Source organism: Ranitomeya variabilis, chromosome 1 (assembly GCF_051348905.1).
Source record: "Ranitomeya variabilis isolate aRanVar5 chromosome 1, aRanVar5.hap1, whole genome shotgun sequence".
NCBI lineage: Eukaryota > Metazoa > Chordata > Amphibia > Anura > Dendrobatidae > Ranitomeya > Ranitomeya variabilis.
Genome location: NC_135232.1, coordinates 20,941,014 through 21,222,596, shown reverse-complemented (window position 1 = coordinate 21,222,596; position 281,583 = coordinate 20,941,014). Strand labels below are relative to the sequence as shown.

At 49.4% G+C, this 281,583-nt stretch overlaps 1 protein-coding gene and 1 long non-coding RNA gene across 4 annotated transcripts; one reads left to right on the top strand and one right to left on the bottom strand.

Annotated features, from left to right (window-relative positions):
* The first annotated feature begins 89,957 nt into the window (after positions 1-89,957).
* On the top strand, positions 89,958-221,543 carry DNAI1 (dynein axonemal intermediate chain 1). 3 transcript variants are annotated; one of them, XM_077281325.1, is made up of 21 exons: positions 89,958-90,084; positions 92,133-92,189; positions 94,756-94,824; positions 95,089-95,187; positions 95,911-95,991; positions 96,150-96,276; positions 96,458-96,522; positions 96,897-97,025; positions 97,131-97,190; positions 97,277-97,408; positions 97,496-97,580; positions 104,207-104,324; positions 109,837-109,880; positions 117,374-117,621; positions 129,088-129,177; positions 131,270-131,357; positions 135,181-135,260; positions 140,959-141,107; positions 141,488-141,587; positions 164,292-164,477; positions 221,356-221,543. In XM_077281325.1, the coding sequence occupies exons 2-21, from the start codon at positions 92,163-92,165 to the stop codon at positions 221,458-221,460; spliced, it is 2,082 nt and encodes a 693-aa protein (XP_077137440.1). In that variant the 5' UTR covers positions 89,958-90,084; positions 92,133-92,162; the 3' UTR covers positions 221,461-221,543. The 3 variants fall into 3 exon arrangements, with proteins under 3 accessions (XP_077137440.1, XP_077137441.1, XP_077137442.1); XM_077281326.1 differs by having other exon boundaries at positions 89,960-90,084; positions 92,133-92,183; XM_077281327.1 differs by having other exon boundaries at positions 90,083-90,239; positions 92,133-92,183.
* Positions 221,544-234,692: 13,149 nt separating this feature from the next.
* Positions 234,693-252,157, bottom strand: LOC143802430 (uncharacterized). The gene is made up of 2 exons (XR_013220943.1): positions 251,952-252,157; positions 234,693-236,223 (listed from the first exon to the last, which is right to left on the bottom strand). It is a non-coding gene; the product is annotated as an uncharacterized LOC143802430 (long non-coding RNA).
* Positions 252,158-281,583: the final 29,426 nt, after the last annotated feature.

The window sequence follows — 281,583 nt, the reverse complement described above, 5'->3', positions numbered from 1 at the left end:
GCTCTGCCACATTCTGGGGTCAGGTTTGCTATTTAGCTCCTATGGATCCTGCTGGCCGTGTCAGCTATAGTTCTGCCTTCGGCGTGTGAACCTGACTCTGGCAGCTCTTGATTTGTCTACCTCTGATCCCTGACTTGCCCCTTGTCTGTTCACTCCCTCTGTCTACCCTTTTCCCAGCGTTTTCCTGTTTTTCGTTTTTGATTCTCTGGTTTCTGACTTTGCTTGTATTCGGACTCGCTTCTGCCTTTGTCTTACCCGCTTCTGACCATTGCTGAACCTCCCGGCTTGTTCCTGACCACGTGTACCGCACTGAAATTGTTTTTTGACTCGGCTTGTGTGACCACTCTCTCGCCACTTGATTGCGCCTGTGCTGCTGCTCTGTGGTGCTGCTCTGTGTGTACAGCCTCACTTCCCTCTCAAGCTCCCTCTGGTGGAGGTTTCGTTATACTGCACTGCAGCAGCATGACACCTACAACCTGCAGTAACCACCGATCGACCAAACCGCTGCACGACCAGCTCTACCCTCTCCTACTGTATCCTCACCCATCCCTTGTAGACTGTGAGTGTATGTGGACGGGGTCCTCTCCTCTCCTGCATCTGTCAGTGACTTGTTTTGTTCACAATTATTGTGCTTGTATTTTTATTATGTATACCCCCATGGAATAAATGGCGCTATAATAATAAATAATGATAAATTGGCTTTGACATTGGTATTTACTACACACTACGGTAGGGCAGATTATGTGAATACACCAGACCTATTTCATGGGGGGCTTTAGAGAAAGACTTAATCCATTACTGTGTGACCTCATTGCCCATTTGTGGAAGAATGTTTGCATTCATACTCCATCATTGCAATATTTAGATTTTTTTTATTCTGAAGAGCGATCTCATCATTTCTCAGGTAATGACAGCGGGGGCAAGAACTGTATTACTGTCTACTATACCTTAAGTATTAAGTGATTGTAATTTGTATTTCCTTTACGTGTACTGTACATAATGAATGTGTACATTTGCTTCATATATTCATCACTGCAGTCGTTAATAAAAGGAGATAGTGACTTGTTTAAAGTAAAAGAAGATTTGCAAGTTGTGCTACATCTGTGTGTTTGCAGTCTCTTACAGTATTGGTGTACTATTAAAAATAAAATCTTGATAATTTCCTAAGTGGGTTATATAGTGAGCCATTTTTTTCCCGATAAACAAGCTAATACACAAAAAAGGGTCATACAGATGTTTATAAAAAATGTATTGATAAATGCTGCCATTTTAAAATGTAGTTTTAATTTGAGGATAAGTCAAATAGTTTGTAATGCTGGCTGCATACTACTAGTAAGCAGGGTAAAATTCATGATTATCTATATAAATGTAATACAGAACGATATTACAAGCCGAAAAACTGACCCCAGAGTGACTGCTCTGTGAAGGAACCCTTACAGCTACGGTATATACTCAAGTATAAGCCCTCCTGAATATAAGCCCAGGTACCTAATTTTACCTAGCGAAAAAAGAAAAGAAAACTTATTGACTTGAGTATAAGCCAAGGAAAATGCAGCAGCTGCTGGGTCTGTCTCTATTACCCCGGGTTCTGCTTCTCCCCCCCAGTCTGTCTATCTCCCCCTATGCCTTCTCCCTGGGGTCTGTTTCTTACCCCCCTACTTCCCAGCAGCGGCGGCGGTACGGTACTGTATGGTGCAGCGGTGGTGATATAAGCGGCGGCTGTACGGTACTGTATGGCGCCGCAGTGGTAGCTGCGGCGGTACGGTACTGTATGACGCAGTGGTGGTGCTAGTGGTGGCGGTACGGTACTGTATGGCGCAGCGGTAGTGCTAGCGGCGGCGGTACGGTACTGTATGGCTCTATGAGGCAACCTCCAGTTAATACCATAACGTTGACTTAAGTTGCGTTTATCAAGTGAATCCGTCTTATTTTAACCATCACTTAGGCTCACGGCAGCGGTATCCTCACCAAAACTATATGAATGGTTAACTTACCTAAATAAGCACATACTGTATAGTAAATGTAAACAACCTAACGAGATAAAATTACAAAATCTATAGCTTTATTTCTAGCATTTACCATGAAATACTCTGGTGATCGCATTTACTTCTTCCAAACAGAAGTGCACCATGAAAGAAGACGGTGACCAGTCCACATTCCATTCTCGAAATCTGTGTCATGCCTCTTCGATGCTATTGCTATTTTCCCGTTCTACCACAAAAGCTCCAACCACCATATAACAAACATTTGTTCTTACACATAGGAAGAAAAGTGGTCGTGTGTATCTAGTGGTTCGATATGCAGCATCTAAGGGCGTTATGCAGTTTCCGGATTTGGCTAGCAGGGTTTTTTTGCCAGTTGGAACAAAGAAGAAAGTTATCAGCTGTTTTGCCTTCCTCACTAACACTATGAGGACTATGTGCTCCGGATTTTCTTCTTTCCACTGTGAAAACCGCTCTAGCATCGTGCTCTGGTCAACAACCGGACGTCTTCCTTCCTTGGTAGACTGCCTCATTAGATTATCAATATCTTTCAGGGTAAGGAAAAATCTTCTTCTTGAGTTGATTGGAAAGTCCTGTCCTACAAACAGTTCATGGCGGACAGTTTTTTAACATCCTGCTTTTTCACTGACTCTTGGGTCAACTTTTTCTCTTATACAAGGAACCTAAACATGAAACAGGCAAGCAAACACATTAAAATATCATTTATATATATTCTCCCATGAACAACTACAAACATAACATGGGCAGTAGCTACAACACATGACTAATGTTATAAATTCTAAAAGTAGTTAAGAGATCAATATCAAAACAAGAGACTAAACCTTAGAGTTTGTGCCCGATTTACCAAGACTGCAAATGTTCACATCAGCTTTGTGGAGGTCACTGCTCTCCATAGATCTGCAGTGTGTGACAAGTGGCATGCATCACCATGGGCTATGCCACAATTGTACTCCAAATTTCAAAAATCTGACCGTCACATCCAAACATAGATCAAGTGTGAAAAGGTGCTGAACCTAGAGTCACCAACTCGTACACAGTCAAACAAGGCAGCACACTGTAGCGCTAAAATATGCAAACTTGAAAGTTGAACTGCATTACTGCACTAGAAATATGAAAAAATGAGAGCGTTTAGCGCATAAAATGGCCAATTTATGTGTACCTGGTAGCCAAATTTTTATGGAAATTTTTTGAAATGAGATGTGGGACATGTCATGTAACTCAAAAAGCAGTAAAATACGCAGTAATTCTGCCACAAAACAACAAAACCTGCGTTTGGCTGCTTATAAAAAAAATTAAAAAATGTAAATCAACAAAAGGACCCCCCTAATCCACGGCACAGTTCAATAATCGAGGGTCCCACGCAGTCTGTCTTCTGTGTAAAATCTATAGAGGCCCGCTCAGAAGCGCCACAGCCTTTATCAGTCGCCAGGTCTCTGCTAATTTGTGAGAACCAGGAGGCTGTAAACTCACTTAACCTCTGAGCTCTTGAGAGATGGTGGAGGAGACCAGTGGTGACATCAGAGGTTAGTGTCTCTGCGGTGACATCAGAGGTTAGTGTCTGCGGTGCCATCAGAGGTTAGTGTCTGTGCGGTAACATCAGAGGTTAGTGTCTGTGCGGTGCCATCAGAGGTTAGTGTCTGTGCGGTGCCATCGAGGTTAGTGTCTGTGCGGTGACATCAGAGGTTAGTGCCGTGCGGTGACATCAGAGGTTAGTGTCTGTGCGGTGCCATCAGAGGTTAGTGTCTGTGCGGTGCCATCGAGGTTAGTGTCTCTGCGGTGACATCAGAGGTTAGTGTCTGCGGTGCCATCAGAGGTTAGTGTCTGTGCGGTGACATCAGAGGTTAGTGCCTGTGCGGTGACATCAGAGGTTAGTGTCTGCGGTAACATCAGAGGTTAGTGTCTGCGGTGACATCAGAGGTTAGTGTCTGTGCGGTGCCATCGAGGTTAGTGTCTGTGCGGTGCCATCAGAGGTTAGTGTCTGTGCGGTGACATCAGAGGTTAGTGTCTGCGGTGACATCAGAGGTTAGTGTCTGCGGTGACATCAGAGGTTAGTGTCTGTGCGGTGACATCAGAGGTTAGTGTCTCTGCGGTGACATCAGAGGTTAGTGTCTGTGCGGTAACATCAGAGGTTAGTGTCTGTGCGGTGCCATCAGAGGTTAGTGTCTGTGCGGTGCCATCGAGGTTAGTGTCTGTGCGGTGACATCAGAGGTTAGTGCCGTGCGGTGACATCAGAGGTTAGTGTCTCTGCGGTGCCATCAGAGGTTAGTGTCTGCGGTGCCATCGAGGTTAGTGTCTGCGATGACATCAGAGGTTAGTGCCTGTGCGGTGACATCAGAGGTTAGTGTCTGCGGTGACATCAGAGGTTAGTGTCTGTGCGGTGACATCAGAGGTTAGTGTCTGTGCGGTGCCATCGAGGTTAGTGTCTGTGCGGTGACATCAGAGGTTAGTGTCTGTGCGGTGACATCAGAGGTTAGTGTCTGTGCGATGACATCAGAGGTTAGTGCCTGTGCGGTGACATCAGAGGTTAGTGTCTCTGCGGTGACATCAGAGGTTAGTGTCTGTGCGGTGATATCAGAGGTTAGTGCCTGTGCGGTGACATCAGAGGTTAGTGTCTCTGCGGTGACATCAGAGGTTAGTGTCTGTGCGGTGCCATCGAGGTTAGTGTCTGTGCGGTGCCATCGAGGTTAGTGTCTGTGCGGTGCCATCAGAGGTTAGTGTCTGTGCGGTGCCATCAGAGGTTAGTGTCTGTGCGGTGCCATCAGAGGTTAGTGTCTGTGCGGTGACATCAGAGGTTAGTGTCTGTGCGGTGACATCAGAGGTTAGTGTCTGCGGTGACATCAGAGGTTAGTGTCTGCGGTGACATCAGAGGTTAGTGTCTGCGGTGACATCAGAGGTTAGTGTCTGTGCGGTGACATCAGAGGTTAGTGTCTGTGCGGTGACATCAGAGGTTAGTGTCTGTGCGGTGCCATCAGAGGTTAGTGTCTGTGCGGTAACATCAGAGGTTAGTGCCTGTGCGGTGCCATCGAGGTTAGTGTCTGTGCGGTGACATCAGAGGTTAGTGCCTGTGCGGTGCCATCGAGGTTAGTGTCTGTGCGGTGACATCAGAGGTTAGTGTCTCTGCGGTGACATCAGAGGTTAGTGTCTGCGGTGACATCAGAGGTTAGTGTCTGCGGTGACATCAGAGGTTAGTGTCTGTGCGGTGACATCAGAGGTTAGTGTCTGTGCGGTGCCATCAGAGGTTAGTGTCTGTGCGGTGCCATCAGAGGTTAGTGTCTGCGGTGACATCAGAGGTTAGTGTCTGCGGTGACATCAGAGGTTAGTGTCTGTGCGGTGACATCAGAGGTTAGTGTCTGTGCGGTGCCATCAGAGGTTAGTGTCTGTGCGGTGCCATCGAGGTTAGTGTCTGTGCGGTGCCATCAGAGGTTAGTGTCTGTGCGGTGCCATCAGAGGTTAGTGTCTGCGGTGACATCAGAGGTTAGTGTCTGTGCGGTGACATCAGAGGTTAGTGTCTGTGCGGTGCCATCAGAGGTTAGTGTCTGTGCGGTGCCATCGAGGTTAGTGTCTGTGCGGTGCCATCAGAGGTTAGTGCCTGTGCGGTGACATCAGAGGTTAGTGTCTGTGCGGTGACATCAGAGGTTAGTGCCTGTGCGGTGACATCAGAGGTTAGTGTCTCTGCGGTGACATCAGAGGTTAGTGTCTGTGCGGTGCCATCGAGGTTAGTGTCTGTGCGGTGCCATCGAGGTTAGTGTCTGTGCGGTGACATCAGAGGTTAGTGTCTGTGCGGTGACATCAGAGGTTAGTGTCTGTGCGGTGACATCAGAGGTTAGTGTCTGTGCGGTGACATCAGAGGTTAGTGTCTGTGCGGTGCCATCAGAGGTTAGTGTCTGCGGTGCCATCAGAGGTTAGTGTCTGTGCGGTGACATCAGAGGTTAGTGTCTGTGCGGTGCCATCAGAGGTTAGTGTCTGCGGTGACATCAGAGGTTAGTGTCTGCGGTGACATCAGAGGTTAGTGTCTGTGCGGTGACATCAGAGGTTAGTGTCTGTGCGGTGCCATCAGAGGTTAGTGTCTGTGCGGTGACATCAGAGGTTAGTGTCTGTGCGGTGACATCAGAGGTTAGTGTCTGTGCGGTGCCATCAGAGGTTAGTGTCTGTGCGGTGCCATCGAGGTTAGTGTCTGTGCGGTGCCATCAGAGGTTAGTGCCTGTGCGGTGACATCAGAGGTTAGTGTCTGTGCGGTGACATCAGAGGTTAGTGCCTGTGCGGTGACATCAGAGGTTAGTGCCTGTGCGGTGACATCAGAGGTTAGTGTCTGTGCGGTGCCATCAGAGGTTAGTGTCTGTGCGGTGACATCAGAGGTTAGTGTCTGCGGTGACATCAGAGGTTAGTGTCTGTGCGGTGACATCAGAGGTTAGTGTCTGTGCGGTGACATCAGAGGTTAGTGTCTGCGGTGACATCAGAGGTTAGTGTCTGTGCGGTGACATCAGAGGTTAGTGTCTGTGCGGCCACCTGTGATAGATGCAGGTGAACGCTTGTTACATGCAGAATTTCCTAATCTAATACAAGTATATTGGGAAAATCCCACAAGCGAAATTAACATGCTGCAAATCTGAAATCCGCACCACATGTCCGTTTCCGCAGGTGCACAGGAACGCACAGTCGACACAGGATTTCTAAAAATTCACCCACTGTTGTAACATCTGGCCACTGCGGATTTGATGCTGCATAAATATGGAGCGTGAAAACAGCAGCTAATCCAGAATGTGGGAACGCAGACTTAAGAAGTAAAATCTGTACGTACACACATGACTTTTGTCATTAACATCATTAGGAGAAACTAAATTTACCTGGCCATCTACAGGATGGTTTTTATGTTCTGACAGCTGCGGAAACAGAATTGTATAGCTGTGGTCCAAGGCTGACATTCCCTCCAGTGCAACTCTAATTTTCTTTGAAGCCACTTTGTTTTTTTGGCAATCTAAAAACCAAACCAAATTAATATTGGTGTAAAACAACCATTTTGGGTAATGAGTTTACTCACAATAATGAGGGACTAAAATGCGTTGAGTTGTTAAAAGCTATAACAATGTCAAGTGCTGTAAGATGTAGCTTAGCTTTCGTCTTCTCACTAAAGAGATCCAAAAATACAAAGGATGTATACACAAAACCATAAAAATTATCAGCACATAACAGGTATAGCATTAGGTTAACATGTCAAGTCTATAAAAACTACGTTTTATAGCTTCACGCCCCCCGAAGAAGCACAGTGCGAAACGCGCGTTGGGGTTCCCGGTCTTCCACGTCCCTCACAGGTTGGTCAGTTGGCACTGCAGCTTGGTATTGTCGCCATCATTTATACCCCATGTGATATAGTGTGTTTTCAGTATACCTTTAGGATTTGTATTTTGGCATCGGACTTCTATATGTAAGGTATTATCTCGCCATTTTTTAGTCCTATACTGCCATAGTGATTTTCAAGTATACATATACGCTTGTTTGCACTGCAGCACTATGCACTTTATAGCAATTTTTTCTAAATAGTAATGTATATGCATACGCATATGGTTTAGTTGTTTACTCACGTGCTATTTTGGTTTACTCTCCAGCATTAGATACCTTATTGCTAATTATTACTATTATAATTGTTATATTTTCTTTTTCACTCGTGATTTCAAATATAGCTTGGTATATATACTTTTTTGTGGTACTTAAACCAGGTATTATAATCTGACCATGTGATTAACAAATACGTAATATGGAGCAGTCTTTTTAATAGAGTGCCCATTTATCATTTGTACCTAGCCTGTGTTTTTGCTGATCTGTGCATTTGAACTGACCTTTACTTCCATCTGGTATTTATTCCTGTATATGGGATGTGGCACTTATGGTGTCGCTCCCGTTTTTTTAACTGTTTCGTATTATATTTGTGTATTTATGGAATTAATATTGCATTAATAAATATTGGATGTATAATTTTACTCGGCTCAGTTGTCCATTTTTTTTCCGGTTTGGTATGGTAATGTATATGGTGGAGCTTATTTGATATATGCCCTTTTTGGTTTACTACGTAGGACTCGAGGCAGCTTGTATTTCCTATGCATTAATATCATTTGAGAAAAACTCTGTGCCTCCTATAAAGATAATTGAGGTATGAACTCTAATGCCAGACTCCACTGCTCTCCCGAGATCGGCCCTGGACTTTCCTCCCATTTTTGTCTCGCTTGTGAAGAGAATTTTTTTGAAAAATTATTTAGAAGTCTGTCAGGAATACGGCCCTCCTTATTTCCTTTCTCCAATACCAGATTAATAAAGGAATTATCTAGGGGCCAATTTTATTTGTGCTTTTAATGAGCGCCTGAGCTGCAAATACTGATAGAATTGTTTGTCGACCCAAATTCCTCATTCAATTGATCAAAGGGTTTTATTACACCATGGCATAATATTTGTTGTATCGCAGGTATTCCTTTATCCAGCCAGTTCTGAAAACCCTCTAGTTTATAGAGCTCTACATATTTTTTATTAAACCATATAGGCGTATGATAATAATGTGCGCAAAACTGTAAAGCGCTGCGGAATATGTTAGCGCTATATAAAAATAAAGATTATTACTATTATATTCCTTAGTTTCCTATACCTCTATCCCAAACCTAATAGAGTAGCGCTAGTGTCGGGCAGATTCACTTCTTCTCCACAACGTTATTTAGTTCAACCAGGTGGATAGGGACATTCCATGGGGATCCTGAGGTCATCAGCTTCATAGCACTATTTGTTATGAACTGGTGGTTTAGGAGCAACATGGGACGTGCTCTGGAGGAGGTGGTACCTGTACTGACCGCAGTTCCTGAGCTTAACACAACACTAGAAGTAGCCGTGGGATGTTCCTGTCACTCCCTAGACACCTCGTCACAGCCGGAGGACTTACTGCCCCTAGATATAGAAACAGGAAAGCTATCTTGCCTCAGAGAAAATTCCCAAAGGTCAGAGAGCCCCCCACAAATATTGACTGTGAGTGGAGAGGGAAATGACATACGCAGAATGAAACCAGGATGTAGCAAAGGAGGCCAATCTCGCTAGATAGATAGAACAGGAAAGAATACTGTGCGGTCAGTATTAAAAACTAGAAAAATCCACCACAGAGTTAACAAAAATCTCCACACCTGACTAAAGGTGTGGAGGGTAAATCTGCTTCCCAGAGCTTCCAGCTTAACTGAATAAATCCATACTGACAAGCTGGACAAGAAAAAACATAGAAAGTGCAGAACGATTAAGTCCACAACAAGTGAACTGCAAAAGAACAAAGCAAGGACTTATCTTTGCTGAACAGGTCAGAATATCAGGGAAATCCAAGCAGAGATGTGAATCCAAGCAGGAACCAATGACAACTGGCACAGGCTGAAGGATAGAACCAGGTTAAATAGCCGAGCCAGAAAGACAATCAGTGGAAGCAGCTGCTGACTGCTAAATCCAAGGAGCAGCAGTACCACTTAAAACCACCGGAGGAAGCGCAAGAGCAGAATTCACAAAAGTGCCACTTACAACCACCGGAGGGAGCCCAAGAGCGGAATTCACAACAGTACCCCCCCCTTGAGGAGGGGACACCGAACCCACGCCAGAGCCCCCGGGCCGATCAGGACGAGCCAAGGACGAGCCAAGTGAAAAGCATGAACCAAATCGGCGGCATGGACATCGGAGGCAACAACCCAAGAATTATCCTCCTGGCCATAACCCTTCCACTTGACAAGATACTGAAGCCTCCGCCTTGAAAAACGAGAATCCAAAATTTTCACAACCACATATTCCAACTCCCCCTCAACCAACACCGGAGCAGGAGGATCAACCGAGGGAACAACGGGCACCACATATCTCCGCAACAAAGATCTATGGAAAACATTATGGATGGCAAAAGAGGCTGGAAGGGCTAAACGAAAAGACACCGGATTGATAATCTCAGAAATCTTATAAGGACCAATAAACCGAGGCTTGAACTTAGGGAAGGAAACCTTCATAGGAACATGACGAGAAGATAACCAAACTAAATCCCCAACACGAAGCCGAGGACCAACACACCGACGGCGGTTAGCAAAACGCTGAGCCTTTTCCTGAGACAACGTCAAATTGTCTACCACATGAGTCCAAATCTGCTGTAACCTGTCCACCACAGAATCCACACCAGGACATTCAGAAGGCTCCACCTGCCCCGAAGAAAAACGAGGATGAAAACCAAAATTACAAAAGAAAGGCGAAACCAAAGTAGCCGAACTAGCCCGATTATTAAGGGCAAACTCGGCCAACGGCAAGAAAGCCACCCAATCATCCTGATCAGCAGACACAAAGCATCTCAAATAGGTTTCCAAGGTCTGATTAGTTCGCTCAGTTTGGCCATTTGTCTGAGGATGAAACGCCGAAGAAAAAGACAAATCAATGCCCATCCTAGCACAAAAGGCCCGCCAAAACCTAGAAACAAACTGGGAACCTCTGTCAGACACAATATTCTCCGGAATGCCATGGAAACGAACCACATGCTGAAAAAAACAATGGAACCAAATCAGAGGAGGAAGGCAATTTAAGCAAAGGTACCAAATGGACCATTTTAGAGAACCGGTCACAAACTACCCAGATAACAGACATCTTCTGGGAAACAGGAAGATCCGAAATAAAATCCATGGAAATGTGCGTCCAGGGCCTCTCAGGGACCGGCAAAGGCAAAAGCAACCCACTAGCGCGGGAACAGCAAGGCTTGGCCCGGGCACAAGTCCCACAGGACTGCACAAAAGAACGCACATCCCGCGACAAGGAAGGTCACCAAAAGGACCTAGCAACCAAATCTCTGGTACCAAAAATCCCAGGATGACCAGCCAACACTGAACAATGAACCTCAGAAATTACCTTACTAGTCCATCTATCAGGAACAAACAGCTTCCCCACTGGACAGCGGTCAGGTTTATCAGCCTGAAATTCCTGAAGCACCCGCCATAAATCAGGGGAGATGGCAGAAAGAATCACCCCTTCTTTAAGAATGCCAACCGGCTCAAGGACTCCAGGAGAATCAGGCAAAAAGCTCCTGGAGAGGGCATCAGCCTTAACATTCTTGGATCCCGGAAGATACGAGACCACAAAATCAAAACGGGAGAAAAACAGGGACCAATGAGCCTGTCTAGGGTTCAGCCGCTTGGCCGACTCGAGGTAAATCAGATTCTTATTATCGGTCAAGACCACAACGCGGTGTTTGGCTCCCTCAAGCCAATGTCGCCACTCCTCAAATGCCCACTTCATAGCCAACAACTCCCGATTGCCAACGTCATAATTGCGCTCCGCAGGCAAAAACTTTCTGGAAAAAAAGCACACGGCTTCATCAAAGAACCATCAGAATTCCTCTGAGACAAAACGGCCCCTGCCCCAATCTCAGAAGCGTCAACCTCAACCTGAAAAGGAAGAGAAACATCCGGCTGACGCAACACAGGGGCAGAAGTAAATCGGCGTTTAAGCTCCTGAAAGGCCTCAACAGCCGCAGAGGACCAATTCGTCACATCAGCGCCTTTCTTCGTCAAATCGGTCAGGGGTTTAACCACACTGGAAAAGTTGGCAATGAAACGGCGATAAAAATTAGCAAAGCCCAAAAATTTCTGAAGGCTCTTCACCGATGTGGGTTGAATCCAGTCATGAATGGCTTGGACCTTAACAGGATCCATTTCTATAGACGAGGGAGAAAAAATAAAACCCCAAAAAGAGACCTTCTGAACTCCAAATAGGCACTTAGACCCCTTCACAAATAGAGCATTATCACGAAGGATCTGGAATACCATCCTGACCTGCTTCACATGAGACTCCCAATCATCGGAAAAAATCAAAATATCATCCAAATATACAATCATGAATTTATCAAGATAATTGCGAAAAATATCATGCATGAAGGACTGAAATACAGAAGGAGCATTAGAAAGCCCGAAAGGCATCACAAGGTATTCAAAATGGCCTTCGGGCGTATTAAATGCCGTTTTCCATTCGTCACCCTGTTTAATACGAACAAGATTATATGCCCCTCGAAGGTCAATCTTAGTAAACCAACTGGCCCCCTTAATCCGAGCAAACAAATCAGAAAGCAAAGGTAAAGGGTATTGGAATTTGAACAAATAGAAGAAAAAATCCAGCTTCCAAAAATATCAAAATTTATTGAAGATAAAATCCAAGATCCAAAAACATGGTTCACAGGAGAAGAAATGGCAGCATGCTACATGTTTCGAACAATAAGTTCTTTTTCAAAGCTTTGAAAAAGAACTTATTGTTCGAAACATGTAGCATGCTGCCATTTCTTCTCCTGTGAACCATGTTTTTGGATCTTGGATTTTATCTTCAATAAATTTTGATATTTTTGGAAGCTGGATTTTTTCTTCTATTTGTTCTATTACCTTACGTGAAGACTGCACGTTATCCGGGCTTCCCCACAACAAATGCCTAGTAGGTGAGCTGGTTTTGTCACATTTTTTTTTTCTTCTATTGGAATTTGACCGTGATCTTATTAAGAAGGCGATAATCAATACAGGGTCTCAAGGAGCCATCCTTCTTGGCAACAAAAAAGAATCCCGCTCCCAATGGTGATGAAGACGGCCGAATATGCCCCTTCTCCAAAGACTCCTTGACATAACTCCGCATGGCGGCATGCTCTGGCACAGACAGATTGAAAAGTCGGCCCTTAGGGAACTTACAGCCAGGAATCAAGTTAATAGCACAATCACAGTCCCTATGAGGAGGAAGGGAACTGGACTTGGGCTCATCGAATACATCCTGGAAATCCGACAAAAACTCAGGGACTTCAGAAGAGGGGGAAGAGGAAATTGACATCAAAGGAACGTCACTATGAACCCCCTGACAACCCCAACTAGTCACAGACATAGATTTCCAATCCAGCACCGGATTATGTTCCTGTAACCATGGAAAACCCAGTACAACAACATCATGCAAGTTATGCAACACCAGAAAACGGCAATCTTCCTGATGTGCTGGAGCCATGCACATAGTCAGCTGTGTCCAATACTGAGGTTTATTCTTGGCCAACGGTGTAGCATCAATGCCCCTCAAAGGAATAGGACTCTGCAAAGGCTGCAAGGAAAAACCACAGCGCCTGGCGAATTCCAAGTCCATTAAGTTCAGGGCAGCGCCTGAATCCACAAATGCCATGACAGAAAAGGACGATAATGAGCAAATCAGGGTCACAGATAAGAGAAATTTAGGCTGTACAGTACTGATGGTAACAGACCTAGCGACCCTCCTAGTACGCTTAGGGCAATCAGAAATAACATGAGCAGAATCACCACAGTAAAAACACAGCCTATTCTGACGTCTGAATCCCTGCCGCTCTGCTCTAGTCAAAATCCTATCACATTGCATAGGCTCAGGACTCCGCTCGGAGGACACTGCCATATGGTGCACAACTTTGCGCTCGCGCAGGCGCTGATCAATCTGAATGGCTAGAGACATAGATTCGCTCAAACCAGCAGGCGTGGGGAAGCCCACCATAACATCTTTAAAGGCTTCAGAAAGACCCTTTCTGAAAATTGCGGCCAGAGCATCCTCATTCCATTTAGTGAGCACTGACCATTTTCTAAATTTCTGGCAGTATAATTCTGCCGCTTCCTGACCCTGACATAGGGCCAACAAGGTTTTTTCTGCATGATCCACAGAATTAGGTTCGTCATACAATAATCCGAGCGCTTGAAAAAATGCATCTATATTAAGCAATGCCGGATCCCCTGATTCAAGGGAGAATGCCCAGTCCTGAGGGTCACCACGCAGCAGAGAGATGACAATTTTAACCTGCTGAATGGGATCACCAGAGGAACGGGGTTTCAAAGCAAAAAACTATTTGCAGTTATTTTTAAAGTTTAAAAACTTGGATCTGTCCCCAAAAAACAAATCAGGAGTAGGAATTTTAGGCTCTAAAGCCGGAGTCTGGACAACATAATCTTGGATACTCTGTACCCTTGCAGCAAGTTGATCCACACGAGAAAACAAACCCTGAACATCCATGCAAGTGCCAAAATCCTGAACCACCCAGAGATTAAGAGGGAAAAAAATACAAAACAGACTGCAGAAAAAAAAATGGCTCAGAACTTTTTTTTCCTTCTTTTGAGATGCATTGAATTCATTTTTGGCCAGTTGTACTGTTATGAACTGGTGGTTTAGGAGCAACATGGACATGCTCTGGAGGAGGTGGTACCTGTACTGACCGCAGTTCCTGAGCTTAACACAGCACTAGAAGTAGCCGTGGGATGTTCCTGTCACTCCCTAGACACCTCGTCACAGCCAGAGGACTAACTACCCCTAGAGATAGAAACAGGAAAGCTATCTTGCCTCAGAGAAAATTCCCAAAGGATAGGCAGCCCCCCACAAATATTGACTGTGAGTGGAGAGGGAAATGACATACGCAGAATGAAACCAGGATGTAGCAAAGGAGGCCAGTCTAGCTAGATAGATAGAACAGGACGGAATACTGTGCGGCCAGTATTAAAAACTAGAAAAATCCACCACAGAGTTTACAAAAATCTCCACACCTGACTAAAGGTGTGGAGGGTAAATCTGCTTCCCAGAGCTTCCAGCTTAACTGAATAAATCCATACTGACAAGCTGGACAAGAAAAAACATAGAAAGTGCAGAACGATTAAGTCCACAACAAGTGAACTGCAAAAGAACAAAGCAAGGACTTATCTTTGCTGAACAGGTCAGAATATCAGGGAAATCCAAGCAGAGATGTGAATCCAAGCAGGAACCAATGACAACTGGCACAGGCTGAAGGATAGAACCAGGTTAAATAGCCGAGCCAGAAAGACAATCAGTGGAAGCAGCTGCTGACTGCTAAATCCAAGGAGCAGCAGTACCACTTAAAACCACCGGAGGGAGCCCAAGAGCAGAATTCACAAAAGTGCCACTTACAACCACCGGAGGGAGCCCAAGAGCGGAATTCACAACAACTATTTAAGCCTTCAGTACTATTCCAGCTGCTAAAATGTTGGAGTTGTGATGGTCCATAATACTATATACTCGAGTATAAGGCTACTGTCACACATCAGTTTTGCCTTCAGGCATAATCCAGCGATTTAAAAAAAAAAAAACGGATCCGGTGCAAATTGTGAAAAACTGATGCGCCGGTTCGGTTTTTGTTTACTGGGCATAGAGTTTGGACTTCCTGTTCCAGGGAAAAGAGACAAAGAGGAGAGAGAAAGAGAGAGAATGAGAGAGAAGAGGGGAGAGAGAGAGAGAGAAAAAAAGAAAAGAAAGGGAGAGAGAAGGAGAGAAAGAGAAACAGAGAAAGAGAAACAGCGGGAGAGAGAGGAGGGAGAGAGAGAAGAGAAAGAAGAGGAGAGAGAATGAGAGAAAGAGAAACAGAGAGAAAGAGAGGAAGAGAGAAAATGAGAGAGAAAGAGGAGGGAGAGAGAAAGAGACAGAGAATGAAAGAGATAGAGGAAGAAAGAAAGAGAAAGTGTGCATGATTTCAATGGAGAAGTGCATGAAATAACCGATTTGGTCGCCGGATTCTATCATTTCAACACACGTTTCATACGTTTTTTGCCGGATCAGTCGCTGCGCTTTTTTCGCCGGACAGAAAAATCGTTTCTATGAACGTTTCCTCCGGCCGCCGGAAAACTAATTTTAAATGGATTCGACAAAAAAAACCAAAACGGATGAAACGTGTGGCCATCAGGCATAATCCGGCGCTAATACACCTCTATGAGAAAAAAAACGGATCTGGTTTTTTTCAAAATTCCCCAGATTGTGCCCAACGACAAAAACCTGATGTGTGAAAGTAGCCTTAGCCGACCTGAATATAAGCAGAGGTACCTAATTAAAAAAAAAAAACGTATTGCCGCGAGTATAAGCAGAGGGTGGGAAATGCAGCAGCTGCTGTTAAATTTCCAAAATAAAAATATACATCTTCCCCTGATTATTATTATTATTTATTGTTATAGCGCCATTTATTCCATGGCGCTTTACATGTGAGGAAGGGTATACATAATAAAAACAAGTACAATAATCTTAAACAATACAGGTCACAACTGGTACAGGAGGAGAGAGGACCCTGCCCGCAAAGGCTCACAATCTACAAGGGATGGGTGAGAATACAGTAGGCGAGGATAGAGCTGGTCATGCAGTGGTTTGGTCGATCGGTGGTTACTGCAGGTTGTAGGCTTGTCGGAAGAGGTGGGTCTTCAGGTTCTTTTTGAAGATTTCGATGGTAGGCGAGAGTCTGATGTGTTGTGGTAGAGGGTTCCAGAGTAGGGGTGATGCGCGAGAGAAATCGATTGTGGGAAGAGGAGATAAGAGGGGAGTAGAGAAGGAGATCTTGTGAGGATCGGAGGTTGCGTGTAGGTAAGTACCGGGAGACGAGGTCACAGATGTATGGAGGAGACAGGTTGTGGATGGCTTTGTACATCACGGTTAGGGTTTTGTACTGGAGTCTCTGGGCAATGGGGAGCCAGTGAAGGGATTGACAGAGGGGAGAGGCCGGGGAATAGCGGGGGGACAGGTGGATTAGTCGGGCAGCAGAGTTTAGAATAGATTGGAGGGGTGCGAGAGTGTTCGAGGGGAGGCCACAGAGCAGGAGGTTGCAGTAGTCAAGGCGAGAGATGATGAGGGCATGGACTAGGGTTTTTGCAGATTCTTGGTTGAGGAATGAACGGATTCGTGAAATATTTTTGAGTTGAAGTCGGCAGGAAGTGGAAAGGGCTTGAATATGTGGTTTGAAGGAGAGATCAGCATCAAGGATTACCCCGAGGCAGCGAGCTTGTGGGACTGGGGAGAGTGGGCAGCCATTTACTGTAATGGTTAGGTTCGTTGGGGGGGTCGCGTGAGATGGGGGAAAGATGATGAATTCTGTTTTGTCCATGTTAAGTTTCAGAGATCTAGCGAAGAAGAAGGATGAAATAGTGAACAGACATTGAGGGATTCTGGTTAGTAGGGAGGTGATATCTGGTCCAGAGATGTAGATCTGTGTGTCATCAGCATAGAGGTGATACTGAAAGCCATGAGATTCTATGAGCTGTCCCAGGCCAAAGGTGTAAATGGAGAAGAGCAGGGGCCCAAGGACTGAACCTTGTGGGACTCTGACAGATAGTCGGCGAGGTGAGGAGGTGGTGTGTGAGTGGGAGACGCTGAATGTCCGGTCTGTTAGGTATGATGAGATCCAGGATAGGGCCAAGTCTGTGATGCCAAGGGATGAGAGGGTCTGTAATAATAGGGAATGGTCCACTGTGTCAAAGGCAGCCGACAGGTCGAGGAGGAGGACAGAGTAGTGTCTCTTGCTCTTGGCGGTTAAGAGGTCGTTGGTGACCTTAGTTAGGGCAGTTTCAGTGGAATGGTGTGACCGGAAGCCAGATTGTAAGCGGTCAAAGAGGGAGCAAGAAGAGAGATGGGAGGACAGTTCAAGGTAAATGTGTTGTTCCAGTAGTTTGGAGGCATGAGGGAGAAGTGATATAGGGCGATAGCTAGATACAGAGGATGGGTCAAGAGAGGGCTTTTTGAGGATAGGTGTGATGGAGGCATGTTTAAAGCTTGAGGGGAAAACACCAGTTGTTAGTGATAGGTTGAAGAGATGGGTTAGGGTTGGGATGAAGACTGTGGTGAGGTTTGGGATGAGGTGGGATGGGAGCGGGTCAAGGGCACAGGTGGTGAGATGCGATCTTGAGAGTAGAGTGGAGAGTTGATCTTCTGTAATGGTGGAGAAGTTGGTTTTGGAGGTGGAGGGCTGGGAAGTCGGGAGGAAGGGCTCTGGGGGTTGTTGACCAAAACTGTCTCTGATGCTATCAATCTTCTGCTTGAAAAATGAGGCAAAGTCTTCAGCGGAGATAAGTGGGGAGGGAGGAGGTGCTGGGGGACGGAGGAGAGAATTGATGTCTCTCTCTCCCCCTTACATGTCCACAGTTTGCTGCGGCTTTATTTTGGGGTGTTGCCCCTCAAAAGCAAAGTATGAGATCTCATTTGGCTGGATGAGAGGCTCTGGACTTGGGTCTAAGGCCGGTTTCACACTAGCGTTTTGAGGAGCTGCGGAGGGCTGCGGATTTCCTCCGTGAATCCCCACCCTCGGCCGCACCTCCGCCTCTACCTCCGCCTACTTCTGCATGCGGCCTGCGTACCTATCTTTAACATTAGGCATACCTCCCAACTTTTGAAGATGAGAAAGAGGGACAAAGTTTGCGGCATGCAACGTGCATCACGGCAAATTTTAGACCATGCCTCTGACCACACCCATTCATAACTAGCCACACCCATATCCACGTCCCAACCACACCCATTTAGCACTGCTGATCACACTGTTTCATAAAGAATAATTAAAAACAAAAAAATATGGCCACACAGTGCTCCATACTGTATAATGGCCACACATGATGCTCCATACTGTATAATGGCCACACATGATGCTCCATACTGTACAATGCCCCCACATGATGCTCCATACTGTATATTGGCCGCACATGATTCTCCATACTGTATAATGGCCACACATGATGCTCAATACTGTATAATGGCCCCACATGATGCTCCATACTGTATATGGCCACACATGATGCTTCATACTGTATAATGGCCCCACATGATGCTCCATACTGTATATTGGCCGCACATGATGCTCCATACTGTATAATGGCCACACATGATGCTCAGTACTGTATAATGGCCCCACATGATGCTCCATACTGTATATGGCCACACATGATGCTCCATACTGTATAATGGCCACACATGATGCTCCATACTGTATAATGGCCACACATGATGCTCCATACTGTATAATGGCCACACATGATGCTCCATACTGTATAATGGCCACACATGATGCTCCATACTGTATAATGGCCACACATGATGCTCCATACTGTATAATGGCCACACATGATGCTCTATACTGTATAATGGCCACACATGATGCTTCATACTGTCTAATGGCCCCACATGATGCTCCATACTGTATAATGGCCATACAGTGCTCCATACTGTATAATGGCCTCACATGATGCTCCATACTGTATAATGGCCACACATGATGCTCCATACTGTATAATCGCCACACATGCTTCATACTGTATAATGGCCGCACATGATGCTCCATACTGTATAATGGCCACACATGATGCTCCATACTGTATAATGGCCACACATGATGCTCCATACTGTATAATGGCCACACATGATGCTCCATACTGTATAATGGCCACACATGATGCTCCATACTGTATAATGGCCACACATGATGCTCCATACTGTATAATAGCCGCACATGATGCTCCATACTGTATAATGACCACACATGATGCTCCATACTGTATAATGGCCACACATGATGCTCCATACTGTATAATGGCCACACATGCTTCATACTGTATAATGGCCGCACATGATGCTCCATACTGTATAATGGCCACACATGATGCTCCATACTGTATAATGGCCACACATGATGCTCCATACTGTATAATGGCCACACATGATGCTCCATACTGTATAATGGCCACACATGATGCTCCATACTGTATAATGGCCGCACATGATGCTCCATACTGTATAATGACCACACATGATGCTCCATACTGTATACTGGCCGCACATGATACTTCGTACCGTATAATGGCCACACATAGCTACTCCTACACACGCGGCTGCGCTCCGTACACACGTGGCTCCGCTCCGTACACCTCGTACACACACGGCTCCCCTCCGTACACCTCGTACACACACGGCTCCGCTCTGTACACCTCGTACACACACGGCTCTGCTCCATACACCTCGTACACGCACGGCTCCGCTCCGTACACCTCGTACACGCACGGCTCCGCTCCGTACACCTCGTACATGCACGGCTCCGCTCCGTACACCTCATACACACACGGCTCCGCTCCGTACACCTCGTACACATTCAGCTCTGCTCCGTACACCTTGTACACATTCAGCTCTGCTCCGTACACCTCGTACACACACAGCTCTGCTCCATACACCTCATACACACCCGGCTCCGCTCCATACACCTCATACACACACGGCTCCGCTCCATACACCTGACCTCGTACACACACGGCTCCGCTCCGTTCACATTCAGCTCCGCTCCGTACACCTCATACACACACGGCTTCGCTCCATACACCTCGTACACACACGGCTCCGCTCCATACACCTGACCATACACTAGAAGCAGAAATATCTACAGGTAACTTTGACATAGTGGGAATAACCGAGACATGGTTAGATGAAAGCTATGACTGGGCAGTTAACTTACAGGGTTACAGTCTGTTTAGAAAGGATCGTAAAAATCGGAGAGGAGGAGGGGTTTGTCTCTATGTAAAGTCTTGTCTAAAGTCCACTTTAAGGGAGGATATTAGCGAAGAGAATGAGGATGTCGAGTCCATATGGGTCGAAATTCATGGAGGGAAAAATGGTAACAAAATTCTCATTGGGGTCTGTTACAAACCCCCAAATATAACGGAAATCATGGAAAGTCTACTTCTAAAGCAGATAGATGAAGCTGCAACCCATAATGAGGTCCTGGTTATGGGGGACTTTAACTACCCGGATATTAACTGGGAAACAGAAACCTGTGAAACCCATAAAGGCAACAGGTTTCTGCTAATAACCAAGAAAAATTATCTTTCACAATTGGTGCAGAATCCAACCAGAGGAGCAGCACTTTTAGACCTAATACTATCTAATAGACCTGACAGAATAACACATCTGCAGGTGGTCGGGCATCTAGGAAATAGCGACCACAATATTGTACAGTTTCACCTGTCTTTCACTAGGGGGACTTGTCAGGGAGTCACAAAAACACTGAACTTTAGGAAGGCAAAGTTTGACCAGCTTAGAGATGCCCTTAATCTGGTAGACTGGGACAATATCCTCAGAAATAAGAATACAGATAATAAATGGAAAATGTTTAAGAACATCCTAAATAGGCACTGTAAGCGGTTTATACCTTGTGGGAATAAAAGGACTAGAAATAGGAAAAACCCAATGTGGCTAAACAAAGAAGTAAGACAGGCAATTAACAGTAAAAAGAAAGCATTTGCACTACTAAAGCAGGATGGCACCATTGAAGCTCTAAAAAACTATAGGGAGAAAAATACTTTATCTAAAAAACGAATTAAAGCTGCCAAAAAGGAAACAGAGAAGCACATTGCTAAGGAGAGTAAAACTAATCCCAAACTGTTCTTCAACTGTATCAATAGTAAAAGAATAAAAACTGAAAATGTAGGCCCCTTAAAAAATAGTGAGGAAAGAATGGTTGTAGATGACGAGGAAAAGGCTAACATATTAAACACCTTCTTCTCCACGGTATTCACGGTGGAAAATGAAATGCTAGGTGAAATCCCAAGAAACAATGAAAACCCTATATTAAGGGTCACCAATCTAACCCAAGAAGAGGTGCGAAACCGGCTAAATAAGATTAAAATAGATAAATCTCTGGGTCCGGATGGCATACACCCACGAGTACTAAGAGAACTAGGTAATGTAATAGATAAACCATTATTTCTTATTTTTAGGGACTCTATAGCGACGGGGTCTGTTCCGCAGGACTGGCGCATAGCAAATGTGGTGCCAATATTCAAAAAGGGCTCTAAAAGTGAACCTGGAAATTATAGGCCAGTAAGTCTAACCTCTATTGTTGGTAAAATATTTGAAGGGTTTCTGAAGGATGTTATTCTGGATTATCTCAATGAGAATAACTGTTTAACTCCATATCAGCATGGGTTTATGAGAAATCGCTCCTGTCAAATCAATCTAATCAGTTTTTATGAAGAGGTAAGCTATAGGCTGGACCACGGTGAGTCATTGGACGTGGTATATCTCGATTTTTCCAAAGCGTTTGATACCGTGCCGCACAAGAGGTTGGTACACAAAATGAGAATGCTTGGTCTGGGGGAAAATGTGTGTAAATGGGTTAGTAACTGGCTTAGTGATAGAAAGCAGAGGGTGGTTATAAATGGTATAGTCTCTAACTGGGTCGCTGTGACCAGTGGGGTACCGCAGGGGTCGGTATTGGGACCTGTTCTCTTCAACATATTCATTAATGATCTGGTAGAAGGTTTACACAGTAAAATATTGATATTTGCAGATGATACAAAACTATGTAAAGCAGTTAATACAAGAGAAGATAGTATTCTGCTACAGATGGATCTGGATAAGTTGGAAACTTGGGCTGAAAGGTGGCAGATGAGGTTTAACAATGATAAATGTAAGGTTATACACATGGGAAGAAGGAATCAATATCACCATTACACACTGAACGGGAAACCACTGGGTAAATCTGACAGGGAGAAGGACTTGGGGATCCTAGTTAATGATAAACTTACCTGGAGCAGCCAGTGCCAGGCAGCAGCTGCCAAGGCAAACAGGATCATGGGGTGCATTAAAAGAGGTCTGGATACACATGATGAGAGCATTATACTGCCTCTGTACAAATCCCTAGTTAGACCGCACATGGAGTACTGTGTCCAGTTTTGGGCACCGGTGCTCAGGAAGGATATAATGGAACTAGAGAGAGTACAAAGGAGGGCAACAAAGTTAATAAAGGGTATGGGAGAACTACAATACCCAGATAGATTAGCGAAATTAGGATTATTTAGTCTAGAAAAAAGACGACTGAGGGGCGATCTAATAACCATGTATAAGTATATAAGGGGACAATACAAATATCTCACTGAGGATCTGTTTATACCAAGGAAGGTGACGGGCACAAGGGGGCATTCTTTGCGTCTGGAGGAGAGAAGGTTTTTCCACCAACATAGAAGAGGATTCTTTACTGTTAGGGCAGTGAGAATCTGGAATTGCTTGCCTGAGGAGGTGGTGATGGCGAACTCAGTCGAGGGGTTCAAGAGAGGCCTGGATGTCTTCCTGGAGCAGAACAATATTGTATCATACAATTATTAGGTTCTGTAGAAGGATGTAGATCTGGGGATTTATTATGATGGAATATAGGCTGAACTGGATGGACAAATGTCTTTTTTCGGCCTTACTAACTATGTAACTATGTAACCTCGTACACATTCAGCTCTGCTCCGTACACCTTGTACACACACGGCTCCGCTCCATACACCTCATACACACACGGCTCCGCTCCATACACCTCATACACACACGGCTCCGCTCCATACACCTCATACACACACGGCTCCGCTCCATACACCTCATACACACAGCTCCGCTCCATACACCTGACCTCGTACACATTCAGCTCCGCTCCGTACACATTCAGCTCCGCTCCGTACAATTCGTACACACACGGCTCCGCTCCATACACCTGACCTCGTACACACACGGCTCCGCTACATACACCTCGTACACATTCAGCTCTGCTCCGTACACCTCGTACACACACGGCTCCGCTCCATACACCTCATACACACACTGCTCCGCTCCGTACACCTCATACACATTCAGCTCCGCTCCGTACACCTCGTACACACACGGCTCCGCTCCGTACACCTCGTACACACACGGCTCCGCTACATCCACACTGTAAACACTTCCTGACCCCACACACGGCAGCTTACCTCATCCAGCACCATGGCAAGTTGTCAACCAGCACAGCCGAGTCCTGCAATCCACGGAGGTCCCGATCATGTGACCCCCCTGACTCCTCCCCCCTGTGACCTCATCACAGGTCCTGTGGCCACGAAGCAGCCAATATGTGGTGTGCTGTGCTCAGGCAGCTCTGCGGGCGCAGGGATGAGGCTGACTGCCTGATATTGCAGCACACCTCCCAACCACTGCGGGACAACTAATGTCCCGCCCAGGATCGCGGGGCTGACTGTCAAAATCGGGACAGTCCCGCTGGATCCGGGATGGTTGGGAGGTATGCATTAGGTATGCAGGTCGTGCCGCAGTATGCGGATGCTTCCGCATGCATCGTTTTGACGATGCGGCGACCAGCGTAGGACGCAGCTGGTAGCAGTTTCTTTTTTTTCTCCGCTTCGTCAAAACGGCGCATGCGGAAGCATCCGCATACAGCGGCACGACCTGCGTACCTAATGTTAAAGATAGGTAGGCAGGCCGCATGCAGAAGTAGGTGGAGCTAGCGGCGGAGGTGTGGCCGAGAGCGGGGCTTCACTGAGGAAGTCCGCAGCCCTCCGCAGCTCCTCAAAACACTAGTGTGAAACTAGCCTAAGGGTTAGTGTTTCTCCTCATGGAGTGACATGCTGGCCAATACAAGGAGACTTCTCTGACATGCAATGCTCCTCTGTCTGTAGCTGGTACGGCATCCTCCTGTACGGAGCCCAGTTCGTCCTCTGGGGTGGAAGTGGCGTCGGTGCCTACTGATGCTGCTCCTGCCTCTGGCGCTGCGTCAAGCTCTGCTGGTGGCATGTCAAGGCCCACTGGGATGGGGCTGGTTCTGACCGTCCCATGACATTGAGAAGCGCGGCTCCCAAGAAGGGCAAAACGCTTGAGACTTGGACTAGTGTGATTGAAACACTCACTAGTCGAACCCTCAATCTGATCGACAATTCGTCGCAGCAAGATGAGCTGGACAAATTCAGCTCATTGTTAGCCGGCCGCCTAAGGTCCATGCCACGGGACAGGCAGAACATCTTTATGACAGCAGCCAATGTTCTAATGGCTGTAGACGTCCCATCCCATATACCCCCACCACCAGCCATAATAACGGGGATTATGGATGTATTTAATCCCCAAAGTGTGCCTCCACCACCACCAGCAGCTGCATCGCAGTGTTTTGGGCAGGCAGCAGCATACAGGCCCGACGCTGCTGAAGCCTACAATTATGGCCGCCCACCAGCACCTCCAACAACTGGCCATCATGCAATCTCCCCAAATAGGAGTATGTGCTCACAAGACCTGTTTCTGGGGTATGGGTACGATCCGGAGTACCAGCAGCTTTGGGGATTTCTGTCACCACCAACCAGCCCAGCCGTCCCAACCCTCCCCCCCTGTCCTGTTGGCAGGTTGTTATAACGCCAATTCTTGATGGACATATTTGGACAATGTTTTAATATCTAAGTCTAGCTAAGACTTTTGGTATAAATGTTTTGTACATAACTAGTGTTTATAAAAAAAAAAAAAAAAATCTGGAAAACTGTGTCTGTGGTCATTTTTTATTAAAAAAAAAGAAGTATATGCTTAATTCCGGTGAACTGTGGGCAATGGGATCAGAAAAAGTGTCAGTCACAAAGAGTCAAAAACTCATGGAGACAAGATTTTAAATTTAAGGCTATGTGCACATGTTCAGGAATTTTCGCTATAAAAACACGATAAAACTGCGAAAAAAAACACATACATTAAGCATCCAATTATTAGAATGCATTCCGCATTTTTTGTGCAGATGCTGCGTTTTATTCGGAGGCGGAATCGCATTCCGGAAAAAAACGCAGCATGTTCATTCTTTGTGCGGAATTGCAGGGATTCCGCACACATAGGAATGCATTGATCCGCTTACTTTCTGCATGGATCATGTGCGGTTGGTACCCAGGGTGGAGGAGAGGAGACTCTCCTCCAGGCCCTGGGAACCATATAATTGTTAAAAAAAAAATAATTAAAATAATAAATCGTGATATTAGTAGTAATATGGGGGCACTGTCTGGCAGTATGGGGGCACTGTGTCTGGCAGTATTATGGGGCACTGTGGCAGTATTATGGGGCAATGTGTCTGGCAGTATAGGGGCCACTGTATCTGGCAGTATGGGGCACTGTGTCAGCATTATGGGGGCACTGTCTAGCAGTATGGGGGCACTGTGTCAGTATTATGGGGCACTGTGGCAGTATTATGGGGGCCAATGTGTCTGGCAGTATGGGGGCACTGTATCTGGCAGTATTATGGGGCACTGTGGCAGTATTGAGGGGGCACTGTCTGGCAGTATGGGGGCACTATCAGTATGCGGCACAGTGGCAGTATTATGGGGCAATGTGTCTGGCAGTATGGGGGCACTGTGTCAGTATTATGGGGCACTGTGTCTGGCAGTATGGGGGCACTGTGTCAGTGTTATGGGGCACTGTGGCAGTATTATGGGGGCAATGTGTCTGGCAGTATGGGGGCACTGTATCTTGCAGTATTATGGGGCACTGTGTCAGTATTATGGGGCAATGTGTCTGGCAGTATGGGGGCACTGTATCAGTATTAAGGTGCACTGTGTCAGTGTTATGGGGCAATGTGTCTGGCAGTATGGGGGCACTGTGTCAGTATTATGGGGCACTGGCAGTATTATGGGGGCACTGTGGCAGTATTATGGGGCAATGTGTCTGGCAGTATGGGGGCACCGTGTCAGTATTATGGGGCACTGTGGCAGCATTATGGGGGCACTGTGTCTGGCAGTATGTGTTACCCCCCCAAAAAATGTCCTTACCGCAAGGTGATGAGCAGCCTTTCCTCAGCAGAGATGGCTCTTCGCATGACTGTGTCAACATAATTGAGATCAGGAGACAGAATAGCGAGAAGGTGATCGAAAGCTTCTATCGTTAGCCTGCAGAACTGGACAAATTTCCCACGTTGCAGAAATGCTGCGGAAATGTCTGCAGCATTTCCGCAACTCCCTGCTGCAGGTAAAATGCATGCGGAATTCGCATGCGTTTTCCCGCAAAACAAGCGTTTTTAGCTTGCAGAATGCTTGCGTTTTTCAAGCGATTTGAAGCATCGCTTGGAAAAGTGATTGACGGGTTGGCCACACATAGACAGTGCTTGACAAGTGTGACCAACTTTTTACTATTGGTGCTGCCTATGCAACATCAATAGTAAAAGATAGAATGTTACAAATAATTAAAAAATAAATATATGGTTATTTTCACCTTCCGACGGCCCCCATCTCCTCAGCGGTGCTCCCGGTACGTCTGTTCCCAGATATGCTTTGCGCAATTCATCCCTGGGAATGGAAGCCACCGCGTGCGAATCCGCAGCGGGAAAATCTGCAGCGTGAGCACAGCAACTGCGGAATCCCATAGGACTGCATGGGTATGCGGTTTTTAAGCATTTTTATGCGTTTCTGCTGCGGCAAAAAACGTGGCAGAAATGCATAAAAAAATGCAACGTGGGCACATAGCCTAACACAAAAAAAGAAAAGTTTGGTTTATCACACAGATGAAAATTTGACATCTTTACATAGGATACCACCACCAAAAAAAATCATGCACACAGATGACAATACACTGTGTGCAGAATTATTCGTCAAGTTGTATTTTGATCACATGATACTTTTTATACATGTTGTCCTACTCCAAGCTGTTCAGGCTGAGAGCCAACTACCAATTAAGTAAATCAGGTGATGTGGATCTCTGTAATGAGGAGGGGTGTTGTCTAATGACATCAAAACCCTATATAAGGTGTGCTTAATTATTAGGCAACTTCCTTTCCTTTGGCAAAATGGGTCAGAAGAGAGATTTGACGGACTCTGAAAAGTCCAAAATTGTGAGATGTCTTGCAGAGGAATGTAGCAGTCTTGAAATTGCCAAACTTTTGAAGCGTGATCACCGAACAATCAAGCGTTTCATGGCAAATAGCCAACAGGGTTGCAAGAAGCGTGTTGGGCAAAAAAGGCGCAAAATAACTGCCCAAGAATTGAGGAAAATCAAGCGTGAAGCTGCCAAGATGCCATTTGCCACCAGTTTTGCCATATTTCAGAGCTGCAACGTTACTGCGGTAACAAAAAGCACAAGGTGTGCGATACTCAGGGACATGGCCAAGGTAAGGAAGGCTGAAAAACGACCACCTCTGAACAAGAAACATAAGATAAAACATCAAGACTGGGCCAAAAAATATCTTACAACTGACTTTACAAAGCTTTTATGGACTGATGAAATGAGAGTGACTCTTGATGGGCCAGATGGATGGGCCAGAGGCGGATCAGTAAAGGGCAGAGAGCTCCACTCCGACTCAGACGCCAGCAATGTGGAGGTGGGGGACTGGTATGGGCTGGGATCATCAAAGATGAACTTGTGGGACCTTTTCGGGTTGAGGATGGAGTGAAGCTCAACTCCCAGACCTACTGCCAGTTTCTGGAAGACAACTTCTTCAAGCAGTGGTACAGGAAGAAGTCGGTATCGTTCAAGAAAAACATGATTTTCATGCAGGACAATGCCCCATCACATGCCTCCAACTGCTCCACAGCGTGGCTGGCCAGTAAAGGTCTCAAAGAAGAAAAAGTAATGACATGGCCCCCTTGTTCACCTGATCTGAACCTCATAGAGAACCTGTGGTCCCTCATAAAATGTGAGATCTACAGGGAGGGAAAACAGTCCACCTCTCGGAGCAGTGTCTGGAGGCTGTGGAGGCTGCTGCACGCAATGTTGGTCGTAAACAGATCAAGCAACTGACAGAATCTATGGATGGAGGCTGCCGAGTGTCATCATAAAGAAAGGGGGCTATATTGGGCACTAATTTTGGGGGGTTTTGTTTTTGCATGTCAGAAATGTTTATGTCTACATTTTGTGCAGTGATATTGGTTTACCTGGTGAAAATAAACAAGTGAGATGGGAATATATTTGGTTTTTATTAAGTTGCCTAATAATTCTGCACAGTAATAGTTACCTGCACAAACAGATATCCTCCTAAGATAGCCAAATCTAAAAAAATCCACTCCAACTTCCAAAAATATTAAGCTTTGATATTTATGAGTCTTTTGGGTTGTTTGAGAACATAGTTGTTGATCAATAATAAAAATAATCCTCTAAAATACAACTTGCCTAATAATTCTGCACACAGTGTATACCTTTTTTCCCTAATATATCTTACCTCCTTAAATCATGGTAAAGGAGATGGAAGAGGCCTTTGTCCGCCCACCCCTGAACAATCGAATGCACCCACATTATTTTCGGTGTTCTCCTCCTCCTCCTCCAAGAGTGCTCTTATGGGAGAATATAGTCTTTAGCACAAAATACATCCAAATATTAGGCTGTGTGCCGCCCCCCCCCCCCCCCATTGCATTTTTTATGCGTTTCTGCCGCTTTTTTTGCTGTAGCTGAAACGCTAAAAAACGCTTAAAAGAAAAGCATTCCCATGCCATCCTATTGGATTCCGCAGTTGCTGTGCTTATGCTGCGGATTTTCCCACTGCGGAATCGCATAGCGGTAAAATCCGCAGCATGTTCATTTTGAGGACATTTCCGCAGCATTTCTGCAATGTGGACACATTGTACAGATAAAAAAATCTAATGACATTATGTTACCTGCTCGCTGTGGTGGTGCAGTAGAATCGGTAGCGTAAGCATCAAAATCTGCATGTTTTCTGGGCTTAGACGCCGCTGGGGCTGGACTTGTGGCATCTTGAATACACAAGGAAAACAAAATGGAGAAGAGGGGTTGGACTAGGAAATGACCTCCATAGGAACTCTTTTTTTTAACCAAACTATATTTGTGCTCAAAAACGCATGAAAACCGCATAAATCCACATGCGTTTTTCCTGGGAAGGGTGTGCTGTTTTCATCAGGAAAAATCTGCTTCTATTCTGCAACGTGGGCACATAGCCCCATGCGGAAAGTAAGCGGATCAATGCATTCCTAAGTGATTCCGCACAAAGAATGAGCATGCTGCGTATTTTTCCGCGATGCAATTCCGCAGCGGAAAATACGCAGCATTAGCACAGCATTGCGGAATCCCATTGAATTCAATGTGGGCTCAATTCAATTGGGCTGTGTTGTGTATGCGTTTTTGCGGCGAAAAAAAAAAACGCGGCAAAAACGCATACAATCTGTAACGTGGGCACATAGCCTTATAGTCACAGACCGGAGACTCAGCTCACTGACACACCACTGGTCACTCATTTTGCTGTCTATGTACTGTGATACATGGAGGATGGACGCCAGCATTTAGATGTTTCTTGTAACCACCTATAAGCTGATGTTGAATTTGAGATCTCCGTCCAATTTCACCTCATACAGTGACTGGTGGTGGTGGGTGATTAGGTCAGATGGAGGCCGGAGGATGAGGGTGGTGACATCACGTGGTGAACAGGGGGAGTCTGCGCTGACGTCACACGGTGAACATGGAGCACGTATGGTGTAGTCACAGGGAAAATGCTGCTCGCCAGAGGTGTAGTCACGGGGAAAACGCTGCGCGCCAGTGGTGTAGTCACGAGGTGTACGCTGGGCGCTGGCGGTTTAGTCACAGGGAAAATGCTGGGCACAGGCTGTGTAGTCACAGGGAGAACGCTGGGCACAGGCTGTGTAGTCACGGAGCGAACGCTGGGCGCCGGCGGTGTAGTCTCGGAGCGAACGATGGGTGCCGGCGGTGTAGTCACGGTGTGCACGCTGGGTGCCGACGGTGTACTTACGGGCCGAACGCTGGGCGCCGGCGGTGGAATCACGAGGCGAACCCTGGGCGCCGGCGTCACGGGGCGAACGCTGGGCGCTGGCGGTGCAGTCTTGGGGCGAGCGCTGGCGGTGTAGTCACAGGGCAAATGATGGGCACTGATTTCAAACCGTGGACAGGCTGCACAGGCGACAAGGTCACATGGTGACTGGCTTTTGACGATGTTAAACAAACACTGGCTGGCAACGTTCCACAATGGCAGGCGGCAACGGCTGGCGACATCAAGTGGCGGCCAGCAGATGGCGACATCTCACAGCAGAAGGCGATGTCCCTCGGCGTTCGGAGAAAGGCGATGTCCTGCAGTGGCCAGCTTGCACGGATGGTGACATCTCATGACGGCAGGAGGGCGCAGCTGGCAAAGCCACACAGCGGCAGGTGGGGGCAGACGGTGAAGACACACAGCGGAAGGTGGACGGCAAAGCCACACAGCGGCAGGCAGACGGCAAAGCCACACAGCAGCAGGAGGGGGCAGACGGTGAAGCCACACAGTGGCAGGAGGGGGCAGACGGTCAAGCCACACAGCGGCAGGCGGGGGTGGCCGGCAAAGCCACACAGCAGCAGGCGGACGCTGAAGCCACACAGCGGTAGGCGGATGGCAAAGCCATAGAGCAGCAAGCGGATGGCGAAGCCACACAGCAGCAGGCGGAAGCAGACGGCCAAGCCACACAGCGGCATGCGGACGGCGAAGCCACACAGCGGCAGGAAGATGGCAACATCCTTTTGTAGTAGGCGGCTGATGACATCAAACAGGCACAGGCGGGCGAAGACTACATCCAGTGACAATGGGTGCACGTAGCGACAATGCTCGGTGACTGGGTGTTTATGACCCTTGGTGACCAGTCGGTGCAGGTAGTTACGACCCTTGGTGACCAGTGGGCGTGGGTGGTGCCGACCCTTGGTGACCGGTGGGCACAGGTGGTGGCAACCTTTGGTGACCGGTGGGTGCAGGTGGTGGCAACCTTTGGTGACCGGTGGGCGCAGGTGGTGGTGACCCTTGGTGACAGGTGGGTGCGGGTGGTAGTGACCGGTGGGCTAGGGTGGTGGTGACCGGTGGGTGCGGGTGATGGCAACCCTTGGTGATTGGTGGGCGGGGCGCGTATGCTGACATCATGCATCGCGCCGGCTCTTTCATCTGATCAGGCGCTTGTGACACACCCATACTATCTACTCCCATGCGCCTCAGCGCAGGACGAGGACACCAGAAGTGTCAGCATGCAGGGGCGGTACACACCTTCCTTGTATGAGCTCCACTCTCCCCGTACAGCCGCAGCTCCTGCACCCGGTTCTGCAGCTCTCGGAGCTCCGCCATCTCTGTCACTCTACTACTTCTGGCATAAACAGGATGTACGTCAGCGCCGACCCCATTGGTGACGTCACCGCTCCTGTGACAACTGAGGTGACGGATACTGGGTAGTGACTGAGCCGCAGCAATGACCGAGGGATGTGTCCGATACTGCGGCTCCCAACACTGACAGCAGCAGGGAGAGAACACAGGAGGCAGAGAACTACTATAACACACCTCAGCTGCTACAGAACCTCATCATACACCTCAGCTGCTGCAGAACCTCATCATACAATATGAACACCCGAAATCTTGCCCACCTCAAATCCATGCCCTTGACACCCAACACCCTGCTCCCTCTCTCTGGATCACTATGGAATGCCCGCTCCATCGGCAATAAACTCCCCGTGATTCACAACCTCTTTACCTCTCATAATCTTTCCTTTCTGGGCATCACCGAAACATGGCTGACACCATCTGACACAGCCTCCCCTGCTGCACTATGTTACGACGGCCTCCACCTCACCCACACTCCTCACCCTGGCAACAAACACTGTGGAGGAGTGGGCCTTCTCCTTTCGTCCAAGTGTACCTTTAACCCAATCCCACATCTACCCTCCTTTATCCTCCCCTCTTTTGAAGGCCACTCTGTCCGCATCTACTCTCCCTCCAACCTCCAAATGGCCGTCATATACCCACCTCCGGGCCCGACCACGGCCTTTATTGACAATTCTCCACCTGGCTCCTTCACTTTCTGTCTGCTGACATTCCCACCATCATCATGGGTGACTTCAACATCCCCATTGACACCCACCAGTCATCAGCCTCCAAACTCCTGTCCCTTCATCTTTTGGACTTACTCAGCGGTCCTCCGCAGCCACCCACACAGACGGACACATTAGACCTGGTCTTCACCCGTTTCTGCTCCCTATCTAACTTCACCACCTCCCCGCTCCCTCTATCCGACCACCATCTACTCGCTTTCTCATCCCTGTCCTCCTCACCGGTCACCCATGTCCAGCAACATGCGCACCCCCGCAGAAACCTCACACACCTAGACATCCACACGCTCTCTGATTCTATCCTACCACTAGCATCCATATCCTCACTCCACGACACAGACACTGCCACTGCTTTCTACAATGCCACTCTCGCATCAGCTATAGACTCGGTCCCCTGTCATGCATAGAAGAGTGTGACGAATCAATATACAACCCTGGCACAATAACACCACTAAAAAGCTTCGGCAAGAATCCAGAATTGCAGAATGGCGTTGGAAGAAAACGCATTTGCAAGATGATTTCACTGCATTCAAACAAGCAACACTCGCATTCAAATCAGACCTCACTTCTGCTAAACAGGCCTACTTCACAACCCTCGTATCTTCCTTATCCCACAACCCCAAACAGTTGTTCAACACTTTTAACTCCCTCCTCCGTCCCCCACTGCTCCCTCCGAGTTCCCTAATCATTGCCGAGGACTTTGCCATGCACTTCAAAAATAAGATAGACCAAACAAGTACAAGAATATAACTACTATAATACTGCCCCTATATACAAGAATATAACTACTATACAACTGCTCCTATGTACAGGAATATAATTATTATAATAATGCTCCTATGTACAAGAATATAAATGCTATAATACTGCCCCCTATGTACAAGAATATAACTACTATAATTCTGCCCCTATGTACAATATAACGACTATAATACTGCCCCTATGTACAAGAATACAACTACTATAATACTAACTCCTATGTACAATATAACTACTATAATACTGCTCCTATGTACAAGAATATAACTACTATAATACTGCCCCTATGTACAAGAATATAACTACTATAATACTGCCCCTATGTACAAGAATATAACTACTATAATACTGCTCCTATGTACAAGAATATAACTACTATAATACTGCCCATATGTGCAAGAATATAACTGCTATAATACTGCCCCTATGTACAAGAATATAACTGCTATAATACTGCCTCCTATGTACAAGAATATAGCTGCTATAATACTGCCCCTATGTACAAGAATATAACTACTATAATACTGTCCCTTTGTACAAGAATATAACTAGTATAATACTGCCCCTATGTACAAGAATATAACTACTATAATACTGCCCCCTATGTACAAGAATATAACTACTACTAGATGGTGGACCGATTCTAACGCATCAGGTATTCTAGAATATCTATGTATGTATGTATATAGCAGGCACATAGTATGTAGCACAGGCCATGTAGTATATAGCAGACAAATACTACGTGGCCTGTGCTATATACTATGTGTCTGCTATATACATACAAACATATTGTAGAATACCCGATGCGTTAATACAGGCCACACAGTATATAACTGGCCACGCAGTATATAACACAGCCCACGTACTATATAACACAGCCCACGTAGTATATAACACAGACCAAACAGTATATAACAGCCCACATAATTTATAGCACAGCCCACGTAGTATATAGCACAGCCCACGCAGTATATAACACAGCCCACGCAGTCACATAGTATATAGCAGCCACACAGTATATAACACAGCCCACATAGTATTTAGTAGTGTGGGCACCATATCCCTGTTAGAAAAAAAATATTTAAAATAAAAAATAGTTATATACTCACCCACCGGGATCCAGTGAAGCTGTGCCGAGATGCGCGCGTGTTATGATCCTTAGTGGTTGAGGATCACAAATTACTCCAGCTAAGTAATAAACATAGGACAAGCTCTAGGGAGGTGGCAAACTGGACTGACCGCAAATCTGAACCTATCCAAACACACTAGAAGTAGCCGGTGAACGTGCCTAAAAATCCTAGATGTCTCGAGCCAGCCTGAGGAACTAACTACCCCTAGAGAGAAAGAAAGACCTCTCTTGCCTCCAGAGAAATAATCCCCAAAGATATAGAAGCCCCCAACAAATAATAACGGTTAGGTAAGAGGAAGGCACATACACAGGGGTGAAAGCAGATTCAGCAAATGAGGCCCACTAATACTAGATAGCAGAAAATAGAAAAGGGGATCTATGCGGTCAGTAAAAAACCCTTACAAAATATCCACTCTGAGATTTCAAGAACCCCCACACCAACTAACGGTGTGGGGGGAGAAACTCAGTCCCCTAGAGCAACCAGCAAGCGAGGAAATCACATTTTAGCGAGCTTGACTAAAAACATAATGAACGCTGATAATCAAAAAATGATCAAACAAAAACTTAGCTTGTCTTGGAGAGACTGGGAGCAAGGTAGACACAAGGAATCTGAAGAGCACTGAATACATTGATAGCAGGCCAGGAACTGAGTATCCAGGTGGGCTAAATAGGAAACCAACCAAGGATAACGAACCAGCTGATGCTGCAACCTGCAGAAAGACAACACTACACAGTACCGCTTGTGACCACTAGAGGGAGCCCAAAAATAGAGTTCACAACAGTACCCCCCCCTTGAGGAGGGGTCACCGAACCCTCATCAAGACCCCCAGGGCGATCAGGATGAGCCGCGTGGAAGGCACGAACCAAATCGGCCGCATGAACATCAGAGGCGACAACCCAGGAATTATCCTCCTGACCATAGCCCTTCCACTTAACCAAATACTGCAGCCTCCATCTAGAGATACGAGAATCCAAAATCTTCTCCACCACGTACTCCAATTCGCCCTCGACCAGCACCGGAGCAGGAGGCTCAACAGAAGGAACCACAGGTACCACATACCTCCGCAACAAAGACCTATGGAACACATTATGAATGGCAAACGATGCTGGGAGATCCAAACGAAAAGACACCGGGTTAAGGATTTCCAAGATCTTATAAGGACCGATGAAGCGAGGCTTGAATTTAGGAGAGGAGACCTTCATAGGAACATACCGAGAAGACAGCCACACCAAATCCCCAACACAAAGTCGGGGACCCACACCGCGGCGGCGGTTGGCAAAGCGCTGAGCCCTCTCCTGTGACAACCTCAAATTGTCCACCACATGGTTCCAAATCTGCTGCAACCTATCCACCACAGAATCCACCCCAGGACAGTCAGAAGGCTCAACCTGACCCGAGGAAAAACGAGGATGGAAACCAGAATTGCAGAAAAAAGGCGAAACCAAAGTAGCAGAACTAGCCCGATTATTAAGGGCAAACTCGGCCAAAGGCAAAAAAGTCACCCAATCATCCTGATCAGCAGAAACAAAACATCTCAAATAAGTTTCCAACGTCTGATTAGTTCGCTCGGTTTGGCCATTAGTCTGAGGATGGAAGGCCGACGAAAAAGACAAATCAATGCCCATCTTAGCACAAAAAGTCTGCCAAAACCTGGACACAAACTGGGATCCTCTATCAGACACAATATTTTCAGGAATGCCGTGCAAGCGAACCACATTCTGAAAAAATAGAGGAACCAAATCGGAGGAAGAAGGCAACTTAGGCAAGGGCACCAAATGGACCATCTTGGAAAATCGATCACACACCACCCAGATGACAGACATTTTCTGAGATACTGGAAGATCCGAAATAAAATCCATGGAAATGTGCATCCAAGGCCTTTTCGGAACAGGCAAAGGCAAAAGCAAACCGCTGGCACGAGAACAGCAAGGCTTAGCCCGAGCACAAATCCCACAAGACTGCACAAAGGAACGCACATCCCGCGACAAGGAAGGCCACCAGAAGGACCTAGCCACCAAATCTCTGGTACCAAAAATCCCAGGATGACCCGCCAAAACCGAAGAATGAACCTCGGAAATAACTCTGCTGGTCCATCTATCCGGGACAAACAGTCTCTCTGGTGGACAACGGTCAGGTCTATCCGCCTGAAATTTCTGCAGCACTCGTCGCAAATCTGGGGAAATGGCAGACAAAATAACTCCCTCTCCGAGAATACCAGCCGGCTCAGAAACTCCCGGAGAGTCAGGCACAAAACTCCTAGAAAGTGCATCAGCTTTCACGTTCTTCGAACCGGGCAGGTATGAGACCACGAAGTTGAAACGGGAGAAAAACAACGACCAACGAGCCTGTCTAGGATTCAGGCGCTTGGCAGATTCAAGGTAAATCAGATTTTTGTGATCCGTCAAGACCACCACACGATGTTTAGCTCCTTCGAGCCAATGTCGGCACTCCTCAAATGCCCACTTCATAGCCAACAACTCCCGATTACCAACATCATAATTCCGCTCGGCAGGTGAAAACTTTCTTGAAAAGAAAGCACATGGCTTCATCACAGAGCCATCAGAGCTTCTCTGCGACAAAACAGCCCCTGCTCCAATCTCAGAAGCATCAACCTCGACCTGGAAGGGGAGAGAGACATCTGGCTGACATAAGAATGGAGCTGAAGAAAACCGGTGCTTCAGCTCCCGAAAGGCCTCCACGGCCGCAGGAGACCAATTAGTCACATCAGAACCCTTCTTGGTCAAATCCGTCAAAGGTTTAACCACGCTAGAAAAATTAGCGATGAAACGACGGTAAAAATTAGCAAAACCCAAGAACTTCTGAAGACTCTTAACAGACGTGGGCTGAGTCCAGTCATGAATAGCCTGGACCTTGACTGGGTCCATCTCCATAGTAGAAGGAGAAAAAATAAAACCCAAAAAGGAGACCTTCTGTACTCCGAAGAGGCATTTTGAGCCCTTCACAAATAAAGCATTAGCACGCAGGACCTGAAACACCATCCTGACCGGCTTCACATGGGACTCCCAATCATCAGAAAAGACCAAAATGTCATCCAGATAAACAATCATAAATTTATCCAGATATTCTCGGAAGATGTCATGCATGAAGGACTGAAACACAGAAGGAGCATTAGAGAGTCCAAAAGGCATCACTAAGTACTCAAAATGGCCTTCGGGCGTATTAAATGCTGTTTTCCATTCATCTCCCTGCTTAATGCGCACAAAGTTGTACGCACCACGGAGATCTATCTTGGTGAACCAACTGGCACCCTTAATCCGAGCAAACAAATCAGACAATAGTGGCAAAGTATACTGAAATTTAACTGTAATTTTATTCAGAAGACGATAATCTATACAAGGTCTCAAAGAACCGTCCTTCTTGGCCACAAAAAAAAATCCTGCACCAAGAGGGGAAGAGGATGGGCGAATATGTCCCTTCTCCAAAGACTCCTTTATATAACTCCGCATCGCGGCATGCTCTGGTATAGACAAATTAAAAAGTCGTCCCTTAGGGAATTTACTACCAGGAATTAAATTTATAGCACAGTCACAATCCCTATGAGGGGGCAGGGCACTGGACCTGGGCTCATCAAATACATCCTGGAAGTCAGACAAAAACTCAGGGACCTCAGAAGGAGTGGAAGAAGCAATAGACACCAACGGAGTATCACCATGAATTCCCTGACAACCCCAACTCGACACAGACATAGCTTTCCAATCTAAAACTGGATTATGAGCCTGCAGCCATGGCAGACCCAAAACGACAACATCATGCAAATTATGCAGAACAAGAAAGCGAATCACCTCCTGATGTATGGGAGTCATGCACATGGTCATTTGCGTCCAATACTGAGGCTTATTCTCAGCCAATGGCGTAGCATCAATTCCCCTCAGAGGAATAGGAAATTCCAAAGGTTCCAGGACAAAACCACAGCGCCTGGCAAACGACAAATCCATCAGATTCAGGGCAGCACCCGAATCCACCAAAGCCATAACCGGGTAGGACGACAAAGAACAAATCAAAGTAACAGACAAAATAAATTTAGGCTGTATAGTACCAATGGTGACAGGTTTAGCGATTTTTTTTAAGCATTTAGAGCATGCTGAGATAACATGAGTAGAATCACCACAGTAAAAGCACAACCCATTTTGACGTCTATGACTTTGTCGCTCAATTCTGGTCAGAGTTCGGTCACATTGCATAGACTCAGGTCTCTGTCCAGAAAATACCGCCAAAGGATGAGCAGATTTGCGCTCCCGCAAACGCCGATCAACCTGAATGGCTAAAGCCATAGAATCACTCAGACTTGTAGGGGTGGGAAACCCCACCATAACATTCTTAACGGCCTCAGAAAGACCTTCTCTGAAATTTGCAGCCAGGGCACACTCATTCCATTGAGTAAGCATCGACCATTTCCGAAATTTTTGACAATACACCTCTGCTTCATCCTGACCTTGAGAGATAGCCAGCAACGCTTTTTCTGCCTGATTCTCAAGATTATGCTCCTCATAAAGCAGTCCAAGAGCCAGAAAAAATGCATCTACATTAAGCAATGCAGGATCTCCTGGCGCCAGAGAGAAAGCCCAATCTTGAGGGTCGCCACGCAACAAGGAGATAACAATTTTAACTTGCTGAGCGGAATCACCAGAGGAACGAGGTCTCAGAGATAGAAATAACTTACAATTATTCTTAAAATTTAGAAACCTAGATCTATCTCCAGAAAACAACTCAGGAATGGGTATCTTTGGTTCTGACATAGGGCTATGAATAACAAAATCCTGAATACTTTGCACCCGTGCAGTAAGATGATCCACACTAGAAGTCAGAGTCTGAACATTCATGTCTGCAGCTGAGCTCAAAACCACCCAGAGTTCAAGGGGATGAAAGAAGCAAAACAGACTGCAGCAAAGGAAAAGCGGGAGGAAAAAAAAAAATGTACTCAGGTCTTCTTTTTATCCCACTTCTGCGATGCATTAAACACTTTTTGGCCTGCTATACTGTATGATCCTTAATGGTTGAGGATCACAAATTACTCCAGCTAAGTAATAAACATAGGACAAGCTCTAGGGAGGTGGCAAACTGGACTGACCGCAAATCTGAACCTATCCAAACACACTAGAAGTAGCCGGTGAATGTGCCTAAAAATCCTAGACGTCTCGAGCCAGCCTGAGGAACTAACTACCCCTAGAGAGAAAGAAAGACCTCTCTTGCCTCCAGAGAAATAATCCCCAAAGATATAGAAGCCCCCAACAAATAATAACGGTGAGGTAAGAGGAAGGCACATACACAGGGGTGAAAGCAGATTCAGCAAATGAGGCCCACTAATACTAGATAGCAGAAAATAGAAAAGGGAATCTATGCGGTCAGTAAAAAACCCTTACAAAATATCCACTCTGAGGTTTCAAGAACCCCCACACCAACTAACGGTGTGGGGGGAGAAACTCAGTCCCCTAGAGCAACCAGCAAGCGAGGAAATCACATTTTAGCGAGCTGGACTAAAAACATAATGAACGCTGATAATCAAAAAATGATCAAACAAAAACAGCTTGTCTTGGAGAGACTGGGAGCAAGGTAATCACAAGGAATCTGAAGAGCACTGAATACATTGATAGCAGGCCAGGAACTGAGTATCCAGGTGGGCTAAATAGGAAACCAACCAAGGATAACGAACCAGCTGATGCTGCAACCTGCAGAAAGACAACACTACACAGTACCGCTTGTGACCACTAGAGGGAGCCCAAAAATAGAGTTCACAACACGCGCGGCTGCCGCCATCTTCCGTTCCCAGGATGCATTGCGAAATTACCCAGATGACTTAGCGGTCTCGCGAGACCGCTAAGTCTTCTGGGTAATTTCGCAATGCATCTCTGGGAACGGAAGATGGCGGAGGCCGCGCGCGTCTCGGCTTACTACGGAAGATGAGAATAGCAAGTTTTTTGGTTTTTTATTCCTTTTAACATTACATCTTTTTACTATTGATGCTGCATAGGCAGCATCAATAGTAAAAAGTTGGGGACTCACAGGGTGAATAGCGTTAATGGAGTGCATTACCCACGGCATAACGCGCTCCGTTTATGCTGGCATTAACCCTGTGTGAGCTCTGACTGGGGGGCACTCGGGAGTATGGAGCGGGCGCCGGGCACTGACTGGACAGAAGTAGGGAGGGACTAAGCGGACTATGCCCGTCGCTGATTGGTCACGGCAGCCAGGACAGGCAGCTGGCGAGACCAATCAGTGACGCAGGATTTCCGGGACAGACAGACGGAAGTACCCCTTAGACAATTATATAGTAGATAATACTGCTCCTATGTCCAAGAATATAACTACTATAATACTGAGTTTAGTTTCAGAAGGTTACATGGCTTTCTGCACACACAATGCAGCCTCGACCCCCCTTTCTCGCCCGCTGCATTAGCTCATACCACAAACAAAGCCCTATGGCAGAGACACTGTGCAGCTTGATACCAACGTGTGAGCAGTTTATGGCTTTTAAACTGCAGGCGACCAATCCTGTAAAGCCACTCATTCCCTCCCCTTGCCCAAGGAATGCCTTTGTCTGGGGGATTCCAAAAACGTAAATAACTGGGAAAAGAGTTCATATCATTACTCAGCCTACTCAGTGATGTCATGACAGAGGGCATATCTTCACCCCTGCTGAGTTGGGAGCTAGTTTTGTAGTTGTGGTCCAGGAAGCGAGCTAACAACAGCTCTGCAAAGCTGTGCTCATGCATCTGGATGTATCTCCTGAGCACATGGCTGCCATGATGATTATGAAATGATCTGAGCGCTATGTATATGTACTCTTTTCAGCATTAATCCTATTTAATTTTGTAATTTGTAATGTAAACATGATTTTGACTTCTTTGTAATATCTTTTCTACCTTGTAAACACTGCCTAACTTTTTATGGAGTAAAATATATAATTTACTAGCTGTCTTTCCTGCTCTATGAAAGAACTGTCGCTTCCTCTGAAGTGAATTATGCTACTGATTTGGGATGGCTCCGGACCGTTAACCCTTGTGGAATCGGAGCTGGTGGCAGCATACTTTGTTCTGTGCGATTGGAGAGGCTTTGTAGCGAATGTGGCGTTAATAATTATTGTTCCCGCCTACGTGGGAGTAGTTATATTGCCCTCGCTGCAGCGTGCCCAATAGCCAGTACATAGCAGGCAGCCTTTCTGGCGACTAATTACTCTAGGTGCAGTACATAGTCTGACCTGAGGGTAAAGAGGCACCAGAGAGCTGCAAGTTCCAAACCGGAACTGGTAATTGGGATATAGATAAATCTCCTTCAGTAGGAACCAGGGGCAATCAAACAACCCCGGTTCATGACAAATCGGTGTGAGTAGTGGGGACGATAAAGATATCCTCCCGGGATCCCTGACTGTCAGGACTCTGAACATTTTGATTACCTTTTGTGCATTACTGCCTTTTTCCAGAATGGCGTCTTTGGTCTCATGTGCACTGTGTCTTCCTGCTTTATAACTCCACCCCAGCCTTTAGTCTGTGCTAGAGTATTCTGCCTTGCATCCAGCTCCTGACGACTCCCTGGCTTTGCACCTGCTCCTGTGAACCTGTGTGGAGATCCTGCTACTCAGCTCTGAGTTTCTGCTGCATACATCGGTTTCCAGTAATCCTCCATCTGGCTGCTTGTGTTTGTTTCCATCTGCATTTGCTGGACATGTAAGCTGTTGCTGCTCTGCTTAAACCTGAGACTTTTACCCAGGCCTCCCTGGTTGTGCTAAGATATTATTTGAACTGCCTTATGAGCATATCTATCTGTGTTTGGACTACCAAGGACTTATTCGTGTCAAGTATCCTCAAGAATAATTGTGCTTCATAGACTTTCTGCGTGATTTTCCTCTGAAGTTTCCTATAGACTGTTAAGCTGCGTTTAATATTTACACCAAGTGTTGTTGACTTGAGTTTCTCTCTGTACCTGATAATATAGACTTTACCACTTATAAAACTGTGTCCTGTAGTTGTCTTGTTCCATGCAAAGTGTCTCCTGAGTTATCCCTTATAATCTTTACAGGATACTCTAGCCTCAAAAGAGGATACTGCTGGAACAATGACTGCAGAAAGCAGACTAGAGCAGGTGTTCTCCATAATTAGATCACTGCAGAAAGATGTGGAAGGTCTGCAAAAGAAGTTTGGAAGCTTTGAACACAATCAACAAGTGTTTGGACAAACTTTGCAGGACTTAAGCACCCGCATGGCAGCCCAGGAAAACAAACTTGCTGGTATAGAGTCCCAGTATACACGGGCTTTTCAGGGCATAAGCACACAAATGGCTGCACAAGCGACTTTACCATCTGGGCAACCGCCACCAGCTAGCCCACCTAAGTTGCCCCCATTCAGATTTAATGGTGATCTCGACAAATTTTGTGGCTTTGTGAATCAATGTATGCTATATTTTGATGTGCATGCTGACCACTTTCCTAATGATAGATCCAAAGTATTGTGTGTAATAATGCTGCTGACCGCACGAGCGTTCACCTGGGCGAATCCGATGATTGAGTCTCGTGACCCGCGGTTAAATAATTTGGACGATTTTTTGGCCGCTATGGCATTAATGTTTGATGACCCTAATCGCCGTGCAACCGCTGAATCTGCTTTATTGTCTTTATGCCAGGCTAAACGTTCTGTTATTGAGTATGCTACTGAATTCAGGAGATTAGCCTTAGATACTAATTGGGACAGTTATGCACAATTGCCTATTTTTAAAAGGAGTCTGTCTAGTATTATAAAAGATGAACTAGCTCGCTCTGAATCACCACAAGAGCTAGAGACATTTATACAGCACTGTGTGCGCATTGACATTCGCCTTACTGAGCGTAGGCAGGAGAAGTTTGCTGCATATAACCGTGTTTCTAACTTTTCCCTTCCTTCCAAAGAGCCTGCAGGTAAAACATCTCGAGAGGTAGAGGAGGTGCCCATACAAATTGATTCTGTTCAGAGGCGCGAGAGTAATGAGCGCCGGGAGCATCGCCTTCGATAAAGTCTATGTTTCTACTGCGGCCAGTCTGACCACTTTCTAATCAACTGTCCCAAGTGTCACAAGCGGCCTAACAAGGTGCTAGCAGCAGTAGGGGAGTATGACAACTATGATGATGAATCTGACATCTCTGAATGTGGCCTGCCTTTAAACGCTGTATTCCATTCACTTTCTATGACTTCACCGGCCAAGGAGCTAAATGAAAAGAACTCTCACTGTTCTCTCCCAATTAAGATCCTGTGTACTGGACAGTGGATTTCCAGTGCAGCTATGATTGACTCTGGTGCAGGTGGCAATTTTATGGATATCGCATTTGCCAAGGAACATGGTATTGAAATTCAGCAAAGAGCCTCTCCAATTACCATGGAAACAGTGGATGGGTCACCTTTAATCTCCGGGCCTGTGGATCAGGAGACCGCACCCCTTGAGATTTTGTTGGAGCCTAATCATCAAGAGCAACTCTCTTTCTTGTTAATTTCTTCTCATTTTCCTGTGATTTTTAGGCATCCCTTGGCTGCGTTCTCAGAATCCAACTATCAACTGGGAGACCAAGGAGATTATCTTTCCAACAAGGAGCAACTCAGCATTAACTGAAGCTGTCCCCGAGTCCACAGCTACGGGAACCACCGGTACAGGTATTTACTTTACCTTCAGCATATAAAGAGTTCTCTGACATCTGTGACAAGAAGAATGCAGATCAGCTTCCTCCACACAGGCATTATGACTGTCCCATTGAGTTGCTTCCTGGGGCAGCTATTCCTTTTGGTAACGTATATCCTTTGGCGGCACCTGAGCTTCAAGCCTTAAAGGAGTATATTGATGTAAATCTGGCCAAAGGCTTCATATGTCCTTCTTCTTCACCAGCAGGGGCACCTATATTTTTTGTAAAGAAGATGGATGGGTCCCTGAGACCCTGTGTTGACTATCGAGAGCTCAATAAGGTTACCGTACAGAATCGTTACCCTTTGCCTCTGATTCCCGAATTACTGGAAAGAGTCCGCCATGCTAAGGTGTTCTCTAAACTGGATCTTCGTGGGGCTTATAATTTGGTGCGTATTCGTCCAGGGCATGAGTGAAAGACAGCATTCTGATGTCGGTATGGGCACTTTGAATATCTCGTGATGCCCTTCGGGCTTTGTAATGCCCCTGCAACGTTTAAACACCTTGCTAATGACATTTTCAGAGATTTGTTGGACCAGTTTGTGGTGATCTATTTGGACAATATTCTAATCTTTTCTGACTCTCTGCAGGAACATGAAGAACATGCCAAAGCTGTTTTAAGACGTCTGAAAGAGAACCATCTGTATATCAAGCCGGAGAAATGTGAGTTCCATCGTTCTGAGATACAGTTCTTAGGTTATATCATCTCTCCCCAGGGGATGAACATGGAATCTGGTAAGATTCAGGCTATCCTTGACTGGCAGGTATCCAAGAATGTTAAGGAGGTGCAACGTTTTATTGGTTTTGCAAATTTCTACAGAAGTTTTATTCGAAATTTTTATGATATTGTCCGTCCCATTACTTCCTTGACAAAGAAGGAAAAGCCCTTTAAGTGGTCATCACAGGGTCAAAAAGCTTTCGATCGGCTTAAGATCTGTTTCACCTCAGCACCGCTGTTGATACACCCAGATCCAACACTTTCTTTCATTGTGGAGGTGGACGCTTCTGATAATGCTTTGGGGGCTATTCTCTCCCAAAGAACTGGAGAGAAGGGTCTGCTACATCCTTGTGCTTTCTTTTCCCGTAGACTAACCTCAGCAGAGAAGAATTACGATGTGGGAGACAAGGAATTGCTGGCTATTATTGCGGCTTTCAAGGAATGGAGGCATCATCTGCAAGGAGCGGCACAACAGATCGTAGTGCTTACTGTTGTGTATCCGCTTTTTGGGCTCCCCTGGTGGTTGCTGGTGGTACTGGTGACTTGTTTGCACTTTGCTGCTTCTGTTCACCTGCTTCCATCAGTGTTTGGGAGTTTCCTATTTAGCCTTGCTCTCCAGTCATTTCCTTGCCGGTCATCATTGTAACCAGAGTCTTTCGGTTGCATGTTCCTGCTACTAGTCTGCTGATCAGCTAAGTGGACTTATTGTCCTTATCGTTTTTGTATTTTTGTCCAGTGTACAGTTTTGTCATTTTCTGTTGCTGGAAGCTCTTGTGGTCTGATATTGCCACTCCTGTGTGATGAGTTGACACAGGAGTCTTAAAGTAATTTCAGGATGGTTTTTTGAAAGGGTTTTCAGTTGACCGTGAAGTCCTCTTTTGTATCCTTCTGCTATCTAGTAAGTGGACCTCTCTTTGCTAAATCTACTTTCATACTGTGTATGTCTTTTCCCCTGAAATCACCGTTAATATATGTGGGGGCTGCTATCATCTTTGGGGAATTTCACTAGAGGTAAGCCAGGTCTGTTTCTTCCTCTACCAGGCGTAGTTAGTCCTCCGGCTGGCGCGTGGCATTTAGGAAGCCGTAGGTATGCTCCCTGGCTACTATTAGTTGTGTGGTAGATTTAGCTCACGGTCAACTCGAGTTTCCATCACCCGAGAGCTCGTTCGTTATTTATATGTTTCTTACGTTCCCTTGCCATTGGGAACCATGACAGCTTACTGACCATCGCAATTTAGAGTTCCTCAGATCCGCTAGATGTCTTCTCCTCGTCAGGCTCGTTGGAATTTATTTTTAAATCAATTTAATTTTGTTATCTCGTACCGTCCAGGTTCTCGTAATGGGAAGGCTGATGCTTTATCCCGAATCCATACTGCGGATTCCGTACCTGGAGCCCCGTCCAAGACCATTCTATCTGATGCCAATTTCATCGGAGTTATCCACAATCAGGACTTGTGGAAGAAATGCAGGGAGGCTTATGACGGTGATGTATTTCTGGCCAACCCACCTGTTGATATTAATCTTGTCTTTAAGGGTGGCATGTGGTTCAGAGATCGACGTATCTACGTCCCTGAGGCCATCCGTCTGCAGATCCTTAAGTTGGTACATGACTCCAAGTTGGCTGGTCACAGGGGGGTACAGAAGACACAAGAGTTCCTAAGCCGATTTTTCTGGTGAACAACTTGCCTGAAGGATACCAAGGACTATGTTCTCTCTTGCGAGGTATGTGCTCGTTACAAGACTCCTCGTGTGGCACCTTCGGGTCTCCTGCAACCGTTATCTGTTCCGTCCCGACCTTGGGGGTCTATATCAATGGACTTTATTGTGGAGCTGCCTACATCGGGAGGCATGAATACCATCATGGTGGTAGTTGAACGCCTAACTAAAGCTGCTCATTTTATTCCGTGCACCGGCCTCCCCTCAGCTAAAGATACAGTGAACTTGGTTATACAGAATGTCTTTCGGTTGCATAGGGTTCCGGATGAGATCATCTCTGACTGTGGAGTGCAGTTCTCTTCAAGTTTCTGGAAGGGGTTTTGCTCTGCACTCAATATTAATGTCTGTCTCTCTTCCGCTTACCATCCCCAGAAAATGATCAAACTGAGTGTACCAACCAGACGTTGGAACAATATCTAAGATGCTATGTTGGCCATCTCCAAGATGATTGGTTGGAATTACTGCCGTTAGCCGAATTTTCATACAACAATTCTCAGAGCGCCTCCACTAAGTTCACTCCTTTCTTTGCCAATCTGGGTTATCATCCATGTATCTTACCTAGGTCTCCGATTAATTATCCGGTTCCCGCAGTTGAGGAAAGGCTGACTGAGATGAGGCAAAATCTGCAGCTTCTGAAGGAATCTCTAACCACGGCTCAAGAACGTTATAAGAGATCGGCTGATAGATTCCGTAAACCTGCACCCATGTTCAAGGTAGGAGATTCCGTGTGGTTATCAACTAAGAATCTGAAGTTAAACGTTCCTTCACAAAAACTTGGGACAGAAATTCATTGGCCCTTTCAAGATCAACGGTATTGTGAGCTCTGTGGCCTGCCGGCTGAAGCTGCCTAGGACTATGAAGGTACACCCAGTTTTTCATGTATCTTTACTAAAGCCTGTATCTCCTAATACCTTCTAGGGACGTGATGTGCCACCTCCGCAGCCTGTGGTGATTGATGGGCAAAAACAACTTGTGGTGGAGGAAATTATTGATTCCAGGAATCGGCTCCAATATCTGATAAGATGGCAGGGATATCCCCCTGAGGAAGACTCTTGGGAACCTGTGGAAAATATCAATGCCCAACAGAAGATCTCTCATTTTCATCAAAGATTCCCTGAGAAACCAGGTCCAGGATCGTCCTGAGGCGGCTTCTAAGGAAGGAGTAATGTCAAGACTCTGAACATTTAGATTACCTTTTGTGCAATACTGTCCTTTTCCAAGATGGCGTCTTTGGTCTCATGTGCACTGTGTCTTCCTGCTATATAACTCCACCGCAGCCTTTAGTCTGTGCTAGAGTATTCTGCCTTGCATCCAGCTCCTGACGACTCCCTGGCTTTGCACCTGCACCTGCTCCTCTGAACCTGTGTGGAGATCCTGCTTCTCAGCTCTGAGTTTCTGCTGCATACATCGGTTTCCAGTAATCCTCCATCTGGCTGCTTGTGTTTGTTTCCATCTGCATTTGCTGGACATGTAAGCTGTTGCTGCTCTGCTTAAACCTGAGACTTTTACCCAGGCCTCCCTGGTTGTGCTAAGATATTATTTGAACTGCCTTATAAGCATATCTATCTGTTTGGACTACCAAGGACTTATTCGTGTCAAGTATCCTCAAGAATAATTGTGCTTCATAGACTTTCTGCGTGATTGCATTTTCCTCTGAAGTTTCCTATAGACTGTTAAGCTGCGTTTAATATTTACACCAAGTGTTGTGGACTTGAGCTTCTCTCTGCACCTGTTTGAATCACCGTGTGATAATATAGACTTTACCACTTATAAAACTGTGTCCTGTAGTTGTCTTGTTCCATGCAAAGAGGCTCCTGAGTTATCCCTTATAATCTTTACACTGACACATTGTTGGGAACTGTGACATATTGTTGGCAGCACGGTGTGAACCTTGACATATTGGTGGCAGCGGTGGGATAATAGAGCATTAGTGATCTGGTTTTAGCAATCATTCCTCTCACTAAAAACTTGCACAGTTCTGGAGAGGGCTCTGCGCAAATAAGTTTGGAGAGCAAGCTCAGTGTTTACTAGTTCTGAGACGATACCATGTGTACTTGCAATTACCCCCTCCCTAATTTGCTGGCGGTCTTGGAACTACTTCCCACTGACGACCGTGATGGACTTCTGCAGCTGATCCAGCAATACCGAGCTGAGCGGGAGGCACAAGCTTTGAGGGCCCATGAACTGCAGATGGCCCAACTTGGGGCAGTACCATCCACAACGTGGGGCAGTGAGTCCAGCAGCGCTCAGACCCCTAAACCCCAGCCAGAGCACTTTCCTGTGATGGAAAAGGATGGAGACTTGGACACTTTCCTGCGGGCCTTTGAGAAAGCCTGCAGACAGTACCGGCTGCCTGGGAACCAATGGGCCCAATAACTGACTCCAGGGCTAAGAGGCAAAGCTCTGGAGGCGTTTGCTGCTCTCCCTCAAGACCAAGATGACGACTATGAGGCCATCAATCAGGCCCTGATAACCAAGTACCAGCTTACATGTGAGGTTTACCGTGGAAAGTTACGGAACCTCCAACGTGGCCCACATGACAGTTACAGTGATGTGGCGCATGGACTCGGGACCCACTTTGATTAGTGGACCCAAGGACTGTCAGTGACCACCTTTGCACAGTTGCGAGACCTGATGATCAAAGGCCAGTTCTTACATCTTTGCCCAGCTGAGGTGCGACAGTTCGTGATGGACAGAGAACCCAAGGAGGTGACTAATGTAGTGCAGATTGCCGATGCCTACGAAGCCAACCGTGAATCGGAAGTGCAGAAGCCAGTCACCACCAGCTGGAGAGGGGGTAAGCCTGCAACCAACGCCAGTACCCCTGCCAGCCAACACACTAGAGGCCTTGTCCTCGTTGCCCAGAGCATCAGACCTACCACCGGCCCTCGCCAGTATTTTTTTCTGCAAGCGGACCGGTCATATCAGCACCCATTGTCCAGATAGGCATAAGAGTCCCCCAGCCAAGGCCACAGGGCCCAATGCAGCAATTCTTTTGGTGGGTGAGGCGGATGGGAGGTTGTGAGACAACATGCTGCACGTTACCGTGGGGGGCTATGTTGCTACATGCCTCAAGGACACCGGGGCTGAACGAACCCTCATCCGACTGGAACTGGTGGCCCCTAAAGAGATCATTCTGGGGAAAACCCTGTCACCGGGATTGGGGGCATCAGCTGTCCCTTGCCAATGGCCCGGGTGTATATAGATTGGGGTGCCAGGGGAGGGGTGAAGGAAGTGGGGCTGTCTGATAACTTGCCCACTGATGTTTTATTGGGGACTGATTTGGTGAGGATGGTTGCATACTATGTCCCTGACTCTCCTCCCCGATGGAATGCTGATAATAGCAATGGGAAATTGCATGTGTTACCTGACAATGCTTTACCGAGTAATGATGTACTTGATAATGATTTTTCTGAAAATGCCGAGGGTAATTCTGATAATGCTGATGATGAAAATATGCATGTTTGACCTGCTAACCATTTATTTCCTAAGAATTATGTGTTCACAGGTGCAGGAGTGCCCAGCCACGTCACTCTGCGGGGTGGGATGGCTGGGGCACCTCTAATAGGAGCAAGCGATGGTGCTCAGGGAAAAGGGGAGATGCATGGGAACCGTGAGGAAGGTGATGCCGTGTAACTGATTAGTGTCACAGAGGAAGGTAACTGCCCGATAAGTAGCACTGCTCCTGGGATGTTGGGGGTGGATGGGTATGTAGTACCCATAGCAGCGCCGGCTGAAAGGTCTCTTGAAATCCCCGGGAAGACAGCCTACGTAGCTGCTCTTACCCACAGTCAGAGTGCCCAGAACGCAAATAACGTTCTGCCTTCTGGACCCTCCTCAGTCACAGGCTTGAATGAACCAGAGATAGACCCAGAGCAGGTCCCAGAGGGTTCCTGTGGAGAAGGAACCCTGACGTCCCTTCTGGCTGCTCCTAGCCAGGAGTTCTAGGCTGCTCTGCACTCAGATGCGACCCTGGAGAATTTGAGACACCTTGCTGAGACGCCCACCTCCGTGACTGATAAGGAGAGGGTATTCTGGGAACGAGGAGGTTGTACCAGGAGACAGTACCCGGAAAATCCCAAAAGGAGTGGTTGAGGGAAAGACAGTTGGTCATCCCGCACCAATTCAGGAGTGAGTTGTTGTGTATTGCCCATGAGATCCTGCTCGCTGGACACTTGGAGTTCAGCAAAACTAAGGCCCGGCTGTCTCAACACTTCTATTGGCCCAAGATGAGGACAGATGTGACAAACTACTGCCGCGCCTGTATCACTTGTCAAAGAGTGGGGAAGGCGGGGCCTGCTCTTAAGGCTCCCCTGATCCCTTTGCCAGTGATAGAAGAGCCTTTCCAGAGGATCGCGGTGGACATTGTGGGCCCGCTGTCCGTCCCCAGCAGCACTGGAAAGCAATGCATCCTCACTGTAGTAGACTACCCTACCCAGCACCCAGAGGCAGTGGCTCTGTCCACAACTAGGGCAGATAAGGTGGCAGATGCACTGTTGGCTATCTTTTCACTGGTAGGATTTCCCAGGGATATGCTTACCGATCAAGGGACTCAATTCATGTCTCGCCTAATGGAGGCTCTCTGTAAGAGAATGCAGGTGAAGCATCTGGTATTGAGTGTGTATCACCCACAGACCAATGGCTTGTGTGAGCACTTCAATGGTACCCTCAAACAGATGCACGCATGCTGGTTGAGACCCAAGGACGCGACTGGGAGCAGTACCTCCCACACCTGCTATTCGCTTACCGAGATGTTCCGCAGGCCTCGACGGGGTTCTCTGTTGTGAATTTGCTTTTTGCTCCCTCTAGTGGTTACTAGTTTTTTGACTCTGGTTTTTCTGTCATTCCTTTTATCCGCACCTGGGTCGTTAGTTAGGGGTGTTGCTATATAAGCTCCCTGGACCTTCAGTTCAATGCCTGGCAACGTAGTTATCAGAGCTAGTCTGCTGTGCTCTTGTCTACTGATCCTGGTTCCAGTTATATCAGCTAAGTCTGCCTTTTGCTTTTTGCTATTTGTTTTGGTTTTGTATTTTTGTCCAGCTTGTTCCAAATCTATATCCTGACCTTTGCTGGAAGCTCTAGGGGGGCTGGTGTTCTCCCCCCGGACCGTTAGACGGTTCGGGGGTTCTTGAATTTCCAGTGTGGATTTTGATAGGGTTTTTGTTGACCATATAAGTTACCTTTCTTTATTCTGCTATCAGTAAGCGGGCCTCTCTGTGCTAAACCTGGTTCATTTCTGTGTTTGTCATTTCCTCTTACCTAACCGTCATTATTTGTGGGGGGCTTCTATCCAGCTTTGGGGTCCCCTTCTCTGGAGGCAAGAAAGGTCTTTGTTTTCCTCTACTAGGGGTAGCTAGATTCTCCGGCTGGCGCGTGTCATCTAGAATCAACGTAGGAATGATCCCCGGCTACTTCTAGTGTTGGCGTTAGGAGTAGATATATGGTCAACCCAGTTACCACTGCCCTATGAGCTGGATTTTTGTACTCTGCAGACTTCCACGTTCCTCTGAGACCCTCGCCATTGGGGTCATAACAGTTCTCCCCTTCGATCTCCTGTACGGCAGGCGAGTCCGGGGACCCCTTGGGTTGGTAAGGGAATCCAAGGAAAAGGAGCCGAACCCTTCTGAAGTGTCCATAGTGGAGTATGTCATGCTATTCCGTGACAAAATGCAGACCTTGACGCAGTTGGTGCATGACAACATGACGCAGGCTCAGGCTGATCAGAAGCACTGGTGCGACCAGAACGCCCGGGAGCGGACCTACCATGTGGGTCAAAAGGTGTGGGTGCTGGTCTTCGTTCCAAAGGATAAACTTCAGGCAGCCTGAGAAGGCCCGTACGTCGTCCACCAACAGCTCAACCCGGTCACCTATGTGGTCATGCTTGACCACGCTAGGGGTAAGCGAAATTCACATCAACATGATGAAGGCTCATCAAGAACGTTACCCTTACGTCCTACCAGTCTGCAGCCTGCCCGAAGATGGGGAGGAAGACCCCCTCCTGGACATGCTGGCCCAAGCCAAGGCCGGTGGGTCCATTGGGGACGTGGAGATAAGCGCCTTGTTAACCGAACCCCAGCGGTCCTAGTTGTAGACCATGCTGGAACCCTTTTGGGCCGTGTTCTCCAACCCACCTGGAAGGACTGTGTTAGCGGTCCACGAGGTGGACACCGGGAATCATGCCCCACTACGGCGAACACCCTATCAGATCTACGATGAGGGGCAGCAGGTTATGCACCAGGAGATCGATGAAATGTTACTGCTGGGGTGATTCAACGGTCAAAGAGCGTGTGGGCCTCACCTGTAGTTCTCATGCCAAAGAAGGATTGGACCACCCGGTTCTGCGTTGTCTACAGGTGGCTCAACGCCATCACAGCCTCTGACACGCACCCAATGCCGCACATCGAGGAGCTGCTTGAGCGGTTAGCTGGCGCAAAATATCTGACAATATTGGATCTAACTCGGGGATATTGGCAGATTCCCCTGATCCCCGAGGCACAGGAGATGTCCGCCTTTACCACACCCTTCGGACTGTACGAGTCCACGGTCATGCCCATCGGCATGAAGAATGCCCCTGCCACTTTCCAGAAGATGGTCAACCACCTGCTTCAGGGACTGGAAAAGTATGGCATACCTGGATGACATTGCTGTTATGGTTACCCCAATGACCATGGGAAAAAAATACAAAACGGACTAGCTCTCGGGTGATGGAAACTAAGGTCGACCGTGACCTGAACCTGACCCAACACTTACAGTAGCCGGGGGATGTACCTACGATGCCCTAGACACCACGCGCCAGCCGGAGATCTAACTACCCCTATAAGAGGAATATACAGGCCTGCCTTACCTCCAGTGAGGAACCCCAAAAGATGATAGTAGGCCCCCACAGATATTGACGGTGAGTTCAGAGGAAATGACATACGTAGGATGAACAGCAGATTTAGCACAGTGAGGTCCGCTTACTAGATAGCAGAAGGACAGGAAAGAGTTACTTCACGGTCGACCTAAAAATCACTATTCAAAAACACCATCCAGAAATTACTTTAAACTCCAGTGACAACTCATGCCACTGGAGTAGTAATTTTCTGTCCACAAGAGCTTCCAGCACTGAAGAGTCACATAGCAGATAGCTGGACAAAAATAGCAAAACAAGAAACAAAATTCAACTTAGCTGAACTGGAACTTGAGGCAGGTGAATGCAACAGAATGCTACTAGCACATTGTTGACCGGCATGTGGCTAACAGCCAAGCAGCCTTAAATAGGAAACTCCCCAAGAGGGTGGCGACAGGTAATCAGAGATGGAGGAAGGCACATAAGAGACACTACCATAACAGACCACCGGGGGAGCCCACAAACCGAATTCACAACAGTACCCCCCCCTTAAGGAGGGGGCACCGAACCCTCACCAGAACCACCAGGGCGACCTGGATGAGCACTATGAAATGCACGAACCAAATCGGGAGCATGAACATCGGATGCTGTCACCCAAGAATTATCCTCCTGGCCATAACCTTTCCACTTAACCAGATACTGAAGTTTCCGTCTGGAAACACGGGAGTCCAAGATCTTTTCCACCACATACTCCAATTCACCCTCAACCAACACAGGAGCAGGTGGATCAGCAGAAGGAACAACCGGTACCTCATACCTCCGCAATAATGACCGATGGAAAACATTATGGATATTAAAAGATGCTGGGAGGTCCAAACGAAAGGACACAGGATTAAGAACCTCCAGAATCCTATAAGGGCCGATAAACCGAGGCTTAAACTTAGGAGACGAGACCTTCATAGGAACAAATCGAGAAGACAGCCACACCAGGTCCCCAACACAAAGACGAGGACCAATACGCCGATGACGATTAGTGAACTGTTGAGTCTTCTCCTGGGACAACTTCAGATTGTCCACAACCTGTCCCCAAATCCGATGCATCCTATCAACCGCAGCATCCACTCCAGGACAATCCGAAGACTCCAATTGACCGGACGAAAACCGAGGGTGAAACCCTGAATTACAAAAAAATGGAGAAACCAAAGTGGCAGAACTAGCCCGATTGTTAAGGGCAAACTCTGCCAATGGCAAAAAGTCAAGCCAATCATCCTGATCAGCGGACACAAAACACCTCAAGTAAGTCTCCAAGGTCTGATTAGTACGCTCAGTCTGGCCATTAGTCTGAGGATGGAATGCAGATGAAAAAGACAAATCGATACCCATCCTGGCACAGAACGTCCGCCAAAATCTAGACACAAACTGAGTACCCCTGTCAGACACTATATTCTCAGGAATACCATGCAAACGCACCACATTCTGAAAAAACAGAGGAACCAACTCAGAGGAGGAGGGCAATTTGGGTAAAGGTACCAAATGAACCATCTTGGAAAAACGGTCACAAATCACCCAGATGACAGACATCCTACGAGAAACCGGAAGGTCAGAAATAAAGTCCATAGAGATGTGCGTCCAAGGCCTCTTAGGAATAGGCAAGGGCAACAACAACCCACTGGCCCTAGAACAGCAGGGCTTGGCCCGAGCACAAACATCACAAGACTGCACAAACATGCGCACATCTCGAGACAAAGAAGGCCACCAGAAGGACCTAGACACCAAATCCCTGGTGCCAAAAATTCCAGGATGACCTGTCAACGCGGAAGAATGAACCTCCGAGATAACTCTACTGGTCCAATCATCAGGGACAAACAGTCTACCAGGCGGACAGCGATCAGGCCTATCCACCTGAAACTCCTGCAAAGAACGCCGCAGGTCTGGGGAGACAGCTGACAATATCACCCCATCCTTCAGGATGCCGGTAGGTTCGGAATCACCAGGCGAGTCAGGCTCAAAACTCCTAGAGAGGGCATCCGCCTTCACATTCTTGGACCCAGGCAGATATGACACCACAAAGTTAAATCGGGAGAAAAACAACGACCAGCGCGCCTGTCTAGGATTCAGACGCCTGGCCGACTCAAGATAAATTAGATTCTTGTGGTCAGTGAGGACCACCACCTGGTGTCTAGCACCCTCAAGCCAATGACGCCACTCCTCAAACGCCCACTTCATGGCCAGAAGTTCCCGATTTCCCACATCATAATTTCGCTCAGCGGGCGAAAATTTTCGGGAGAAAAACGCACATGGTCTCATTACTGAGCAGTCAGGATCTTTCTGCGACAAAACTGCACCTGCTCCGATCTCCGAAGCATCCACCTCAACCTGGAACGGAAGTAACACATCAGGTTGGCGCAACACAGGAGCGGAAGAAAAGCGGCGCTTAAGCTCTTGAAAGGCCTCCACAGCCGCAGAGGACCAATTAGCAACATCAGCACCCTTTTTGGTCAAATCAGTCAAAGGTTTAGCAATGGCAGAAAAACCCGCTATAAATCGGCGATAGAAATTAGCAAAACCCAAGAACTTTTGCAGACTCTTCAAAGAAGTAGGTTGCATCCAATCACAAATAGCCTGGACCTTGACAGGGTCCATCTCCATAGATGAAGGGGAAAAAATATATCCCAAAAAGGAAATTCTCTGAACTCCAAAACTACACTTTGAGCCCTTTACAAAAAGAGAATTAGCTCGCAAAACCTGAAAAACTCTCCTGACCTGTTGAACGTGAGATTCCCAGTCCTCAGAAAAAACAAGAATATCATCCAAATACACAATCATAAACTTATCCAGATATTCACGGAAAATATCGTGCATAAAGGACTGAAAAACGGAAGGGGCATTTGCGAGACCGAAAGGCATTACCAAATACTCAAAATGGCCTTCAGGCGTATTAAATGCGGTCTTCCACTCATCCCCCTGCTTAATCCGCACCAAATTATACGCACCACGTAGATCGATCTTAGTGCACCACTTAGCCCCCTTTATACGAGCAAACAGATCAGTCAGTAAAGGTAACGGGTACTGGTATTTAACTGTAATCTTATTCAAAAGTCGATAGTCGATACAAGGTCTCAATGAACCATCCTTTTTACCTACAAAGAAAAATCCTGCCCCTAGTGGAGACAACGAGGGGCGAATATGACCCTTTTCCAAGGATTCTCTGATATACTCCCGCATAGCAGTATGTTCAGGTACAGACAAATTAAACAAGCGACCCTTAGGAAACTTACTACCGGGAATCAATTCAATAGCGCAGTCACACTCTCTGTGGGGAGGGAGAGAATCAACTTTAGGCTCTTGAAAGACATCATAAAAATCTGACAGAAATGCTGGGATCTCAGAGGGAGTAGATGAAGAAATAGGAACCAAAGGTGCATCCCCATGAATACCCCGACATCCCCAGCTCAACACAGACATAGATTTCCAGTCCAAGACGGGATTATGAATCTGTAACCATGGTAATCCAAGCACTAAGACATCATGTAGGTTATATAATACAAGGAAACGAATAATCTCCTGATGGTCTGGGGTAAGACGCATAGTCACTTGTGTCCAATATTGTGGTTTATTGCTAGCCAAAGGTGTAGAATCAATACCCTTCAGGGGAATAGAAACTTCCAACGGCTCCAAATCAAACCCACAACGCTTGGCAAAGGACCAATCCATGAGACTCAGAGCGGCGCCAGAATCCACATAAGCATTCACAGTCACAGATGATAAGGTACAAATCAATGTCACGGACAAAAGAAATTTTGACTGCAAGGTACCTGTAGAAAAAGATTTATCAACCCTTTTATCAACCTTATTTATACGTTTAGAGCATGCTGATATAACATGAGCTGGATCTCCACAGTAGAAGCACAATCCATTTTTGCGCCTGTAATTTTGACGTTCGCCTCTAGACAAAACACGATCGCATTGCATATGCTCTAATGCCTTTTCAGAGGTCACCGCCAAATGGTGCACAGGTCTTTGCTCAGAAGACACCGCCATATGGTGCACAGGTTTTTGCTCAGAAGATACCGCCATATGGTGCACAGATTCTTCCTCAGAAGACCCCGCCATATGGTGCACAGATTTGCGCTCCCGCAAACGCCGATCAATCTGGATAGCCAATTTCATGGCATCATTCAGACCTGTAGGCACAGGGAATCCCACCATGACATCCTTCACGGCATCAGAGAGACCTTCTCTGAAATTAGCTGCTAAAGCGCACTCATTCCATTTAGTAAGCACCGACCATTTACGGAATTTCTGGCAGTATATCTCAGCTTCATCTTGCCCTTGGGAAAGAGCTATCAAGGCTTTCTCAGCCAAAATCTCCAAATTAGGTTCTTCATAAAGCAACCCCAAAGCCTGAAAAAACGCATCTACATTTAACAACGCAGGATCCCCTGGCGATAATGCAAATGCCCAACTTTGTGGGTCGCCGCGCAGTAGAGAGATAACAATTTTAACTTGTTGAGTCTGATCACCAGCAGAGTGAGATCTCAGAGACAAAAACAATTTGCAATTTTCTCTGAAACTCAAAAACCGGGATCTGTCTCCGGTAAAGTATTCAGGCAGAGGAATCTTAGGTTCAGACATTGGAGCACGTATAACAAAATCTTGTAGGTTCTGTACTTTTGTCGCAAGGTTATTCAAACCCGCAACTAAACTCTGTGGATCCATGTTTCAAATGGGTGTAACCCAAGCATTCAGAGGTTAAGAGGAGAGGAGAAAAAAAAAAGGCTGAAGACTGCAGTTTAAGCAAGGAATACAAATGATCAAACTAAGGTGCACTTTCAAACACAGAAAAAAAAAAAAAAAAAACCTTTTCTTCTCCTTCCTACTTTAGTGCATATTATAACACATAGATTTTTTACTGGCCGGCCAAACTGTTATGGTTACCCCAATGACCATGGGAAAAAAATACAAAACGGACTAGCTCTCGGGTGATGGAAACTAAGGTCGACCGTGACCTGAACCTGACCCAACACTTACAGTAGCCGGGGGATGTACCTACGATGCCCTAGACACCACGCGCCAGCCGGAGATCTAACTACCCCTATAAGAGGAACATACAGGCCTGCCTTACCTCCAGTGAGGAACCCCAAAAGATGATAGTAGGCCCCCACAGATATTGACGGTGAGTTCAGAGGAAATGACATACGTAGGATGAACAGCAGATTTAGCACAGTGAGGTCCGCTTACTAGATAGCAGAAGGACAGGAAAGAGTTACTTCACGGTCGACCTAAAAATCACTATTCAAAAACACCATCCAGAAATTACTTTAAACTCCAGTGACAACTCATGCCACTGGAGTAGTAATTTTCTGTCCACAAGAGCTTCCAGCACTGAAGAGTCACATAGCAGATAGCTGGACAAAAATAGCAAAACAAGAAACAAAATTCAACTTAGCTGAACTGGAACTTGAGGCAGGTGAATGCAACAGAATGCTACTAGCACATTGTTGACCGGCATGTGGCTAACAGCCAAGCAGCCTTAAATAGGAAACTCCCCAAGAGGGTGGCGACAGGTAATCAGAGATGGAGGAAGGCACATAAGAGACACTACCATAACAGACCACCGGGGGAGCCCACAAACCGAATTCACAACACATTGCCATCTTCAGTTCTTCCTGGGATAAACACCTGCAGCATCTCCAGGAGGTGCTCAGGCGAATCCACCAAGCTGGTCTGACCATCAAGCTGGGAAAGTGCCAGATGGGCATGAGAGAGGTCCACTACCTGGGGCACTGCGTAGGTGGGAATTCCATAAAGCCAGAGCCTGGGAAAGTATGCGATTGTGGCCTGGCCCACCCCCAGGACCAAGAAACAGGTGATGTCCTTCCTGAGCATTGCAGGGTACTATAGCCGCTTCATACAGAACTAGACTAGCCTGGCAAAACCCTTAACAGACCTTACCAGGAAGAAGCCATGTGTGGAACCAATGGAAGGTTGCTACGCTGGAGCCGTGCCCTCCAGCAGTACGACTTTACCATCAAACACAAAATGGGCCGGAAGCATGGCAATGCCAATGGGTTGTCCCGCCAGGGTGAACCTGCTGAGGTGCGCATGGAGGAGTACCGAGAGGTTCTGCCTCCGTAGCGTAGTCCAAAAGGGGGAGGTGTCACGATAATGTGAATATTCCATGTTTGAGTATGTACCTAAATTTACAAGACACACGCTGTGGGCCATTCCAACCCCCCCCTCTTTCTCTGTCTGCTGCTTGTGCAGCGCCCCAGAGTCCTGGTCATTGCAGTACTGACGCTCCGCCACTAAGGGCAGTGATGGTACGTCTGATGGCACTAAAGGAGTTCACCTGACCAGGTATCACAGTCACACATTACACTTCACACTCTGGCCTCCAGGGGGAGCAAAGGGTTCTATGTATTAGGCCACTCCTCACAATCTGGTAAAACTGGGGGTTGGATAGGAAGTTAGAGAGAAGCTGACTGGGTTTGATCCAGGCAACATCCTGTGGCAGAGGGTGTTGCAGGGGAAGATTCAGCGGGGTCCCTGTCAGGGGTGGGATCCTGACAGAGGCCTAGTGAAAAGGACAGAACGTTACGGAACCGCGCCTGCACCTGATTGCGTCAGTATCTTAAGAAAGGATAAGAAGCGAGGTTTATTGTGGAGATGTGAGAAACGAGATCACAGCACAAAGGAGAATAGAACCAGTAGGTGCCTTAAGATCGTGGCAACATCCTACTGAGGCGCATAGCCAGTGGCCGGAACGCCGAGGAAGTATTGGGCTCCAAGCATTACTTCAAACAGCGGCAGGGCAGTTGACTTTAGGTTGGCTGTCTCACCTTAATCACCTAAGCAGACATAGGAGGCAATTGTGGGAGAGGGGCGACTCTAGGGTCCCGGAAGAACTCCAGGCCTACCCGTAATACAGGTGCGTCCTAACCATATCATCTGGGGGAAGGAGAAGAACATCAGAACAGAAACGAGAGTTGTGAGAAAGAACATCAGAAACAGATACAACAGTTGTGAGGACTATCCCGTGGTGCTCAGCAGGGAGGTACTACAACACACAGGCGCTAGAAGGTAGGCACTGATTTCCACCTGCAAAAGGAACTCTGGATGTGCCTTCGGACCGGCCGGTCTCAGCCAGCCCTGTTAGCAGTGCTCTGGATTGCGGACCCTGAAGCCTTCAGTAAAGAGGTAAAGAGACTGCAACCCTGTGTCCTCATTATTCATCGCGACTTGCACCACGCACCACCATCACACCTTTCATTGGACGCCCCTTAGCAGGGTCACGGACCGGGTCTAGCCACCGTGACAACCCCAGGACCGAGACAGAGAGGCCCAGTATCGAGTACCCCGCGGCCCTGCATCTGGGGGCGCTCTACTTGTATGTGTATACAAGTAGCACACGGCACTCAAGGTTCCTTGGTGGTGCACAAGTAAGGTTTCCAACCCGTCAGTAAATAATAAAGCACTTGGCACTCAAAGATTCATTTGCAAGATGAACGTAAAAGTTTTGTTTATTTGTGCGACCAGTTCAAGAGATTTAAACGTTTTCGGTCACAAGACCTTCATCAGTAACAGCTCTTATGAAACTGGAAACAAGACAGCGCGATGCATAGGCCCAAAAAGAAGCGGCTTCTGACAACACCGGCTCCCCAGCACCTCGGCATCCCGGATCTGGACATACTACCGCCATTTCCCTCCAGCGAGTTCTCGCCGTCTCTGTGCGCCCTATCTCTAATACACCCTCCAGGACCCCCGAGGTGTTTCTGCCAGGTTATATTTGTGCGCAGGCTTTTTGGGCCTATGCATCGCGCTGTCTTGTTTCCAGTTTCATAAGAGATGTTTCTGATGAAGGTCTTGTGACCGAAAACGTTTAAATCTCTTGAACTGGTCGCACAAATAAACAAAACTTTTACGTTCATCTTGCAAATGAATCTTTGAGCGCCAAGTGCTTTATTATCTACTTGTATGTGTGTAATTTAAAACCCTTACTAGAATCACTGGAGTTTCATGGCTTAGCTGTAGTGATGAGCGAGTGTACTCATTGCTCGGGTTTTTCAGGGCATGCTAGGGTGGCCTCCGAGTATTTGTAACTGCTCGGAGATTTTGTTTTCATCACCGCAGCTGAATGATTTACAGCTACTAGCCAGCCTGAGTACATGTGGGGGTTGCTGGTTGCTAGGGAATCCCCACATGAATTCAAGCTGTCTAGTAGCTGTAAATCATTCAGCTGTGGCGATGAAAATTAAATCTCTGAGCACTTACAAATACTCGGAGACCACCCGAGCGCACTCGGGGAAACCCGAGCAATGAGTATACTCGCTCATCACTACTTAGCTGTAAATACCAGTCTCTGTGAAAACTACTTATTCCCTCCTCCCAACCAATATGCAACAACCCTGCTGGCATCACTGCATGGCCTCCCATCCCCCACCTGCTTTTCACTCAGACTCACTCACTTCTCTGGTCCATGCTCTGAGTTCTCTCTGCTGCCAGCTCCATGCTGTGTGCCTCAACTCTGCTTGCTGCTGCTTGCTCTGTGCATGCTCTGTGTGTGTGCATAGGGGGGCGGCCCCGGCAGTTCCTTTGTCTTATTGAGACTGTGTCCCCAGCCAATTGCCATGAGGCTTCCTGTATTTAAGACTTCCCCACCCATTGGTGGGGGCCTGTGCAACTTACTCCCTCAGTCAGATATATAAAAAAACCAGCACAATATAATAAAAGAAAAAAATATTTTCCCTTTTTTTTGCTGGTACATACAAACTAAAGGTATATATGAATACTAGGAGATTCTGAGTTTTTTTGTATAAAAAATATATATCATTTATTAAATCAAAAAATATTGACAAGACAATAAATACATAAATTAAGCAATTTTTCATAAGTATGGAAAGCAGATTTGTGTGATCCTAATAGGTGACAGCACAAACGTGATCGCTAGTCAGGACTGAAAAATACAGCATGTTTCAAGCATCTACCACTAATCTGATATATGCCTAGGTATAAAAATAGAGAAGGTACTCATATTTCAAGCATATACCAAGTTACGGGAATAGTTATTCCCAATTAACTCTATAATATTGGTAAGATGTTACATCAAGAGCAGATTAAAGCATTGCATATATGCATGTAATGATAAAAGGTTAGTTACCCATGCTGTTAGAGCTCAGTCCGACAGGCGACCACTCTCCCCGACGCGCGTTTCGCGAGAATGATTCTCGCTTCCTCTTAGAAGCGAATAGAGTTAATTGGGAATAACTATTCCCGTAACTTGGTATATGCTTGAAATATGAGTACCTTCTCTATTTTTATACCTAGGCATATATCAGATTAGTGGTAGATGCTTGAAACTTGCTGTATTTTTCAGTCCTGACTAGCGATCACGTTTGCGCTGTCACCTATTAGGATCACACAAATCTGCTTTCCATACTTATGAAAAATTGCTTAATTTATGTATTTATTGTCTTGTCAATATTTTTTGATTTAATAAATGATATATATTTTTTATACAAAAAAACTCAGAATCTCCTAGTATTCATTACTCCCTCAGTCAGTTCTTAGCTGCTGAGGTGCCAGGCCCTGTCTCTGTGACTCTTGTGTCCACCACCCAGTGGGGTTTAGTACCCTGGCCTGTGTCCTTGTGTAGCCACCCAGTGGGGCATCGTACCCTGGCTTGTATCCGTGTCTCTGTGCCTTGTCCTGTTCCTGACTCTGTCTTAGTCTAGTCCTGTTCCTGTGTTCTGTTTATATCCCTGTCTTGGTTTGCTTTCTCTGCTGTGCGTACTCTGTGTCTTGCTTTGCTCTGCTTTCGGCTGAGAACTCTGCATTGCTTTGCTCTGCTTTTGACTCTGTGACCTTGCTTTGCTGCTTGCTCTGCATTCTGTGACCTTGCTCAGCACTCTGTAGCCTTGCTCTGCACTCAGCTCTGCACTCTGACTTTGCTCTGCACTCTGTGGCTTTGCTCTCAGCTCTGCTCTCTGTAACTTTGTTCTGCACTCAGCTCTGCACTCTGTGGCTTTGCTCTGCAGTTCCGCTCCTTGCAATTCTACCTTGCTCCGCTCCTTGCGGTTCTTCCCTGCTCCGCCTCCTGCATCTCTGCTCTTGGCTCCGCCTTCTGCATTGCTGTTCTTGGCTCCGCCTCCTGTTCTTGGCTCCTCCTCCTGCGTTTCTGTTCTTGGTTCCACCTCCTGTGCATGTTTTTGGCTGCGCCTCCCGCTCTTGTCCCCACCTCCTGCATTTCTGTTGTTGGCTCCGCCTCCTGCGTTTCTATTCTTGGCTCCACCTCCTGTGGTTCTGTTTTTGGCTCCACCTCCTGCATTTCTGTTCTTGGCTCCGCCTCCTGCGTTTCCGCTCTTGGCTCCACCTCCTGCGTTTCTGTTCTTGGCTCTAGCTCCTGTGCTTCCCCTTTGCATCCGCTCTTGCGGTCTTTCTCTACCTATTCATAAGTGCTCCTGTCTGAACAGGTTCCTACCTGTTTTCATATATCTGCCTATATACGGGTCCCTACCGGCCCTGCCAGTGTACCGTTCTTGTCTGCCTGTCTGCCAGAGTGCCAGCCGTGCCCGCCTGCCTATCTATGTTCCATTCCTCCGGTGGGATCAGCAGCCACAGCCAGACACCACCCTGGAGGTCTATCCCTCACTGAAAGCACTAGCAGCTAAACATAACGAGTGCAAAGTGCGGATTTCTCAGTAAGCGGTTCAAGTAATTACTCCGTGCTCACACTTAAAAGAATGCCCCTGACGTGGGGAACATCATGATCATAGTGTCGTACTTATGAGAGGTTCACACAGCGCGTTATGCATAAAAATAGTTAACATAGCTCTAAGTAAAGGGGAGTTGTCAGCCTCTAAGTGATGTCACCACAGGGGGAGTGCCTGGGTTATGATAGGCTAGAATAACTTAGTGAGACCAGAATTCTGGGAGTGTCTTTGTGTCCGGGGTCCAGCTGCGTGCAGATGTGATATGCATCTAGATGTGTGCATCCTACAAAGCACACGGCCAGCCAAAAGATGAAATGATCTGAACGAAATGTAACTGTTCTTCTTTCAATTTTAATCCCTGTTTATTTGCAATTACATTGTACACATGATTTTGTCTTTTTTTCTAATATCTTTTTTATACTTTGTAAACACTGCCTACCTTTTTTTTGAGTAAAATATATAATTTAGTAGCTTGTCTCTCCCTGCTCTATAAACGAACTGTCGCGTCCTCTGAAGTGAATTACGCTACTGATTTGGGTTGGCTCTGGACCTGGAAATCGGAGCTGGTGGCAGCATACTTTGTTCTATGCGTTTGGGAGGCTTTGAATCTACGGCGGCATTGATAATTATTGTTCCCGCCTTAGTGGGAGTAGTTATATCGCCCTTGTGGCAGCATGCCCAATAGCCAGTACATAGCAGGCAGCCTTTCTGGTGACTAATTACCCTAGGTTCAGTACCTAGTCTGACCAAACCGGAACTGGGAAGTGGGATGTAGATTAATCCCCTTCAGAAGGAACCAGGGGCAACCAAACAACCCTGGTTCGTTGTGACAAATTGGTGTGAGTGGTGGGGGTGATAAAAGTATCTCCCCCGGGATCAGTGACATATTGGTGACAGATCGGTGGGATCTGTGAAAGCGCGGCTGACGCACCATGTTAGAATTTTTGTGGCGGCAAATTTCTGCCACCATACGCATGCGGACACTTGCGGAAGGAGTGCGTCAAATAAACGCATTACAGTCTGTGGGAACGAATGAGTACACAAGGACATGTGTTTGCGTACACATGCGTTCTTCTAAGTAAACATGCCTAGGAACTTGTTTGAAGCCACCCCCCAAACAAAAGTTATAAAAGAAGGTGTGGGCATTGGAAGTCCAGTAATCTCAAGACTCTGGAAGCGAGAAAAGCATTGCAGCATCACGTTTGGAATACTCCTACAAAATGTAAGTATACAAGCTATTTGTCTGCCTGTCTGTCTTTCTCCCTGCAGTCTGTAATCATTTCTATCTTTCTTGCAGCATTCCTCATCATGTCCTCCTCTGAAGATCAGACCTCACAGAGTGGACAAGAGACTGAGGTGAGTACATTGGCTGCTGATTGGTAAGTATTCACTGTCACTATTATACACATGTGGCAAAATATTTATTTTTATTTTTACAGAACCCTTCCAGTGCAGATGAGCAGGAACAGCAGATTCAGGCCCAAGCTCCGGTGGCAAGACGGCGTGTAAGTTGTTATGATTTTCCCAATGGCAGGGAAATCAAAAATAACAAACGGACTAGCTCTCGGGTGATGGAAACTAAAGTGACCGTGACCTGAACCTGACACAACACTGGAAGTAGCCGGGGAGTGTTTCCTACGATGCCCTAGACACCACGTGCCAGCCGGAGATCTAACTACCCCTATCAGAGGAATATACAGGCCTGCCTTACCTCCAGAGATGAACCCCAAAAGGAGATAGCAGGCCCCCACAAATATTGACGGTGAGTCAAGAGGAAAAGACATACGTAGGATGAAAAGCACAGTGAGGTCCGCTTACTAGATAGCAGAAGTACAGGAAAGAGTTACTTCACGGTCAACTTCAAAACACTACTCAAAAACACCATCCTGAAATTACTTTAAAACTCCAGTGACAACTCATGCCACTGGAGTGGCAATTTCAGTCCACGAGAGCTTCCAGCTGCAGAGAGTCACATTGCAGATAGCTGGACAAAAAATAACATTAACTAGGAACAAAATTCAACTTAGCTGAACTGGAACTTGAGGCAGGAGAATGCAACAGAATGCTACTGATACATTGTTGGCCGGCATCGGACCAGCAGCCAAGAAGCCTTAAATAGGAAACTCCCCTAATGGGTGTCAACAGGTGATCAAGGATAGAAGAAGGCAAATAAGTGGCAATACCATAAAACACCACCGGGGGAGCCCACAAACAGAATTCACAACAGTACCCCCCCCTTAAGGAGGGGGCACCGAACCCTCACCTGTTATGGTTCTCAATGGCAAGAGAACATAGCCCAGCAAACATAAGAACTAGCTCTTGGAAGGATGGAAACTAAACTGACCATGAACTAAACCTGCCGCAACAACTAACAGTAGCCGGGTAGCGTAGCCTGCGTTTTATCCCTAGACGCCCAGCGCCGGCCGGAGGACTAACTAATCCTGGCAGAGGAAAATATAGTCCTGGCTCACCTCTAGAGAAATTTCCCCGAAAGGCAGACAGAGGCCCCCACAAATATTGGCGGTGATTTTAGATGAAATGACAAACGTAGTATGAAAATAGGTTTAGCAAAATTGAGGTCCGCTTACTAGATAGCAGAAAGACAGAAAGGGCACTTTCATGGTCAGCTGAAAACCCTATCAAAACACCATCCTGAAATTACTTTAAGACTCTAGTATTAACTCATAACATCAGAGTGGCAATTTCAGATCACAAGAGCTTTCCAGACACAGAAACGAAACTACAGCTGTGAACTGGAACAAAATGCAAAAACAAACAAGGACTAAAGTCCAACTTAGCTGGGAGTTGTCTAGCAGCAGGAACATGCACAGAAAGGCTTCTGATTACAATGTTGACCGGCATGGAAGTGACAGAGGAGCAAGGCTAAATAGCGACTCCCACATCCTGATGGAAACAGGTGAACAGAGAGGATGATGCACACCAGTTCAATTCCACCAGTGGCCACCGGGGGAGCCCAAAATCCAATTTCACAACAGTACCCCCCCCCCTCAAGGAGGGGGCACCGAACCCTCACCAGAACCACCAGGGCGATCAGGATGAGCCCTATGAAAGGCACGGACCAAATCGGAGGCATGAACATCAGAGGCAGTCACCCAAGAATTATCCTCCTGACCGTATCCCTTCCATTTGACCAGATACTGGAGTTTCCGTCTGGAAACACGGGAGTCCAAGATTTTTTCCACAACGTACTCCAACTCGCCCTCAACCAACACCGGAGCAGGAGGCTCAACGGAAGGCACAACCGGTACCTCATACCTGCGCAATAATGACCGATGAAAAACATTATGAATAGAAAAAGATGCAGGGAGGTCCAAACGGAAGGACACAGGGTTAAGAATCTCCAATATCTTGTACGGGCCGATGAACCGAGGCTTAAACTTGGGAGAAGAAACCCTCATAGGGACAAAACGAGAAGACAACCACACCAAGTCCCCAACACAAAGCCGAGGACCAACCCGACGCCGGCGGTTGGCAAAAAGCTGAGTTTTCTCCTGGGACAACTTCAAATTGTCCACTACCTGCCCCCAAATCTGATGCAACCTCTCCACCACAGCATCCACTCCAGGACAATCCGAAGATTCCACCTGACCAGAAGAAAATCGAGGATGAAACCCCGAATTACAGAAAAAGGGAGACACCAAGGTGGCAGAGCTGGCCCGATTATTGAGGGCAAACTCCGCTAAAGGCAAAAAAGCAACCCAATCATCCTGATCTGCAGACACAAAACACCTCAAATATGTCTCCAAGGTCTGATTCGTCCGCTCGGTCTGGCCATTAGTCTGAGGATGGAAAGCAGACGAGAAAGACAAATCTATGCCCATCCTAGCACAGAATGCTCGCCAAAATCTAGACACGAATTGGGTACCTCTGTCAGAAACGATATTCTCCGGAATACCATGCAAACGGACCACATTTTGAAAAAACAGAGGAACCAACTCGGAAGAAGAAGGCAACTTAGGCAGGGGAACCAAATGGACCATCTTAGAGAAACGATCACACACCACCCAGATGACAGACATCTTCTGAGAAACAGGAAGATCCGAAATAAAATCCATCGAGATGTGCGTCCAGGGCCTCTTCGGGATAGGCAAGGGCAACAACAATCCACTAGCCCGAGAACAACAAGGCTTGGCCCGAGCACAAACGTCACAAGACTGCACGAAGCCTCGCACATCTCGAGACAGGGAAGGCCACCAGAAGGACCTTGCCACCAAATCCCTGGTACCAAAGATTCCAGGATGACCTGCCAACGCAGAAGAATGAACCTCAGAAATGACTTTACTGGTCCAATCATCAGGAACAAACAGTCTACCAGGTGGGCAACGATCAGGTCTATCCGCCTGAAACTCCTGCAAGGCCCGCCGCAGGTCTGGAGAAACGGCAGACAATATCACTCCATCCTTAAGGATACCTGTAGGTTCAGAATTACCAGGGGAGTCAGGCTCAAAACTCCTAGAAAGGGCATCCGCCTTAACATTCTTAGAACCCGGCAGGTAGGACACCACAAAATTAAACCGAGAGAAAAACAATGACCAGCGCGCCTGTCTAGGATTTAGGCGTCTGGCGGACTCAAGATAAATTAGATTTTTGTGGTCAGTCAATACCACCACCTGATGTCTAGCCCCCTCAAGCCAATGACGCCACTCCTCAAAAGCCCACTTCATGGCCAAAAGCTCCCGATTCCCAACATCATAATTCCGCTCGGCGGGCGAAAATTTACGCGAGAAAAAAGCACAAGGTCTCATCACGGAGCAATCGGAACTTCTCTGCGACAAAACCGCCCCAGCTCCGATTTCAGAAGCGTCGACCTCAACCTGAAAAGGAAGAGCAACATCAGGCTGACGCAACACAGGGGCGGAAGAAAAGCGGCGCTTAAGCTCCCGAAAGGCCTCCACAGCAGCAGGGGACCAATCAGCAACATCAGCACCCTTCTTAGTCAAATCAGTCAATGGTTTAACAACATCAGAAAAACCAGCAATAAATCGACGATAAAAGTTAGCAAAGCCCAAAAATTTCTGAAGACTCTTAAGAGAAGAGGGTTGCGTCCAATCACAAATAGCCTGAACCTTGACAGGATCCATCTCGATGGAAGAGGGGGAAAAAATATATCCCAAAAAGGAAATCTTTTGAACCCCAAAAACGCACTTAGAACCCTTCACACACAAGGAATTAGACCGCAAAACCTGAAAAACCCTCCTGACCTGCTGGACATGAGAGTCCCAGTCATCCGAAAAAATCAAAATATCATCCAGATACACAATCATAAATTTATCCAAATAATCACGGAAAATGTCATGCATAAAGGACTGAAAGACTGAAGGGGCATTTGAAAGACCAAAAGGCATCACCAAATACTCAAAGTGGCCCTCGGGCGTATTAAATGCGGTTTTCCACTCATCCCCCTGCTTAATTCGCACCAAATTATACGCCCCACGGAGATCTATCTTAGAGAACCACTTGGCCCCCTTTATGCGAGCAAACAAATCAGTCAGCAGTGGCAACGGATATTGATATTTAACCGTGATTTTATTCAAAAGCCGATAATCAATGCACGGCCTCAAAGAGCCATCTTTCTTAGCCACAAAGAAAAAACCGGCTCCTAAGGGAGATGACGAAGGACGAATATGTCCCTTTTCCAAGGACTCCTTTATATATTCTCGCATAGCAGCATGCTCAGGCACAGACAGATTAAATAAACGACCCTTAGGGTATTTACTACCCGGAATCAAATCTATGGCACAATCGCACTCCCGGTGCGGAGGTAATGAACCAAGCTTAGGTTCTTCAAAAACGTCACGATATTCAGTCAAGAATTCAGGAATCTCAGAGGGAATAGATGATGAAATGGAAACCACAGGTACGTCCCCATGCGTCCCCTTACATCCCCAGCTTAACACAGACATAGCTTTCCAGTCAAGGACTGGGTTATGAGATTGCAGCCATGGCAATCCAAGCACCAACACATCATGTAGGTTATACAGCACAAGAAAGCGAATAATCTCCTGGTGATCCGGATTAATCCGCATAGTTACTTGTGTCCAGTATTGTGGTTTATTGCTAGCCAATGGGGTGGAGTCAATCCCCTTCAGGGGTATAGGAGTTTCCAGAGGCTCCAAATCATACCCACAGCGTTTGGCAAAGGACCAATCCATAAGACTCAAAGCGGCGCCAGAGTCGACATAGGCATCCGCGGTAATAGATGATAAAGAACAAATCAGGGTCACAGATAAAATAAACTTAGACTGTAAAGTGCCAATTGAAACAGACTTATCAAGCTTCTTAGTACGCTTAGAGCATGCTGATATAACATGAGTCGAATCACCGCAATAGAAGCACAACCCATTTTTTCGTCTAAAATTCTGCCGTTCACTTCTGGACAGAATTCTATCACATTGCATATTCTCTGGCGTCTTCTCAGTAGACACCGCCAAATGGTGCACCGGTTTGCGCTCCCGCAGACGCCTATCGATCTAGATAGCCATTGTCATGGACTCATTCAGACCCGCAGGCACAGGGAACCCCACCATAACATCCTTAATGGCATCAGAGAGACCCTCTCTGAAATTCGCCGCCAGGGCGCACTCATTCCACTGAGTAAGCACAGCCCATTTACGGAATTTCTGGCAGTATATTTCAGCTTCGTCTTGCCCCTGAGATAGGGACATCAAGGCCTTTTCCGCCTGAAGTTCTAACTGAGGTTCCTCATAAAGCAACCCCAAGGCCAGAAAAAACGCATCCACATTGAGCAACGCAGGATCCCCTGGAGCCAATGCAAAAGCCCAATCCTGAGGGTCGCCCCGGAGCAAGGAGATCACAATCCTGACCTGCTGAGCAGGATCTCCAGCAGAGCGAGATTTCAGGGACAAAAACAACTTGCAATTATTTTTGAAATTTTGAAAGCAAGATCTATTCCCCGAGAAAAATTCAGGCAAAGGAATTCTAGGTTCAGATATAGGAACATGAACAACAAAATCTTGTAAATTTTGAACTTTCGTGGTGAGATTATTCAAACCTGCAGCTAAACTCTGAATATCCATTTTAAACAGGTGAACACAGAGCCATTCCAGGATTAGAAGGAGAGAGAGAGAGAAAGGCTGCAATATAGGCAGACTTGCAAGAGATTCAATTACAAGCACACTCAGAACTGAAGGGAAAAAAAAAAAAAAATAAAATCTTCAGCAGACTTCTCTTTTCTCTCCTTTCTCTGTCAATTAATTTAACCCTTTTTGTGGCCGGTCAAACTGTTATGGTTCTCAATGGCAAGAGAACATAGCCCAGCAAACATAAGAACTAGCTCTTGGAAGGATGGAAACTAAACTGACCATGAACTAAACCTGCCGCAACAACTAACAGTAGCCGGGTAGCGTAGCCTGCGTTTTATCCCTAGACGCCCAGCGCCGGCCGGAGGACTAACTAATCCTGGCAGAGGAAAATATAGTCCTGGCTCACCTCTAGAGAAATTTCCCCGAAAGGCAGACAGAGGCCCCCACAATTATTGGCGGTGATTTTAGATGAAATGACAAACGTAGTATGAAAATAGGTTTAGCAAAATTGAGGTCCGCTTACTAGATAGCAGAAAGACAGAAAGGGCACTTTCATGGTCAGCTGAAAACCCTATCAAAACACCATCCTGAAATTACTTTAAGACTCTAGTATTAACTCATAACATCAGAGTGGCAATTTCAGATCACAAGAGCTTTCCAGACACAGAAACGAAACTACAGCTGTGAACTGGAACAAAATGCAAAAACAAACAAGGACTAAAGTCCAACTTAGCTGGGAGTTGTCTAGCAGCAGGAACATGCACAGAAAGGCTTCTGATTACAATGTTGACCGGCATGGAAGTGACAGAGGAGCAAGGCTAAATAGCGACTCCCACATCCTGATGGAAACAGGTGAACAGAGAGGATGATGCACACCAGTTCAATTCCACCAGTGGCCACCGGGGGAGCCCAAAATCCAATTTCACAACACTCACCAGAACCACCAGTGCGATCTGGATGAGCACTATGGAATGCACGAACCAAATCAGGAGCATGAACATCAGATGCTGTCACCCAAGAATTATCCTCCTGACCATAGCCTTTCCACTTAACCAGATACTGAAGTTTCCGTCTGGAAACACGGGAGTCCAAGATCTTTTCTACCACATACTCCAACTCACCCTCAACCAGCACAGGAGCAGGAGGATCAGCAGACGGAACAACCGGCACCTCATACCTCCGCAATAATGACCGATGAAAAACATTATGAATAGTAAAAGATGCTGGGAGGTCCAAACGAAAGGACACAGGATTGAGAACCTCCAGAATCCTATAAGGGCCGATAAACCGAGGCTTAAACTTAGGAGACGAGACCTTCATAGGAACAAATCGAGAAGACAACCAAACCAGGTCCCCAACACAAAGACGAGGACCGATACGCCGATGACGATTAGTGAACTGTTGAGTCTTCTCCTGGGACAACTTCAGATTGTCCACAACCTGTCCCCAAATCTGATGCATTCTATCAACCACAGCATCTACTCCAGGACAATCCGAAGATTCCAATTGACCGGACGAAAAGCGAGGGTGAAACCCTGAATTACAAAAAAATGGAGAAACCAAAGTGGCAGAACTGGCCCGATTGTTAAGGGCAAACTCTGCCAATGGCAAAAAATCAAGCCAATCGTCCTGATCAGCGGACACAAAACACCTCAAGTAAGTCTCCAAGGTCTGATTAGTACGCTCAGTCTGGCCATTAGTCTGAGGATGGAATGCAGACGAAAACGACAAGTCGATGCCCATCCTGGCACAGAACGCCCGCCAAAATCTAGACACAAACTGAGTACCCCTGTCAGAAACTATATTCTCAGGAATACCATGCAAACGCACAACATTCTGAAAAAATAGAGGGACCAGCTCAGAGGAGGAGGGCAATTTGGGCAAAGGTACCAAGTGAACCATCTTGGAAAAACGGTCACACACCACCCAGATGACGGACATCCTACGAGAAACAGGAAGGTCAGAAATAAAGTCCATAGAGATGTGCGTCCAAGGCCTCTTAGGAATAGGCAAGGGCAACAACAACCCGCTGGCCCGGGAACAGCAGGGCTTAGCCCGAGCACAAACATCACAAGACTGCACAAAAATACGTACATCTCGAAACAAGGAAGGCCACCAGAAGGACCTAGACACCAGATCCCTGGTGCCAAAAATTCCAGGATGACCTGCCAACGCGGAAGAGTGAACCTCCGAAATAACTCTACTGGTCCAGTCATCAGGGACAAACAGTCTACCAGGCGGACAGCGATCAGGCCTATCCACCTGAAACTCCTGCAAAGAGCGCCGCAGGTCTGGGGAGACAGCTGACAATATCACCCCATCCTTCAGGATGCCAGTAGGTTCGGAATCACCAGGCGAGTCAGGCTCAAAACTCCTAGAGAGGGCATCCGCCCTCACATTCTTAGACCCAGGCAGATATGAGACCACAAAGTTAAATCGAGAGAAAAACAACGACCAGCGCGCCTGTCTAGGATTCAGACGCCTGGCTGACTCAAGATAAATTAGATTTTTGTGGTCAGTCAAGACCACCACCTGGTGTCTAGCACCCTCAAGCCAATGACGCCACTCCTCAAATGCCCACTTCATGGCCAAGAGCTCCCGATTTCCAACATCATAATTTCGCTCAGCGGGCGAAAACTTTCGAGAGAAAAACGCACATGGTCTCATCACTGAGCAGTCAGGACCTTTCTGCGACAAAACTGCACCTGCTCCGATCTCGGAAGCATCTACTTCAACCTGGAACGGGAGCGAAACATCAGGCTGGCGCAACACAGGAGCAGAAGAAAAGCGGCGCTTAAGCTCCCGAAAGGCCTCCACAGCCGCAGAGGACCAATTAGCAACATCAGCACCCTTCTTGGTCAAATCAGTCAAAGGTTTAGCAATGGCAGAAAAACCCGCTATGAATCGGCGATAGAAATTAGCAAATCCCAAGAATTTCTGAAGACTCTTTAGAGAAGTAGGTTGTATCCAATCACAAATAGCCTGAACCTTAACAGGGTCCATCTCCATAGATGAAGGGGAAAAAATATATCCCAGAAAGGAAATTCTCTGAACCCCAAAAATACACTTTGAGCCCTTCACAAATAGAGAATTAGCTCGAAAAACCTGAAAAACTCTCCTGACCTGTTGAACATGAGATTCCCAGTCATCCGAAAAAATCAAAATATCATCCAAATACACAATCATAAATTTATCCAGATATTCACGGAAAATATCGTGCATAAAGGACTGAAAAACGGAAGGGGCATTCGCGAGACCGAAAGGCATTACCAAATACTCAAAATGGCCTTCAGGCGTATTAAATGCGGTCTTCCACTCATCCCCCTGCTTAATCCGCACCAAATTATACGCACCACGTAGATCGATCTTAGTGAACCACTTCGCCCCCTTTATGCGAGCAAACAGATCAGTCAGTAAAGGTAACGGGTACTGGTATTTAACTGTAATCTTATTCAGAAGTCGATAGTCGATACAAGGTCTCAATGAACCATCCTTTTTACCCACAAAGAAAAACCCTGCCCCCAATGGAGACAACGAGGGGCGAATATGACCCTTTTCTAAAGATTCTCTGATATACTCCCGCATAGCAGTATGTTCAGGTACAGACAAATTAAACAAGCGACCCTTAGGAAATTTACTACCGGGAATCAACTCAATAGCGCAGTCACACTCTCTGTGAGGAGGGAGAGAATCAGTTTTAGGCTCCTGAAAGACATCATAAAAATCTGACAGAAATGCTGGGATCTCAGAGGGAGTAGATGAAGAAATGGGAACCAAAGGTGCATCCCCATGAATCCCCCGACATCCCCAACTCAGCACAGACATTGATCTCCAGTCCAAGACTGGATTATGAATTTGTAACCATGGTAATCCAAGTACTAAAACGTCATGTAGATTGTATAACACAAGGAAACGAATAATCTCCTGATGGTCTGGGGTAAGATGCATAGTCACTTGTGTCCAATATTGTGGTTTATTGCTATCCAAAGGTGTAGAATCAATACCCTTTAGGGGAATAGAAACTTCCAGAGGCTCTAAATCAAACCCACAACGCTTGGCAAAGGACCAATCCATGAGACTCAGAGCGGCGCCATAATCCACATAAGCATCCACGGTAACAGATGACAAAGTACAAATCAATGTCACGGACAAAAGAAATTTAGACTGCAAGGTACCCATAGAAAAAGATTTATCAACCTTTTTATCAACCTTCTTTATGCGTTTAGAGCATGCTGATATAACATGAGCTGGATCTCCACAATAGAAGCACAACCCATTTTTGCGCCTGTAATTCTGTCGTTCGCCTCTAGACAATACACTATCGCATTGCATATGCTCTGGTGCCTTTTCAGAGGTCACCGCCAAATGATGCACAGGTTTTTGCTCAGAAGATACCGCCATATGGTGCACAGGTTTTTGCTCAGAAGATACCGCCATATGGTGCACAGGTTTTTGCTCAAAAGATACCGCCATATGGTGCACAGATTTTTGCTCAGAAGATACCGCCATATGGTGCACAGATTTGCGCTCCCGTAAACGCCGATCAATCTGGATAGCCAATTTCATGGCATCATTCAGACCTGTAGGCACAGGGAACCCCACCATGACATCCTTCACGGCATCAGAGAGACCTTCTCTGAAATTAGCTGCTAGAGCGCACTCATTCCATTTAGTAAGTACCGACCATTTACGAAATTTCTGGCAGTATATCTCAGCTTCATCTTGCCCTTGGGAAAGAGCTATCAAGGCTTTCTCAGCCAAAATCTCTAAATTAGGTTCTTCATAAAGCAACCCCAAAGCCAGAAAAAACGCATCTACATTTAATAACGCAGGATCCCCTGGCGACAATGCAAATGCCCAACTTTGTGGGTCACCCCGCAATAGAGAAATAACAATTTTAACCTGTTGCGCAGGATCACCAGCAGAGTGAGATTTCAGAGACAAAAACAATTTACAATTCTCTCTGAAATTCAAAAAACGGGATCTGTCTCCGGTAAAAAATTCAGGCATAGGGATCTTAGGTTCAGACATTGGAGCACGTATAACAAAATCTTGTAAGTTCTGGACCCTTGAAGCCAGGTTATTCAGACCTGCAACCAAACTCTGTGGATCCATGATTCAAACAGGTGTAACCAAAGCCATTCAGAGATTAAGAGGAGAGGAAAAAAAAAAGGCTGAAGACTGCAGTTTAAGCAAGGAGTACAAATAAGCACTAAGGTGCACTTTCCAAACACAGAAGGAAAAAAAAAACCTTTTCATATCCTTTCCTGCTTTAGTGCATAGTTTTAACACATGTGGCCGGCCAAACTGTTATGATTTTCCCAATGGCAGGGAAATCAAAAATAACAAACGGACTAGCTCTCGGGTGATGGAAACTAAAGTGACCGTGACCTGAACCTGACACAACACTGGAAGTAGCCGGGGAGTGTTTCCTACGATGCCCTAGACACCACGTGCCAGCCGGAGATCTAACTACCCCTATCAGAGGAATATACAGGCCTGCCTTACCTCCAGAGATGAACCCCAAAAGGAGATAGCAGGCCCCCACAAATATTGACGGTGAGTCAAGAGGAAAAGACATACGTAGGATGAACAGCAGATTTAGCACAGTGAGGTCCGCTTACTAGATAGCAGAAGTACAGGAAAGAGTTACTTCACGGTCAACTTCAAAACACTACTCAAAAACACCATCCTGAAATTACTTTAAAACTCCAGTGACAACTCATGCCACTGGAGTGGCAATTTCAGTCCACGAGAGCTTCCAGCTACAGAGAGTCACATTGCAGATAGCTGGACAAAAAATAACATTAACTAGGAACAAAATTCAACTTAGCTGAACTGGAACTTGAGGCAGGAGAATGCAACAGAATGCTACTGATACATTGTTGGCCGGCATCGGACCAGCAGCCAAGCAGCCTTAAATAGGAAACTCCCCTAATGGGTGGCAACAGGTGATCAAGGATAGAAGAAGGCAAATAAGTGGCAATACCATAAAACACCACCGGGGGAGCCCACAAACAGAATTCACAACAGTAAGTATTCTTGACTGTTTTTATTTATTCTTGACTGTTGTTGGTACTCTTGCCTTTTTTAACCCCTTAGTGACAGAGCCAATTTGGTACTTAATGACCGAGCCAATTTTTACAATTCTGACCAGTGTCACTTTATGAGGTTATAACTCTGGAACGCTTTATCGGATCCCGCTGATTCTGAGATTGTTTTTTCGTGACATGTTGTACTTCAAGTTAGTGGTAACATTTCTTCGATATTACTTGCGATTATTTATGAAAAAAATGGAAATATGGCGAAAATTTTTAAAATTTTGCAATTTTCAAACTTTGTATTTTTATGCCCTTAAATCAGAGAGATATGTCACAAAAAATAGTTAATAAATAACATTTCTCACATGTCTACTTTACATCAGCACAATTTTGGAAACAATTTTTTTTTTTGTTAGGGAGTTATAAGGGTTAAAAGTTGACCAGCAATTTCTCATTTTTACAACACCATGTTTTTTTTAGGGACCACATCACCTTTGAAGTGATTTTGAGGGGTCTATATGATAGAAAATAACCAAGTGTGACACCATTCTAAAAACTGCACCCCTCAAGCTGCTCAAAACCACATTCAAGAAGTTTATTAACCCTTTACGTACTTCACAGGAACTAAAACAATGTGGAAGAAAAAAATTAACATTTTACTTTTTTTTGCAAACATTTTACTTCAGAACCATTTTTTTTAATTTTCACAAGTGTAAAAACAGAAATTTAACCACAAATTTTGTTGTGCAATTTTTCCTGAGTACGCCGATACCCCATATGTGGAGGTAAACCACTGTTTGGGCGCACCGCAGAGCTTGGAAGTGAAGGAGCACCGTTTGACTGTTTCAATGCAGAATTGGCTGGAATTGAGATCGGACGCCATGTCGCGTTTGGAGAGCCCCTAATGTGCCTAAACAGTGGAAACCCCCCACAAGTGACACCATTTTGGAAACTAGACCCCCCAAGGAACTTATCTAGATGTGTGGTGAGCACTTTGAACCCCCAAGTGCTTCACAGAAGTTTATAACGTAGAGCCGTGAAAATAAAAAATCGCATTTGTTTTCACAAAAATGATTTTTTCGCCCACAAATTCTTATTTTCACAAGGGTAACAGGAGAAATTAGACCACAAAAGTTGTTGTGCAATTTCTCCTGAGTACGTCGATACCCCATATGTGGAGGTAAACCACTGTTTGGGCGCACCGCAGAGCTTGGAAGTGAAGGAGCACCGTTTGACTTTTTCAATGCAGAATTGGCTGGAATTGAGATCGGATGCCATGTCGCGTTTGGAGAGTCCCTGATGTGCCTAAACAGTGGAAACCCCCCACAAGTGATACCATTTTGGAAACTAGACCCCCCAAGGAACTTATCTAGATGTGTGGTGAGCACTTTGAACCCCCAAGTGCTTCACAGAAGTTTATAACGTAGAGCCGTGAAAATAAAAAATCTCATTTTTTCTACAAAAATGATCTTTTTGCCCCAAAATTTTTATTTTCACAAGGGTATCGGGAGAAATTAGACCACAAAAGTTGTTGTGCAATTTCTCCTGAGTACGTCGATACCCCATATATGGGGGTAAACCACTGTTTGGGCGCACCGCAGAGCTTGGAAGTGAAGGAGCACCGTTTGACTTTTTCAATGCAGAATTGGCTGGAATTGAGATCGGATGCCATGTCGCGTTTGGAGAGTCCCTGATGTGCCTAAACAGTGGAAACCCCCCACAAGTGATACCATTTTGGAAACTAGACCCCCCAAGGAACTTATCTAGATGTGTGGTGAGCACTTTGAACCCCCAAGTGCTTCACAGAAGTTTATAACGTAGAGCCGTGAAAATAAAAAATCTCATTTTTTCTACAAAAATGATCTTTTTGCCCCCAAATTTTTATTTTCACAAGGGTAACAGGAGAAATTAGACCACAAAAGTTGTTTTGCAATTTCTCCTGAGTACGTCGATACCCCATATATGGGGGTAAACCACTGTTTGGGCGCACCGCAGAGCTTGGAAGAGAAGGAGTGTCGTTTTACTTTTTCAATGTAGAATTGGCTGGAATTGAGATCGGACGCCATGTCACATTTGGAGAGCCGCTGATGTGCCTAAACAGTAGAGACCCCCCACATATGACACCATTTTGGAAACTAGACCCCTTAAGGAACTTATCTAGATGTGTGGTGAGCACTTTAAACCCCCAGGTGCTTCACAGAAGTTTATAACGTAGAGCCGTGAAAATAAAAAAATCGCATTTTTTCTACAAAAATGATCTTTTTGCCTCCAAATTTTTATTTTACCAAGGGTAACAGGAGAAAATGGACCCCAGAAGCTGTTGTACAATTTGTCTTGAGTACGCCGACACCCCATATGTGGGGGTAAACCACTGTTTGGGCGCATGGCTGAGCTCGGAAGCAAAGGAGCGCCATTTGACTTTTCAATGCAAAATTGACTGGAATTGAGATCGGACGCCATGTCGCGTTTGGAGAGCCCCTGATGTGCCTAAACAGCAGAAACCCCCCAAAAGTGACCCCATTTTGGAAACTAGACCCCCCATGGAACTTATCTAGATGTGTAGTGAGAACTTTGAATGCCCAAGTGCATCACAGAAGTTTATAATGCAGAGTCGTGAAAATAAAAAATATATATTTTTTAACAATAAAGATTTTTTAGCCCCCAAGTTTTTATTTTCACAAGGGTAACAAGAGAAATTGGACCCCAAAAGTTGTTGTCCAATTTGTCCTGAGTATGCTGGTACCCCATATGTGGGGGTAAACCACTGTTTGGGCGCATGGCAGAGCTCGGAAGGGAAGGAGTGCCATTTTGGAATGCAGACTTTGATAGAATTGTCTGCGGGCGTTATGTTGCCTTTGCAGACCCCTAATGTACCTAAACAGTAGAAACCCCCAACAAGTGACCCCATTTTGGAAAATAGACCCCCCAAGGAACTTATCTAGATATGTGGTGAGAACTTTGAATGCCCAAGTGCTTCACAGAAGTTTATAATGCAGAGTAGTGAAAATAAAAAATATTTTTTTTCCCACAAAAAAGATTTTTTTAGCCCCCAAATTTTTATTTTCACAAGGGTAACAAGAGAAATTGGACCCCAAAAGTTGTTGTCCAATTTGTCCTGAGTATGCTGGTACCCCATATGTGGGGGTAAACCACTGTTTGGGCGCATGGCAGAGCTCGGAAGGGAAGGAGTGCCATTTTGGAATGCAGACTTTGATAGAATTGTCTGCGGGCGTTATGTTGCCTTTGCAGACCCCTAATGTACCTAAACAGTAGAAACCCCCAACAAGTGACCCCATTTTGGAAAATAGACCCCCCAAGGAACTTATCTAGATATGTGGTGAGAACTTTGAATGCCCAAGTGCTTCACAGAAGTTTATAATGCAGAGTAGTGAAAATAAAAAATATTTTTTTTCCCACAAAAAAGATTTTTTTAGCCCCCAAATTTTTATTTTCACAAGGGTAACAAGAGAAATTGGACCCCAAAAGTTGTTGTCCAATTTGTCCTGAGTATGCTGGTACCCCATATGTGGGGGTAAACCACTGTTTGGGCGCACGGCAGAGCTCGGAAGGGAAGGAGCGCCATTTTGCAATGCAGACTTTGATAGAATTGTCTGCGGGCGTTATGTTGCGTTTGCAGACCCCTAATGTACCTAAACAGTAGAAACCCCCACAAGTGACCAAATTTTGGAAACTAGACCCCCTAAGGAACTTATCTAGATATGTGGTGAGAACTTTGAAAGCTCAAGTGCTTCACAGAAATTTATAATGCAGAGTAGTGAAAATAAAAAAATATATTTTTTTCCAACAAAAAAGATTTTTAGCCCCCAAGTTTTTATTTTCACAAGGGTAACAGGAGAAATTGGACCCCAAAAGTTGTTGTCCAATTTATCCCGAGTACGCTGATCCCCCATATGTGGGGGTAAACCACTGTTTGGGCGCACGGCAGAGCTCAGAAGGGAGGGAGTACCATTTGACTTTTTTAGCGCAAAATTGGCTGTCGTGTTTGGAGACCCCCTGATGTACCTAAACAGTGGAAACCCCCCAATTCTAACTCCAACCCTAACCCCAACACAGCCCTAACCCTAATCTCAACCCGATCCATAATCCTAATCACAACCCTAACGATAATCACAACCCTAACCCCAAAACAGCCCTAATCTCAACCCTAACCATAACCCTAATCAAAACCCTAAATCCAACACACCCCTAACCCTAATCCCAACCGACGCAAGTGTGAAAGAAGCCTTAGGCTACTTTCAGACATAGCGCATTTTTGAGCGCTATTTTGCGGGCGCTTTTCAAAAATGTGCAATGTCATTTTCGTCTGCCGGCAAAGTGAATGAGAAATTCACTTTGCCGTTCAGACACACCGCAAAAAAACGCGGCGCTTTTGTCTGCAAACACGCCGGCGTAAAAAGAATTGACATGTCAATTCTTTACGCAGCGGCGTGTCTGCGTATCCCCCTAGGGCCCCATATTACCTTCCACACACAGCGCCTTTGTCCTGGGTGTCGGCGTCTTTGTACGGAGGGGTTGACACCCAGGACCGGACGTGACGTCGGACAGGAAGAGGGAAGCCCCCGCCCCCCAGTGAAGCAGCATGGAGTCCTTCTGTGTGTGTGTGTGTGCGTGTGTGTGCGTGTGTGTGCGTGTGTGTGTCCCCATGCGACGCTAGTGCCACCATTGTGCTAAGTCGCCGTATGGGACTACTACTCCCATCCGGTATTAGGATGGGAGAGTTGTCCCTGTGTCCGGCGACTTAGCACAATTGTAAAGTTACACAAAACACCTACACACAATACACATACATGACACACAGTACATACAACATATAACACAGAGTATATACTCACCAACAGCACACTGGTAGGCGAAGCCTTCGATCCTCCAGGAAAAAATCCAAAAATAATAAACCAAATTCATACTCCCTGTCCGCAGAATCCATAAAACGAGTGTCCCACGCCGATCGGCTGCTCTCCGGCGATACACTGCCAGGAGCGAAGCTCCTAGCAGTGTATCGCGTACTGTTCCGGAGTTCAATGACTCCGGCGTCTCGGTTAACAGCAGTACAGCTGCGTTGAACTTTCCCACGCAGCACTGCCGTTAAGCGAGAGTGCCGGGGTCAATGACCGCCGGTAAACTCGCTCGCGCATGCGCAGTGACACACCGACAGGAACTATGGCTCCTGTCAGTGTGTTGCTGCAGCCGTGGAGAGCAGACATATCTCTGGATGTGTCTGTTCTCCATGGAAAATCTTGATACGTGGCACTTAAATATGTGGCAATTAAATACGTGACACGTGGCACTTATACGTGATACGTGTCACTTAAATACGTGGCACTGAAATACGTGATACGTGGCACTTTGATACGTGGCACGTGTCTCTTAAATACGTGGCACGTGAAACTGAAAGATGTGGCACGTGGCACTTTGATACGTGGCACGTGGCACTTTGATACGTGGCACGTGGCACTGAAATATGTGGCACGTGGCACTTTGATACGTGGCACGTGGCACTTTGATACGTGGCACGTGGCACTTTGATACGTGGCACTGAAATGTGTGGCACGTGGCACTTTGATACGTGGCACGTGGCACTTAAATACGTGGCACGTGGCACTGAAATATGTGGCACGTGGCACTTTGATACGTGGCACGTGTCTCTTAAATACGTGGCACGTGGCACTGAAAGATGTGGCACGTGGCACTTTGATACGTGGCACGTGGCACTTTGATACGTGGCACGTGGCACTGAAATATGTGGCACGTGGCACTTTGATACGTGGCACGTGGCACTTTGATACGTGGCACGTGGCACTTTGATACGTGGCACGTGGCACTTTGATACGTGGCACGTGGCACTTTGATACGTGGCACTGAAATATGTGGCACGTGGCACTTTGATACGTGGCACGTGTCACTTAAATACGTGGCACGTGGCACTGAAATATGTGGGACACGTTGCACAAAAAAGTTACATGTAGTTTTTTTTGTGTCGACGGTCCGCCGAAGCACGACGCATCCGTCGCACGACGGATGCGACATGTGGCAATCCGTCGCAATGCGTCGCTAATGCAAGCCAATGGAGAAAAAACGCATCCTGCAAGCACTTTTGCAGGATGCGTTTTTTCTCCAACGACGCATTGCGACGGAAGCCAAAAAACGCTAGTGTGAAAGTAGCCTAACCCTAGCCCTAACCCTAACCCTAAATTTAGCCCCAACCCTAACCCTAACTCTAACCCTAACCCTAACTCTAACCCTAACCCTAACCCTAACCCTAATTTTAGCCCCAACTTGTCTTCTCCTGCCGGCCGGCAGATGGCAGCAGATGGCGGGCGCACTGCGCATGCGCCCGCCATGATGAAAAAGCCGGCCGGCAGGAGAAGACAGAAGAGGACCCAGGGACCCCGGGTGAGTATGATAGGGTCCCCGAATCCCCCTATTTCTCTGTCCTCTGATGTGCGATCACATCAGAGGACAGAGAAATAACTGATCGCTTTTTTTTTTTTTTTTTTTTTTGCGGTCGCCGGTAAACTGTTAATTACCGGCGATCGCAAAGCAGGGGTCGGTGCAAATCGACCCCGATCATGTTCTTTGGGGTCTCGGCTACCCCCGGCAGCCGAGACCCCAAAGAACATCCGGGTGCCGGGCGGCGGGCGTACTGCGCGTGCGCCCGCCATTTTTTCCCGGAAAAAAGATGGCGGCGCCCATGGGGAGACACGAGGAGCACCGGGGGAGGTAGGTAAGTATTGGGGGGCTATTGGGGGCCATCGGGGACCACATTTCTCTGTCCTCCGATGTGCGATCACATCGGAGGACAGAGAAATTAAACGGCAAATCGCGTTTTTTTTTTTTTTGTTGCGACCGCCGGTAAACGGTTAATTACCGGCGATCGCAACTCGGGGGTCGGTAAAAACCCCCCGAATCATGTTCTCTGGGGTCTCGGCTACCCTCGGCAACCGAGACCCCAGAGAAAATCCGACTCTGGGGGGCGCTATTCACTTTTTCCACAGCGCCGTTAATTAACGGCGCTGTGGTTTAAGTACCCTTAGCGGCCGCCGTTAAAAGGCGTATCGGCGGTCGTTAAGGGGTTAATTTATTCTTGACTGTTGGATGCTTGACTTTTTTTTTATTTTTGACTGTTTTTGTTTTAAGGGCAGACACTCACTGCCGTATTTCTCCTGCGATAATCTAATTGCACTGCACGGACTGGCCGGCACCTCTCCTGCAGCTCGCATGACAGCATGATGGATTACTATGCAGCCGTCAATACGGCAGTGTGTCTCTCCCCTAGTGTTTTATCTTTCCAACATTTTTTTTTCATTTCTAAGTCCCGCAACGGGAGGAATACATAGATAACCACCTCCTCATCACCCTGGTGCAGGAGCGAGTTGCGTTGTGGGACACCTGGGAGCAGCAGCAGCACTTGGACACTGTGGTGATTCGGCAGCTGTGGAATGAGGTGGCCCAAGCGCTGATGGATGACTGGGACAACGCCACATCATGAGTCAGAAAGGCTTTTCCTAAGTACTGCAGTGTGGTCTGGTGCGGCAGTGAACCTGAAGGCCGGGATCACACAACTGTGATGCGCGAAACTCCTGCAAGTTTGTTGCATTACACACGGTTGTGTGATCCCGGCCTAAAGTGCGTTTAACAATTTCTTTTTTTCCCTATTCACAGTGATCAAAGTCAAAACCTGTTGGGGTTCGATGAAGGATCGCTTCAACAAGGACCTGAGACAGGAGATCCAAGTTCGCAGTGGTGCTGCAGCAAGGATCGGGAAATACAAATACCACAGGTTGTTGGCTTTCCTGAGACTGGTTCTTGCTCAGGGAACGTAAGGATTTTTGTGTCGTATTCCATTGTGTTGTATTCACTAATCTGAATTTTTCTATTCCACAGGAGTTGGCGCTTTTAGGCTATCTGCACACGTTGTGGAATGGGCTGCAGAATTTTCTGCACGAAATCCGCATCTCCTGGCAGAAACCGCAGGTGCAGATTTGCCACGGATTTTATGCAGATTTTGTGCATTTTTTATGTGGAATTGATGCTGATTTTCTGCGTTTTTTACCACTGCGGATTTCTATAATGGAAGGGTGCAGAAACGCTGCAGATCCGCACAAAAGAAGTGACATGCATCTGCACAGCTTTTTTTTTCACATTGATTTACATTGTACTGTAAATCACAGTGCGGATCTGCAGCGTTTCTGCGCGGAAAAACCCACTGCGGATCCGCACTAAATCTGCATCGTGTGCACATAGCCTAACAATTGTTATTTTTTTGGTAGTAATGTTTTTCATTTCTTTTCCACACAGAACCCTCGAATGTGGATCTTCCTCTGGAGCAGTCCCTCATCGAACTGCCACGGACCAGTCCCAGCCATGCACCAGTGAAGCAGCAAGTGGGTCGGCGTCACAAGCTGGAGAACAGGCAGCTGATCCTTCAGGTGTTCCCCTGTCCCAGTCCTCTGCCTCTTTTTTTTTTTAGCTCTTCCCGCCAGAGGCAGAAGGCCTCGAACAGGTCACTCATGCCCGAGTTTCTTCACTTGAGCTCGGTCTTCCAGAGTGGCCTGAAGGCGCTGGGAGATAGACTGGAAAGTGGTCTGACTCATATTAACACACTTTTCCAGGATGTCAACCAACACCTTAACCGTCTGGAAGCCGACCTCCAGAGACCAGCACACCATTTTTTTTCAACAAGATAGTGCGGGGCATGTCGGAACACCTTACGCCTGAACTTCAGCTCAACATGATGCAGGTCTGCAATGCTGCTTACGTTCAGGCTATGCAGCAGACTCGGTACTTCCAACAGCCACAGGTGGTATTTCCACCTGTGACCTGTGCCACCAGTTATACACTTTACCTCTATACCGAGTTCTGCTGCATACCACTGTATGGCCACCACCATGCCCAGCCCTGCCGCACACCACTACACCGTCACCACCATGCCGGGTGCTGCTGAAAGCCACTCCACCACCATGTCCATGTCGATTCCTGCTCCTGCACGGCCATCCACATCCAGCACGCCAGGTCCAGATCCTGCACGTCCGTCCACCTCCACCACCAGGCCGGGTCCAGATACAGCACGGCCGTCCAACTCCACCACCAGGCCGGGTCCAGATACAGCACGGCTGTCCACTGCCACCACCAGGATGGGTCCAGATCCAGCACAGCTGTCCAGCGCCACCACCAGGAAGGGTCCAGATCCAGCACGGCTGTCCACCGCCACCACCAGGCCGGGTCCAGATCCAGCACGGATGTCCACCGCCACCACCAGGATGGGTCCAGATCCAGCACGGCTGTTCACCGCCACCTCCAGGCCGGGTCCAGATCCAGCATGGATGTCCACCGCCACCACCAGGATGGGTCCAGATCCAGCACGCCTGTCCACCGCCACCACCAGGACGGGTCAACATTCTGCACACCCTGCTGACCCCACCACTCCCAGCCTCCCAAGGAGAAACAAAAAAAGGAGGATGTCACAGAAAAGTGGACATAAATTGAAACAAACTAAAGGCAGTAGAAGTGTCGTGCTACCTCCACCCTCACCTATGTGTCTGTGTTGTCCAGTTTTTCTCTCCCTTCCAATGTGTCTCTCCCGTCCCATGCTTCCACTCCTAATGTGTTTACTTTCATCCCTGACCTCCCAGACCCCACAAGTTTAGTTACCCCTTCCCCTGGAACCCCTTCATTGTCCACCCGTAGCCAATCCTCCCAGCTCCACACCCTCCAGATCCATAACATTTCACCCTCAGTGGGTCGTAAAAGTTAATTTTCTTTTTTTAAATACATTTGTGTTTTTTCCCCCAATCACGGCTTGATCTTTGTCTCTTTCGTCGCCGGCAACACACACCGTGAGCCGTCAACATACGTCGCCATCTACACACACTGTTTTTTGCCACCTCGTAGCTCCATGACACACAATCTACTGCTCCTTTTTTATTTGCTTTACACTGCAGCTTTGCTTCTTGTGTGTGTAATGGAGCTATGAGGTGGCAAAAACACAGAGGACTGAAATTCCTCAAAAAATATATATTTAGGGTATGTGCACACACTGCGGATTACTCTGCGGATTTTTCCGGACTGATTTTGGTAAATCCATAGGTAAACCACACTGCGGATTTCCTGCGGAATTACCGTGTTTTTTTTGCGTTTTTTGTGCGGATTTCACCTGTGGTTTTACACCTGCGGATTCCTATTATGGAGCAGGTGTAAACCGCTGAGGAATCCACACAAAGAATTGACATACTGCGGAATAAACAACGCTCCGTTTCCGCGCGTTTTTTTTCCGCACCATGGGCACTGCAGATTTTATTTTCCATAGGTTTACATGGTACTGTAAACGCATGAAAAACTGCTTACAATCCTCTGCGTATCCGCAGCATGTGCACATACCCTAATGTAGCAAAAAAGGTCAGGGGTCAACAATGCTCGCCTGCCCAGGTGTCAGGTGCACTCAGGATGCAGTGTTTTCTGCATCCTGAGTGCACTATTTCTGACACACGGGCAGGTGAGTAAAGATATGAGGTGGATTAGCTCCATCATCTCTTCAGTCTGCAGTAATATATAGAACTATAGAAATGCAGACTGAAGAGACGATGGCGCTAATCCAATGTCACCTACTATAGCACTGACCTCAGAGAGAAGAGGTGTAGTGTAAAGCATGGGTTACATAACCCAGTTTGGTTATAATCTAATCCCCGTCTCATGCAATCTGCATGATACAGCGAGTGAACTATATAAAACCTGTAGTTGTGAACCGGTGATCACCTTATTAACCTCTAAAAATTATTATTCTAATATAGAGGACACTTGGAACAGATGTTTAAATAGAGGTGTTTTATTGTCAGCAAACATTAAAGTACATTTAACTAATTACAGGTACATAACATTGCACAACATTACAAGAACACTAAACCATTTCATCTTCCCAGGACAGACGTCCACTCTCAGAAACAAAGTAGGAAGCAAGTGTATCCTCAGTTGGGCAACTTCAACTGTTGTCCTGAGAGGGTGATGATGATGGTAATCTGGCAATGGGTTACAAACAGGTTCATCAAGTTCAATGTTGGGTCGCTCTTTAGCCATTATGTAGTTGTGCAGAACCACACACGCCTTGACCACCTCATCGACTGTCTCAATTTTGAGATTAATAGCTGTCCCTAAAATGCGCCATTCTGAGACAAGGATACCAAAGGCACACTCAACAGTTCTTCGTGCCCTGTTCAGTCGGCAATTAAAAATCCTTTTAGTGTGGTTCAAGTCCCGACTGGAGTATGGTTTCAGGAGGTTTCCACACATCTGAAAGGCCTCATCCTCATCCACAACAAATGGCCTTGAGTGTTGGGAAGAGGTCGTGGCAGGGGGAAATTGAAATGATTCCCATACAACCGTTGGCCCATGTCTGAGTTCTTAAATGTCTGGGAGTCATTACCACGGCCAAAAGATCCAATGTCCACGGCGATAAACCTACAGTCCGCATCTGCTATTGCCATGAGCACTATGGAAAAATATTTTTTTATAATTAAAGTACTCGGATCCAGTTCCAGCCGGTTTGGTAATCCTGATATGAATTCCGTCCACTGCTCACAAACAGTTGGGGAAATCACAAACTTCCAAAAATTGGTCTGCAGTTTGCTGCCAGATTTCCATGGTCGGTAGGGGGGATAAATTCTGCATGGAGAACATCTCACAAAGCCCGACAGGTGTCTGCGACATTCTCAGTGTGGAAATTCCTATCCGGAGCTGGAAATGGAGCGATGATAGGCTCTCTCCAATAGCCAGGAATCTGCCGAACAGAGAGAGAAAAAATATAAATCAAAACAAAAATTTTTATGACTGGGGGTTTTGAAAAATAGAGAAAAAAAGAAAAACAAAAACAAAGAACATGGCTTTTAGAACAATAATATTTAGGACAGTATTTAAGCTAAACCAAAAAAAGGGGAAAATATTGCGTACATTGCAGAACAGTAAGAATTATGACCGGCGTTAATGTTCACATATTGCGCACCTTAGTGTCACCAGCAGACGTTCCTCAGCAGGACTCGCTCTATGGAGCTGGCTGTCCGTCCTGCTGAGGGCTCCTTGGACACGGTCCAGCAGTTCCATGAAGCAGTCTGGAGACATCCTCGTGTCCTCGCAGTATTTCTGTGGGTTTTCTCGGAGCTCAGTGTATAAGGAGTGGTGGGCTCCACGGCGCTGTCGTCGTTCCAGAATCGGGTGCTGCCAAAAGTGCCGACGCCGTCTTCTCTGCTTTTCTCTTTTCCGTTCTTGCTCACAAGCAAATGCAAAGGAAAGAAACAAGTCACATCCAAATCCACATTGTCCATGTGAAGATCCGTCAGGACACAGGAGCAAAATGTGCGGATTTCATCTGTCCAAGGGTTTATATAGGGAGATCCCAGGAGCCACGCCCATTTGGCATGGATTGTTCCAAGGAAATTCTTCTTGAAACAATGTTTCCATTCAAACACATGAGCATAAAAGAAAAAAAGCAAATGCATGAAAACGCGCATGTAAACGTTGCATTTTTTATGTGTCATGCGTCTGCCCACTGGGCCTCGTACACCAGTCAGGGCAATGGTGCCAAGATGCCCCTGTCTGGCAGGAAGCCTGCGGGGAAGTGATGGCGTCGGCGGCTCTGTGCTCGGTCTCTCCCGCTAACAGTGCAGCCACAGGCGGAGCGGCCCTCCGGGGATTTACCGGCCCCGCCAGATGGCCAGTCCGCCCTGCGCTGTACACACAGGTGGATGGTTAGCTCTCCTGTTACTGCCGCCATCCCCTCCCCGCACACAGGCTGCAGATGTCTCCCTCTCAGCACCGCTCTCCACCATCCACAGCCGGCAGCTGCCCGTTATACGGCGGTGAGTAGCGGACATGCGGGTCTGTCAGAGGAGAGGAGAAGACTGGGGGAGAACGGGAAAGAAGACCGAGCGTATAACGCCGTGTCCATGGTAACCGCTATCTCACCAATCAGGACGTACATGTCACATCACGTGATCATCGCCCCGCCCTCACGAGACGTCGTTTACCTTTTCATCTCGACAGCCGAGGCTCGCCGTATCCTAGCAACCAGGGATCAACTTCCGGCCAGCAGCGCAGCGGCTTCAGGTGAGAGGTCCTAGTTATATCGTGATATGTGAGGTTATATTGTGATATATCCCGCGGAATGTCGTGTAATCTGTGTATTATGTCTACATGGCTGTTATGTGTCTGCTGAGGAGGGCGCAGCAGTCTGTAGGCTCTCACCGCAGCCGAGTCCTGAGGTAGATATGGAGGGAGGGGTAGAGATAGAGATTCTCCAAACCTTCCCCCCCCCACTATACACAGCACCCCCCACTATACAGCACCCCCACTACACACAGCACCCCCCCACTACACACAGCACCCCCCCACTACACACAGCACCCCGCACTACACAGCGCCCCCACTACACACAGCACCCCCCCACTACACACAGCACCCCCCACTACACACAGCACCCCCCCACTACACACAACACCCCCCACTACACACAGCACCCCCCCACTACACAGCACCCCCACTACACACAGCACCCCCCACTACACACAGCACCCCCCCACTACACACAGCACCCCCCACTACACACAGCACCCCCCCACTACACAGCACCCCCACTACACACAGCACCCCCCACTACACACAGCACCCCCCCACTACACACAACACCCCCCACTACACACAGCACCCCCCCACTACACAGCACCCCCCCACTACACAGCACCCCCCCACTACACACAGCACCCCCCACTACACAGCGCCCCCACTACACACAACACCCCCCACTACACACAGCACCCCCCACTACACACAGCACCCCCCACTACACAGCACCCCCCACTACACAGCACCCCCCACTACACAGCACCCCCCACTACACACAGCACCCCCCACTACACACAGCACCCCCCCACTACACACAGCACCCCCCACTACACAGCGCCCCCACTACACACAACACCCCCCACTACACACAGCACCCCCCCACTACACACAGCACCCCCCACTACACACAGCACCCCCCCACTACACACAACACCCCCCACTACACAGCACCCCCCACTACACACAGCACCCCCCTCTACACAGCGCCCCCACTACACACAGCACCCCCCCACTACACACAGCACCCCCCCACTACACACAGCACCCCCCACTACACACAGCCCCCCCCCCCCCTACACCGGGAGCCCCCTGCGCCACCGGGAGCATCCTGCGCCACCGGGAGCATCCTGCACCACCGGGAGCACCCTGCGCCACCGAGAGCACCCTGCACCAATAGGAGCATCCTGCACCACCGAGAGCACCCTGCGTCACCGAGAGTACCCTGCGCCACCGGAGCATCCTGCACCACCGGGAGCACCCTGCGCCACCGAGAGCACCCTGCGCCACCAGGAGCATCCTGCGTCACCGAGAGCACCCTGCGCCACTAGGAGCACCCTGCGCCACCGAGAGCATCCTGCACCACCGGGAGCCCCCTGCGCCACCAGGAGCATCCTGCGCCTCCGGGAGCATCCTGCGCCACCGAGAGCACCCTGCGCCACCGAGAGCACCCTGCGTCTCCGAGAGCACCCTGCGCCACCAGGAGCATCCTGCGTCACCGAGAGCACCCTGCGCCACTAGGAGCACCCTGCGCCACCGAGAGCATCCTGCACCACCGGGAGCCACCTGCGCCACCAGGAGCATCCTGCGCCACCGAGAGCACCCTGCGCCACCGGGAGCATCCTGCGCCACCGAGAGCACCCTGCGCCACCGAGAGCCCCCTGCGCCACCGGAGCCCCCTGTGCCACCGGGAGCATCCTGCGCCACCGGAAGCATCCTGCACCACCGAGAGCATCCTGCACCACCAGGAGCATCCTGCACCACCAGGAGCACCCTTCGCCACCGGGAGCACCCTGCGCCATCGCTGTCTTGTGTGGTCAGAGGATACGAGCCCTCTATAGAGAGAGGTGGGCGCACTGCGGAGGGTCAATGAAGGGCTCACTGTTGTTGCTGTGACATCGCAGCACAGTACAAGTGGATGGCGTCATGTTTTTCTTTCTTTTGTGCTTTGGGGTGAAATCTCTGAAATGATCTGTCGTTCTAATAAATAACTAAAATAAAATCTCTGAAATATATTTTCTTCTTGTGTTTTTCAGATTTGTTTGCTGTATAGAGACTGACAGACCATGCCGACCAGAGCGAAGCAGGTAATGGTCAGTGTAGTGGCGGCAGCCAAATGTGCCGCATGGTGTCAGTGTGACCGGTATGGGCATACGCGGTGTATACTGCAGTCACCCCTCGCCTCCCCCGTCTGAGCTGTGTGTGCCCCACCACCATCGCCCTCTCTACTTATGTCTCCTCACCTTCTGTATTCACTTGAGTCCACATCTACAGTCCTGGCCAAAACTTCTGAGACTGACACACGTTTTGTTTTTCACATTTTGCCTCTTCAGTGTTTTCGCTCTTTTAGTCGGATGTTTCTCTGGTTACTGGTGGACAGTTATAAACATTTCATAAGTTTTTACACTTTTACTGACAAATCTATGACATTTTTGTGAGGCCTCAATATTCCCAACGCAGCCCCTTATTCTCCAGACTTCTGCCCTTCTCCCAGCCGATGGATATCGGCTTCTGGGCAGATCCTAACTGATGGCCGCTGTTCCTGCCTCATCAGAGCTCGGAGTTATCACAATTTCTGGGTTTTGACGCTTTTTGATGATTGACCGCAGGTTCTCAATGGGGAGTTTCCTGATATGAACCCAAAATGTCAATGTTCTGTTCACCCAGCCACTTAGTTCTCACTTTTTCTTGGTCTCCATCATGGAGGAAAAAAGCATCATCCCCACCTTGTCCTCGATCATGGGAGAAGTTGCTCTTGGAGGAGGTTTAAATCCCCTTCTTTATTCATGGCCGTGTTCTTAGATGAAGCTCTGAGTGAGCCCCCTCCATGGATGAGAAGCCCCACAAGATTGTGAATAAGGTCCCTTAATAGATGAAAAGCCTCCACATGTTGTGAGTGAGAAGCCCCCACACATTATAACTCCCCTCCATGGACAAGAAACACCTACACATGAGTGGTCTCGGGGCTTTACTGCCGACAGACACAGGACTCATGGCAGTGTCACCTTTCTCTTCTCCAGACAATCATTCTTTAATCCTTATCCTACCCCATTTGTGTCTCCACACTACTTCTTACCAGTGACTTTTGTTCTGCCTCCGCTGCTCCTGTCCCTCTCTTGTCTGTGTTCCCCTCATTACTTTACTGCCAATTCTTGTTCTGCCTCCCATGCTCCTGTCCCTCCCCTGTCTGTGTTCCCCTCATTACTTGTGATTCTTGTTCTGCCTCCCATGCTCCTGTCCCTACCCATCTGTGTCCTCCCCCTTATTACTTTACTGGTGACCCTTGTTCTACCTCCGCTGCTCCTGTCCCTCCTCCGTCTGTGTCCTTTTCCTCATTACTGGTGACTCTTGTTCTGCCTCCGCTGCTCCTGTCATTCACCCGTCTGTGTCCCCCCACTACTCTTTACAGCGGACTCTTCTGCCTCCGCAGGGCGCTGCTCCTGTCCCTCCTCCATCTATGTCCCCCCACTACGCTTTACAGCGGACTGTTCTGCCTCCGCAGGGCGCTGCTCCTGTCCCTCCTTCATCTATATCCCCCCACTACTCTTTACAGCGGACTCTTCTGCCTCCGCAGGGCGCTGCTCTTGTCCCTCCTCCATCTATGTCCCCCCACTTCTCTTTACAGCGGACTCTTCTGCCTCCGCAGGGCGCTGCTCTTGTCCCTCCTCCACCTATGTCCCCCCACTTCTCTTTACAGCGGACTCTTCTGCCTCCACAGGGCGCTGCTCCTGTCCCTCCTCCATCTATGTCCCCCCACGTCTCTTTACAGCGGACTCTTCTGTCTCCGCAGGGCGCTGCTCCTGTCGCTCCTCCATCTATGTCCCCCCCACTTCTCTTTACAGTGGACTCTTCTGTCTCTGCAGGGCGCTGCTCCTGTCCCTCCTCCATCTATGTCCCCCCACTTCTCTTTACAGTGGACTCTTCTGCCTCCGCAGGGCTCTGCTCCTGTCCCTCCTCTATCTATGTTCCCCGCACTACTCTTAACAGCGGACTCTTCTGCCTCTGCAGGGCGCTGCTCCTGTCCCTCCTCCATCTGTATCCCCCCACTACTCTTTACAGCTGACTCTTCTGCCTCCACAGGGCTCTGCTCCTGTCCCTTCTCCATCTATATCCCCCCACTACTCTTTACAATGGACTCTTCTGCCTCCGCAGTGTACTGCTCCTGTCCCTCCTCCTTCTATGTCCCCCCACTTCTCTTTACAGTGGACTCTTCTGCCTCCGCAGGGCGCTGCTCCTGTCCCTCCTCCATCTATATCCCCCCACTACTCTTTACAGCGGACTCTCCTGCCTCCGCAGGGCACTGCTCCTGTCTCTTCTCCATCTATGTCCCCCCCACTTCTCTTTACAGTGGACTCTTCTGCCTCCCCAGGGTGCTGCTCCTGTCTCTCCTCCATCTATGTCCCCCCACTCCTCTTTACAGCGGACTCTTCTGCCTCCACAGGGCGCTGCTCCTGTCCCATGCTCCATCTATATCCCCACACTACTCTTTACAGCGGACTCTTCTGCCTCCGCTGGGCTCTGCTCCTGTCCCTCCTTCATCTATGTCCCCCCACTTCTCTTTACAGCAGACTCTTCTGCCTCCACAGGGCGCTGCTACTGTCCCATGCTCCATCTATATCCCCCCACTACTCTTTTCAGCAGACTCTTCTGTCTCTGCAGGGTACTGCTCCTGTCCAGACTCAGAAGCCGAATGTCTCCAAGCCGATGAAGGCCATAACCAGGAGGAGGGTGAGGACAAGGACTATAGACTCATGTCCGGGGCTCTACATAGCCTATAGAAACTCGATACATGATTTGCAGTCCGTCTGTAAAGCGGTTATAATAGCATAACCAGACTGTTACAGAGATGGCGCCATTTCTGTCCATGGGTTGTTGCTAGTTGGGCATCTTCGCTTCATTGAAGTGAATGGGACTTGGCTGCAATATCACTAATAGCCTGGACTCCTCTTTGCCCAATTTCTGGCCCCCACTGATAAAGCCTTCATGTGTCAGGATGAAGATGACTCCACAGACATGGGGGACGGAGCGGACGAATGGACGCAGCCCAAGACCCTGGTGAAACCACCTGACCAGCTGGAGCTAACCGAGGCCGTGAGTATACATACTACTATATATATGTGTATGTACCTGGAGGAGCCACTATAGCCAGCCATACTATGGGGAGGAGATGTCACATGGGGGTCTCCGGACTGATTGCTCATGATGAGGGCAGTAGTCCAGGTGAGAAGTGATCAGGAGGTGGATTGTTGTGTTATCATAAGTAATAGTGCGGCCAGGACAAATACAGGAGATGCTCTCTGTATAGAGATAGCAGCAAGGACACCCAGCCGACTGCCTGCGGGGACACCCGGCTGACTGCCTGCGGGGACAAGCGGCCGACTGCCTGCGGGGACACCCGGCCGACTGCCTGCGGGGACACGCGGCCGACTGCCTGCGGGGACATGTGACTGACTGTCAGCACACACAGACATATATAAGGTCTATAGGTGGAGTATACTGCCTGTGCTCAGTATACACTGCCATCGGTACCACTGTCTATAGCACCATATTTCCACTGTGCCACCTGTACACTGTATACCATCACCTATACACTGTGTATGCCGCCACTTTTCCGCTGTACATGCTGCCTGTATACTGTGTATAAAGCCTTCCTATAAGCAGCGAGCAGCGTGCCCCTCGCCCCCTCATCAGAATCTTGGCAGGACGGCGTAGTTCCAGGATGCCCATATGCCCGGCTGCAGGACAGCACAGTGCCCAGCGGCAGGATGGTGCGGTGCCCGCATTCACCCCGAGCTCTATATTTCCTGTTTACAGGAGCTGAAGGAAGAATTCACCCGTATCCTGACCGCCAATAACCCGCACGCTCCGCAGAACATCGTCAGATACAGCTTCAGAGTGAGTAGTGGTGTAAAGTACAAAAATGTCTTTCTGGTGATCCGGAATGTGTGATAATCCGGCGCTCGGGGCTGTATCGTATAGCCTGGAGCCCACTCTCTATACAGTATATATAGGATACAGGTGTATACGCCGTTTATCTCCTCCGTTGTGTGCAGGAGCGAGCCTACAAGCCCATCAGCATCGTGGACCAGCTGGCCGTTCACTTCTCGCTGGACGGGAACATGTTACATAAAGACTCAGACGAGGCGCGGAGACAGCGGGCGAGGATGGGCGCCATTGACGGTAAGTGACCCACAGTGACAGGCATGGACAGGTGAGGTGACAGAGTACTGTCTGGCCATCCATGAAGATGCCGGCTGTCACCTCCCTGTCTGTCATCTACAGGTCTGTCTATAACTGTTGGCAATGGAGGGTCTGTCACCATGTATACATGTATAAACTCATCCTGCACCTCCCCCCACAGAGACCGGGCCGAGTGATGCCCCCGAGACGGGAGACAGGGAGGCGGACGGGAGAGCCGAGCCTGCGGTACTGTATATACATTAGGTTATATGCCCCCGGGGGGTGACCCCACTGCTCTGATACACCTCAGCTGCTGCAGAACCTCAGCATACGCCTCAGCTGCTGCAGAACCTCAGCATACGCCTCAGCTGCTGCAGAACCTCAGCATACACCTCAGCTGCTGCAGAACCTCAGCATACACCTCAGCTGCTGCAGAACCTCAGCATACGCCTCAGCTGCTGCAGAACCTCAGCATACACCTCAGCTGCTGCACAACCTCAGCATACGCCTCAGCTGCTGCAGAACCTCATCATACTCCTCAGCCGCTTCAGAACCTCATCATTCACCTCAGCTGCTGCAGAACCTCCACATTCACCTTCTACATGTCCTGTCATCCTCAGGGCGCTGTTGCTGCTGCTGATGGGGCTGAGGGTGAGGAACTTGTCACCAAAAGCAGAAAAGAGCGGAGATTAACCAACCAGTTCAACTTCAGCGAGAGAGCGTCACAGACGTACAACAACCCCCAGCGGGTAAAGTCAGGTTATGTGTGACATGTTTGATGGGGGAGGGTAGGAGACCCCCCTCGTACACGGCACCACAAGGGTCTGAGCAGTGACCACATCGTTCTGTTCCAGGAAAGAGCATCGCAGACAGAACCACCGCCACGAGCCACGTTCTCCGGCACCGCCAATCAGGTACACGGTACTGACGTGTGTGTGCAGACAGTGTGCCCGGCTGCACCCGGGGCACACAGTGTCAGTGTCGCGCCTCCATCTTTCAGTGGGAGATCTATGATGCTTACATTGCGGAGCTACAGAAGCAGGAGAAGCTGAAGGAGAAGCAGAAAGCCCCTGCGTCCAAGAAGGAGGATGAGCTCCAGTCCAGGCGGAGGGTGCCCACCTCCGAGTCTCAGGTGAGACCCCGAGGATCCCCATAACAGGACAGGGGTCATACTCCTCCTTATATAACTGAGTCGTCTCAATGTCTTGTACTGGAGCAGAGCGATGACATCAGCAAGGTGGAGAAATCCAGCAAAATCATGGAGCGGATGGTGAACCAGAACACATTCGATGATGTTACACAAGGTGAGAAGTGTGAGATGTATGTACAGTGGGTACGGAAAGTATTCAGACCCCTTTACATTGTTCTCTCTTTGTTTCATTGCAGCCATTTGGTAAATTCTATAAAGTTCATTTTTTCTCATTAATGTACACTCTGCACCCCATATTTACTGAAAAAAACAGAAATGTAGAAATTTTTGCGAATTTATTAAATAAGAAAAACTGAAATATCCCATGGTCATAAGTCTTCAGCCCCTTTGCTCAGTATGGAGTAGAAGCCCCTTTTGAGCTAGTGCAGCCAGGAGTCTTCTTGGGAAGGATACAACAAGTTTTTCCCCCCTGGATTTGGGGATCCTCGGCCATTCTTCCTTGCAGATCCTCTCCAGTTCCGTCAGGTTGGATGGTGAACGTTGGTGGACGCCATTTTCAGGTCTCCAGAGATACTCAGTTGGGTTTAGGTCAGGGCTCTGGCTGGGCCAGTCAAGAATGGTCACAGAGTTGTTCTGAAGCCACTCCTTTGTTATTTTAGCTGTGTGCTTAGGGTCATTGTCTTGTTGGAAGGTGAACCTTCGGCAAAGTCTGAGGTCCAGAGCATTCTGGAAGAGGTTTTCATCCAATATATCTCTGTACTTGGCCTCATTCATGTTTCCTTCAATGACAACCAGTCGTCCTGTCCCTGCAACTGAAAAACACCCCATAGCATGATGCTGCCTCCACCATGATTCACTGTTGGGATTGTATTGGGCAGGTGATGAGCAGTGCCTGGTTTTCTCCACACATACTGCTTAGAATTATCACCAAAAAGGTCTATCTCCGTCTCATCAGACCAGAGAATCTTATTTCTCATAGTCTGGGAGTCCTTCATGTGTTTTTTAGCAAACTCTGTGTGGGCTTTCATATGTCTTGCACTGAGGAGAGGCTTCCGTCGGGCCACTCTGCCATAAAGGCCTGATTGGTGGAGGGCTGCAGTGATAGTTGACTTTGTGGAACTTTCTCCCATCTCCCTACTGCATCTCTGGAGCTCAGTCACAATGATCTTGGGGTTCTTCTTTACCTCTCACCAAGGCTCTTCTCCCACGATTGCTCAGTTTGGCTGGACGGCCAGGTCTAGGAAGACTTCTGGTGGTCCCAAACTTCTTCCATTTAAGGATTATGGAGGCCACTGTGCTCTTAGGAATAGAAAAAACCCAAAATGAAAGAAAACAAAATACTGTACATCCACATACTCACAACCACTGTGGGGGAGTCTATCGGGATGACATATTTAAATAAAGGGAAAGGGGGACACTCCTCTAGTCAATATTCTAAAGCGGAAAAAATGGAGTTCATGTCCACGATTAGTTAAATAGTTTATTATTCAGTTACAAAATACAACATTTTATGATTGACTTGAATAAAAATAGAACAATTAGACAAAAATGGCTATAGCACAGACCAAAAACGATGCAGCACACGGGCTGATGCCAGGTATAAATCAATTATATGCACAGTGCAAAATCAACATGTAGGTAAATAAACCGGGGGAGCTTCTGAAAAAGTGCAAAGTGATTGATTGAGCCCTGTACACTGACTCATCACATGTATCAGCCTACCCACAACCCCGGATGCTTACCCACATTGAGACACCAGGACCGAGCCGCACCGTAGCCCCGTAGGGTAAGCATCCGGGGTTGTGGGTAGGCTGATACATGTGATGAGTCAGTGTACAGGGCTCAATCAATCACTTTGCACTTTTTCAGAAGCTCCCCCGGTTTATTTACCTACATGTTGATTTTGCACTGTGCATATAATTAATTTATACCTGGCATCAGCCCATGCGCTGCATCGTTTTTGGTCTGTGCTATAGCCATTTTTGTCTAATTGTTCTATTTTTATTCAAGTCAATCATAAAATGTTGTATTTTGTAACTGAATAATAAACTATTTAACTATTCGTGGACATGAACTCCATTTTTTCCGCTTTAGAATGTGCTCTTAGGAACCCTGAGTACTGCAGAAAATTCTTCTGTAACCTTGGCCAGATCTGTGCCTTGCCACAATTCTGTCTCTGAGCTCCTTGGCCAGTTCCTTTGACCTCATGATTCTCATTTGGTCTGACATGCACTGTGAGCTGTGAGGTCTTATATAGACAGGTGTGCGCCTTTCCAAATCAAGTCCTATCAGTTTAATTAAACACAGCTGGACTCCAATGACGGAGTAGAACCATCTCAGGCCCCTTTCACACGTCCGTGTCTCCAGTACGTGTGGTGACAATTTTCACACTTACCGGAGACGCATACACACGTAGACCCATTCTAATGAATGGGTCTGTGCACATGTCAGTGTGTTTCCACAGACCGTGTCCGTGGGCAAAACACGCTTACATGTCCGATTTTTGCCGTCAGCACGGACGGCAAAACGTCCCGCACACGGAGAACACACATTGATGTCCTCCGTGTGACACGCATCGGCACTAGGGAAGAAACGCTACAGTAAGCACTGTTCCCCGGTGGCTGATGCTGAAGCCAGCTGTCCTCATTCTCCCCTGCTCGGCCGGCGAGCAGAGGAGAATGATGAGAGTTATATTAAAGTCCGAACGACAGCAGGTGGGGGCTTTTGGGACTCTTACCCCCATCATCCGACACCTGCTGCCGCTAATAACAGTGACAGTAGGTGTGGATTATCGGAGTATTCCACAGCCACCGGCTGCGATCATTCAGAAATAAATGAATGATAAACGTGATGAGGGTTCCCCCTATTTTATTGAACCAACCAGACAAAACTCACAGCTGGGGGCTGCAACGATCAGCTGTCAGCTTCTACACGGTTGGTTATCAAGAATAGAGGGGTCCCCACACAGTTTTTTTAATTATTTAAAAATAAATAATTAGAAACACTGGTGTGGGACCCCCCCTTCATTTTTGACAACCAACCTTGCTAAAGCTCACAGCTGGGGGCTTCTATTTTCAGACTGGTAAGGGGCCATTGATATAGGCCCCCAGCCTAAAACAGCCCGCTGCTGCCCAGAAAAAGGTACATCTATTAGGTACACCTTTTCTGGCACTTTCCACGGCTCTTCCCAGTTGCCCTGTAGCGGTGGCAAGTGGGGTAAAATTTGCTGGGTTGATGTCACCTTTCGGGTGACATCAAGCCCACGGCTTAGTAATGGAGAGGTGTCTCTAAGACACCCATCCATTGCTAATCCTATAGTTGTAATGTTAAATAAAGACATGGCCAGAATAAAGCCTTTTATTTGAAAAAAATACACAGACACCTTTAATGTTCTAAATTAAACCATACTTACTGCCACGCCTAATTCCCCGACGCCCTCGATTTCCTGTAAAAAAAAAAGTAAAGCATCATTCACCAGCGGACACATCATCACGTCCGGGCTGAACTGAGGTGACCTCTGGACCGTGGGAAAAAGCCGGTGATTATGTCACCGCTGGTGAATGATGCTGTGCTCTCTGCAGCTCATTCACCGGTGGTTTTCTGCCGGGACGGTCATATCTTGGCACCGTCCTGGTTGAAAACCATTTAGCCCCCAGACTTGGATTACAGCGTGGGACACAACTACGGACAGGTATGGAATATTGTTGGTTTATTATTTAACTTTTATTACAGGAGCTCGAGGGCGTCGGGGAATTAGGCGTTGCAGTAAGTAAGGTTTAATTTAGAACATTAAAGGTGTCTGTGTATTTTTTTCAAATAAAATAATTTATTCTGGCCGTGTCTTTATTTAACATTACAACTATAGGATTAGCAATGGATGGACGTCTTATAGACGCCTCTCTATTACTAAGCCGTGGGATGGATGTCACCTGAAAGGTGACAAATATTACCCCGCTTGCCACCGCTACAGAGCAAGTGGGAAGAGTCAGGCAAACCGCCAGAAAAGGCACATCTAATAGATGCGCCTTTTCTGGGCAGCTGCGGGCTGCTGTTTTTAGGCTGGGGGCCCTATATCAATGGTCCTTTACCAGTCTGAGAATAGCAGCCCCCAGCTGTGACCTTTAGCAAGGCTGGTTGTCAAAAATGGGGAGGACCCCACGCTGTTTAAGAAAATTTTTTTTTTATTAAAATAACAGCGTAGGGACCCCTCTATTCTTGATAACCAACCGTGCTGAAGCTGACAGCTGATTGTTGCAGCCCCCAACTGTGAGTTTTGTCTGGTTGGTTCAATAAAATAGGGGGGAACCCTCATCGGGTTTTTCATTCATTTATTTCCGAACGATCGCAGCCGACGGCTGATGAATACCCCCAATCATCAACACCTACTGTCACTGTTATTAGCGGCAGCACGTGTCGGATGATGGGGGTAAGAGTCCCAAAAGCCCCCACCTGTTGTCGCTTGGAGTTTAATATGACTTTCATCGTTCTCCTCTGCTCACCGGCCGAGCAGGGGAGAATGATGTCAGCGGGCTTCAGCACCAGCCGCCAGGGAACAGCGCCTACTGCAGCACTTCTTCCCCTGTGGCTGTCCGTGTGGTACTGATTCGGCACACGTAGTACACACACGGACACGGATATCTCCAGTACCTGGTTTTCCGGTACCAGAAATATCAGGACTTCTGAAACCGGCCTCAAGGAGGATCACAAGGAAATGGACAGCATGTGACATAAATATGAGTGTCTGAGCAAAGGGTCTGAATACTTATGACCATGTGATATTTCGTTTTTTATTTTTTAATAAATTTGTAAAAATGTCTACATTTCTGTTTTTTTTCAGTCAAGACGGGGTGCAGAGTGTACATTAATGAGAAAAAATGAACTTTTTTGAATTTACCAAATGGCTGCATTGAAACAAACAGTGAAAAAATTTAAAGGGGTCTGAATACGTTCCGTACCCACTGTATACCGCACAGTGATGACATCACACGGGGTGAGAAGTGTGAGATGTATGTATACTGCACAGTGATGACATCACACGGGGTGAGGAGTGTGAGATGTATGTATACTGCACAGTGATGACATCACACGGGGTGAGAAGTGTGAGATGTATGTATATCGCACAGTGATGACATCACACGGGGTGAGGAGTGTGAGATGTATGTATACTGCACAGTGATGACATCACACGGGGTGAGAAGTGTGAGATGTATGTATACTGCACAGTGATGACATCACACGGGGTGAGGAGTGTGAGATGTATGTATACCGCACAGTGATGACATCACACGGGGTGAGAAGTGTGATATGTATGTATACCGCACAGTGATGACATCACACGGGGCGAGAAGTGTGAGATGTATGTATACCGCACAGTGATGACATCACACGGGGTGAGGAGTGTGAGATGTATGTATACCGCACAGTGATGACATCACACGGGGTGAGAAGTGTGAGATGTATGTATACTGCACAGTGATGACATCACACGGGGTGAGAAGTGTGAGATGTATGTATACCGCACAGTGATGACATCACACGGGGTGAGGAGTGTGAGATGTATGTATACTGCACAGCGATGACATCACACGGGGTGAGAAGTGTGAGATGTATGTATACCGCACAGTGATGACATCACACGGGGTGAGGAGTGTGAGATGTATGTATACTGCACAGTGATGACATCACACGGGGTGAGAAGTGTGAGATGTATGTATACCGCACAGTGATGACATCACACGGGGTGAGAAGTGTGAGATGTATGTATATCGCACAGTGATGACATCACACGGGGTGAGGAGTGTGAGATGTATGTATATCGCACAGTGATGACATCACACGGGGTGAGGAGTGTGAGATGTATGTATACTGCACAGCGATGACATCACACGGGGTGAGAAGTGTGAGATGTATGTATACCGCACAGTGATGACATCACACGGGGTGAGGAGTGTGAGATGTATGTATACCGCACAGTGATGACATCACACAAAGCGCGACGTCGGTCCTTTAAATAAATATGGAGAGTTCTCACGTTTCCCTTACTCATAACATGAAGTAAACGCAACAATATGTTAAAGGGAAGAGTCATCAGAAATTGACCTAGGATTTAGAGGGAAGCTGACGACTGCCCCGCAGAGTGAACCACGGGAGCAAATATCAGAAGATAATTGGTGATGTCACAGCTCACCTCCTCCTCCTCCTGTACAGTGACCTCTGCACGGGTCACAGAGCATGCCCACAACACTCTCCATAAGAGCTTAGAAGATGGGGTATCTGTAATCTCCTGTGTTGGTGGATATCCCGCTTATTAGTAATTAGTGCTCGTGGTTCTGCCCCATCACTTGCGGATCCTAATTACAGAAGGGAACAGCAGCCGCTTTCTTCTGTGGACGGACCCTCATGTACCGACACTCGTGTACTGACAGATGGACGCTCATGTACTGACGGACGCTCATACTGACAGATGGACGCTCATGGCCGGATGGACTCTCGTACTGACAAATGGACACTTATGGCCTGACGGACGCTCGTACTGACAGATGGACGCTCATGTACTGACGGACTGACGCTCGTGTACTGACAGATGGACGCTCATGTACTGACAGATGGACGCTCATGTACTGACAGTCGTATGCTCTTGTACTGACAGATGGACGCTCATGTACTGACAGATGGACGCTCATGGCTGGATGGACGCTCGTGTACTGACAGATGGACGCTCATGTACTGACACTCGTGTACTGACAGCCGGACGCTCACATGCTTCCTTCTCTTGTCCAGACTTCAGGTACTTTGAGGATGTGGCGGACGAGTTCCGGGAGCAGGAGGGCACGCTGCTGCCGCTCTGGAGGTTCCAGTATGAGAAGGCCAAACGCCTGGCGGTGACTGCCCTCTGCTGGTGAGTGCGGGTGTTACTTTCTATGGTAGCAGGAGAGCGGAGGGGCAGAGACCCCCTGTGTAGCGGGTATTCGGCCATATGTCAGCAATTTGTGGTACAGCCACCTGTCATTGTGCCGATCAGCGACATGTGCAGCTCCCTGATTATCATACTAGGGGCGCAGACAGACGGCCGTACTTCTCGTGCATCGCAATCCTTGGACGGACCGTCGGCTCTCCTGATCTGAGCGTGGCAGCTGCATAGTAACACATCATGCTCGGGTCAGGAGAGGTGGCGGGCCGTCCGTGCAGTGCGATGTCTGTCTGTCTGTGCCCTGTGCGGATCTGATCATTCATGACGCTTATAACTCGCTGCTGCAGAAACTATTTCTGAAGAACAAATGAGCGTTTCCTGCTCTTCCCTAATTGATAGATAGACTGTGGATTGTGAAAGTCTTCACCCCCTTGTTTTTTACCTATTTTGTTACATTACAACCTTTGTGTAAATATTTTTGGAATGCGGTTTGTGTGTGATGCATCAGCACTACATAGTCTAAGTAGGTGAAGTGACAAAATATAGGCATAAATTACATTAATGGGATCAAATAACTAAAAATTGTCATGTACATGTGTATTCACCCCTTTTTCTATGAAGTTCCTAAAGATTTCTGCTGCCAGCAATTCCCTTAATCAGTCCCACGCTTAGTGACAGGACGTCCCCCTGTGTGCAATCTAAGTGTCACTTGTCTGTATATACACTTTACCTTTTCTGAAAGGCCACAGAGGCGGCAACACCATTAACAAGAGGCACCACTAACCAAACACCATGAAGAGCAAGGAGATCTCCAAACAACACCATGAAGGCAAGGAGATCTCCAAACAACACCATGAAGGCCAAGGAGATCTCCAAACAACACCAGGAAGGCCAAGGAGATCTCCAAACAACACCAGGAAGGCCAAGGAGATCTCCAAACAACACCATGAAGACCAAGGAGATCTCCAAACAACACCATGAAGACCAAGGAGATCTCCATCCAACACCATGAAGACCAAGGAGCTCTCCATCCAACACCATGAAGACCAAGGAGCTCTCCATCCAACACCATGAAGACCAAGGAGATCTCCATCCAACACCATGAAGACCAAGGAGATCTCCATCCAACACCATGAAGCCCAATGAGATCTCCACACAACTCCGTGAAGGCCAAGGAGATCTCCAAACAACACTCTGGAGACACGGGGGTCAGTGGGTGCTCTCGTCCACTAGCCCGGATGTCTTCAGCAAGACTGCATGGACCAGGGCTCATCCCACTGAACGCCCGCTCTATCTCGCCATGGGCAGAACACTACTCAGACAACACAGGATGAGGGTAAACCTGTGGCAATAATTTATTGAACCACCAACATGCAACAGCACACAGAAAAGTCCCAATAGATACCCAAGATGGTGCACATTACAGAGTCTCACCCTTCCACTGACTCACCGGGATTAGAGCTGCTTCCAGTGCCGCATGCCCCCACAGTGAGGAGGTAACGACAAGCTTAGGAAACTAACAAAGAGCAGTGAGGTATGTGGCCAGGTGACCCGATTGTCCCAACCTGGATTTTTTAAGGCGTCTCTGAGGTTTCAGTGATGGTTAATGGAGCAGTCCTGTGTTCTTGCAGCCGGGTCCGTAGTACCCTAAGGTGAGATTCTGAAGAGTCACACCTATCAGAAGAAAAAGTCTCTTTATATAGTTCTCAACTGGCCTTCACCCAGCATCCAGAGGTCAGAGAGATGTGAATGAGGCCAACCTGCACTGATTGATTATGTAAGCTATTTTCATAGTTTTTTCTCCTCTGTTTGGGAATGCCAAGAAACTGGCTGGCATAAACAATGTAAGTAATCAACATATCAGCACACATCATTGTTCAGTGGCCATGCCTTACTGTTTTGCAAAGATAACAGAAGATAAGCTGTAGGAGATAATACATTAGAGGTAAATATTCATCCTACAAGAAGAGTCAATACTTCAAACAACTGTTTATAATTCTGGGCCTAATCAATTTCTATTTGGCATAATTAAGAAACACTGTGTTGTCACAAACACGATGAAGGCCAAGGAGATCTCCATACAATACCATGAAAACCAAGGAGATCTCCAAACAACACCATGAGGACCAAGGATATCTCCAAACAACACCATGAAGACTAAGGAGATCTCCAAACAACTCCATGAAGACCAAGGAGATCTCCAAACAACACCATGAAGACCAAAGAGATCTCCAAACAACACCATGAAGACCAAGTAGATCTCCAAACAACACCATGAAGACCAAGGAGATCTCCAAACACCATGAAGACCAAAGAGATCTCCAAACAACACCATGAAAACCAATGAGATCTCCAAACAACACCATGAAGACCAAGTAGATCTCCAAACAACACCATGAAGACCAAAGAGATCTCCAAACAACACCATGAAGACCAAGTAGATCTCCAAACAACACCATGAAGACCAAGGAGATCTCCAAACACCATGAAGACCAAAGAGATCTCCAAACAACACCATGAAGACCAAGGAGATCTCCAAACAACACCATGAAGACCAAGGAGATCTCCAAACACCATGAAGACCAAAGAGATCTCCAAACAACACCATGAAAACCAATGAGATCTTCAAACAACACCATGAAGACCAAGGAGATCTCCAAACAACACCATGAAGACCAAGTAGATCTCCAAACACCATGAAGACCAAAGAGATCTCCAAACAACACCATGAAAACCAATGAGATCTTCAAACAACTCCATGAAGACCAAGGAGATCTCCTAACACCATGAAAACAAAGGAGATTTCCAAACAACACCATGAATACCAAGGAGATCTCCAAACACCATGAAGACCAAGGATATCTCCAAACAACACCATGAAGACCAAGGAGATCTCCAAACAACTCCATGAAGACAAAGGAGATCTCCAAACAACACCATGAAGACCAAGGAGATCTCCAAACAACACCATGAAGACCAAGGAGATCTCCAAACAACACCATGAAGACCAAGATCTCCAAATAAGAAATAAACAGAAGGCTGACAGCACTCACTAACTGGGGCGCCCGTCCACGTCCAGGGAACCATCCAGGACCATTAAGGTTTCAAGCGATAGAAGAACAGCGCTCCATCCAGGTGTGTAGTATAAAAATAGAAGTTTATTTTGCCATATAACAGCATTCGCTGTTATATGGCAAAATAAACTTCTATTTTTATACTACACACCTGGATGGAGCGCTGTTCTTCTATCGCTCAAGATCTCCAAATATGTCAGGGACAAAGTTGTTTAGACGTACAAGTTGGGTTATGAAAAAAAATCTCGCATTCTATGATGATTCCCTGGAGAACCATGAAATCCATTATCAAATGGAAAGAAAATGGCACCACAACAAACCTGCCAAGAGAAGGCGCCCACCAAAACTCTCCACCTGGACAAGGAAGGCATTATTCAGAGAGGCAGCACAGAGACCAAAGGTAACCCTAAAGGATCTGCAGAGTTCCAAAGCAGAGACTAGTATCTCTCCATACAACCACAATAAGCTGTATTCGCCATAGAGGTGTCCTTTATAGAAGAGTGGGCAGAAATAATTTTTTTCTGTAAGTAAAAAGTTTTTTAAGGCTCGTTTTGAGATTGCCAAAAGACATGTGGGAGACTCCTCTAATGTATGGAGGAAGGTGCTGTGGTCAGATGAGACCAAAATTGAACCATGGTAAGCGCTATGCTGGAACCAAACCAACACAGCTCATCACACCAAGAACACCATTCACACAGTGAAATATGGTGGTGGCAGTATCATGCTGTGGGGATATTTTTCGGCAGCAGGGACAGGGGAAATGGTCAGAGTTGCGAAGAAGATGGATTGTGCGAAATACAGGGATAATCTTGAGCAAAACCTGTTTGTCAGTCAGTGATTGGAGACTGGGACGGAGGTTCAGCTTCCAACAAGACAATGACCCAAAGCATACTGCTAAAGCAACACTCGAGTGGTGTAAGGGGAAGCGTGTAAATGTTCTGGAGTGGCCGAGGTGAAGCCCGGACCTTAATCCAATGGAGAACCTGTGGTGAGACGTGAAGATTGCTGCTCACCAGAGGAAACATCTAACATGAAGGACCTGGAACAGATGTTCATTGGGGAATGGGCAAAAATCCCAGGGGAAAGCTCCTCCAGACTTATCCAAAGTGACTTGCAGCTGTAATTGCCACAAAAGGAGGCTCTACAAAGTACTGACTGTAGAGGGGTGAAGAGTTATGCACACTGATGTTTTCAGTTATTTTGTCCTGTTTGTTGTTTGCTTCACGGTAAAAAAAAACCCTGAATGTTCCCAGTTGTCGGCACGTTCTGTACATGAACTGATGCAACCCTCAAAAAAAAAAAGATAAGTGGGGTGAATACTTTTGCAGTGTACTGTAACCCCCCTCTTTTCTTTACAAGAAGTTCTGCAGCAGTTGGAACATGACCTCGGCATCGCGTGTATTGTGTGGTTCCCAGCGATTGCTCCCCACCAGCGCTCATCCTGACCCCGTGCTGCCCCGTACTGTGCGGTGACCGGGTCCTGCTCACACCGCTGCTGGGCTTATAATGGGCTCTCCAAGATCACCAGCTCCACAACTGTCAGATGAATATGGCCGAAGCGGAGATCTTACACACGGCCAGCAACTGTCTATTAGAAAGTGCTGGAGCCAGTCCCTAAAATTGGTCTTATCCGAGACCCAAACCGTAAAATAGCAGACCCCACAAACCAGACCAAATAATAAATCCGACCCAAGACAAGACCCCTACAATGACTCAAGCCTCAAACCAGACCCCCTAAGGTGAAGCAGACCCCAGCCCCTAAAATGATTTAGACCCCAGCCCCTAAAATGATTTAGACCCCAGCCCAGCCCCTAAAATAGCAAATCCCAGTTCAGATCCCTAAAATGAATCAGATCCCAGACCAGACCTAACTCCTAAAATGACTCGGACCCCTAAAATTAATCCGATCCCAGATCAGACCCCTAAAATAGCAGACCCCAGTCCTAACCCCTGAAATAACTGATCCCAGACCCTTAAAGTGATACTAGACCCCAGACGGAGCCACCAGTGAAGTGTAGGGCTATAATATCAGTAATACACCCACTATACGAGCTGTTCTTGGAGCAGAGGAGCACATTCAGCAGCCGCCTCATCCTACTAAGGTGCAAGAAGGAGAAACTCAGGAGATCGTTGGTGCCCACTGCTGTGGGGCGTATAATCATTTCCTGGGGGTGGCAGACAACAAGGACTGATTGCTGCTGTACTAATGTCAATTAACAGTGACTTATAGACCTGAACCGCCCACATTTATTTCTTAGGTAATGTTGGTATACCGGTACTTGTGCAGGATTTGTGTCCTAATATTTTATGTACTGCTGCTTGGATTACTGCTGTAATATCGTAATTTCCCTCAGGATCAATAAAGTGTATCGTATCGTAGATCGTATTAACCCTTCTATCACCTGATTCTTGTTCTCTCCTCACAGGAACCCCAAGTACAAGGATCTGTTTGCTGTGGGACACGGATCATGTGAGTTCTGTATAATGGCCTGGCACTGCTGTGGGGGAGCTCTGGCTGGCACTGTTGTGGGGGCACTCTGGCGGCGCTGTTGTGGGGGCACTCTGGCGGCACTGTTGTGGGGGCGCTCTGGCGGCACTGTTGTGGGGGCACTCTGGCGGCACTGTTGTGGGGGCGATGTGGCTGGCACTGCTGTGGGGGCGCTCTGGCTGGCACTGTTGTGGGGGCGCTCTGGCGGCACTGTTGTGGGGGCGGTCTGGCGGCACTGTTGTGGGGGCGGTCTGGCGGCACTGTTGTGGAGGCGGTCTGGCGGCACTGTTGTGGAGGCGCTCTGGCTGGCACTGTTGTGGGGGCACTAACCTATTATGTATCAGCAGGGGCCACAGTTGCGGAGTATAAGTAATACGGGTCCTGTACAGTGGGGGTCTTGCACGGAGCAGCTTCATGTCGGGGTCACCATCCAGCCTCTTCTCTCAGCATTGGAGCAGAGCGCTGGTCCGCGGCCCCCCGGATATGCAGAACTCTGCCCACGACTTCTCCAACAGCGGAGGATGATCGAGTCCTGAACCACGAGGCGGCTCGTCCGATCCTGTCAGCATCAAAGTATTATATGTAGTCATCACATCAGTTCTTCATTAGTCAGGAGGAGACTGCTGTCTGATGTAATGGCCGATCCCCCCCATCCCCAGTCACTGCTGTGTAATGTAATGGCCGATCCCCCCGAGTCACTGCTGTCTGATGTAATGGCCGATCCCCCCGAGTCACTGCTGTCTGATGTAATGGCCGATCCCCCCGAGTCACTGCTGTCTGATGTAATGGCCGATCCCCCCCATCCCCAGTCACTGCTGTCTGATGTAATGGCCGATCCCCCCCCATCCCCAGTCACTGCTGTGTAATGTAATGGCCGATCCCCCCGAGTCACTGCTGTCTGATGTAATGGCCGATCCCTCCCATCCCCAGTCACTGCTGTCTGATGTAATGGCCGATCCCCCCGAGTCACTGCTGTCTGATGTAATGGCCGATCCCCCCCATCCCCAGTCACTGCTGTCTGATGTAATGGCCGATCCCCCCGAGTCACTGCTGTCTGATGTAATGGCCGATCCCCCCCATCCCCAGTCACTGCTGTCTAATGTAATGGCCGATCCCCCCATCCCCAGTCACTGCTGTGTAATGTAATGGCCGATCCCCCCCGAGTCACTGCTGTCTAATGTAATGGCCGATCCCCCCATCCCCAGTCACTGCTGTGTAATGTAATGGCCGATCCCCCCGAGTCACTGCTGTCTGATGTAATGGCCGATCCCCCCCCATCCCCAGTCACTGCTGTCTGATGTAATGGCCGATCCCCCCATCCCCAGTCACTGCTGTGTAATGTAATGGCCGATCCCCCCGAGTCACTGCTGTCTGATGTAATGGCCGATCCCCCCCCATCCCCAGTCACTGCTGTGTAATGTAATGGCCGATCCCCCCGAGTCACTGCTGTCTGATGTAATGGCCGATCCCCCCATCCCCAGTCACTGCTGTCTGATGCAATGGCCGATCCCCCCGAGTCACTGCTGTCTGATGTAATGGCCGATCCCCAGTCACTGCTGTCTGATGTAATGGCCGATCCTCCCCCATCCCCAGTCACTGCTGTCTAATGTAATGGCCGATCCCCCCGAGTCACTGCTGTCTAATGTAATGGCCGATCCCCCCATCCCCAGTCACTGCTGTCTGATGTAATGGCCGATCCCCCCGAGTCACTGCTGTCTGATGTAATGGCCGATCCTCCCCCATCCCCAGTCACTGCTGTCTGATGTAATGGCCGATCCCCCCCATCCCCATTCACTGCTGTCTGATGTAATGGCCGATCCTCCCCCATCCCCAGTCACTGCTGTCTAATGTAATGGCCGATCCCCCCCCCATCCCCAGTCACTGCTGTGTAATGTAATGGCCGATCCCCCCGAGTCACTGCTGTCTGATGTAATGGCCGATCCCCCCATCCCCAGTCACTGCTGTCTGATGCAATGGCCGATCCCCCCCGAGTCACTGCTGTCTGATGTAATGGCCGATCCCCAGTCACTGCTGTCTGATGTAATGGCCGATCCTCCCCCATCCCCAGTCACTGCTGTCTAATGTAATGGCCGATCCCCCCGAGTCACTGCTGTCTAATGTAATGGCCGATCCCCCCATCCCCAGTCACTGCTGTCTGATGTAATGGCCGATCCCCCCGAGTCACTGCTGTCTGATGTAATGGCCGATCCTCCCCCATCCCCAGTCACTGCTGTCTGATGTAATGGCCGATCCCCCCCATCCCCATTCACTGCTGTCTGATGTAATGGCCGATCCTCCCCCATCCCCAGTCACTGCTGTCTAATGTAATGGCCGATCCCCCCGAGTCACTGCTGTCTGATGTAATGGCCGATCCCCCCATCCCCAGTCACTGCTGTCTGATGTAATGGCCGATCCCCCCGAGTCACTGCTGTCTGATGTAATGGCCGATCCCCCCATCCCCAGTCACTGCTGTCTAATGTAATGGCCGATCCTCCCCCATCCCCAGTCACTGCTGTCTAATGTAATGGCCGATCCCCCCGAGTCACTGCTGTCTAATGTAATGGCCGATCCCCCCCATCCCCAGTCACTGCTGTCTAATGTAATGGCCGATCCCCCCGACTCACTGCTGTCTGATGTAATGGCCGATCCCCCCCATCCCCAGTCACTGCTGTCTAATGTAATGGCCGATCCCCCCGAGTCACTGCTGTCTGATGTAATGGCCGATCCCCCCGAGTCACTGCTGTCTGATGTAATGGCCGATCCCCCCGAGTCACTGCTGTCTGATGTAATGGCCGATCCCCCCCATCCCCAGTCACTGCTGTCTGATGTAATGGCCGATCCCCCCCATCCCCAGTCACTGCTGTCTAATGTAATGGCCGATCCTCCCCCATCCCCAGTCACTGCTGTCTAATGTAATGGCCGATCCCCCCGAGTCACTGCTGTCTAATGTAATGGCCGATCCCCCCCATCCCCAGTCACTGCTGTCTAATGTAATGGCCGATCCCCCCGAGTCACTGCTGTCTGATGTAATGGCCGATCCCCCCCATCCCCAGTCACTGCTGTCTAATGTAATGGCCGATCCCCCCCATCCCCAGTCACTGCTGTCTAATGTAATGGCCGATCCCCCCATCCCCAGTCACTGCTGTGTAATGTAATGGCCGATCCCCCCGAGTCACTGCTGTCTGATGTAATGGCCGATCCCCCCCATCCCCAGTCACTGCTGTCTGATGTAATGGCCGATCCCCCCGAGTCACTGCTGTCTGATGTAATGGCCGATCCCCCCCATCCCCAGTCACTGCTGTCTGATGTAATGGCCGATCCCCCCCCATCCCCAGTCACTGCTGTGTAATGTAATGGCCGATCCCCCCGAGTCACTGCTGTCTGATGTAATGGCCGATCCCCCCCATCCCCAGTCACTGCTGTCTGATGTAATGGCCGATCCCCCCGAGTCACTGCTGTCTGATGTAATGGCCGATCCCCCCCATCCCCAGTCACTGCTGTCTGATGTAATGGCCGATCCCCCCGAGTCACTGCTGTCTGATGTAATGGCCGATCCCCAGTCACTGCTGTCTGATGTAATGGCCGATCCCCAGTCACTGCTGTCTGATGTAATGGCCGATCCTCCCCCATCCCCAGTCACTGCTGTCTAATGTAATGGCCGATCCCCCCGAGTCACTGCTGTCTGATGTAATGGCCGATCCCCCCCATCCCCAGTCACTGCTGTCTGATGTAATGGCCGATCCCCCCCGAGTCACTGCTGTCTGATGTAATGGCCGATCCCCCCATCCCCAGTCACTGCTGTCTGATGTAATGGCCGATCCCCCCGAGTCACTGCTGTCTGATGTAATGGCCGATCCCCAGTCACTGCTGTCTGATGTAATGGCCGATCCTCCCCCATCCCCAGTCACTGCTGTCTAATGTAATGGCCGATCCCCCCGAGTCACTGCTGTCTGATGTAATGGCCGATCCTCCCCCATCCCCAGTCACTGCTGTCTGATGTAATGGCCGATCCTCCCCCATCCCCAGTCACTGCTGTCTAATGTAATGGCCGATCCCCCCGAGTCACTGCTGTCTGATGTAATGGCCGATCCCCCCATCCCCAGTCACTGCTGTCTGATGTAATGGCCGATCCCCCCGAGTCACTGCTGTCTGATGTAATGGCCGATCCCCCCATCCCCAGTCACTGCTGTCTAATGTAATGGCCGATCCTCCCCCATCCCCAGTCACTGCTGTCTAATGTAATGGCCGATCCCCCCCATCCCCAGTCACTGCTGTCTAATGTAATGGCCGATCCCCCCGAGTCACTGCTGTCTAATGTAATGGCCGATCCCCCCCATCCCCAGTCACTGCTGTCTAATGTAATGGCCGATCCCCCCGACTCACTGCTGTCTGATGTAATGGCCGATCCCCCCCATCCCCAGTCACTGCTGTCTAATGTAATGGCCGATCCCCCCGAGTCACTGCTGTCTGATGTAATGGCCGATCCCCCCATCCCCAGTCACTGCTGTCTGATGTAATGGCCGATCCCCCTGAGTCACTGCTGTCTGATGTAATGGCCGATCCCCCCCATCCCCAGTCACTGCTGTCTGATGTAATGGCCGATCCCCCCGAGTCACTGCTGTCTAATGTAATGGTCGATCCCCCCATCCCCAGTCACTGCTGTCTGATGTAATGGCCGATCCCCCCCATCCCCAGTCACTGCTGTCTAATGTAATGGCCGATCCCCCCGAGTCACTGCTGTCTAATGTAATGGTCGATCCCCCCATCCCCAGTCACTGCTGTCTGATGTAATGGCCGATCCCCCCCATCCCCAGTCACTGCTGTCTAATGTAATGGCCGATCCCCCCGAGTCACTGCTGTCTAATGTAATGGTCGATCCCCCCATCCCCAGTCACTGCTGTCTGATGTAATGGCCGATCCCCCCGAGTCACTGCTGTCTGATGTAATGGCCGATCCCCCCGAGTCACTGCTGTCTGATGTAATGGCCGATCCCCCCATCCCCAGTCACTGCTGTCTGATGTAATGGCCGATCCCCCCGAGTCACTGCTGTCTGATGTAATGGCCGATCCCCCCGAGTCACTGCTGTCTGATGTAATGGCCGATCCCCCCATCCCCAGTCACTGCTGTCTGATGTAATGGCCGATCCCCCCGAGTCACTGCTGTCTGATGTAATGGCCGATCCCCCCCATCCCCAGTCACTGCTGTCTAATGTAATGGCCGATCCCCCCGACTCACTGCTGTCTGATGTAATGGCCGATCCCCCCCATCCCCAGTCACTGCTGTCTAATGTAATGGCCGATCCCCCCGAGTCACTGCTGTCTGATGTAATGGCCGATCCCCCCATCCCCAGTCACTGCTGTCTAATGTAATGGCCGATCCCCCCGAGTCACTGCTGTCTGATGTAATGGCCGATCCCCCCGAGTCACTGCTGTCTGATGTAATGGCCGATCCCCCCATCCCCAGTCACTGCTGTCTAATGTAATGGCCGATCCCCCTGAGTCACTGCTGTCTGATGTAATGGCCGATCCCCCCCATCCCCAGTCACTGCTGTCTAATGTAATGGCCGATACCCCCGAGTCACTGCTGTCTGATGTAATGGCCGATCCCCCCATCCCCAGTCACTGCTGTCTGATGTAATGGCCGATCCCCCCCCATCCCCAGTCACTGCTGTCTAATGTAATGGCCGATCCCCCCGAGTCACTGCTGTCTGATGTAATGGCCGATCCCCCCCCATCCCCAGTCACTGCTGTCTAATGTAATGGCCGATCCCCCCGAGTCACTGCTGTCTGATGTAATGGCCGATCCCCACCGAGTGACTGCTGTCTGATGTAATGGCCGATCCCCCCCATCCCCAGTCACTGCTGTCTAATGTAATGACCGATCCCCCCGAGTCACTCCTGTCTTTCCAGCCTGATTTACAGATCAGCAGCGGGTGCAGAGTAGAGATCAGCAGCGGGTGCAAGAGTAGAGATCAGCAGCGGGTGCAAGAGTAGAGATCAGCAGCGGGTGCAGAGTAGAGATCGGCAGCGGGTGCAGAGTAGAGATCGGCAGCGGGTGCAGAGTAGAGATCGGCAGCGTGTGCAGAGTAGAGATCGGCAGCGGGTGCAGAGTAGAGATCGGCAGCGGGTGCAGAGTAGAGATCGGCAGCGGGTGCAGAGTAGAGATCGACAGCTGGTTCAGCTCTGTATGGCGCTGGTGTGGGGGTCTCTGCCTGGCCCTGGTGTGGGGGTCTCTGCCTGGCCCTGGTGTGGGGGTCTCTGTCTGGCACTGGTGTGGGGGTCTCTGTCTGGCACTGGTGTGGGGGTCTCTGCCTGGCACTGGTGTGGGGGTCTCTGCCTGGCCCTGGTGTGGGGGCACTCTGCCTGGCACTGGTGTGGGGGCACTCTGCCTGGCACTGTCGTGGGGGCACTCTCCCTGGCCCTGGTGTGGGGGTGCTCTGCCCTTGTGTAGGGGTCTCTCCCTGGCCCTGGTGTAGGGGTCTCTGCCTGGCACTGGTGTGGGGGCGCTCTGCCTGGCACTGGTGTGGGGGCACTCTGCCTGCCACTGGTGTGGGGCCCTCTGCCTGGCACTGGTGTGGGGGCACTCTGCCTGCCACTGGTGTGGGGCCCTCTGCCTGCCACTGGTGTGGGGCCCTCTGCCTGGCACTGGGGTGGGGGCCCTCTGCCTGGCACTGGTGTGGGGGTCTCTGCCTGCCACTGGTGTGGGGCCCTCTGCCTGGCACTGGGGTGGGGGCCCTCTGCCTGGCACTGGGGTTGGGGGCACTCCCCCTGGCACTGGGGTGGGGGCGCTCCTCCTGGCACTGGTGTGGGCGCGCTCCTCCTGGCACTGGTGTGGGGGAGCTCCTCCTGGCACTGGGGTGGGGGTTCTCTGCCTGGCACTGGTGTGGGGGCGCTCTGCCTGGCACTGGTGTGGGGCGCTCTACTTGGCACTGGGGTGGGGGGCACTCTGCCTGGCACTGGTGTGGGGGTCTCTGCCTGGCACTGGTGTGGGGCGCTCTACTTGGCACTGGTGTGGGGGCGCTCTGCTTGGCCCTGGTGTGGGGGCGCTCTGCCTGGCACTGGTGTGGGGGGGCTCTGCCTGGCACTGGTGTGGGGGCGCTCTGCCTGGCACTGGTGTGGGGGGGCTCTGCCTGGCACTGGTGTGGGGGCGCTCTGCTTGGCCCTGGTGTGGGGGCGCTCTGCCTGGCACTGGTGTGGGGGGGCTCTGCCTGGCACTGGTGTGGGGGCGCTCTGCCTGGCACTGGTGTGGGGGGGCTCTGCCTGGCACTGGTGTGAGGCCCTCTGCCTGGCACTGGTTTGGGGGCGCTCTGCCTGGCACTGGTGTGGGGGCACTCTGCCTGGCACTGTTGTGGGGGCGCTGCTAGAGGTCTGAACTAAGCTGCCAGTCCTCAGGGGTGTGGTTTATAGAGTTAGCTCTGTATTAGCCCCTCCCATCTCTCTTGTCTCCTCCAATCATTCTCTTCGCTGTCCCTACAGACGACTTCATGAAGCAGACCCGGGGGCTGCTGCTCCTCTACTCCCTAAAGAACCCCTCGTACCCCGAGTACATCTTCAGTACGGACAGCGGCATCATGTGCCTGGACATCCACAGGGATCACCCCTACCTGGTGGCCGCCGGCTTCTATGATGGGAACGTGGCAATCTTCAACCTGAAGTCTGACTCCCCGCACCCGAAGTGCATGAGCTCCGCAAAGTCTGGGAAACACACCGACCCCGTGTGGCAGGTGAGAGCCCATCACCCCCTACAGTCACCATGGGCAGACCGTGTACCTGCTGACAAACACCAAGAACACGGTGTGACACTGATCTCATCAGGGTGAGAGACCCCCTCATCTTCCATCCATCTCTGGGTCCCCTCTCTGGTCTGGAATCCAGACCCCTCCCCATAGCCATTTACAAGACATCAAGCTGTCGCCAACAGGGGGAGCTCCTGCTGCAGACAGAATCTCATCACATATTACTGGTTACAGGGAGTCCCCCTAGTGGTGGCTGCAGACAGAATCTTATGTATCTCTGTATACAGGGAGCTCCCCCTAGTGGTGGCTGCAGACAGAATCTTATGTATCTCTGTATACAGGGAGCTCCCCCTAGTGGTGGCTGCAGACAGAATCTTATGTATCTCTGAATACAGGGAGCTCCCCCTAGTGGTGGCTGCAGACAGGATCTTATCTATCTCTGTATACAGGGAGCTCCCCCTAGTGGTGGCTGCAGACAGAATCTTATGTATCTCTGTATACAGGGAGCTCCCCCTAGTGGTGACTGCAGACAGAATCTTATGTATCTCTGTATACAGGGAGCTCCCCCTAGTGGTGACTGCAGACAGGATCTTATCATGTATCTCTGTATACAGGGAGCTCCCCCTAGTGGTGGCTGCAGACAGGATCTTATCATGTATCTCTGTATACAGGGAGCTCCCCCTAGTGGTGACTGCAGACAGAATCTTATGTATCTCTGTATACAGGGAGCTCCCCCTAGTGGTGGCTGCAGACAGAATCTTATGTATCTCTGTATACAGGGAGCTCCCCCTAGTGGTGGCTGCAGACAGAATCTTATCATGTATCTCTGTATACAGGGAGCTCCCCCTGGTGGTGACTGCAGACAGAATCTTATGTATCTCTGTATACAGGGAGCTCCCCCTAGTGGTGACTGCAGACAGGATCTTATCATGTATCTCTGTATACAGGGAGCTCCCCCTAGTGGTGGCTGCAGACAGGATCTTATCATGTATCTCTGTATACAGGGAGCTCCCCCTAGTGGTGGCTGCAGACAGAATCTTATCATGTATCTCTGTATACAGGGAGCTCCCCCTAGTGGTGACTGCAGACAGAATCTTATGTATCTCTGTATACAGGGAGCTCCCCCTAGTGGTGACTGCAGACAGGATCTTATCATGTATCTCTGTATACAGGGAGCTCCCCCTAGTGGTGGCTGCAGACAGGATCTTATCATGTATCTCTGTATACAGGGAGCTCCCCCTAGTGGTGACTGCAGACAGAATCTTATGTATCTCTGTATACAGGGAGCTCCCCCTAGTGGTGGCTGCAGACAGAATCTTATGTATCTCTGTATACAGGGAGCTCCCCCTAGTGGTGGCTGCAGACAGAATCTTATCATGTATCTCTGTATACAGGGAGCTCCCCCTAGTGGTGACTGCAGACAGAATCTTATGTATCTCTGTATACAGGGAGCTCCCCCTAATGGTGGCTGCAGACAGAATCTTATCATGTATCTCTGCATACAGGGAGCTCCCCCTAGTGGTGGCTGCAGACAGGATCTTATCATATATCTCTGTATACAGGGAACTCCCCCTAGTGGTGACTGCAGACAGAATCTTATGTATCTCTGTATACAGGGAGCTCCCCCTAGTGGTGGCTGCAGACAGAATCTTATCATGTATCTCTGTATACAGGGAGCTCCCCCTAGTGGTGACTGCAGACAGAATCTTATGTATCTCTGTATACAGGGAGCTCCCCCTAATGGTGGCTGCAGACAGAATCTTATCATGTATCTCTGCATACAGGGAGCTCCCCCTAGTGGTGGCTGCAGACAGGATCTTATCATATATCTCTGTATACAGGGAGCTCCCCCTAGTGGTGACTGCAGACTGGATCTTATCATGTATCTCTGTATACAGGGAGCTCCCCCTAGTGGTGGCTGCAGACAGGATCTTATCTTGTATCTCTGTATACAGGGAGCTCCCCCTAGTGGTGGCTGCAGACAGGATCTTATCATGTATCTCTGTATACAGGGAGCTCCCCCTAGTGGTGACTGCAGACAGGATCTTATCTTGTATCTCCGTATACAGGGAGCTCCCCCTAGTGGTGGCTGCAGACAGGATCTTATCTTGTATCTCTGTATACAGGGAGCTCCCCCTAGTGGTGGCTGCAGACAGGATCTTATCATGTATCTCTGTATACAGGGAGCTCCTCCTAGTGGTGGCTGCAGACAGGATCTTATCATGTATCTCTGTATACAGGGAGCTCCCCCTAGTGGTGACTGCAGACAGAATCTTATCTTGTATCTCTGTATACAGGGAGCTCCCCCTAGTGGTGGCTGCAGACAGGATCTTATGTATCTCTGTATACAGGGAGCTCCCCCTAGTGGTGACTGCAGACAGAATCTTATCATGTATCTCTGTATATAGGGAGCTCCCCCTAGTGGTGACTGCAGACAGGATCTTATCATGTATCTCTGTATACAGGGAGCTCCCCCTAGTGGTGGCTGCAGACAGAGTCTTATCATGTATCTCCGTATACAGGGAGCTCCCCCTAGTGGTGACTGCAGACAGTATCTTATCATGTATCTCTGTATACAGGGAGCTCCCCCTAGTGGTGACTGCAGACAGGATCTTATCATGTATCTCTGTATACAGGGAGCTCCCCCTAGTGGTGGCTGCAGACAGAATCTTATCATGTATCTCTGTATACAGGGAGCTCCCCCTAGTGGTGGCTGCAGACAGGATCTTATCATGTATCTCTGTATACAGGGAGCTCCCCCTAGTGGTGGCTGCAGACAGAATCTTATCATGTATCTCCGTATACAGGGAGCTCCCCCTAGTGGTGACTGCAGACAGGATCTTATCATGTATCTCTGTATACAGGGAGCTCCCCCTAGTGGTGACTGCAGACAGGATCTTATCATATATCTCTGTATACAGGGAGCTCCCCCTAGTGGTGACTGCAGACAGGATCTTATCATACAGTTCTGTGTACAGGGAGCTCCCCCTAGTGGTGGCTGCAGACAGAATCTTATCATGTATCTCTGTATACAGGAAGCTCTCCCTAGTGGTGGCTGCAGACAGGATCTTATCATACAGTTCTGTGTACAGGGAGCTCCCCCTAGTGGTTGCTTCAGACAGAATCTTATCATGTATCTCTGTATACAGGGAGCTCCCCCTAGTGGTGGCTGCAGACAGAATCTTATCATGTATTTCTGTATACAGGGAGCTCCCCCTAGTGGTCACTGCAGACAGGATCTTATCATGTATCTCTGTATACAGGGGGCTCCCCCTAGAGGTGTACTGTATTTCTATTACAAAGAATTCACATATTTGAACTCTGTCACTTTTATCCTCTTCACCAAAATAACAGTCGGTATACTAAAATATTTAGAATTGAGAGTGGTTGATACCTTTTAATGGCTAACTGAAAAGATGGTAACAAATTGCAAGCTTTTGAGACTACTCAGGTCTCTTCATCAGGCATAGACTAAAAGAAATTCTGAAGAATCACATAGTAATGCACAACATAGCACAGAAAAAAACGTCATAGCTTAGACAGGTGACATGAAGCAAAATTACCATGAGTGACAGCTATGTCCATAAATATTGGACCAGTTCGTAGATAAGGAATGTTTTATTGTCCTCTGAATGGGGTTTGGTTCTGTTGTGATGACCCCTCAGAGTCTGAGGAGCAAATTCCTTAGTTGATTTAAAAAGACATAAATCCATGCGACACATTCATTCCTGCACTGAGAGTGTCAAAGGTCGTCATCAGTTTATATTCTCAGACGCTTCTGTCTCTCTGTGATTTGAAGTTACCTTTTAATACAAGTAATTTCATGTCCATAATGCTATGATTTGGGAGACAGAAATGTATTGCCACAGGTAGATCCATTCTTTTTTCTCTTATTGTGTAGCAATGAGAGTTCATCTTTGTTCTCAGTTTCTGCCCTGTCTCCCCCACATACAGACCCCCAGTTGGACATTTAGTACAAATAATTAGGTACATCACATTAGAAGTGACGCAGCTGAAAGTACCTGGGATCTTGTAGTCCTGGTGTGAATTGGGGATCTTTATCTTGTCCGTGGTTATTATGAATGGACAGGATTTACATTTTTTCGGGTTGCAAGGAAAGGTTCCTGCAGCTGTTGGAGAGGACAAGGAGCTTCTGACAATGATGCTTCTTAGATTTGGGGGCTGCCTAAAACACAGTAGTGGGGGGTCTGGAAAAATGGATTGTAGTCGGGCATCTTTTTGTAGTAAAGGTTGTAATTTCCGTGCAGCTCCCCTTAGCACCTCCAGATTTGGATTGTAAGTAACTACTAGAGGTACCCGGTTGTTTTCTTCTTTAGCTTTGTAATGTAGCAGGTGATTCCTTGATATTCTAGTGGCTCTTGTAATCTGGTTTTCATTTATTCTTGGATGGTAGCCCTGATTCAAAAAGGTCTTTCTGAGGTTTGAATATATACTAAATGTCCAACTGGGGGTCTGTATGTGGGGGGAGAGAGGGCAGAAACTGAGGACAAGAATAAATTCTCATCGCCACACAATAAGCGAAAAAAGAAAGCATCTACCTGTGGCAATACATTTCTGTCTCCCCAATCATAGCATTATGGACATGAAATTACTTGTATTAAAAGGTAGCTTCAAATCTCAGAGACAGAAGAGTATGGGAATATAAACTGATGATGACCTTTGACACTCTCAGTGCAGGAATGAATGTGTCACATGGATTTATGTCTTTTTTACATCAACTAAGGAACTTGCCCCTCAGACTATGAGGGGTCATCACAACAGAACCAAACCCCAATCAGAGGACAATAAAACATTCCTTATCTAAGCACTGGCCCAATATTTATGGACATAACTGTTTATCCCTCATGATAATTCTGCTTTATGTCACCTGTCTTAGCTATGACGATTTTTTCTGTGCTATGTTGTGCATAAATGTGATTCTTCAGAATTTCTTTTAGGTTATGCCTGATGAAGAGATCTGAGTAGTCTCGAAAGCTGCAATTTGTTACCATCTTTTCAGTTAGCCATTAAAAGGTATCAACCACTGAGGACTCTCAATTCTAAATATTTTTCTATCCACTGATTAACACGGTACCAAGATATATATCTTTCCTGTATCAAAGTAGGTATACTAGAAATGAATCTGAATGTCGACACCGCCCAGTTCTACATGGATGTAAGGGTTCGTGCCCACGATCAGGAATAGTAGCGCTTAAGGGTTCGTGCCCACGATCAGGAATAGTAGCGCTTTGGACATATTTTTGCTGCCTTATACATTTGCACTGGAAACCTTGCACCCCAGGTCAGTTTGCACAGCATTATATAGATGCACAGAGGGTTAAAATACTCTGCATCCAGAGCGCTACTATTCCTGATCGTGGACACGTACCCTAAGATGTCAGAAACCCCAGAATCCTGGTTGTTCTTTTCCTCTTTCTTACTATCGACCCCAAGAGACCCAGGGAATGACTTTAGCCGTTTATTACCCGTCGGCCCTAATCCGGCCCCTGGGACCACCGTGAGGCATCACCGTAATGGACCAGGTGAGACGCAGGTGGAGCATATTCCCTCATACATTTTGGGATGCCGCCAGCCCTGATTCGGGGAGTAGCGCGTTCTTTTGGGCTATCCTCTCCATGGCTGCAGTCCCGTTGGTGGCCACCGGGTGGCGCTCAGAGATGATCCTATCCCCGTGTTCGCTGCAGGGTCTTCTGGATCTGATTATCTCATGCTCTAGTTTCGGGTCTGGATAATGTCCCCGGCTCCGGTGAGGACGTGTCCCCCCTCCAGATGTGCCGGGTTATTGCACATTGCTCATGCTGAATGGTTTCTGGATGTTAAAAAATGTAGAAATAGAGAATCGCAGGACTGGAGATTACTGAGCTTTATTAGTGACCTGGAGACACAGAAGCCAAAAGTAAGTGCCCCCCTGGGCTGATGTGGTGATACATGCTGAGAGTTACCCTCCTCAGTGTTATACCTTCTCTGAGGTCAGGGACCCCCAGCCGGGTTATGTATGTGGGGTGTGAAGACTTCTGCACTGCGGTTATCTCCTGTGTGGCGGCCGCGCTGATTACTGTGCACGGTGCAGCCGCTGATTGGTAATTTCAGTTAATGTTCTGGCGGTTTATGGCGGCACAGATAACGCTGTCTGTACACACTGCCTGCGCTGACATCATCCAGACGGCGGCGGCTGCTCACATGTGTGATATTAATATTATGGTCACACATCTCCTCAGCGGAAGAATTACTGATGTGTGATTTGGAGAAGACCCTCACCCACTCCCCACCCTGTATCCTCCGTATCACCCACTGTGTCCTCCATATCAGCTCCTGTATCCTCCGTATCACCCCCTGTATCCTCCATATCACCCCCTGTATCCTCCGTATCTCCCCCTGTATCCTCCGTATCTCCCCCTGTATCCTCCGTATCTCCCCCTGTATCCTCCGTATCGCCCCCTGTATCCTCCGTATCGCCCCCTGTATCCTCCGTATCGCCCCCTGTATCCTCCGTATCGCCCCCTGTATCCTCTGTCTCCCCCTGTATCCTCCATATCTCCCCCTGTATCCTCCATATTCCATATCACCCCCTGTATCCTCCGTATCGCCCCCTGTATCCTCCGTATCGCCCCCTGTATCCTCCGTATCGCCCCCTGTATCCTCCGTATCGCCCCCTGTATCCTCCGTATCGCCCCCTGTATCCTCCGTATCGCCCCCTGTATCCTCTGTCTCCCCCTGTATCCTCCGTATCTCCCCCTGTATCCTCCATATTCCATATCACCCCCTGTATCCTCCGTATCGCCCCCTGTATCCTCCGTATCGCCCCCTGTATCCTCCGTATCGCCCCCTGTATCCTCCGTATCGCCCCCTGTATCCTCTGTCTCCCCCTGTATCCTCCGTATCTCCCCCTGTATCCTCCATATTCCATATCACCCCCTGTATCCTCCGTATCGCCCCCTGTATCCTCTATGTCTCCCCTTGTATCCTCCATATCGCCCCCTGTATCCTCCGTATCTCCCCCTGTATCCTCCGTATCGCCCCCTGTATCCTCTGTCTCCCCCTGTATCCTCCATATCTCCCCCTGTATCCTCCGTATCGCCCCCTGTATCCTCTGTCTCCCCCTGTATCCTCCATATCTCCCCCTGTATCCTCCATATTCCATATCACCCCCTGTATCCTCCGTATCGCCCCCTGTATCCTCTATGTCTCCCCTTGTATCCTCCATATCTCCCCCTGTATCCTCCATATTCCATATCACCCCCTGTATCCTCTGTGTCGCCCCACGTATTCTGTATGATCCCCCTTATCCTACATATTGCTCCCCTGTATCTCCCCCTACATCCTCCTTAGCGTCCCCGTATCCTCTGTATTGCTCCCTGTATCCTCCATATTGCCACCTATATATATATATATATATATATATATATATATATATATATATATATATATATATATATATATATATCTTTTGAGTGTGACAGGAAGCTGGAGCACCCGGAAAAAACTCACACAAACCTACAGAGAATATAAAAACTCCATGCAGGTGTTGTCCTTGATGGGATTTCAACTCAGGATCCGAACGCTGCAAAGCAGATGTGCTAAACAGTGAGCCAACATACAGTGCTAACCACTGAGTCGCCATACCATGCTAACCACTGAGCCACCACGCAGTGTTAACCACTAAGCCACCATATAGTGCTAACCACTGAGCCACCGTGCTGCTCCTCCATAGCTCCCTCTGTTTCCTCCATATTACCACCTGCATACTCCATAACCATAGGTCCATCTTGTGTCACCACAGATTGCGGGGCATCTCCTGTGTACAGCGCCCTCTTCAGGTCACCACAGATTGCGGGGCATCTCCTGTGTACAGCGCCCTCTTCAGGTCACCACAGATTGCGGGGCATCTCCTGTGCCGGCACAGACCTTGGTTGGCGAGCTCCTCATTGTTCGGCCGGCGCAGACCCCAGTTGGCGAGCTCCTCAGTGTACGGCCGACACAGACCTTGGTTGGCGAGCTCCTCATTGTACGGCCGGCACAGACCCTGGTTGGCGAGCTCCTCATTGTACGGCCGGCACAGACCCTGGTTGGCGAGCTCATCATTGTATGGCCGGCACAGACCCCGGTTGGCGAGCTCCTTATTGTACGGCCGGCACAGACCCCTGTTGGCGAGCTCCTTATTGTACAGCCGGCACAGACCCCGGTTGGCGAGCTCCTTATTGTACGGCCGGCACAGACCCCGGTTGGCGAGCTCCTCATTGTACGGCCGGCACAGACCCCGGTTGGCGAGCTCCTCATTGTACGGCCGGCACAGACCCCGGTTGGCGAGCTCCTCATTGTACGGCCGGCACAGACCCCGGTTGGCGAGCTCCTCATTGTACGGCCGGCACAGACCCCGGTTGGCGAGCTCCTCATTGTACGGCCGGCACAGACCCTGGTTGGCGAGCTCCTCAGTGTACGGCCGGCACAGACCCCGGTTGGCGAGCTCCTCATTGTACGGCCGGCACAGACCCCGGTTGGCGAGCTCCTCATTGTACGGCCGGCACAGACCCTGGTTGGCGAGCTCCTCAGTGTACGGCCGGCACAGACCCCGGTTGGCGAGCTCCTCATTGTACGGCCGGCACAGACCCCGGTTGGCGAGCTCCTCATTGTACGGCCGGCACAGACCCCGGTTGGCGAGCTCCTCATTGTACGGCCGGCACAGACCCCGGTTGGCGAGCTCCTCATTGTACGGCCGGCACAGACCCCGGTTGGCGAGCTCCTCATTGTACGGCCGGCACAGACCCCGGTTGGCGAGCTCCTCATTGTACGGCCGGCACAGACCCCGGTTGGCGAGCTCCTCATTGTACAGCCGGCACAGACCCCGGTTGGTGAGCTCCTTATTGTACAGCCGGCACAGACCCTGGTTGGCGAGCTCCTCATTGTACGGCCGGCACAGACCCCGGTTGGCGAGCTCCTTATTGCACGGCCGGCACAGACCCCGGTTGGCGAGCTCCTTATTGTACGGCCGGCACAGACCCTGGTTGGCGAGCTCCTCAGTGTACGGCCGGCACAGACCCCGGTTGGCGAGCTCCTCATTGTACGGCCGGCACAGACCCCGGTTGGCGAGCTCCTCATTGTACGGCCGGCACAGACCCCGGTTGGCGAGCTCCTTATTGTACAGCCGGTACAGACCCCGGTTGGCGAGCTCCTCATTGTACGGCCGGCACAGACCCCGGTTGGCGAGCTCCTTATTGTACAGCCGGCACAGACCCCGGTTGGCGAGCTCCTCATTGTACGGCCGGCACAGACCCCGGTTGGCGAGCTCCTCATTGTACGGCCGGCACAGACCCCGGTTGGCGAGCTCATCATTGTATGGCCGGCACAGACCCCGGTTGGCGAGCTCCTTATTGTACAGCCGGCACAGACCCCGGTTGGCGAGCTCCTCATTGTACGGCCGGCACAGACCCCGGTTGGCGAGCTCATCATTGTACGGCCGGCACAGACCCCGGTTGGCGAGCTCCTCATTGTACGGCCGGCACAGACCCCGGTTGGCGAGCTCCTCATTGTACGGCCGGCACAGACCCCGGATGGCGAGCTCCTCATTGTACGGCCGGCACAGACCCCGGTTGGCGAGCTCCTCATTGTACGGCCGGCACAGACCCCGGTTGGCGAGCTCCTCATTGTACGGCCGGCACAGACCCCGGTTGGCGAGCTCCTCATTGTACGGCCGGCACAGACCCCGGTTGGCGAGCTCCTTATTGTACAGCCGGCACAGACCCCGGTTGGCGAGCTCCTTATTGTACGGCCGGCACAGACCCCGGTTGGCGAGCTTCTCGTTGTACGGCCGGCACAGACCCCGGTTGGCGAGCTCCTCATTGTATGGCCGGCACAGACCCCGGTTGGCGAGCTCCTCATTGTACGGCCGGCACAGACCCCGGTTGGCGAGCTCCTCATTGTACGGCCGGCACAGACCCCGGTTGGCGAGCTCCTCATTGTACGGCCGGCACAGACCCCGGTTGGCGAGCTCCTCATTGTACTGCCGGCACAGACCCCGGTTGGCGAGCTCCTCATTGTACGGCCGGCACAGACCCCGGTTGGCGAGCTCCTCAGTGTACGGCCGGCACTGACCCTGGTTGGCGAGCTCCTCAGTGTATGGCCGGCACAGACCCCGGTTGGCGAGCTCCTCATTGTACGGCCGGCACAGACCCCGGTTGGCGAGCTCCTTATTGTACAGCCGGTACAGACCCCGGTTGGCGAGCTCCTCATTGTACGGCCGGCACAGACCCCGGTTGGCGAGCTCCTCATTGTACGGCCGGCACAGACCCCGGTTGGCGAGCTCCTCATTGTACGGCCGGCACAGACCCCGGTTGGCGAGCTCCTCATTGTACAGCCGGCACAGACCCCGGTTGGCGAGCTCCTTATTGTACAGCCGGTACAGACCCCGGTTGGCGAGCTCCTTATTGTACGGGCGGCACAGACCCCGGTTGGCGAGCTCCTTATTGTACGGCCTGCACAGACCCCGGTTGGCGAGCTCCTCATTGTACGGCCGGCACAGACCCCGGTTGGCGAGCTCCTCATTGTACGGCCGGCACAGACCCCGGTTGGCGAGCTCCTCATTGTACGGCCGGCACAGACCCCGGTTGGCGAGCTCCTCATTGTACGGCCGGCACAGACCCCGGTTGGCGAGCTCCTCATTGTACGGCCGGCACAGACCCCGGTTGGCGAGCTCCTCATTGACATTCTGCTGCGTCTCCGCTGCTTAGTGCATTAATTGCGCTGCTCTGTAGGGAGATGGATCCTCGTATTGATTTTCTCACTTCCTGCAGAAGCTTCTAAAGGAGTAAATATTAACCGTACAGATAAAAAAATCCCAACTTTAATTAATAAGGATGAGGAGAGGATTGTACAAGGAAATTGTGAGGACGCCTTAAAGGGACGGTGCTCCCCATGAGACTGGCAGACTCTCACTGGCAGGCTCGCATCCGCCCTCACCATGCCAGTGACAAGGGTGCATTAGAAGTAACCAGCCAAAGTCGGGGAGAGGAGGTGGCCGCACCGAGTAATGTAGTATTAACCCTTTACTTTACATAACTTCTCTAATCACATCCAGAGCTGCCATGCTGATGGTTTCCTTTTAGGCTGCAGGACCTGGCATCCCTCTACTGCCCCCTGCTGGTCTGTGCTGAGGCAGTGGATGGTGGGAGTTGTAGTACTTGGACTACACCATGCACTATGACAGAAGCGGACTAATATCACAGTGATACCACAACTGTGTGACAAGCGGCAGAATAGTGAGTGCAGCTCTAGATGTGACTAGAGCATAGTTCAGCATCAGTACAATAATAGGGGGTGTCTGGAGTGGAAGCGAGTGCGGCGTATGCCTTATACACATAAAAATAATCCAGAGACTACAAAGAAGGCGACGGAGCACAGAGAGCATCTCACCTCGGGGCTTCTCCTCCTCTCTTCCAGGTGAAATGGCAGAAAGACGACCTGGACAAGAACCTGAACTTCTTCTCTGTGTCTTCAGACGGCCGCGTCGTGTCCTGGACTCTGATTAAGGTGAGTGGTCCACAGTGACTGCACCAGCAGAATAGTGAGTGCAGCTCTGGAGTATAATACTGGATGTAACTCAGAATCAGTAATGTAATGTATGTATACAGTGACTGCACCAGCAGAATAGTGAGTGCAGCTCTGGAGTATAATACAGGATGTAACTCAGGATCAGTAATATAATGTATGTACACAGTGACTGCACCAGTAGAATAGTGAGTGCAGCTCTGGGGTATAATACAGGATGTAACTCAGGATCAGTAATGTAATGTATGTACACAGTGACTGCACCAGCAGAATAGTGAGTGCAGCTCTGGAGTATAATACAGGAGGTAACTCAGGATCAGTAATATAATGTATGTACACAGTGACTGCACCAGCAGAATAGTGAGTGCAGCTCTGGAGTATATTACAGGATGTAACTCAGGATCAGTAATGTAATGTATGTACACAGTGACTGCACCAGCAGAATAGTGAGTGCAGCTCCGGGGTATAATACAGGATGTAACTCAGGATCAGTAATGTAATGTATGTACACAGTGACTGCACCAGCAGAATAGTGAGTGCAGCTCTGGAGTATAATACAGGAGGTAACTCAGGATCAGTAATGTAATGTATGTACACAGTGACTGCACCAGCAGAATAGTGAGTGCAGCTCTGGAGTATAATACAGGAGGTAACTCAGGATCAGTAATGTATGTACACAGTGACTGCACCAGCAGAATAGTGAGTGCAGCTCTGGGGTATAATACAGGATGTAACTCAGGATCAGTAATGTAATGTATGTACACAGTGACTGCACCAGCAGAATAGTGAGTGCAGCTCTGGGGTATAATACAGGATGTAACTCAGGATCAGTAATGCAATGTATCTACACAGTGACTGCACCAGCAGAATAGTGAGTGCAGCTCTGGAGTATAATACAGGATGTAACTCAGGATCAGTAATGTATGTACACAGTGACTGCACCAGCAGAATAGTGAGTGCAGCTCTGGAGTATAATACAGGAGGTAACTCAGGATCAGTAATGTAATGTATGTACACAGTGACTGCTCCAGCAGAATAGTGAGTGCAGCTCTGGGGTATAATACAGGATGTAACTCAGGATCAGTAATGTAATGTATGTACACAGTGACTGCACCAGCAGAATAGTGAGTGCAGCTCTGGGGTATAATACAGGATGTAACTCAGGATCAGTAATGTAATGTATGTACACAGTGACTGCACCAGCAGAATAGTGAGTACAGCTCTGCAGTATAATACAGGATGTAACTCAGGATCAGTAATGTATGTACACAGTGACTGCACCAGCAGAATAGTGAGTGCAGCTCTGGGGTATAATACAGGATGTAACTCAGGATCAGTAATGTAATGTATGTACACAGTGACTGCACCAGCAGAATAGTGAGTGCAGCTCTGGGGTATAATACAGGATGTAACTCAGGATCAGTAATGTAATGTATGTACACAGTGACTGCACCAGCAGAATAGTGAGTGCAGCTCTGGAGTATGATACAGGATGTAACTCAGGATCAGTAATGTAATGTATGTACACAGTGACTGCACCAGCAGAATAGAGAGTGCAGCTCTGGGGTATAATACAGGATGTAACTCAGGATCAGTAATGTAATGTATGTACACAGTGACTGCACCAGCAGAATAGAGAGTGCAGCTCTGGGGTATAATACAGGATGTAACTCAGGATCAGTAATGTAATGTATGTACACAGTGACTGCACCAGCAGAATAGAGAGTGCAGCTCTGGAGTATAATACAGGAGGTAACTCAGGATCAGTAATGTAATGTATGTACACAGTGACTGCACCAGCAGAATAGTGAGTGCAGCTCTGGAGTATAATACAGGATATAACTCAGGATCAGTAATGTAATGTATGTACACAGTGACTGCACCAGCAGAATAGAGAGTGCAGCTCTGCAGTATAATACAGGATGTAAGTCAGGATCAGTAATATAACGTATGAGGTGGGGACTATTATATTTGGCGGACTTCTTCTTTTCTGGTTTAGCTCGTTCTCTCTGACATGAGATTATTTGCCAGCTGCTGCCATGTGTTGTGATACCCGTCATGTCTTCTGTTTCAGAATGAGCTGGTTCACACGGACGTCATCAGGTTGTCAGTGGAAAGATCTGCACAGGACGCTATGGAGGGGCTCCAGCTGCAGACACAAGGTACGAGCACCCGAGCCCTCTGCTTCCACCCTGACCTGTGTATCGACTGTGACCAGCACTGGGTATGTGGATGGTACAGCCGACACCAATTATACAGTGGGTACGGAAAGTATTCAGACCCCTTTAAATTTTTCACTCTTTGTTTCATTGATAAATTCAAAAAAGTTCATTTTCCTCATTAATGTACACTCTGCACCCCATCTTGACTGAAAAAAAAACAGAAATGTAGAATTTTTTGCAAATTTATTAATAAAGAAAAACTGAAATATCCCATGGTCATAAGTATTCAGACCCTTTGCTCAGACACTCATATTTAAGTCACACGCTGTCCATTTCCTTGTGATCCTCCCTGACATTGTTCTACTCCTTCATTGGAGTCCAGCTGTGTGTTTTTATACTGATAGGACTTGATTTGGAAAGGCGCACACCTGTCTATATAAGATGCTTTGCACAAAAAGAAAAAAAAAGGCATGAACCGCACCTCCAGAAATCATAAGTTGATCTAAAGCCGCTAGGCAAAAATGTATATAACTGAATATGAGGTTTTCAGTTTAACATTCTGATCAGACTGTATAAAGCCCACTGCCACGTCACGGCACACCTCGTAGTGGTGCATCGCCGCTGTGGCGGTGGTCGCCGCACGGCTCCACTCCGTTAGGGCGTTAGGACCCACTACGAGGTGTGCCGTGACGTGGCAGTGGGCTTCATACAGTCTGATCAGAATGTTAAACTGAAAACCTCATATTCAGTTATATAAATTTTTGCCTAGCGGCTTTAGATCAACTTATTATTTCTGGAGGTGCGGTTCATGCCTTTTTTTTTTCCTTTTTGTGCAAAGCACTGTCTATATAAGACCTCACCGCTCACAGTGCATGTCAGACCAAATGAGAATCATGAGTTCAAAGGAACTGGCCAAGGAGCTCAGAGACAGAATTGTGGCAAGGCACAGATCTGGCCAAGGTTACAAAAGAATCTGCAGTACTCAAGGTTCCTAAGAGCACAGTGGCCTCCATAATCCTTACATGGAAGAAGTTTGGGACCACCAGAAGTCTTCCTAGACCTGGCCCTCCATCCAAACTGAGCAAGTCTGGGAGAAGAGCCTTGGTGAGAGAGGTAAAGAAGAACCCCAAGATCACTGTGGCTGAGCTCCAGAGATGCAGTAGGGAGATGGGAGAAAGTTCCACAAAGTCAACTATCACTGCAGCCCTCCACCAGTCAGGCCTTTATGGCAGAGTGGCTCGACGGAAGCCTTTCCTCAGTGCAAGACATATAGAGTTTGCTAAAAAACACATGAAGGACTCCCAGACTATGAGAAATAAGATTCTCTGGTCTGATGAGATGAAGATTGACCTTTATGGTGATAATTCTAAGCGGTATGTGTGGAGAAAACCAGACACTGCTCATCACCTGCCCAATACAATCCCAACAGTGAAACATGGTGGAGGCAGCATCATGCTATGGGGGTGTTTTTCAGCTGCAGGGACAGGACGACTGGTTGTCATTGAAGGAAACATGAATGCGGCCAAGTACAGAGATATCCTGGATGAAAACCTCTTCCAGAATGCTCTGGACCTCAGACTTGACAGAAGGTTCACCTTCCAACAAGACAATGACCCTAAGCACATGGCTAAAATAACTAAGGAGCGGCTTCAGAACAACTCTGTGACCATTCCTCACTGGTCCAGCCAGAGCCCTGACCTAAACCCAATAGAGCATCTCTGGAGACCTGAAAATGGCGTCCACCAACGTTCACCATCCAACCTGACGGAACTGGAGAGGATCTGCAAGGAAGAATGGCCGAGGATCCCCAAATCCAGGGGTGAAAAACTTGTTCCATCATTCCCAAGAAGACTCATGGCTGTATTAGCTCAAAAGGGGCTTCTACTCAATACTGAGCAAAGGGGCTGAAGACTTATGACCATGGGATAGTTCAGGTTTTCTTTTTTAATACATTTGCAAAAATTTCTACATTTCTGTTTTTTTTTCAGTCAAGATGGGGTGCAGAATGTACATTAATGGGAAAAAATGAACTTTTTTGAATTTACCAAATGGCTGCAATGAAACAAAGAGTGAAAAATTTAAAGGGGTCTGAATACTTTCCGTACCCAGTGTATATACCAGGATGGGGGACACGTATACCAGGATGGAGGACACGTATACCAGGATGGGAGACACATATACCAGGATGGAGGACTCGTATACCAGGATGGAGGACTCGTATACCAGGATGGGGGACACGTATACCAGGATAGGGGACACATATACCAGGATGGGGACCACGTATATACCAGGATGGGGGACACGTATACCAGGATGGGGGACACGTATACCAGGATGGGGGACACGTATACCAGGATGGGGGACATATATACCAGGATGGGGACCACGTATATACCAGGATGGGGGACACGTATACCAGGATGGGGGACACATACCAGAATGGGGGACACATATACCAGGATGGGGGACACATATATACCAGAATGGGGGATTATATATACCAGGATGGGGGACACGTATACCAGGATGGGGGACACATATACCAGGATGGGGACCACGTATACCAGGGTGGGGGACACGTATACCAGGATGGGGGACACATATACCAGGATGGGGACCACGTATACCAGGGTGGGGGACACGTATACCAGGATGGGGGACACGTATACCAGGATGGGGGACACGTATACCAGGATGGGGGACATATATACCAGGATGGGGACCACGTATATACCAGGATGGGGGACACGTATACCAGGATGGGGGACACATATACCAGAATGGGGGACACATATACCAGGATGGGGGACACATATACCCGGATGGGGGACACATATACCCGGATGGGGGACACGTATATCAGGATGGGGGATTATATATACCAGGATGGGGGACACATATATACCAGAACGGGGGATTATATATACCAGGATGGGGGACACATGTACCAGGATGGGGGACACGTATACCAGGATGGGGGACACTTATACCAGGATGGAGGACACGTATACCAGGATGGAGGACTCGTATACCAGGATGGGGGACACATATACCCGGATGGGGGACACGTATATCAGGATGGGGGATTATATATACCAGGATGGGGGACACATATATACCAGAATGGGGGATTATATATACCAGGGTGGGGGACACATGTACCAGGATGGGGGACACGTATACCAGGATGGGGGACACTTATACCAGGATGGAGGACACGTATACCAGGATGGAGGACTCGTATACCAGGATGGGGGACACGTATACCAGGATGGGGGACACGTATACCAGGATGGGGGACACTTATACCAGGATGGGGGACACATATACCAGGATGGGGACCACGTATATACCAGGATGGGGGACACGTATACCAGGATGGGGGACACATATACCAGGATGGGGACCACGTATACCAGGGTGGGGGACACGTATACCAGGATGGGGGACACGTATACCAGGATGGGGGACACATATACCAGGATGGGAGACACATATACCCGGATGGGGGACACGTATATCAGGATGGGGGATTATATATACCAGGATGGGGGACACATGTACCAGAATGGGGGACATATATACCTGGATGGGGACTGTAGTTACTCCAGTGGGCACAGCAGTCGTGCCGCAGTCTCTACTCATGTGATTGATGTCATTATTGTACCCGGCTCTGCTTCGCTATTTATGAGTCCTGCTGGGATGGTGACAGGAAGATATGACTGCTGGGAGGGAGCGGGAAAGCTGGGTGACAGACCGGACTGATGCTCCAGGGTAAGATGAATTTCCTCCCCACATTTACCACCATTGTCCCCTCTTGCAGGGAGCGGAACGTCCTTCGATTTCCACAGTCAAATCGATTATCTCTTCCTGGTTGGCACAGAAGAAGGGAAGATCCATAAGGTGAGAGACTCACTGTAGCCTTATATTAATATAATGTTACGTCTCCCACCGGAGAAGCGGACCCTCTAAAAAACCATCAGGTGCAGAGTTTGAAAAATGTCCTGTTCTTCACCCCTGACCCCTGTGAAGATGTGCGGACTACAGAGGTAGGTGACTAGTCCCCAGGATGGCCACTGGTGATGGCCGGAGAGGATTGAAGTGCAGTCAGGAGCAGATCCAAAGGACGAACTGGGGGTCAACACCAGGAGAATAACACAAGAACCAGGTGACAAATCCAAGAAGCGACGTAGGAGCCGAGTGCAGGAACCAGGTCACCGGCAGGGTCAAGAGCCAAGGACATCTGAAGGAGAGGTGGGATAGTCCAAGGGTCTTCTAGATAGACTGGCAGTAGAAATGTTATCATGGAGCTTCGGTGAGGACCAGCAGGGTCACCACTGATCCCTGAGAAATTAGTCCAGTCACCAATGATCAGGAGTGGTGGACGGCCAATGCCACGGCCAGGACCAGCCAGAGTCATTCCCGGACCAAAGGGGATGAGTCCCATCTTAAAGGACCAGCGAGGACTGGAGCTGCTGGAATATGAAGAAGGAAGTATTATGAAGCCATTCACCCAAATGTAAGGAGAACCGTGATCATTCCTCACAAACCGGACTGAGGGGTGCAGACATGGTCCTGTAGGTGAAGGTACCCTAATATTCCAAACCTGAGGGACATTACAAGTCCTGAACAAGTAGGTCTACCATGATATGCCCAAAAGTCACCACTTTAGACAAATTTTCATTCACATTCCCCATGGCATCATTAGGTGACCCCTATAGGCACTAGGGTGGTGGGGTCAATCCTTGTGGACCCCCAAAAGGCACTGGAGTGGTGGGGTCATCCTTGTGGACCCGCTACAGGCACTGAAGCGGTGGGATCATCTTTATGGACCCCTACTGGCACTAGGGTGGTGGGGTCATCCTTGTAGACCCCTACCGGCACTGCAGTGATGGAGCCATCCTTCGTGGACCCCTACAGGCACTGGAGCTGTGGGGTCATCTTCGTAGACCCCTACAGGCTCTGGAGCGCTTAGTTATCTTCGTGGACCCCTACTGACACTGAAGCGGTGGGGTCATTTTCGTGGACCCCTACAGGCACTTGAGCTGTGGGGTCATCTTCGTGGACCCCATACAGGCGCTGGAGCGGTTGGATTATCTTCGTGGACCTCTAATGACACTGAAGCAGTGGAGTCATCTTCGTGGACCCTTATCGGCACTGGAGCGGTTGGATCATCTTCGTGGACCCCTACTGGTACTGGAGCTGTAGGGTCATCCACGTGGACCCCTACAGTCTCTGGTGCGGTGGGTCATCCTTGTGGACCCCTACTAGCACTGGAGCTGTGGCCATTGTGGATGTTCCATCACGCCCTGCACTTGGGTCTTGGGAACCACATTATTTGGATGCAGCTCTGGATGTGACTACTGATCAGTGGAAGCAAGACATTGATATAATTCCTCAACATGAAGCAGAGATATTAACTGCGAAGTGTCCACAATCAGGGGAGTTTTCCTTTAAGGATTTCTCAGTTCTTGAGAAAATTGCCCCTTTCGTCTAAACCCACTTATCGGCCCCTTGTCCGTCAGGGACGGCGCAGTAATCCCTCCTGGATCCGTGTAATGGGATTTGGTTGTGAAGCAGAAACCTTCCTGGAAATAGCAGATAATCTGTGGGAGCAGGAGGCGCTCCGGAGCTGCCCGGGTGGGTCCCTGCCGTGCTCATCAGCTGGAATAGCGCTGCCATATTATACAGCAGGGGGATGAGTGCTGCCTCTGTACAGGGGTCATATAATAACGGCGGGGGGTAGAGGAGCGGACCCTGCGGGGTACGAGTGCTGCCTCTATAGAGGGGCCATGTAATAACAGCACGGGGTGGAGGAGCAGATGCTGCGGGGGGACAAGTGCTGCCTCTATAGAGGGGCCATATAATAACGGTATGGATGGAGGAGTGGATGCTGTGGGGGGATAAGTGCAGCCTCCATGGAGGGGCCATATAATAACAGTACGGGGTTTAGGAGCAGATTCAGCAGGGCGACGAGTGCTGCCTCTATAGAGCGGCCATATAATAACGGCAAGTGGAGGAGCAGACACTGCGGGGGGATGAGTGCTGTCTCTATAGAGAGGCCATATAATAACAGCACGGGGTGGAGGAGCTGACGCTGCGAGGGGACGAGTGCTGCCTCTATAGAGGGGCCATATAATAATAGCACAGGGTGGAGGAGCGGATGCAGCGGGGCGACGAGTGCTGCCTCTATAGAGCGGCCATATAATAACGGCATGGGGTGGAGGAGCGGACGCTGCGGGGGACAATTGCTATCTCTATAGAGGAACCATATAATAACAACATGGGGTGGAGGAGCTGACGCTGGGGGGGGACGAGTGCTGCCTCTATAGAGGGGCCATATAATAACAGCATGGGGTGGAGGAGCTCATGCTGCAGTGGGGTGAGTGCTGCCTCTATAGAGGGGCCATATAATAACGGCACAGGGTAGAGGAGCGGACGCGGCGGGCGGACGAGTACTGCCTCTAAATAGGGGCCATATAATAACAGCATGAGGTGGAGGAGCGGACGCTGCGGGTGGACGAGTGCTGCCTCTATAGAGGGGCCATATTATAACAACACTGGGCGGAGGAGCAGATGCTGCAGGGTGACGAGTGCTGCCTCTATTGAGGGGCGATATAATAATGGCACGGGGTAGAGCAGCGGACGCGGCGGGCGGACGAGTGCTGCCTCTAAATAGGGGCCATATAATAACAGCATGAGGTGGAGGAGCGGACGCTGCAGGGGGACGAGTACTGCCTCTATAGAGGGGCCATATAATAGCAATAACGGTGCAGGGTGGAGGAGCAGACATTGCGGGGTGACGAGTGCTGCCTCTATAGAGGAGCCATGTAATAACAGCACGGGGTGGAGGAGCGGATGCTGCTGGGGAACCAGTGCTGCCTCTATAGAGGGGCCATATAATAATGATATGGATGGAGGAGTGGACGCTGCGGGGCGATGAGTGCTGCCTCTATAGAGGGGCCATATAATAATGACATGGGGTGGAGGAGCGGACGCTGCCAGTGGACGACTGCTGCCGCTATAGAGGGGCCATATTATAACAACACTGGGTGGAGGAGCAGACGCTGCAGGGCGACGAGTGCTGCCTCTATAGAGGGGCCATATAATAATGGCACGGGGTAGAGGAGCGGACGCTGCGGGGGGACGAGTTCTGCCTCTATAGAGGGTACATATAATAACAGCATGGGGTGGAGGAGCGGACGCTGCAGGGGGACGAGTGCTGCCGCTATAGAGGGGCCATATAACAACACTGGGCGGAGAAGCAGATGCTGCAGGGCGACGAGTGCTGCCTCTATTGAGGGGCGATATAATAATGGCACGGGGTAGAGCAGCGGACGCGGCGGGCGGACGAGTGCTGCCTCTAAATAGGGGCCATATAATAACAGCATGAGGTGGAGGAGCAGACGCTGCAGGGGGACGAGTACTGCCTCTATAGAGGGGCCATATAATAGCAATAACGGTGCAGGGTGGAGGAGCAGACATTGCGGGGTGACGAGTGCTGCCTCTATAGAGGAGCCATGTAATAACAGCACGGGGTGGAGGAGCGGATGCTGCTGGGGAACCAGTGCTGCCTCCATAGAGGGGCCATATAATAATGATATGGATGGAGGAGTGGACGCTGCGGGGCGACGAATGCTGCCTCTATAGAGGGGCCATATAATAATGGCACGTGGTAGAGGAGCGGACGCTGCCAGTGGACGACTGCTGCCGCTATAGAGGGGCCATATTATAACAACACTGGGTGGAGGAGCAGACGCTGCAGGGCGACGAGTGCTGCCTCTATAGAGGGGCCATATAATAATGGCACGTGGTAGAGGAGCGGACGCTGCGGGGGGACGAGTTCTGCCTCTATAGAGGGTACATATAATAACAGCATGGGGTGGAGGAGCGGACGCTGCAGGGGGACGAGTACTGCCTCTTTAGAGGGGCCATGTAATAACAATAACGGCGCGGGGTGGAGGAGCAGACTTTGCGGGGCGACGAGTGCTGCCTCTATAGAGAGGCCATATATTAACAATAACGGTGTGGGGTGGAGGAGAGGACGTTGCGGGGCAAGGAGTGCGGCCTCTATAGAGGGGCCATATATTATCTGCGCGGGTTGGAGGAGCGGATGCTGCGGGGGAACGATTGCTGCCTCTATAGAGGGGCCATATAATAACTGCACATGGTGGAGGAGCAGATGTTGCGGGGGGACGAGTTGGCCTCTATAGAGGGGCCATGTAATAACAGCATGGGGTGGAGGAGCGGACGCTGCGGGAGGACGAGTGCTGTCTCTATAGAGGGGCCATATAATAACAGCACGGGGTGGAGGATCGGATGCAGCGGGGGGGACGAGTGTGGCCTGTATAGAGGGGCCATATAATAACAGCAGGGGGTGGAAGAGCGGACACTACCGGGGTAGATGACATTTGCTCTGTACACTCGCAGTGCACCGATTGTCAGTATTAATGCTCCGCCATGTGCAGAGTCTCCGCCATATCTGTCCGCCGATATCACGTCCATTACTGTGACTGCGCCGAGATAGAAGCAGACGAAACGTCCCCTGCCACATGCAGATCCGGGCACAGCTACTAGGAGAGCAGTGCATGATGGGACAGCTGACATGACAGGGGCCAGTGTGGTGAAACTGGCAAGGACTGTCCCAGGGGCAGGAGTCACCGGGGCGATGCAGAGGAAAAACATGGGCACCGCCTCTGATGGTGCTGGTGTAACAGTGTATTACATTCTTGTTTTGCCGTTGTATGGTGGTGGTGTTGGAGCACTGTGTGGCAGTATCATATTGGCACAATATGGAAGTATTTTTAAGTGCTTTATGGCACTATTATATAAGCACTGTATGGAGGTAGTATATCAGCACTATTTTTTGGGCACAGTATGGTGGTTGTATTATTTGGGCACAGTATGGCGGTAATATTTCGGCACAGTATGGCGGTATTATTTGTGTACAGATTGGATATTAAGCTGATTTATAATATGACAGGTGCCCACAGATATTTTGCCTTGGACCTATATAACGGCACACAGCAATGTGTAAATGTCATGACCTTCTCCCGCCGTCTCTGGTTCTGTCCCGTTGAGGAGCAGTACGGCATAGGCTCAGCATGTCAGGGCAGCACTACACCTGCTCTCTGCCGGTCTGTACCCGCGCTCTGCTGCCGTCTCTGGTTCTGTCCCGTTGAGGAGCAGTATGGCTTAGGCTCAGCATGTCAGGGCGGCACTACACCTGCTCTCTGCCGGTCTGTACCCGCGCTCTGCTGCCGTCTCTGGTTCTGTCCCGTTGAGGAGCAGTTCGGCATAGGCTCAGCATGTCAGGGCAGCACTACACCTGCTCTCTGCCGGTCTGTACCCGCGCTCTGCTGCCGTCTCTGGTTCTGTCCCGTTGAGGAGCAGTACGGCATAGGCTCAGCATGTCAGGGCGGCACTACACCTGCTCTCTGCCGGTCTGTACCCGCGCTCTGCTGCCGTCTCTGGTTCTGTCCCGTTGAGGAGCAGTATGGCTTAGGCTCAGCATGTCAGGGCGGCACTACACCTGCTCTCTGCCGGTCTGTACCCGCGCTCTGCTGCCGTCTCTTATCGGATGTCTCTTTATTTCTGACAGTGCTCGAAGGCGTATTCCAGCCAGTTCCTGGACACGTTCAATGCGCACAATATGGCGGTGGACACCGTGCGATGGAATCCATTTCACCCCAAAGTCTTCATCACCTGCAGCTCCGACTGGACTGTGAAGATCTGGGAACACAGCGTCAAGTATGTCCTGCTGGCTTCGTAGATCCCCCCGATCTGCCAGAGACCCCCAGATGCAGAGTAGTGTTACTGACAGCTGTGTGGTGTGGGGGTCCCTGCCCCAATGTGACACACGGTAATGGAAGGGGGATCCAAAGTGTGAGGACCCTCAAACTGTGACGCGTCGCCTCTGTACGTCATTACTATCGTGTCTGCCCCGTCCTCATCACTCACAGATGATGGGTTGTTACAGTGTATCCTGCCCCGTCCTCATCACTCACAGCTGATGGGTTGTTACAGTGTATCCCCTGATAGCCCCGCTGACGTCTTCGGGGATGATTCCTGATATCTTATCCAGTAAATCACCCACTGATCACCCACTGACACGTCCTTCATCTCCTCAGGAAGCCCATGTTCGTGTTTGACTTAAACTCCGCCGTGGGAGACGTGGCGTGGGCGCCGTACTCCTCCACCGTGTTTGCAGCTGTTACTACGGATGGCAAGGTAAGACCGCCACCTCTGATCAGGGCTTCAGTTTGTTGGTCAGCTCACACAGCTGATGGTTTGTTACAATGTATTATTCTAGATCCTGATTATCCTGAAGTCCAGAACAGATTGATGATGTGTGATGTGTTGTTTAGCACACAGAATATTGTCTGCACTGATACATTGTAACAAAACCATGCTGTGGTCAGAGCTATAATTCCTCTGTGCTGCTGTGTTCTCTGGAGACGTGAGTCCTGTCATACTGTTATTACAGAGGAGTCATTATTGTCCTGTGTTTATTGGTGCGTTATTTTCATTTCCTCCCTCTATTCCTTCCTCCCATCCTTTTGTCTTTCCTTCCTTATGCCCTTCCTTCATCCCTCCCTTCATCCCTCCCATCCATCTTTTCATCCTTCATTTACGCCTTCCTTCTTTTCTGCATTGATTCCTTTCCTTTACATCCTTAATTTTCTCTCTCCTTTTCTTTCCTTCCCTCATCTCTCCCTTTACTTTCTTTCCTTCTTCTTTTCCTTCTACCTTTGTTTCTTTTCCTTCTTCCTTTCTTTCCTTACTTCCCTTTCTTCTTCCTTTTATTCCCTCATTTCCCTTTTTTCTTTTTCCCTTTTTCTTTCCTTCCTCCCACTTCTGCTTCCTCTCTTCCTCCACATTCGTCCCCTCATTTCTCCCTCTTTTCATCTCTCCTCTCATTTCTCCTTTCCTTTCCTTCTTTCTTTCCTTTTTTTCTTTCCTTCTTTTTTGGTTTCCTTCTTGCTTTCCTTCTTTAATTTCTTACTTTCATTCTTTCCTTTCTTTCCTTCCTCCCACTTCTGCTTCCTCTCTTCCTCCTCATTCGTCCCCTCATTTCTCCCTCTTTTCATCTCTCCTCTCATTTCTCCTTTCCTTCTTTCTTTCTTTTTTTATTTCCTTCTTTTTTGGTTTCCTTCTTGCTTTCCTTCTTTAATTTCTTACTTTAATTCTTTCCTTTCTTTCCTTCCTCCCACTTCTGCTTCCTCTCTTCCTCCTCATTCGTCCCCTCATTTCTCCCTTTTTTCATCTCTCATCTCTCCTTTCCTTCTTTCTTCCTTTTTTCTTTCTTTCATTTTTTCTTTTTCTTTCTTTCTTTCTTTCTTTCTTTCTTTTTTTTTTCCTTCCTTTCTTGCTTTCCTTTTTTTTCCTCTTTTTTTCCTTCCTACTTTCTTTCCTTCTTTCTTCCCTTCTTTCTTTCCTCTTTTCTTTCCTTAATTCTTACCTTTGTCCCCTCATTTCTCCCTTCTTTTCTTCTGTCGTGCTTTCCTCCATCCTTCCTTTCTTCTCTGGTCTCGTCCTCCCCGCAGCGTTCCTCCCCATCCTCACATTTCACTCTTGTACTGTGTTCTGGTGAGTTCTCCTGGGTGACTGCCTGCACTTCGCTGACTCCACCATCCTCCTCCTCCTCCTTCCTATAATCTTATTTCCTTCCTCGTGGTGTAGATGGACGTCTGGAGGTCTCCACCAGGAATTGCTCATCCCACATTATCACTTACCCACCATAACCCCCATCATAAGAAATCAAGAAATCATTCCTTATTTGCTGTGGTCTGTGTGGCCGGGGAGACCACGGCTCATGCTGTTTCGATAAAGACCTCAATGCCTGTATGGAGGGGGACAGTGAGGGGCCGCACCTGGGGGGCTTCCAGGGTCATGCATACAATGACTAAACTGGAGTAAAGACTGACAGACAGTAGTCACGGGATGCTGCAACAAAGCGGCTTGATGGGGCCGGCCGCACCATGCTGAGAGTGAACATGATGGGGCTTGTAGTCCACATGCAGAGTATGGCGTGGTCTCCAGCTGGCAGCCTCAGGAGGTCCTGAGCTGCTCTGCCTCAGGAAAAGATGCCGGCATGGTAGGAGGTGGAGTGTAGAGAAGATTGGAAAGTCAGGGTTCCTCCCTTACAGCAGCAGCAGGGGTTAATATCGAGGCGCGAGTACGGGCTCAGTAATCCGGATAAAAGTCACTTAGAGGCGACTGAAGACACAAAGTGTTTTATCGTGTGATGGATTCTGCTCTGGAGCGTCGGCGGCGTTCTCCGGCCCGCGAGGAGTCTCTGTTCCTGCCCACGAGGAGTCTCTGCTCCTGCCCGCGAGGAGTCTCTGCTCCTGCCCGCGAGGAGTCTCTGCTCCTGCCCGCGAGGAGTCTCTGTTCCTGCCCGCGAGGAGTCTCTGTTCCTGCCCGCGAGGAGTCTCTGTTCCTGCCCGCGAGGAGTCTCTGCTCCTGCCCGCGAGGAGTCTCTGCTCCTGCCCGCGAGGAGTGTCACAGGTTCCTTCTCCGGTACCACACAATCAGCAGAGCCAGCGAAGAGTGAACAATCCCAAGACCTTTATTTAGGCAAAAGTACGAAAGGTCCATATATGATCCACCACACAATGGATAAAAATATTCCAGAACACAAATGCAGTTCAGTTACAGGATAAACGTCCAACAATCCAGCACAGCGGATAACAGTCCATATTCCCTTCTTTCTCTCTCTGATGTGCTGTGTTCACTTCATAGTTCCAAAAAAAACTGATCTGTGTCTCCCCTCCCCATTCACAGGTTAGGGGGGTAGGTCGCAGGGGCTCATTGTTTCAACAAGCTATGTCAACATGTCATTAGCATATTAGTAAAAAACATTATTCACTGACCCTGTGGAGAGATAACAATACAGAACTGTGGGGAGAATATCAGATGGCAAATAACAACTCATCCTACAAGATACAGTAACACCATGATAATCAGTAAAATATGAATATACACAAAATGATAAAATGCAAAAAGTCACAAAACGAACGGCACCAGGTAATATTAATCAACTCTCATATCTTTGAAGACAGGATTCCTTGCAGGACGTGTATAGTGCGTCTGTAACCAGCAATGTAAGAGTGGTGCTCCACTTGATAAAAGTATTGCCAATTGTCCAACAAAATGAAGAGAAAAGAAGTGGCACTCACCCAGGATTTGCTGAACGATACTTGTCCTTTATTGAAAAATCACAACATCACGGACTTTACACGGAGAGGCGGCAGGTAGAGGAAGGGGTGCGGGGAGTGAGGAGAGGACACAAAATGATACCCACATAACATAGCACACCATCACAACCCCCCCCCCCTCATAATAAGTGAGCACGCCATTAGGTCTACACAGACCTCTGGCCTGCTCACTTTAGTCCACATTGCTCAATAGTTTATAGTTCCTTGTACAGCGGCAGGGTTGCAATAATCATGAGCACTTGTCCATAAATTCCCGGGTCCTGGCTTTATGGTCATACCAGGCTTTTTGACTGGACTGGGCCGTTCGCTGATGTTCATTAGCCAAGGTAGCTAGCTGGGCGAGACAGTCTCTGAACTCTAGAACGTAGGGAATGATGGGCGTTACGATATCTGCGATATCTCCCTCCAATTGTTCTTTCAGAAGAAGGAGAGGCCCACGTATCTTCTGCTCCCACAAAATGACTGTGCAACTCCCCAATGTCATTTCCAAGGAGGATATCTGCAGGAAGTCCTCCCATAACGCCAATCCAACACAGTTTTTCTCCAAAACCTGAAATCCAAACGTATCAAAGCTCTCTGTATATATTTACGGACACCCCCAGCCAGGACAATGGGAATTCCCGGGCCCTGGTGAATTGCCTCTGGTCGAACCACACGGGGGTCAGTGATAGTCAGGAATGCCCCCGTGTCTCTAAATCCCTACACTTTGTATCCATCAATTAAGACATCCTGCAGGTGGCAATGCCATTGCTGTGTATTTCTGATGGACAAAGGCCGGAGTCCGTACACTCCAGGAGGGGTATCTATGGTGCCGTGGTCGGTGGTCCACTCTGGTGGGGGTGGTGGTAACTCTTACTCAGGCGGGATGGAGTGCACAAGATGCACTGGACGAGGTGGGGCTGCGTGGGGCATCCTCCGAATCCTTGAGGGACAGCCAGACTGCAAATGTCCAGGTTTCCCACACCTGTAACATCTCCTCTCTGTGATACCCCCAGGTCTTGGTCGGAACTGTTGGGGTCCAGGATTGTGAGCTGTGATTGTCATCGGCCTGTGGCTGGGTGGAGGGGCAGATATAATCGGAGGGGGACGGGGCGCGGTCGAAGGCCCTGGTTCATTGTCCAGAAGCCTCCTCCATTGCAGTTGGATAGTAAGGGCTTCATCGGCCAGGACTGCAGCTCTATCCACGGTGCACGGCGTGCGCTCCCGGACCCACTCCCATACCTCTGCGGGGCACTTGGCAAGAAATTGTTCTATAAGGAACGCCTGTATAACATCTTCCACAGTAAAGGCGTTTTCTGCTTCCAGCTATCTCCGACATGCCTGGGACACCTTATGTGCATACATCCTAAACGATCCCCCCGTAGTGCATGGGAGGTCTCGGAACTTGGCCCTATATGAGTCTGGGGTGATAGCATGGTAATCCAGGATAGTCTGCTTTACAATGTTATAATCCCAATTCCACTGTGAGTCAATGGTTCGGTAAGCCTCCGCCATGCTACCGTTCAGGAGTCCCACTAACAAACGCATCCAGCCAGAGTGGGGCACCTCCATCACAGCACACTGCTGCTCAAAGTCCTTGAAGAACCCCTCCACATCTCCAGAAACCTCATCAAATGGCTTAAACTCTGTCCGGGTGATCCGTACAGGCTCCCGGATCGTTGGGTTTACATTCCACATTGCGTTACTCCCTCTTTCATGCTCCATTGCTTCTTGTCTCCGCTGTGCCCAGCGGGCAGCCTCCTCCTTGTCCTCCTGAGAGACGCCTGGGCCCAGAGCCGCCATCTCTTCTTCGTACCACGCCACACACTGGCTTTTTGGGGTGGGAGTCCTTGTCTCCAGTGCTCGTCCTTCAGACATATGGGAGTAGGTGGTCTGGCTAGCACCCACCAGTAGATCGATTAAGGCCTCTTTAGTCAGTCCCTGGTAGTTTAAGCCCAGGTCTCTGGCTCTCTCCTGTAAACTGGATACAGTCCAATTTCTGTACTCACTCTGTGTGTGGTTCTCCATTAGGTTACGCTCTGTTGATCCCGCTGCTTGCCACCAGTTGTCACAGGGTCCTTCTCCGGTACCACACAATCAACAGAGCCAGCAAAGAGTGAACAATCCCAAGACCTTTATTTAGGCAAAAGTACGAAAGGTCCATATATGATCCACCACACAGAGGATAAAATATTCCAGAACACGAATGCAGTTCAGTAACAGGATAAACGTCCAACAATCCAGCACAGAGGATAACAGTCCATATTCCCTTCTTTCTCTCTCTGAAGTGCTGTGTTCACTTCATAGTTCCAAGCAAAGACTGGTCTGTGTCTCACCTCCCCATTCACAGGTTAGGGGGGTGGGTCTCAGGGGCTCATTGTTTCAACAAGCTAGGTCAACATGTCATTAGCATATTAGCAAACAACATTATTCACTGACCCTGTGGAGAGATAACAATACAGAACTGTGGGGAGAATTCCAGATGGCAAATAACAACTCAACACCATGAAAATAAGTAAAATAGAAATATACACAAAATGATACCCACATAGCATATCACACCATCACAAGGAGTCTCTGTTCCTGCCCGCGAGGAGTCTCTGTTCCTGCCCGCGGTCCCATCATGTCCTCGGCCCCGATCTGCCCCCGGGGGTCTCCATTACTCACAAGATGTCAGTGTGGCCCTGGCAGTGTTATAAAGAGAGCGTCACCAGATCTCGGAGGAGTCAAGAACGCTCCGGACAGCTGAGAGCAGACGCCGCTGGATGGGACGTGTGGACGATGGGGGTAATACTGTGATCGGAGCCTGGCCCCAAATACAGTAACAGTTATAGGGCCCCAAATACAGTAACCTTCATAGGGCCCCAAATACCGTAACCGATATACGGCCCCAAATACAGTAACCGATATAGGGCCCCAAATACAGTAACCGTTATATGGCCCCAAATATAGTAACCGTTATAGGGCCCCAAATACAGTGACCGTTATAGGACCCCAAATACAGTAACCGTTATATGGCCCCCAATATAGTAACCGTTATAAGGCCCCAAATACAGTAACCGTTATAGGGCCCCAAATACAGTAACCGATATAGGGCCCCAAATGCAGTAACCGATATAGGGCCCCAAATACAGTAACCGATATATGGCCTCAAATACAGTAACCGATATAGGGCCCCAAATACAGTAACCGTTATAGGGCCAAAAATACAGTAACCGTTATAGGGCCCCAAATACAGGGCCTGTAAGTGTAAAACTCTACTGGGATCATGAATCTCGTGTGGTGCTTGGAAAGTAACTGGCCTGGGAGCGTATATCAGGCGCTGGGTCTGGCAGCTTACAGCTTGGCGCTGGGCTCACGAGTGTACGGCCTGGCACTGAGTCCTGGAGCGTAAAGCCTGGCGCTGGGCTCGGGAGTGTATATCTGGCACTTGGCCTGGGCCCGGGAGCGTACAGCCTGGCTCTGGGTCTGGGAGCATACAGCGTGGCGCTGGCCTTGGGAGTGTATATCTGGCATTGGGTCCGGGAGCATACAGCCTGGCGCTGGGCTCGGGAGTGTATATCTGGCACTTGGCCTGGGAGCGTATGGTCTGGCGCTGGGCCCGTGAGCGTATGTCCTGGCGCTGGGCCTGGGAGCGTACAGCGTGGAACTGGACCTGGGAGCTTATGGCCTGGCTCTGGGCCCAGTATCGTATGGCCTGGCTCTGGGCCCTGGGGCGTATGGCCTGGCGCTGGGCCCTGTAGCGTATGGCCTGGCGCTGGGCCCTGTAGCGTATGGCCTGGCGCTGGGCCCTGTAGCGTATGGCCTGGCTCTGGGCCCTGTAGCGTATGGCCTGGCTCTGGGCCCAGTATCGTATGGCCTGGCTCTGGGCCCTGGGGCGTATGGCCTGGCGCTGGGCCCTGTAGCGTATGGCCTGGCTCTGGGCCCTGTAGCGTATGGCCTGGCTCTGGGCCCTGTAGCGTATGGCCTGGCTCTGGGCCCTGTAGCGTATGGCCTGGTGCTGGGCCCTGTAGCGTATGGCCTGGTGCTGGGCCCTGTAGCGTATGGCCTGGTGCTGGGCCCTGTAGCGTATGGCCTGGTGCTGGGCCCTGTAGCGTATGGCCTGGTGCTGGGTCCTGGAGCGTATGGCCTGGCGCTGGGTCCTCGAGCATATGGCCTGGCGCCGGGCCTGGTAGAGTATGTCTGGCGCCAGGCCCGGGAGCGTAGGATCTGCACAGTGCCCAGGAGCATGTGACATTTGGTCTACAGTATATAAGTGGGATAGCTCTGGGATGACATAATGGATGCCAGGCTGCGGACCTTGTGTGCAGCCTGTAGCCATATAATAATAGATGCCGAGGTGAAGAGAACATGGAGTGACAACACGTGGCAGTACCATCAGTCATTAGTACCAGGGTCTCTTCCTGCAGCTCTAGCCCCTTCATCTCAGCATCCGCCATTATTCCTGCATTCGTCCTCACATCTTCTGAATTTTCATCACATCCTCAGTTAATTCAAATTGCTTCAGGGGAAATATTGCGATCCGTACGCCGACTCCTGCAGGTCAGGTACAATCACATTACCATACTTTAATATGTATTTCCTTCATTTCATGCACACTGAGGACTAACGAGCCGAGGACGGGGAGCGGGTCACATGATAGCATGGTTATTACAGATCCAGGTGAGCCCCATCCCCCTGTATATTCAGGGAAGCTTCAGACTCACTCACTGGTCTCACATACTGGGCTGTCATCACTCTGGCTCCTACTGGATGTAAGACTCCTTATTATCAGAGCTCGTTATCAACATCATTTAGGTTGACTATATGGTTTTGGTACAATTGGGAACAGAGATGGAGCCCAGCGCTCGATATAGAGGCAGGTCCCAGAGATGAAACATTTATGGCATATAGCCGTGAACATCATGAATTGTATAGTTAGATTACACAGGTCAACAAAAAAAAAAAAATTTTCTGGTGTCCAAAATATTTTAATGAATTTGGGGTATTTTTGGGGTGCTGATTCTGAATATGCTATCAGTTTTGCCAGATTGGCTCAAGTTTTTGAGATTTTTGGTATCTTATTTATAGCACTTGTTGGTAAATGCGACGCATCATCTCATTAATTTCTTTGGATTAGTACTTGAACTGAGCAGTTCTCAATATAGTTTTGTGTTAATTAGTGTTCTAAAAGTTTGTTCATTGCTTGCTTTTTGCACTAACTTTATGTTGTTGTCTGTTTTCCAGTGAAAAGCATGAACTCATCAAGAAGAAGTTGTCTTAACGATCCAGACTCATTCTGTTACATTTGTGGTGAATACACACTGCCAAAACATAGAAGAAACATAACAGACTTCGTAAAAAAAGTGTATTTTGCCTATTTTGGGGTTATGCTTGGGGACCAAGACAAGTTTTGGGCACCACACATAGTGTGCAAAGCATGTATCGAATTATTACGAAAATGGAGCAAAGGACAAAGAAAAAGCTTCAAATTTGGTGTTCCAATGGTGTGGAGAGAGCCAAAAAATCATCATGATGACTGTTATTTCTGTGCAGTGCAAGTGCAAGGATTCAATAAGCATAAGAAACGAAAATGGGAGTAACATGGAATCTGCAAGAAGGCCTGTCCCTCATTGTGAAGATGTGCCTGTACCTGTGTTTACCATAAATAACAGTCATCATGATGATTTTTTGGCTCTCTCCACACCATTGGAAAACCAAATTTGAAGCTTTTTCTTTGTCCTTTGCTCCATTTTCGTAATAATTCGATACATGCTTTGCACACTATGTGTGGTGCCCAAAACTTGTCTTGGTCCCCAAGCATAACCCCAAAATAGGCAAAATACACTTTTTTTACGAAGTCTGTTATGTTTCTTCTATGTTTTGGCAGTGTGTATTCACCACAAATGTAACAGAATGAGTCTGGATCGTTAAGACAACTTCTTCTTGATGAGTTCATGCTTTTCACTGGAAAACAGACAACAACATAAAGTTAGTGCAAAAATCAAGCTATGAACAAACTTTTAGAACACTAATTAACACAAAACTATATTGAGAACTGCTCAGTTCAAGTACTAATCCAAAGAAATTAATGAGATGATGCGTCGCCTTTACCAACAAGTGCTATAAATAAGATACCAAAAATCTCAAAAACTTGAGCCAATCTGGCAAAACTGATGACATATTCAGAATCAGCACCCCAAAAATACCCTAAATTCGATGAAATATCTTTGGCACCAAAAATGCTGTTGACCAGTGTTATTAGTAATGATTGTCATAACATGTAGATCTTGGCCATGATCAATGGTCTCATGGATGTGATGGCATGTAGAGCTAGGCCATGATCAATGCTCTCCATTGGTGTGATGACATGTAGAGCTAGGCCATGATCAGTGGTCTCCATAGATGTGATGACATGTAGAGCTAGGTCGTGATCAATGGTCTCCATGGATGTGATGACATGTAGAGCTAGGTCGTGATCAATGGTCTCCATGGATGTGATGACATGTAGAGCTAGGCCATGATCAATGGTCTCCATGGATGTGATGACATGTAGAGCTAGACCATGATCAATGGTCTCCATGGATGTGATGACATGTAGAGCTAGGCCATGATCAATGGTCTTCATGGATTTGATGACATGTAGAGGTAGGCCATGATCAATGGTCTCCATGGATGTGATGACATGCAGAGCTAGACCATGATCAATGGTCTCCATGGATGTGATGACATGTAGAGCTAGGCCATGATCAATGGTCTTCATGGATGTGATGACGTATAGAGCTAGGCCATGATCAATGGTCTCCATGGATGTTATGACATATAGAGCTAGGCCATGATCATTGGTCGCCGTGAACATCATGAATTGCAGAGCTAGATCATTAATATTGATTGTCATGACATGTAGATCTATGTCATGATCAGTGGTCTTCATGAATGTGATGCAGTATAGAGCTAGACCAGGGCTCCCCAACCTGTGGCTCGCGGCCCCATGAATTGTGGCTCGCGACTGTCTGCCAACTTGTTGCATTAGATCCAGGTCTAGCAAACAGGTATAAAGAGTACATCTCAAAATGGTGAATTTTGTGAGTAGCCCGGCACAGGAGTGCAGAACTGGATGCACGTTTACTGGTCTTTGGGGTTTACAGATGTTTTAGGTATGGTACGCTGGAGGATGGTACTACCTGTTAGAGGAGGTGCTCAAAGCTGGATGTGACAGTGTGTTGAGAGTCCTTGCTGGGAGAATACTGAATGGGGGCATTGTGGGAACCCCAGGATCTCAGTCTACGGCTTTGGAGTGATTTCTGTGTAAAAGCTTTGGTTATCGTTATACCTGTTATCATTATACCTGTAATGGGGGCTTTGGTTGACCCTATTTTGAAGGGGGTGGGAGCTGGATGTGGTCACGACCCTCTCTCAGTGCTGAATGTGGCTCGCGACCCTCTCTCTAAGCTGAATGTGGCTCGCGACCCTCTCTCTAAGCTGAATGTGGCTCTCAAGGTCAGAAAGGTTGGGGACCACTGAGCTAGACCATGATGAATGGTCGCCATGGATGTGATGATATGTAGAGCTAAGTCATCATTAGTGGTCTCCATGAATGTGATGACATGTAGAGCTAGGCCATGATCAATGGTCTACATGAATGTGATTACAATTTATATCTAGGCCATAATCATTGGTCGCCATGGATGTGATGACATGTAGAGCAAAGCCATGATAAATAGTGTCAATGAATGTGATGACAGTGTGGAGCTAGATCATGATCAATGGTCTCCATGGATGTGATGACAATATAGAGCTAGGCCATGATCAATTGCCTCCATAAATGTGATGACCTGTAGAGGTAGGCCATGAAAAATGATCTCCATGAATGTGATGACATGTGGATCTAGGCCATGATCTACCCTCATGGTTGCCACGAATGTTGGATAGTTCTGTGGTGAAGACTCGGCGAGTAACAGATATGTGAGTCAGTACTTTAGGTATCACCTTAGGTATCCCGTTAGGTATCACCAGTTCACAATACCAAATCAGGAGACCGAATAGTAGTTAATGATGCAAAAGTTCAGGACAGGCAGCGGACACGAGACTTAACCCCTTAGTGACCGGGCCAAATTTAAAAAAAAAATCTGACCAGTGTCCCTTTATCTGGAATTTCAACAAATTCCAGTGATTTTGAGATTGTTTTTCGTGGCCCATTATAATTTATGACAATGGTAAATTTAGGTCGATATGTTTTGTGTTTATTTATTAAAAAAAAATCAGAAATTTGAAAACAAATATAAAACAAATAGCAATTTTGAAACTTTGAATGATTCTCCCTTTATTCCAGATCGTCGTACCACAGAAAGACATTGATACATAACATTTCCCACATGTCGGCTTTACATCAGCACCATTTGTAAAATGTTCTTTTATTTTGTTAGTCTTTTGGGGTCCTATTTATTGGAAAACCTCTAAGCGTGATACCATTTTTAAAACGGCGCCCCCCTACATATTGAACACTGCTGTCAGGTAGTCTATTAACCCTTCAGGTGCTGTTCAGGAATGAATGCAAAGTGACATAACAGCAATGAAAAAGTGTATTTTTACCACCTAAATACTTCTAACTTCTGAACAAGTTGCTATAGCCCACGACTCTAGGGCCACTATTTGGTCGAGAATTGCCATGGCGAACATCAGGACCACACAATCATGATCTCAGGATGGTGATAAAGAGGAATCCCCACACTCTGGTAACCATTTATATGATGTAGTCACTATTGACAGCTGCATCTAAGGGGTTAAAAAAATATGGACAGTGGAAACACTAATCGTGGCTGATGCAGCAAATTGTAAGCTCTAGTGTGCCGCCGACAGCTGCTGGATTGTCACCTGTATGGGGATGATATCCTCTTATATATCAGGTCAGTAAAAAGACGTATTGGTGGTTATTAAGGGGTTAAGTATGGGAACAAGACAGGTCTTTACCAGGATGACCGGAAGACCAGGACCAGTGAAAGCCTAGGTGAGCTAGTGCTTGGGCTTTGGATTGTGTGAACTAGGTATCTTAAATAGTGGATCTTGATGACCTCATCATTGATCCAGGAGACCATACATCCTGAGAACAGAGATGGTGGACGATAGACCTGATGGGAGCAAGTGAGTCAAGGTGGACACTGGAGAGCACAGGAAAGTCCGAGCTCAGTGTGCAGAGAAGTACTGAATGCATCACCTAGAAGACATAGCTTCCTGTCAGCAGTAGCAGCGTGAGTGGTGAGCGTCACAGATCCATAGATAAATCAAGGTTGAGAATAGTCATGGAATTTTCAATTCGGTCATGAGTCATGGTGACAGAATGTATACTGATTAGTCATGATCTATGGGGACTCGTCAAGTTATGGAGAGCACAGGAGGTAAAAGCACAGCTGAGAAATGGTTGATGGCTGGTATGAAAGTTTCAAAAGTAAAGCTAGGTCATGATCGATGGGCGATATAAAAGTCATTGTGATATAGAGCTGGAAGAAGTATGGAAGTCATGAACTTGATGGTTACTGGTATCTCTCCAACTTCAGTGGTGGGAATGTCAGCCATGAAATTTAGAGCTAGGTCACGATCCATCAACACTGGTGACTCTCATACTTCAGTGGTGGAAAATTCAGCCATGAAATGTAGAGCTAGGTCACGATCCATCAGCACTGATGTCTCTCATACTTCAGTGGTGGGAAATTCAGCCATGAAATGTAGAGCTAGGTCACGATCCATCAACACTGGTGTCTCTCATACTTCAGTGGTGGGGAAAGTTGGCCATGAAATGTAGAGCTAGGTCACGATCCATCAACACTGGTGACTCTCATACTTCAGTGGTGGGAAATTCAGCCATGAAATGTAGAGCTAGGTCACTATCCATCAACACTGGTGTCTCTCATACTTCAGTGGTGGGAAAGTTGGCCATGAAATGTAGAGCTAGGTCACGATCCATCAACCCTGGTGACTCTCATACTTCAGTGGTGGGAAATTCAGCCATGAAATGTAGAGCTAGGTCACTATCCATCAACACTGGTGTCTCTCATACTTCAGTGGTGGGAAAGTTGGCCATGAAATGTAGAGCTAGGTCACGATCCATCAACCCTGGTGACTCTCATACTTCAGTGGTGGGAAATTCAGCCATGAAATGTAGAGCTAGGTCACGATCCATCAACACTGGTGTCTCTCATACTTCAGTGGTGGGAAAGTCGGCCATGAAATGTAGAGGTAGGTCACAATCCATCAACACTGGTGACTCTCATACTTCAGTGATTTGGAAATTCAGCCATGAAATGTAGAGCTAGGTCACGATCCATCAACACTGGTGTCTCATACTTCAGTGGTGGGAAAGTCGGCCATGGAATGTAGAGCTAGGTCGTGATCCATCAACACTGGTGTCTCTCATACTTCAGTGGTGGGAAAGTCAGCCATGAAATGTAGAGCTAGGTCATGATCCATCAACACTCGTGTCTCTCATACATCAGTGATGGGAAAGTCGGCCATGAAATGTTGAGCTACTGTAGTTTTATGGATACTGGTGTATCTCATACTTCAGTGTTGGGTATGTCAGCCATGAAATGTAGAGTCAGGTCATTCATGGATACTAGTATCTCATACTTAAGCGTTGGGTATGTCGGCCATGAAATGTAACACCAGGTCATGACCATGGATACTTGTGTCTTATACTTCAGTGTTAGCTCTCTGAGCTAGATCACAATCGATGATCACTGGGATTGTCATGGAAAGTACAGATGGTGAAGGTCCATCGTGGGTACTGTAGAGCTAGGCTTGTAGTCTATGGTTTGTATTTAAGTTTTGCAGTGTAAATCTAGGTTAGTATGAAAGTGACGGATGTCATATGTGATCAATATATGAAGTAGAGCTCAGTGATGTCTATTGACTATTTGTGATGATGCGTCACCATATACATGTCCTCTTCTCATTTCATCATCAGGTTGGAGGACCTTTTCTAGATTTATGTTTTTATACCACTCCAACAAAACCTCCATCCCAGAGGTGATTTTTTTTTTTTTTGAACATGAAATGCTTGTCTATCGCTACAGCTCCACCATTCTCATGAGATTGACCTTTTTCTGATGAAGAAGCACAACCAAGTGGAAAACGAACTGGGAATGTTGAAAGATCTCCTTGTATTGATCCTAGTCACCTCCCCGAGCCGACCCTTCGTCACGATCAGTAAATGTTGTGTATGAACCATTCGCCGATCCTAGAGATTCCAGGGAGATAATCCGAGGATTGTTTCCCTGGAATAGCTCCGCTGATTATGGCAGTCCCAGGGTTGATGCAGCGAGAACTCATTATGGGAGATGACGAGACACACTCTTAACCTGAGATAATTAGTTCTTTCCAGGCTGCATCTCCGGCATCAATCACAAACAAGAATTCAGGTTACTGCACGCTGTGCTGACTCCATCTGATAATGCGATGAGTAGCTATAACTGACATTACTCATTAACTTGCCATCAATGGGATCTGATGAATGCGATTATAGTGTTCTACAGTTTGGACTAGAGGGTTGAGGCCTTCAAACAATTAGGTAATTTGTCCTTTAAGATGAAACCTTAATTTAATTTAGGGGGAAAGTTTTCTTATGGAGGAACCCGGGCCTGGGTAGGACGGGCAAGCTTAGGCCATAAGTCGTGGACCCTCAATAATGTTAAGAATAATCCAGCCCATGCCCCTTTGTTGCCGCAGAGCATCGAGCAATGAAGTGAGCGGAGACCACCAGTGATCAGTAGGATCACTGGTGATCTCAGCGGTATTATGTGGGATCTATACATTCACCATATAACAGTATTACAGCAGGTACGGAAAGTCAGACCCCTTTACATTTTTCACTCTTTGTTTCATTGCAGCCATTTGGTAAATTCAAAAAAGTTCATTTTTCCTCATTAATGTACACTCTGCACCCCATCTTGACTGAAAAAAAAACAGAAATGTAGAAATTTTTGCAAATGTATTAAAAAAGAAAACCTGAAATATCACATGGTCATAAGTCTTCAGCCCCTTTGCTCAGTATTGAGTAGAAGCACCTTTTGCGCTAGTACAGCCATGAGTCTTCTTGGGAATGATGCAACAAGTTGTCCCCCCTGGATTTTGGGATCCTCGGCCATTCTTCCTTGCAGATCCTCTCCAGTTCCGTCCGGTTGGATGGTGAACGTTGGTGGACGCCATTTTCAGGTCTCCAGAGATGCTCCATTGGGTTTAGGTCAGGGCTCTGGCTGAGCCAGTCAAGAATGGTCACAGAGTTGTTCTGAAGCCGCTCCTTTGTTATTTTAGCTGTGTGCTTAGGGTCATTGTCTTGTTGGAAGGTGAACCTTCGGCCAAGTCTGAGGTCCAGAGCACTCTGGAAGAGGTTTTCATCCAGGATATCTCTGTACTTGGCCGCATTCATGTTTCCTTCAATGACAACCAGTCGTCCTGTTCCTGCAGCTGAAAAACATCCCATAGCATGATGCCACGACCATGTTTCACTGTGGGGATTGTATTGGGCAGGTGATGAGCAGTGCCTGGTTTTCTCCATACATACCGCTTAGAATTATCACTAAAAAGGTCAATCTTCATCTCATCAGACCAGAGAATCTTATTTCTCATAGTCTGGGAGTCCTTCATGTGTTTAGCAAACGCTATGCGGCTTCCATATGTCTTGCACTGAGGAGAGGCTTCCGTCGGGCCGCTCTGCCATAAAGGCCCGACTAGTGGAGGGCTGCAGTGATAGTTGACTTTGTGGAACTTTCTCCCATCTCCCTACTGCATCTCTGGAGCTCAACCACAGTGGTCTTGGGGTTCTTCTTTACCTCTCTCACCAAGGCTCTTCTCCCACGGTTGCTCAGTTTGGCTGGACGGCCAGGTCTAGGTCTTCTGGTGGTCCCAAACTTCTTGGATTTAAGGATTGAGGAGGCCACTGTGCTCTTAGGAACCTTGAGTACTGCAGAAATTCTGTTGTAACCTTGGCCAGATCTGTGCCTTGCCACAATTCTGTCTCAGCTCCTTGGCCAGTTCCTTTGACCTCATGATTCTCATTTGGTCTGACATGCACTGTGAGCTGTGAGGTCTTATATAGACAGGTGTGCGCCTTTCCAAACCAAGTCCTATCAGATTAATTACACACAGCTGGACTCCAATGAAGGAGTAGATCCATCTCAAGGAGGATCACAAGGACATGGACAGCATGTGGCTTAAATATCAGTGTGTGAGCAAAGGGCCTGAATACTTTCCGTACCCACTGTAGCTGTAGCAGTATTATTTGGACTCTATACATTCGCCATATTGCAGTATTACAAGGATGCTATCTCTTGTTCTTTGTACAATATTAAGTTCATTTTATGATAATAATACTATAGAGCTGTGAGTGTGGTGTGGCGGTATTATGTGTTATATTTCTGTATGGCGCTGTCATGTGGCCTCTGTGCGGCTCCATAATCCTGTTGCTCCACCACCTGCCGCCTTGTACTCCGGGGTCACAGTCGGAACCTTAACACAATTTGCATGTGACTGATCACACGCAGGAGCCATTGTATGGGGCAGATTTGCTTAATGGAAATTTGTGTTCCCATTATTACTTCTGTGCATGGCAGGAAGTGCGAAACCATAGAAGGATGATGGGGGTAGAGGAGGTGACGGGCAACCTGTACAGGGACAATGGGAGTAGAGGAGGAGACTGGCAGCCTGTACAGGGATGATGAAGGTAGAGGAGGTGATGGGCAGCCTGTATTGGGATGATGTGGGTAGAGGAGGAGACGGGCAGCCTGTACAGGGACAATGGGAGTAGAGGAGGAGACTGGCAGCCTGTACAGGGATGATGAAGGTAGAGGAGGTGATGGGCAGCCTGTATTGGGATGATGTGGGTAGAGGAGGAGACGGGCAGCCTGTACAGGGATGATGAAGGTAGAGGAGGTGATGGGCAGCCTGTATTGGGATGATGTGGGTAGAGGAGGAGACGGGCAGCCTGTAGAAGGATGATGGGGTTAGAGGAGGAGATGGGCAGCCTGTATTGGGATGATGGCTTAGAGGAGGAGACAGGCAGCCTGTATAGGGATGATGGGGTAGAGGAGGAGACGAGCAGCCTGTATTGGGATGATGTGGGTAGAGGAGGTGATGAGCAGCCTGCACAAGGATGATGGGGTTAGAGGAGGAGACGGGCAGCCTGTATTGGGATGATGGCTTAGAGGAGGAGACAGGCAGCCTGTATTGGGATGATGGGGTAGAGGAGGAGACGGGCAGCCTGTATTGGTATGATGGGGGTAGAGGAGGAGACGGGCAGCCTGTACAGGGATGATGGGGGTAGAGGAGGAGACGTGCAGCCTGTACAGGGATGATGGGAGTAGAGGAGATGGGCAGCCTGTATTGGGATGATGGCTTAGAGGAGGAGATGGGCAGCCTATAAAGGGATGATGGGGGTAGAGGAGGAGACGGGCAGCCTGCTGTATAGTGATGAAGGGGGTAGAAGAGGAGACGGGCAGCCTGTACAGGGATGATGGGGGTAGAGGAGGAGACGGGCAGCCTGTATTGGGATGATGGCTTAGAGGAGGAGACAGGCAGCCTGTATTGGGATGATGGGGTAGAGGAGGAGACGGGCAGCCTGTATTGGTATGATGGGGGTAGAGGAGGAGACGGGCAGCCTGTACAGGGATGATGGGGGTAGAGGAGGAGACGTGCAGCCTGTACAGGGATGATGGGAGTAGAGGAGATAGGCAGCCTGTATTGGGATGATGGCTTAGAGGAGGAGACGGGCAGCCTGTATTGGGATGATGGGGGTAGAGGAGGTGATGGGCAGCCTGTACAGGGACAATGGGAGTAGAGGAGGAGACTGGCAGCCTGTACAGGGATGATGAAGGTAGAGGAGGTGATGGGCAGCCTGTATTGGGATGATGTGGGTAGAGGAGGTGATGGGCAGCCTGTACAGGGACAATGGGAGTAGAGGAGGAGACTGGCAGCCTGTACAGGGATGATGAAGGTAGAGGAGGTGATGGGCAGCCTGTATTGGGATGATGTGGGTAGAGGAGGTGATGGGCAGCCTGTACAGGGACAATGGGAGTAGAGGAGGAGACTGGCAGCCTGTACAGGGATGATGAAGGTAGAGGAGGTGATGGGCAGCCTGTATTGGGATGATGTGGATAGAGGAGGAGACGGGCAGCCTGTAGAAGGATGATGGGGTTAGAGGAGGAGATGGGCAGCCTGCACAAGGATGATGGGGGTAGAGGAGGAGACGGGCAGCCTGTATTGGGATGATGTGGGTAGAGGAGGTGATGAGCAGCCTGCACAAGGATGATGGGGTTAGAGGAGGAGACGGGCAGCCTGTATTGGGATGATGGCTTAGAGGAGGAGACAGGCAGCCTGTATTGGGATGATGGGGTAGAGGAGGAGACGGCAGCCTGTATTGGTATGATGGGGGTAGAGGAGGAGACGGGCAGCCTGTACAGGGATGATGGGGGTAGACGAGGAGACGTGCAGCCTGTACAGGGATGATTGGAGTAGAGGAGATGGGCAGCCTGTATTGGGATGATGGCTTAGAGGAGGAGACGGGCAGCCTATAAAGGGATGATGGGGGTAGAGGAGGAGACGGGCAGCCTGCTGTATAGTGATGAAGGGGGTAGGAGAGGAGACGGGCAGCCTGTACAGGGATGATGGGGGTACAGGAGGAGACGGTCAGCCTGTACAGGGATGATGGGAGTAGAGGAGATGGGCAGCCTGTATTGGGATGATGGCTTAGAGGAGGAGACGGGCAGCCTGTATTGGGATGATGGGGGTAGAGGAGGAGATGGGCAGCCTGTATTGGGATGATGGGGGTAGAGGAGGAGACGGACAGCCTGTACAGGGATGATAGGAGTAGAGGAGACGGGCAGCCTGTACAGGGATGATGGGGGTAGAGGAGGAGACGGGCAGCCTGTACAGGGAGGATAGGAGTAGAGGAGGAGACGGGCAGCCTGTATAGGGATGATGGGGGTAGAGGAGGAGACGGGCAGCCTGTACAGTGATGATGGGGATAGAGGAGGAGACAGGCAGCCTGTACAGGGGTGATGGGGGAAGAGGAGGAGACGGGCAGCTTGTATAGGGATGATGGGTTAGATGAGGAGGCGAGCAGCCTGTATAGGAATGATGGTGGTAGAGGAGGAGACGGGCAGCCTGGACAGGGATGATGGGGGTAGAGGAGGAGACGGGCAGTCTGTACAGTGATGATGGGGGGTAAAGGAGCAGATGGGCAGCCTGTACAGGGATGATGAGGGTAGAGGAGGAGACGGGCAGCCTGTACATGTATGATGGGGATAGAGGAGGAGACGGACAGCCTGTACAGGGATGATGAGGTTAGAGGAGCAGATGGGCAGCCTGTACAGGTATGATGGGGGTAGAGGAGGAGACGGGCAGCCTGCACATCACTGATCATACATAGTGGCAGCTGCTGTTACCATGTGGCCCGTGTGTATAGTACATAGAGGGTCGCGGACCACCAGTAACAGACCACTATCAGGAGCCTTTTTTCCCTCCCGGTCCCGCACACCTCTCAGGACCACTCTCCCCAGATTGTGTTGTATCTTCTGTGTCCTGTCCTGTTTCAGGACTTGGTGTTGTTGGCGTTTGCTGCGTCCCCGGGACGAGCGGATCCATTATTCAGCAGTGGTCGTCGGTGGAGCGTGCAGATTGAGGCGCAGTCTGGCGTGAAATATTCCATGTGCTGCTTTTCTTTCCTCTTCGCGTCGTCCTCGATGATCAGCGCTGCCGGCTCTGGGAGTTGTATGAGGCCCGATCCACTGTGTGGGTTATGGGGGATGCGGGCACATTGAGACATGGCTCTGGAGATGCAGATTGTATGTGCTCAGCTGTAAATCAGGCTGGGGCTACATGTGACATTTCATGAGGTCCTGGAGGAGGACAGAGGGGGCCTGGAGGACAGTGGGGGCCTTTAGGAGGACAGAGGGGGCCTGGAGGAGGACAGAGGGGGCCTGGAGGAGGACAGAGGGGGCCTGCAGGAGGACAGAGAGTGCCTGGAGGAGGACAGAGGGGGCCTGGAGGAGGACAGAGAGTCTCTGGAGGAGGGCAGAGGGGACCTGGAGCAGGATGGAGAGGGCCTGGAGGAGGGCAGAGGGGGCCTGGAGGAGGACGGAGAGTGCCTGGAGGACAGAAGGGGCCTGGAGGAGGACAGAAGGGGCCTGGAGGAGGACAGAAGGTGCCTGGGGGAGGACAGAGGGGGCCTGGAGGAGGACATAGGTGGCCTGGAAGAGGGCAGAGGGGGCCTGGAGGAGGACAGAGGGGGGTTCTGGAGGTGGACAGAGATGTCTTGGAGAGGGAAAGAGGGGGAGCTTTTTTTGAGGACAGGGGGCCGTGAGGAGGACAGAGGGACTCTGGACATGACAAAGGTGTTCTGGAGAAAAAAGAGATCTGGAGGGGGGACAAAAGTTTGCGGGTAATTATTACAGACAGGATCTGACCCCCTTGGACTCTGGGTAGTGATTATGGGGTGTGACCCCTCGGACTCTGGGTAATGATTATAGGGTGTGACCCCCTCGGACTCTGGGTAGTGATTATGGGGTGTGACCCCTCGGACTCTGGGTAATGATTATAGGGTGTGACCCCCTCGGACTCTGGGTAGTGATTATGGGGTGTGACCCCTCGGACTCTGGGTAATGATTATAGGGTGTGACCCCTCGGACTCTGGGTAATGATTATAGGGTGTGACCCCTCGGCTCTGGGTAATGATCACAGGGTGTGACCCCCTTGGACTCTGGGTAGTGATTATGGGGTGTGACCCCTCGGACTCTGGGTAGTGATTATAGGGTGTGACCCCTCGGACTCTGGGTAGTGATTATGGGATGTGACCCCTCGGACTCTGGGTAATGATTATAGGGTGTGACCCCTCGGACTCTGGGTAGTGATTATAGGGTGTGACCCCTCGGACTCTGGGTAATTATTATGGGGTGTGACTCCTCGGACTGTAGTGAGTGATTTCGTGAACGGCTTGGCTTATCCCCGGGGTGTGACGTGCTGTGGTACCAGTGCGAGGAGCGCGCCACGTCCTGCAGACGTTGGTACCGGTGCGGGGAGCGCTCCACGTCCTGCAGACTTTGGTACCAATGCGGGGAGTGCGCCACGTCCTGCAGACCCTGGTACCAGTGGGTGGAGTGCACCACGTCCTGCCGACCCTGGCACCAGTGTGGGGAGCGCGCCACGTCCTGCAGACGTCGGTACCGATGCGGGGAGCGCGCCATGTCCTGCAGACGTGGGTACCAGTGCGGGGAGCGCGCCACGTCCTGCAGACGTCGGTACCAGTGCGGGGAGCGCTCCACGTCCTGCAGACTTTGGTACCAATGCGGGGAGTGCGCCACGTCCTGCCGACCCTGCAACCAGTGTGGGGAGCGCGCCACGTCCTGCCGACCCTGGCACCAGTGTGGGGAGCGCGCCACGTCCTGCAGACGTCGGTACCGATGCGGGGAGCGCACATTTTCTGCAGACCTTGGTACCAGTGCGGGCAGCATGCCACTTCCTGCAGACGTTCTGTCCGCTCGTGCAGACATCTTTTTAGAACACGACTGACATATGGTTCAGTGCATGAATTATACACGGCTCGGGGGGATCTAGTGCGGCCTGTGCATGATGTATCCGTGCCCACGTGACTGCCGCCACATAAAATGCAGGTCATGAATATTTAACTACACCCATCTGAAAGTGACAGGAGGGCAAACCCGTGTCACCCATTAACCCCTGCTGCTCCGGGGACTGGCGCCATTCAGCGAGGTAATAAGATCATCTGTCTCCTCAGTAAGTATCCGTCCTCCGATATATCCGGGAAAGATGGGTGAAGGTCCCGGTTACAGGACGCCCAGGTCAAGACTCTCGCCCGTCTCTTGGGATTCAGTTTTGTTTTTGTGGCGTCCTCCCGGGGACCCTCTATTCTGGGGTCTCGCTGCCCACAGCCATCATATAAATCCATAAATGGAGGAGTTGGTGGCGACCAGGCAGAAAATCCCAGATTATCATCCGCTGCCCTGATAATGTGGAAATAATGCAGATTATCTCCCAGCCCCCACCCATTAACTCTTTCATGTGCCTCCATCAGTTGAGTTGCCAGGAGCCACGTTCCCGTCGTTCTGCCCCACACGGACCGTTCTCTACCGATCCTCAGAGATGTAGACCACCAATCATCTGTGCCCTGGCCCAAGCTCAGACCCGTGCACACTTTGCGGATTTTGATGCGTTTCGGCAGCATTTTTTGGACACGCAGAATTGCATCAAATCCGCAGTGTAGTGCACAAGCAATGTACTGCAAGCATGGATACTTTCTATCACCCGGAGATACTTCACTATTCTACTGCTCTGCTGTTAGCTCTCAGGATCACAACCCTGCTGGGAAATTAAGATCAGGCTATGAAGGAAGTCACTTGGCAAATCTTACACTTTTCTTTCCATGTACTGGTGTCAAATTCTGTCGTGACAAAGGCTGTGTTCACACTGCATTTTGTTTTTCTGTGATTCCTGTAAAAAAAAAAAAACCTGCCCTGTAGCCGCAGTGTATGAACACAGCCTGATACTCCAGTCCTGCTGCCTAAATACAGGCGCTGGAGCATTATGGGCTCACTGAGTAGTGATTTGAGCATCATCATTGGTATAATTGTACTTGCAGCTTTGGATGTGACTAGAGTAGAACACAGACTGCAATGTATAAGATAATAAAGCAGTGGTCCTGGCTGAGTGATCTGTGATTCTAACGTCTAACGTCTTCCGTTATTCCCCCTAGATCCACGTGTTCGATCTGTCCATCAACAAGTATGAGGCGCTGTGTCAGCAGGCCGTGGTGGCCAAGAAGAAAACCAAACTGACTCACATTGAGTTTAATCCCATCTACCCGGTGATTATCGTCGGGGATGACCGCGGACACGTCATTTGCCTGAAGCTGTCTCCGAACCTGCGCAAAATGCCAAAGGTAAGAGATCTGGTTCTGGAGAGTCCTCCCATCTATGGAAACATCAGCTGCCTCCAAGAAGATTACCGGGACCTTAAATAATCGCTAATAATACAGTGTAATGTGTGGGCCTGACACCAGCAGACCTTTCATTATATACTGTTATTGTCGCTCAGTGCCTTGAAACAGTGGGCGCTAACCAGGTCCCTTGAACTAGGGGAGCCCTAGTCTATCCCTGTCCCTCAGATTACTTCTGAAGGTGGAGACGCCAGGGTCACATGCCTTGCTATGCTCCTACATCAACCTTTATTTGTCCCCTCCCCAACTCCGGTAGGTGGGAAGCCAAAAGTGTATAGGATTACACTAACCATACAAGCAAGGGAAGATGAACAGGGATAAATTAAAATGACAAAAATACACTCACAAACAACAAAGTGGAACACAGTGGAGGTATAAGAAGGTGAAACCAAATAGCAGAGGATGAGGATGTGCACACAAACAAAACTCCAAGCAACAATCTCCTGAGCAAATGTGCAATCGCCAACTCCGACCACAAACTACAACTCCAAACCAGGCAGTAAGTACTATCCCAACAACAAAGAAAAATTGTTCCAGCTTCTTCATAAAATTTGATACTTTAATCCAACATATTAAAATAGAAAAGGACACACTCCTGGGACAATGCCATAGCACATGTGAAGAGAGCTACGCGTTTCGACCTTGCGGTCTTTGTCACAGCTGATCTATTAGGTAGCCCCTCTGATATAAGAAGGACTACTACACCAATGGAAAGGTGAGAAAAAGTCACCTGACCCGAAGGTTCTATGCAATATAAAATATAAAATATTATTAAATTGCTATGTGTATACAATCGAAAAAATTCCATAAAATACAAAGAATCCATAAACAGACAGAAATAAACGAAAAAAAAAAAAAACAACATAAAAATATATATGAATATATACATCAAAGTACTGCTGTTATCCATGTCAATAGTTGTTATATACACCAAAATCCTGCTATTATCTATGTTAATAGTGAAACATGAGTTCACTTTTTTTATTAAGACCAAACGGAAATCTTGTGCCTAAATTGAAAATCGAAAAGGCTTCCCGTGTGAGCAGAGCCCTATGCATATCACCTCCTCGTGGAGATTTTTTTATTTTTTCAGTACCTGTTAGGCCGGAGACACACTGCTGCGAGATACGGCCGAGTCTCGCTGGTTAAAAGCAAGCTGTGGCACCTGCACTCCGGAGCGGAGCGTGCAGCTGCATAGCAATACATGGAGCTGCACGCTCCGCTCCGGAGTGCCGGTGCCACAGCTTGCTTTTAACCAGCGAGACTCGGCCGTATCTCGCAGCAGTGTGTCTCCGGCCTTACTCTCAGGGAGTCCGTATTGCGTGAGTGTACTTCGATGAACTGTCTGGCTACAGAGGAGATGGTACGACTGTTCTTAGTTGTGCATTTAATATCGTACAAATGTTCTGATATTCTGTTTTTTAGTTTTCTTAGTGTGCAGCCAATATATGATTTCTCACATGAGATACAATCTATTTTGTATACTATGAAGCGTGTATTGCAATTAATGAAAGTTTGAATTTTATATTTGTTTTCCATGTCACTCGTACCAAAAAATTTTGTGATATTTAAATGGTCACACATGGTGCAGTTGGTAACATTGCATTTATAGCACCCTATGCAACTCAACCAGGTGCTATTTAGTTGTTGAGAGGAAAAACAATTAGGGGATAATATATTGCCTAGCGTGGGTGCCCTTCTGGCTATAATATTGCAACCATTATTTAGTAACACAGCAAGAATAGGATCTTCAAATAAGATTGGAATAGCTCGATTAATGATAGTTTTGATTTCATTAAATTGCGGACTAAATTGTAAACAAACATATGGTTTATTAGAAATGTTTTTGATATTTTTATTTTTGTTTTTATTGTTGTTCTTGCTGTTTGACTCTGCATAAATGAGATCTGATTGATTTTTCAAATTGACCACATTTGTCGCTCTATTAAGCATCCACTTAGGGTGGATAGTAAGTACTATCACTGGCAATCCCTAGATGTGAGACCCAAGCATATATAGCAGAGGGAAGTGGCCAACGCTGAACAGCTGAGACAATCCAAGTAGGAAAGCTCCAGGAGCTTCAATTGGACAGATTAACCCCTGCACTGTCAGCAAGGAAAAAAACTGCCCTGGTAAATAAGATGTTGAAGCACCACTAGGGGGATCTCAGGGGCTTAGCACATACTTATAGTAACACAATGTGCAGAGTGTGCCCTGTAGTGATGGCTGCACACAGAATCTCATCATGTATCTCTGTATACAGGGAGCTCCCTCTTGTGGTGGCTGCAGACAGGATCTTATCATGTATCTCTGTATACAGGGAGCTCCCCCTAGTGGTGGCTGCAGACAGGATCTTATCATGTATCTCTGTATACAGGGAGCTCCCCCTAGTGGTGGCTGCAGACAGAATCTTATCATGTATCTCTGTATACAGGGAGCTCCCCCTAGTGGTGGCTGCAGACAGGATCTTATCATGTATCTCTGTATACAGGGAGCTCCCCCTAGTGGTGGCTGCAGACAGAATCTTATCATGTATCTCTGTATACAGGGAGCTCCCCCTAGTGGTGGCTGCAGACAGGATCTTATCATGTATCTCTGTATACAGGGAGCTCCCCCTAGTGCTGACTGCAGACAGGATCTTATCATGTATCTCTGTATACAGGGAGCTCCCCCTAGTGCTGACTGCAGACAGGATCTTATCATGTATCTCTGTATACAGGGAGCTCCCTCTAGTGGTGGCTTCAGACAGAATCTCATCATGTATCTCTGTATACCGGGAGCTCCCTCTAGTGGTGGCTGCAGACAGGAGCTTATCATGTATCTCTGTATACAGGGAGCTCCCCCTAGTGGTGACTGCAGACAGGATCTTATCATGTATCTCTGTATACAGGGAGCTCCCCCTAGTGGTGGCTTCAGACAGAATCTCATCATGTATCTCTGTATACAGCGAGCTCCCCCTAGTGGTGACTGCAGACAGAATCTCATCATGTATCTCTGTATACAGGGAGCTCCCCCTAGTGGTGGCTTCAGACAGAATCTCATCATGTATCTCTGTATACAGGGAGCTCCCCCTAGTGGTGGCTTCAGACAGAATCTCATCATGTATCTCTGTATACAGGGAGCTCCCCCTAGTGGTGGCTTCAGACAGAATCTCATCATGTATCTCTGTATACAGGGAGCTCCCCCTAGTGGTGGCTGCAGACAGAATCTTATCATATATCTCTGTATACAGGGAGCTCCCCCTAGTGGTTGCTGCAGACAGAATCTTATCATATAGCTCTGTATACAGGGAGATCCCCCTAGTTGTGACTGCAGACAGGATCTTATCATGTATCTCTGTATACAGGGAGCTCCCCCTAGTGGTGGCTGCAGACAGGACCTTATCATGAATCTCTGTATACAGGGAGCTCCCTCTAGTGGTGGCTGCAGACAGGATCTTATCATGTATCTCTGTATACAGGGAGCTCCCCCTAGTGGTGGCTGCAGACAGGACCTTATCATGTATCTCTGTATACAGGGAGCTCCCTCTAGTGGTGGCTGCAGACAGGATCTTATCATGTATCTCTGTATACAGGGAGCTCCCCCTAGTGGTGGCTGCAGACAGGACCTTATCATGTATCTCTGTATACAGGGAGCTCCCTCTAGTGGTGGCTGCAGACAGGATCTTATCATGTATCTCTGTATACAGGGAGCTCCCCCTAGTGGTGGCTGCAGACAGGATCTTATCATGTATCTCTGTATACAGGGAGCTCCCCCTAGTGATGACTGCAGACAGGATCTTATCATGTATCTCTGTATACAGGGAGCTCCCTCTAGTGGTGGCTGCAGACAGGATCTTATCATGTATCTCTGTATACAGGGAGCTCCCCCTAGTGGTGACTGCAGGCAGGATCTTATCATGTATCTCTGTATACAGGGAGCTCCCTCTAGTGGTGGCTGCAGACAGAATCTTATCATGTATCTCTGTATACAGGGAGCTCCCCCTAGTGGTGGCTGCAGACAGGACCTTATCATGTATCTCTGTATACAGGGAGCTCCCTCTAGTGGTGGCTGCAGACAGGATCTTATCATGTATCTCTGTATACAGGGAGCTCCCCCTAGTGGTGACTGCAGACAGTATCTTATCATGTATCTCTGTATACAGGGAGCTCCCCCTAGTGATGACTGCAGGCAGGATCTTATCATGTATCTCTGTATACAGGGAGCTCCCCCTAGTGATGACTGCAGACAGTATCTTATCATGTATCTCTGTATACAGGGAGCTCCCCCTAGTGATGACTGCAGACAGAATCTTATCATGTATCTCTGTATACAGGGAGCTCCCCCTAGTGGTGACTGCAGACAGGATCTTATCATGCATCTCTGTATACAGGGAGCTCCCCCTAGTGGTGACTGCAGACAGGATCTTATCATGTATCTCTGTATACAGGGAGCTCCCTCTAGTGGTGGCTGCAGACAGAATCTTATCATGTATCTCTGTATACAGGGAGCTCCCCCTAGTGGTGGCTGCAGACAGGATCTTATCATGTATCTATGTATACAGGGAGCTCCCCCTAGTGGTGACTGCAGACAGCATCTTATCATATATCTCTGTATACAGGGAGCTCCCCTAGTGGTGACTGCAGACAGAATCTTATCATGTATCTCTGTATACAGGGAGCTCCCCCTAGTGGTGACTGCAGACAGAATATTATCATGTATCTCTGTATACAGGGAGCTCCCCCTAGTGGTGGCTGCAGAAAGGATCTTATCATGTATCTCTGTATACAGGGAGCTCCCCCTAGTGGTGGCTGCAGACAGAATCTCATCATGTATCTCTGTATACAGGGAGCTCCCCCTAGTGGTGGCTGCAGGCAGGATCTTATCATGTATCTCTGTATACAGGGAGCTCCCCCTAGTGGTGACTGCAGACAGGATCTTATCATGTATCTCTGTATACAGGGAGCTCCCCCTAGTGGTGGCTGCAGACAGAATCTTACCATGTATCTCTGTATACAGGGGATTTAGCACTATGTGAACACAGAACATCATGTGTGCCCATCATAGAGATATATTGTGACAATAATTAACACAGACTTTTGACCTATATTGGGGAAGTCTGGGTGATGAGGTCTGTTCGCCTCATTAGGTAGCAGGAGATCTTCGGCCTCCAGACTGGTTTTCCGCTACTCGGTGTAGTAAGAGTAACTGGGATATCACTGACACAGGAGCCGTCATCTGTCCTCGGAGATCTCCTGTATATCCTGATGCTGCTCTGCTGATGATCGCTCCTCGCTCCGCTGATTGCGGATGATTATATGATGATGATGATGATGATGATCAGACATAAGGATATAATCCTGGAGAGGAGTGGTCGCACTGCGCCCACCTGTACACAGGCTGTATAGATCTGTATATCTGGAGTCCCGGGGCCTCTGGGCTCTGATGGAGCAGTCTGTAGCGGAGATGTCGGCAGGTTCCTGTGTTATTCCATCTTATGAACCTCGGGGCTTAAAGGGGATGTCCACATTCTGCTAATATTTTAGAGAAGCCGTACAATGTAATAATGTAAGACTGGTGAATCGCTTTAGACCTCCCCTTACTCCACAGGGTGAAGCCCCCGATTCCAGGGGTGAGACAGGCAAACAGACCGCAGCCTCCATTTCTAGGGAAGCTGATGATGGCTGCCTCCTCCACTGCGCAGGAACAGGAGATACATGTGTTACCTATGGGCATCAGGGGGCTTCACCAGACGGCTTTCACTCCCATCATCCCTGACTCCGGAGCTCACAATCTAATCTCCTATCACACAGAGTATCACTACTCCCATCATCCCTGACCCCAGAGCTCACAATCTAATCTCCTATCACACAGAGTATCACTACTCCCATCATCCCCGACCCCGGAGCTCACAATCTAATCTCCTATCACACAGAGTATCACTACTCTCATCGTCCCTGACCCCAGAGCTCACAATCTAATCTCCTATCACACAGTGTATCACTACTCCCATCATCCCCGACCCCGGAGCTCACAATCTAATCTCCTATCACACAGTGTATCACTACTCCCATCATCCCTGACCCCAGAGCTCACAATCTAATCTCCTGTCACACAGTGTATCACTACTCCCATCATCCCCGACCCCGGAGCTCACAATCTAATCTCCTATCACACAGTGTATCACTACTCCCATCATCCCCGACCCTGGAGCTCACAATCTAATCTCCTATCACACAGTGTATCACTACTCCCATCATCCCCGACCCCGGAGCTCACAATCTAATCTCCTATCACACAGAGTATCACTACTCTCATCATCCCCGACCCCAGAGCTCACAATCTAATCTCCTATCACACAGTGTATCACTACTCCCATCATCCCCGACCCCGGAGCTCACAATCTAATCTCCTATCACACAGTGTATCACTACTCCCATCATCCCCGACCCCAGAGCTCACAATCTAATCTCCTATCACACAGTGTATCACTACTCCCATCATCCCTGACCCCAGAGCTCACAATCTAATCTCCTATCACACAGTGTATCACTACTCTCATCATCCCCGACCCCAGAGCTCACAATCTAATCTCCTATCACACAGTGTATCACTACTCCCATCATCCCTGACCCCAGAGCTCACAATCTAATCTCCTATCACACAGTGTATCACTACTCCCATCATCCCTGACCCCAGAGCTCACAATCTAATCTCCTATCACACAATGTATCACTACTCCCATCATCCCTGACCCCGGAGCTCACAATCTAATCTCCTATCACACAGTGTATCACTACTCCCATCATCCCCGACCCCAGAGCTCACAATCTAATCTCCTATCACACAGTGTATCACTACTCCCATCATCCCCGACCCCGGAGCTCACAATCTAATCTCCTGTCACACAGTGTATCACTACTCCCATAATCCCCGACCCCGGAGCTCACAATCTAATCTCCTATCACACAATGTATCACTACTCCCATCATCACCGACCCCAGAGCTCACAATCTAATCTCCTATCACACAGTGTATCACTACTCCCATCATCCCCGACCCCGGAGCTCACAATCTAATCTCCTATCACACAATGTATCACTACTCCCATCATCACCGACCCCAGAGCTCACAATCTAATCTCCTATCACACAGTGTATCACTACTCCCATCATCCCTGACCCCGGAGCTCACAATCTAATCTGCTATCACACAATGTATCACTACTCCCATCATCCTCGACCCCGGAGCTCACAATCTAATCTCCTATCACACAGTGTATCACTACTCCCATCATCCCCGACCCTGGAGCTCACAATCTAATCTCCTATCACACAATGTATCACTACTCCCATCATCACCGACCCCAGAGCTCACAATCTAATCTCCTATCACACAGTGTATCACTACTCCCATCATCCCCGACCCCGGAGCTCACAATCTAATCTCCTATCACACAGTGTATCACTACTCCCATCATCCCTGACCCCGGAGCTCACAATCTAATCTCCTATCACACAATGTATCACTACTCCCATCATCCCCGACCCCGGAGCTCACAGTCTAATCTCCTATCACACAGTGTATCACTACTCCCATCATCCCCGACCCCAGAGCTCACAATCTAATCTCCTATCACACAGTGTATCACTACTCCCATCATCCCCGACCCCGGAGCTCACAGTCTAATCTCCTATCACACAGTGTATCACTACTCCCATCATCCCCGACCCCAGAGCTCACAATCTAATCTCCTATCACACAATGTATCACTACTCCCATCATCCCCGACCCCAGAGCTCACAATCTAATCTCCTATCACACAATGTATCACTACTCCCATCATCCCTGACCCCAGAGCTCACAATCTAATCTCCTATCACACAATGTATCACTACTCCCATCATCCCCGACCCCAGAGCTCACAATCTAATCTCCTATCACACAGTGTATCACTACTCTCATCATCCCTGACCCCGGAGCTCACAATCTAATCTCCTATCACACAGTGTATCACTACTCCCATCATCCCCGACCCCAGAGCTCACAATCTAATCTCCTATCACACAGTGTATCACTACTCCCATCATCCCTGACCCCGGAGCTCACAATCTAATCTCCTATCACACAGTGTATCACTACTCCCATCATCCCCGACCCCAGAGCTCACAATCTAATCTCCTATCACACAATGTATCACTACTCCCATCATCCCCGACCCCGGAGCTCACAATCTAATCTCCTATCACACAGTGTATCACTACTCCCATCATCCCCGACCCCGGAGCTCACAATCTAATCTCCTATCACACAGTGTATCACTACTCCCATCATCCCTGACCCCGGAGCTCACAATCTAATCTCCTATCACACAGTGTATCACTACTCCCATCATCCCTGACCCCGGAGCTCACAATCTAATCTCCTATCACACAGTGTATCACTACTCTCATCATCCCTGACCCCAGAGCTCACAATCTAATCTCCTATCACACAGTGTATCACTACTCCCATCATCCCCGACCCCAGAGCTCACAATCTAATCTCCTATCACACAGTGTATCACTACTCCCATCATCCCTGACCCCAGAGCTCACAATCTAATCTCCTATCACACAGTGTATCACTACTCCCATCATCCCTGACCCCGGAGCTCACAATCTAATCTCCTATCACACAGTGTATCACTACTCCCATCATCCCTGACCCCGGAGCTCACAATCTAATCTCCTATCACACAATGTATCACTACTCCCATCATCCCCGACCCCGGAGCTCACAATCTAATCTCCTATCACACAGTGTATCACTACTCCCATCATCCCTGACCCCAGAGCTCACAATCTAATCTCCTATCACACAGTGTATCACTACTCCCATCATCCCTGACCCCGGAGCTCACAATCTAATCTCCTATCACACAGTGTATCACTACTCCCATCATCCCTGACCCCGGAGCTCACAATCTAATCTCCTATCACACAATGTATCACTACTCCCATCATCCCCGACCCCGGAGCTCACAATCTAATCTCCTATCACACAGTGTATCACTACTCCCATCATCCCTGACCCCGGAGCTCACAATCTAATCTCCTATCACACAGAGTATCACTACTCCCATCATCCCTGACCCCGGAGCTCACAATCTAATCTCCTATCACACAGTGTATCACTACTCCCATCATCACCGACCCCAGAGCTCACAATCTAATCTCCTATCACACAGTGTATCACTACTCCCATCATCCCCGACCCTGGAGCTCACAATCTAATCTCCTATCACACAGAGTATCACGACTCCCATCATCCCCGACCCTGGAGCTCACAATCTAATCTCCTATCACACAGTGTATCACTACTCCCATCATCCCCGACCCCAGAGCTCACAATCTAATCTCCTATCACACAATGTATCACTACTCCCATAATCCCCGACCCCGGAGCTCACAATCTAATCTCCTATCACACAGAGTATCACTACTCCCATCATCCCCGACCCCGGAGCTCACAATCTAATCTCCTATCACACAGTGTATCACTACTCCCATCATCCCTGACCCCGGAGCTCACAATCTAATCTCCTATCACACAGTGTATCACTACTCCCATCATCCCCGACCCCGGAGCTCACAATCTAATCTCCTATCACACAGTGTATCACTACTCCCATCATCCCCGACCCCAGAGCTCACAATCTAATCTCCTATCACACAGTGTATCACTACTCTCATCATCCCTGACCCCAGAGCTCACAATCTAATCTCCTATCACACAGTGTATCACTACTCCCATCATCCCCGACCCCAGAGCTCACAATCTAATCTCCTATCACACAGTGTATCACTACTCCCATCATCCCCGACCCCAGAGCTCACAATCTAATCTCCTATCACACAGTGTATCACTACTCCCATCATCCCCGACCCCAGAGCTCACAATCTAATCTCCTATCACACAGTGTATCACTACTCCCATCATCCCCGACCCCAGAGCTCACAATCTAATCTCCTATCACACAGTGTATCACTACTCCCATCATCCCCGACCCCGGAGCTCACAATCTAATCTCCTATCACACAGTGTATCACTACTCTCATCATCCCTGACCCCGGAGCTCACAATCTAATCTCCTATCACACAATGTATCACTACTCCCATCATCCTCGACCCCGGAGCTCACAATCTAATCTCCTATCACACAGTGTATCACTACTCCCATCATCCCTGACCCCGGAGCTCACAATCTAATCTCCTATCACACAGTGTATCACTACTCCCATCATCCCCGACCCCGGAGCTCACAATCTAATCTCCTATCACACAGTGTATCACTACTCCCATCATCCCCGACCCCGGAGCTCACAATCTAATCTCCTATCACACAGTGTATCACTACTCCCATCATCCCCGACCCCGGAGCTCACAATCTAATCTCCTATCACACAGTGTATCACTACTCCCATCATCCCCGACCCCGGAGCTCACAATCTAATCTCCTATCACACAGTGTATCACTACTCCCATCATCCCCGACCCTGGAGCTCACAATCTAATCTCCTATCACACAGTGTATCACTACTCCCATCATCCCTGACCCCGGAGCTCACAATCTAATCTCCTATCACACAATGTATCACTACTCCCATAATCCCCGACCCCGGAGCTCACAATCTAATCTCCTATCACACAGAGTATCACTACTCCCATCATCCCCGACCCCGGAGCTCACAATCTAATCTCCTATCACACAGTGTATCACTACTCCCATCATCCCCGACCCCGGAGCTCACAATCTAATCTCCTATCACACAGTGTATCACTACTCCCATCATCCCCGACCCCGGAGCTCACAATCTAATCTCCTATCACACAGTGTATCACTACTCCCATCATCCCCGACCCCAGAGCTCACAATCTAATCTCCTATCACACAGTGTATCACTACTCCCATCATCCCTGACCCCGGAGCTCACAATCTAATCTCCTATCACACAGTGTATCACTACTCCCATCATCCCCGACCCCGGAGCTCACAATCTAATCTCCTATCACACAGTGTATCACTACTCCCATCATCCCCGACCCCAGAGCTCACAATCTAATCTCCTATCACACAGTGTATCACTACTCTCATCATCCCTGACCCCAGAGCTCACAATCTAATCTCCTATCACACAGTGTATCACTACTCCCATCATGCCCGACCCCGGAGCTCACAATCTAATCTCCTATCACACAGTGTATCACTACTCCCATCATCCCCGACCCTGGAGCTCACAATCTAATCTCCTATCACACAGTGTATCACTACTCCCATCATCCCCGACCCTGGAGCTCACAATCTAATCTCCTATCACACAATGCATCACTACTCCCATCATCCCTGACCCCGGAGCTCACAATCTAATCTCCTATCACACAGAGTATCACTACTCCCATCATCCCCGACCCCGGAGCTCACAATCTAATCTCCTATCACACAATGTATCACTACTCCCATAATCCCCGACCCCGGAGCTCACAATCTAATCTCCTATCACACAGAGTATCACTACTCCCATCATCCCCGACCCCGGAGCTCACAATCTAATCTCCTATCACACAGTGTATCACTACTCCCATCATCCCCGACCCCGGAGCTCACAATCTAATCTCCTATCACACAGTGTATCACTACTCCCATCATGCCCGACCCCGGAGCTCACAATCTAATCTCCTATCACACAGTGTATCACTACTCCCATCATGCCCGACCCCGGAGCTCACAATCTAATCTCCTATCACACAGTGTATCACTACTCCCATCATCCCCGACCCCAGAGCTCACAATCTAATCTCCTATCACACAGTGTATCACTACTCCCATCATCCCCGACCCCAGAGCTCACAATCTAATCTCCTATCACACAGTGTATCACTACTCCCATCATCCCCGACCCCGGAGCTCACAATCTAATCTCCTATCACACAGTGTATCACTACTCCCATCATCCCCGACCACGGAGCTCACAATCTAATCTCCTATCACACAGTGTATCACTACTCTCATCATCCCTGACCCCAGAGCTCACAATCTAATCTCCTATCACACAGTGTATCACTACTCCCATCATCCCCGACCCCGGAGCTCACAATCTAATCTCCTATCACACAGTGTATCACTACTCCCATCATCCCCGACCACGGAGCTCACAATCTAATCTCCTATCACACAGTGTATCACTACTCCCATCATCCCTGACCCCGGAGCTCACAATCTAATCTCCTATCACACAGTGTATCACTACTCCCATCATCCCCGACCCCAGAGCTCACAATCTAATGATACTACAAACCCCGGGCTCAGTTTCGGCTCTGCCTCCTGGGGGTGATGGGTTCCGGCCTGCGATGATCACTTTCTATTTGAGTACTTTGGACTGGATGTAGTTTGCGTTCTGCACGGCGGTGTTATCTCTGGACAGCAGGCGGCGTTGGTGTAATGAGCGCGGTATTGTTCTGCATCCGCCGCTATCTGCCATCTCTCCTTCATTAACCCCGCAGGCAGAGGACAATGAGCCCCAGTGTGGAAACATTAACCCCTTTCCTCTAGCAGCTAATTACAGAGCGAAGTTACGGTGTCCTGAACAGTTCTGCAATGCTCCAGGGGAGAGATCTCTGCTGACAATGAAGATCATTGTTGCTGACATTTAGAGTTTGAAAAAGACTTCTGATCTGCCGCGTCTCCCGATCTGCCGCTTCTCCTGAACTGCCGTGTCTCCTTACCTGCCGCGTCTCCTGATCTGCCGCTTCTCCTGACCTTCCGCGTCTCCTGACCTTCCGCGTCTCCTGACCTTCCGCGTCTCCTGAGCTGCCGCGTCTCCTGAGCTGCCGCGTCTCCTGAGCTGCCGCGTCTCCTGATTGCCGCGTGTCCTGACCTTCCACATCTCCTGAACTGCCTCGTCTCCTGACCTGCCTCGTCTCCTGACCTGCCTCGTCTCCTGACCTGCCTCGTCTCCTGACCTGCCTCGTCTCCTGACCTGCCTCGTCTCCTGACCTGCCTCGTCTCCTGACCTGCCTCGTCTCCTGACCTGCCTCGTCTCCTGACCTGCCTCGTCTCCTGACCTGCCTCGTCTCCTGACCTGTCGCGTCTCCTGAGCTGCCGCGTCTCCTGAGCTGCCACGTCTCCTGATTGCCGCATCTCCTGAGCTGCCGCGTCTGGTGACCTGCCTCGTCTCCCGACCTGCCGCGTCTGCTGATTCCTGACAATGAAGATCATTGTTGCTGACATTTAGAGTTTGAAAAAGACTTCTGATCTGCCGCTTCTCCTGAACTGCCGCTTCTCCTGAACTGTTCTGTCTCCTGAGCTGCCGCGTCTCCTTACCTGCCGCGTCTCCTGATCTGCCGCTTCTCCTGAGCTGCCGCGTCTCCTGAGCTGCCGCGTCTCCTGACCTGCCGCGTCTCCTGACCTGCCGCGTCTGGTGACCTGCCTCGTCTCCCGACCTGCCACATCTCCTGATTGCTGCGTCTCCTGATTGCTGCATCTCCTGATTGCTGCATCTCCTGAGCTACCGCGTCTCCTGATTGCTGCGTCTCCTGAAGATCACGACCTATCGGTGAATGTTAGCAAGAATGTTTCCATTCATTGAGAGCAACCAAAGCATTACAATCTTCTACAGTCCTATCGCTCTGTGATCTGGTACCTCTGCCGCTCTGTGACCTAGGACCTCTTCCGCTCTGTGATCCATCCAGGACCTCTGCGGCTCTGTGATCTGGGACCTCTGCCGCTCTGCGATCTAGGACCTCTGCCGCTCTGTGATCTAGACCTCTGCCCCTCTGTGATCCGGGACCTCTGTGATCTGGGATCTCTGCCGCTCTGTGATCCGGGACCTCTGCCGCTCTGTGACCTAGGACCTCTGCCCTCTGTGATCCGGGACCTCTGCCGCTCTGTGATCCGGGACCTCTGCCGCTCTGTGATCCGGGACCTCTGCCGCTCTGTGATCCGGGACCTCTGCCGCTCTGTGATCCGGGACCTCTGCCGCTCTGTGACCTAGGACCTCTGCGCTCTGTGATCCGGGACCTCTGCCGCTCTGTGATCCGGGACCTCTACCGCTCTGTGATCTGGGACCTCTGCCGCTCTGTGATCTGGGACCTCTGCCGCTCTGTGATCCGGGACCTCTGCGCTCTGTGATCCGGGACCTCTGCCGCTCTGTGATCCGGGACCTCTGCCGCTCTGTGATCCGGGACCTCTGTTGCTCTGTGATCCGGGACCTCTGTGCTCTGTGATCTGGGACGTCTGCCGCTCTGTGATCCGGGACCTCTGCCGCTCTGTGATCCGTGACCTCTGCCGCTCTGTGATCCGGGACCTCTGCCGCTCTGTGATCCGGGACCTCTGACGCTCTGTGATCCGGGACCTCTGCCGCTCTGTGATCCGGGACCTCTGCCGCTCTGTGATCCGGGACCTCTGCCGCTCTGTGATCCGGGACCTCTGCCGCTCTGTTATCCGGGACCTCTGCCGCTCTGTGATCCGGGACCTCTGCCGCTCTGTGATCCGGGACCTCTGCCGCTCTGTGATCCGGGACCTCTGCCGCTCTGTGATCCGGGACCTCTGCCGCTCTGTGATCCGGGACCTCTGCCGCTCTGTGATCCGGGACCTCTGCCGCTCTGTGATCCGGGACCTCTGCCGCTCTGTGATCCGGGACCTCTGCCGCTCTGTGATCCGGGACCTCTGCCGCTCTGTGATCCGGGACCTCTGCCGCTCTGTGATCCGGGACCTCTGCCGCTCTGTGATCCGGGACCTCTGCCGCTCTGTGATCCGGGACCTCTGCCGCTCTGTGATCCGGGACCTCTGCCGCTCTGTGATCCGGGACCTCTGCCGCTCTGTGATCCGGGACCTCTGCCGCTCTGTGATCCGGGACCTCTGCCGCTCTGTGATCCGGGACCTCTGCCGCTCTGTGATCCGGGACCTCTGCCGCTCTGTGATCCGGGACCTCTGCCGCTCTGTGATCCGGGACCTCTGCCGCTCTGTGATCCGGGACCTCTGCCGCTCTGTTATCCGGGACCTCTGCCGCTCTGTTATCCGGGACCTCTGCCGCTCTGTTATCCGGGACCTCTGCCGCTCTGTTATCCGGGACCTCTGCCGCTCTGTTATCCGGGACCTCTGCCGCTCTGTTATCCGGGACCTCTGCCGCTCTGTTATCCGGGACCTCTGCCGCTCTGTGATCCGGGACTTCTGCCGCTCTGTGATCCGGGACCTCTGCGCTCTGTGATCCGGGACCTCTGCCGCTCTGTGATCCGGGACCTCTGCCGCTCTGTGATCCGGGACCTCTGCCGCTCTGTGATCCGGGACCTCTGCCGCTCTGTGATCCGGGACCTCTGCCGCTCTGTGATCCGGGACCTCTGCGCTCTGTGATCCGGGACCTCTGCCGCTCTGTGATCTGGGACCTCTGCGCTCTGTGATCCTGGACCTCTGCCGCTCTGTGATCCGGGACCCCTACCGCTCTGTGATCCGGGACCTCTGTCGCTCTGTGATCCGGGACCTCTGCCGCTCTGTGATCCGGGACCTCTGCCGCTCTGTGACCTGGGACCTCTGCGCTCTGTGATCCGGGACCTCTGCCGCTCTGTGATCCGGGACCTCTGCCGCTCTGTGATCCGGGACCTCTGCCGCTCTGTGATCCGGGACCTCTGCCGCTCTGTTATCCGGGACCTCTGCGCTCTGTGATCCGGGACCTCTGCGCTCTGTGATCCGGGACCTCTGCCGCTCTGTGATCCGGGACCTCTGCCGCTCTGTGATCCGGGACCTCTGCCGCTCTGTGATCCGTGACCTCTGCCGCTCTGTGATCCGTGACCTCTGCGCTCTGTGATCTGGGACGTCTGCCGCTCTGTGATCCGGGACCTCTGCCGCTCTGTGATCTGGGACCTCTGCCGGGACCTCTGCCGCTCTGTGATCCGGGACCTCTGCCGCTCTGTGATCCGGGACCTCTGCCGCTCTGTGATCCGGGACCTCTGCCGCTCTGTGATCCGGGACCTCTGCCGCTCTGTGATCCGGGACCTCTGCCGCTCTGTGATCCGGGACCTCTGCCGCTCTGTGATCCGGGACCTCTGCCGCTCTGTGATCCGGGACCTCTGCCGCTCTGTTATCCGGGACCTCTGCCGCTCTGTTATCCGGGACCTCTGCCGCTCTGTTATCCGGGACCTCTGCCGCTCTGTTATCCGGGACCTCTGCCGCTCTGTTATCCGGGACCTCTGCCGCTCTGTGATCCGGGACCTCTGCCGCTCTGTGATCCGGGACCTCTGCCGCTCTGTGATCCGGGACCTCTGCCGCTCTGTGATCCGGGACCTCTGCCGCTCTGTGATCCGGGACCTCTGCCGCTCTGTGATCCGGGACCTCTGCCGCTCTGTGATCCGGGACCTCTGCCGCTCTGTGATCCGGGACCTCTGCCGCTCTGTGATCCGGGACCTCTGCCGCTCTGTGATCCGGGACCTCTGCCGCTCTGTGATCCGGGACCTCTGCCGCTCTGTGATCCGGGACCTCTGCCGCTCTGTGATCCGGGACCTCTGCCGCTCTGTGATTCGGGACCTCTGCCGCTCTGTGATATGGGACCTCTGCCGCTCTGTGATCCGGGACCTCTGCCGCTCTGTGATCCGGGACCTCTGCCGCTCTGCGATCCGGGACCTCTGCCGCTCTGCGATCCGGGACCTCTGCGCTCTGTGATCCGGGACCTCTGCGCTCTGTGATCCGGGACCTCTGCCGCTCTGTGATTCGGGACCTCTGCCGCTCTGTGATATGGGACCTCTGCCGCTCTGTGATATGGGACCTCTGCCGCTCTGTGATCCGGGACCTCTGCCGCTCTGTGATCCGGGACCTCTGCCGCTCTGCGATCCGGGACCTCTGCTGCTCTGCGATCCGGGACCTCTGCTGCTCTGCGATCTAGGACCTCTGCAGTCTCGACCCTCATCCATTTCCTGCTCCTTTCTGCAGATGTCCTTTGTCGCTGTGCTCTGATGATGTCACGCCTCTGCTTTACATTCCGCCTGCTTCTGATGATGTCATCACCTCGTTACTCCGCGCGGTGACGTCAGAGTGAGGCTCGGGTCTCCGGTGATTGATACGGATAAGTGTAGCTCGCCATGTTCAGTCACGTCGGGGTAATTGACTGTAATAGTGTTATTATTGGAGGCCGCGTCCTCGCAGGTAACGAGCGGATTAATCTCATGCTGTCGCCGCCGCCGTCCTTACACTTTATACTACGTGGATTACTGAATCGTTTTCCTGGAGCAATTAAACATGTAACAGGCAGAAGTGATGTCGCCGCGGTGTGCGGAGCGCTGTGATGGAGGGAGAGGAGGCTGCGGATTTGTTATCCTCCAGTCACCTCCAGAGCTGCAGTCACTATTCTGCTGTTACATCATGTTTTATCCTCCAGTCACCTCCAGAGCTGCGGTCAGTATTCTGCTGTTACATCGTGCCTTATCCTCCAGTCACCTCCAGAGCTGCAGTCACTATTCTGCTGTTACATCGTGCCTTATCCTCCAGTCACCTCCAGAGCTGCAGTCACTATTCTGCTGTTACATCGTGCCTTATCCTCCAGTCACCTCCAGAGCTGCAGTCACTATTCTGCTGTTACATCGTGCCTTATCCTCCAGTCACCTCCAGAGCTGCAGTCACTATTCTGCAGTCACCTCCAGGGGGTGAGGCGAGCGCCTCTCAGCTGTAATTAGTTTCTGTGATTGTTTGCGACTCCATTACCCTTTCCTTGCTGGTCTTTGTGGTGCCGCTCCTGTGGAGTGCGCTCTTCATATAACACTCCCCCCATCGTGCTGAGAGCGCCGCGGGACGGTGAGATGGCGCTATCTGGAGAGAACATTCGCCACACGCCTCTAATAATCCGCTCAGGATTTCTGTAATCTCATAGTAACACTCGCACCGCTTGTTACATTGTATCCAGTCTGACCGTTCTCTGCGAGCTGAACACAGCAGCACAGAACTGTCCTGAGTGTTACAGTGTGTCAGTGCAGGCAACGCATCAGTCTGGACCTATCCACGGGCACTTCTGTGGCACCACATCCCACTCCAACTGCGTAATCTGCTTTGTGTGGAGCTGTAACCCTGACAGTAATGAGATTACAAGAGACACAATAATCCGAGAGCGGAAATCTGAGAAGCTGCTCGGGACATATACTGAGCAGAGACGGGCACCTCCCGGGGCATAGTCTGCGCAGAGACTGGCACCTCCCAGGGCATAGTCTGAGCAGAGACGGGCACCTCCCGGGGCATAGTCTTCGCTGAGACAGGCACCTCCCGGGGCATAGTCTGCGCAGAGACGGGCACCTCCCGGAGCATAGTCTGCGCAGAGACGGGCACCTCCCGGGGCATAGTCTGCGCAGAGACTGGCACCTCCCAGGGCATAGTCTGAGCAGAGACGGGCACCTCCCGGGGCATAGTCTTCGCTGAGACAGGCACCTCCCGGGGCATAGTCTTCGCAGAGACTGGCACCTCCCGGGGCATTGTCTGTGGAGAGACTGGCACCACCCGGGGCATTGTCTGCGCAGAGGCTGGCACCGCCCGGGGCATTGCCTGTGCAGAGACTGGCACCACCCAGTGCACCCTCATTTTTTGGGGGGGGGCTTTTGCTCATTTTGCAAATTATGATGCCCCCTGTAACAAGCGGTCATCAGGCTAATCCATAGGGAGAGATGTAGAGATGCCATATTACAGGCACTACCAAATATGTGATCAGGACGGTCCGATAAAAGATCCACCGCCATGCCCTGGACAATACCACACCGCAGCTGACGCCATATCGTCTGATACTGATGAAAAAACCCACAAACCTCTCTCTTAGGAAATCTGAATGACATCAAAAGCCCCAGAACTAACAACAATGAAGAGCCGTGAGACATGCAGTGGGAGGGGCTACAGAGGATGGACCTGTGCCCGGAGGGGCTACAGAGGATGGACCTGTGCCCGAAGTGGCTACAGAGGACAGACCTGTGCCCGGAGGGGCTACAGAGGACAGAAATGGTGAGGTGGATCATCAAAGCCCAAGGTCCGGGTGAGCACAGGGCCAAAGGCGTCGGTGCAGCAGCCAGTTTAGGCACGCGGGAAACAGTTACCAGAGGTCCTGAAGACCACAGACAGGAATCACAGGTGCTGGAAGCCGCAGGCAGACAGGAGGCATCCAGGAGACCGCAGACAGGTAGCAGAGGTACAAAAGCCACAGGCAGATTGGAGATGTCCACGAAACCGCAGAAAGGTACCATAGATATTGGAAGCCACAGGCATATTGGAGACGTCAAGGAGACCACAGACAAGTAGCAGAGATACTGGAAGCCACAGGCATATTGGCGACATCCAGGAGACCGCAGAAAGGTACCATAGATATTGGAAGCCACAGGCAGATTGGAGATGTCGAGGAGACCGCAGACAAGTAGCAGAGATACTGGAAGCCACAGGCATATTGGCAACATCCAGGAGACCGCAGAAAGGTACCAGAGATATTGGAAGCCACAGGCAGATTGGAGATGTCCAGGAGACCGCAAACAAGTAGCGGAGATACTGGAAGCCACAGGCATATTGGCGACATCCAAGAGACTGCAGAAAGGTACCATAGATATTGGAAGCCACGGGCAGATTGGAGACGTCCAGGAAACCACAGACAAGTAGCGGAGATACTGGAAGCCACAGGCATATTGGCGACATCCAGGAGACCGCAGAAAGGTACCATAGATATTGGAAGCCACAGGCAGATTGAAGGTGTCCAGGAGACCTAAGACAAGTAGCAGAGATACTGGAAGCCACAGACATATTGGCGACATCCAGGAGACCGCAGAAAGCTACCAGAGATATTGGAAGCCACAGGCAGATTGGATATGTCCAGGAGACCGCAGACAGGTGGCAGAGGTGCTGGAAGTCACATGCAGACAGGAGACTTCTGACGACCGCACACATGTAGCTGAGATACTGGAAGCTGCAGGCACACAGGAAATGTCCTGGAGGCAGTAGATAGGTAGCAGGAGAGCTGCTGAAAACAGCAAACCGGTAGCAGAGGTACTGGAAGCTGCATGGAGACCGGAAACTTGTGGAAGACCACAGACAGCAGAAGTATTAAAAGCTGCAGGCAGACAGGAGATGCCCTGAAACTACAAACAGCTAGCAGAGATACTGAAAGCTGCAGGTAGACCGGTGACGTCCCAGACACCACAGATAGCATGGGTACTTATGTGGAAGCTGCAGGCAGACCGCACTCCAGGTGTACCGGTGAGCCTTTTATAGGTCTAGGTAGACAATCACATGGAGCAGCCGGGCCACCTGCAAAGCCTTCCATGGGGCACCGGAGAGTTTAGCGGGCCGGGGTGCAGGGAGCAGAGCCTGGACCCGGGACATGTGTGTAACATGGTGACTGTACAGCGCTGCGGACCACGATGGCGATGTACATGATCACCAGCGCAGACCTTAGTGGCTAGGCTGGGTACACCGATGATTGGAGCGGAGGGTCTGTTGGGAGTGATGCTCGTCGTGTCCGCATTGATCTGCTGTGAGCACGGGGTGGCATTTCTATTTTCGGGGGGATTACTCGCATCCAGTCCATGCTGCCATTATTTCCCTGCTTGACGTTCCATGTATTGACTAATTCCTGGGAAATGGCAGCTCTCCCAGGAGCGCCGCACGCCTCGCATTCATCATATTCGCAGATCCGCGCTCTCCGCCCGGCCGGCTTCTCTACGATAATGGCAGCCCCAGAGGCGAGGGGGAATCCTGCAGGATGGAGTTTGGCAGCAAATACAAAACAGAAGTGAAATCTCCCACCTGAGCGTGTGATTTTGCGGAAACGTGGCCAGTAATCGCCATATGGTCACCCGGTGGCACCTTCCCTTCCCCCACAGCACGGCCAATGTGCCGGTAAAACAAATCTCTATAGAGAGGACCCCGCACCGTAGGGTCAGAGGGGCCGAGATATTCACTGTCACAAAGGCCATGAACGAGGCGACCCTGTACACCACATATCCGACCTGCTGTCTTCATCACCACGGACAGCTCCGCATGCGGCCATCACTGAATAGGGCAGAATACAGGACCGTGGTGCTAGGGGGCATGCGATAAGTTCCAAAATATACCAGAATTTACTGCATGAGGGGGGCATGTGATAAGAGGGGCTCCCAGATTAGGACTGTGCTTTCCAAATGGACCAGACATCAATGAAATATTAAACTGCCCCAGGCAAGAGCATGCGAGTAGGGGGCACTGTGCTTTGTGCTGGACCCCTTAATGCCAGGGTGTAGACACAGGTTATCGATTCATGCACCCACGGATGAATGGGAGCCTCTCTGCTTGTGACTGTTCATTGGAGCGAGACGTGACCCATTACCCATAAGCCCCTGCCTTATGACGCGCTGTCCCTTTAATAAACGTGCAGTGTGCGCAGATGTGGCGCAGGGTCCGCTGCGCTGCCAGCGATCGAGGCATTAATACGGCACCTGTTTGATGAATGGCGGCTATTTGTGGCATCAATGCAAAGCGCAGCGTCTTCAAAATCAGAGGAAAAATGAATTTATCGGGTGGCGAGGCGCGGAGCCTTTGTGCAGACTGAATACACGTCGTGCCCATTGTGCCAGCGTCTCAGGATGTGGCTGCTTCTTCTGGAGATGGCCGAGCTCGGGTCCTATTGTCATGGCGGGCACAATTCTGCGAAGCGTGATAATTTATAGTGTAATAATATTGTGTATTGTGCGCACAGCGGGCGGTTATCTGGGTAATTGTGCCCGTGTCGTACAGCACCCGTCAGGAGGGCACCACTAATTGGATCAGTGAATCATCCCGCTGCAGCAGGTTATCCCCTACACAATGAGAGAGACTGAAGCTCCCACGTCCTGGAAACGTCCTGCACATTACACACATGTCCCCAAACCACCGGGCCACGACCTGATATTAGGATCTATAGGGCAGGCTGCTGGAGGAGCATGGAGAGGCCCCGACATTAATATTAGCCACCACTGAGGTGGAATCACGAGTCCCAGCACCAGGGTGCAGTGGGTAAGAAAATCCATCATGACCCTCACAGCCCCAAAAATCTCTGCAAAGTGCCACTCACTGGGTGTCTCCCTTGTGTGTAACTTGTGCGCTGCCTGTTGTCAGGGCTAATCCATCTCTAGCAGCAGAGTCACCGAGGCGATTACAGGAAGTGGAGGATGGGGCAGTGTCTGCAGGAAGAGGGGCAGGTTCCAGTCTCTCTACAGGAAGTGGGGGATAGGGCAGTGTCTGCAGGAAGAGGGGCAGGTTCCTGTCTCTCTACAGGAAGTGGGGGATGGGGCAGTGTCTGCAGGAAGAGGGGCAGGTCCCTGTCTCTCCACAGGAAGTGGGGGATGGGGCAGTGTCTGCAGGAAGAGGGGCAGGTCCCTGTCTCTCCACAGGAAGTGGGGGATGGGGCAGTGTCTGCAGGAAGAGGGGCAGGTCCCTGTCTCTCCACAGGAAGTGGGGGATGGGGCAGTGTCTGCAAGAAGAGGGGCAGGTCCCTGTCTCTCCACAGGAAGTGGGGGATGGGGCAGTGTCTACAAGAAGAGGGGCAGGTTCCAGTCTCTCCAGAGCAGGTGGGGGGGCTGTGTCTCTGCAGAAAGATGTCGCTCTACAGAAACTGGAGGCATGTCCGTGCATCTCCACAGGAGGTGGGGGTCTTTGTCTCTGCAGGAAGAGGGGCAGCTCCGTGGCTTTCTACAGGAAGTGGGGGAGGGGCTGTGTCTTTACAGGAAGCAGGGGCTGTCTTTGTCTTTTTATAGTACAGGAAGCAGGGGCGGGTCTTTCTCTCTACAGTAAGCAGGGACGGGTCTTTCTCTCTACAGTAAGCAAAGGCGGGTCTTTATCTCTTTATGGGAAGCAGGGGTGGGTCTTTGTCTCTTTACAGGAAGCAGGGGTGAGTCTTTGTCTCTTTACAGGAAGCAGGGGCGAGTCTTTGTCTCTACAGGTAGCAGGGGCTGGTTGTTAGCTCTTTGCAGGAAGTTCAGGTGGATCTGTGTGTTTACAGGAGGTGGAGGCAGGTCTGTGTCTACAGGAAGTGAGGGAGGGTCTGTGTCTTTCTGCTAATAGTTGGGGTGGGTCTCTATCTTTTCAGGAAGTGGAGGCAGGTCTGTGTCTCTACAGGAAGTGTGGGAGGGTCTGTGTTTTTCTGCTAATAGTTGGGGTGGGTCTCTATTCAGGAAGTGGAGGCAGGTCTGTGTCTCTACAGGAAGTGTGGGCGGGTCTGTCTTTATGCAGATAGTTGGGGTGGGTCTCTCTCTTTTCAGGAAGTGGAGGCAGGTCTGTGTCTACAGGAAGTGAGGGAGGGTCTGTGTCTTTCTGCTAATAGTTGGGTGGGTCTCTATCTTTTCAGGAAGTGGAGGTGGGACTGTGTTGCTACAGAAAGTTGGGGTGGTCTTTGTCTCTACAGGAAGCGGGGCGCGTCGTTATCTCTGCAGGAAGTTCAGGTGGATCTGTGTGTTTACAGGAAGTGGAGGCAGGTCTGTGTCTACAGGAAGTGAGGGAGGGTCTGTGTCTTTCTGCTAATAGTTGGGGTGGGTCTCTATCTTTTCAGGAAGTGGAGGCAGGTCTGTGTCTCTACAGGAAGTGGAGGCAGGTCTGTGTCTTTACAGGAAGCAGGGGCGGGCTTTGTCTCTACAGGGGGCGGGTCGTTATCTCTGCAGGAAGTTCAGGTCCGGGTCTCTATCTTTTCAGGAAGTGGAGGCAGGTCTGTCTCTCTACAGGAAGTGAGGGAGGGTCTGTGTCTTTCTGCTAATAGTCGGGTGGGTCTCTATCTTTTCAGGAAGTGGAGGTGGGACTGTTGCTACAGAAAATTGGGGTGGTCTTTGTCTCTTTACAGAAAACATGGGCGGATCTGTGTCTCCGCAGGAAGTTAGGGCGGGTCTGCCTCTCTACAGGAAATGGGTAAAATATCAAAAATAAAAAAATATAAAAAAAACTAACTGGCACTTCCAAACAGAAAAAGACAAATGTGAACAGGAGCAAGCTAAGAGAGCCACTGTATATAACTAATAAATTAAAGCTGTACTCTGAAATTCTATGATATGTAAAACATTGAATATATGAAATTGTAATTGCATTACCGCAGTAGAAAACATGTTAAAAATAAAGGTACTTAGTGCACACATTGACCAATTTGTGGGAGCCCACCAGCCAGCGACAAGGTGTACCCCTCTGTTGGGACCATAAACCTCATGTGATGCCTCTCCTGGGATAAAAGCCGACAATTATAAGGGCAGGTAGGATCAGGCTCTACATAAAAATGCCTTAAGCTGATGGAGGAGGCATTCTGAGTCAGAGAGTGTGTACGGCAAGTATCAAAAAACTGACCGCCACTTCCAAACAGAAAAAGACGAGTGTGAACAGGCGTAAGCTAAGAGAGCCACTGTATATAACTAACAAATAGAGCTTGATCCTACCTTCCCATATAATTGTCACTTTTTATCCCAGGAGGGGCATCATGTGAGGTTTAGGGTCCCAACAGAGGGGTACGCCTTGTCGCTGGCTGGTGGGCTCAAATTGTCAAATTTGTGCACTAAGTATCTTCATTTTTTAACATGTTTTCTACAGCGGTAATGAAATTCCAATTTCATATATTCAATGTTTACCTATTATAACGTTTCAGGGCGCAGCTGTAATAATTATAGGGGATAACTCAGGAGACTCTGTGTGGAACAAGACAACTACAGGACACAGTTTTATAAGTGGTAAAGTCTATATTATCAGACGGTGATTCAAACAGGTGCAGAGAGAAACTCAAGTCCAAGCAGCTTAGCAGTCTATAGGAAATTTCAGAGGAAAATGCAATCACGCAGAAAGTCTATGAAGCACAATTATTCTTGAGGATACTTGACACGAATAAGTCCTTGTTTTAGTCCAAACACAGATAGATATGCTTATAAGGCAGTTCAAATAATATCTTACCTCAACCAGGGAGGCCTGGGTAATAGTCTCAGGTTTTTGCAGAGCAGCAACAGCTTACATGTCCAGCAAATGCAGATGGAAGTAAACACGAGCAGCAGATGAAGGAGGATTACTGGAAACTGGTATATGCAGCAGGAACTCAGAGCAGAGTAACAGGATCACCACACAGGTTCACAGGAGCAGGTATGTAGCCAGGGAGTCATCAGAGTCAGGGGCTGGATGCAAGGCAGAATACTCTAGCACAGACTGAAGGCTGGGGTGGAGTTTTATAGCAGGAAGACACAGTGCACATGAGACCAAGGACGCCATCTTGGAAAAGGGCAGTAATGCACAAAAGGTAATAAAAAATGTTCAGAGTCCTGACAGCAGCTTTAATATTACAGGAAGTGGGGGCGGTCTTTGTTGCTCTGTAGGAAGTGGGGGCGGGTCTTTGTTGCTTTGTAGGAAATGGGGGCGGGTCTTTGTTGCTCTGTAGGAAGTAGGGGCGGGTCTTTGTTGCTTTGTAGGAAGTGGGGGCGGGTCTTTGTTGCTCTGTAGGAAGTGGGGGCGGGTCTTTGTTGCTTTGTAGGAAGTGGGGGCGGGTCTTTGTTGCTCTGTAGGAAGTGAGGGCGGGTCTTTGTTGCTTTGTAGGAAGTGGGGGCGGGTCTTTGTTGCTCTGTAGGAAGTGGGGGCGGGTCTTTGTTGCTTTGTAGGAAGTGGGGGCGGGTCTTTGTCCTTAGAGGAAGTGAGAGAGGATCTTTGTCTCTCTACAGGAAGTAGGGGGTGTTTTTTTAATAGGTGGACTGTTGAGACATTTGTCAATGAGAGAAGTAAAGCATGCTGAGAAAGGAGGGAAAGCAAGTTTTTTTTATTATTGTAGGGCATGAGTCCCACCCACCTGCTCTCTTCTATACGTTATCATCAGATGACAGGTTTGCTTTGTAACCCTGCAGTAGCCTTGTATTAGATCACCTAAACCAATCACCAGAGGCTGGATGGCAATTTATAGCCTGGAGTTAGCACATAGTCCCGGCCCATGCGTGCCCATCCCCATGAGTGGCGCGATCTGTTCTTAGGCTTGGGTTTCGTATATGTGTGTCCGAGGTGCGGCCCATCCCTGGCTCTGATGTAGTGTGTGTCCGAGGTGTGGCCCATCCTTGGCTCTCATGTAGTGTGTGTCAGAGGTGTGGCCCATCCTTGGCTCTCATGTAGTGTGTGTCCGAGGTGCGGCCCATCCTTGGCTCTCATGTAGTGTGTGTCCAAGGTGCGACCCATCCTTGGCTCTCATGTAGTGTGTGTCTGAGGTGCGGCCCATCCTTGGCTCTCATGTAGTGTGTGCCCGAGGTGCGACCCATCCTTGGCTCTCATGTAGTGTGTGTCTGAGGTGCGGCCCATCCTTGGCTCTCATGTAGTGTGTGTCTGAGGTGCGGCCCATCCTTGGCTCTCATGTAGTGTGTGCCCGAGGTGCGACCCATCCTTGGCTCTCATGTAGTGTGTGTCTGAGGTGCGGCCCATCCTTGGCTCTCATGTAGTGTGTGTCTGATGTGTGGCCCATCCTTGGCTCTCATGTAGTGTGTGTCTGTGTCTGAGGTGCGGCCCATCCTTGGCTCTCATGTAGTGTGTGTCCGAGGTGCGGCCCATCCTTGACTCTCATGTAGTGTGTGTCCGAGGTGCGGCCCATCCTTGGCTCTCATGTAGTGTGTGTCCGAGGTGTGGCCCATCCTTGGCTCTCATGTAGTGTGTGTCTGTGTCTGAGGTGCGGCCCATCCTTGGCTCTCATGTAGTGTGTGTCCGAGGTGCAGCCCATCCTTGGCTCTCATGTAGTGTGTGTCTGAGGTGCGGCCCATCCTTGGCTCTCATGTAGTGTGTGTCTGAGGTGCGGCCCATCGTTGGCTCTCATGTAGTGTGTGTCTGAGGTGCGGCCGTCCTTGGCTCTCATGTAGTGTGTGTCTGAGGTGCGGCCCATCCTTGGCTCTCATGTAGTGTGTGTCTGAGGTGCGGCCCATCCTTGGCTCTCATGTAGTGTGTGTCCGAGGTGCGGCCCATCCTTGGCTCTCATGTAGTGTGTGTCCGAGGTGCGACCCATCCTTGGCTCTCATGTAGTGTGTGTCTGAGGTGCGGCCCATCCTTGGCTCTCATGTAGCGTGTGTCCGAGGTGCGGCCCATCCTTGACTCTCATGTAGTGTGTGTCCGAGGTGCGGCCCATCCTTGGCTCTCATGTAGTGTGTGTCCGAGGTGCGGCCCATCCTTGGCTCTCATGTAGTGTGTGTCTGAGGTGCGGCCTGTCCTTGGCTCTCATGTAGTGTGTGTCTGAGGTGCGGCCTGTCCTTGGCTCTCATGTAGTGTGTGTCCGAGGTGCAGCCCATCCTTGGCTCTCATGTAGTGTGTGTCTGTGTCTGAGGTGCGGCCCATCCTTGGCTCTCATGTAGTGTGTGCCCGAGGTGCGACCCATCCTTGGCTCTCATGTAGTGTGTGTCTGAGGTGCGGCCCATCCTTGGCTCTCATGTAGTGTGTGTCTGAGGTGCGGCCCATCCTTGGCTCTCATGTAGTGTGTGTCTGTGTCTGAGGTGCGGCCCATCCTTGGCTCTCATGTAGTGTGTGTCCGAGGTGCGGCCCATCCTTGACTCTCATGTAGTGTGTGTCCGAGGTGCGGCCCATCCTTGGCTCTCATGTAGTGTGTGTCCGAGGTGTGGCCCATCCTTGGCTCTCATGTAGTGTGTGTCTGTGTCTGAGGTGCGGCCCATCCTTGGCTCTCATGTAGTGTGTGTACGATGTGCGGCCCATCCTTGGCTCTCATGTAGCGTGTGTCTGAGGTGTGGCCATCCTTGGCTCTCATGTAGTGTGTGTCTGAGTTGCGGCCCATCCTTGGCTCTCATGTAGTGTGTGTCCAAGGTGCGGCCCATCCTTGGCTCTCATGTAGTGTGTGTCCGAGGTGCGGCCCATCCTTGGCTCTCATGTAGTGTTGGTCCGAGGTGCAGCCCATCCTTGGCTCTCATGTAGTGTGTGTCTGAGGTGCGGCCTATCCTTGGCTCTCATGTAATGTGTGTCTGAGGTGCGGCACTTCCTTGGCTCTCATGTAGTGTGTGTCTGAGGTGCGGCACGTCCTTGGCTCTCATGTAGTGTATGTCCGAGGTGTGACCCATCCTTGGCTCTCATGTAATGTGTGTCTGAGGTGCGGCCCATCCTTGGCTCTCATGTAGTGTGTGTCCGAGGTGCAGCCCATCCTTAGCTCTCATGTAGTGTGTGTCTGAGGTGCGGCCTATCCTTGGCTCTCATGTAGTGTGTGTCTGAGGTGCGGCCCATCCTTAGCTCTCATGTAGTGTGTGTCTGAGGTGCGGCCTATCCTTGGCTCTCATGTAGTGTGTGTCTGAGGTGCGGCCTATCCTTGGCTCTCATGTAATGTGTGTCTGAGGTGCGGCACTACCTTGGCTCTCATGTAGTGTGTGTCTGAGGTGCGGCACGTCCTTGGCTCTCATGTAGTGTGTGTCCGAGGTGTGGCCCATCCTTGGCTCTCATGTAATGTGTGTCTGAGGTGCGGCCCATCCTTGGCTCTCATGTAGTGTGTGTCTGTGTCTGAGGTGCGGCCCATCCTTGGCTCTCATGTAGTGTGTGTCCAAGGTGCAGCCCATCCTTGGCTCTCATGTAGTGTGTGTCTGAGGTGCGGCCCATCCTTGGCTCTCATGTAGTGTGTGTCCAAGGTGCAGCCCATCCTTGGCTCTCATGTAGTGTGTGTCTGAGGTGCGGCCCATCCTTGGCTCTCATGTAGTGTGTGTCTGAGGTGCGGCCCATCCTTGGCTCTCATGTAGTGTGTGTCTGAGGTGCGGCCTATCCTTGGCTCTCATGTAGTGTGTGTCTGAGGTGCGGCCCATCCTTGGCTCTCATGTAGTGTGTGTCTGAGGTGCGGCCTATCCTTGGCTCTCATGTAATGTGTGTCTGAGGTGCGGCACTACCTTGGCTCTCATGTAGTGTGTGTCTGAGGTGCGGTACGTCCTTGGCTCTCATGTAGTGTGTGTCCGAGGTGTGGCCCATCCTTGGCTCTCATGTAGTGTGTGTCCGAGGTGCGGCCCATCCTTGTCTCTCATGTAGTGTGTGTCCGAGGTGCGGCTCATCCTTGGCTTTCATGTAGTGTGTGTCCGAGGTGCGGCCCATCCTTGGCTCTCATGTAGTGTGTGTCTGAGGTGCGGCACGTCCTTGGCTCTCATGTAGTGTGTGTCCGAGGTGTGGCCCATCCTTGGCTCTCATGTAATGTGTGTCTGAGGTGCGGCCCATCCTTGGCTCTCATGTAGTGTGTGTCTGTGTCTGAGGTGCGGCCCATCCTTGGCTCTCATGTAGTGTGTGTCTGAGGTGCGGCCCATCCTTGGCTCTCATGTAGTGTGTGTCTGAGGTGCGGCCCATCCTTGGCTCTCATGTAGTGTGTGTCTGAGGTGCGGCTCATCCTTGGCTTTCATGTAGTGTGTGTCTGAGGTGCGGCACTACCTTGGCTCTCATGTAGTGTGTGTCTGAGGTGCGGCACGTCCTTGGCTCTCATGTAGTGTGTGTCCGAGGTTTGGCCCATCCTTGGCTCTCATGTAATGTGTGTCTGAGGTGCGGCCCATCCTTGGCTCTCATGTAGTGTGTGTCCAAGGTGCAGCCCATCCTTGGCTCTCATGTAATGTGTGTCTGAGGTGCGGCCCATCCTTGGCTCTCATGTAGTGTGTGTCCGAGGTGTGGCCCATCCTTGGCTCTCATGTAATGTGTGTCTGAGGTGCGGCCCATCCTTGGCTCTCATGTAGTGTGTGTCCAAGGTGCAGCCCATCCTTGGCTCTCATGTAGTGTGTGTCTGAGGTGCGGCCCATCCTTGGCTCTCATTTAGTGTGTGTCTGAGGTGCGGCCCATCCTTGGCTCTCATGTAATGTGTGTCTGAGGTGCGGCCCATCCTTGGCTCTCATGTAGTGTGTGTCCAAGGTGCAGCCCATCCTTGGCTCTCATGTAGTGTGTGTCTGAGGTGCGGCCCATCCTTGGCTCTCATGTAGTGTGTGTCTGAGGTGCGGCCCATCCTTGGCTCTCATGTAGTGTGTGTCTGAGGTGCGGCCCATCCTTGGCTCTCATGTAGTGTGTGTCTGAGGTGCGGCCCACCCTTGGCTCTCATTTAGTGTGTGTCTGAGGTGCGGCCCATCCTTGGCTCTCACGTAGTGTGTCTGAGGTGCAGCCCATCCTTGGCTCTCATGTAGTGTGTGTCCGAGGTGCGGCCCACCCTTGGCTCTCATTTAGTGTGTGTCTGAGGTGCGGCCCATCCTTGTTTCTCATCCTTGGCGTCCGAGCTGCGGCTACTAACAAACCATTTCCTACAACTCGGTCTCTTCCTGCTGAATCATTAGTAATTAATCACAAATGCTTCACATATTGTTAATGCAGCAAAACCTGCGGCCACTAAGATCCGGCCTCAATCTGCACTTAATCTCCAGTTATACAAAGATGCTTCAACAGAAATCCCCCCGACCCGATCACAATCACTTACCTCCTTGCAATAATAATCCCCCATACTATAATAACATATTATCCCCTGGTTATAATGAACCCCCCCAGCCGTGATCACTGGTAGTATAATAATGACCCCACCCAGATGATAAAATATTTTCCCATATGTCATGAATCACAGGGGGGATATTTATATCATCCCCACCGCTAACACCAATATGTCATAAACTGGGGTTGTTTGGTTGGCCCCGGTTCTTTTTTGAAGGGGATTTATCTATATCCCACTTCCCAGTTCTCTGGCGCCCCCCTTACCCTCAGGTCAGTCAGGGAACTGCACCTAGGATAATTAGTCACCAGAAAGGCTGCCTGCTATGTACTGGCTGTGGGGCACACACTGCAGCGAGGGTGATATAATTATTCCCAGCCGCAGCTGAGCAATACACTATAAGAACACCGTTCCGTCACTGCCAGGGTTACCCACCAGCGCAGGACAATTCCGCTGCCACCAGCTCCTATTCCTTAATTAATAATGGGTCAGGAGCCAACCCAATTAGTAGCGTAATTTACTTCAGAGGACGTGACAGTATGTTATAGAGCAAGGAGATATGAAGCTAGTAATTTTATATATTTTACTCCAAAAGGTAGGCAGTGTTTACAAAAGTATAACAAGATATTATAAAAGGAGACAAGTATCGTATATACAGACGATTAGAAAAATAAAGAAGATTAAAGATGACAATAGACTTACATTTCTTTCATATCATTTCATAGCAGACCATGCGGTGCTGGGGAGGGGTGATACATCAAGATGCATTACAGGGCATCTCTGAGCTAGCTTCCTGGACAAAAGCTACTGAAAAATGAAGTCTCATTATCTTATACCTGTGCCAAAAACCAAGGCACTCCCCCTGTGCTGACCTCCCTTGGAGGCTGAATGCTCCCCTTTTTCAAAATTATGAAAAACCATCTCTAACCATATCTCCGCGTATGACTCTCGTAGAAGAAAGGCAAAGTTATCATTATGCTCAGCATGACATGGGGGTTCATTTAAGTATAGACACAAAGTGGGTATGAGCCCTGGTTAAGCAGTAATCTGTTTCTCTGTTTCTGCTAGGCGCTGCGCTTAGAAAACGCACGGGTGTGTAGCCCTATTGTTGCACATCCCAAATATATAAGTTTCATATTTCTGACACCACCTGAGGTCGAATCCAATATTGGTGTGGAGCGCCCTTGTCAGGGCGGGAGGGGAAACCAGGGCAAACTTCTTATGACCAGGGCCTGTTAGGGTTTTCTTGGAATCCTGCTGTGAACCCGGACTGGTACGGACAGGAGCGACGCTCCACATGGTGAACGTCCCCCTGATACATCAAGACGCACAGTGATCAGGGGCTGACTAACAGCAGCGCTCAGCTGACTGAGTACTGCGGAGTGGTCGATCTCACCTGGTGTCAGTCTACAAGTGCTGCGATCTGGTCGCATGAAGAGCCGTGCTTCTGTGTGGACTTGTCTTACAGATTGTGAAGCGGCTGTACATGGTTTGCTCCTCCTCCATTTAGAACATCACTCCTCTCAGCCTATCTATATAAAACCCCATCTTGCAGTACATTTTTGCTCTCTGCCCCGTATATACAACCCCATTCTGCAGTACATCACTCTTCTCAGCTCCTGTATATACAGCCTCATCATGCCATACATCGCTCCTTTATATACAGCCCTATTCTGCGGAGCATTACTCCTCTCAGCTTATCTAAATACAGCCCCATCTTGCAGTACATATCTGCCCCCTGCCCCTGTATATACAGCCCCATTCTGCAGTACATCACTTCTCTCAGCCCCTGTATACACAGACCCATCATGCCATACATCACTCCTCTAAATACAGCCCTATCCTGTAGAACATCACTCCTCTCAACTTATCTATACACAGCCCCATCCTGCGGTAAGTCACTCGTCTCATTCCTTTATATACAGCCCCATTCTGCAGAACATCACTCCACTCAGTCCCTGTATATACAGCCCTATCATGCTGTACGTCACTCCTCAGCCCCTCTATATGCTGCACCCATCCTGCAGTACCTCACTCCTCTGAGCCTCTTTATATACAGCCCCACCCTGTAGTACATCACTCATTTCATTCCTTTATATACTGCCCCATTCTGCAGCACATTAAACCTCTCAGCCCCTGTATATACAGCCCTAACATGCAGTATGTTACTCCTAAGCCGCTCTATATACCGCCCCATCCTGCAGTACCTCACTCCTCAGCCCCTTTATATATTGCTCCATCCTGTAGTACATCACTCCTCTCAGCCCCTCTATGTACAGCCCCATCATGCAGTACATCAATCCTCTCAGCCACGTTTTGAAGTACATCACTCCTATATATGCAGCCTTCTTATATACACAGTACAGCGACATGAAAGCAACAGCTGACGGCGTGCCCCTGACAAATTGTTAGCTTAGGAACTGTTTAGCGCTACCCGGCTGTCAGGTGCCTCCGCTGCACTGTCCCTTGCTTTAATCCATGTGCAGCTGCATTACAATCTGTAGGATGCTCTGCACCTTTACGGATTATGATGCCGCCGCGGGTGATGTAAAGGTACATCCTGCTAAAATCCCAGCAGCTGGGTGACCCTAATCTATTACCAGAGTATCGAACCAGGGGTCCATATGCCTCTACCTCCTGGCTCAGCCCGCCCTCGGCCAATCACATTGTCTGTGTGGCGGAAAGGCAGCTCCTTAATCAGTATAGGGCAGGATTCTTTACAGTAAAAGCAGTCAGTCCCTGGCCATTGTGACCTCCATCACAACTACTAGTGTGACATCTAGAACAGCCCGTGCATCATTCTGCAGCCGCCTCCTCTCCCCTCGCTGTGAGAGTCTGTGTTCGTGTGTGACTGGCCGTGCCTGACTGTAATCGGCATTATTCCCATCCCAGGTTCTCCGCACTCAGCACATCTCCGGCTGCAGATAACAGGTCTTATGATGCCGCTCACCCCGGGGGGCTACGTGCTATTACAAGCCAAGTTCAGCAGCTGAGAGCTTTCTGCACGGATCACCCGGACCTCCACAAATGTGATTAATGAGGCTTTTATCCGGACCCTTGATGTCTTCATATAAAGCAAAACCTTCCATTAGAGCTGAGTGTATGACCTATATATTCATCCCCAAAACACCGCCCCCCCCCAAAAAAAAATACAGCCGACAGCGAGCGTAGGGAGGAAAGGAGGACGGGGAGGAGAGGTCACTGATATACTGCAACATAGTGACCGCCCCACCTGTGTATGATATAGTGACCCCACCACCTGTGTATAACATAGTGACCGCCCCACCTGTCTATAACATAGTGACCCCACCACCTGTGTATAACATAGTGACCCCCACCACCTGTGTATAACATAGTGACCCCCACCTGTGTATAACAGTGACCCCCACCACCTGTGTATAACATAGTGACCGCCCCACCTGTGCATGATATAGTGACCCCCACCTGTGTATAACATAGTGACCCCACCACCTGTGTATAACATAGTGACCCCACCACCTGTGTATAACATAGTCACCCCCACCACCTGTGTATAACATAGTGACCCCACCACCTGTGTATAACATAGTGACCCCCACCACCTTTGTATAACATAGTGACCCCACCTCCTGTGTATAACATAGTGACCCCCACCACCTGTCTATAACATAGTGACCCCCACCACCTATGTATAACATAGTGACCCCCACCACCTGTCTATAACATAGTGACCCCCACCACCTATGTATAACATAGTGACCCCCGCCACCTGTGTATAACATAGTAACTGCCACCACCTGTGTATAACATAGTGACCCCCACCACCTGTGGATAACATAGTGACCCCCACCACCTGTGGATAACATAGTGACCCCCACCACCTGTGGATAACAGTAACCCCCACCACCTGTGTATAACATAGTGACCCCAACCACCTGTATATAACATAGTGACCCCCACCACCTGTGTATAACATAGTGACCCCCACCACCTGTGTATAACATAGTGACCCCCACCACCTGTCTATAACATAGTGACCCCCACCACCTATGTATAACATAGTGACCCCACCACCTGTGTATAACATAGTGACCCCCCACCACCTGTGTATAACATAGTGACCCCCACCACCTGTGTATAACAGTGACCCCCACCACCTGTGTATAACATAGTGACCCCCACCACCTGTGTATAACATAGTGACCCCAACCACCTGTGTATAACATAGTGACCCCCACCACCTGTGGATAACATAGTGACCCCCACCACCTGTGTATAACATAGTGACCCCAACCACCTTTGTATAACATAGTGACCCCCCACCACCTGTGTATAACATAGTGACCCCCACCACCTTTGTATAACATAGTGACCCCCCACCACCTGTGTATAACATAGTGACCCCCACCACCTGTGTATAACAGTGACCCCCACCACCTGTGTATAACAGTGACCCCCACCACCTGTGTATAACATAGTGACCCCCACCACCTGTGTATAACATAGTAACTGCCACCACCTGTGTATAACATAGTGACCCCCACCACCTGTGTATAACAGTGACCCCCACCACCTGTGTATAACAGTGACCCCCACCACCTGTGTATAACAGTGACCCCCACCACCTGTGTATAACAGTGACCCCCACCACCTGTGTATAACACTGACCTCCACCACTTGTGTATAACATAATAACCACCACCACCTGTATGTTACATAGTGACCCCTCACCTGTATATTATTACATAGTGACCCCCACCACCTGTATATTATTATATAGTGAACCCCCACTTGTGTATTATTATATATACTATGTATCTGTATTATACCCCAGAGCTGCACTCACTATTCTGCTGGTGCAGTCACTATGTACATACATTACATTACTGATCCTGAGTTACATCCTGTATTATACCCCAGAGCTGCACTCACTATTCTGCTGGTGCAGTCACTGTGTACATACATTACATCACTGATCCTGAGTTACATCCTGTATTGTACCCCAGAGTGATATACCCCAGAGCTGCGCTCACTATTCTGCTGGTGCAGTCACTGTGTACATACATTACATTACTGATCCTGAGTTACATCCTGTATTATACCCCAGAGCTGCACTCACTATTCTGCTGGTGCAGTCACTGTGTACATACATTACATTACTGATCCTGAGTTACATCCTGTATTATACCCCAGAGCTGCACTCACTATTCTGCTGGTGCAGTCACTGTGTACATACATTACTTTACTGATCCTGAGTTACACCATGTATTATACTCCAGAGCTGCACTCACTATACTGCTGGTGCAGTCACTGTGTACATACATTACATTACTGATCCTGAGTTACATCCTGTATTGTACCCCAGAGTGATATACCCCAGAGCTGCACTCACTATTCTGCTGGTGCAGTCACTGTGTACATACATTACTGATCCTGAGTTACATCCTGTATTATACTCCAGAGCTGCACTCACTATTCTGCTGGTGCAGTCACTGTGTACATACATTACATTACGGATCCTGAGTTACATCCTGTAGATCTTTTATTATAAAAATGAAAAACATAACAATAATAATAACAGAAACAAAACGGAAATATCAGCCAGAAAAAAATAATCCGTATACTGAACACCGGTCCAGCCGCTCATTCTCTCCTCTCACACATATTATACAGTATCTACAGAATAACTATTTTGACCTTCTGGTCCGGTCACCAAACAAAATAATAATAACAAATAAAATAAACAATGGCAAACATAAACTTTTTTTTTTTTTTTTTTTTTTTAGTTTTAAATAAAATAGCCACAAATTTAAACAAATATATACAATACTAAGCTATCCTCCATTCCCAACCCCCCGCACTGACCTGAGAGCTGGTCCTGCGTCTCATGCCTCAGTCCATGTCCAACGTCCATAGGCCAGATCAGGCAGTGCCAGTTTTCCCCCAAACAACCCAGTGTCCCATAGTCCCACAAGATAATCCCACCTCCCCCCTTTTCCCACCACCCAACCTAACACCTACACCCAAATCTATATCCCCATATACAATATATACAATATATACAGCAGCACACACCACAATAATCACAACTCACGAAGCCCAAGTTCGGCGCCTGCAGCCCTACATCACTGTATAATGATCAAACAAAACAAAAATCTACAGTGTCAGCATCAGCCCACCACCAGGAAAGGAGATGACCAGACTAGGGCACACTAAAAGAAAAGCCCCTCCAGAGGAGAGCGGCCCTCCGTGCGCCCAGTCTCCCATACTCCAGAGAGCGCACCTTCACCAGGTCACCGAGTATGGTCCTAAACACATCATCCGCGAGGAGGATTTTTCGTTGCGTCGATACTAAGCACCGTGCGTTCCACGTGTGATACCTAACCACTGCGCTAACTAGAAATAAGGTGCAACGGTCCCGACCACCAAGGTCTCCGAATGCTCCATAGGCCCATTCCGCATAGGAGAGACCGGCCAGCCGAGACCAGCCAATGAAGGCGCCCACCCTGTTGTACACCTCTGTGTTGAAGGGACAATGAAGCAGGAAATGGTCCATGCTTTCCAGCAAGGTACCACAATGCTCCCGAGGACAATTCCTGTCCTCAGAGCTCCTACACTTCAGATTGTCCCTCACACACAGTTTCCCCATGGAAGCAGCGCCAAGCCAAGTCCCAAAACTTCGAGGGGATCCGGATAGAATTCAAAAGATGTAAACCCACCCCAAGATCCCGACTTGGGCAGTCCCTGAGTGCCAGAGGCCTCTGGAAATGGGTCAACAGAACCCTATTGTCAAGGAGTTTCCTTGGCAGAGTCCTGATCTCCCACATTCCCAGACCCCACCGACGAATTACCTTCAGAACCAAGGTAGCGTAAGCCGGAAGATGTCCATGCGGTGTGCGAAGATCCTTCACTTGCCCTCCTGTCTCCCATTCCTGGAAGAAAGGCTGAAACCATCCCCTACAGGAGAATACCCATGGAGGAGCCCTCTCTTTCCAGAGGTTTGCAATATTGATCTTAATGAAGGTATCCACAAGGAATACCACAGGGTTGACCATACCCAACCCTCCTAGTCTCCTCGTACGGTAAGTAACCTCCCTCTTGACCAGGTTCAGTCTATTCCCCCATAACAGTTGGAAGAACAAACTGTAGACCCGAGTCCAGAGAGATTCCGGCAAGATGCACACACTGCCCAGATAAATCAGTAAAGGGAGCAGGTAAGTTTTGATCAGGTTTACCCTTTCCCTTAGGGTCAAAGACCAACCCTTCCATTGGTTCACCTTCTGAGTGGTCATCTCTAGCCTGCTGTCCCAATTTTGTTTGGGGTAATCCCCCTGGCCAAAATCGATGCCAAGGATTTTTGCAGAGATTTTGGGTCCTGGAAGGGTGTCCGGGAGATCAAAACCAGGATCTCCTCCTCCCAGCCAGAGACTCTCACACTTATCCCGGTTGATCTTTGACCCGGATGCCTCCGAGTAGCGATCTACCTCTGACATCAGCCACCCTGCCTCCTCGTGAGAGGAAACAAACACGGTGACATCATCGGCATACGCCACCACCCTCAGAGTGGCCTCCGGTGCTGCCTGGTCCATCCCGATCCCGGCCAACGGTCCACGCTCCACCCTCCTAACAAGAGGGTCAATCGCAAACACGTACAGCAGCGGGCTCAAGGGACAACCCTGGCGAACACCGGACCCAACCTCAAAAGAGCTGCCAATCCAACCATTCACAAGCGGGAAACTCTCTGCCCCACTGTACAAGGTCTTAAGCCAATCAACAAACCCCCCCGGCAGGCCATATCTCAGAAGGACGGACCAGAGGTACTCGTGATTAACCCGATCAAACGCTTTTGCCTGGTCCAGTGACAGCATGTACCCCTTCCAATGACCAGCCCTACCCTGCTCCACTGCCTCCCGGACACAGAGCACAGCACTAAATGTGCTGCGGCCTGGAACAGAGCAATGCTGGGCCTCCGAAAGGAGTCGGGGTGCAAATTTCACCAGCCGATTAAACAGCACCTTTGCCAGAACCTTCCTGTCTGCATTGAGAAGCGCTATGGGACGCCAATTCTCAATGCAAGATGGGTCCTTACCCTTTGACAAGATGATCAGAGCAGACCTCCTCATTGACTTCGGCAGAGTGCCCGAGGAAAGACACTCATTGAATACCTCAGTCAAGAGGGGAACCAAAACGTCCTTAAAGGTCTTATAGAATTCAGATGTTAAGCCATCTGGACCAGGCGATTTTTTTTGAGCAAGCCCTTCAATCGCCAACTGAACTTCCTCTTCCCTGATCATTTCTGTCAAACTGTCAAGAGAGGGGTCTACCCCTGGTTCGGGGACGGCTTCAGCCAGGAAAGCCGACATCTCATCCCAATCAAGATCCCTCTTCCCCAAGAGGTGCGAGTAGAAGGATCTGACAACCTCCAGGATCCCTGATCTGGATCGCCTCAGGGACCCCGTAGTGTCGACCAGTCCTGTAACTACTTTACTATTCACTGACATCTTACAGTTTCTGTAAGGGTCAGGCGAGCGGTACTTCCCGTAATCCCTCTCAAAAACCAAAGATGCGTGTCTATCGTACTGACACCTCATAAGCAAAGATTTCACTCTGGAGATCTCCTCGCGGCTACCTCCAGTTGAGACAAGATGTTCGAGTTTCCTCCTCAGACCCTGATACAGGCGGTACCTGCTCAGATTCCTGAGGCTCGAGAGCTGGCGGAAGAATCTCGCCACCCTTTCCTTGAACATCTCCCACCACTCTGACTTACTACTACAAAGATCCAGTAAGGGTACCTGGCTCTGAAGAAAATCCTCAAAGGACTGTCTTATCTCCGCTTCTTCCAAGAGAGAGGAATTGAGCCTCCAAAAGCCTCTTCCCATCCGGAGGGTCTCTGTAACATTCAGAGAAAACAAAATTAAACAGTGGTCGGAGAACTCCACCTCAACAACAGACACTGCTGAAGAGACAGCTTCCTCCTTTAAATAAAACCTATCTATTCTGGACCTACAGTTACCTCTATGATAGGTGAACCCCTCGTGGCCTGGGGTGTGCCGAATGTGGACATCCACCAGGCGAGCCTCACTAGCTATACTATTAAGGGCGACGCTATCATAAGTCAGCTTGTCTCTGGAACCTCCTCTATCTCGGGGCCTCGTGACAGCATTGAAGTCCCCTCCAAAGACAACCTGCCGACTTGTAAAAAGGTAGGGCTTGATCCTCATAAAGAGACACTTCCGGTCCCACTTAGATTGGGGACCATAGATGTTGATGAGCCGGAGCTCTTGTCCCTTCATGAGGACATCTAAGATCAGGCACCTCCCCATTTCTAACTCAATAACCCGTCGGCATTCCACCGGTGCGGTAAAAAGGACCGCCACTCCGCTATACGGCTCGGCCGCAAGAGACCAATAGGAGGGCCCGAGTCTCCACTCCCTCTTAGCTTTAAACACATCTGCCATGTTTGGCAGCCTGATCTCTTGCAAAAAGAAAATGTCAGCTTCAACCCGGCTGAGAAAATCAAAGGCCGCAAATCTAGCTGTATTTGACTTTATGCTGGCGACATTAATGGACGCCAGCGTCAACGGAGTGGGTTCCGCCATCATTGGTGATTGAGTTAGATGGCTTTCTTTTTCCCACTACCCTTATCCTCTGCCTCAGAGGAGGAATCCTTCCCCCTCTTTAATGACAATGAGGTATCCATTCCCATGTGTTTTTTATTTTTATCGTCCTCGTCTCCGGACTCTGGGCCAGTCCCTCCCTCCAAGGATCTTACATTCCCCGAAGAAGGAGACTCGGCGTCCCCTGTGAGCCCCGCCGAAGCCAGAACCTCACCCTCAGCTTCCTCCTCAGAGGAAGAGATGTTTTCAAGGGCTTGGAACCGGTTAGAAAGACCAACCAGAGGGGAGTCGGTTTTTCCTTCCTTAGGTACCTTGGTCAGAGCGGGAGAAGATTTTTTTATCTCCCTTCTTTCTCTTCTTTTTGGTGCCGAGCTTACGCTTGTTCTCTAGCCACTGCCTATTATCCTCATCCATACTTTCATAATGGGAGGACTCTGAGGCAGTGGCACTTTCCTCCCTGTGGATCCTCCTGACCTCCTCATCCAACTCATCATCCCTCGGGGCCTCAGCAGCAAGACTGGCGTCCAGGACAGGAGCCGCCCCAGTAGCCCGAGGCTCGCCCAGCTCCCTATCCTGTCTGCGCTTGTCTAGACGCCTTAGCTGGGCAGGCGTCTTTTTATTGCTTTTCTTCCTTGGCCCCTCAGCTCCCTCACCCCTGCTAGTCCCTTCCCCAGCAGAATCAGCCTCACGGCTTTCTCCCACCGGGGTCACGACTGCGTTAGCGAAAGAGCGAGGACAACGGCTGAATGGGTGACCTAACTCACCACACAGGTGGCACCTAATCTCCACACAAGATGCAGCAAGATGACCAATATCCCCACACAATGCACACTTCTGCACAGTGCAGTTTGCGCTGAAGTGTGTGGGGTCGCCGCACCTGTGACAGAGCTTCGGTTGCCCCTGGTAGAAGACCAGGATACGATCCCTACCCAGGAAGGCAGATGATGGTATGTGGGCAACCGTACCCCCTGAACGCTTAAGTTTTACCATAAACGTCCAGGCCCCTGACCAGATACCAAACTCGTCACGGTTTTTCTTTGGCATTTCTACCACCTCTCCATACCGGCCAAGCCACGTCATGATGTCGTAACAAGAAAGCGACTCGTTACAAGTCATCACGGTCACTTTCTTGACTTGGTTTTGGCGAGACACCACCTGAACGGTAAAGTCTCGCCAGCCAGGCTAATTTTTTGCCAACTCATAGTTCGACCAGAAGAGCTCAAGCCCCTCCGGCCGAACAAAGCTGACATCAAACTCAGGTGTGGAATAGGGATGTATCAAGGCATAGATGTCAATCGCCTTGAAGCCCATCTTCAGCAGGAGCTCCACAACTTTAGACCTTGGAGGACACGCATCACTGCCCCTCCACCGAAGACGGACCACATTCCTACGCACACTACCTGGCCCAGCTGTTGGGAGGGACCACACTGTATCCCCCCCTCTTTGCTCTCGGAAGGCCCCGAGGCCATGCCTCTCTATCCAGAAGGATAGATCAACCTCTCGACCCTCTACCATTAGTGATCTCTCTCCCTTCTTTAGAGCCTCCAGGAGACGCCGTTGCAACATGCCGTCCCCAGAGCCCAGAGACGAGGAGGACGCCCTATTTCCCCTGGAGGTGACAGCGGCAAAACTCCTGACAGGTGCTGCCACCACCGGGGGGGGGGGGCAACCGGACCAGTGACCACATCCACATCAACAGCATCACCATTACCCACCTCCATAACCCCCTCACCCTCTACCAAACCAGCAACCACACTACTAGACAAAGACTTTTCCTCATCCATACCCACCAGCACATTCACTCCTGCTGGACCAGTGACAACAGGGGGTGACACTTTGACCTCCGCATCATCAGGCACAAGGGGCTGAGTCTCCTCCACAGAACTGGAGGCGACCTCACCCCTGGTCTTACGTGTGCCCTCCGCATCATCAGATGATATTTTCTGCTGCTTTACTGCTGACACCAGGCGCCGCTGATCTTTCGCCGCTGTGGCGCACCGCTGATCCTTCATATCAGCATCTTGTTGACCAGCGACGCCAACACAGAACAGGACTTTAGTAGGAGGACCAGAACGCCCAGCCCCGGTAACCCCCTCACACTGCCGCCGCTTCTCAACTAAGTGATCAGCAGCAACAGCATTCAGGGGCACCGAGGCTACCGGAGCTGCCCCTGACACCGGGCTGCTCCCCCCTCCCACTGGGGAGCGCACCACAGTGTCGTGGCCTGATTTTTCGCCTGCCGCCGGGCCGCCCTCACTGTCCAGCCTCTCGGCTGATGTACCTGCTGCTACGTCCCTGCTACTACAAGCAGAGACAGAGCTCTGCGCCTCACTACCGTGCTTTGTAATCTCCCCGTGCCTTTGCACCGGATCCACAGCAGAACCCGGGCTGGGCTGGGCATCGGGGCTTATACAGCGAGCTGACCCTGCAGCCGACTCAGGGGGTACAGGGAGGGGGGCATACACATAGCTTACCGCTTCCTGCAGCTTTGGCTTGGTGGTTTTCTTTGCCTTTTTTTTCTGGCCCCCAGGTGCCTCCTCTGGTAAATCATCACCAAGATGGAAGTTCTGAAGGCACACTGGGGACTCCAGGAGCTTGATCTCTGCCATTAGCGCCCCTCCCTAGCCGATGTTGTCACTGTCCTCCCCAGAGCCAGCAGAACTGCGACGAGATGTCATTGTCGCCTGTCCAGCAGGGAGCTCGCTGCACGTGGCCTGTGAGTGACTAAGCAGGCTGCCAGGTGGGGCTTTCTGCTGGTCATCCTCCTTCTCCTCATCATCATCATCATCATCCACCTGGCTCCCAGGCTGCAGCCCCATCTGCCTTTGCTCTCTGTTATCAGCCATTTCTCTAAATCGGTCTTCATTTATAAGCTTTTCTTTAAATGGTCCACTTTTTTCACGAATAAATGCTTTTCTTACCTCCAGGTCATTAATTTCAAGCTTCAGGATCTTTACCTCCGCCTGGAATTGCGTCTTCCTGGGTCTGGAGGCTCCTGCAGCTTTTGCGCTTGTGCAGCGCAGCTCCTCCCGCAGCCTTCTCAGTGTCTTACTTGCGTCTTCATACTCACGGAGGTGGCTCATGACCCGGGAGGCATAGGTGGACACAGACTCCCGGGGTCTCTGCAGCGCCCAACCCTCCTCAGTGAGGTCGGCCTCACCTCCGTGAGCACTCAGCTTTCCTCCGGAAGGGCCGTCATCCTGCACGCTAGCAGGCTTCTCCTCCATGGAAGCCTTGCGGCTTCTCTGGGTCTCTGCAGACCTGGGGGGAGTAGGAGCCACATTGCTGCGACTCCTGGTGGAGCGTCTCACCCCCGAATCTTCTGATGTGCAGGCTGGTTGCTGGTTCCTTCTGCCCCCCGCCAGCCTGGTCCGGGAAGCAGAAGCCTGGGACTTGGCCCCCTCATTCATCCCAGGAAACCCACTCCCTCCCTGGGTAAGAGAGAGAGCAGGTCCCCGGGCGGAGAGGTGTTGGTTCCCAGGAGCTCAGGAGCACACAGCAGGTTCAGCAGCGACCGCACCCACAACTAGGACAATGAGCAGCAGCTGAGCAGAGCTGCACCCACTATCCTGCTGGTGCAGTCACTGTGTACATACATTACATTACTGATCCTGGGTTACATCCTGTATTATACCCCAGAGCTGCACTCACTATTCTGCTCGTACAGTCACTGTGTACATACATTACATTACTGATCCTGAGTTACATCCTGTATTATACCCCAGAGCTGCACTCACTATTCTGCTGGTGCAGTCACTGTGTACATACATTACTGATCCTGAGTTACATCCTGTATTATATCCCAGAGCTGCACTCACTATTCTGCTCGTACAGTCACTGTGTACATACATTACATTACTGATCCTGAGTTACATCCTGTATTATATCCCACAGCTGCACTCACTATTCTGCTGGTGCAGTCACTGTGTACATACATTACATTACTGATCCTGAGTTACATCCTGTATTATACTCCAGAGCTGCACTCACTATTCTGCTGGTGCAGTCCCTGTGTACATACATTACATTACTGATCCTGAGTTACATCCTGTAGATCTTTTATTATAAAAATGAAAAACATAACAACAATAATAGCAGAAAACATAACAAAAATATTAGCCAGAAAATAATCAGTATACTGAACACTGGTCCAGCCGCTCATTCTCTCCTCTCACACATATTATACAGTATATACAGAACAATAACTTCAGGTCCGGTCACCAAACAAAATAATAATAACAAATAAAATAAACAATGGAAAACAAAGACTATATACAGGAACTTTTTTTTTTTTTTAGTTTTAAATAAAATAACTACAAATTAAACAAATATATACAATACTACAAGCTATCCTCCATTCCCAACCCCCCGCACTGACCTGAGAGCTGGTCCTGCGTCTCATGCCTCAGTCCATGTCCAACGTCCATAGGCCAGATCAGGCAGTGCCAGTTTTTCCCCCAAACAACCCGGTGTCCCATAGTCCCACAAGATAATCCCACCTCCCCCCTTTTCCCACCACCCAACCTAACACCTACACCCAAATCTATATCCCCATATACAATATATACATTATATACAGCAGCACACACCACAATAATTACAAAACACGAAGCCCAAGTTCGGCGCCTGCAGCCCTACATCACTGTATAATGATCAAACAAAACAAAAATCTACAGTGTCAGCAGCAGCCCACCACCAGGAAAGGAGATGACCAGACTAGGGCACACTAAAAGAAAAGCCCCTCCAGAGGAGCGCGGCCCTCCGTGCGCCCAGTCGCCCATACTCCAGAGAGCGCACCTTCACCAGGTCACCGAGTATGGTTCTAAACACATCGTCCACTGGGAGGAGTTTTCGTTGCGTCGATACTAAGCACCGTGCGTTCCACGTGTGATACCTAACCACTGCGCTAACTAGAAATAAGGTGCAGCGGTCCCGACCACCCAGGTCTCCGAATGCTCCATAGGCCCATTCCGCATAGGAGAGACCGGCCAGCCGAGACCAGCCAATGAAGGCGCCCACCCTGTTGTACACCTCTGTGTTGAAGGGACAATGAAGCAGGAAGTGGTCCATGCTTTCCAGCAAGGTACCACAATGCTCCCGAGGACAATTCCTGTCCTCAGAGCTCCTACACTTCAGATTGTCCCTCACACACAGTTTCCCATGGAAGCAGCGCCAAGCCAAGTCCCAAAACTTCGAGGGGATCCTGATAGAATTCAAAAGATGCAAACCCACCCCAAGATCCCGACTTGGGCAGTCCCTGAGCGCCAGAGGCCTCTGGAAATGGGTCAACAGAACCCTACTGTCAAGTAGTTTCCTTGGCAGAGTCCTGATCTCCCACATTCCCAGACCCCACCGACGAATTACCTTCAGAACCAAGGTAGCGTAAGCCGGAAGATGTCCATGCGGTGTGCGAAGATCCTTCACTTGCCCTCCTGTCTCCCATTCCTGGAAGAAAGGCTGAAACCATCCCCTACAGGAGAATACCCACGGAGGAGCCCTCTCTTTCCAGAGGTTTGCGATATTGATCTTAATGAAGGTATCCACAAGGAATACCACAGGGTTGACCATACCCAACCCTCCTAGTCTCCTCGTACGGTAAGTAACCTCCCTCTTGACCAGGTTCAGTCTATTCCCCCATAACAGTTGGAAGAACAAACTGTAGACCCGAGTCCAGAGAGATTCCGGCAAGATGCACACACTGCCCAGATAAATCAGTAAAGGGAGCAGGTAAGTTTTGCTCAGGTTTACCCTTTCCCTTAGGGTCAAAGACCAACCCTTCCATTGGTTCACCTTCTGAGTGGCGATCTCTAGCCTGCTGTCCCAATTTTGTTTGGGGTAATCCCCCTGGCCAAATTCGATGCCAAGGACTTTTGCAGAGACTTTGGGTCCTGGAAGGGTGTCCGGGAGATCAAAACCAGGATCTCCTCCTCCCAGCCAGAGACTCTCACACTTATCCCGGTTGATCTTGGACCCGGATGCCTCCGAGTAGCGATCTACCTCTGACATCAGCCACCCTGCCTCCTCGTGAGAGGAAGCAAACACAGTGACATCATCGGCATACGCCACCACCCTCAGAGTGGCTTCCGGTGCTGCCTGATCCATCCCGATCCCGGCCAACGGTCCACGCTCCACCCTCCTAAGAAGAGGGTCAATCGCAAACACGTACAGCAGCGGGCTCAAGGGACAACCCTGGCGAACACCGGACCCAACCTCAAAAGAGCTACCAATCCAACCATTCACAAGCGGGAAACTCTCTGCCCCACTGTACAAGGTCTTAAGCCAATCAACAAACCCCCCCGGCAGGCCATATCTCAGAAGGACGGACCAGAGGTACTCATGATTAACCCGATCAAACGCTTTTGCCTGGTCCAGTGACAGCATGTACCCCTTCCAGTGACCAGCCCTACCCTGCTCCACTGCCTCTCGGACACAGAGCACAGCACTAAATGTGCTGCGGCCTGGAACAGAGCAATGCTGGGCCCCCGAAAGGAGTCGGGGTGCAAATTTCACCAGCCGATTAAACAGCACCTTTGCTAGAACCTTCCTGTCTGCATTGAGAAGCGCTATGGGACGCCAATTCTCAATGCAAGACGGGTCCTTACCCTTTGACAAGATGATCAGAGCAGACCTCCTCATTGACTTCGGCAGAGTGCCCAAGGAAAGACACTCATTGAATACCTCAGTCAAGAGGGGAACCAAAACGTCCTTAAAGGTCTTATAGAATTCAGATGTTAAGCCATCTGGACCAGGCGATTTTTTGGGAGCAAGCCCTTCAATCGCCAACTGAACTTCCTCTTCCCTGATCATTTCTGTCAAAACGTCAAGAGAGGGGTCTACCCCTGGTTCGGGGACAGCTTCTGCCAGGAAAGCCGACATCTCATCCCAATCAAGATCCCTCTTCCCCAAGAGGTGCGAGTAGAAGGATCTGACAACCTCCAGGATCCCTGATCTGGATCGCCTCAGGGACCCCGTAGTGTCGACCAGTCCTGTAACCACTTTACTATTCACTGACATCTTGCAGTTTCTGTAAGGGTCGGGCGAGCGGTACTTCCCGTAATCCCTCTCAAAAACCAAAGATGCGTGTCTATCGTACTGACACCTCATAAGCAAAGATTTCACTCTGGAGATCTCCTCGCGGCTACCTCCAGTTGAGACAAGATGCTCGAGTTTCCTCCTCAGACCCTGATACAGGCGGTACCTGCTCAGACTCCTGAGGCTCGAGAGCTGGCGGAAGAATCTCGCCACCCTTTCCTTGAACATCTCCCACCACTCTGACCTACTACTACAAAGATCCAGTAAGGGTACCTGGCTCTGAAGAAAATCCTCAAAGGACTGTCTTATCTCCGCTTCTTCCAAGAGAGACGAATTGAGCCTCCAAAAGCCTCTTCCCATCCGGAGGGTCTCTGTAACATTCAGAGAAAACAAAATTAAACAGTGGTCGGAGAACTCCACCTCAACAACAGACACTGCTGAAGAGACAGCTTCCTCCTTTAAATAAAACCTATCTATTCTGGACCTACAGTTACCTCTATGATAGGTGAACCCCTCGTGGCCTGGGGTGTGCCGAATGTGGACATCCACCAGGCGAGCCTCACTAGCTATACTATTAAGGGCGACGCTATCATAAGTCAGCTTGTCTCTGGAACCTCCTCTATCTCGGGGCCTCGTGACAGCATTGAAGTCCCCTCCAAAGACAACCTGCCGACTTGTAAAAAGGTAGGGCTTGATCCTCATAAAGAGACACTTCCGGTCCCACTTAGATTGGGGACCATAGATGTTAATGAGCCGGAGCTCTTGTCCCTTCATGAGGACATCTAAGATCAGGCACCTCCCCATTTCTAACTCAATAACCCGTCGGCATTCCACCAGTGCGGTAAAAAGGACCACCACTCCGCTATACGGCTCGGCCGCAAGAGACCAATAGGAGGGCCCGAGTCTCCACTCCCTCTTAGCTTTAAACACATCTGCCATGTTTGGCAGCCTGGTCTCTTGCAAAAAGAAAATGTCAGCTTCAACCCGGCTGAGAAAATCAAAGGCCGCAAATCTAGCTGTATTTGACTTTATGCTGGCGACATTAATGGACGCCAGCGTCAACGGAGTGGGTTCCGCCATCATTGGTGATTGAGTTAGATGGCTTTCTTTTTCCCACTCCCCTTATCCTCTGCCTCAGAGGAGGAATCCTTCCCCCTCTTTAATGACATGGAGGTATCCATTTCCACGCGTTTTTTATTTTTTTCGTCCTCGTCTCCGGACTCTGGGCCAGTCCCTCCCTCCAAGGATCTTACGTTCCCAGAAGGAGGAGACTCGGCGCCCCCTGTGAGCCCCGCCGAAGCCAGAACCTCACCCTCAGCTTCCTCCTCAGAGGAAGAGATGTTTTCAAGGGCTTGGAACCGGTTAGAAAGACCAACCAGAGGGGAGTCGGTTTTTCCTTCCTTAGGTACCTTGGTCAGAGTGAGAGAAGATTTTTTATCTCCCTTCTTTCTCTTCTTTTTGGTGCCGAGCTTACGCTTGTCCTCTAGCCACTGCCTATTATCCTCATCCATACTTTCATAATGGGAGGACTCTGAGGCAGTGGCACTCTCCTCCCTGTGGATCCTCCTGACCTCCTCATCCAACTCATCATCCCTTGGGGCCTCAGCAGCAAGACTGGCATCCAGGACAGGGGCCGCCCCAGTAGCCCGAGTCTCGCCCAGCTCCCTATCCTGTCTGCGCTTGTCTAGACGCCTTAGCTGGGCAGGCGTCTTTTTATTGCTTTTCTTCCTTGGCCCCTCAGCTCCCTCACCCTTGCTAGTCCCTTCCCCAGCAGAATCAGCCTCACGGCTTTCTCCCACCGGGGTCACGACTGCGTTAGCGAAGGAGTGAGGACAACGGCTGAATGGGTGACCTAACTCACCACACAGGTGGCACCTAATCTCCACACAAGATGCAGCAAGATGGCCGACATCCCCACACAATGCACACTTCTGCACAGTGCAGTTTGCGCTGAAGTGTGTGGGGTCGCCGCACTTGTGACAGAGCTTCGGTTGCCCCTGGTAGAAGACCAGGATACGATCCCTACCCAGGAAGGCAGATGATGGTATGTGGGCAACCGTACCCCCTGAACGCTTAAGTTTTACCATAAACGTCCAGGCCCCTGACCAGATACCAAACTCGTCACGGTTTTTCTTTGGCATCTCCACTACCTCTCCATACCGGCCAAGCCACGTCATGATGTCATAACAAGAAAGCGACTCGTTACATGTCATCACGGTCACTTTTTTGACTTGATTTTGGCGAGACACCGCCTGAACGGCAAAGTCTCGCCAGCCGGGCTCATTTTTTGCCAACTCATAGTTCGACCAGAAAAGTTCAAGCCCCTCCGGCCGAACAAAGCTGACATCAAACTCAGGTGTGGAATAGGGATGTATCAAGGCGTAGATGTCAATCGCCTTGAAGCCCATCCTCAGCAGGAGCTCCACAACCTTCGACCTTGGAGGACACGCATCACTGCCCCTCCACCGAAGACGGACCACATTCCTACGCACACTACCCGGCCCGGCTGTTGGGAGGGACCACACTGTATCCCCCCCTCTTTGCTCTCGGAAGGCCCCGAGGCCATGCCTCTCTATCCAGAAGGATAGATCAACCTCTCGACCCTCTACCATTAGTGATCTCTCTCCCTTCTTTAGAGCCTCCAGGAGACGCCGTTGCAACATGCCGTCCCCAGAGCCCAGAGACGAGGAGGACGCCCTATTTCCCCCGGAGGTGACAGCGGCATAACTCCTGACAGGTGCTGCCACCACCGGGGGGGCAACCGGACCAGTGACCACATCCACACCAACAGTATCACCATTACCCACCTCCATAACCTCCTCACCCTCCACCAAACCAGCAACCACACCACTAGACAAAGAGTTTTCCTCATCCATACCCACCACCACATTCACTCCTGCTGGACCAGTGACAACAGGGGGTGACATTTTGGCCTCCGCATCATCAGGCACAAGGGGCTGAGTCTCCTCCACAGAACTGGAGGTGACCTCACCCCTGGTTTTATGTGTGCCCTCCGCATCATCAGTTGATATTTTCCGCTGCTTCATGGTTGCTACCAGGCGCCGCTGATCTTTCGCTGTTGTGAGGCACCGCTGATCCTTAGCATCAGGATCTTGTTGACCAGCAGCGCCAACACAGAACAGGACTTTGGTGGGAGGACCGGAACGCCCAGCCCCGGTAACCCCCTCACACTGCCGCCGCTTCTCAACTAAGTGATCAGCGGCAACAGCATTCAGGGGCACCGAGGCTACCGGAGCTGCCCCTGACACCGGGCTGCTCCCCCCTCCCACTGGGGAGCGCACCACAGTATCGTGGCCTGATTTTTCGCCCGCCGCCGGGCCGCCCTCACTGTCCAGCCTCTCGGCTGATGCACCTGCTGCTACGTCCCCGCTACTACAAGCAGAAACGGAGCTCTGCGCCTCACTACATTGCTTTGTAGTCTCCCCGCGCCTTTGCACCGGGTCCACAGCAGAACCCGGGCTGGGCTGGGCAACGGGGCTTATACAGCGAGCTGACCCTGCAGCCGACTCAGGGGGTACAGGGAGGGGGGCATATACATAGCTTACCGCTTCCTGCAGCTTAGGTTTGATCTTCTTCACCTTTTTTTTCCGGCCCCCAGGTGCCTCCTCTGGCAAATCATCACCAAGATGGAAGTTCTGAAGGCACACTGGGGACTCCAGGAGCTTGATCTCTGCCATTAGTGCCCCTCCCTGGCCGATGTCACTGTCCTCCCCAGAGCCAGCAGAACTGCGACGAGATGTCATTGTCGCCTGTCCAGCAGGGAGCTCGCTGCACGTGGCCTGTGAGTGACTAAGCAGGCTGCCAGGTGGGGCTTTCTGCTGGTCATCCTCCTCCTTCTCATCATCATCATCATCATCATCATCCACCTGGCTCCCAGGCTGCAGCCCTATCTGCCTTTGCTCTCTGTTATCAGCCATTTCTCTAAATCGGTCTTCATTTTGCAATTTTTCTTTAAAGGGTCCACTTTTTTCTTGGATAAAGGCTTTTCTTACCTCCAGGTCATTAATTTCCAGCTTCAGCCTCTTTACCTCAGCCTGGAATTGCGTCTTCCTGGGTCTGGAGGCTCCTGCAGCTTTTGCGCTTGTGCAGCGCAGCTCCTCCCGGAGCCTTCTCAATCTCATGCTTGCTTCTTCATACTCACGAAGGTGGCTCATGACCCGGGAGGCATAGGTGGACACAGACTCCCGGGGTCTCTGCAGCGCCCAACCCTCCTCAGTGAGGTCGGCCTCACCTCCGTGAGCACTCAGCTTTCCTCCGGAAGGGCCGTCATCCTGCACGCTAGCAGGCTTCTCCTCCATGGAAGCCTTGCGGCTTCTCTGGGTCTCTGCAGACCTGGGGGGAGTAGGAGCCACATTGCTGCGACTCCTGGTGGAGCGTCTCACCCCCGAATCTTCTGATGTGCAGGCTGGTTGCTGGTTCCTTCTGCCCCCCGCCAGCCTGGTCCGGGAAGCAGAAGCCTGGGACTTGGCCCCCTCATTCATCCCAGGAAACCCACTCACTCCCTGGGTAAGAGAGAGAGCAGGTCCCCGGGTGGAGAGGTGGTGGTTCCCAGGAGCTCAGGAGCACACTGCAGGTTCAGCAGCGACCGCACCCACAATCAACACAGTGAGTAGCAGCTGAGCAGAGCTGCACTCACTATTCTGCTGGTGCAGTCCCTGTGTACATACATTACATTACTGATCCTGAGTTACATCCTGTATTATACCCCAGAGCTGCACTCACTATTCTGCTGGTGCAGTCACTGTGTACATACATTACATTACTGATCCTGAGTTACATCCTGTATTATATCCCACAGCTGCACTCACTATTCTGCTGATGCAGTCACTGTGTACATACATTACATTACTGATCCTGAGTTACATCCTGTATTATATCCCACAGCTGCACTCACTATTCTGCTGGTGCAGTCACTGTGTACATACATTACATTACTGATCCTGAGTTACATCCTGTATTATACTCCAGAGCTGCACTCACTATTCTGCTGGTGCAGTCACTGTGTACATACATTACATTACTGATCCTGAGTTACATCCTGTATTATATCCCACAGCTGCACTCACTATTCTGCTGGTGCAGTCACTGTGTACATACATTACATTACTGATCCTGAGTTACATCCTGTATTATACTCCAGAGCTGCACTCACTATTCTGCTGGTGCAGTCACTGTGTACATACATTACATTACTGATCCTGAGTTACATCCTGTATTATACTCCAGAGCTGCACTCACTATTCTGCTGGTGCAGTCACTGTGTACATACATTACATTACTGATCCTGAGTTACATCCTGTATTATACTCCAGAGCTGCACTCACTATTCTGCTGGTGCAGTCACTGTGTACATACATTACATTACTGATCCTGAGTTACATCCTGTATTATACTCCAAAGCTGCACTCACTATTCTACTGGTGCAGTCACTGTGTACATACATTACATTACTGATCCTGAGTTACATCCTGTATTATACTCCAGAGCTGCACTCACTATTCTGCTGGTGCAGCCACTGTGTACATACATTACATTACTGATCCTGAGTTACATCCTGTATTATACCTGTATTAGGCCTGTTTCACACGTCTGTTTATTTCTGTGTCTGTGTGTGTAATAAGGTTGCCACATCAGTACCACACGAACGGCCGCCGGGGAAGAAGCGCTACCGTAAACACTGTTCCCCGGCGGTGGGTGGAGCAGAGGAGAATGATGAGAGTTATATTAAAGTCAGAACGATGACAGCAGATGGTGACTTTTGGGACTGTTACCCCCATCATCCCACACCTGCTGACACTAATAACAGTGGCAGCCGGAGTGGAAGATCGGGGTATTCATCAGCCACCGCCTGCGATATAACAAAATAAATGAATGAAAACGTGGGTTCCCCCCTATTTTCTTTAACCAACCAGGCAAAACTCACAGTTGGGGGCTGCAACGATCAGCTGTCAGCTACTGTACGGTTAGTTATCAAGAATATAGGGGTCCCCACGCTGTTTTTTTAATTATTTAAACAAATAATTTAAAAATAAACTGTGTGGGATTCCCATTTTGACAGCCAGCCATGCTAAAGCTCACAGATGGGGGCTGGTATTCTGAGGCTGGTAAGGGGCCATGGATATTGCCAACCCCCCCTTTTACAAGTATCACAGCTTGTAAACACTTTTGGAAGCCAGACAAGAGTCTTTCAGTTCATGTGTGAGGGATTTTCCTCCATTCTTCCTTTGAAAATTCCTCCAGTTCTGTGAGATTCCTGGGGCGTCTTGCTTGCTCTGATATTTTTAGGTCTCACCACAGATTTTCAATGATGATCAGATCAGGGAACTGTGAGGGCCATTATAAAACCTTCAGCTTGTGTCTTTTGAGGTGGTCTATTGTGGATTGTGGTGTGTGTTTAAGATTATTATCCATTTGTAGAAGCCATCCTCTTCCTCTTTTCACCTTCAGCTTTTTTACAGATGGTGTTATGTTTGCATCAAGAATTTGTTGAAATTTGATTGGCTCCATTCTTCCATCTACCCATAAAATGTTCCCCGTGCCATTGGCTGCAGCACAACCCCAAAGCATCATTGATCCACAATCTTTTTTTGTGCGGAGAAAAAGGGCACTGAATTTCAGTTTCCACATGTTTAATGGTTGTCGAGTTCTTTTCCTGAAATTCTGTGCCCTTTTTCTCCACACGTAACTTTGATCATTGTGGCCAAGGATTTCTATTTTATCCTCATCTGTCGACAGGACTTGTTTCCAAAATCCATCAGGCTTGTTTAGATGTTCTTTTGCATACTTCTGACACAAAATTTTATGGTGAGGACGCAGGAGAGGTTTTCTTCTAATGGCTCTTCAATGAAGGCCATATTTGTGCAGGTGTCTCTGAACAGTAGAACAATGTACAACAACTCCAGAGTCTGTTAAATCTTTCTGAAGATGTTTTGCAGTCAAGCAGGGGTTCTGATTTGCCTCTCTAGCAATCCTACGAGCAGCTCTCACTGAAATTTTGCTTGGTCTTCCAGACCTTATCTTGACCTCCGCTGTTTTGGGTAACTGAGGAAAGGGCAACCTGAAAATGCTTTGCTTCCTTCTTATAGACTTCTCCTGCTTTGTGGTCTCCACCATTTTCAGAGTGCTTGGCAGCTGTTTAGAAGAACCCATGGCTGCTGTTTTTTGGCACAAGGTTAGAGGAGGCAGGGTTTTTATAACACTGGGAAATTTGCATCACCTGGCCTTTCCTAACGATGATGGTGAACGAGCCATAATCCTAACAGGTTAATTAAGGTCTGAAACCCTGGTTAAAGTTATCTGAGGATGCAAATCTCCAAGAGTGCTAATATATATATATATATATATATATATATATATATATATATATATATATATATATATATATATATATATATACACACACACACACACACACACACACACACACACACACACACACACACACACACAGTACAGACCAAAAGTTTGGACACAACTTCTCATTTAAAGATTTTTCTGTATTTTCGTGACTATGAAAGTTGTACATTCACACTGAAGGCATCAAAACTATGAATTAACACATGTGGAATGATATACTTAACAAAAAAGTGTGAAACAACTGAAATTGTCTTATATTTTAGGTTCCTCAAAGTAGCCACCTTTTGCTTTGATGACTGCTTCGCACACTCTTGGCATTCCCTTGATGAGCTTCAAGAGGTAGTCACCGGGAATGGTTTTCACTTCACAGGTGTGCCCTGTCAGGTTTAATAAGTGGGATTTCTTGCCTTATAAATGGGGTTGGGACCATCAGTTGTGTTGAGCAGAAGTCTGGTGGATACACAGCCGATAGTCCTACTGAATAGACTGTTAAAATTTGTATTATGGCAAGAAAAAAGCAGCTAAGTAAAGAACAACGAGTGGCCATCATTACTTTAAGAAATGAAGGTCAGTCAGTCTGAAAAATTGGGAAAATTTTGAGTGTCCCCAAGTGCAGTGGCAAAAACCATCAAGCGCTACAAAGAAACTGGCTCACATGAGGACCGCCCCAGGAAAGGAAGACCAAGAGTCACCTCTGCTTCTGAGGATAAGTTTATCCGAGTCACCAGCCTCAGAAATCGCAGGTTAACAGCAGCTCAGATTAGAGACCAGGTCAATGCCACACAGAGTTCTAGCAGCAGACACATCTCTACAACAACTGTTAAGAGGAGACTTTGTGCATTAGGCCTTTATGGTAAAATAGCTGCTAGGAAACCACTGCTATGGACAGGCAACAAGCAGAAGAGACTTGTTTGGGCTAAAGAACACAAGGAATGGACATTAGACCAGTGGAAATCTGTGCTTTTCTCTGATGAGTCCAAATTTGAGATCTTTGGTTCCAACCACCGTGTCTTTGTGCGATGCAGAAACGGTGAACGGATGGACTCTACATGCCTGGTTCCCACCGTGAAGCATGGAGGAGGAGGTGTGATGGTGTGGGGGTGCTATTCTGGTGACACTGTTAGGGATTTATTAAAAAATAAAGGCATACTGAACCAGCATGGCTACCACAGCATCTTGCAGTGGCATGCTATTCCATCCAGTTTGCGTTTAGTTGGACCATCATTTATTTTTTAACAGGACAATGACCCCAAACACACCTCCAGGCTGTGTTAGGGCTATTTGACCAAGAAGGAGAGTGATGGGGTGTAACGCCAGATGATCTGGCCTCCAGTCACCAGATCTGAACCCAATCGAGATGGTTTGGGGTGAGCTGGATCGCAGAGTGAAGCAAAAGGACCAACAAGTGCTAAGCTTCTCTGGGAACTCTTTCAAGATTGTTGGAAGACCATTCCCGGTGACTACCTCTTGAAGCTCATCAAGAGAATGCCAAGAGTGTGCAAAGCAGTCGTCAAAGCAAAAGGTGGCTACTTTGAAGAACCTAAATTATAAGACATAATTTCAGTAGTTTCACACTTTTTTGTTAAGTATATAATTCCACATGTGTTAATTCATAGTTTTGATGCCTTCAGTGTGAATGTACAATTTTCATAGTCATGAAAATACAGAAAAATCTTTAAATGAGAAGTTGTGTCCAAACTTTTGGTCTGTACTGTATATATATGATTTTGCCTTAAATATAAATTAAATGTGACATCTGTAACTTTAGACCTTTGAAGGATCATTCCAGCTTCAACTTGCTTAACTGTTCACAATACCAGAAATTTTGACCAGGGGTGCCCAAACTAGTGCATGCCACTGTGTACTCCAGAGCTGCACTCACTGTCTTGCAGCTTCAGAGCAGAATTCTCTCAGTCTCCGTTCTTCCTCGCTCATCAGCAGTGATTTGCATTCTGGGATTTGTTGTTGCACCTGGCGCGGTGCAATAATCTGCAGAATATATGGCCGCACTTGTAGTTGCTCGTCATATAATCTGGAAATGAAGGAGACGAGATCCCTTTATTAACTATTGACGCCCCTCGGGATCCTCTGGTTACAGAGTCATTAGGAATGTGCTGCGTTCATCGCGTGGTGGATAATTATATCACTGGGTGCAGAGTCCGGACTCGGACAGACGTCATTCCCTGCCAGCGGATGCTGAGGAGCAGCTGTAGACCAATATCTTTCTAGTAACGTGTCCGGCGCTCGTTTCCACCCTAGTCTTTGCTCATCGAAGTCCAGATTTCCTGCAATTTTCATGTTCTCTGTCCCATGGACACAGTGAGAAGTTCCAATGTTCCCGGGACTCCAACCTCTGAGATTCCAGCTAATCAGTAACTGAACGTGTTTAGTAGGGACGACTACAATCCCCATCATTGGTTTTTTTTTTGTATTATATTTCAGGAGAAGAAGGGACAAGAAGCTCCCAAAGGTCCAGAGGTGGAAGTGGCCAAACTGGATAAGTTACTGGCCCTGGTCCGAGAACCAGACGACAAACCTGAGAAGTGACGGCCGATCAGTACCTGATCTGGGGAATCCAAGGAATATCCTCTGCTCCATCTGTTTATAATAAAGCCTTATGTTATGTGTTATGGATGTGTGCCGTCTTCCATCTCTGCCCACCATTACCATTGTCACAGGTCCTAGGGTCATACATATACAATCGGTACCCCAACGTAAAGAGGACCAGAGGCCCACCGAGATTATATGCCCTAGAATTACCAGAGGAGCAGTTATGGATGTGCCCCAGGCTTACCAGAGGAGCAGAGTTATGGATGTGCCCCAGGCTTACCAGATGAGCTGAGTTAGGAATGTGCCCCAGACTTACCAGAGGAGCAGTTAGGAATGTGCCCCATACTTACCAGAGGAGCAGAGTTATGGATGTGCCCCAGACTGTTGTGAAATTGGATTCTGGGCTCCCCCGGTGGCCACTTGTGGAATTGAACTTGTGTTCATCATCCCCTCTGTTCACCTGCTCCTATCAGGATGTGGGAGTCGCTATATAACCTTGCTCCTCTGTCAGTTTCTTGCCGGTCAACAATGTAATCAGAAGCCTTCTGTGCTTGTTCCTGCTACTAGACAACTCCCAGCTAAGTTGGACTTTTGTCCTTGTGTGTTTTTGCATTTTGTTCCTGTTCACAGCTGCTGTTTCGTTACTGTGTCTGGAAAGCTCTTGTGATCGGAAATTGCCACTCTGGTGTTATGAGTTAATGCTAGAGTCTTAAAGGAATTTCTGGATGGTGTTTTGATAGGGTTTTCTGCTGACCATGAAAGTGTCCTTTCTGTCTTCCTGCTATCTAGAAAGCGGACCTCGATTTTGCTAAACCTATTTTCATACTACGTTTGTCATTTCATCTAAAATCACCGCCAATATATGTGGGGGCCTCTGTCTGCCTTTTGGGAAAATTTCTCTAGAGGTGAGCCAGGACTGTCTTTTCCTCTGCTAGGATTAGGTAGTTCTCCGGCTGGCGCTGGGCATCTAGGGTTAAAAAACGTAGGCATGCTACCCGGCCACTTCTAGTTGTGCGGCAGGTTTAGTTCATGGTCAGTATAGTTTCCATCTTCCAAGAGCTAGTTCTCATATATGCTGGGCTATGTTCTCTCGCCATTGAGAATCATGACAGTTTGACCGGCCCAAAAAAGGGTTAAATTACTGGCTGAGAAAGGAGAGAAAAAAGAAGTCTGCTACAATTTTTTTTTTTTTTTTTTTCCTCTAGTTCTGAGTGTGCTCTTAATTGAATCACTTGCTAGTCTGCCTATACTGCAGCCTTCCTCTCTTTCTCTTCTTCTAATCCTTGAATGGCTCTGTGTTCACCTGTTTCAAATGGATCTTCAGAGTGTAGCTACAGGTTTGAATAATCTCGCCACAAAGGTACAAAATTTGCAAGATTTTGTTGTTCATGCACCTATGTCTGAGCCTAGAATTCCTTTGCCTGAATTCTTCTCGGGGAATAGATCTCACTTTCAAAATTTTAAAAATAATTGCAAATTGTTTTTGTCCCTGAAGTCTCGCTCTGCCGGAGACCCTGCACAGCAGGTCAGGATTGTAATTTCCTTGCTCCGGGGCGACCCTCAAGACTGGGCTTTTGCATTGGCACCAGGGGATCCTGCGTTGCTCAATGTGGATGCGTTTTTTCTGGCCTTGGGGTTGCTTTATGAGGAACCTCATTTAGAGCTTCAGGCGGAAAAGGCCTTGATGTCCTTGTCTCAGGGGCAAGATGAAGCTGAAATATACTGCCAAAAATTCCGCAAATGGTCTGTGCTTACTCAGTGGAATGAGTGCGCCCTGGCGGCGATTTTCAGAGAAGGTCTCTCTGATGCCATTAAGGATGTTATGGTGGGGTTCCCTGTGCCTGCGAGTCTGAATGAGTCCATGACGATGGCTATTCAGATCGATAGGCGTCTGCGGGAGCGCAAACCTGTGCACCATTTGGCGGTGTCTACTGAGAAAACGCCAGAAAATATGCAATGTGATAGAATTCTGTCCAGAAGCGAGCGGCAGAATTTTAGACGAAAAAATGGGTTGTGCTTCTATTGTGGTGATTCAACTCATGTTATATCAGCATGCTTTAAGCGTACTAAGAAGCCTGACAAGTCTGTTTCAATTAGCACTTTACAGTCTAAGTTTATTCTATCTGTGACCCTGATTTGTTCTTTGTCATCTATTACCGCGGACGCCTATGTCGACTCTGGCGCTGCTTTGAGTCTTATGGATTGGTCCTTTGCCAAACGCTGTGGGTATGATTTGGAGCCACTGGAGGCTCCGATACCTCTGAAAGGGATTGACTCCACCCCATTGGCTAGTAATAAACCACAATACTGGACACAAGTGACTATGCGTGTTAATCCGGATCACCAGGAGGTTATTCGCTTTCTGGTGCTGTATAATCTACATGATGTTTTGGTGCTGGGATTGCCATGGCTGCAATCTCATAACCCAGTCCTCGACTGGAGAGCTATGTCTGTGTTAAGCTGGGGATGTAAAGGAACTCATGGGGACGTACCTTTGGTTTCCATTTCATCATCTATTCCCTCTGAGATTCCTGAATTCTTGTCTGACTTTCGTGACGTTTTTGAAGAACCCAAGGTTGGTTCACTACCTCCGCACCGGGAGTGCGATTGTGCCATAGACTTGATTCCGGGTAGTAAATACCCTAAGGGTCGTTTATTTAATCTGTCTGTGCCTGAACACGCTGCTATGCGAGAATATATAAAGGAGTCCTTGGAAAAGGGACATATTCGTCCTTCGTCATCTCCCTTAGGAGCCGGTTTTTTCTTTGTGTCTAAGAAAGACGGCTCTTTGAGGCCGTGTATTGATTATCGACTTTTGAATAAAATCACGGTTAAATATCAATATCCGTTACCACTGCTTACTGATTTGTTTGCTCGTATAAAGGGGGCCAAGTGGTTCTCTAAGATTGATCTCCGTGGGGCGTATAATTTGGTGCGAATCAAGCAGGGGGATGAGTGGAAAACCGCATTTAATACGCCCGAGGGCCATTTTGAGTATTTGGTGATGCCTTTTGGTCTTTCAAATGCCCCTTCAGTCTTCCAGTCCTTTATGCATGACATTTTCCGCGATTATTTGGATAAATTTATGATTGTGTATCTGGATGATATTCTGATTTTTTCGGATGACTGGGACTCTCATGTCCAGCAGGTCAGGAGGGTTTTTCAGGTTTTGCGGTCTAATTCCTTGTGTGTGAAGGGTTCTAAGTGTGTTTTTGGGGTTCAAAAGATTTCTTTCTTGGGATACATTTTTTCCCCCTCTTCCATCGAGATGGATCCTGTCAAGGTTCAGGCTATTGGTGATTGGACGCAACCCTCTTCTCTTAAGAGTCTTCAGAAATTTTTGGGCTTTGCTAACTTTTATCGTCGATTTATTGCTGGTTTTTCTGATGTTGTAAAACCATTGACTGATTTGACTAAGAAGGGTGCTGATGTTGCTGATTGGTCCCCTGATGCTGTGGAGGCCTTTCGGGAGCTCAAGCGCCGCTTTTCTTCCGCCCCAGTGTTGCGTCAGCCTGATGTTGCTCTTCCTTTTCAGGTTGAGGTCGACGCTTCTGAAATCGGAGCTGGGGCGGTGTTGTCGCAGAGAAGTTCCGACTGCTCCGTGATGAGACCTTGTGCTTTTTTTTCCCGTAAATTTTCGCCCGCCGAGCGGAATTATGATATTGGGAATCGGGAGCTTTTGGCCATGAAGTGGGCTTTTGAGGAGTGGCGTCACTGGCTTGAGGGGGCCAGACATCAGGTGGTGGTATTGACTGACCACAAAAATTTAATTTACCTTGAGTCTGCCAGGCGCCTGAATCCTAGACAGGCGCGCTGGTCGTTGTTTTTCTCTCGGTTTAATTTTGTGGTGTCGTACCTACCGGGTTCTAAGAATGTTAAGGCGGATGCCCTTTCTAGGAGTTTTGAGCCTGACTCCCCTGGTAATTCTGAGCCCACAGGTATCCTTAAAGATGGAGTGATATTGTCTGCCGTTTCTCCAGACCTGCGGCGGGCCTTGCAGGAGTTTCAGGCGGATAGACCTGATCGTTGCCCACCTGGTAGACTGTTTGTTCCTGATGATTGGACCAGTAGAGTCATCTCTGAGGTTCATTCTTCTGCGTTGGCAGGTCATCCTGGAATCTTTGGTACCAGGGATTTGGTGGCAAGGTCCTTCTGGTGGCCTTCCCTGTCACGAGATGTGCGAGGCTTTGTGCAGTCTTGTGACGTTTGTGCTCGGGCCAAGCCTTGTTGTTCTCGGGCTAGTGGATTGTTGTTGCCCTTGCCTATCCCGAAGAGGCCTTGGACGCACATCTCGATGGATTTTATTTCGGATCTGCCTGTTTCTCAGAAGATGTCTGTCATCTGGGTGGTGTGTGACCGTTTCTCTAAGATGGTCCATCTGGTTCCCTTGCCTAAGTTGCCTTCTTCTTCCGAGTTGGTTCCTCTGTTTTTTCAAAATGTTGTTCGTTTGCATGGTATTCCTGAGAATATCGTTTCTGACAGAGGGACCCAATTCGTGTCTAGATTTTGGCGGGCATTCTGTGCTAGGATGGGCATAGATTTGTCTTTTTCGTCTGCTTTCCATCCTCAGACTAATGGCCAGACCGAGCGGACTAATCAGACCTTGGAGACATATTTGAGGTGTTTTGTGTCTGCGGATCAGGATGATTGGGTTGCTTTTTTGCCTTTGGCGGAGTTCGCCCTCAATAATCGGGCCAGCTCTGCCACCTTGGTGTCCCCGTTTTTCTGTAATTTGGGGTTTCATCCTCGATTTTCCTCCGGTCAAGTGGAATCTTCGGATTGTCCTGGAGTGGATGCCGTGGTGGAGAGGTTGCATCAGATTTGGGGGCAGGTGGTGGACAATTTGAAGTTGTCCCAGGAGAAGACTCAGCTTTTTGCCAACCGCCGTCGTCGTGTTGGTCCTCGGCTTTGTGTTGGGAACTTGGTGTGGTTGTCTTCTCGTTTTGTCCCTATGAGGGTTTCTTCTCCTAAGTTTAAGCCTCGGTTCATCGGCCCGTATAAGATATTGGAGATTCTTAACCCTGTGTCCTTCCGTTTGGACCTCCCTGCATCCTTTTCGATTCATAATGTTTTTCATCGGTCATTGTTGCGCAGGTATGAGGTACCGGTTGTGCCTTCCGTTGAGCCTCCTGCTCCGGTGTTGGTTGAGGGTGAGTTGGAGTACGTTGTGGAAAAGATCTTAGACTCTCGTGTTTCCAGACGGAGACTCCAGTATCTGGTCAAATGGAAGGGATACGGTCAGGAGGATAATTCTTGGGTCACTGCCTCTGATGTTCATGCCTCCGATCTTGTCCGTGCCTTTCATAGGGCTCATCCTGATCGCCCTGGTGGTTCTGGTGAGGGTTCGGTGCCCCCTCCTTGAGGGGGGGGTACTGTTGTGAAATTGGATTCTGGGCTCCCCCGGTGGCCACTTGTGGAATTGAACTTGTGTGCATCATCCCCTCTGTTCACCTGCTCCTATCAGGATGTGGGAGTCGCTATATAACCTTGCTCCTCTGTCAGTTTCTTGCCGGTCAACAATGTAATCAGAAGCCTTCTGTGCTTGTTCCTGCTACTAGACAACTCCCAGCTAAGTTGGACTTTTGTCCTTGTGTGTTTTTGCATTTTGTTCCTGTTCACAGCTGCTGTTTCGTTACTGTGTCTGGAAAGCTCTTGTGATCGGAAATTGCCACTCTGGTGTTATGAGTTAATGCTAGAGTCTTAAAGGAATTTCTGGATGGTGTTTTGATAGGGTTTTCTGCTGACCATGAAAGTGTCCTTTCTGTCTTCCTGCTATCTAGAAAGCGGACCTCGATTTTGCTAAACCTATTTTCATACTACGTTTGTCATTTCATCTAAAATCACCGCCAATATATGTGGGGGCCTCTGTCTGCCTTTTGGGAAAATTTCTCTAGAGGTGAGCCAGGACTGTCTTTTCCTCTGCTAGGATTAGGTAGTTCTCCGGCTGGCGCTGGGCATCTAGGGTTAAAAAACGTAGGCATGCTACCCGGCCACTTCTAGTTGTGCGGCAGGTTTAGTTCATGGTCAGTATAGTTTCCATCTTCCAAGAGCTAGTTCTCATATATGCTGGGCTATGTTCTCTCGCCATTGAGAATCATGACACCAGACGTACCAGAGGAGCAGAGTTAGGGATGTGCCCCAGACTTACCAGAGGAGCAGTTAGGAATGTGTCCTAGATTTACCAGAGAAGCAGAGATAGGGATGTGCCCCAGACTTACCAGAGGAGCAGAGTTAGGGATGTGCCCTAGATTTACCAGAGAAGCAGAGATAGGGATGTGTCCCAGACTTACCAGAGGAGCAGAGTTGAGATATGGATGTGCCCCAGACTTACCAGAGGAACAGAGTTAAGGATGTGCCCCAGACTTATCAGAGGAGCAGAGTTAGGGATGTGCCCCAGACTTACCAGAGGAGCAGAGTTAGGGATGTGCCCCAGACTTACCAGAGGAGTAGAGTTAAGGATGTGCCCCAGACTTACCAGAGGAGCAGAGTTAAGGATGTGCCCAAGACTTATCAGAGGAGCAGAGTTAGGGATGTGCCCCAGACTTACCAGAGGAGCAGAGTTATGGATGTGCCCTAGACTTACCAGAGGAGCAGAGTTAGGGATGTGTCCCATACTTACCAGAGGAGCAGAGTTATGGATGTGCCCCAGGCTTAACAGAGGAGCAGAGTTATGGATGTGCCCCAGGCTTACCAAATGAGCTGAGTTAGGAATGTGCCCCAGACTTACCAGAGGAGCAGTTAGGAATATGCCCCAGACTTACCAGAGGAGCAGAGTTAGGGATGTGCCCCAGACTTACCAGAGGAGCAGAGTTAGGGATGTGCCCCAAACTTACCAGAGGAGCAGAGTTAGGGATGTGCCCCATACTTACCAGAGGAGCAGAGTTATCGATGTGCCCCAGACTTACCAGAGGAGCAGAGTTAAGGATGTGCCCCAGACTTACCAGTGGAGCAGAGTTAGGAATGTGCCCCACAAGGACAAGGAAGGAGATAGTGGAAGGAGCAGTTGAATCTCCCCTTTTTTTCAGGGTGGTGACTACTGTACATTGAGGGCTTTTCAGGTGCAGCCTGGCATTGAGCTGACACTTCTGGTGTCGTCAGGAGCTTTTATCTACCACAGACAATGACTATTCTGCCTCTCTGCTATATCCATCAAATCCCTCCGCTGTCATTAATAATAACATTGACTCCTAGTAGATTGCAGCATAAATCACAACGATAAAGAAGGCACCAAATTAGGGGGAAAACATATCTCCAAGATGTGAAGGATAGGAAAGAAGACCCCCACCAAGGTGGAGATGTTGGTGTTCCCAGACCTCCTTGACCTCGATCAGATGTCCCATCATCCACCTCAATGGTACGAACACAGAGGAAGATGCACCAGAACTTGGGAAGTGTTGAAGTCAATGCCTTGTATGGTGCCCGTGAAGAGAAGGTTGGCCCCATCCATCTTCTCCATGGACCATGTGAACATTCCTGGGCTTTTCTGTTGACTTAGAACAGAATATCTTTCCAAACTTTCATCAGTCTCATATCTCTTATCCTCCTCTTCTGTGTAAGAGGGTGGGTGACTTGTGGGTTTTCAGTGAGTTGTGAAAAGATTCCCAGTTAATGTACTAAATCCACCACACACACAAACACTCAGTGCGGACAAGAAGAGAGAAAAAGACTACTAGATCCCTCTGTTATCCCCTCTATACTATTCTGTCCTCTTTTCGAGACCTCCATCTTCCTCTGATACCCACACCCTCTCCACCAGACACGTCTGTTCTTTCCTCCAGAGTCCAGACCATAGTTTCCCCTCCTCCAGACCCCTCTATCCACCCATAGAAACCTCTGTTACCCACTCCAGACTCCTCTGTCCTCTCCTCCAGACCATTGTGTCCCCCCTCACGGACCCCTTCGTCCATTCACCTATGTTCCCTTGTTCAGACTCTTGTGTCCTTCTCTAGACCATCATTTCCTTTCCTCCAGACTATTCTCTCTCCGCTTTCAGACTCCTTTGTCCCTTTCCTCCATAACCCTCTGTCCTGCAAACTTTTTTATTTTCTTCAAAGGACTCTGCTGTCCTCTCCACTGGAAACAGCTGTCCCTGAGCCAGACCATTTTCCCATCCTCCAGACCTACTGGTCCCCTCTTCCAGACTCTTCTGCTCTCCGTCTCCTCATCTCTCGCCTCCAGACTGCTCTGGCAGTGAGTTATCTCCAGTGGGGACAAAGGGATCGGTCTTTGTAATGCAGCATGCCCAATCCTTCTCCCCGATCATCAAAGGCCTCATACACATTCGATGCTCGGCTGGTCCTACTCAAATCTCTGGGTTTGTCTGACTTTAATGTATATGGGGGCCTTCACTTCATAGAAATATTGTTGCCCCATGATCCCTGCACACGTTTCCAGGACGGATACCCTTCTATATACAGTAGATAATAAAAACTACACCCCCCCCCCCCATTAAAATGCCAGATTTTTCACATATAAACATTTTTTACCAAGAAGAATCATTTCAGATCTTATCCCCCCTTAAATGTCGCCCATAATCTGTACTAATCAATTAAGAAATTATATTTGGGGATGAGAATCCCATTTCCCCTCATGTTACATAGTAGTCTTTGCTCGACCTCATTCAGTGATCCTGATTAACACCAGAGTAAGTCTTCTGGGGGGATGTCTTCTTGACATTTTCAGGTTGTAAACAGCTGACAACACAGCAAAGGATCTCATTGTGGAAAGATGTCAGTCAGGAGAAGGTACAGAAATATTTCCCAGGCATTAGGTCTACCATAGACACAGTGAAGACGTCATCAAGACGGGGCTAAAACATTGCACAACAGTGACATTACCTAGAACTGGACGTCCCTCAAATATTGATGAAAAGAAGGGAAGAAATTTGGTCCAGGAGGCTACACGTGGGTGAAACAACATTAAAGGAGCTACAGGAACTTTTGGCCAGTCCTGGTTGTGTCCTGCATGTGACAACAATCTGCAGTATTCTTCATATGTCCGGCTTGTGGGGTCGGGGGCCAGATGGCAACTTTTTCTAACAAAGAAAAACATCCGAGCTCGGCTACATTCTGCAAAAACCTCCATCAACTCTGCTAAAAGCATGAAAACGTGATACGTCTGATGAGACCGAGGTTGAACTTTTTGTCCAGATTTCCAAAACATGCAATGCCAACAGCGGTCATCACCATCCCCACAGTGAAGCATGGTGAAGGCAGCTTTAGAGAAGGTGGAGGGAATTATGGACAGTTCAAATATTAGTCAATTTTACATCAAAACCTCCCAGTCTCTGCTAAAAAGCTGAAGATGAGGAATTTCACCTTTCAGCGAGAACGACCCTAAGTGACATCCAAATCATCAAAAGAACGGCTTCACCAGAAAAAGATGGACGTCCTGGAATGACCCAGCCTGAGCCCTGACCTGAACCCAAGGGGCAATCTGTGGTGACCTGAAGAGGGCGCTGTACACGAGATGCCCCCGCAATCTGTGGTGACCTGAAGAGGGCGCTGTACACAGGTGATGCCCCTGCAATCTGTGGTGACCTGAAGAGGGAGCTGTACACAGGAGATGCCCTAGCAATCTGTGGTGACCTGAAGAGGGCGCTGTACACAGGAGATGCCCCCGCAATCTGTGGTGACCTGAAGACGCTGCGAATCCTCCGGAAGGTAGGGTGAATACAGTAAAATCATATTCTGGGGAGTTGTAATTTGAGTGATTGTCCGTGGTGGAGCACGGCTTTATATAATAAACCGCAGCCTAATACTCGTCCGTCCTGGCCTCCTTTGTGCTATGACCATCACGTGATCCTCGACCTTTGACGTGACACTGGATCACGGGGTATGAGGGGTTAACGCGACTTTGTGCTGAAGCAGCTGGCCGATTCTCTGCCGTGAAGCTGCTGCGTGTGCGGAACAGACGCGTCTCTTCCTGCTGGATAAACAGGACGGCGGCCCCTCGGGCAGGGATGCGGCGGGCGTTCACTCCGCCGCTCCACATGTTCTCCTCCATTGTCATTTTATTTCTGAGCTCATTTTCCCAGAAAAAAGTAGTCTCCGGAGAATCCCGAAAAGTGGGAAATGTCAACACCCTGGGGTACAAGGCCACAAGACCACCAGGAAATCAACCAGGGGTCCCTCCTCAGGGCCACCGACAAATAAACCAGGGGTCCTTCCTCGGTGCCACCGAAAAATAAACCAGGGGTCCCTCCTCAGGGCCACCGAAAAATCAATCAGGGGTCCCTCCTTGTGGCCACCATAAAATCAACCAGGGGTCCTTCCTCGTGGCCACCAAAAAATGAACCAGGGGTCCCTCCTCAGGGCTACCGAAACATCAACCAGGGGTCCCTGCTCGTGGCTACCAAAATATCAACCAGGGGTCCCTCCTCAGGGCCACCAAAAAATCAACCAGGGGTCCTTCCTCGTTGCCACCAAAAAATGAACCAGGGGTCCCTCCTCGTGGCCACCAAAAAGTCAACCAGGGGTCCCTCCTCAGGGCTACCGAAACATCAACCAGGGGTCCCTGCTCTTGGCTACCAAAATATCAACCAGGGGTCCCTCCTCAGGGCCACCAGAAAATCAACCAGGGGTCCCCTCGTGGCTACCAAAAAATCAACCAGGGGTCCTTCCTCGTGGCCACCAAAAAATGAACCAGGGGTCCCTCCTCGTGGCCACCAAAAAGTCAACCAGGGGTCCCTCCTCAGGGCTACCGAAACATCAACCAGGGGTCCCTGCTCGTGGCTACCAAAATATCAACCAGGGGTCCCTCCTCAGGGCCACCGAAAAATCAACCAGGGGTCCCCTCGTGGCTACCAAAATATCAACTAGTGGTCCTTCCTCGGGGCTACTGAAACATCAACCAGGGGTCCCTCCTCGTGGCCACCCAAAAATCAACCAGGGGTCCCTCGTGGCCACCAAAAAATCAACCAGGGGTCCCGCCTTGTGGCCACCGAAAAATCAACCAGGGGTCATTCCTCAGAGCCATCGAAACGTCAACCAGGGGTCCTTCTCAGGAACACCGAAAAATCAACCGGGGTCCCTCCTCGGGGCTACCAAAAAATGAACCAGGGGTCCCTCCTCATGGCCACCAAAAAGTCAACCAGGGGTCCCTCCTCAGGGCTACTGAAACATCAACCAGGGGTCCCTCCTCGTGGCCACCAAAATATCAACCAGGGGTCCCTCCTCAGGGCCACTGAAAAATCAACCAGGGGTCCCTCCTTGTGGCTACCAAAATATCAACCAGTGGTCCTTCCTCGGGGCTACTAAAACATCAACCAGGGGTCACGCCTCGGGGGTACCGAAAAATCAACCAGGGGTCCCTCCTCATGGCCACTGAAATATCAACCAGGGGTTCCTCCTAAGGGCTACCAAAAAATCAACCAGGGGTACCTCCTCGTGGCCACCCAAAAATCAACCAGGGGTCCCTCCTCCTGGCCACCGAAAAATCAACCAGGGGTCCCTCCTCGGGGCTACCGAAACATCAACCAGGGGTCCCTCCTCGTGGCCACTGAAATATCAACCAGGGGTCCCTCCTTGTGGCTACCAAAATATCAACCAGTGGTCCTTCCTCGGGGCCACCGAAACATCAACCAGGGGTCACTCCTCGGGGGTACCGAAAAATCAACCAGGGGTCCCTCCTCGTGGCCACCGAAAAATCAACCAGGGGTCCCTCCTCGGGGCATAACTTGAAGCTCGTGGGCCCCAATGTAAAATCTCTGACAATGGCGCCTGTCTGGGGAACGATGTGGATCATGTGGCAGGAGGTTCTTGTAGCTGATGTCTTGGAAGCAGGAAAATGACCGTTCGTAAGTATCAGAGCAACCAACAGCAGCCAAGATGTGCTGACTTTGTAGACAACTCCTCGTTGTAACATCATTTGTGACTGCAGATCTGGGTGTGATTGGAGCAGAGGCCACAGATCTGCATATGACCGGAGCAGAGGCCAGAGATCTGCATATGACCGGAGCAGAGGCCGGACATCTAGATGGGAGCAGAGCAGAGGTCGCAGATATGAATGTAATAGTAGAGGTTGGTGATCTGGATGGAACCAGAGCAGAGGTCGGAGAGCTGGATGTGACCAGAGCAGAGGCCACAGATCTGGATGTGCCTGGAGCAGAGGCCGCAGATTTGGATGTGTCTGGAGCAGAGGCCGCAGATTTGGATGTGACAGGAGCAGAGACCTCAGATCTGCACATGACCGGAGCAGAGACCGGACATGTAGATGTGAGCAGAGCAGAGCAGAGGTTGAAGATCTGGATGTAATAGGAGTAGAGGTTGGAGATCTGGATGTGACCAGGGCAGAGGCTGGAGATGTGGATGTGACTGGAGCAGAGGCGGCAGATCTTGGATGTGATTGGAGCAGGTCACAGATCATGGATCTTATCGGAGCTGAGACCGCAGATCTGGATGTGACTGGAGCAGAGGCCGTAGATCTGGATGTGAGCGGAGCAGAGGCGGCAGATCTGGATGTGATCTGAGCAGAGACCGCAGATCTTGATGTGACTGTAGCAGAGGCTGGAGACGTGATGTGACTGGAGCAGAGGCTGTAGATCTGGATGTCAGTGGAGCCGAGACCGCAGATCTGGATGTGACTGGAGCAGAGGCCGCAGGCAGATCTGGATGTGAATGGAGGAGAGGCCACAGATCTGAATGTGATCAGAACAGAGACCGCAGATCTGGATGTGATTGGAGCAGAGGCCGCAGATCTGGGTGTTGACACAGAGAATAAATTTTGGCCACAGATTTATTTTTCGTGTTTATTAAAGTGTCAGTACAGAATATAAAGTGACGGGTGGAAGGTGCGCGGCACAGGACACATGGCTCCGTGATCAGTGAGGTGCTGATATTGGGGTCAGGGGCTGCACTCTCACATCCTGAATCCCCCCATGATCCCACCTGACTACAACTAAATCATCCTATAAGGCAGCAGTAGAGACGATCTCGGCCCCCGGGATCCTCCCTAATACATGGTGAATAAATGTAGCAGCTACTCCGCCGACTGTGACTGCGGGAATAAAGGGGTCCTGCCCCAGCGGAGCTACAGCCTCAAGCCCACCGCGGCACAGACCCCGCAGAACAGCATTCCTGAGGTTTATCCCCAATGCCGCCACACTGTATGACATGACGTACCGTATATCGGGTGCGCGATGCGGAGCTACACAATGTGGATGTAAGGCTGGGGGTCCGCGCTCTCTGCATGTTAGTGTGATCTGGGGGTCCGCGCCCTCTGCATGTTAGTGTGATTTGGGGGTCTGCGCCCTCTGCACGTTAGTGTGTGATTTGGGGGTCCGCGCCCTCTGAACGTTAGTGTGTGATTTGGGGGTCCGCGCCCTCTGAACGTTAGTGTGTGATTTGGGGGTCCGCGCCCTCTGAACGTTAGTGTGTGATTTACGTGATCTGTGCACAAGTAAAATACACGCGCCATATGCCAACACGACAGGGCGGTATTAATACTGAGGGGGCAGCATTAACCCCTTCCTACAGCGCATACCTCAGGTAGGGCTGAGACCCCTAAACGGACCATGGTATCAGGGACTCAGCCCCCCCCACCTGTAGCTTTTGCATAGGAAACCCGTGGGGAAGGTGAGGATATGATACCACCCGAACCACGGAGACCTGGTCACATTACCAGGTGAGGAAGAGCTGCAGCAGGAGCCTCCCCCTCCTGGTATATTGAGAGTACAGGGGTCACGGCCCGGGGACGTCCCACGCTCAGGGGATCCTGGGTCCTGGCGGAAGCTCAGGTGATTGTTGCATTTATGTATGAGGAGGGATGTGAGAAGATCCAGTGCCGGCCGCCAGCGAGGAGGATCGTCCCTGATTTAATGTCCCATTATTGCTTTTTTATATAAATTATTGATACGTATTAACCCCTTCCCACCTGCAATGTACGATTAATCATTATCGCCATCACTGCTACCTAACAGTGCGCAGCCTCACACCACACACCTGCTGGCCCTTTAAGAGCATCAGCTCCGGTGCTACATGGAGGGGCTTCTGTAGTCCGCATCCCCCCAGGACTCCGGTGCACAGTGAGGAGGTCAGCCGCAGCCGAACAGCCCAGGGACTGCCAGTCATGAGCCCCCGACTAGGAGCGACGTCTCTGCCAGACATGACGGCAAGCAGCAGGATCTAGGCCACAGGAGGTTGTCGGAAGGAAGACGGCACGGGATCTCATTGTTCCCTTTGCATTTTCAGCTTTGTTATGGCTCCAGGGATTTGTCGTCACTCGCACGCGTTAATATTAGCCGCCGATATAGAAGAAATGTAGGGGCAGCGTCAGGAGCTCCCCGTCCCCCGCAAGGTCCTCAGCAGGAGCCCCCGTCCCCGGAAGGATCCTCAGCAGGGGATGGGGTCACGGCTGGAGCAGGTACTTCTCCTCGTTCCTCTTGTCGGAGTCGGGCGAGGGGCTGGAGTTGGGGCAGGTCGGGGTCTGACATGCCTTACACAGGATGAGGAAGAGGACGAGGATCAATAACGCAATCACACAGTTAAAGGAGATGGCGACCACCGCTCCAGTGGACAGCCCCGCACCCATCGCAGGCTCTCCGTGGTGGTTCGGTCGATGGTGGATGCAGCAGTGATATGAGATGGTGACACCTGGTCCAGTGGTGGTCCTACATCTCCACCCTCAGCGGCAGATCTTCATATTGGGGGTCACCCAACCGAAACTGCTCAATCGGGGACCCACCAAACAAGCGCGAGGATCAACTACGGATCATCCCAATGGTCGGCTCAGCGAGGTCCAAACCCATCAACACGACCGGACCTGCAAAAGAATGAAACCTGTCAGGAAATAGGAAGAATTTCTTATTATTTCAATTACACATACAGGGCTCTCAGCTGCAGTTTCCTCTGCCTGCATGTGGCTGTGTGCGATTTCACCTCCCTCCCCCGGCTATTCAGCTGTAATGTGAGACCAGCGTGCCAGCAACCTTCACTGAGGAGTTTTATGGCTGTAAAGTGAAAGTACAAGTAGAAGCACATGGAATAAAGAAACCAAGGCTCCTTCGTCCTTGCAAATGTAAATATCATAGCACCGACTAATGATAGAAGTGGGACAAATACATTTTTGGCATGTGCCCCGGTAGAACTATCAGCCATTGAGTTTTCTAGGTTCCAGAACCAGCACAATTGAGAAACGGATTGCTACGTAACTGGGTCACCCAGCTACCGTTTTTTGTCTTGTGTTATATCTGCTGACGGGTTTTTTTCACCAAAATCATCAAAAATTATGATCTCCCGTGGCTCCTGGAGATCGCGCAAAATAAAACATTCTCTTTATTTTGTCTTCTTCCTGTGTCAAAACATTTTATTTAAAAACATCTCATGTTCAACTGAAATGTTGCAAAAATTGCACTGAAATTTGTGGAGAACAGAAAAACGGCTGGGATACTGAAAAAAGAAAAGTGCGATGAATTGGCTGCAAACAGCGAAAGACCCCAAACCTCGAACATCGATTCTCGACCACTGACCCTCGGCACCAAACCTCGACTATTGACCATTGGCCACCAAACCTTGACCCCAAACCTCAACCACCGAACCTCGACCACCGAACCTCGACCACTGACCCTCGGCACCAAACCTTGACCACTGACCCTCGGCACCGATCCTCGACCATTGACCCTCGGCCACCGAACTTCGACCATTGACCCTCGGCCACCGAACCTCGACCATTGACCCTCGGCACCGAACCTCGACCATTGACCCTTGGCACCCAAGCCTCGACGATTGAACCTCGGCCACCGAACCTCAAGCAATAACCCTCGGCACCGAACCTCGACCATTGACCCTTGGCACTGAACCTCGATCATTGACCTTTGGCACCCAAACCTCGACGATTGAACCTCGGCCACCGAACCTCAAGCAATAACCCTCGGCACCGAACCTCGACCATTGACCCTTGGCACCGAACCTCGACCATTGACCCTCGGCACCCAAACCTCGGCCACCGAACCTCAAGCAATAACCCTCGGCACCGAACCTCGACCATTGACCCTTGGCACTGAACCTCGACCATTGACCCTCGGCACCCAAACCTCGACGATTGAACCTCGGCCACCGAACCTTGACAATTGACCCTCGGCACCGAACCTCGACCATTGACCCTCGGCACCGAACCTCGACCATTGACCCTTGGCACTGAACCTCGACCATTGACCCTCGTCACCCAAACCTCGACGATTGAACCTCGGCCACCGAACCTTGACAATTGACCCTCGGCACCGAACCTCGACCATTGACCCTCGGCACCGAACCTCGACCATTGACCTTTGGCACTGAACCTCGACCATTGACCCTCGGCACCCAAACCTCGACGATTGAACCTCGGCCACCGAACCTTGACAATTGACCCTCGGCACCGAACCTTGATCATTGACTCTCGGCACCGGAACTCGACCATTGACCCTTGGCACTGAACCTCGACCATTGACCCTCGGCACCCAAACCTCGACGATTGAACCTCGGCCACCGAACCTTCACAATTGACCCTCGGCCACCGAACCTCGACCATTGACCCTCGGCACCGAACCTCGACCATTGACCCTCGGCACCCAAACCTCGACGATTGAACCTCGGCCACCGAACCTCAAGCAATAACCCTCGGCACCGAACCTCAACCATTGACCCTTGGCACTGAACCTCGACCATTGACCCTTGGCACCCAAACCTCGACGATTGAACCTCGGCCACCGAACCTCGACCATTGACCCTCGGCACCGAACCTCGACCATTGACCCTCGGCACCCAAACCTCGACGATTGAACCTCGGCCACCGAACCTCAAGCAATAACCCTCGGCACCGAACCTCAACCATTGACCCTTGGCACTGAACCTCGACCATTGACCCTTGGCACCCAAACCTCGACGATTGAACCTCGGCCACCGAACCTCAAGCAATAACCCTCGGCACCGAACCTCGACCATTGACCCTTGGCACTGAACCTCGACCATTGACCCTTGGCACTGAACCTAGACCATTGACCCTTGGCACCCAAACCTCGACGATTGAACCTCGGCCACCGAACCTCAAGCAATAACCCTCGGCACCGAACCTCGACCATTGACCCTCGGCACCGAACCTCGACCATTGACCCTTGGCACCCAAGCCTCGACGATTGAACCTCGGCCACCGAACCTCAAGCAATAACCCTCGGCACCGAACCTCGACCATTGACCCTTGGCACTGAACCTCGATCATTGACCTTCGGCACCCAAACCTCGACGATTGAACCTCGGCCACCGAACCTCAAGCAATAACCCTCGGCACCGAACCTCGACCATTGACCCTTGGCACCGAACCTCGACCATTGACCCTCGGCCCCCAAACCTCGGCCACCGAACCTCAAGCAATAACCCTCGGCACCGAACCTCGACCATTGACCCTTGGCACTGAACCTCGACCATTGACCCTCGGCACCCAAACCTCGACGATTGAACCTCGGCCACCGAACCTTGACAATTGACCCTCGGCACCGAACCTCGACCATTGACCCTCGGCACCGAACCTCGACCATTGACCCTTGGCACTGAACCTCGACCATTGACCCTCGGCACCCAAACCTCGACGATTGAACCTCGGCCACCGAACCTTGACAATTGACCCTCGGCACCGAACCTCGACCATTGATTCTCGGCACCGAACCTCGACCATTGACCCTTGGCACTGAACCTCGACCATTGACCCTCGGCACCCAAACCTCGACGATTGAACCTCGGCCACCGAACCTTCACAATTGACCCTCGGCACCGAACCTCGACCATTGACTCTCGGCACCGAACCTCGACCATTGACCCTCGGCACCCAAACCTCGGCCACCGAACCTCAAGCAATAACCCTCGGCACCGAACCTCGACCATTGACCCTTGGCACTGAACCTCGACCATTGACCCTCGGCACCCAAACCTCGACGATTGAACCTCGGCCACCGAACCTTGACAATTGACCCTCGGCACCGAACCTCGACCATTGACCCTCGGCACCGAACCTCGACCATTGACCCTCGGCACCCAAACCTCGACGATTGAACCTCGGCCACCGAACCTCAAGCAATAACCCTCGGCACCGAACCTCAACCATTGACCCTTGGCACTGAACCTCGACCATTGACCCTTGGCACCCAAACCTCGACGATTGAACCTCAGCCACCGAACCTCAAGCAATAACCCTCGGCACCGAACCTCGACCATTGACCCTTGGCACTGAACCTCGACCATTGACCCTTGGCACTGAACCTAGACCATTGACCCTTGGCACCCAAACCTCGACGATTGAACCTCGGCCACCGAACCTCAAGCAATAACCCTCGGCACCGAACCTCGACCATTGACCCTCGGCACCGAACCTCGACCATTGACCCTTGGCACCCAAGCCTCGACGATTGAACCTCGGCCACCGAACCTCAAGCAATAACCCTCGGCACCGAACCTCGACCATTGACCCTTGGCACTGAACCTCGATCATTGACCTTCGGCACCCAAACCTCGACGATTGAACCTCGGCCACCGAACCTCAAGCAATAACCCTCGGCACCGAACCTCGACCATTGACCCTTGGCACCGAACCTCGACCATTGACCCTCGGCCCCCAAACCTCGGCCACCGAACCTCAAGCAATAACCCTCGGCACCGAACCTCGACCATTGACCCTTGGCACTGAACCTCGACCATTGACCCTCGGCACCCAAACCTCGACGATTGAACCTCGGCCACCGAACCTTGACAATTGACCCTCGGCACCGAACCTCGACCATTGACCCTCGGCACCGAACCTCGACCATTGACCCTTGGCACTGAACCTCGACCATTGACCCTCGGCACCCAAACCTCGACGATTGAACCTCGGCCACCGAACCTTGACAATTGACCCTCGGCACCGAACCTCGACCATTGATTCTCGGCACCGAACCTCGACCATTGACCCTTGGCACTGAACCTCGACCATTGACCCTCGGCACCCAAACCTCGACGATTGAACCTCGGCCACCGAACCTTCACAATTGACCCTCGGCACCGAACCTCGACCATTGACTCTCGGCACCGAACCTTGACCATTGACCCTTGGCACTGAACCTCGACCATTGACCCTCGGCACCCAAACCTCGACGATTGAACCTCGGCCACCGAACCTTCACAATTGACCCTCGGCCACCGAACCTCGACCATTGACCCTCGGCACCGAACCTCGACCATTGACCCTCGGCACCCAAACCTCGACGATTGAACCTCGGCCACCGAACCTCAAGCAATAACCCTCGGCACCGAACCTCAACCATTGACCCTTGGCACTGAACCTCGACCATTGACCCTTGGCACCCAAACCTCGACGATTGAACCTCGGCCACCGAACCTCAAGCAATAACCCTCGGCACCGAACCTCGACCATTGACCCTTGGCACTGAACCTCGACCATTGACCCTTGGCACTGAACCTAGACCATTGACCCTTGGCCACCGAATCTTGACCATTGAACCTCGGCCACCAAACCTTGACCATTGAACCTAGACCACGGGACCCGTGGCCACATTGGTGAAAAACTAAAAGGAAAAAACAGGCAAACAGAGAGAAAATAGAATATAAAAGGTGAAAATGGAAAAGAGGCAAAAACCAGAAAAAAGGAGACAAAAAAGTGCAAATGCAACAATGAACAGGGCCCAAAGTCTGGTAGAAAACTGCTGGACGATGATTGCTTTATTTATTGGGGGTCATATGGTGCATACCCCCATATTAGGGGGCATAGTGACATGATGGGACTGGAAGAGTCGTCCAAGGAACCTTCTGATTTTTCGGTAATGTGTGACTCTCCGACACGTCCTGATGTGGTCCTGTTGCTAATATGAGGAAAGCAAGGGGTTAACAGATCGTTCTCAGCTGTCAGCAGATTCGGATCCCACGTGTGCGTACGGCTTATACATTATAGATCATCGTTAAAAGGTTTCCACAGAAAACAGGACGGGTCAGCGAGAATCCGAGCGAGCGGGAGACGTTCCTGGCACCGGCAGGAGCCCCCAAAGCACCACAATGGCCGAATAATCCCATGGCGAGATCTGCAACAGGGCTTCATACTAGAGATCACTATATCAGGGAGCACACAGGGCGGCCTGCGCTCAGCTGAGGGTCTGGTGCCATTGCATCCAGTGTGGACAATGCTCTGTGACCTGCACACATCTGTCCTGGGCTTTATTCACACATCAGGCGATCATTTCTCAATGACAGATTTCCTCTGTAGATATAAACTGATGCAGAATCCTGACCAATGACTGAGGTGTGAATGAGGCTTTACAACATATCCGTGGAGCGCTGTCCACACCAGATACAACGTATCAGCAGAGCGCTGTCCACACCGGATACAATGTATCAGCAGAGCGCTGTTCTCACCGGATACAACGTATCAGCAGAGCGCTGTATACACCGAATACAACGTATCAGCAGAGCGCTGTCCACACCAGATACAATGTATCAGCAGAGCGCTGTCCACACCGGATACAAAATATCAGCAGAGCGCTGTCCACACCGGATACAATGTATCAGCAGAGTGCTGTCCCCACCAGATACAACGTATCAGCAGAGCGCTGTCCACACCGGATACAATGTATCAGCAGAGCACTGTCCACACCGGATGCAATGTATCAGCAGAGCGCTGTCCACACCGGATGCAATGTATCAGCAGAGCGCTGTCCACACCGGATACAATGTATCAGCAGAGAGCTGTCCTCACCGGATACAATGTATCAGCAGAGCGCTGTATACACCGAATACAACGTATCAGCAGAGCGCTGTCCACACCAGATACAATGTATCAGCAGAGCGCTGTCCACACCGGATGCAATGTATCAGCAGAGCGCTGTCCACACCGGATACAATGTATCAGCAGAGCGCTGTCCTCACCGGATACAATATATCAGCAGAGCGCTGTCCACACCGGATTCAGCAGAGCGCTGTCCACACCGGATACAAGTATCAGCAGAGCGCTGTTCTCACCGGATACAACGTATCAGCAGAGTGCTGTACACACCGAATACAACGTATCAGCAGAGCGCTGTCCACACCGGATACAATGTATCAGCAGAGCGCTGTCCACACCGGATACAATGTATCAGCAGAGCGCTGTCCTCACCGGATACAATGTATCAGCAGAGCGCTGTATACACCGAATACAACGTATCAGCAGAGCGCTGTCCACCACAGATACAATGTATCAGCAGAGCGCTGTCCACACCGGATGCAATGTATCAGCAGAGCGCTGTCCACACCGGATACAATGTATCAGCAGAGCGCTGTCCTCACCGGATACAATGTATCAGCAGAGCGCTGTCCACACCGGATTCAGCAGAGCGCTGTCCACACCGGATACAAGTATCAGCAGAGCGCTGTTCTCACCGGATACAACGTATCAGCAGAGTGCTGTACACACCGAATACAACGTATCAGCAGAGCGCTGTCCACACCAGATACAATGTATCAGCAGAGCGCTGTCCACACCGGATACAATGTATCAGCAGAGCGCTGTCCACACCAGATGCAATGTATCAGCAGAACACTGTCCACACCGGATGCAATGTATCAGCAGAGCGCTGTCCACACCGGATACAATGTATCAGCAGAGAGCTGTCCACACCGAATTCAGCAGAGCGCTGTCCACACCGGATACAACGTATCAGCAGAGCGCTGTCCACACCGAATACAAGTATCAGCAGAGCGCTGTCTACACCGGATACGACGTATCAGCAGAGCGCTGTCCACACCGGATACAATGTATCAGCAGAGCGCTGTCCACACCGGATACAATGTATCAGCAGAGCGCTGTCCACACCGGATACAATGTATCAGCAGAGCGCAGTACACACCGGATACAATGTATCAGCAGAGCGCTGTCCACACCGGATACAATGTATCAGCAGAGCGCTGTCCACACCGGATACAATGTATCAGCAGAGCGCTGTACACACCGGATACAATGTATCAGCAGAGCGCTGTCCACACCGGATACAATGTATCAGCAGAGCGCTGTCCATACCGGATACAATGTATCAGCAGAGCACAGTACACACCGGATACAATGTATCAGCAGAGCGCTGTACACACCGGATACAATGTATCAGCAGAGCGCTGTACACACCGGATACAATGTATCAGCAGAGCGCTGTCCACACAGGATACAACGTATCAGCAGATCGCTGCTGTCCACGCCGGATACAATGTATCAGCAGAGCGCTGTCCACACCGGATACAATGTATCAGCAGAGCGCTGTCCACACCGGATACAATGTATCAGCAGAGCGCTGTCCACACCGGATACAACGTATCAGCAGAGCGCTGTCCACACCGGATACAACGTATCAGCAGAGCGCTGTCCACACCAGATACAACGTATCAGCAGAGCGATGTCCACACCGGATACAATGTATCACGCGGGGGGGGGGGGGATGTTGTCTCATTCACTGACAGGTAGCAGAGATCTGGAAATTGTTAGTAATAAAGTCGCAGAACTTTCCACTTATACAGAGAATGTTCTTTATACACAGATAATGGACGCCCCTTTAATTCCCGCCATGTCTTGTTTATACAGACTCGTCAGTGATGTATTATCGATGATGATGACATCACAGTTGATGATGTCACGTGCCACTTCGGATCGTGGCCTCGTTCACACTTGTATATAGCACCGCCGGGTATCCCGATCCATTGACTTCTATGAGAGGGAGGTGGCGTCTCCAGGGGTCCTGTTTTTATTAATAAAGTTTCTATTTCAATTAAAGGGGATGTCTGGAACTTAACAATTGATTACTTTTTGGTGGGGGATCAAACACCCGACCCCCCACTGTCAGTCCTGCACTTTATCGCCCGTCCTACTTGCTGTCAGTGACTGGAAACTTTCTGTTTTACATCCAGCAGCCTCAACACCTGCAATAAAGTGAATACTTCTCACAGTTGAGGGTCTGTTACAGTGAATAATGAGAGGCAGAGACTCCTGTGTCCGCGGTGACTCTGCCTTCTCCAGGGAAATGCGGGACATGCAAATAACTCACCCGGATTTACATATGTGCAGTGCATTCTGGGAGATGAGCTCTACAGGGCCAGGGGCCAACACGACAGCTCCCACAATGCACTGCAGCCCGCGTACTACATACAGAAGTGTCAGAGGCAGATCAGAGGTCCCGCAGACAGAGCTAACAGGGAAGCAGCAGAACTATGACTGCAGCTCCGGCTGTGACCGGAGTACACTGATAGTATCCCACGGATATAGGAATTGTGGGATTCAGCAGGAGGAATGATCCCACGACCCATCACCTGAGGACGAGCCGCCACAGAAGAATGATCCTGTGATCCATCACCAGTGGACGAGCCGCCACAGAGGAATGATCCCACGACCCATCACCAGTGGACGAGCCGCCACAGAGGAATGATCCCACAACCCGGTCACGGTTCACACAGTGCTGCCAACAATAGGTCACGCATCCCAGCAATATGTCAGGGATCCCAGGGAGGATATCTTTATCGTCCCCACTACTCACACCAATTTGTCATGAACCGGGGTGGTTTGGTTGCCCCTGGTTCCTTCTGAAGGGAATTTATCTATATCCCACTTCCCAGTTCCCGTTTGGAACTTGCAGCTCTCTGGCGCCCCCTTACCCTCAGGTCAGTCAGGGTACTGCACCTAGGGTAATTAGTCGCCAGAAAGGCTGCTTGCTATGCACTGGCTATTGGGCACGCTGCAGCGAGGGCAATATAACTACTCCCACACAGGCGGGAACAATAATTATCAATGCCGCTGTGGCTACAAAGATTCCCAATCGCACAGAACAAAGTATGCTGCCACCAGCTCCGATCCCACAAGGGTTAACGGGTCCGGAGCCAACCCAAATCAAGTGTTGTAATTCACTTCAGAGGAAGCGACAGTTCGTTTATAGAGCAGGGAGAGACAAGCTAATAAATTATAGATTTTACTCCATAAAAAGGTAGGCAGTGTTTACAAAGTATAAAAGATATTATAAAGAAGACAAAATCATGTGTACATTACAAAATAAAATAGGATTAACATTGAAAAGAGAACACTTACATAGAGCTCAGATCATTTCAGCTTGTGACTGGCCGTGTGCTATGGAGGAGAAAGGGCTTCCATATATCCAGATGCATGAGCACAGCTTTGCAGAGCTGTTATTTGCTCACTTCCTGGACAAACTCTGCCCCCAACTCAGCAGGGGTAAAGATATGCCCTCTTGTCGTGACATCACTGAGTGGGCTGAGTAATGACATGCACTCTTTTCCACTTATTTACGTTTTTTGTTTCACCAGACAAAGGCATTCCTTGGGAGGGAGGGAGGGGCAGTATCAAGCCATAAACTTCTTCAGTGATTCTAGTGAGTGTTCGGAATTGCATACATACAAGCAGCAGTCAGAGAGAGAAGAGGGGGTTTGGAATAGCCCACAGCGTGTGTCTTGTAAGATTAGGTAGATACTCAAACATGGCATATTCACATTCTCATGACAGACCCATCACCAGTGGACGAGCCAGAACAGAGGAATGATCCCACGACCCATCACCTGACGACAAGCCGCCACAGAGGAATGATCCTGCGATCCATCACCAGTGGACGAGCCGCCATGGAGAAATGATCCCACGACCCATCACCAGTGGACGAGCCGCCATAGAGAAATGATCCCACGACCCATCACCAGTGGACGAGCCGCTACAGAGGAATGATCCTGCGATCCATCACCAGTGGACGAGCCGCCATGGAGAAATGATCCCAAGAGCCATCACCAGTGGACGAGCCGACACAGAGGAATGATTTCACGACCCATCACCAGTGGACGAGCCGACACAGAGGAATGATTTCACGACCCATCACCAGTGGATGAGCCACCACGGAGGAATGATCCGACAATCCATCATCAGTGAATGAGCCACCACGGAAAAAATTATCCCACGATCCATCATGAGTGGATGAACCACCACGGAACAATGATCCCACGATCCATCACCAGTGGACGAGCCACCACGGAGGAATGATCCCATGATCCATCACCAGTGTATGAGCTGCTACGGAGGAATGATCCGACAATCCATCACCACATCACCAGTGGACGAGCCAAAACGGAGGAATGATCCAACAATCCATCACCAGTGGACGAGCCACCACGGAAGAATGATCCCACGATCCATCACCAATGGATGAGCCACCACGGAAGAATGATCCCACGATCCATCACCAATGGATGAGCCACCACGGAGGAATGACCCCACGATCCATCACCATTGCATGAGCCACCACGGAGGAATGATCCAAAGACCCATCACCAGTGGATGAGGCACCCTCCGCTCCTCCGACCAGACTTGGTCTCTCACTGATTTCCAGGTGGGGGCAGAAATAGAATAGGTTCATAAGTTGCAATCGCACATGGGACCTGGAGCCTGAGGGCCCCAAACAGCCTGTTTGGTCCATATGAAAAGATTTTGCAATAATTGGGGGTCCTGTTGGAGGTTTTGCATTGGGGCCCACAAGCTTCAGCCTGCAGGGTTATGGTGGGATCCCGGCCTCTGAACAGGGGCGGCAGCTGATATCACAGAATGAACGGCAACAATTATATAAGATCCTGTACTGATCACCGGGAGCTGCAGCGGCTCTGGGGGATCCGGGATCTGCATCATCGGCAGAATCTCTCCCAACGCTCCGCGGGCGCCGACGCTGATTTCTCCAGATAATTACACAGTCAATTAGAGACACCCTGAGGACGACAGAGGATTAAAGACGGAGCACCAAATCCCCCAAATAATGTGCTACCAGGGGCGGAACTAGAATAGGTGCAGGGGTCGCACCTGGGGCCCATATGGGAAGATATTATAGGGCTGACAGTCGGGGTCTGGTAGAGATCTTGTGTTGGAGACCATGAGCTTGAGATTCTGCACATGTTCTCCTCTTACAAGATCCCCGTGTCCTCCTCTTACGAAATCCCCGTGTCCTCCTCTTACGAAATCCCCGCGTCCTCCTCTTATGAGATCCCCGCGTCCTCCTCTTATGAGATCCCTGTGTCCTCCTCTCGTGTCCTCCTGTTATGTGACCCCCTGTCCTCCTGTTATGTGACCCTCTGTCCTTCTCTTGTGTCCTCCTGTTATGTGACCCCTTGTCCTCCTCTCATGTGTCCTCCTGTTATGTAACCCCCTGTCCTCCTCCCATGTGTCCTCCTGTAATGTGACCCCCTGTCCTTCTCTCATGTGTCCTCCTGTTATGTGACCCCCTGTCCTTCTCTCGTGTCCTCCTGTTATGTGACCCCCTGTCCTCCTCTCATGTGTCCTCCTGTTATGTGACCCCCTGTCCTTCTCTCGTGTCCTCCTGTTATGTGACCCCCTGTCCTCCTCTCGTGTCCTCCTGTTATGTGACCCCCTGTCCTCCTCCCATGTGTCCTCCTGTAATGTGACCCCCTGTCCTCCTCTCATGTGTCCTCCTGTTATGTGACCCCCTGTCCTCCTCCCATGTGTCCTCCTGTAATGTGACCCTCTGTCCTCCTCTCATGTGTCCTCCTGTTATGTGATGTGACCCCCTGTCCTTCTCTCGTGTCCTCCTGTTATGTGACCCCCTGTCCTTCTCTCGTGTCCTCCTGTTATGTGACCCCCTGTCCTCCTGTTATGTGACCTCCTGTTATGTGACCCCCTGTCCTCCTCTCATGTGTCCTCCTGTTATGTGACCCCCTGTCCTCCTCTCATGTGTCCTCCTGTTATGTGACCCCCTGTCCTCCTCTCATGTGTCCTCCTGTTATGTGACCCCCTGTCCTCCTCTCATGTGTCCTCCTGTTATGTGACCCCCTGTCCTCCTCTCATGTGTCCCGTGTGTCCTCCTCTTACATGACCCCATGTCTGCCTCTCAGTGACCCCTGTGCCTTCCTCTTATGTGACTTCATTAAGATATCCCTAAATATCTGTACCCATCCGGAGCCTGGGGGTCTGCGGACTGACTCCTCATACACCCAGGGGTCGGTGGTCTCGCGTCTGTACGGTTCTCCCCACTGAAGTCCGTGGAAGTAATGGAATGAGCTCAGCGAGCAGATATCAATCTCCTGCAGATGCTGAGCGCCCACCATGACAGGTGCCCCCCATGTCGCTGCTCAGGGCTCTACACTGTCCTGCCAACAAGGCGGCCCCCCGACTCTTCTATTCTTTACATCAGACCCCTTCACCCTCCTCCAGATAAACGCCCACCCAACAGCCGGAGAGCTCCGTCCACAGCCGGCACCCACTGCTCCCTGTGCAGCCACGGACCACCGGACACCGTCTCCTCTGTGCTCAGATTCCTGAGACCAAATGCTGAAGCAATTAGTCAAATGTAGGCGAGTGTGGCCCAACAATAGCCAAAGGGGCGGTGCCTAACCCAGAGGAGCAGCAGGGTTACTCCCATCTACACTGAGGGTCTTCAAGGGGGCAATAATCAGAGATTAATGGGAGATACATTACCAAATATGTAATGTTGGGGTGCAGCTCTTACATCAGACGGAGCCGCCCCATATCAATAGTGTAAGAGGGGAGTACGCAGGACCCCCCTACCCGGACCCTCGCCACACTGCATTTCCAGTGACCTCCAGCTGTCACCAAGTGCTGGGAAACATCCGCTGTGTAATGGCAACGGGATCACAGATTTCAGCCCGGAAATCTGAACACTCCAGTGTGAACAGACACTTGTGACCAATGATCTCGTTCATCACTTGGGACTTTATGAAGAGTCCGTCCAGCGTTAATTGAAGACTAAAATGCGACATTTTCACAGGATCCTGAGACTTTTTGCTCTAAAATGGACCAAAAACGTAAAACACAAGAAAATAAAAGTATCTTTGATTTTGCGCAGAATTAATTGATCTCCCGGCGCCATTTAAAGGAACACAAAAACGACAAGATCAAAAGGCAAAAAAGAGAAGGAAAAGATTCGGGGTCTGCAGCCGATATTCACTATTCTGCTCCAGAAAAAAGGCGCAGAGACAATGATGAGTTGCAGAAATAATGGCGCCCCAGGTCCAGTGTGCGGGCAGCTGGTGGTGGGACCACATGGGGGGAAGGGTCTGCCTGGAAAAAGTGTCTGTTTCCCTCCCAGTGATCAGTCTTGAACTACAACCCCCATCATAAGAACATAGCACAGTCCCGATCACACAGCCACACACAGTCCTGATCACACAGCCGCACACAGTCCCAATCACACAGCCGCAGTCCTGATCACACAGCCGCACAGTCCTGATCACACAGCCGCACACAGTCCTGATCACACAGCCGCACACAGTCCTGATCACACAGCCGCACACAGTCCTGATCACACAGCCGCACACAGTCCTGATCACACAGCCGCACAGTCCCGATCACACAGCCGCACACAGTCCTGATCACACAGCCGCACAGTCCTGATCACACAGCCGCACAGTCCCGATCACACAGCCGCACACAGTCCCGATCACACAGCCGCACAGTCCCGATCACACAGCCGCACACAGTCCTGATCACACAGCCACACACAGTCCTGATCACACAGCCGCACGCAGTCCCGATCACACAGCCGCACAGTCCCGATCACACAGGCGCACACAGTCCCGATCACACAGCCGCACAGTCCCGATCACACAGCCGCACGGTCCCATCACACAGGTGCACACAGTCCCGATCACACAGCCGCACAAAGTCCCGATCACACAGCCGCACACAGTCCCGATCACACAGCCACACAGTCCCGATCACACAGCCGCACAGTCCCGATACACAGCCGCAGTCCCGATCACACAGCCGCACACAGTCCCGATCACACAACCGCACAGTCATGATCACACAGCCGCAGTCCCGATCACACAGCCGCACACAGTCCCGATCACACAGCCGCACACAGTCCCGATCACACAGCCGCACACAGTCCTGATCACACAGTCCCGATCACACAGCCGCACAGTCCCGATCACACAGCCGCACACAGTCCCGATCACACAGCCGCACACAGTCCCGATCACACAGCCGCACACAGTCCTGATCACACAGCCGCACACAGTCCTGATCACACAGCCGCACACAGTCCCGATCACACAGCCGCACAGTCCCGATCACACAGCCGCACACAGTCCCGATCACACAGCCGCACACAGTCCTGATCACACAGCCGCACACAGTCCTGATCACACAGCCGCACACAGTCCTGATCACACAGCCGCACAGTCCCGATCACACAGCCGCACACAGTCCCGATCACACAGCCGCACACAGTCCCGATCACACAGCCGTACACAGTCCCGATCACACAGCGACACAGTCCCGATCACACAGGCGCACACAGTCCCGATCACACAGCCGCACACAGTCCCGATCACACAGCCGCACAGTCCCGATCACACAGGCGCACACAGTCCCGATCACACAGCCGCACGGTCCCATCACACAGGTGCACACAGTCCCGATCACACAGCCGCACAAAGTCCCGATCACACAGCCGCACACAGTCCCGATCACACAGCCGCACAGTCCCGATCACACAGCCGCACAGTCCCGATACACAGCCGCAGTCCCGATCACACAGCCGCACACAGTCCCGATCACACAACCGCACAGTCCCGATCACACAGCCGCACAGTCCCGATCACACAGCCGCACAGTCCTGATCACACAGCCGCACACAGTCCCGATCACACAGCCGCACACAGTCCCGATCACACAGCCACACAGTCCTGATCACACAGCCGCACAGTCCCGATCACACAGCTGCACACAGTCCTGATCACACAGCCACACACAGTCCTGATCACACAGCCGCACAGTCCCGATCACACAGCCGCACAGTCCCGATCACACAGCCGCACACAGTCCCGATCACACAGCCACACAGTCCTGATCACACAGCCGTACAGTCCTGATCACACAGCCGCACAGTCCTGATCACACAGCCGTACACAGTCCTGATCACACAGCCGCACAGTCCTGATCACACAGCCACACACAGTCCCGATCACACAGCCGCACAGTCCCGATCACACAGCCGCACAGTCCCGATCACACAGCCGCACAGTCCCGATCACACAGCCGCACACAGTCCCGATCACACAGCCACACAGTCCTGATCACACAGCCGTACACAGTCCTGATCACACAGCCGCACAGTCCTGATCACACAGCCGCACACAGTCCCGATCACACAGCCGCACACAGTCCCGATCACACAGCCGCACACAGTCCCGATCACACAGCCGCACACAGTCCCGATCACACAGCCGCACACAGTCCCGATCACACAGCCACACAGTCCTGATCACACAGCCGTACACAGTCCTGATCACACAGCCGCACAGTCCTGATCACACAGCCGCACACAGTCCCGATCACACAGCCGCACACAGTCCCGATCACACAGCCGCACACAGTCCCGATCACACAGCCGCACACAGTCCCGATCACACAGCCGCACAGTCCTGATCACACAGCCGCACAGTCCCGATCACACAGCCGCACACACGGATCAGCGTAGATGGAATTTCACCATTTACCTTCTCATGACGTGCAGTCTGTACTGGCTCCATCCGAGGCTCCGCACTGACCCAGGAACCGCACTGACCGGCGGCCTCGCTGCAGTGTGCACAGGGGGGAGGACGCGTTCTGCTCCGGGTCTGCATGGAGCTCAGGAGACCGAGCGGAGAAACCGCAGCACTGACCCGGGGGTCTCCAGGCGCCCACTCCTCACACCTCCACTGATGATGCAGCCCACCTATTGCCCCCCAGCAGTCAGTGATGGCAGGAAGGGTCCGGTGCCCCCCAGGGGTCAGTGATGGCAGGAAGGGTCCGGTGCCCCCAGCAGTCAGTGATGGCAGGAAGGGTCCGGTGCCCCCAGCAGTCAGTGATGGCAGGAAGGGTCCGGTGCCCCCCAGCAGTCAGTGATGGCAGGAAGGGTCCGGTGCCCCCAGCAGTCAGTGATGGCAGGAAGGGTCCGGTGCCCCCCAGGGGTCAGTGATGGCAGGAAGGGTCCGGTGCCCCCCAGCAGTCAGTGATGGCAGGAAGGGTCCGGTGCCCCCAGCAGTCAGTGATGGCAGGAAGGGTCCGGTGCCCCCCAGGGGTCAGTGATGGCAGGAAGGGTCCGGTGCCCCCCAGCAGTCAGTGATGGCAGGAAGGGTCCGGTGCCCCCAGCAGTCAGTGATGGCAGGAAGGGTCCGGTGCCCCCAGCAGTCAGTGATGGCAGGAAGGGTCCGGTGCCCCCAGCGGTCAGTGATGACAGGAAGGGTCCGGTGCCCCCAGCAGTCAGTGATGGCAGGAAGGGTCCGGTGCCCCCAGCGGTCAGTGATGGCAGGAAGGGTCCGGTGCCCCCAGCGGTCAGTGATGGCAGGAAGGGTCCGGTGCCCCCAGGGGTCAGTGATGACAGGAAGGGTCCGGTGCCCCCCAGGGGTCAGTGATGGCAGGAAGGGTCCGGTGCCCCCAGCAGTCAGTGATGGCAGGAAGGGTCCGGTGCCCCCAGCAGTCAGTGATGGCAGGAAGGGTCCGGTGCCCCCCAGCAGTCAGTGATGGCAGGAAGGGTCCGGTGCCCCCCAGGGGTCAGTGATGGCAGGAAGGGTCCGGTGCCCCCCAGCAGTCAGTGATGGCAGGAAGGGTCCGGTGCCCCCAGCAGTCAGTGATGGCAGGAAGGGTCCGGTGCCCCCAGCAGTCAGTGATGGCAGGAAGGGTCCGGTGCCCCCCAGCAGTCAGTGATGGCAGGAAGGGTCCGGTGCCCCCCAGGGGTCAGTGATGGCAGGAAGGGTCCGGTGCCCCCCAGCAGTCAGTGATGGCAGGAAGGGTCCGGTGCCCCCAGCAGTCAGTGATGGCAGGAAGGGTCCGGTGCCCCCCAGCAGTCAGTGATGGCAGGAAGGGTCCGGTGCCCCCAGCAGTCAGTGATGGCAGGAAGGGTCCGGTGCCCCCCAGCAGTCAGTGATGGCAGGAAGGGTCCGGTGCCCCCCAGGGGTCAGTGATGGCAGGAAGGGTCCGGTGCCCCCCAGCAGTCAGTGATGGCAGGAAGGGTCCGGTGCCCCCAGCAGTCAGTGATGGCAGGAAGGGTCCGGTGCCCCCAGCGGTCAGTGATGACAGGAAGGGTCCGGTGCCCCCAGCAGTCAGTGATGGCAGGAAGGGTCCGGTGCCCCCAGCAGTCAGTGATGGCAGGAAGGGTCCGGTGCCCCCAGCAGTCAGTGATGGCAGGAAGGGTCCGGTGCCCCCCAGCAGTCAGTGATGGCAGGAAGGGTCCGGTGCCCCCAGCAGTCAGTGATGGCAGGAAGGGTCCGGTGCCCCCCAGCAGTCAGTGATGGCAGGAAGGGTCCGGTGCCCCCAGCAGTCAGTGATGGCAGGAAGGGTCCGGTGCCCCCCAGGGGTCAGTGATGGCAGGAAGGGTCCGGTGCCCCCAGCAGTCAGTGATGGCAGGAAGGGTCCGGTGCCCCCAGCAGTCAGTGATGGCAGGAAGGGTCCGGTGCCCCCCAGGGGTCAGTGATGGCAGGAAGGGTCCGGTGCCCCCAGCGGTCAGTGATGGCAGGAAGGGTCCGGTGCCCCCCAGGGGTCAGTGATGGCAGGAAGGGTCCGGTGCCCCCAGCAGTCAGTGATGGCAGGAAGGGTCCGGTGCCCCCAGCAGTCAGTGATGGCAGGAAGGGTCCGGTGCCCCCCAGGGGTCAGTGATGGCAGGAAGGGTCCGGTGCCCCCCAGCAGTCAGTGATGGCAGGAAGGGTCCGGTGCCCCCAGCAGTCAGTGATGGCAGGAAGGGTCCGGTGCCCCCCAGCAGTCAGTGATGGCAGGAAGGGTCCGGTGCCCCCCAGGGGTCAGTGATGGCAGGAAGGGTCCGGTGCCCCCAGCAGTCAGTGATGGCAGGAAGGGTCCGGTGCCCCCAGCAGTCAGTGATGGCAGGAAGGGTCCGGTGCCCCCAGGTGTCAGTGATGGCAGGAAGGGTCCGGAGCTCCTCACGGTGCAGGACGTCACTTGTTCTCGCAGTGAAGTTGTGAGTCGCCTCCTCCGCTGTCGGTGCCGGGAGAGCGCGCTCAGTCCGGGATTGGCCACTGCCGGGATCGTCACTGCGAGGACACTGCTGCCACCCAGCGGCCACAGCGGGCACTGCAGGAGGGTGATGTGCTGGTATCAGCGATGATCAGCGGGACGTTCTAAGAATGAACGGAATAATGATCGGTGCGAAGAAGCCGAGAGGGAGAACAGATTCCTTATGTATCTTGGATATGAACTAAACATGAATTATATGTAGACAATTAGGAAATCAACACAGATTCCATATAAACAGTCAGACAGCGTCGGACTGGGGTGTCTGGGGCCCACCAGAGGAATGGACTCTAGGGCCCACCCTACAGCTATATGCAAATATCTGTCATTATAGTGGAGCATCGACTGTAAGACACAGGGGGCTGCTGCACATCTACCGTGTGCCCCAATAACTGGGATGTATAATTACGGTAGTTTACATTAATGGGGTTCTTGGTTAAAACAAGTTATCACTGATTTATGGGCTCCACAGGATAAGTGATCGCTTATATCCGACCATTAGAAATTGCACCAATCGGAAGAATGGGGAAGTTTTATCTCTGACAGGACACTTTTATCACTATTTTAAAATGCAGCGGCAGGTGGGATTTCTGACCGCAGCTCCATTCATTCTCTTTGGGGCTTCCAGAAAAAAACAAGTGCAGCCACAGAGTGAATGAATGGATCAGTGATCTAGTCGGACATGCCACTCCAGTCTAAAGGTACCGTCACACTAGGCGATATCGCCAGCGATCCGTGACGTTGCAGCGACCTGGATAGCGATATCGTTGTGTTTGACACACAGCAGCGATCTGGATCCCGCTGTGATGTCGCTGGTCGCTGCTAGAAGGTCTGCACTTTATTTGGTCGCTAGGTCGCCGTGTATCGCCGTGTTTGACAGCAAAAGCAAGGATACCAGCGATATTTTACACTGGTAACCAGGGTAAACATCGGGTTACTAAGCGCAGGGCCGCGCTTAGTAACCCGATGTTTACCCTGGTTACCAGCGTAAAAGTTAAAAAAACAAACAGCACATACTCACCTGCGCGTCCCCCAGCCTCTGCTTCCTGACACTGACTGAGATCCGGCCCTAAACTGAAAGTGAAAGCACAGCGGTGACGTCACCGCTGTGCTGTTAGGGCCGGCGCTCAGTCAGTGTCAGGAAGCAGACGCTGGGGGACGCGCTGGTGAGTATGTGCTGTTTGTTTTTTTAACTTTTACACTGGTAACCAGGGTAAACATCGGGTTACTAAGCGCGGCCCTGCGCTTAGCAACCCGATGTTTACCCTGGTTACCTGGGGACCTCGGCATCGTTGGTCGCTGGAGAGCGGTCTGTGTGACAGCTCTCCAGCGACCAAACAGCGACGCTGCAGCGATCTGCATCGCTGTCGCTATCGCTGCAGCGTCGCTTAATGTGACGGTACCTTTATGGGGAGAAAAAGTTCCACATTTTGCGGAGTGGGTCCAAGCAGTCAGACCCCCACCAATCAATACGTTATCACTTATCCTGTGGAGAGGTGATTACTTTTTTCCACAGGAAACCCCTGTTAAGTTACCTTCACACTAAACGATATCGCTAGCGATCCGTGACGTTGCAGCGTCCTGGCTAGCGATATCGTTTAGTTTGACAGGCAGCAGCGATCAGGATCCTGCTGTGATATCGCTGGTCGTTGAAGAAAGTTCAGAACTTTATTTGGTCGTCAGACCGGCGTGTATCGTCGTGTTTGACACCAAAAGCAACGATGCCAGCAATGTTTTACACTGGTAACCAGGGTAAACATCGGGTTGCTAAGCGCAGGGCCGCGCTTAGTAACCCGATGTTTACCCTGGTAACCAGTGTAAAATGTAAAAAAACAAACAGTACATACTCACCTTCTGATGTCTGTCACGTCCCCCGGCGTCCGCTTCCCACACTGACTGAGCGCCGTAAAGTGAAAGTGAAAGTACAGCGGTGACGTCACCGCTCTGCTGTTAGGGCCGGCGCTCAGTCAGTGCAAGAAGCGGACGCCGGGGGATGCAAAGGTATGTACTGTTTGTTTTTTTACATTTTACACTGGTAACCAGGGTAAACAACAGGTTACTAAGCGCGGCCCTGCACTTAGCAACCCGATGTTTACCCTGGTTATCCGGGGACCTCGGCATCGTTGGTCACTGGAGAGCGGTCTGTGTGACAGCTCTCCAGCGACCACACAGCGACGCTGCAGCGATCGGCATCGTTGTCGCTATCGCTGCAGCGTCGCTTAATGTGAAGGTACCATAAGTGCATCTCCGCCGCTGTGTACAAAGCATTGAAACTCTAATGGAAATAAAGAATCTTCTCCTAATTAATATCAGAGAGAACAAATGACCGCCATACACAACACAATCCACTATACCAAGACCAATAATACCACATACAGGAAGAAATACCACCACACCATGACCAGACCACATAGTGACCGAATAATACTACATACAAGGGACAAATACCACCGCACCATGTCAAGACCACATATTATCACCACTTGGTGACCAAATAGCACATTCAAGGGACAAATACCACAACACCATGTCCAGACCACATATTACCACCACATAGTGACTGAATACTACAATACTGATCAGAAATAAAAAAAACAAACAAAACACAATACTATCATCATAAGGCTGCCGTCACACGCTCAGTATTTGGTCAGTATTTTACATCAGTATTTGTAGCCAAAACCAGGACTGGAACAATCAGAGGCAAAGTATAATAGAAACATATGCACCACTTCTGTATTTATCACCCACTCCTGGTTTTGGCTTACAAATACTGATGTAAATTACAGACCAAATACTGAATGTGTGACGGCAGCCTAAGTGCCATTATACACAGGAGATCTGTACTTAGTATGCAGTGTCTGTGTAGAGGTAATACAGAGATCACTGGTGGTATTATACACAGGAGCTCTGTATATAATGTATAGGTAATACAGTGATCACTGGTGACATTGTACACAGGACCTCTGTATATAGTATATAGTGTCAGTGTATAGGTAACACTGACTCACCAGTGACGTCTCTAGGTGAAGTCCTTCATCTTTCATCCAGCACAGACCGCCATCACTTCATCCAGCCAGGACTCGTTTCTGCAGGAAATAACACAGTTATCTCGAGCTCCGCTTGCAGAACACATTACTTAATTTTTCACAACTTCTACATTACACCACATGAAGAAAAAAAGGTGAAAGTGTCACTCTGCACAGTAACAGGACCGCCCCCCCCCCCCCATTTAAAACAGTGTCCTCAAAAAATAAAATAAATACATCACTGCAGTAATAATATCCCTTAATTAGCCCCTATGGTAATAATATTCCCCATCCTGGCCCCTTTTATCTCATTCCTGGCTCCAGCCATATGTTCTCGCATCCTGCCCTCATGAGTATCCATTCTACCCCATATGATCTCCCCATCCTGCCCCATCTGTCTCCATCGTATCCATCCTGCTCCATGATCCTATCCTGCCCCGTGTCTACATTCTGCCCATGCCTCCAGTCCTGCCCCCAGTGTGTCCAGCAATCTGCCCCAGTATGTCCAGCATTGCCCCCAGACAGTGTGTCCAGCAATCTTCCGCAGTATGTCAAGCATATTGCCCCAGTGTGTCCCGCATTTCCCCCAGTGTGTCCAGAAATCTGCCCCAGTGTGTCCAGCATATTACCCCAGAGTGTCCAGCATTGCCCCCAGACAGTGTGTCCAGCAATCTGCCCCAGTGTGTCCAGCATATTACCCCCAGTGTGTCCAGCAATCTGCCCCAGTGTCCAGCACTGCCCCCAGTGTCTCCAGCAATCTGCCCCAGTGTCCAGCATTGCCCCCAGTGTGTCCAGCAATCTGCCCCAGTGTCCAGCATTGCCCCCAGTGTGTCCAGAAATCTGCCCCAGTGTCCAGCATTGCCCCCAGTGTGTCCAGCAATCTGCCCCAGTGTCCAGCATTGCCCCAGTGTCCAGCACTGCCCCCAGTGTGACCAGCAATCTGCCCCAGTGTCCAGCAATCTGCCCCAGTGTCCAGCATTGCCCCAGTGTACAGCACTGCCCCCAGTGTGAAAAGCAATCTGCCCCAGTGTCCAGCATTGCCCCCAGTGTGTCCAGAAATCTGTCTGCCCCATTGTCCAGCAATCTGCCCCAGTGTCCAGCATTGCCCCAGTGTACAGCACTGCCCCCAGTGTGACCAGCAATCTTCCCCAGACTTACCCCCACCCCTGCCGCCGCACCCGCACCCGCACCGCGCGCCGGCGTATGTCCTCCTTCAGCCCCCAGTATCCCCGTCCTCATACTCACCTGTCCCACACACTGCACGGCCGTGCCGACATCCCTCGCGCTCTGTCCCGACTCCCGGCGGCGGCGCAGCATCGCATCTGCTTCCTGCTTGTGTGGTTATGTGATACTGTCATTAAGGTCATGAATATGCGCATATTCATGGCCTTAATGAGCGGTACCACGTGACCGCACAAGCAGGACAAGCTGCAGTGCAGACGCCGAGACCATCGCTGGAGCAGGGTCCTGGTGAGTATCGTCTTCAAGGGGGGGCGGGCGGGGGGGCCCTGGAGCAGTGGGGGCCCTACCAGCAGGTGTCTGTGCCTGGGCCCACCGGAGGATCCTCCGGTTCTCCGGTGGGCCAGTCCGAGCCTGTAAACAGCTGTATATTATATTCCCGGAGCTTTATAGATGGAGAATTAACATGAAATCTACAGTCAGTACAGAAAGGATTCAGACCCCTTTATATTGTTCACTTTGTTTCATTGCAGCCATTTGGAAAATTCATAAAAGTTCATTTTTTCTCATTAATGAAAAACAGAAATGTAGAATTTTTTGCAAATTTATTAAAAAATAAAACCTGAACTATCCCATGGCCATAAGTCTTCAGACCCTTAGCTCAGTATTGAGTAGAAGCCCCTTTTGAGCTAGTACAGCCATGAGTCTTCTTGGGAATGATACAAGTTTTTCACCCCTGGATTTGGGGATCCTCGGCCATTCTTCCTTGCAGATCCTTTCCAGTTCCGTCAGGTTGGATGGTGAACGTTGGTGGACGCCATTTTCAGGTCTCTCCAGAGATACTCAGTCGAGTTTAGCTTAGGGCTATGGCTGGGCGGGTCAAGAATGGTCACAGAGTTGTTCTGAAGACACTCCTTTGTTATTTTAGCTGTGTACTTAGGGTCATTGTCTTGTTGGAAGGTGAACCTTCGGCCAAGTCTGAGGTCCAGAGCACTCTGGAAGAGGTTTTCATCCAGGATATCTCTGTACTTGGCCGTATTCATGTTTCCTTCAATGACAACCAGTCGTCCTGTCCCTGCAGCTGAAAAACACCCCCATAGCATGATGCTGCCTCCACCATGTTTCACTGTTGGGATTGTATTGGGCAGGTGATAAGCAGTGCCTGGTTTTCTCCACACATACCGCTTAGAATTATCACCATAAAGGTCTATCTTCGTCTCATCAGACCAGAGAATCTTATTCCTCATAGTCTGGGAGTCCTTCATGTGTTTTTTTAGCAAACTCTATGGGGGCTTTCATATGTCTTGCACTGAGGAGAGGCTTCCGTCGGGCCACTCTGCCATAAAGGCCCGACTGGTGGAGGGCTGCAGTGATAGTTGACTTTGTGGAACTTTTTCCCATCTCCCTACTGCATCTCTGGAGCTCAGTCACAATGATCTTGGGGTTCTTCTTTACCACTCACCAAGGCTCTTCTCCCACGATTGCTCAGTATGGCTGGATGGCCAGGTCTAGAAAGACTTCTTGTGATCCCAAACTTCTTCCATTTAAGGCTTATGGAGGCCACTGTGCTCTTAGGAACCTTGAGTACTGCAGACATTCTGTTGTAACCTTGGCCGGATCTGTGCCTTGCCACAATTCTGTCTCTGAGCTCCTTGGCCAGTTCCTTTGATCTCATGATTCTCATTTGGTCTGACATGCACTGTGAGCTGTGAGGTCTTATATAGACAGGTGTGCGCCTTTCCAAATCAAGTCCTATCAGGTTAATTACACACAGCTGGACTCCAATGAAGGAGGAGAACCATCTCAAGGAAGATCACAAGGAAATGGACAGAATGAGACAAATACACTGCTTAAAAAATAAAGGGAACACTTAAACAACAGAATCTAACTCCAAGTAAATCAAACTTCTGTGAAATCAAACTGTCCACTTAGGAAGCAGCACTGACTGACAATCAATTTCACATGCTGTTGTGCAAATGGAATAGACAACAGATGGAAATTATTGGCAATTATCAAGACACCCTCAATAAAGGAGTGGTTCTGCAGGTGGGGACCACAGACCACATCTCAGCACCAATGCTTTCTGGCTGATGTTTTGGTCACTTTTGAATGTTGGTTGTGCTTTCACACTCGTGGTAGCAAGAGACGGACTCTACAACCCACACAAGTGGCTCAGGTAGTGCAGCTCATCCAGGATGGCACATCAATGCGAGCTGTGGCAAGAAGGTTTGCTGTGTCTGTCAGCGTAGTGTCAGTGCCAGTACACCAGGAGATGTGGAGGGGGCCATAGGAGGGCAACAACCCAGCAGCAGAACCGCTACCTCAGCCTTTGTTCAAGGAGGAACAGGAGGAGCACTGTCAGAACCCTGCAAAATGACCTCCAGCAGGTCACAAATGTGCATGTGTCTGCACAGTTAGAAACTGACTCCATGAGGATGGTCTGAGTGCCCGACGTCCACAGATGGGAGTTGTGCTCACAGCCAAACACCATGTAGGATGCTTGGCATTTGCCACAGAACACCAGGATTGACAAATTTGCCACTTGCGCCCTGTGCTCTTCACAGATAAAAGCAGGTTCACACTGAGCACATGTGACAGACATGACAGAGTCTGGAGACACCGTGGAGAGCGATCTGCTGCCTGCAACATCCTTCAGCATAACCGGTTTGTAATGTGGGTCAGTAATGGTGTGGGGTGGCATTTCTTTGGAGGGCCACACAGCCCTCCATGTGCTCGCCAGAGGTAGCCTGACTGCCATTAGGTACCGAGATGAGATCCTTAGACCCCTTGTGAGACCATATGCTGGTGCGGTTTTGTCCTGGGTTCCTCCTAATGCAGGACAATGCCAGACCTCATGTGGCTGGAGTGTGTCAGCAGTTCCTGCAAGATGAAGGCATTGAAGCTATGGACTGGCCCGCCCATTTCCCAGACCTGAATCCGATTGAACACATCTGGGACATCATGTCTCGCTCCATCCACCAACGTGACGTTACAGCACAGACTGTCCAGGAGTTGGCGGATGCTCTAGTCCAGGTCTGGGAGGGGATCCCTCAGGAGACCATCCACAGCCTCATCAGGAGCATGAGCAGGCATTTTAAGGCGGTCATACAGGCACGTGGAGGCCACACACACTACTGAGCATCATTTCCTTGTCTTGAGGCATTTCCACAGAAGTTGGATCAGCCTGTAACTCCATTTTCCACTTTGATTTTGAGCATCATTCCAACTCCAGACCTCTATGGGATATTAGTTGTGATTTACGTTGATCATTTTTATGTTTTATTGTTCTCAACACATTCCACTATGTAATGAATAAAGATTTACAACTGGAATATTTCATTCAGTGATATCTAGGATGTGGGATTTTAGTGTTCCCTTTATTTTTTGAGCAGTGTATATGAGTGTCTGAGCAAAGGGGCTGAAGACTTATGACCATGTAAGATTTCAGTTTTTATTTTTTTAATAAATAAAACACAGTGCGTTGTATAGTTGACCGATACACAGTGACACCATCTGCAGCAAGTTGATGCTGCAGCTCTCTGGAGGTGGCCTGAGGATTGTTCTTGACTGATCTCACCATTCTTCTTCTCTGCCTTTCTGATGTTTTTCTTGGCCTGCCACTTCTAGCCTTAACAAGAACTGTACCTGTGTTCTTCCGTTTCCTTACTATGTTCCTCACAGTGGAAATTGACAGGTTAAACCTCTGAGAAAGCTTTTTGTATCCTTCCCCTGAACAACTATGTTGAATAATCTTTGTTTTCAGATCATTTGACAGTTGTTTTGAGGAGCCCATGATGCCACTCTTCGGAGGAGATTCAAACAGGCGAACAACTTGCAAGTGGCCACTTTAAGTAGCTTTTCTCATGATGGCATACATCTAGCTATGAAGTTCAAAGCTCAATGAGGTTACAAAACCAAAAAAAGTGCTTTAGTAAGTCAGTAAAAAGTAGGTAGGAGTATTTAAAACAAGAAAATGATAAGGGTGCCCATACTTATGCACCTGTCAAATTTTGTTTGAATGCAGATTGCACATTTTCTGTTAGTACAATAAACCTCATTTCAAGGCAGAAACATTACTGTGTCCAACAGTTATTAGATATATGAAACTGAAATAGCTGTTGCAAATAAAACAATTTTTATAAAACATTAAGCTTAAGATTAATAGGGGTGCCCAAACTTTTTCATATGACTGTATAACAGCAGAACCGCACGGTGCTTATCACACCTACTGCCCCAATATCCAGGGATAAAACCACCAGACACCAGGGACTGAGAGACTGAACCACCGGACAACAGAGAATGAACCACCGGACACCAGGGACTGAGAGACTTAACCACAGACACCAGGGACTGAGAGACTGAACCACAGACACCAGGGACTGAGAGACTGAACCACCGGACACCAGGGACTGAGAGACTGAACCACCAGACACCAGGGACTGAGAGACTGAACCACCAGACACCAGGGACTGAGAGACTGAACCACTGGACACCAGGGACTGAGAGACTGAACCACTGGACACCAGTGTCTGAGAGACTGAACCACCGGACACCAGGGACTGAGAGACTGAACCACCGGACACCAGGAACTGAGAGACTGAACCACAGACACCAGGGACTGAGAGACTGAACCACCAGACACCAGGGACTGAGAGACTGAACCACCAGACACCAGGGACTGAGAGACTGAACCACCGGACACCAGGGACTGAGAGATTGAACCACTGGACACCAGTGTCTGAGAGACTGAACCACCGGACACCAGGGACTGAGAGACTGAACCACCGGACACCAGGGACTGAGAGACTGAACCACCGGACACCAGGGACTGAGAGACTGAATCACCGGACACCAGTGTCTGAGAGACTGAACCACCGGACACCAGGGACTGAGAGACTGAACCACCGAACACCAGGGACTGAGAGACTGAACCACAGGACACCAGTGTCTGAGAGTCTGAACCACCGGACAATAGGGACTGAGAGACTGAACCACCGGATACCAGGGACTGAGAGACTGAACCACAGGACACCAGTGTCTGAGAGACTGAACCACCGGACACCAGGGACTGAGAGACTGAACCATCGGACACCAGAGATCGAGAGACTGAACCACCGGACACCAGTGTCTGAGAGACTGAACCACCGGACACCAGGGACTGAGAGACTGAACCTCTGGACACCAGAGACCAAGAGACTGACATACTGGACACCAGGAACCGAGATACAGAACCACCGGCCATCAGAGACAGAAAGACTGAACCACCTGACACCAGGGACTGAGACACTGAACCACCATACACCAGGATCTGAAAGACTGAACCACCAGACACCATGGCTGAGAGACAAAACCACTGGACACCATAGACTGAGAGACTGAACCACCAGACACCAGGGACTGAGAGACTGAACCATCGGATGCCAGGAACAGAGAGACTGTACCACCGGATATCAGGGACCGAGACTGAACCACCAGACTCCAGGGACCGAGATACTGTACCACCGGACATCAGGGACTGAAAAACTGAACCACCAAACATCAGGGACAGAGAGACTGAACCACCGGACACCATGGATCAAGAGACTAAACCAGTGGATACAGAGATACATGATATTTAGAACCACAAAAAACGGAGTAACGACAAGCCACAATATGGATCAAAAGTACCAAAAACATCTTTATTAAGACAAATATACATATAAAAACAGGTCAAACCAAATCCATATAAATACAGTAGTCTGCACCAAGGAGGACAAAGAGGTATACATGGGGTGAGTTAGTGGTCAAACAGCAATCAAAGGACCAAAGTCCGTATATAGTGACCGCTTCAGAAATATAAGATCCATTCATCAGCCAGCTTACCCATAGTAGGTCCGGACCAAACCTGCACTTATCCCCTTTAATAAAGCTATCCGCAAAACACGCGTCAGGGGCCATCTGGGGTGCAGGTTTGGTCCGGACCTACTATGGGTAAGCTGGCTGATGAATGGATCTTATATTTCTGAAGCGGTCACTATATACGGACTTTGGTCCTTTGATTGCTGTTTGACCACTAACTCACCCCATGTATACCTCTTTGTCCTCCTTGGTGCAGACTACTGTATTTATATGGATTTGGTTTGACCTGTTTTTATATGTATATTTGTCTTAATAAAGATGTTTTTGGTACTTTTGATCCATATTGTGGCTTGTCGTTACTCCATTTTGTTGTGGTTCTAAATATTGTATTTTGGAGTACTCCACATTAATATTTCTTATATACTTGGTGGGGAGAGTTTGAATTCACTATGCTCTTAACCCCATTATCTCAAAGGTGTTTTTTGATTATTGTTTCAAGGGATACATGATAGCATCCTGTCTGCAGTCACCACTAGGGGGAGATCCCTGTATACAGAGATACATGATAAGATCCTGTCTGCAGCCACCACTAGGGGGAGCTCCCTGTATACAGAGATATATGATAAGATCCTGTCTGCAGTCACCACTAGGGGGAGCTCCCTGTATACAGAGATATATGATAAGATCCTGTCTGCAGTCACCACTAGGGGGAGCTCCCTGTATACAGAGATACATAAGATCCTGTCTGCAGCCTCCACTAGGGGGAGCTCCCTGTATGCAGAGATATATGATAAGATCCTGTCTGCAGTCACCACTAGGGGGAGCTCCCTGTATACAGAGATATATGATAAGATCCTGTCTGCAGTCACCACTAGGGGGAGCTCCCTGTATACAGAGATACATAAGATCCTGTCTGCAGCCTCCACTAGGGGGAGCTCCCTGTATACAGAGATACATGATAAGATCCTGTCTGCAGTCACCACTAGGGGGAGCTCCCTGTATACAGAGATACATGATAAGTGTCATGAATCCCAATGGCTAGGGATAGCACAGGACAAGCAAGGTACAAATATATAACGGACGAGCTCTAGGGAGATGGAACCTGGGCTGACCGCTGCCCTACGCCTGACAAACGCAACTAGAGATAGCCAGGGAGCGTGCCTACGTTGGTTCTAGACGCCACGCACCAGCCTAAGAGCTAACTAGTACTGCAGAGAAAATAAAGACCTCACTTGCCTCCAGAGGAACGAACCCCAAAAGGTATAGTTGCCCCCCACATGTATTGACGGTGAAATGAGAGGAAGGCACACACATAGAGATGATATATATAGGTTTAGCAAATAGAGGCCCGCTGTAAACTAGAAAGCAGAACGATACAAAAGGGGTCTGAGCGGTCAGCAAAAAACCCTAATCAAAAAACCATCCTGAGATTACAAGAACCCATGTGCCAACTCATGGCACATGGGGAGAACCTCAGTCCACTAGAGCTACCAGCTGGCATAGAGACATAATAAGCAAGCTGGACAAAAAACCAAACAACTGAAAATCAGCACTTAGCTTATCCTGAAAGATCTGGGAGCAGGTAGGCAGGAACAAAACAGAGCACATCTGAATACATTGATAGCCGGCAAGGAAATGACAGAAAGGCCAGGTAAAATAGGAAACACCCTGCCTCTGATGGACAGGTGGAAACCAAAGGCCGCAACCCACCAAAGTCACCCAGTACCAGCAGTAACCACCAGAGGGAGCCCACAAACAGAATCCACAACAGTACCCCCCCCTTGAGGAGGGGTCACCGAACCCTCACGAGAACCCCCAGGGCGATCAGGGTGAGCTCTATGGAAGGCGCGGACCAAATCAGTCGCATGAACATCGGAGGCGACCACCCAGGAATTATCCTCCTGACCATAACCCTTCCACTTAACCAAATACTGGAGTTTGCGTCTGGAAACACGAGAATCCAAGATCTTCTCAACAACATACTCCAATTCTCCCTCCACCAGCACCGGAGCAGGAGGCTCAACCGAAGGAACAACGAGCACCTCATACCTCCGCAACAACGACCGATGGAACACATTATGAATAGCAAACGATGCTGGGAGATCCAAACGAAAAGATACAGGGTTAAGAATCTCCGAGATCCTATAAGGACCGATGAACCGAGGCTTGAACTTAGGAGAAGAGACCTTCATAGGGACAAAACGAGAAGACAACCACACCAAATCCCCAACAAGAAGCCGGGGACCCACGCGGCGACGGCGATTAGCAAACTGCTGAGTCTTCTCCTGAGATAACTTCAAATTGTCCACCACCTGATTCCAAATTTGATGTAGCCTGTCCACCACCACGTCCACTCCAGGACAATCCGAAGACTCCACCTGACCAGAGGAAAAACGAGGATGAAACCCCGAATTACAAAAAAAAGGAGAGACCAACGTGGCAGAACTAGCCCGATTATTAAGAGCAAATTCGGCCAGTGGCAAAAAAGCAACCCAGTCATCTTGGTCAGCAGAAACAAAACACCTCAAATAAGTTCCCAAGGTCTGATTAGTTCGCTCCGTCTGGCCATTCGTCTGAGGATGGAATGCAGACGAGAAAGACAAATCAATGCCCATCTTGGCACAAAATGTCCGCCAAAATCTAGACACAAACTGGGATCCCCTGTCAGAAACGATATTCTCCGGAATCCCATGCAAACGAACCACGTTCTGAAAAAATAAAGGGACCAACTCAGAGGAGGAAGGCAACTTAGGCAAGGGCACCAAATGAACCATCTTAGAAAAGCGGTCACACACAACCCAGATAACGGACATTTTCTGTGAAACCGGGAGATCAGAAATAAAATCCATGGAAATGTGCATCCAAGGCCTTTTCGGGATGGGCAAGGATAACAACAACCCACTGGCCCGAGAACAGCAAGGCTTAGCTCGAGCACACACTTCACAAGACTGCACAAAGGTACGCACATCCCTAGACAAGGAAGGCCACCAAAAAGACCTGGCCACCAAGTCTCTAGTACCAAATATTCCAGGATGACCAGCCAACACAGAAGAATGGACCTCGGAGATGACTCTACTGGTCCAATCATCCGGAACAAACAGTCTTTCTGGTGGACAACGATCCGGTTTATCCACCTGAAACTCCTGCAATGCACGTCGCAAGTCTGGGGATACGGCGGACAATATTACCCCATCCCTAAGGATACCAGTAGGCCCAGAATCTCCAGGAGAGTCAGGCACAAAACTCCTGGAAAGAGCATCTGCCTTCACATTCTTTGAACCTGGCAGGTATGAAACCACGAAATTGAAACGAGAAAAAAACAACGACCAACGAGCCTGTCTAGGATTCAAACACCTGGCAGACTCAAGGTAAATGAGATTCTTGTGATCAGTCAAGACCACCACACGATGTTTAGCACCCTCAAGCCAATGACGCCACTCCTCAAATGCCCACTTCATGGCCAAAAGCTCCCGATTACCCACATCATAATTGCGCTCGGCGGGCGAGAATTTTCTAGAGAAGAATGCACATGGCTTCATCACCGAGCCATCAGAACTTCTCTGTGACAAAACCGCCCCCGCTCCAATCTCGGAAGCATCAACCTCAACCTGAAAAGGAAGTGAAACATCTGGTTGACACAACACAGGAGCAGAAGAAAACCGGCGCTTAAGTTCCTGAAAGGCCCCCACAGCCGCAGGAGACCAATTAGCAACATCAGCACCCTTTTTAGTCAAATCAGTCAAAGGTTTAACAACACTGGAAAAATTTGCAACGAACCGACGATAAAAATTAGCAAACCCCAAGAACTTCTGTAGGCTCTTAACAGATGTAGGTTGTGTCCAGTCACAAATTGCCTGAACCTTGACGGGATCCATCTCAATAGTAGAAGGAGAAAAAATGTACCCCAAAAAAGAAATCTTCTGGACTCCGAAGAGACACTTTGAGCCCTTCACAAACAGAGAATTGGCCCGCAGAACCTGAAACACCTTCCTGACCTGTAGAACATGAGACTCCCAGTCATCAGAAAACACCAAAATATCATCCAAATACACAATCATAAACTTATCCAGATATTCACGGAAAATATTGTGCATAAAGGACTGAAAGACTGACGGAGCATTGGAGAGTCCAAAAGGCATTACCAAATACTCAAAATGGCCCTCAGGCGTATTAAATGCGGTTTTCCACTCATCACCTTGTTTTATCCGCACCAGATTATACGCACCGCGAAGATCTATCTTAGTGAACCACCTAGCCCCCTTAATGCGAGCAAACAAGTCAGTCAATAATGGCAATGGATACTGATATTTGACTGTAATCTTATTCAGAAGGCGATAATCTATACAAGGCCTCAGGGAACCATCTTTTTTTGCCACGAAAAAAAACCCTGCTCCCAGAGGGGACGAAGATGGACGAATATGTCCCTTTTCCAAGGACTCCTTAATATAATTCCGCATAGCAGTATGCTCTGGCAGTGACAGATTAAATAAACGACCCTTAGGGAACTTACTGCCAGGAATCAATTCTATAGCACAGTCACAATCTCTATGAGGAGGGAGCGAATTGAGCTTAGGCTCCTCAAAAACATCCCTATAGTCAGACAAAAACGCAGGGATCTCAGAAGGAGTAGATGAAGCGATTGAAATCGGAGGTGCATCACCATGAACCCCCTGACATCCCCAGCTTAACACAGACATTGTTTTCCAGTCCAGGACAGGATTATGAGTTTGTAAGGCTACGTTCACATTTGCGGTCAGCGCCGCAGCGTCGGGCGCCGCAGCGGCGCCGCATGCGTCATGCGCCCCTATATTTAACATGGGGGCGCATGGACATGCGTTGTGCTGCGTTTAGCGCCGCATGGCCGCAAGCGTTGGACGCAAGAAACGCATCAAGTTGCATTTTTTTTGCGTCCAACTTGCGGCCAAAAACGACGCATGCGGCGCAAAACGCAGCGTTTTAGCGTGCGTTTTGCCGCGTTTTTGTTTGCGTTGTGCGCTGCGGCGCCGACGCTGCGGCGCACAACGCAAATGTGAACGTAGCCTAACCATGGCAGCCCCAGCACTAGTACATCATGTAAATTATACAGTACAAGGAAGCGAATCACCTCCTGATGAACGGGAGTCATGCGCATGGTCACTTGTGTCCAATACTGCGGTTTATTCATAGCCAATGGTGTAGAGTCAATTCCCTTCAGAGGAATAGGAACTTCCAGAGGCTCCAGACTAAAACCGCAGCGTTTAGCAAATGACCAATCCATAAGACTCAGGGCAGCGCCTGAATCCACATAGGCATCGACGGAAATGGAAGACAGTGAAAAAATCAGAGTCACAGACAAAATGAACTTAGGCTGCAGAGTATCAATGGCAAAAGATTTATCAAGCTTTTTTGTGCGTTTAGAGCATGCTGATATAACATGAGCTGAATCACCACAATAAAAACACAATCCATTTTTCCGCCTATAATTTTGCCGTTCACTTCTGGACTGAATTCTATCACATTGCATAGTCTCAGGTGCCTGTTCAGAAGACACCGCCAACTGGTGCACGGGTTTGCGCTCCCGCAAACGCCGATCAATCTGTATGGCCATAGCCATAGACTCATTCAGACCTGTAGGCGTAGGGAACCCCACCATAATATCCTTAATGGCCTCAGAAAGACCATTTCTGAAGTTTGCAGCCAGGGCGCACTCATTCCACTGAGTAAGCACCGACCATTTCCGAAATTTTTGACAATATATTTCCGCTTCATCATGCCCCTGAGAGAGGGCTAACAAAGCCTTTTCAGCCTGAATCTCCAGGTTGGGTTCCTCATAGAGCAATCCCAATGCCAGAAAAAACGCATCCACACTGAGCAATGCAGGATCCCCTGGTGCCAATGCAAATGCCCAATTCTGAGGGTCGCCCCGCAGGAAAGATATTACAATCCTGACCTGTTGAGCAGGGTCTCCAGAGGAGCGAGATTTTAAAGAAAGAAACAATTTACAATTGTTCCTGAAATTCAGGAAGGTAGATCTATCTCCAGAGAAGAACTCTGGAATAGGAATTCTAGGTTCAGACATGGGAGTGTGAACAACAAAATCCTGTATGTTTTGAACTTTTGCCGCGAGATTACTCAGGCTGGAAGCCAAACTCTGGACATCCATGTTAAACAGCTAAGATCAGAGCCATTCAAGGGTTAAGAGGAGGTAAGAAGCAGCTAGACAGCAATTAAGGGCTAGGCAGCAAAACTCTGAAGGGGAAAAAAAAAAAAAAATTCCCTTAAACACTTCTTATTCTCCTGCTTCAGCCCAAACAATTAACACTTTGTGGGCCGGCTATACTGTCATGAATCCCCAATGGCTAGGGATAGCACAGGACAAGCAAGGTACAAATATATAACGGACGAGCTCTAGGGAGATGGAACCTGGGCTGACCGCTGCCCTACGCCTGACAAACGCAACTAGAGATAGCCAGGGAGCGTGCCTACGTTGGTTCTAGACGCCACGCACCAGCCTAAGAGCTAACTAGTACTGCAGAGAAAATAAAGACCTCACTTGCCTCCAGAGGAACGAACCCCAAAAGGTATAGTTGCCCCCCACATGTATTGACGGTGAAATGAGAGGAAGGCACACACATAGAGATGATATATATAGGTTTAGCAAATAGAGGCCCGCTGTAAACTAGAAAGCAGAACGATACAAAAGGGGTCTGAGCGGTCAGCAAAAAACCCTAATCAAAAAACCATCCTGAGATTACAAGAACCCATGTGCCAACTCATGGCACATGGGGAGAACCTCAGTCCACTAGAGCTACCAGCTGGCATAGAGACATAATAAGCAAGCTGGACAAAAAACCAAACAACTGAAAATCAGCACTTAGCTTATCCTGAAAGATCTGGGAGCAGGTAGGCAGGAACCAAACAGAGCACATCTGAATACATTGATAGCCGGCAAGGAAATGACAGAAAGGCCAGGTAAAATAGGAAACACCCTGCCTCTGATGGACAGGTGGAAACCAAAGGCCGCAACCCACCAAAGTCACCCAGTACCAGCAGTAACCACCAGAGGGAGCCCACAAACAGAATCCACAACAGATAAGATCCTGTCTGCAGCCACCACTAGGGGGAGCTCCCGGTATACAGAGATACATGATAAGATCCTGTCTGCAGTCACCACTAGGGGGAGCTCCCTGTATACAGAGATATATGATAAGATCCTGCCTGCAGTCACCACTAGGGGGAGCTCCCTGTAGAGACTGAACCGCAGGACACCAGGGACTGAGAGACTGAACCTCTGAACACCAGAGACCAAGAGACTGAACCACCGGACACTAGGGACTGAGAGACTGAACCATCGGACACCAGAGATCGAGAGACTGACATACTGGACACCAGGAACTGAGATACAGAACCACCGGTCATCAGAGACAGAAAGACTGAACCACCTGACACCAGTGACTGAGAGACTGAACCACCGAACGCCAGGGACTGAGAGACTGAACTGTTGTGAATTCTGCTCTTGGGCTCCCTCCGGTGGTTGCTAGTGGTAGTGCAGTGGTCTCTGGATTGTAAGCTAGGGCAGGTGTTTCTGCTTATTGCAGTTCTATTAGGTATTTAGGTTTGTAGGATCCATCAATCCCTGCCAGTTGTCCATTGTATCTTGGAGGGATTGCATCTCTGCCTGGCTTGTACTGTTATGATCCGGTGACCCTGGAGCCGCATGTGACTGTTGAGGGAGGATCTAAATTGATCCTTCACGGTTAACTCAGTGATTTCCAAATTAATCTACAGGGTGTTGCCGGCAACTGAAAATGACCAGACGGAGACGTGTGCCTCTGTATGGGGGATCGAGCAGATCTCTGGCCCCCGTTTTATTCTATATCACTTTTCATAGTCATGGAAATTATACTTCAACCAATCAGCATAAGAACACACTCACAGTTCTTAACCTATAAGAATGCAGGAAAAACGTAACCCATGAGAATACAGAAAAACCGGAAACTACATATATGGTCATATCTTCTTGGCATAGAAATCACATACTAACAGGTGTCTCAGTCTTGTATAGCAATACACCCCCGAATCTATTATCTGGCTCGAGTCAGAAGACTCAAGGTCTTTTTACCAATTATAAACCATAGCCTAGTTGAATACCAGGCTTGTGAACAACAAGATAAAGTTACTTCATGGCAGCTATAACCTTTTACCTAATTAACAGAATTTATCTTTAAGCAACAGGAAAATGGAGTCGAAAAGCACAAAATGGAGAATCTTTCTTAATTTGTCCCTTCACATTCCCCCCTAGATAAATTTTGTTAATTAATGTCCAGCATCAGAGGTGCTATCCCAAGCTCTAAGCTCGAGGGGTACTGATCTTCACATGACTGGTGCCATGTTACCAGCCATGGCTGTTGCGGCGTACCCGTCCCCCCTGTATACTAGAATTTATGAATAACAATTATTGATAACGGTAGTGGGGATCTTTTGAAAATAGCCATGCGCTTGGCTCCAACATCTTCATCAGGTAACTTTGTGAAATCGGTGTAGAGAAGAGCAGGGGTGGCAACGCTTTTGGTTTCATCATTAGTTGCCTTAGTGCAGAGTTTCCTAATACACACAGAAATACACCAAAGAACAAGTTTTAGTATTACATACACAACAAGGATAAAGGCAACAATATACAGTCATATGAAAAAGTTTGGGCACCCCTATTAATCTTAAGCTTAATGTTTTAGAAAAATTGTTTTTTTGCAACAGCTATTTCAGTTTCATATATCTAATAACTGTTGGACACAGTAATGTTTCTGCCTTGAAATGAGGTTTATTGTACTAACAGAAAATGTGCAATCTGCATTCAAACTAAATTGGACAGGTGCATAAGTATGGGCACCTTATCATTTTCTTGTTTTAAATACTCCTACCTACTTTTTACTAACTTACTAAAGCACTTTTTTTGGTTTTGTAACCTCATTGAGTTTTGAACTTCATAGCTAGATGTATGCAATCATGAGAAAAGCTACTTAAAGTGGCCACTTGCAAGTTGTTCTCCTCTTTGAATCTCCTCTGAAGAGTGGCATCATGGGCTCCTCAAAACAACTGTCAAATGATCTGAAAACAAAGATTATTCAACATAGTTGTTCAGGGGAAGGATACAAAAAGCTGTCTACGAGATTTAACCTGTCAATTTCCACTGTGAGGAAAATAGTAAGGAAATGGAAGAACACAGGTACAGTTCTTGTTAAGGCCAGAAGTGGCAGGCCAAGAAAAACATCAGAAAGGCAGAGAAGAAGAATGGTGAGATCAGTCAAGGACAATCCTCAGACCATCTCCAGAGAGCTGCAGCATCAACTTGCTGCAGATGGTGTCACTGTGCATCGGTCAACTATACAACGCACTGTGTTTTTTTGCCACCATGCATAACGCCTTTTTGTATTACCAAACAACTCAATCTTGGTTTCATGAGTCCACAGGACCTTCTTCCAAAAAGAAATTGGCTTCTCCAAATGTGCTTTTGCATACCTCAGCCGACTCTGTTTGTGGCGTGCTTGCAGAAACGGCTTCTTTCGCATCACTCTCCCATACAGCTTCTCCTTGTGCAAAGTGCGTTGTATAGTTGACCGATGCACAGTGACACCATCTGCAGCAAGTTGATGCTGCAGCTCTCTGGAGGTGGCCTGAGGATTGTCCTTGACTGATCTCACCATTGTTCTTCTCTGCCTTTCTGATGTTTTTCTTGGCCGGCCACTTCTGGCCTTAACAAGAACTGTACCTGTGTTCTTCCATTTCCTTACTATGTTCCTCACAGTGGAAATTGACAGGTTAAACCTCTGAGAAAGTTTTTTGTATCCTTCCCCTGAACAACTATGTTGAATAATCTTTGTTTTCAGATCATTTGACAGTTGTTTTGAGGAGCCCATGATGCCACTCTTCAGAGGAGATTCAAACAGGAGAACAACTTGCAAGTGGTCACTTTAAGTAGCTTTTCTCATGATTGCATACACCTAGCTATGAAGTTCAAAGCTCAATGAGGTTACAAAGCAAAAAAGTGCTTTAGTAAGTCAGTAAAAAGTAGGTAGGAGTATTTAAAACAAGAAAATGATAAGGGTGCCCATACTTATGCACCTGTCAAATTTTGTTTGAATGCAGATTGCACATTTTCTGTTAGTACAATAAACCTCATTTCAAGGCAGAAACATTACTGTGTCCAACAGTTATTAGATATATGAAACTGAAATAGCTGTTGCAAAAAAAAAACAATTTTTATAAAACATTAAGCTTAAGATTAATAGGGGTGCCCAAACTTTTTCATATGACTGTATAACAAACTTTGCAAGATTTCAGCTATACAGCCCCCAGGTCCTCAAACCAATTGGCTGGATTAAGAAAGGAGAAGGTGTCTGCCACCAACTGTCCTTATTACTGTCATTGTCTTTATCATATTAATCTCTGAGTCTTTGAATATCCTCTAACGTTAACTTAAACTTCATAGTGCTATTGGGATCTGTATAATGACAGCATGCGGGTCCAATAACCTGACACGTACCCCCAGGTACGGACTGGGACAGAAATTCAGTCCTGGCATTTGAAATCACACAGGCCCATGCTGTCCCCGCCCCCAAATCCCAGGTGGGATATATTACTAACTAGCTGTACTACCCGGCATCGCCCGGGTTAATGACTGCTGTTAGCAAAATAGAATGTGTTAACAAAAATTTATTCTGCACACAAAAACCACAAAACAAATAGATAGAAATGTAATTATTAAAAGGCAAAAACTAAGCAAATAGAAGCATTTCACAACATATATTAGCTTTGTTATACTGAGAATGTCTTTGTTGCCTATATTAACCAATCAGAGCTCAGGTTAATTAACTGTAGCAAAATAGAAGCTGAGCTGTGATTGGTTGCTATTGGCAGCCTGATAAATCCCCAGCCAACAGGAAGCCCTCCCCCCTGGCAGTATATATTAGCTCACACATACACATAATAGACAGGTCATGTGACTGACAGCTGCCGTATTTCCTATATGGTACATTTGTTGCTCTTGTAGTTTGCTTATTAATCAGATTTTTATTTTTGAAGGACAATACCAGACTTGTGTGTGTTTTAGGGCGAGTTTTATGTGTCAAGTTGTGTGTGTTGAGTTGCGTGTGGCGACATGCATGTAGCGACTTTTGTGAGATGAGTTTTGTGTGGCGACATGCGTGTAGCAACATTTTGTGTGTTGAGTTGCATGTGACAGGTTAGTGTAGCAAGTTGTGTGCAGCAAGATTTGTGCATGGCGAGTTTTGCGCGTGGCGAGTTTTATGTGTGGTGCATTTTGAGTATGTGCAAGTTTTGTGTGAGGCAACTTTTGCATGTGGTGCAACTTTTGTACATGTGGCAATTTTTCTGTGTGTGCAAGTTTTGCATGAGGTGAGTTTTCCATGAGGTGAGTTTTGCACGTGTGGCGAGTTTTGCGTGAGCCTAGTTTTGCATATGGCGAGTTTTGCATGTAGCGAGTTTTGAGTGGTGACTTTTGTGTTTCGACTTTTATGTGGCGAGGTTGGTGTGTGTGTGTGGTGAAATGTGTGCTGAGGGTGGTATATGTGTTCAAGCACGTGGTAGTGTGTGGCGCATTTTGTGTTTGTGTTCATATCCCCGTGTGTGGTGAGTATCCCATGTCGGGGCCCCACCTTAGCAACTGTACGGTATATACTCTTTGTCGCCATCGCTCTCATTCTTTAAGTCCTCATTGTTCACATCTGGCAGCTGTCAATTTTCCTCCAACACTTTTCCCTTCACTTTTTCCCCATTATGTAGATAGGAGCAAAATTGTTTGGTGAATTGGAACGCGCGGGGTTAAAATTTCACCTCACAACATAGCCTATGACGCTCTCGGGGTCCAGACGTGTGACTGTGCAAAATTTTGTGGCTGTAGCTGCGACGGTACAGATGCCAATCCCGGACATACACACATACATACATACACACATTCAGCTTTATATATTAGATATACCTGTATGTAATCTCCTGTATATAGTATATACCTGTGTGTCATCTCACCTATATATAGTATATATCTGTGTGTCATCTCCTGTATATAGTATATACCTGTATGTCATCTCCTCCTATACATAGCATATACCTGTGTCATCTCCTCCTGTATATACTATATACCTGTAGGTAATCTGCTCCTGTATATAGTATATACCTGTGTGTCATCTCCTCCTGTATATAGTATATACCTGTATGTCATCTCCTCCTGTATGTAGTATGTACCTGTATGTCATCTCCTCCTCTATATAGTATATACCTGTGTGTCATCTCTCCTGTATATAGTATATATCTGTGTGTCATCTCCTCCTGTATATAGTATATACCTGTGTGTCATCTCCCCTGTAAATAGTATATACCTGTGTGTCATCTCCTGTATATAGTATATAGCTGTATGCCATCTCCTCCTGTATTAGCCCTCGTTCACACGTTATTTGGTCAGTATTTTTACCTCAGTATTTGTAAGCTAAAATGGCAGCCTGATAAATCCCCAGCCAACAGTAAGCCCACCCCCTGGCAGTATATATTAGCTCACACATACACATAATAGACTGGTCATGTGACTGACAGCTGCCGGATTCCTATATGGTACATTTGTTGCTCTTGTAGTTTGTCTGCTTATTAATCAGATTTTTATTTTTGAAGGATACCAGACTTGTGTGTGTTTTAGGGCGAGTTTCGTGTGTCAAGTTGTGTGTGTTGAGTTGCGTGTGGCGACATGCATGTAGGGACTTTTGTGAGATGAGTTTTGTGTGGCGACATGCGTGTAGCAACTTTTTGTGTGTCGAGTTGCATGTGACAGGTTAGTGTAGCAAGTTGTGTGCAGCAAGTTTTGCGCATGGCGAGTTTTGCGCGTGGCGAGTTTTATGTGTGGTGCCTTTTGAGTATGTGCAAGTTTTGTGTGAGGCAACTTTTGCATGTGTTGCAACTTTTGTGCATGTGGCAATTTTTCTGCGTGTGGCAATTTTTCTGCGTGTGCAAGTTTTGCGTGTGGCGAGTTTTGCACGTGTGGCGAGTTTTGCATGTGGAGAGTTTTGCGCGTGGCGAGTTTTGAGCGGCGACTTTTGTGTTTCTACTTTTATGTGGCGAGGTTGGTGTATGTGTGGTGAAATGTGCACTGAGGGTGGTATATGTGTTCGAGCACGTGGTAGTGTGTGGCGCATTTTGTGTGTGTGTTCATATCCCCGTGGTGGTGTGATTATCCCATGTTGGGGCCCCACCTTAGCAACTGTACAGTATATACTCTTTGGTGCCATCGCTGTCATTCTTTAAGTCCCCCTTGTTCACATCTGGCAGCTGTTAATTTGCCTCCAACACTTTTCCTTTCATTTTTTCCCCATTATGTAGATAGGGGCAAAATTGTTTGGTGACTTGGAAAGCGCGGGGTTAAAATTTCACCTCACAATATAGCTTTGACGCTCTCAGGGTCCAGACGTGTGACTGTGCAAAATTTTGTGCCTGTAGCTGCGACGCCTCCAACACTTTTCCTTTCACTTTTTCCCCATTATGTAGATAGGGGCAAAATTGTTTGGTGAATTGGAAAGCGCGGGGTTAAAATTTCACCTCACAACATAGCCTATGACGCTCTCGGGGTCCAGACGTGTGACTGTGCAAAATTTTGTGGCTGTAGCTGCTACGGTTCAGATGCCAATCCCGGACATACATACATACATACATACATACACACACACACACATTCAGCTTTATATATTAGATATTACTCTTCCTGGAGGAAATTTATTTTTAATATTTCTAATAATATCAATAATATTGCTATATAAGATTAAATAATTATAATATCGAAGTAGTAATATTGCAGTATTACAGACAAATACCAACAAACCATGACCAAATATTACGAGTATATACAGTATTAATTTTTGACCAGGCCAAATTTTTTAAATCTGACCAGTGTCCATGTGGTAATAACTCTGGAACGCTTCAATAAATCAAAGTGATTTTGAGAATGTATTTTCGTGACACATAATAATTTATGATAATAGTAAATTTAGGTAGATATGTTTTGTGTTTATTTACAAAAAATATCAGAAATTTGACAAAAATGTAACAAAAAATTGCAATTTTCAAACTTTGAATAATTATCCCTTTAATCCAGATAGTCATACCACAGAAAAACATTACTAAATAACATTTCCCGCATGTCGGCTTTACATCAGCACCATTTGTAAAATGTTATTTTATTTTGTTAGCATTTTAGGAGGTTTAAAAATGTTGCAGCAATTTTTCATTTTTTTCCAAGGAAGTTTACAAAATGTATTTTTTTAGAGACCTTATCCATGTTTGAACTGACTTTGAGGGTCCTATACATTGGAAAACTCCCCAAAGTGATACCATTTTAAAAACAAGCATCCCCTGACATATTGAAAACTGCTGTCATGTAGTTTATTAACTGTTCAGGTGATTTTCAGGAATTAATGCAACGGAATGAAAAGTGTATTTTCACCATATAAATGTCACTAACTTCTGAACAGGCCACTGTAGCCAGCAGACTCTTAGGCCGCTATTTGGTTGTGAATTGCCATGGCAAACATCAGGACCACACAATCGTGATATCAGGGTGCTGATGGGGAAAAAGCGGAAGCCCCCACACTCTTTTAACCATTTATATGATGTAGTCACTATTGACAGCAGCATCTAAGGGGTTAAACAGATCTGGACGATGCTGACACTGATCTAGGCTGATCCCATGCTGTTCAAGTTAAACCACTGCACATGGTCACCAACTCCCAGCGCCAGTGCCAGAGAATCCTCACAGCGAGCAAGCTCTGTGAGGATTCAGAAGTCCACAGTCACTGTAGACTTTAACTTCAAGTTTCGACAACTACATTTACCAAAACCCCTGTCCTAAGACTGACATCACCACAATACAGTGACCATATAATGGTAATATTAGTTTTACACCAGTGCTCTGCAGACCATATATGTGTATATTGTGCAGCTTCTCACCAGGGACCTTCTCACTGATTTGTTGTCCAATCACATCACAGTCAAAGGAAAGCATATTTCACAACATTTACATTTAAGAAACATAAAAGGAAATGTATTGCAGCACTTAGACACTTATTTTGCACCTACTGAAGCTTCTAAGTGATCTCACTCACTATGATACCCCTTTCATGACCCCCGCAGAGTATTATGCCCTACAAAGTATGATTGCCCCACAAACCTTACATAAAGCAAGATGCCCCACAACAACCCACACAGTAAGATTGTCACCACAGTCTCTCATACAGTATGGTATCCACCACAGCCCCCAATATACAGTATGAGAGCATTACAGACCCTCACACAGTATGATGTCCACTACAGGACCCTATATAAAGTGTGATATTCACCAAAGGTACCCATAAACTATGAGGAATCCACCACCCCCATACAGTATAATTTCCCCCATAACCATCCCATACAGTATGAAGGTCACCACATCCCTCAACATAGTGCAATGTACCCAATAGACCTCCAGGCAGTATAATATCCACCACAGCCACCCCACACAGTATGTTGTCCACCACAACCACCCTACACAGTAAGACAGTCCCCCCACAGCCACCCCACACAGTATGATAGATCACCTATATACTATGAAGATCCCCCACAGCCCCAATACTGTATGATGGCCCCCATAGCCCCCTATATAGTATGATGGTCCACATCTCAACCCCCTATATAATATGATGGTCCACCTCACAGCCCCCATATAGTATGATGGTCCCCCCAACACTCCATCCATTTAGTATGATGGTACACCTCATAGCTCCTCATACATTATGATGATAAACCTCACAACCCTATATAGTTTGATGGTACCCACTACAACCCCCCATATTGTATGATGGTTCATCACATACAGTAGCTCATTATATAGTATGATGGTCCACCTCACAGCCCCCCATATAATATGATGGTCCCTCGAACGGCCCACTATATGGTATGATTGCCCACATTACAGCACCCTATGTAGTATGATGGTCCACATCACAGCCCCTTATATAGTATGATGGTCTACATCAAAGTCCCCTACAGTATTATGGTCCACCTCACAGCCATATGGTGGTCCACCTCAGAGCCTCTCATATAGTATGATGGTCTCCCCAGCACCCCACACATTTAGTATGATGGTACACCTCACAGCTCCCTATATATTATGATGGTACCTCCAACAACCCACCATATGGTATGATGGTCCACATCACAGCCCTTTGTATAGTATAATGGTCCACATCACAGCCCCTCATATAGTATGTTGGTCCCTCCAACAGCCTCTCATATAGTATTATGGTTCCCCCAACATCCCCTCATATAGTATGATGGTACATCCCACAGCTTCTTATATATTTTGACGGTTGACCTCACAGTCCCCAATATAGTATGATGGTCGACCCCACAGTCCCTTATATACTATGATGGTCCAATTCACAGTACCCTATGTAGTGTGATGGTCCCCCACAAACGAAGAAAAAAATCCCTATACTCACCTAATTCAGACACCTTATCCTCAACAGCGTCTGACTCCTCTTCTATACATTCTCATAGTGGATGCTGGCGGCACAATGCAGAAACATCACCACCAATGTCCTATGTTGGTGCTGGCCTCTGGCAGGTCGCAGACAAAAGGGACCTCCGCGACCTTCTGGGCAAAGTGATGGAGCCATCTACTTTGTGCTCTGTCACAACTGTTAAACAGTATAAGCATCTGAGGATGCAGATTCTGATAACAATGTAGCAGACAAGGTGGCCCATTACCAGACAGGCCCTTCTGGCATTTGCCAGAATTGCCAGATGGCCAGTCCGGCCCTGCGTACCCCCCTGTGCTGCTGTTAAGTAATCCAGTACTACAGTGTGTTGATTAGTGACTATAATAAGTTGGTTTTGGACAACAACAGTAGTATTAAGTATATCCAATATATCCCAAATTTGATCATCTAGATAGTCTGTGGCCCTAACCAATGTATCCCACATTTGTGTAATCATAGGGTAAATGAAAACAGAACTGACAATTTTATTGGCTATACCCATCTGTACTACTAATCTTTCATGATATTGTACA

Excerpts from the sequence above, each read along its gene's own strand:
- DNAI1 (XM_077281325.1), top strand. The coding sequence starts at position 92,163 with ATGCCGACCAGAGCGAAGCAGGTAATG. Across the intron at positions 97,191-97,276 it reads TCTCCGGCACCGCCAATCAG|TGGGAGATCTATGATGCTTA; the intron begins GTACACGGTACT and ends TCCATCTTTCAG. Across the intron at positions 131,358-135,180 it reads GCTCCAGCTGCAGACACAAG|GGAGCGGAACGTCCTTCGAT; the intron begins GTACGAGCACCC and ends CCCCTCTTGCAG.